Source organism: Dreissena polymorpha, chromosome 1, assembly GCF_020536995.1.
Source record: "Dreissena polymorpha isolate Duluth1 chromosome 1, UMN_Dpol_1.0, whole genome shotgun sequence".
Classification (NCBI taxonomy): domain Eukaryota; kingdom Metazoa; phylum Mollusca; class Bivalvia; order Myida; family Dreissenidae; genus Dreissena; species Dreissena polymorpha.
Window position 1 is genome coordinate 30,586,117 of NC_068355.1, and position 232,159 is coordinate 30,818,275.

The window sequence follows — 232,159 nt, forward strand, 5'->3', positions numbered from 1 at the left end:
ACAATGTGAGGGTTTTTGTTGGAACATAAGATGTAATGCATATTATGTTATGTTGTCTTAACATTTGTGTCATTTTGGTCCTAACATTTAGTTCATGTAAACTGTGCATGAAAAAACAAAGCATTTTAACTGAAAATTTCATATTTGTACATAGATGCACATGTACATAGCAACTGAGGCTATTTTTAGACTTTCATTTCTATAAACACCATGCCATGTAAGAAATGTATATGGATGAATATTTTTTAAATAAAATATTGTTTAAGTAATCTTTGGAGGAGCATATATTGATATTTTACGCAATGTTTACAGAAAGGTAACACTTGATGTGAGATTTATAAATTTGCCATATTCTGTTGAACATTTGTTATTGAATTTCATTACATTTATATTAATTTGTGTGAGTCCTAAATATACATACAAGAAAAACATCAAGCTATTTTGCTGCTACAGTCGCTGCTGAGTCAGGACAAGGATGCTGAGGATGTGGTGGACAAGGATGACCTGAATACACAGAAGGTAACAAAGACGTTTTAATTATCAGGCCTTTTCATGGCCAATTTGGGAAAAAATGCAATTTTGGGATTTTTATTTTTTCGTGCGAAAAGTCCATTGATTTCAGAAAAACTAATTTAATATAACTATTTCTAATATTTAAAATTAAAAGAATAAAATCATATTATGCTAGTAATATACTTTTTTTAGATCTTATTGAAATATAATTGAGACATATTAAACATAAGGTACTTATTATGCCCCCCTTTTGAAGAAGAGGGGGTATATTGTTTTGCACATGTTGACCTGTCAGTCTGTCGGTCCTTCTGTCCGTCCACCAGATAGTGTCCTGATGATAACTAAAGAACGGTAAGGTCTAGGATCATGAAACTTCATAGGTATATTGATCATGACTGGCAGATGACCCCCTATTGATTTTCAGGTCACTAGGTCAAAGGTCAAGGTCACAGTGACTCGAAATAGTAAAATGGTTTCCGGATGATCACTCAAGCATGCTTACGCATAAGATTATGAAACTTCATAGGTACATTGATCATGACTGGCAGATGACTCCTTTAAATTTTCAGGTCACTAGGTGAAAGGTCAAGGTCACAGTGACTCGAAAACAGTAAAATTGTTGCCTGATGTTAACTTAAGAATAATTAGGCCTAGGATCATGAAACTTCATAGGTATATTGATCATGACTGGCAGATGACCCCTATAGATTTTCAGGTCACTAGGTCAAAGGTCAAGGTCACAGTGACTCGAAATAGTCAAATGATTTCCGGATGATCACTCAAGCATGCTTACGCATAAGATTATGAAACTTCATAGGTACATTGATCATGACTGGCAGATGACTCCTTTAAATTTTCAGGTCACTAGGTCAAAGGTCAAGGTCACAGTGACTTGAAACAGTAAAATGGTTTCCTGATGTTATCTCAAGAATAATTAGGCCTAGGATCATGAAACTTTACAGGGTTCGACACTAAGGCATGTCCGACAGACATTGTCTAGTAAGATCGGTGGTCGGGCTAGTAAAACTGTGGGCTAGCTTGTCCGACTGGTCGTACATACAAAATCTATACTGATTCATATAACTACCGGTATAACTAACCGAAAACCTTTTTCTCTTAATGTGTAAAATAACTATTGTATCCATTATTTACATCAGAACAAAACTAGCATATATAAATAAACGCGGAGCAGTCACATGATTCATCGCTATTTTTAGACGCAAAGGAGAGCTTCCCACAGAAATAGCTTGTTTCCATTGGTAAAGTTGTCATGAATATTAACCTTTTGCATGCTGGGAAATATGTAGTCTGCTAAAATGTTGTGTGCTGAATTTCTAAAATTAGCATTTTCTTCAATTTTTTTCAAAGAATACTATCAGAATAGCAAACAGTTTGGATACAGATGAGACGCCACGTTCTGTGGCGTCTCATCTGGATCCAAACTGTTTGCAAAGACCTTCAAAATTCGGTTCCAGCATTGAAAGAGTTAATGATTTTCTGCAGTGTCGTAGAACTTTACATCATGTTTTTACGACTTCTATCGAAAATCGGTATCGTCAATGTAAACATTTTGGCGTAGCAGACGAGAGAATGTAATTTAAAGAATGGCTTTGTTCAAGATTGAATTTTCGTCCGACAAATAAATTAATAAAGAAGAATCCTACAGTAAAACTGACACAGATTATGATGGAAAAGGGCCTTGGAGCTGTGGTAGCATGGAGCACAGCGGTCAAGGAGGCCAGGATTTGATAACGTTAAATAAATGTCACCTGCTGTACGGACATCGTTTGTTTAACTGGTGATAAACAGTGAAATTACAACAATCAATTTATGTTGTTAAATAGTTATGCCCCCCTTCGAAGAAGAGGGGGTATATTGCTTTGCTCATGTCGGTCGGTCGACCGGTCCGTCCACCAGGTGGTTGTCAGACGATAACTCAAGAATGCTTAGGCCTAGGATCATGAAACTTCATAGGTACATTGATCATGACTCACAGATGACCCCTATTGATTTTGAGGTCACTAGGTCAAAGGTCAAGGTCACTGTGACCCAAAATAGTAAAATGGTTTCCAGATAATAATTCAAGAACGCTTATGCCTAGGATCATGAAACTTCATAGGTAGATTGATCATGACTAGCAGATGACCCCTATTGATTTTCAGGTCACTAGGTCAAAGGTCAAGGTCACAGTGACCCTAAACAGTAAAATGGTTTCTGGATGATAACTCAAGATCACTTACGCATAGGATCAGGAAACTTCATAGGTACATAGATCGTGACTCGCAGATGACCCCTACTTATTTATAGGTCACAAGGTCAAAGGTCAAGGTCACGGTGACCCGAAACAGTAAAATGGTTTCCGGATGATAACTCAAGAACGCTTATGCCTAGGATCATGAAACTTTATAGGTACATTGATCATGACTCACAGATGACCTCTATTGACTTTCAGGTCACTAGGTTAAAGGTCAAGGTCACGGTGACTTGGACACAGTAAAATGGTTTCCGGATGATAACTCAAGACTGCTTACTCTTAGGATCATGAAACTTCATAGGTACATTGATCATGACTCGCAGATGACCCCTTCTGATTTTCACTAGGTCAAAGGTCAAGGTCACGGTGACTCGACACAGTAAAATTGTTTCCGAATTATGTCTCAAGAATACTCCTAGACCTAGGATCATCAAACTTCATGGTGACCCGAAACAGTAAAATGGTTTCCGGATGATAACTCAAGAACGCTTATGCCTAGGATCATGAAACTTCATAGGTACATTGATCATTACTCACAGATGACCCCTTTTGACTTTCAGATCACTAGGTCAAAGGTCACGGTGACTCGGACACAGTAAAAGGGTTTCTGGATGATAACTCAAGAACGCTTACATCTAGGATCATGAAACTTCATAGGTACATTGATCATGACTGGCAGATGATCCCTATTGATTTTCAGGTCACTAGGTCAAAGGTCAAGGTCACAGTGACAAAAAACGTATTAACACCATGGCTGCCACTACAACTGACAGCCCATATTTGGGGCATGCATGTTTTACAAACAGCCCTTGTTAAAAAAAGAAAAACGCTTTGCGTATGGGTCCGTTTCACGTACCCATAAATACGCCAGGAAAAGACCTGCTTATGTATTCCCTATGTATACAGAATGCAAAAAGATGAGGTGGGAAAGAAAAGTATGAATTTACTTAAGATAAAATATCCTCTTTACTTGTTTGTATAGTGTAAACTCATATAATATTATATATATATATATATTCATCCAAAATTTCGTGGTCAAACAGACTTTTACGGACACATATAAGTTAACTTTGTGGATTTCTCAGTTCAGAAAAATAAATGATGAATTTGTGTCAGTTATTTTTCTGTGTGTGATAAATTTGTGGATCAGTCAACCCTTAAAATCAACCAAAATAATGTCCCTCAAATAATAATGGTTTACAGTGTAGCCTGTGTATTAAGAATGTTAAAGATGAAATTGACAAGAATGATATGATTTAACAAAACATAAAATGGCGTCTTTTATTGTGTATATCATGTTTATAGCAGGACTTGTTTTAAACTCAAACTCTTCTTCAGCTCGATGCTTTCCAACTTATCATACAGGAACCTCAGTTTCACAACACCCCAAAATTTCTGTCATCCTCATAATTCCTTGAGTTTTTAACCAGGTTTTCCGAAGAAAAAACTGGTTATTAGATTGGCAAATGCGGGCGGGCTGGCTGGCGGGCGGGCGGAACAAGCTTGTCCGGGCCATAACTATGTCGTTCATTGTCAGATTTTAAAATCATTTGGCACATTTGTTCACCATCATTAGACGGTGTGTCGCACGAAATAATTACGTCGATATCTCCAAGGTCAAGGTCACACTTTGAGTTCAAAGGTCAAAAATGGCCATAAATGAGCTTGTCCTGGCCATAACTATGTCATTCATTGTGAGATTTTAAAATCATTTGGCACATTTGTTCACCATCATGGGACGGTGTGTCGCACGAAAGAATCACGTCAATATCTCCAATGTCAAGGTCGCCACGACTAAAAATAGATTTTTTTTAAAAACAAACTTACAAAGGGGGTTAATTTTGTTTGTTCATTTCAAAAGTTCAGTTTGAGTTTTCTCCCTTTATCAGATTTTTTTTCACAATGAAAACCTGGTTTTGTGACAATTTTGTCCCTTGTTATAAAGTTGTGAGATATTTAATAAAGCTTATAAATATGATTCCATGGAATGCATTTGTTCTCAATAAGAAGAACCCCGGCCTCATTCCCAGAACAGTGTAATAAAAGCTTTAGAGTTAGTTTTCATGCATGCAATGGCAACAATGTAAGGTTGCATGGGAAAACAGGACTTAATGCATGTGTGTAAAGTGTTGTCCCAGATAAGCCTGTGCAGTTTGCATATTCCATATTGGTTCGCTCAACGTTACAGCAACTGCTCAGCAAAGAAGACAACTGTCTGGTGAAAGGCTGGCCGTATTACAGTCCAGTGATGTGGGGGGGGGCGGCCTTTCCATGTCTGGGGATTGCATTGTAGCGGACACTAACAAAATAAGTTAAAAATATTAATTATGAATTGAAAGATTAAAAAAGTATTGACCAACAATTTAAATGATGTTTGAGTACGATATGGTTTGATTGAATCAATTGTCATGTTATTTTGGACAAGGAAGCAGTGAAATGCCAAGTTCAAAATTCATGAGAATGAAGATTTGCCTCTGAAAAACTTCAACTCTTATCGAGAGACATAGTTTGTTATAGATTGGAATATAAACCTGTTTTTATGTCCCCCACTATAGTAGTGGGGGACATATTTTTTTTGCCCTGTCTGTCTGTTGGTCTGTCTGTTGGTCTGTTTGCGCCAACTTTAACATTTTGCAATAACTTTTGCTATATTGAAGATAACAACTTCATATTTGGCATGCATGTGTATCTCATGAAGCTGCACATTTTGAGTGGTGAAAGGTCAAGGTCATCCTTCAAGGTCAGAGGTCAAATATATGTGGCCCAAATCGCTTATTTTATAAATACTTTTGCAATATTGAAGATAGCAACTTGATATTTGGCATGCATGTGCATCTCATGGAGCTGCACATTTTAAGAGGTGAAAGGTCAAGGTCATCCTTCAAGGTCAGAGGTCAAATATATGTGGCCCAAATCGCTTATTTTATGAATACTTTTGCAATATTGAAGATAGCAACTTGATATTTGGCATGCATGTGTATCTCATGGAGTTGCACATTTTGAGTGGTGAAAGGTCAAGGTCATCCTTCACAAGGTCAAGGTCATCCTACAAGGTCAAACATCATGTAGGGGGACATTGTGTTTCACAAACACATCTTGTTACTAGATCATATTTCCCATGTTTTCAGGAGAGCCCCGGTTTTGATATAGAGTTGGTACGGCAACGGCACCAGTCGGGCCCGCAGAAGCCTCAAGTCAAGCACGACCCCTCCCCTGACCCCTAGCTTCTCCCATTTGACATCCAGCTTCAAAGGGTCATCATCGTTGAACAAATTCCTCCTATAGAAAATTTTGAGCACAAAGAGTTTTCACACATGGTTCTCAACAACCACAATTTTCGTGTCGAGTGATCCGCACTTGAGCCTGTTTGGTTTGTTAGACCCAAGTGCTGGAGATGGGACAACCGTTACAGACACAAGGACTTATTGCAGCAGTTATGGCAACATGTACAGTCAGTTCTCAATGTTGGACTTCACAACTAATATCACGATAAATACAAAGTTGGATAACTCGATCCATTCTTTTTGGGACAAACAATACAACGGAAAGTAACAAGAGAAAATCAAGTAATATTTGTAGAGTTTTAGTCGGAAGTGTATGCTTACCACTGGCATACTCCTGGACAGTCGTAACATTACGGACAGTCCCGGTTTGTCCTCACAGGTGTCCAAACTGGCCAAAGAGAACGCACCTTTGACGCAGTTGCTAACAAAGAAAGGCAGCACCGACTTTGTTGTGAACACTCATAGCATCCATGGCCATGCCTCAGGCGGGAAGTTCGACCAACAGCTGAAACAAGGTGCTAAAGGTGAACCCATCAGGGTTTGTAACTACCCACTCCAATCCTAAACAGCCTGGCATTGAGTTGGCGCTTGAGAAGGCGTTGAAAAATGACAGCAGTTTTGTTGTGTGGTCCAGTATGCCCTTTGGCTCTCAACCCGATGTTAGGTAGAACTCAAACTGGGCCCTTAGCAATATCAGCGAGGCTAGAATGTCATCTCTGCATCTTGAGCTTCAAGTGAGACCTTACAGTGTTATTTATTTGGTCAAAGCATTCCTAATCTCAAAAAGTCTTTTCCATATTTTTCGATAATTACTGACTTAATTCCCAATTAAATGTTTTAGGTTGTGACATTGAGTTCATTTCCTTATTCAGCTCTATAAGTTGAACATAAGTACAATTTATATTTATAGCACTGATTCTAAATTTGTAAGTATTCGTTAGCAAAATGTTGTATTGCGTCATATTTAAAGTGGTTAAGTGTCACGTCTAAAAGTGCTTAAGTTATTCCTGTTTTTTAATGTACAAATAAATATGGCAACACTTCCAACAGCTGAGCCTTGGTGAGTTCAACTTTCATCCGACGAGTCACTTGAGGTGAAACAATCTGATCCACAGATAGAGCAGGCGCTGAGTGACTCGCCTGTTTATGTGACTGACCTCCATATGTTGCTCTCCAATAATGTGAACCTGACTGAGGAGCAGTGTTGTCCTACATTCCCTGTTCAGGGCGGTGACTTTGGCGTCAAGACTCACACAATCTCTGGCTATGGCCCTATCGCAGCAGCAACAGCAACAAAAACAGGAAGTATTTCAGCTGCACTCTGGGAAAACAGGGCTTAATGCATGTGCCTAAAGTGTTGTCCCAGATAAAGGTGTTAAGTCTGTCGCTCTTATCAGTGGCCACACTTTCTAAATAGGCTTTTAAATGAAAATTCCTTAAAAGCAGAAAGTGTCATGGCTGATGAGTTTGTGCAGACTGCACAGGCCAATCTTGAAGGACTTTTTAAGCTTATGCATTTAGCCCGGTTTTTAAAGAGTGTTGAGTTGCACGTTAAGTTTACGTAACAACTTTCTGACCTTTCTGAAGAAAAGTTCCTATTACCAATTTGGAATTTTGTGTTTTTAAATTAGTCAAACTGAGTAAATAAATACATATATAAGAGTTGATTTGATATCAGTTTTAGTCATTAAGGGTTAGGGCATATATTCATTCATTTTTGTTCCAAAATTCAGCCTCTAAACCAAAAGTTTTTTATGTGTTTTCACTTGTATATTAACAAAATTCCCCTTGCATAAATTAAACAAAATACTTATTAAATTATTTAAATTAAACAATTATTGAAATGCAGTCAACATTCTATGAAATAATTATCTGCATTTATTTTAAATAAGAATATCTTTAAATTAAAATTTTTAATAACCACCTGTCCAAGTTTTAAGTATACAAATATGCTGCTGGAGTAAGAATATGCCCTGTAGATATTTATTAATTATACCCCTGTTAATTGGTGTATAGTGGAATCACCTTGGATGGATGTCTGTTGGTCTTTCTAAATGTCTGTGGCCTGTGGGTGTTCAAATTCAACGTTCAGCATTCAAACTTTCAGGTATTTTCATTCTCATATGAGGTTGTGCATGTACATTTTGTATCAAACTTCACTGAAAATTACAAAACTAAGACAATCTATAACATCATGCTACATATTATGACTTGCACCATTGGGTGATATTTTTGTCACAATGGTAACAAATTCTTGTTTGACTAGAAAGCAATTACACCTTTTAGCTTATAGTATTTTTATACAGATTAGAAGATGTTGTTTTCTTCAAAGAATTAAAAAAACATATTTTGCTTTGGGATATGGTCAGCCATATAACTTGTTAATTGAATGGTCATGAAATAATGTTCATGTCCATTCTCTCAATGATTCTGCTTTTATATTTTGCATACCGTATTTTACCATGCATAGCGCGCAGTTTTTTACCTTCAAATTTCAAAATAAAAATTCAGTGCGCGTAATACATTGACACAACGCTTTCCTGGTTGCTATATTGCAAAAAATCCATTTCGTAATCGTAAATCTTCACAATTGCCGCCATTTTTGTTATTGCAAAAAAACTACACCCTATAATGTTATAGACTGAAAGGGCCGTTGTCGAAACAACAAATAGCGGGAAAGGTTAGGAATGAACGGGGTAGTAATAGTTTTGACAAAAATTAAAAGATGAAAAAAATGTCTTTGTTGGTGTTTTCACACTTCTTCATTGATTGTTCTTTAAAAAAAATCGAGGTATATCGATCCCTGTGCGCCGCGGTATTGTTTGTTAAAGTTTTCGTTGTCATGAAAACTCGTTGATTTACAACGCAAAACGTCGTATTTGAACTAAGGCTAATTATTTCAATAAGTATTTCTCAACTTCGCTTTTGCTTTATTTTGATAATTTAATCCAAAGTTTAATGTTAGCATTTCCGAAAATGTGCACTCTATGTGAATTGACAGTTTGACGTCATCAAAGGAAAGCCGCTTCCTGTCTGAAGCAATAAAGCGACAAGTTTCTCGCCGACAAAATTGGCTTCCTTTGTCTAGCAATCAACATGCCGAACCAATCGTGTGTTTGTTCCTCAATGGCAATCGTCCAATTAAATAATAGCACGTGCAAAGCTCCACCTTCGAACCTTTTGCAAAGAACGGAGGTGGAGTTCAACGGTTAATTGAGCAAGTGTTTTACGTAAGTTGAGTTCCGATTTGCCGAAATTACTAGGCCCTAAGCATTGAAACGACGAATACATTTATCAATGATTTTCCGATCTCTGCATAAATATGCTACTGTGCGAGTATACTACGTAGGTTACAAACCAACAATAGAGATATAGACTCGTTTTATTTTCTTTCAATAGAGACAAAATAATGATATTTGTCAAATGGCTTTACGCGGATAACGCCAACTGTATGGAATTGAGCGTTCGGGTGTATTGTTTGTCTTACTATAAATACTTATCAACTAGACGCAGTGAAGGCGCGAAATACCGGGTCAAACTGGATTTATTGGGGAGCATCTCTTAATGGGGAAATATTTAAGTCGATGAAAAATAAAATGGGATCCACGGACGATTTGCGTAAAATTGGACATTGAGATGTTGCGGGTCTGCAGAAGAAGATGTCATACGATGTTGTGAGTGGCAGGTAATGAAAATGTTACACTGTTCAAATGTGAGGAATAGGTAATAGTGGTTCGAATTTAACGCAAACATGCGCAGCGGCAATAAGGACATAACGGTGTTCTCGAGAGAATAATCTTAAAAATTGTCGAAAATATAGTGCTTTGCAACCCATGCTCCTGATCGTATAAACGCTCCCTACTTTAAAACAAAAAATTAAGCGCCCGAAAAACTCAGATTAAATGATTGCGCAATATAAGAATGGCGGCCATTTTCGGCCAAATTTTCAGGTTTTTAGTCTTGAATTCTTTTTTTTCTCCATTTTGGCTTTAAAAAATCGCATGCGCGTTATACATGGTAGCGCGCTATACATGGTAAAATACGGTACTTCTTAAGCAACATGAACCCAACCTATAAATAAGAGCGGACAACTTTATCAAGCATTTTGTAAGAATTATGGTCCTTTTTTCACTTAGAATATGCATATTATTGATAAATTTATGTTAAAGTTTGCGTACCACCTCAAATATTTGTTATGTCCCTTAACATATTGCTTTCATATTGAGTATACTTCTTTACCAACATGACCCCAATCTATAAACAGGAGCAGACAACTGTAACAGGCATTTTGTAAGAATTATGGCTCTTTTTCCACTTAGAATATGCATACTATTGATAAATCTATGTTAAAGTTTGCGTACCACATCAAATATTTTCTATGTTCATTGTAATATTGCTTTTATATTTTGCATACATCTTGACCAACATGACCACAATCTATAATCAAGAGCAGACAACTATATCAAGCATTTTGTAAGAACTATGTTCCCTTTTTATATGTAGAAAATTGAAACTTTGGTTAAGTTTTGTGTTTAGGTTCACTTTATTCCTAAAGTATCAAAGCTATTGTTTACATACTTGCAACACTCACTAACTATCGTAAGGGGACTGTGCAGGCAAAGTTATGTAACTCTTAATGGCATTTTGACAGAATTATGGCCCCTTTTATACTTAGATAATTTAACATTTGGTTAAGTTTTGTGTTTTGGTCCATTTTACTCCTTAAGTATCATAGCTATTGCTTTCAGACTTGGAAAACTGTCATAAGGGGACAGTACAGGGCAAGTTGCATAACTCTGGTTGGCATTTTAATGGAATTATGGCGCTTTTTTGTCTTCGTAACTTGGAATATTTTGTTAAATTTTGTGTTTAGATCCACTTTACTTCTTAAGTATCAAGGCTATTGCTTTCAAACTTCAAATACTTTCTAATTATCATGAGGGTACTGTACCTGGCAAGTTGAATTTGACATTGACCTTTGAATGACCTTGACTCTCAAGGTCAAATTAATAAATTTTAATTAAATTGCCATAACTTCTTTATTAAGGATCAGATTTGTTTCATACTTTGACATAACAACACTTACCTGACATAACACAATGACTCCACCAAAACCATCCCCCACGCCCCACCCAGAATCCCCCCCCCCTTAAAAAAAAAAATAAATAAAAAAAATAATATTTTTATTTTTTTTTATTTTTGAAAGATCATCTAATAAATGACCACACACCCACATTATACCCCCTCTCTCTACCCCCACCCAACCCCCCCCCACACCCAAAAAGATTGTTTTTCTTTGAAAGATAGTAAAAAAAATCCACAAATATGTATTTACTTTATTTTGGAAGGATTGTCCAACCATCCCACCCAAGCTATTGCTATCAAACTTAAAATAAAATCTTATTAGTTTGTTTTATGTCTGTACAAATGTTAAAGAGATTGTAGAAAATATACCTGAACTCGGAATCGTCTATAAAGTACAACTTCTTTAAAACATAAGGGATCAATAATATTTTATGTTTCAATTATGGTCCTCTTCCACTTAGAATATGACTATATTACCTTGACCTTATTTAATATGAACAATTTTCCCCTGATGGATTACGTTATACTGTCAAGCACTCGAATAGCCGAGCGTGCTGTCCTTTGACAGCTCTTGTTTGTGTAGAGGTCTATTAAAAACTGATAAAATTCCGGGATTTTCTAGATTTTCTGGTTCCTACAGGACCCCATACAATCACACATCTTTACACAGCTGAACAACAACAGGCCTTCTGGTCAGTTGGGCCCCCACATCCAAGGACAATGCCTTGGTAAAGGTGTCAAGCTCTTGGGTCAGGAATTTTGGGTAAAGCTCCTACCCCCAGGGTACAGCCAGTCTATCCATGGAACTCCAAACTTCCCTGCTCAGGGGCCAAGACTACCTCATCTACAAGGTAGGTTGTTATGCAAACAGTTTCACAGTCATCCAAATAATTTTTGGTAGAGTATGGATATCAATGTCCCCACTATATGAGGTAAGGGGGGGGGGTATAAAGATTTGCCCTCATCTGTGATTTTGTCTGTCCTTCCATCCTTTCGTCCATCTCTTTCCCTTGTGTGGCCGCCCTAGCTAAAAAAAGTATTGTGAAAGAGGGATTGAAACTTTGCAGTTATTTAAAAAAGCATGTGAAATTAGGAACCTCCATATTTTGATTTGATATCTTTGACATAATTGAAGTGATGTTTTTTAACAGTTTTTTTTGCTACTAGAGGCCTGAAACTGTGGATGCATTTTGGATACCATGGTATCTGCTGTCCATCCTTTTGCAATGTATTTCTGTTTGTCATCTTTTTGTCAAGGGACATTTTCTCCTGAAGCACATGAAAGAATTAAATGAAACCTCACAGGAATGTTTCTTGGGTGTTCATTTTTATGTCCCCCACTATAGTAGTGGGGGACATATTGTTTTTGCCCTGTCTGTCTGTTGGTCTGTCTGTTGGTCTGTTTGCGCCAACTTTAACATTTTGCAATACCTTTTGCTATATTGAAGATAGCAACTTCATATTTTACATGCATGTGTATCTCATGAAGCTGCACATTTTGAGTTGTGAAAGTTCAAGGTCAAGGTCATCCTTCAAGGTCAGAGGTCAAATATATGTGGCCAAAATCGCTCATTTTATGAATACTTTTGCAATATTGAAGATAGCAACTTGATATTTGGCATGCATGTGTATCTCATGGAGCTGCACATTTTGAGTGGTGATAGGTCAAGGTCATCCTTCAAGGTCAGAGGTCAAATATATGTGGCCCAAATCACTTATTTTATGAATACTTTTGCAATATTTAAGATAGCAACTTGATATTTGGCATGCATGTGTATCTCATGGAGCTGCACATTTTCAGTGGTGAAAGGTCAAGGTCATCCTTCACAAAGTCAAGGTCATCCTTCAAGGTCAAACGTCATATAGGGGGAAATTGTGTTTCACAAACACATCTTGTTTTCTTCGTTTTTGAAACCCATAGCCAAGAGGTTTAATGTTTGGTGTGCAACAGTGTAAAGTGAGTCCTCTCAAAATATTACCAAATTATGTCTCTGGGATCAACTGGCTTAGCCCTAGGATTTCCCAGTTTTACATAAACATATTTAGGGACAACAAATCTTTGTCTGCAACTTCAAAGCCCAAGTGTTCCATATTTGGTATGGAGCATAATCTAGAGGTCCTCTACAGAGTTTGTTTGATTAATGCACCTGGCCCTTGTGGTCATTGACTGATATATGTAAAACCTTCGAAAAAACATTTGGTTAAACCACAACACCCCTTGGTTTTATATATGGTCCATGTAACTGATGCCATTTCCGAATGCATTGAACATATTTCTGGGATTTGTTAAGATCTTTCTATCTGTTCACAGGGACCTTATCCTCACAAGTTCAGTCCCAGAGAAAAATGTTACCCAATTGCAACACAGGCAATACATCTCAACAGGTAAGTCTCAGTAATAGTTTGTTATCCCCCGCCATAGGCGGAGGGATATTGTATTGGCGTTGTCTGTCCATCCGTCTTTCCGTCCGTCCTTCAGTCCATCTGGCACTTTTGTGTCTGGAGCTATATCTTGGAAGTGCTTTGGTTGATTTCATTGAAATTTGGTATGAGTATGTATATGGATAAGAGGATGATGCACCCATAATGGGCATTGTACACTATTTGTTAATAATGGAGTTATGACCCTTTGTATCTTGAAAAAAATGCTTTATAATATAAGCTTAGGGCTGCATCTTTATTTAAAACATGAGCCAGAGCCATGAAACTTGCCATAGTTGTTGCCAATCAACTGGAGGTGCTTCACATTCAACACTTATAATGCTAGGGGCTAAGGTCAAGGTCACACATTATTTAGTCATTTCTTTACTATGCATCAAGGGATTCTGTATTAACTGTCCAATTGTTCTCCAGTATCTAGCTGAGTGTCAAATATATGATCTAGGTTGCTAGGCGCGTGGTCAAAGTCACACACAAAGATCAAAATCACACATTTTGATTAAATATGCCTTATTTGGTAAGGATTCTGCCATACTAAATTGATTCACAAAATGGCCTGATGTAATTGTCCTCAAATATCAGGCAGTGCAAGACCTATGCGTTTGTGACCCAAGTCAAGGTCACACATCAAAGGTCACACATTTGTAGAAATATTTACTGCATAGCCATTATTTTACTATGCTCAGTGGATTCTGTTTTGACCTTCTATAATTCTTTTCCATCTTCTTCCTTGCTGTGTGTCGTATGTAAGATTCATGTCTAGGGTTAAGGCTCATGTCTAAGGTTAAGGTCAACGTCTCACAATATACTATATGCAAGGGTCAAGGTTACACAAATGCTTCATGTAAGGTCCTATGCTAAAACCCTTAACTGACCAGCATTTTTTCCAGAATTATGTATACATCTTTGTACTTAGAAATTACAGGTTAGAGATTTTGTGCTCCAACAAGCGAGAGCATATTGTCGCTGACTTGTCTGTCCTTCCTTCTGTCATAATTTTATCTGGAGGAGGATATTGTTTTCGCGTTGTCCGTCCATCCAGAAAACTTTTGTGTCCAGAAGCATATTGTGGAACTTCTTTTGTGCATTTTAATGAAACTTGTTTGTACATAAATGCATTTCATTAATAAAATATATGCCTAAAATGTTATGTTGTAAGTTTTTGATTTTTCCCAAATACTTATAATACACACATGTTGGGCCCATGTTCACCAACCATTCTTAGCTTCTTGTACATTTACATTAATTACTCTCCCCCCCCCCTCTTCCCGCACTAAAAGGTGGAGGGATATAGAATTGGCGTTGTCTGTCAGTCCATCCCTCTGTCACAATTTTGATATTGGTGGGGGATATAAATTCAACGAATTTGCTTGTTTCACCACTTTTGGATTGGGGCTGGGGCCCTTTGGATTCTGAAAAACTGTGTTGTTTTAAGTAAAATGGAGAAATTGGTGTTGTGGTTGTTTTTACTAACAATTGCTTTAATATTGGGGATAAAAGTGTGTTCAATATTACATTTGCTATGTTTCAACTTGTAGAGCTGATTATGAAAATGAACTTAATATTGCAAAAAAAATATATTTGTTTTGGAATCCTTCAATTGTTAATTTTATTCATTTTGGAAAAAATCTATATTTTGTTACATTTTAAAAGGGTCCGAATAACAGCCCCAAATAAATATATATAAAACAACTGAGGTTACAGTCCCTTGCCATTGGAAAAGGGATCACTGTGGCACAGCTGTGACCACCATCCATGAGGCCCATTCATAATAAGACTAGTTCTGGGAAAACTGGTCTTAATGCACGTGCTGGTTTAAGTCTCGCCCCAGATTAGCCTGTGCAGTCTGCATAGGCTTATAATGGACGACACTTTCCACTTTTGGGGAATTTTTTGTTTAAGGATGTCTCTTCTACATGAAAATCCTGTCTTGGCCAAAAGTTTTGTCCATGAATAGCCTGTGCAGACTTCACGTGCATTAAGCCCAATATTCACAGAATGTGGCCCTTATAACTAAAAGACTTTGATGTAATCAAGCTGAAACAAATTGGTAAAATCCAAATGCAAACTCAGTTTTCTGCACTTCACTTAATTTACCATTATATCTTATTTCAATAAGTTTGAAACTATTGCATCTCATATAGAAATGTGAAGAAGATGCAACAGTTTCACGCTAAACCCTAAAATTTAAATTGACCATCAAGAGCTTTTAAAAACAACAACATACAAATTATCTATAGGCACCAAGCAAACTGACTTTTTATCTCTTTACAAAATCAAGTTCCATATAAAAGGTAATTATCGTAATAAAACTGCCTTTTATATGGGAAGGGGTCACTTGTATTTTTACCTTTGCATTAGATGGTAAGAATGTTTATCTGTACAATATCTAGGCTGATTTTGTATGGAGGTCACATGCATCCAAAAACTATGTAACTATGTCACCAGGTCAAATCTTTAGAAACCCTTGATGCCAATATAGAGGCCACATTTATGACTAAATCTTGATTAAACTTTGAGAGAATGCATATCTTGACAATGGCAAGTTGGAATGAGAGATTGTGCGTCCAAAAACTAGGTCACTAGTTATTATGGTAGAAAAATCTTCTTGCTACTCTAAAGGCCACATTTATAAGTTGTTTTGATGACACTTTGTCAAAATGTTTATCTTTTCATTTTAGGCTGAGTTTTAATTTATGTGACATGCATCCAAAACTAGTTAATCTTTTGAAATCCTCGTTTCCGCAGTAGAAGTCACATACATGTCTCAATATTGATGAAACTTTTTCAGAATGTTCATCTTGACAATATCTAAGCAAAGTTTAAAATTGAATTCCGATCTTGCACCAGGTCGAGTCTTCTACCAAAGCTTAACGTTTGACTCAGGTAAGCCCTTTAGGGCCATCATGAACCTCTTATTTCAATTAACAACTTTCAGAGGATTTTCAATGCAGAACCATTTAGATTGTTGTCTACTAAGGAACTTTGAGATTGTTTTAAAAGAAAATGTTAACATTTAAGGAATATAGAGTGTTTTGGTCAGTGAACTTGAAATACCCTTGGCGTTTAATTTGAGACAAATATGCATGTTTTCTTTTCATTCATGTTTAAAGGTCCGTCAGTCTCTTGTGTAACAACCGAAGCTAAAGATGAAGCGCAACAGAGAGAAATAGAGGTCACAACAGTAAGACATGCAGATATTGCTGCTTCATTCTCAATAGCAACATCAGCAGCAGCAGTAGCAAAAGCAGCAACAACACCCACAATTCAACAATCAGCAGTGCCATTGCTGAGCTCTTTCAAATGTATGAGGCTTGGGAAAACTTATTGGTGAATGTTTTCTTTAATTGTTGACTGGATAATTACAATGGAGCTTTTCTCGCATGTGCCTAAAGTGTTGTCCACACAGGCTAATCTGGGACGACACTTTCCGCTTTAATGGTTTTTTTTTTGTATCTAGGTATTCTCTTCTTGCAAAAATCTGGTTTAGGCAGAGTGTTGTCAGTGATTAGCCTGTGCAGATTGCACAGGCTTATCGAAGTGGATACTTTTCACACATACATTTTACTACATTTTCACAGTCATAATAATGGAGTCATTTTTCTGAAGGTTAGTCATTCAGAGTGGTGCTTGTTCTGCATATAAAGTTAAAGGATTGTATTGTATTTGATTAAACCACGTGCATATTTCTCAAGACAATTATAATGAAACATCAATTGTGTGAACCCCGTCGAGTGTGGGTTGAGGGTTAGTTGACATTTTGTGACAAAGCTCTAACGTATCATTGGCCCAGTCATGACTCTCTTGCACAATATTAATGGACTGTCTCTGTATCTCATCATACATGGGAATTCAGAGGCTGTGTAACTTATAATGAAACATCAATTGTGTGAACCCCGTCGAGTGTGGGTTGAGGGTTAGTTGACATTTTGTGACAAAGCTCTAACGTATCATTGGCCCAGTCATGACTCTCTTGCACAATATTAATGGACTGTCTCTGTATCTCATCATACATGGGAATTCAGAGGCTGTGTAACTTATATTATAAATAACTATGCACCGCAGTCTATTGCACTGTCCGCTCTATATGGATTGTTTTAAATAAAACCTAATTGAGTTATTGAAAATATTTGTTAAATTCAATGTGAGAGCGTTTTATAGCACAATATATTAACACCACAGATGCATATGCATGATAACTATTGTATTAATGGCAAACATCAAAAAATGTATTTCTTAACATTTTGCCTCAAACACATGATGAATACATTATATTTGTTTCAAAATATATCTAAATAACATGTGTTTCAGGAAATATCTAAACATATTGATATATTTGACTTTGCTTTGATTTATATTTTCTATGATTTCTCTTCTCCTAACTAGGTCGAGGATCACCCAAAACCACTCGGTGCCAAGCAATGAAATTATCAGCTGCCACTTGACATGACCACTGTACACACCTGGGAGTCAGGTTTAAGGTCACATCAGCTTAAATGTTCACGGCAATAAGAAAATGAAAGATCCTAAAGGGACTAGTTCACAGATTGTGTTGGTAAGTTGACAGACCTCATTGGCATTACTAAAAAAATGGCAACAATTTTAAATGAATAAACATATGACTACAACTTATACCAATATATTGCGGTACATAGTGTATAGTATCGCAATATGCTTTTACTGCCTTGAATACAAATATAAATTACCCCAGTTTGGAATCCAAATAGAGGCAGTTTTTTTTATTTTATGTCCTTAATTTTTATTATTTTAATTATTTTAGGTTATTCCATAAACTGTATTTTATTGGTTTTAATAATGTTTGTAAAAATATATTGAGAACTCGATGGCCACTATATCTTAAAACAAAATGACTGCAGAACAGGTCTTAAACATTTTCCTTTAATATGTCACTATCTTTCTCAGTAAACACAATGTCTGCAGAAAGAATAACCTCTTTCCCTTAAAAGAAATCTCAATATGTTTTTTACTGCAAACGGATTTATTACAGAACTGGAATCTATCTTTAAACATTTTCCTGCAGTATTCTCCGTCATTTGCAGTTAACAAGATGACTGAACAACATGGCATCAATGGCAAGGAAGAAGTGATCAGGGGGGGGTAATCACGTGCAAGTCAAGATGGCGACGTCCATGCCAAGACTGGTATGGTTCGCTGTTTTATAGCCTTTACTAGTTTTATTAATTTTTAAATGCCGCTTTATTTCCAGCCATAACAGTAAGAAAGTGATTAGTATTTGTTTTGTATTAATATACGCTTATATCTCGACTTGACTCGCCACGTATTTTCTTAGCGGGAGCTGTAATTTTGTGATCCCGCTAAGAAATTTTGTTGTGAGTAAAGTAGAGATATATAGCGAATATTAATACGAAATAGACGCTAATAAATCTGCATCGTAACTATTAGGTGATAACCACCTCTGAGTGATTGTCCCCAACTTATGTTAATCAACTTTTTCAAAAAGTGTTGTATTTGGTGAATCATCAAATATATATACCACTTTTATCAGAAAAAGTTTATTATTTGTTTTTATATAAAAACTCTTCAAAAAATTGGTCATAACCAACAAACAAAAAATTAAACTAATTTATAATATTTGGCGTGATTGCATTGACTGTATGTTAAGTTTTAAGAGGCTTTCCAACACTGGAACTTCGTGGACACAAGGCTTTAGTTTAGCCTATTTATTTTACCTTGTTTATATGAAAGTTTATGGCTTATTAAGAAAATCACAAGTGTGGCCGGGTTGAACCAGTACTTGGGAGTCTTGAAAAAAAAATGCCCAAATCATGCTAGTATTGTCTCGTTTGACACATGATTGACTTTATTTCCAGAAAACCCAAATTGCAAAGCGTAGAGTCTGCTCCGGAAGCATTTTACACAAGGTACAAACATCAGCTGCAGTAATCGTCTCGATATTCTGTCATCGCCATGTTGCACGACCCTCAGTCTATGAACATAGAGAACCTTGGGTGAGTTTTCAAGTCATGTGCATGCTTTTTGCAAGGCACCAATTAAAGAGATGGGTGGTTGAATGTAGATTTAACGTAGTCCGTCCATACGTCTTGCGCTTCAGCTAACGGATTTGTTTGTCTACTAAAAGTATTGCGTCTTATGTGATGAAATCAAAGATATGTTCCATCATATGAACTTACCCTCCTGTGTAACTTTGTTCACTCTCTATGACGTTAGTGGAGTTTTGTGACACAAGAAAAATGTGGATGCATCCGTGACCATGGTGACCAACTCTTGTTTCCTACTTCACAAAAGAGATATGAGTTTTCTCATAAAAACTCTTGCTCAATGCACGTGTTTTGGGCCATCAGCTTATTGTCATTAATAATTAGGTACTATTTTTCGAATGGCAAAAAATTATCTGTATCAAATCTCATCCCATAGTAATAGTATATAAAGAGGTTATACTTCACCTTTAATATGTATAGTCGATTATTATTTTATCAATAGTCTCAGGACCATTATTTCCTCTCTGGATTCAAATCAGATATGTTTTAACACCCTACGGCAGGCAGTGCTTGTTTGTTTTTTTCATCTGTATCACAAATATAATAAAAAACAGACTTTTCAGTAATGTGTCTTTCTTTTTTCAGACAACCATGAACGAAAGAAAACTGGTCAATCAGAATTACAGCCTGTTGCAGCAGTCGTTACCATATTTGCCCCAGTCAAACCTAAGAAGCTCAGAGATATATACTGTTTAAGATGTGCTGGTCTCTACATACCTCCTGGTATGGTCAGCACTTACTCTCACAGGTTTCATCTTTGAATTTTGTGACGGATGGAAATTAAATGAACTTGTTCAGATCGAAATGGCAGAATGACATATCACAACAAGTCGAGTGGAAAGCCAGAAAGTCATGTCAACAGCCACATTTCTTATGTGACCAGCCAAGTTGTATTCAAAGGACAACACAAGTATATGTTTTATGGGAAATATGATGCTCTCAGTCATTTTATGTTGAAAATTTTGGTAAAATATAGTATGTAAAAATTATTATCGTAAGCACACATATTACAAGTCTATCCAATGTCTTTGTCTGTATTATGAAACTTTCACTACAGATTTTGATCCTGATAATGCTACAATTTTATTTTAATATTGTCAAAGCTGTTTTAATGATGCTGGTAACTGTAATGAAACATGTTCATGTTTTCTGTTTTAACCAGTAATATAGATGTGCTACTTAAAAAAATTCTTCAGAAAGGCTGAGAGTTATGAAATATCGGTATTGTCTGTCTATCAATCTTTGTGAAACAATATAAGTCGATTGGCTCACCCGGGTCAGTATTCGATCAAGAATCTTGTTTAGTAGCATAATATTTCATGGGAATACATGTATAAATAAATTATGGGAAAAATCATTTAATCTACCTAACATTATTGATTCTGTATTTACTACCAGTACTTGGTTGATTTCAATGGCTGTGGTTTGTTAATTGATAAGAGCATGACTCTTGTGTTATTGGGAAAGCTTTTCATGTAAATGAGAATTAAACAAAAGATGAAAGTATTTTATGAAAAATGGCAAAAGTTATGATTGTTAGTTTGTGTTGTTATATCATAGACTTACATGCTGGTAAGTTTTAAAGTTTGTTTTTGGACATAATAGTTTATTATGCCATATATTTGTATATGCACATTTAGACAACCCTCTTAAATCAGTGAGTACACCTGTATCTTAACCAAGATTTCTGATCACTGTATATAGGTATGTTTTGCCATGTATACATAGAGCAACTGCGAAACAATTGTATGTTCAGTATAAACTGTTTATTTAATATTGCCATTTTTATAAGATAAACTCACTGTTTACATTAATTTGTACAAACAATTGTTCTAAAACAACATTTCTTGTGTAAATGCTCATATACGTATATAACTGTTTAAATAATGCAGCATGACATATTTTGAAGAGAAAAAAATAGTAAAGGCAATATAAACACCTTGTTATATGCAATGTTTTTCATCAAATGAATTTTAGCAACTATTTAAAATGTATTTTTTTATAGACTAAAGAAAAAATAATACCTTGAAATTTGAAATCAGTCAATTAAAATTAAGGGAGAGTGACGTCATATGCTAACAATTGCCAAGAATTGCAATGGCCTCTATTGGCAATATAAGCGAGTACTATTATTTGCAAAAGATCTATTTTGTTAGTAAATAATAGTGTTTTAAAACTCGACATAACAAGTAAATACATTTCTAATTATTTCTAACTATATACTCAGCTATAGGTGAATGTCTAAAAGGATTTTGTGGAATAAACACTTTAGAAAATATATGCGTGTTTCAGGAAGTAATAGTTTAGGTAAAATGTGATACTTATTGTAACATAAACACCAAGTGTAATAACAAAATGCATCAGTAATGACTTTATATGTATAAATTGTGTGTCATGTTAAGATATATCAAATTGATAAATAAAAAACAAAATACAAAATTTGCAATAATTTGTATGCATGCTTAGCCCCCAAAAATCATACAAGCTCATTGGTATTGGACTATGTTTGTACTTTAAGATGAAATGTTTCAATCATGTGTGATTTTTTTCATTTACGTTAAATAAACATTTTCCATTAGTAGATATAGGGTGTATAAACTCTATGTAGACTTCCCAGATAATTTTTTTAATTGCTTTTGTAAATATCTTCAATATTTGACATTACTGTTAAGGGTATTTTTAGCTCGGCTGTTTTCGGAAAAAAAAACGAGGTATTGTCATAGCCAGCTCGTTGTGTCGTCAGACGTCCGCGTCGTGCTAAAACCTTGACATTTTGCTCTAAAATCAAAGTGCTTCCACCTAAAACTTTGAAACTTCATATGTAGATGCACATTGATGAGTTCTACACGCCACACCTATTTTGGGGTCACTAGGTCAAAGGTCAAGGTTACGGTGACCTCTTAAAAAATCAAATTCGTACAAGCTTTCATTCATTCAAAACTGTACCCGCAGCCGAGCGTGGCACCCATTATGGGGTGCTCTTGTTATAGTAAACATGTACATGTTTCTCTAAACTGTAAACGGGTGTCTGCAAGTTATTGTGATTTGTTAATTTTGTATTGCTAATTAAATTAAATATTGTGTATAGTCTTGCATTGTTGTTGTTATTAGACAAAGCACATTCCATTACTCATATTTATTTTTATGCCCCCCTTCGAGGAAGAGGGGGTATATTGCTTTGCTCATGTCGGTTGGTCGGTCTGTCGGTCGGTCCATCCACCAGGTGGTTGTCAGACGATAACTCAAGAACGCTTAGGCCTAGGATCATGAAACTTCATAGGTACATTGATCATGACTCACAGATGACCCCTATTGATTTTGAGGTCACTAGGTCAAAGGTCAAGGTCACTGTGACCCGAAATAGTAAAATGGTTTCCGGATGATAATTCAAGAATGCTTATGCCTAGGATCATGAAACTTAATAGGTAGATTGATCATGACAAGCAGATGACCCCTATTGATTTTAAGGTCACTAGGTCAAAGGCCAAGGTCACGGTGACCCGATATAGTAGAATGGTTTCCGGATGATAATTCAAGAACCCTTATGCCTATGATCATGAAACTTGATAGGTATATTGATCATTACAAGCAGATGACCCCTATTGATTTTCAGGTCACTAGGTCAAAGGTCAAGGTCACAGTGACCCGAAATAGTAAAATGGTTTCCGGATGATAACTCAAGAACGCTTATGCCTAGGATCATGAAACTTGATATGTACATTGATCATGACTGGCAGATGACCCCTATTGATTTTCAGGTCACTAGGTCAAAGGTCAAGGTCACGGTGACCCGAAATAGTAAAATGGTTTCCTGATGATAACTCAGGAAAGCTTATGGCTAGGATCATGAAACTTCATAGGTACATTGATCATGACTCGCAGATGACCCCTATTGATTTTCAGGTCACTAGGTCAAAGGTCACAGTGACAAAAAACATATTTACAAAATGGCTGTCACTACAACTAAGAGCCCATATGGGGGGCATGCATGTTTTACAAACAGCCCTTGTCATGTTTATTTTCATCCACTATTTCTATAACCAGTGTTTTGTCTGTAGAAGTTACAATATACTTAATATTGCAGTTGTGCAATGCAATATGCTTTACTTTCTAAATAAATCAACACCATTTATTGGTTGACATAATTTCATGTATGGGCACTTACCATGACTTTAGGGTGGAATATTCATCTGAAAATTTGGTAGAAAAAGCATTGTTGTGTACTACAGATTCGTTTTTATGTTGGACACTTTATAATGAGACCTTAACCGTTGGTAGCATTTCTTTTAATGGAGAGTAGCTGGTTAAATGATGGATGTAAAAAACTGAACTTTTATTGCATCAAGTATTTTCTCAAATATCACATGACCTATATTTTTGGACGTAGCTGCTTAACCACTCTGGATCAGCAGACGATTGATCGCTTGAATCTGCCTCTGCTCATGGTGAGCTTCTGTAATCCCTTCTTGTCCATCGTGAGTAGTGCGGCGTCCACATTTTGCCTTGTGAACACTCAAGAGGCCACATTTATTGTCCGATCTTCATGAAACTTGGTCAGAACATTTGTCCCATTGATACCTCGACTGAGTTCGAACTGGGTCATGCTGGGTCAAAATAGGTAAAAAAAAAGAAAAACCTTGTGAACACTGTAGAAGTCACATTTGATGCCCAATCTTCATGTAACCTTGTCAAAATGTTTGTCTAAATGATATGTTGGTCAAGTTCAAAAATGGTTCTGGTCCGTTGGAAAACATGGCCACCAGGGGGCGGGGCAGTTTTCCTTATATGGCAATAGAGAAACCTTGTGAACACTCTTGAAGTCACAATTGTTGCCCAATCATCATGAAACTTGGTCAAAACATTGGTTTCATTAATATCTCAGACAGGATTGAAAATGGTCCAGATCGGTGAAAAAGCATGACCGCCAGGGGGCGGGGCAGTTTTTTCTATTTGTTTACAGTGAAAACATATGAACACTCTAGAAGTCACATTTTTGGTCCAATCTTCATGAAATTTGGTCAGAACATGTGTTTTCTGGATACGACGGTTGGGTTTAAAAAGGTTGCTTAAAAAACATTGTCACCAGAGGGCGGGGCATTTTTCCTGATATGGCTATATATGGCTTTAGTAAAACTTAGTTAACACTCTAGGGGTCACATTTATTGTCCAATCTTCATGAAATTTGGTCAGAAGATTTGTCTCAATGATATCTTGGATGAGTTTGAAAATGGTTACGTTTGCTTGCAAAACATGGCTTCCAAGCGGCGGGGCATTTTTCCTTATAATTTATAAGTGTAATAGACACTTGCATATAAAACCTATGCTACATCAAAATTTCATGTTTAATATGATTTTTTAATAGTCAAAAAAATGAAACCTTGTCCATGCTTGCATGAACACAGTTTATAAATTCAGTCGAATGATAAAATATGCCATTACAAATACTATTAATTAAAAAGTCATGGAAAATAGCTTGTTGTACTTCTTGTAATAATAGAATGACTATTACAATAATACATTCTGAATAGGAAATTAACAGTTTTGTCTGAGAAAATCAACAAAATGATGCCCATTCAAAGTTTGATCTATTAATTCAAATTTTCATAAATTATAGTTCACAAACACACAATTGCTTCAAATCCTTTCACAAAAAAACTGAAAAAATGCACTATTTGTTTTTGTTTTTGATTCGTTATTAATTTATACATTTATCCTTATAATCGTGCTGCATCTTCAATTAAAATGTACACATGTAAATCTCTGCTTAAACACTTTTAATATAAATATTTAGGCTGACTCAGTAAAATAGTAATCCATGATTTATAAAGTACTTACAGACAAGCAATTAGCTTATGCAGATACATAGATGTCTACGTCTCTAGCTAATGTGATGTAAATTTGGTTCCAATAGAAAAAACTCAAATCAAACCATAGATCTATCAGTAATTTTAAATTGATTGAACATTAATAAAAATATATTATGCTATATGAATATATACTTGTAAAACTGGTAATAAAAATATGTATGTTTCTACTGCATAATTTAGGATTTTTTATTTTAACCCTTTCCCACTCAGAAGCAAAGTAAAAATGGCCATGTGCAAAGAGCATAAAACCAGAACAGCCTGCGAGTTGCTGCAGTATCTATTTTTGGAAATAAAGCCTTTAAAACTTTAATCCAATAAGATCGGTCTTTAAATAAATTTATCTTTTTTAGGGACTACAAATGTGTTAAAAAAACATATCTAAGTGGTAAAGGGTTAAGACACAGTATACTGAGAAGCTTAAACAGTATCAAATTGTAACAGTCAATATTGAAAATATCAACCGTTGTATTATTTTCTTTGTAAGACAATGTCATATTTAATATTCAATGTATTTTTAACTGGAAGTGTTATTTATATTAACTGATAACATTTCTTGGTCAGCCAGAATTGTCAAATCCAGTGGTCTTTTTCTTGGTCAGCCAGAATTGTCAAATCCAGTGGTCTTTTTACACCGAAGTTTTCTCTCTGAATGGGTTTGTGCTGAGAATGAGCCACACAAAGTATAATTGGGGAGATGAGCAGAGGCGTAGCGAGGGAAGGGCAGGGGAGGGGGGCAATTTGCCCCAGACGCCATCATGAGAGGGCGCCCGAAGAGGATTCATTGTATTTGTGTTTGACTTCCACCAGTCTTCCAGATAGAGCGAATGGGGACCAGACAATGAAGAACCGGTTCTGAGCTTACCGGTGGCCTCTTTCTGGAAATACGACAGCGATGCACGCGTTCTGAGACAAAGCCAGAGAAAGACACGCATTTTAGAGAGGTGCTTTTTCTTAGTTTTCTAAAGCAATTGTGATACATTCGCTTGGCCCACGCGTAAGTAGAACAGTTGTGAGTAAGGCTTACTTGAATGAAAAGCATTGCCGAATTGTATTGTTCATGCAAAGTTAGCAGACTCTAGCCACTAAAACATACAGTTCTTCAGTATTTCTACCATCATAAGTCATCGAGGGAAATACTGATCCGAAGTTAAATAACAATTCAAGCAGGCGTGGTGAAGTGACGTATTGAAACGAAAATATAAAAAAAAGCATTGCCGAATTGTATTGTGCATGAATGATTCATGTAAAGTTAGCAAATTCTAGCCACAAAACATACAGTTCGTTAGTATTTCTACCATCATAAGTCATCGAGTGGAATACTGATCCGAAGGTAAATAACAATTCAACCAGGCGTGACGAAGTGACGTATTGAAACGAAAATTAATGACCTTGACCTTGAATTTAGAGGATGACCTTTCACAGACGAGCACGGGAATAGATAGCGACACATTGTTTAGTCAAGGGTTATAATGCTTTTATACGGTGAAATGAACATTACGCAAATAAAGTGTTGTTTGTTTCCACTAGTTACCAACCAAACTAGTCCACCAAACTTAATTGTAGGTGCCGGCACTTGGTATTCCAGGTTAAACCGCTGTATTTTTTTCAATAAAGGTTTTCATATAAAGAAATAATGTAACAAAATGATTTAAAACATCTCTGTCATTGAACAATTTGATTGAAGTCGGGACAAAAATTCCTTATAAATAACAAAACAAAAGCCGACCTACGTACACAAATTGTTAAACGAGTTTAGCCCGGGGGGGGGGGAGGGGGGGGGGTGGGGGTCAACTACCCAAATTTTAGGGTAGGGGTGTCTCACTGAGACTTCCGAAATGTGACCCATTTTTATATAAGATTTTTGAAAAAGCAGACCCATTTGTATACGATACCTTTGAAAAAGCGGACCCATTTCAATACAAGAAAAGTTAAGTACTGGCTAACAGAATATCTAGGCCCAAGTTTCACTAAAAGGCAAATTCCAGTTATTTTCTGAAAATGTTGGGAAGATGTCACAAAGATTGAGAACGTGATCCATTGGTTCAAACGTTGTTGACTGTTCCCGTTAAGTCCAGGAAATTTTGACCAGTCAAAACTGCATCCATCTGAGGTACATTCTCCCACCACTGCCCATTCCATTAGCGACACCGTTGCCACTAGTAAATCAGGGATCACCAAACGCGGCGATTGCGACTCAAACGCAGCTATAGCCTCCCCAATCGTTACTTCCGAGAAAACCAATGGAAGCGATACAGACGGCGTGGCGAAGTCCTGCGCCCCGAAGCTTATCGGCCAACCTGGGGCCGGTTTAATGAAAAACTACAACATCCGACTGTTGTCGCGCGACTGTGTGGTCGACCGACGCTCGTCGTCCGCCAACTGACCACTCGTCGCGTTCAAGGAGCAAGTTGCCGTGACTGTGTTCGCACGACGGAGTGGTCAGTCATTTTGCACGGGTTTTGGTTGCCGACAAAGCGTCAAGCGACGAACAGTCAAGCGACGAGCAGTCGTGGTGTGAGGGGTGGACTGCGGTCGCTCGACAGTACGTCGAACAACGCGCGGTCGACTGACGATCGTCGCTCTCCATTTAACCCGGTTATCGTCGCACGACGATTATTCGCTGGTACAACCATACTTACTCGACCATGGTCGCTCTCATTAAACCGAGCCCTGGGCGATCTGTACAGCCTAATAATGAGGCCGTCTTACCGTCAACCAGCAAACTGCATTCTTCCACAGGAAATGAAAATATGCACACAATCCCGTCCGTCAAAATTGAACAAACCGATAAAAACAGTCAAGTTTCTGCATCTTTCTCTACTGAACTTTACTTTTTTATACCCATTTATATACAATAATGAAATCTATCATATCCATTTTGATACTGATACTTGCAAATCTATATGCATTTATATACAAGCAAATTTCGTTATGCATTAATATACAAGCAAATTTCTGATTTCAATACCCATATCTATACTTAGATGCTCAAAACCATACCCATATCTATAATGGTAGTCGAAAAACACCCCCCCCCCCCATATTTTCCTCCATACCCGTATATAGGAAGTTACCACCCCCCCCCCCCCCCCACGATCTTAGTAAAAACGAACATAATATAAAAGTGTTGCCTTAGAGTGCATGATAGCGGGAACCAGTAAAAACTATATTTGATCGATGTTGCAGCGCTTCATAATTTTCAGGTTTTTAAATCGTCAAAAGATGCCTATACTGGATATTTTAGAGCATGGTGAATGTACAGTATTACTGTTTCCTCACAAATATCATAACTACAACGAAAATGTGCGAGTCTGAAACACTTGTTTTTTAATTTTGTCAATTTTCCAGAACGTGAAAATGTCCATTTAAGAAAGTATGTTTTGTAAAGAATAAGTAGATAGGTGGTTTAGGTTCAATCTATTGAACGTATTATATAAAGAAGAGATCGGCGATTTAATGCGGCGGTATTTTGTAAGAATGTGCTCAATCTTCACGTGAAGAATCCATGTGTGTGTTTTACATATTCACATATTGCCGTAATAAAGTGGCGATGTTTTCGCATTTACATTGAAAGATAACGTAATTTCTTTGATTAAGCAAATTGTTTTGGCAATGATATTGAATGCAAAGAACTGCTCAACCAGATTGAGGACTGAACAATGTAGCTTACTACGAGAGGTAATATGCCTTACCATCGACACGTTTGAAACGTATTTCTTTCATTGAGTCGTATGGTAATGATGTCTTCCCAATTTGCGCATTGCTCTGCAAATTATTTTAACCATTTCAGTATCAATAGCTAGTTGTGAGCGGCGTTACTTTGGCAAACTTAAGCCAATTCTCTCAAATCTCAGGGCATCGGTGGGACAGATCGCCTCTGTGATATTGCACTTAAACTAAGGAAACAGTTGAACAATAGATTTTGATGCTATCATTGACAACTTTGAGGGCATGGGGCCGAAAAAAATCAATTAAGTATGAAGAATTTTTTAATGGGCGCATTGGGTGGCTGTTGACAAAAAGACTTAATATCATCATTGTTGTCGTTGTAAAAGTATACATTTAGTTTCCTCCAAATTATTTTCATATCGTGTCGCTTGTGTTCGCCTTTTGTCCATCGTGCGTCGTCCGTTGTGCGTCGTAGACCTTTGCCTTGTTTGGTGATAGTGTTATTATGTTATCGACTATTGTGCTCTTATTTTTCAATGGCACCGCATGCTATATTCCAATGATTCATGAGGAGATGGGTGGTGCGCACAATTTATAGATTGTACACGGGCGCCGAATACTTTCGCTACGCCTCTGGAGATGAGGTGTCAGTCTTTCATAATCTAGTATACCTGTAACAAGAAATATCTTTAAAAAATATATACGGCGTTGATTGTGGTTGCAGTTAATGAAAGGTAAAGACTTCAATGAATGAAATCAAAGATAGCGAATATCTTTTTCTGTGCAGTTCTTAGCTGCAGCAAACGCAGTACGGGATGATACGCGGAGTTTTCGCGGCTTATTTTACATTATTACATATTGCTGGTCATTAACGTATAGATACAAAACAGAAAACCAAAAGAAGAATGGAAGTGAAATTAAAACATATGAGTCAACCGGCCACACGCGAAGTATCCGTACATATTTTAAATATTTATACGCGCGTTCTTCGAACAAACCTGTTTTAGTGGTTTGTCTGGCGTTGCTATTTGATTCGATTATTAACAGTATCGAGAATCATTGCGCTCATGCTTAATTCATTAGTCAATATGATGGCATAATTCTTGTTAAATTAATTAAAAATAATATTTATTATGGTATTGTTGTAAAACACATTAAGAATCTATTATTGACATACCATATGATATCGCTGGATATCTTCATTTAACATCTGTCTGGTCTAAAGAAAATTCCAGTTCACCTAGTTCACGCTATAGCGTCTTTATTATGTAACGATTATTTTCCTGGCCGCGAACTCCGACCAGCACATAGGGTAGAGACGCAGCGATGACCTGTATGTAAACTCTGACATTCACACACAGTGGCCGCAAATTGACCCGATATACCTCGCGAGTTGAAATGCAATGCATTAAAGTGAGTCTTCGCTTCCACTGCTCTCTATACTTTAACATGTTAACATGTTGACAGGAATATGGAAGTTAGTACTAAATATGAGAACCTAGCCTTTAAATGCAAACGTTCTCGCGCTGAAAATCTTCTGAAAATAAAAGGTGGACGCACAAACTGTATTGATGTCGAGATTGAGTGTAAAACTGTTTTATCTGTTAAGCCTTTTCATTAGATATAAAATTGTTTCATGCTGAACACGCAGTAAAACAGTGTTACAAAGACGCGGACATGTTTCCAATGTTCTGGTCGTATTCTCAAATCAGCCAATGCAGTCAATGAAGTGTATTCATCTGTACTTGGCCGCGGGAAGTTTTATTTGAATTCTATTGGACGCTAACAAAGGTCAGGCTAAGGTGAAAAGCTGGCGTATACAGCTAACGCCGAAAAAGTGAATTTGCATCTAATAATCCAGGTAGGTAGTTATTAGCCATGCATGTAGGGGGATACACAGTTAAAATTGTATGCATTTAGACTTATTTAGTACTGCATATGTACAGCGGTATAAATAGTTAAGGAGCACGAAAGGACGAGAACGTAGAATTATAGTCTGTATTGCATAGATAGTTTATCTTCTGAAATCGTTTCGCTTTCTTTAACTGAACAAATATTTAGTGTTTACATCGCAAACCGTAATGTATCCAGTTTCACTTTCGGTTTGGTTGGTTTGTAAACACCGTAAATTCATTTTATTTTCAAAAGTGGACAATATCGTTATAAAATAAAGTTAGAAAAGTAAATCATATGGACAACACACATGAACATAGATAGTGCTCTTTATATCAAAGTAGAAAGTTTGGCTCTAGTTCAACGCGCGTCGTACACAGCCTTATAACATTTTGTATAGTAAAGTAGTAATACAAGCCAAAATTTACAAACGTAACAAAAGTTGTACAGCGACAATTATTGTTACCAGGCACGTAGCTTTATATGCACTGTATAGAGACAACTATTGTAACCATACACGTAGCTCTATATGCACTATATAGCGACAACTATTGTAACTACGAACGTACCTATTTATGCTCTGTATACATAGCGACAATTATTTCAACCACGTACGTAGCTCTATATGTTCTGTATCGGTATATCGACAACTATTTTACCACGCACGTAGCGTTATATGCTCTGTATAGCGACAACAATTGTTACCAAACACGAAGCTCTATATGCTATGTCTAGTGACAACTAGTGTAACCACGCACGTTGCTCTATATGAACTGTATAGCGACAACTATTGTTCATAGGCACGTAGCCTCAACGCGCTATGTATAGCGACAATTAGTGTAACCACGCACGTAGCTCTATATGCTCTGTATATTGACATATATTTTAACCACGTACGTAGCGTTATATGCTCTGTATAGCGACAACTAGTGTTACCACGCACGTAGCTCTATATGCTCTGTATAGTGACAACTATTGTAACCACGCACATAGCTCTATATGCTCTGTATAGTGACAACTAGTGTTACCACGCACGTAGCTCTATATGCTCTGTATAGTGACAACTATTGTAACCACGCAAGTAGCTCTATATGCTCTGTATAGCGACAACTATTGTAACCACGCAAGTAGCTCTATATGCTCTGTATAGCGACAACTATTGTAACCACGCAAGTAGCTCTATATGCTCTGTATAGCGACAACTATTGTAACCACGCACGTAGCTCTATATGCTCTGTATAGCGACAACTGTTGTAACCGCGCAAGTAGCTCTATATGCTCTGTATAGTGACAACTATTGTAACCACGCACATAGCTCTATATGCTCTGTATAGTGACAACTAGTGTAACCACGCACGTACCTCTATATGCTCTGTATAGTGACAACTATTGTAACCACGCAAGTAGCTCTATATGCTCTGTATAGCGACAACTATTGTAACCACGCAAGTAGCTCTATATGCTCTGTATAGTGACAACTATTGTTACCACGCACGTAGCTCTATATGCTCTGTATAGTGACAACTATTGTAACCACGCACATAGCTCTATATGCACTGTATAGTGACAACTATTGTAACCACGCACGTAGCTCTATATGCTCTGTATAGCGACAACTATTGTAACCACCCACGCTGCCTCTATATGCTCTGTTAAGTGACAACTATTGTAACCACGCACGTAGCTCTATATGCTCTGTATAGCGACACTTAGTGTTACCACGCACGTAGCTAACCCTATGCTCTGTATAGTGACAACTAGTGTAACCATGCGAGTAGCTCTATATGCTCTGTATAGCAACAATTAGTGTAATTAAACTTGAAGCTCCGGACGTTCTTAATAGTGACAACTATGGTAACCACGCACGCTGCCTCTATATGCTCTGTATATTGACAACTATTGTAACCACGCACGCTGCCTCTATATGCGCTGTATAGTGACAACTATTGTAACCACGCACGTAGCTCTATATGCGCTGTATAGTGACAACTATTGTAACCACACACGTAGCTCTATATGCTCTGTATAGCGACAACTATTGTAACCACCCACGTAGCTCTATATGCTCTGTATAGTGACAACTATTGTTACCACGCACGTAGCTCTATATGCTCTGTATAGTGACAACTATTGTTACCACGCACGTAGCTCTATATGCTCTGTATAGTGACAACTATTGTAACCACGCACGTAGCTCTATATGCTCTGTATAGCGACACTTAGTGTTACCACGCACGTAGCTAACCCTATGCTCTGTATAGTGACAACTAGTGTAACCACGCGAGTAGCTCTATATGCTCTGTATAGCGACAATTAGTGTAATTAAACTTGAAGCTCCGGACGCTCTTAATAGTGACAACTATGGTAACCACGCACGCTGCCTCTATATGCTCTGTATATTGACAACTATTGTAACCACGCACGCTGCCTCTATATGCGCTGTATAGTGACAACTATTGTAACCACGCACGTAGCTCTATATGCTCTGTATAGTGACAACTATTGTTACCACGCACGTAGCTCTATATGCTCTGTATAGTGACAACTATTGTAACCACGCACGTAGCTCTATATGCTCTGTATAGTGACAACTATTGTAACCACGCACGTAGCTCTATATGCTCTGTATAGCGACAACTGTTGTAACCACCCACGTAGCTCTATATGCACTGTATAGTGACAACTGTTGTAACCACGCACGTAGCTCTATATGTTCTGTATAGTGACAACTATTGTAACCACGCACGTAGCTCTATATGCTCTGTATAGTGACAACTATTGTAACCACGCACGTAGCTCTATATGCACTGTATAGTGACAACTGTTGTAACCACGCACGTAGCTCTATATGTTCTGTATAGTGACAACTATTGTAACCACGCACGTAGCTCTATATGCTCTGTATAGTGACAACTATTGTAACCACGTACGTAGCTCTAAATGCTCTGTATAGTGACAACTATTGTAACCACGCACATAGCTCTATATGCTCTGTATAGTGACAACTAGTGTAACCACGCACGTAGCTCTATATGCTCTGTATAGTGACAACTATTGTAACCACGCACGTAGCTCTATATGCTCTGTATAGTGACAACTATTGTAACCACGCACGTAGCTCTATATGCTCTGTATAGTGACAACTATTGTAACCACGCACGTAGCTCTATATGCACTGTATAGTGACAACTATTGTAACCACGCACAGAGATCTATATGCTCTGTATAGCGACAACTATTGTCACCACGCACGTAGCTCTATATGCTCTGTATAGCGACAACTATTGTCACCACGCACGTAGCTCTATATGCTCTGTATAGTGACAACTATTGTAACCACGCACGTAGCTCTATATGCTCTGTATAATGACAACTATTGTAACCACGCACGTAGCTTTATATGCTCTGTATAGCGACAACTATTGTAACCACCCACGTAGCTCTATATGCACTGTATAGTGACAACTATTGTTACCACGCACGTAGCTCTATATGCTCTGTATAGTGACAACTATTGTTACCACGCACGTAGCTCTATATGCTCTGTATAGTGACAACTATTGTTACCACGCACGTAGCTCTATATGCACTGTATAGTGACAACTATTGTTACCACGCACGTAGCTCTATATGCTCTGAATAGTGACAACTATTGTAACCACGCACGTAGCTCTATATGCTCTGTATAGTGACAACTATTGTAACCACGCAAGTAGCTCTATATGCTCTGTATAGTGACAACTATTGTTACCACGCACATAGCCCTATATGCTCTGTATAGCGACAATTAGTGTAATTAAACTTGAAGCTCCGGACGCTCTTAATAGTGACAACTATGGTAACCACGCACGCTGCCTCTATATGCTCTGTATATTGACAACTATTGTAACCACGCACGCTGCCTCTATATGCGCTGTATAGTGATAACTATTGTAACCACGCACGTAGCTCTATTTGCTCTGTATAGTGACAACTGTTGTAACCACGCACGTAGCTCTATATGCTCTGTATAGTGACAACTATTGTAACCACGCACGTAGCTCTATATGCTCTGTATAGCGACAACTGTTGTAACCACGCACGTAGCTCTATATGCTCTGTATAGTGACAACTATTGTAACCACGCACGTAGCTCTATATGCTCTGTATAGTGACAACTATTGTAACCACGCACGTAGCTCTATATGCTCTGTATAGTGACAACTATTGTAACCACACACATAGCTCTATATGCTCTGTATAGTGACAACTATTGTAACCACCCACGCTGCCTCTATATGCGCTGTATAGTGACAACTATTGTAACCACGCACGTAGCTCTATATGCACTGTATAGTGACAACTGTTGTAACCACGCACGTAGCTCTATATGCTCTGTATAGTGACAACTATGGTAACCACGCACGCTGCCTCTATATGCTCTGTATAGTGACAACTATTGTAACCACGCACGTAGCTCTATATGCTCTGTATAGCGACAACTATTGTAACCACGCACGTAGCTCTATATGCTCTGTATAGTGACAACTATTGTAACCACGCACGTACCTCTATATGCTCTGTATAGTGACAACTATTGTAACCACGCACGTAGCTCTATATGCTCTGTATAGTGACAACTATTGTAACCACGCACATAGCTCTATATGCTCTGTATAGTGACAACTATTGTTACCACGCACGTAGCTCTATATGCTCTGTATAGTGACAACTATGGTAACCACGCACGCTGCCTCTATATGCTCTGTATATTGACAACTATTGTAACCACACACGTAGCTCTATATGCTCGGTATAGCGACAACTAAGCTCTAGACGCCCTTGATCGGAAACAACTTTTACCACGCTGGTTCAACCGACACTACCACTTTGTTATTAACAATGAAAAAAGTAAGAACTCTATGGCACAACGTTCAATTTCACTCTATGTAAGGCAAGGAGAATGCGACAATACGATGTATATGTGTGCTCTGAGCGTAAACATGTTAAATAATACGTTCATGGTCATATTATGTTTACGTAATCGGATTATGCTCCATTTATCATCTTTTTATTACTCACATGGAACAAATACTTATTTTGCAACAAAAATCATCATTTATATGTCATCCACTGATAAATCCAATGATAATTTTACAAATCAATTTTAAGCTTCTCAAGCTGGGTGCCCGTTTCGGAAATAAAAACATTTGAGCGATACATAAACAATTAAAAGAAGACATTTTGACATTTTGTTACTCTATTAATTTACAGACCAAGAATGGTCCTGGTAGGAACTGACTTATTGTTAAGTCCATAATTGATCGTCTTTTGTGCTCATTAAATAAACTTCAAAGAGATGTTGATTAAGAATAAATATTAAAAAATATTTTAGTAAACTAAGGTCTTTATAACAGCTGTTTAAACAGAATGGTTTGAGTCTCCTGTAGAGATACGATACGTTTTACATGTGCCACTTGTTAGCGTCTATGTAACCAACAGCATGGTGTATGTTGGCCTGTGATCCCCAGACAGGGGTCACACTTATTGACTTCTGTTTTCACAGTTAATCAAGTTGTATACTTATCTCAATAAGTGCTTGTTCCAGTGATATCTGTGTATTTAACATTGCTTGCGTAAGAATACTCGGAAGGTATTTGTCTTCAAAAGAATACCTTAATTTTAAAGTATAGTAGACTCGCAATCTGGGGTAACTGGGCTGAATGAATGAGTGTAAACTGCCGTCACAGATCAACCCGTGCAGTCCGCATAGGCTTAGCAGGAATGAAACTTTTCACTTTAAAGAATGTTTCGTTTAAAGAAGGTCTCTTTTAAACGAAAATCCACTCTAGGCAGAAAGTGTCGCCCGTGATAAGCCTTTGCGGACAGAGCATGCATTATGCCCGGTTTTACCAGAACGAGACTCATTGACACTTATCAATATGTTTTTTTATTATAGTAAGTGAAAACATCATTGATAATGACAAATAATGTCAAATCAAATTAAATAACAGAAATCAACAACTATTGTACCAGATGCAAAAACCTGTCCATATACTGATAGATCTGCGTTTACATGTTTTAATATAATACAATAATTATGTATGCATTTGGAATAGTGTACAAATAATCCAAAAACATAAGTAAATTCTAACACGCATTGCTTTCGCCGTTGAAGATCGTTCCAGATGTGTTTAATATTATCAATTTTAATTTATGATCATTCATAAACGTAACAATTCCTTTTAACAATCGAGAAGAATGCAAACATGTTTTTGATCTGCTGAACATTTTTATATTGAATAAACCTTTACACGCTTTACAATCGCAATATGCTTAGACAAGAGTATTATCTCTTTTATGAATCATTTTGGGAAAATAGTCAGTTCGCTTCTTTGAAGAATTAAAGGGAGAGAACAGCTGCTGGATTGACTTCCAAACATAGCCAAGTAGTCCCCCCGGCATGGTAATGCACTTACAATAAAGCTAACATCTTTAATTTGGTATTCTTACATATTCATCGAGATTGCTCTATTTGAGTATGTAAGAAGATCATTAATTTATAAAACATTTCAATAAAATGTGTACCTTTCTCATATTTTATAATTCAAATTCTAAGAAAGTAATGGAATATAGTTCATTAACATACATAAATTATAAAGCAAATAAAGATAAACTACGGTTGCACTGTTTTACTTAGACCAATTTATATCATAACATGTAGAACCATCATCAAATAAAGCATGTAAAAAAATACTGGTTTAAAAAAACATTGCAGATCATGTAAATATTCCAGGGAGATTTAAACTTGTTATTAAATAACCTTCACGTGACGTGTGTGGGTATTCCGAAAATACAAAGGTCTTTACGCAGCCGATGCTGTATTATGTGAGAACCCGGCGTGTGTCCAAGCACTCAAACCCAATCAGCTTACTAGGCTTACAAAAGGTGGGACGAATTTTGCTTAATAGCTGCAATTTCCATTTATTTAGTTGGCACTGAAAGACTTTCATTTATATGGGTGACATGTAGATCGCTGTTATCTGTCAAATTCTTCGCGTAATGTTTAAGGCCGAATTTGCTGTATTTAAAAAAATAATAAATCCTTTCAGTTATGCCTTTGCTTAAACACAATTATTTCTTTCTTGAATGTTATTATTCGAAGATAATTATAAATGTCATTTCCGCAGCCTGAAGTAAACTTTGTGATTTTTATCGTTAATAATTCCGCAGATTTTAATTAGCGAAATTTTAAAGATTTATGACCGAGATATACAATATCTTTGAAAATCAGATATCTACCTTTGATAAAGACATTATTATTTCTTTATAAAAAATTATATAGTTCCAGATATACCCATTAAGAAAATGTATATGATTCAATACCGATACAGATTTTTTTTATTGAATAGTACATATCTTTGTTTTCTAAAGGTTTATTATTTCTTTATTATTATTTCTTATTAAAGTATCATTTTAAAGGTAATGTAAACGCTCTAGCTGAAATAAAATGTGTGACTTTAGCTAAAATTCGTTCGGAAATATTTATAAGCGAAACTCTGTACGAGTTCATGTAGAGGCAAACCATTCTTATTAAAAAGTATATTGTTTAGTCTAAAACTGTGTTGTTTTTATTAATATATTTTATGTGAAATTAGCTTTCAAACAAACATCTCTAGCCGGAAAATAATTTTGTGATTTTAAATTTACTAGTCTATGGGATATTCATTAGCGAAAATGTGTAAGATGTCAGAACATGGCAGGGTTTTTTTATAATGAAAAGTGAATATCTGCTTTTGCTTTTAACTTTATTTTTATTTTATCATTTAATTACCATTCTCATGCTAGTATTAAAGTCTGTTTCCTGAATTAACTAATTTCATTTGTCTTGTTCTAAATATTTACTTAAACAATGGTTTCACACCTATGACAACAACTTTACACTACAGAAAACGTATGAACGCGTATTCTTACACAAACAATTGAAGGTGTTGGACAACGACGGACGAACAAACAAAGAATTCGTAGGTTGGATATTTTGTTTATTTCACAGTTACTTTTTGTACAAGTATAAATCATGTGTGAAACATTATCTAAAGTTGTTCCAAATAGAGCTATAGATGCAAATGAATTGTATTCGGTGCTGTGTAGCAGTATGCGTGATTGTGCCAATACATGTTTCCCCACTAAACGTAAAAGGCGTCATTTGAAACCGTTCTGGACAAAGGAGCTCACGGAACTACATGCGCATACGAGATCGTCACGTGCCGCGTGGTGCAGCGCTGGTAGACCACGGGGCGCACAGCACAAGGAATATCGTGAGTATAAAGCGGTTAAAGCACATTTCCGGAGGGCCATGCGGCGGTGCGGTGAGCAATTTATGACAGAACTTGACCATTAACTCGAATATGACTCTGTACATGACAGTGTGAGTTTCTGGCGGACAGTAAACTTAAGGAAACTGGGATCCGGTGCCGACATAGGAGGTGGCATCAACTTCGATGGGAATATGTACAGAAGCCGGGAGGAAATAACGGAGCAGTGGGCGAAATACTTTAAAGACCTGTACACCCCTTCAATCTCCCCGGACTTCGATTCACACTGGGAGTATGTTGTTAGACAGGAAGTGGAGCACACCTGACAAACTGAAGGAAGGTGAGATTATTACACTGTTTAAAGGCGGGCGAAAGCGGCGAGACCAGCCTAATAATTACCGAGCAATTACACTATCGTCGACGCTGCTTAAGCTTTATGAATCGATTTTATTAAGCCGGTGCAAGGACGGTATACTCGCTTCTATCAGAAAGTTACAAGGTGGATTTCAGGACGGGCTTGGTTGCATAATGACTAGCTTTAGTCTTCGCAAATGTCTATACTATGCAAAGGAGCTGGGATCAAGTGTATATCTATGTTTTCTGGACGCTCGTCAGGCCTTTGACAGGTTATGGCACGATAGACTATTTCACAAACTTTTATCAATTTCCGGTGTTAATGGTCCTGATCCAGTCATTGATACTAACACCCTTCTCGCACTTCGTGAAATGTATCGCAACTCAACAAGCCGCGTTCGCCATCGAGGATTGATCTCGGAACCACTACCGATCGGGCAAGGAACCCGTCAGGGAGGCAAAAGCTCGCCGCTGTTGTATCTTATCTACATAAATGGCCTGATAGAGAAACTTGAAGAGAGTAGTAATGGCCTTTGCATTTATGACATAAATATGGCTTCACCTACCGTGGCCGATGACATGGTTCTAGTATCATAAAAATTGACTCGAGCGGATGCTTAAGATTTGCTATGGATATGCAAAGAGGTGGAGGTTTCTTTATAATGCATCGAAATTCGAAGACTGAAGAGACTTCTATCTATCTATCTGTCTGTCTGTCTGTCCGTCCGTCTGTCTGTCTGTCTGTCTGTCTGTCTGTCTGTCTGTCTGTCTGTCTGTCTGTCTGTCTGTCTGTCTGTCTGTCTGTCTGTCTGTCTGTCTGTCTGTCTGTCTGTCTGTCTGTCTGTCTGTCTGTCTGTCTGTCTGTCTGTCTGTCTGTCCTGTCTGTCTGTCTGTCTGTCTGTCTGTCTGTCTGTCTGTCTGTCTGTCTGTCTGTCTGTCTGTCTGTCTGTCTGTCTGTCTGTCTGTCTGTCTGTCTGTCTGTCTGTCTGTCTGTCTGTCTGTCTGTCTGTCTGTCTGTCTGTCTGTCTGTCTGTCTGTCTGTCTGTCTGCCTGTCTGTCTGTCTGTATGTCTGTCTGTCTGTCTGTCTGTCTGTCTGTCTGTCTGTCTGTCTGTCCGTCCGTCCGTCCGTCCGTCCGTCCGTCCGTCCGTCCGTCCGTCCGTCCGTCCGTCCGTCCGTCCGTCCGTCTGTCTGTCTGTCTATCTATCTATACTGTCTAACTCCCCTTGCGGGTATTATCGACAGGTGCGCAGTCAGTGCAAGATAAGTGTTAACAGTGAATAAGTGAGAAGATAAAAGTATGTTCGATTAATCATGCATGGTGAGGTGATTTAAAGTTAAAACTGATAAAAACATGTCTCTCGGAGTTCAAGGGGCAGAATGGGAAAGCAGGGACCGCTTAAACTCTTCAAGATCAGGATGTAATGCTGTAGTGGCAGGGAGGTTGTTCCACATCACAATAGCACTTGGGAAAAATGAAAACTTATAATAATATGCAGTGGTATGGATCCGTCTGAAAGAGAGGGGGGTGCATGTGACGAGTGAATCTGGTGGGTCGCTCGATATATGATGGCAGCGGCACGGCTACTAAACTTTGAACAATTTTGAAAAAGATTATTAGTTTAGTGTCATTTCGTCTGTCTTGTAGGGTCTGCCAACCAAGTTCCTGTTGCATGGAGGTGACAATGTCATATGGAGAATAATTATGCTTGACCCAGCGGACTGCTCGACGCTGTACTTTTTTAATTTTTTGAATATTTTGTCAAGTGTGAGGACTCCATACGGAAGAAGCATTATTCAACCTGTGGTCTAACTATTGTCTTGTATGCCAGCTGGCGAATGTTGACTTCAACCTTCTATCTAGAACATGAACGTCTGCCCGCTAGCGACAAGTATACCCATCTTGGTATTGAATGCAACTCTTTTCTGACCACTAATAATGCGATTCATGATGCATGCGTGCGACTGCGAGGAACATACATGAGCTGGTGCTCCAAACGTGTAGCGCATGAAAGACTGAGTCCACCAACTCTCTTAACAATATTAAACTCATCTGTTATCCCAAAGGCTTTATATGGCTGTGAGCTATGGAACAACAACTCGCAAAGTGATCTTGTTCAACTTTCTATTGCACAGAACTTTTGTCTGAAACACGTAAGGGTATGACAGAAATATCTCAACAGATTATAGCCTGTCAACCGTTAATACCGTTCCGATAATTAATGAACTGGAAATCAGAAAACTAGCATTTTTCGGCCAAATATGCAGATTAAATCCTAAATAACTAGCGAAAGATATCTTCAACAATAGACTAATACGTCACATTGAACTAGAAGGCCAATGCCTCGGATATATCGCTGATGCATACAAGATACTGCAAAAGTACGGCTTAATTAACGTCTTACGCTCATACGTCCAGGATGGAAATTTCCCCACAAATCGACAATGGAATGAAAAAAGTTGAGCGAAAAGTCGTAATGAACATAAAGAACGAAATACAGAATCGCATTGAAGGCAACGATCAATGGGGAGTAACTGTGCATGCAATATACTCCAAAAACTACCCCCCCCCCTTATGGAGAGTAGCAAAAGACAAACCCAAAATAATTAACATGAGTAAAACAATTTTCAATAGCATAGGTATGTCTGTGCCTAGACAGTATATACTAGAATGCAGACATTGCTGCCTGAAAACCGTTGATCATAGTTCATAAGATGTGTTATTGTCACTTGCTTGATGACAAGCGAAAACATTTATGGACAATTCTAATTGAATGCATCGGAATAACGGAATGTTCGCGCTTCATCCGCGTAAATGGCTTACAACAAAGTGCATCGTTGCTGAAAATGATATCTGAAACTGTTGACTCATATTTTGTACATTTTAAATTGTGCAAAGCTGCTCTTAGCATCCTAAAATAATGTTAGACGCTCTGAGCCAGGTTTTGTGTTTTTTGTTGTTGTTTTTTTACACATATGTTGACATGTCGATCCAATCTATGTTAGTGTTTCTTAACACTATATAGCAGTCTTCCGTGGAAGGCAAAACCTATGACATATATTAAGTATATTCGTCTATTACGTCTTTATTTTAGCTTATCCTCGGAGAATAAGTTACACTGAAAAAATGTGATTTTTATTATTATTTCAATGCGATTGTCTTCCTTAGGAATTAACAATTATTTATCATCTATATATAATCTAGTTATGTTATACTTATCTTTGTAAATTATCTAATTGCTGTATTGAGTTGTTTCCTTTTTGATCTCTTGTATGTGTATATACTGATTGCACTTCCGTGCTTGTATTATATGTTATGCTCTCCATGAATGGAGGAAAAATAAAAGTCTATCTGAAATTATTTCTAATAAATTGCAAATATATATAATCGTAAGAACACACGAACCGGTACGTTAATCAAACATGGCCGACTTGACAAACTTACATATTAAAGCGATCAAGTATGACACCCATTTGCTATGCCGTTTTCGGTAACTTTTTTCGGTATCTGTTTTCGGTAGTATTTATTTGTTTCATAGTTTGAATTGGGGTTCTTAGAATAATAGACTTCTATACAAATTAACAAAATAGAATTGGTTAATGTATTTTTAGCTCATCTATTTTTTGAAAAAAATTATGAGCTATTGTCATCACCTTGGCGTCGGCGTCGGCGTCGGCGTCGGCGTTGGCGTCGGCGTCCGGTTAAGTTTTGCGTTTAGGTCCACTTTTCTCAGAAAGTATCAATGCTATTGCATTCAAACTTGGTACACTTACTTACTATCATGAGGGGACTGGGCAGGCAAAGTAAGATAACTCTGGCGTGCATTTTGACTGAATTATGTGCCCTTTTTATACTTAGAATATTGAAGAATTTGGTTAAGTTTTGCGTTTAGGTCCACTTTTTTCAGAAAGTATCAATGCTATTGCATTCAAACTTGGTACACTTACTTTCTATCATGAGGGGACTGGGCAGGCAATGTTAGATAACTCTGGCGTGCATTTTGACAGAATTATGTGCCCTCTTTATACTAAGAAAATTGAAAATTTTGGTTAAGTTTTGTGTTTAGGTCCATTTTATTCCTTAAGTATTAAAGCTATTGCTTTCATACTTGCAACACTTACTAACTATCATAAGGGGACTGTGCAGGCAAAGTAATGTAACTCTGACTGGTATTTTGAGAGAATTATGTGCCCTTTTTATACTTAGAAAATTGAAAGTTTGGTTAAGTTTTGTGTTTTGGTCCACTTTACCCCTAAAGTATCATAGATATTGCTTTCATACTTGGAACACTCGCAAACTATCATAAGGGTACAGTAAAAGGACAAGTTGCATAAATCTGGATGTCATTTTTACGGAATTATGGCCCTTTTTTACTTAGTAACTTTGAATATATGGTTAAATTTTGTGTTTCGATCCACTTTACTTCTTAAGTATCAAGGCTATTGCTTTCAAACTTCAAATACTTTCATGCTATCGTGAGGTTACTGTACCTGGCATGTTGAATTTTACCTTGACCTTTGAATGACCTTGACTCTCAAGGTCAAATTATTAAATTTTGCTAAAATTGCCATAACTTCTTTATTAATGATTAGATTTGATTGATACTTTGACAAAACTACTCTTACCTGACATACCACAATAGACTCTACCCAAACCATCCCCCGTGCCCCGCCCCCCTTCCCCCCCCCCCCGAATCCCGCTATTTTTTTTAAGATCATCTCACAAATGACCACCACACCCTCACACTATACCCCCCACCCCCCCCCCCACCCCCATTTTTTTTTAAACGGTTAAAAAACACAACTATTTATTTTTATTATTTTATGTTTGAAATACCGTCCAACCATCGCACCCAAGAATCCCTCCCCTCCCCCCCCTCCCCCCACCCGAATCCCCACCAATTTTTTTTTTTAATTTTTTATTTTAAGATCATCTCACAAATTACCACCACACCCTCACACTATACCCCCCCACCTCACCCCCAAATTTTTTTATGCGGTTAAAAAACACAAATATACACAATATTTATTTTTATTTTATGTTTGAAATACCGTCCAACCATAGCACCAAGAATCCCCACCCCCCACCCCCACCCCCCACCCCCCACCCACCCCCGAATTTTTTTTGTGCATTTTTTTCGCATTTTTGAAAGATAATGTAATAAATGTCCACACCCCCACACTATACACCCCTCTTCACTCCACCCCTCCCTCCTTTGTGATTGAAAATGAGAGTCCCTTCACCTTTAAAAAGAAAATAGATGAGCGGTCTGCACCCGCAAAGCGGTGCTCTTGTTAATATCTATTTTTTCCTAACATATTGAATACATACTGTTTTCGTTTATTTGATCACTGAGTTCGGGTGTACATTTTACTGTTTTCGTTTTTGCAAAAGAAACTGAATGCGAATTATTTTTATTAAAATAAATTATTAAAAAAAATAAGGATATCAGTAAAACTGATGGATGCTCCCCAATGATGCTTTGTCGATATATGGTTTAACTGTGTGGAAAAAAGTGTGACCTTGAGAAAATCTATTATTAGCCTCGATGACCTTTATCCAGTGACCTCAAACCTCATCAAAATGGTAGAGGTTTATGCAATGTACCTACAACCCAAACATCATTCTCCTAGCAGAGTTGTCGTCCGTGCCCCAACATATGTGAATGTAATGAATCGCAGTGAAAGAGAGTGTCCAAATATATAAGAGATCAGTCAAATATTGAAGGCGCTATGAGAAACTGTAACCAAAGTGTGACTTTGAGAAAATATATTATTATTTTATTTGATATATGAAAACTAAATTGAATGAACATTAAATTTACATTATTTAACTATGATCCGTATGGGCATCGAAGTATTTCAATATTGTCAGAAAATCTGGACCGTTTCGTCATGTCCGTATGGTACGTGGTCCGTATCGTCTCAAAGTTTGGTACAACAATAATCAAAATGGCGGGAAGAATTTGACAAGTAAAAAAGCTCAGACAGTGATTATGGAGTAACAAAATCAAAACGGATTAGATTCATACATCAGTAACGCACTTTGTAAATCGATGTGTACGAAATTGAAAAACAACGACTATTGACAATTACATTGTTATTAATATACTAATCGTGTGATTACTATTTGTAAAGTAAAACATTGACATGTGAACCTGTAGACAAAACATAATATAAACATCTTACTCAAATTACTGGCAAAAATATACATTTAGAAGATTGTTTCATTTAAGCCTGCATTATTTTTGTGGTGCGACCAGTGTTTGTCAAAGCTGACGTATTGGCAAATAATTATTATACATTGGTGTGCAAGCAGCAACTATCAAAGAGGGTCACCTTTCCATTACGAGGTAAGTTACACACTATTTATTTTTACCATGAAGTAGCTTGTTTAAGTGAATTACAGATGTAAATAGAGTTGTAACACCACTTCATTTAATTGGAAGTGAGAAACAAATGGATGAAGTAATGCATTGTTCTGTTATGGCAATCTCCACACAGAGTTGTCGTTCCTTGCTCTCACATACAATCTCTGCAATCACAAGAAAATCCTACCAGATCTGGTAGGATATTTTTTTTTTTGTTTAAGTATTATACAGGGCCCTCAATTCATTTTAGGGGAAGCGGGTCGCTACCCTCATGAGGGGGACTTTTCGCGGCGTTTCCCTTTTTGGGGGATTTTTTTTACTTACTCTCTCATTATTACATTTGTACAATAACATGTTTGCACTATATTCATTTCCTTTGTTCATAATTGATATGTTTGACAAGATTAAATTGAAATAGAATTGAGATATATAGAGAAAATTATGTGAGTGCAGGGCCCTCACACTACTTTGGGGGAAGGGGTCCGCAGCCCTTAGGAGGGGGAATTTTCGCGGTGTTTCCCTTTTTGGGGGATTTTTTACTTACTCTTATTATTTCATTTGTACATGTTTGCACTATATTGCATTTTTCATAATTTAATATGTTTGAAATGATTAAATTGAAATAGAATTGAGATATAATAATCATGAGACACATCTTTCTATTAAAAAAAAAAAAAAAATATATATTTTTTTTTTTTTTTTTAGGGGGAATTTTTCCCCCCAAAAGGGGAAAAAGTATACTTTTCATGTGGGGGACTGCCACAGAAATTCGGCGGCAGATTTGATAGATAGAGGGCCCTGGAGTGTCAGATAGAGATCAAGTTTATCATGCGAGGCCAAGAAACATGTAGTGCAAGGCTTGCCGAGCGCTACAAAGTTTCGAGCCGAGCATGATAAACTTGATCTCTATCCAACACTCACATAATATTCTATTTATCCTATTATTTTGTGGTCATTTATCGTTCAAAAAGAGTAAAAATACCTTAAAATTAAAAAAACAACAGCGCTGGTTTTCCAAGTTGACTCCGAAGTGTTTGTTTACAGTACACTCAATTCCCCAATTTCACTCCATACGCCGCGTGCAGTAACACCGAGGGAGATTAAGAAAATTTCGCGATACGCAGCGTTTGCATGATTTTGGACACCGTGTTGAACGATCGGCAAAATTATTAAGCGGACGCGCGGAAACTCCGTGTTTTAGGAGATAACGATCAATTTAACTTTGTTTGACTTCCTGATTCTCAAATAAAATACCATTTATTACAAGTACATATATATATATATGTATATATATATTTATTTATATATATCATTAAAAAAAACAACAACCAAGATAGATCGATCCCAGCGTGGTTGTAGAAGTAGTTGTATAGAAAACTCGTTGATTTACGATAAACAAAACGTCGTCTTTAAACTGATACTTACCAAATAATTAATCACAGTTTGCAACATTGTTTTTATTTTGATAATTTAATCCAAAGTTTTCATGTAAGCAGGTGTTTTATCTATACTGAACATGTAAACAAATGACCAAGGACCCTAAAAGTCTCGCAAATCTGTGTGAATTGACAGTTTGACGTTATCAAACAGGGTTTTTTTTTACTAAGAAAATGACGCCGATATTCGGCGTCTTCCCCTACCAGAATTTTTCCCCTAAAAATACCATTTCCCCTCCAAAAATATAATTTTTCACCAAAATATAATATTTTACCCTCAAAGAAATGTTTTTTTTTCTTTTGGGAAGTCGACACTTATCCAATTTGTACCATGTACAACGATCTCGCTCTCTCCCGACGAACACTCAAATCTCGGAATCCCAGTGATTCTATATATAGCTCTTAAATTACGTCATGGAAACCGGGCAACTAATCATGTGACTATTTTACTGGATTCCGGTCTTGCGCGAGAAGGGTGTTTCGTCAATTAATTACCGGAAACCAGTCGAATTTTCATCCGGGTTATGTGAAAGCCAAGATATAAACGTTAAAACAGAAAAAAGTCTCACAATTGGCGTTCATACACGAACAAAATAAAACGTTCGGACTCGGAAAATATTAATTGCGTTGACGCATTTTTTAAGAATGAATCATCAAAAACCGTTGAAACCCAGCAAGATTCGGAGGTACATGTAATCAACATCGATTAATACTGTCGGATTATTGTGAAAGTGAAAGTATACAATCGGCAGCTGCCGCACCTTTCCCTTCCAATACTGTAGCAGATCTAGATCGTCAACCCATTCATCATGAAATTGAAATCATAATATTGACATCATTCCCCGGCCCTAGTTGAAAACATTTCCCATTATTAGATCTACACCTGCAACTTTATTTAGGACTTTGACTTTAATATCATACTTGTTCATGTGTTTAAGAACAAAAAGGTCAGAGACATGCCTCTTTTTCTAAAAAAAACCCTGAAGTCTGTAGGTGAGTTATAGACATTGAAATGAGCAGTTTTTATTTTTTCCCCAAATATGTCTCTTTCGCGCTCGATTTTCCCCTTTTATCCAGCGTCCAGCGTCTTCCCCTTTTTCTAAAAAAAAACCCTGTCAAAGGAAAGCCGCTTCCTGTCTGAAGGCATAACTTACTCAAGTAAACACGTTCAACGAATGCATAAGGAATGGTTTTAATTGTCGGAACAAAGTCGATTCTCTGCTCACTTATGCATTTGTTTTCTCTTTGTAGGTAGGTTATTCCATTGATTGCTAAAAGAAGGTGGTAACTATTGAGTTGATAGTTGCATTAAATATTCACAGCTGTATTCTAATTGCTTCGACATTCAAAACAATGTTTACCAGTAATTATGGACCAAATCGGCAGAGTGACATTCACACACGTTAAAGGGGCCTTTTCACAGATTTTTGCATTTTTTAAACTTATTCATTAAATGCTTTATATTGATAAATGTAAACATTTGATCGTAAAAGCTCCAGTAAAAAATCAAGAAAAAAATTAAAAAAAGGAAAAGAACATTGCCCGGAGCAGGTTTCGAACAGTGGAGTCCTGCCACAGTCCTGAAGTAAAAACGCTTTAGCCTACTGAGCTATTCGGCCGAGTACGCATTCTTGACGTATTTTATACCTTATATAAGCAATCTTCGTAGTTTCACAAAATTTAACGACAAAAACAGAACTCTCCAAATTATTCAATCGTTTCGCGTTGCAACGCTTTATAATTTTTAGGTTTTAAAATCGTCAAAAGATGCATATAATGGCTATATTAGAGCATGGTTAATGTTCTGTATTACTGTTTTCTCACAAATATCATAACTAAAACGAAAACTTACGAATCTGAAACAACTTTTTTCAATTTTGTCAATTTACCAAAGCGTGAAAAGATCCCTTTAATCCCTTTTGTCAAAACACCGCAGACAGCAGTCTACACAATAGGTCAGTAGACAAGCTTTGCGGGTTTTCATAACGTCAAACACTTAATCCATTTCCGCCCAGATGTCTTCTTTAAAGCGGGTATATACGATTTTGTCAAATATTTATGAATTTATATAAACTGTGTAAAAAACTTATTATATATATATTTCAATATAAATTAAAATAAAAGTTAAAAAGAACATGTGTCGAAAAATGCGAAATAAGCCAGGTATTTAATTCTGAAATTGAAAACGGCTGTACAGCCGAATTCGCCAGCATGTATACCATACATGTACGATGTGCATCTAAACTTACGAGGGGTGTTACAGAAGTTCGTCAATTTTCGCTTTAACTTTCATTTGGTAACATAAATGGACAAACAAATAGCCTGTTAAGAATGGCTCGTCCTTTCCAAATCTACCCTCCAAATATCATGGAAATACATAAAACAATAAATATATAACAGAGATTTAAACATGTGCACAATGCGCACACAGACGCACGTGTAACGTTTCTGTTCAACGTCAATGACGTTATGAAGTTAACAACTGTCAAATCTTTTCCACATAATCACCTCCAACGCGAATGCACTTTATGTGTCGGGAAATCCACTTGTCAAAAGTGTCTCTATACCAGTCAGCGTCAAAAGACGACACTTTTCGCTTTGCTGCAAGTGTAAGTTCCTGTTTACTTGCAAAGCGAATACCGCGCAACTGTGACTTAACTTCCGGGAAGACGCGGAAGTCCATTAGGGCCAAATCTGGGCTGTAAGGAGGACTTAGGCACTGTAACGTGAAATTTGCCGTAAATTCTGTTTATCAACGACATTTAAACCGAATTTAAATTCGCGTAACGCTCATACTTATAATAAAATACACGCGTGCGCCGCATGTCGTTACTGAGGTCTCTATGGCAACGCGTTTCAGACGCGCTTTATGGAATTCATGCATTTTTAGCTTATATATAAAGTCCGCGATAATTGGTTTGTATAATATGTACATTTCATTGACTTTTACCAGCAAACTAATAAGTTATAGCGAAAATCCACGAACTTCTGGAACACCCCTCGTAGTTTAACGGTTTATAATACAAAGACGAATGCTTCGGTTATTGTAGGAAAATATGTACGTCACTATCGGCTTGGGCGGGAATTTTTCTTTGCTGCATTTTATGAAATTCGGCTTCAATGTATAATTTTTCTTTGCCTATTTTGTGTTATTGTAACATATTTTATCAATATATTAAAATTAAACACATATAAAAAAATCGTATATACCCGCTTTAATCAGTTTACAGTACAATTACTGTTAAAATAATTACTCTACTAAAATACCATAACGATAAAGACGCTGCGTGTTCATTTGAAATTATTTTGGAGGAAATATCAACTTATTTGCGATATAATTTTGTTAAAAATACCAAAGAAACTTTTAACCGAAATCAACAGAATGAAGTGTTCTCTGCGCTACAAAGTTTGTATAAAAAATCAATACATGCACGCTTTGCAGGAGTATTCCTTGACCTTGTACATTGCAGCATAATTTTCGCGCGCTTTTGTCAGGAAATATACATGATGAAAGTATATTGGAAGCATTTGTAAATGTCGTGTTAACATTAAAAATCGCAGTGTGTTTCGGATTTCGTATTATTATTCTCATTTGGAAATTTTATGGAACATTTATCCTTGTGTTATATGTGTTATGATTTAAATATTAATTTGTCAAAATGCTTGACATGTCGTATATTCATTCATATTGTAGACGTACCTGTGAATTAAAAAACATAATTTTTAAACGTATTAATTTCTATACAATTATCTTTATTTTTAAACAGTATTTAAACAATTTTTAATAACAATGTTTTTATTTTTTTGGCATGCCCTGGTAGCACACTGCTAACGCACGGCGGTTGCTGAATGGAAATTGTCTGCATTTACCGACTAGGCTAAAGTAATACACGCCGGGGGTATTAGCGAACTCAGGGGAACCCCCCGTTTTACATCGCTTTCAAACTCCGCGTAATCACTCACTAGCAGGAAAAAACCCGCGGAGTGAGCACGTTTTTTGGGGAAAACGCGTGGAGTGTACTGTACTTCAACGTCATCATTTGCTATGACGTCACATTGAAACATATAGTGTTCTTAAGATAGAGATCGGAAAACCATGATCTAAAAATAGTGATAGTATACAGGTAAAGTTTATACGATCGTTGTTATACTTTCGATTTGCATCTGGTAATAGGATAAATAATAATCATGAGACACGTCTTTCAAAACAAAAAAAAAATCAGGGGGAATTTTTCCCCCCGAAAGGTGAAAAAAGTATACTTTTCAGGTGGGGGACTGCAGCCGAAATTTGGCCGCAGATTTGATAGATTGAGGGCCCTGTTATATTATGAAAAGTAGTATCATTTTCTTTCATATTTTGAAAATAGTGTACACATTAAGGTTCATAATAAAAAAACACACCTTAATTAAGAAAAGTAGAAATAACAATGGTGAAATCATTGTACCGCGTGGCTAGGCTATCATCAGGTGGTTGGTTATGGATGCAATGATTTGATCAAGCTATGCTGGTTCCAGTCAAATCTCTGCGCGGAGTTTGCATGCTTGGCGAAATTGCTGGTCCGCCGGTCCTGACTGGCAGATTTCCATTTGGTCCGACAAGTTAAACAAGAATGTGTGTCCTGGCGACCGGCAAAATGTGAAATGAATACAAACAAATAATATTTTTTTCAAATTCAAAGGGCAAACCCCTTACTACATCATAAAATTGAAATTGCTCATTGTTTTGATGTTTGCAATAAGTTTATTACATACAATTAGCAAATCCAACTGTTTACGCAACACCTACTTCAAACTCAGTCGTAAAATCGCCGTCTGCGTTCTAACAAAAAAAGATCTTGATAGCTTTTTTAGTACCGGTAGATAGGAAATTAAAATATGAATTTCTTTATGAAGCATTGTTTTAAAATAGTTGTTTATTAAATATAAACAATGTTCTAGTGATATCTTTATCACATGTACTCGTCATAGGTCTCCAAAAATGTTATCATTTGACATTGTACAAGTTAGTGTCAGTTAACTGCAATTGTATTTTCGATACTTCTTCTTACTTAAGTTTACGTTGTTATAATGTCTTACTTCGAAAAGGAGATTGATAAACTGTGTGACACTGAAGAAGATATGGAAATTGAAGAATATTGTCCAGTCACTATCAAGACGAATTGATTAACACCGAAAAACTGTTATCTTATTAGGATAAAGCATTGGCAGTGGCTTGTTGAGCTTAAATAAAGTGTTTATGTGTGTACATAGTGGTGCTGTTGTTGCTTTTCAGTCCGGCTAAATTTTCTGAAATGCCTGTCCGGATGACTGGCAGATTTTTTCCAATTTCGCGAAGCCTGAGGTTGGATCATTATATGCAAAGGTTGCTGTTATGGATAAAGAAAGATGTGCAATTTTGATACTTACGTGGACTCTTTATCACACATTTTCAAATTGGACATGATGCATGCATGTCAAAAAAACAGTCCACAAAATTAAGTCTAAATTCTGAGTATAAAATTAAATTCTGAGCATTAAATGAAATGCACATATATTATCAAGAGAGAAGTGTATTATAGTGTATTTTTCACTTTATATAAGCAATCCTTGTGATGTCACAAAATATAACAATTACAACAGAATTCTCGAAGTTATTAAAGCCTTTCGTGTTTGAAACGTGTTATAATTTTCAGGTCTTTAAATCATCAAAAGATGCAAATAATGGATATTTTAGAGCAAAGTTAATGATCAGTATTACTGTTTCCTCGCAAATATCATAACAACAACGAAAATTTGCAAATCTGAAACATTTTTTTCCAATACTGTCAATAAACCAAAACATGAAAAGTTCCCTTTAATATATTTTTTTCTCTTCTTTGATTCTGGTACCAACATGATAAATAGGCGAAACAATTATTATTGTCTTATACATGTAGTTTAGACAATAGGGTTAAAGACATAAAATTGTACAGTACATTTATAAGTGCAATTTAGGCACACACAATGTAAAATTTTAGAAAAGTAACACTCAGTCTTGGCGGAGTTGGTTCCCTGAATTGACAGTAGCCATGATAGACAGAAGGATGAATTCTTTGGTTTGTCATTAGTTTCCATCATGTTATTGATACTGATTTAAATTGAATTTCCTTTTATGTGAAGGATAATTTAGCACACTTGTAAACTTAACATATCAGGATGTAGCTAAACAGAGGTATAGGCACAGGTATTTGGTAAAATTGTTGGTGTTTAAATAGTGAAATTATTATGAATATAAGAATATGATCAGCTTATATTAAATCTTCATAAATCACATGTAACGTAGTAGAAGGCAATATGGCACCTACACTTGCTTAAACTTGAAAGAAATTTTTTTTCAAACAATTCTTTTGTTGTAAACAAATGGCTGTAAGATGCAATATTGTGAAAACCATGGTGCTGGTATTTTACCGTAAAAACTCAGATATACGTCTACACTGGGTTAAAATCGTTATGAAAATGTGCCATTTTGTGTATGTTCATTCCATAAATTGGAAAATGACATTCAGCGTCTTTAAAATTGTGACATCTAGCAGTCACATTTTATGTCTGATTAGTCTCTATGTATGTTTGAAATTTCCTTTCTCAGCCATAAGTTTGCCATGCATTGATGGATTTTGAATTAACTTTGCATGTACAAATTTCCACCATCATAAGACAACCTGACCCATATTGCACCCTATCTCCTTATGTCAAGGTCAAGGTCACTCTGTGGTTAAAGGTCAAATTTGACAATACAACAACTTGAAAATTCCTGTCTCAGCCTTGAGTTTGCCATATATTGAGTGATTTTGAAATAACTTGGCATAAATGAAATCCGTCACAAGATGACAAGTCACGTGATACACTTGTCACCCTACTTTATAACTCAAGGTCACTCTTAAATGATAAAGATTTGCCATAAAACAGCTAAATCAGACTGTAACGTTACTTTGTGATCCATTATACTATTTTAAGATAGGTTACTACTGATGACAACCATGAAGACAAGGCATTTCATGTGTAAGACCCTAACCATATGTCAGAGTTATGGGTCACACTTAAGCCAAACAAAATAAATCGTACAGTTCAGGTAACGGCTGAAAAAACATTAGGTAGGGTAGGTATTTTTTTTTGTTTATTTTTTATATATTTTTTTTTTGACTTTGCGCTGGCTCACATGCTTTTGCAATGGCTATAGTGTTTTAATATATTTTGTTAACCATACATTCGTCTACTGAATGTAATATCTAGGGTAACTGACATTTTATAAATTGTTCAGGAATGCATATTTTCAGACATTTTCCGAAATACAGTAAGAGCACTTACGTGATTTTTTGCATTCAAAATATTTCAGTGTTGAAATTATGGTAACTGCTCCTTTCTTAATTTTCTTATTGTTTTAAAAAAGACATATCAATTTGTAGTTTTGTTTTGTTTTTCAACTCTTTTTATAATACTAATCAGAAAATATGAATAGGAAAAAATGTTTATTATTTTAACAAAACAGTTTTTGCTTTTCCTAAAAAAAAATTTACATTAAAAAAATTAAATGTGTTCTTAATGTCAATTTTGAAAATTTGGTAAAAATTGTTTTTTTACCAAAAAGGTTGACTTAAAATTTTAACAGTTGATGAATGTCACCTTAATAAACACAAAAATGGAAAAAAGTAAAAAAATTATAAAAATGTCAGTTACATGACTTATTACATTCAGTAGACGCATTGTCTTTTTGTTTCAGAAAGTGGCCATAATTTCATGATACTTACCTCTAAGTCACATCTTCATTCATTTATTGAACCATCCATTCACATGGATCAATAATTAATAATAATATATTTACTTTGCAATGTCCATTTAAGTTCCATGCTGTTTCAGGTACAGCAGGACAAACAAAATAAAGCAATAATTTATGCATATGAATCTGATCATACACAGAATCACTAACATGTAAGTGAAACCGTGTTTGTCTTAACCCGTTTTTTAACAATAATCTTGTCAGATGTTTTAACTTTACAAGTAAACTGAGTGCTAACAATTTGCAAAAACTTGTTTCCGTGACATTCATCCACTGAGTACATTACTAATAAATATGTTGTTTGTATCTAAAACATTTTATACATCATTGAATATCACAAGCATTTCATTAATCCCTTCTTAATGTTTGATCTCCATCGTTAATTTGATCGTTATTTGCCAGTTTTTGCAGAGCTTCACAATTTATTTTTTGTTTAGTCTGCCATCTTGTGAAAGTGACGTAAGCGACAGGTGTGCATAGCAACTTAAAAGATATTCATTAAAACGCTGGCAGAATCTATTATTTTAGCGTAGAAAAAAAACCCACATAAAATCGGATGATTGATAATGAAAGCGGAATTTAAGTGGCAAAGCACGTTTATTTTCCGGCACTATCGGACGGTACCTGGGACTTTTTTCCGAGATCATTTTTTACAAGATGAAAAAAAAGTAGGGTCGGGACCGAAATCGTAGGTAGGGTCGGGTTACCATTGGTAATGCGGGCTATATAGGAGTCACTTTGTCGGTCTGTGGGTCGGTCTGTCCCAAAATTAAATCCCATCTCCACCAAACTTGGTCACAAGTTGTAGCTAGATGATGTCTAGGTCAGGTTTGAATATGGGTCATGCTGGGTCAAAAACTAGGTCACTGGGTCACTTAGTGCGTTTTAAACCAAAAGTTTGTCTGGACCATATCTATGTCATTTATCGTTAGATTTTAAAATGACTTTGTACATTTGTTCACCATCATGGGACGGTGTGTTGTGCAAAAAAAGTATGTCGATATCTCAAAGGTCAAGGTCGCACTAAGAGTTCAAAGGTCAAATGCTTGTCCAGGCCTTAACTTTGTCATTTATTGTGAGATTTTTATATCATTTGTCAAATTTGTTCACCATCATTGGACGGTGTGTCGTGCAAACAAATTATGTCAATATCTCCAAGGTCAAGGTCACACTTTGAGTTCAAAGACGAAAATGTCCATAAATGAGCTTGTCCGGGCCATAAGTATGTCATATATTGTGAGATTTTAAAACCATTTGGCACATTTGTTCACCATCATTAGGCGGCGTGTTGCGCGAAAGAATATCGTCAATATCTCCATGGTCAAGGTCACACTTTGAGTTCAAAGGTAAAAAATGGCCATAAATGAGCTTGTCCGGGCCATAACTATGTAGTTCATGGTGAGATTTGAAAATCATTTGGCACATTTGTTCACCATCATTGGACGGTGTGTCGCGGGAAAGAATTACGTCGATATCTGCAACGTCAAGGTCACACTGTGAGTTCAAAGGTCAAAAATGGCCATAAATGATCTTGTCCAGGCAAAACTATGTCATTCATTGTGAGATTTAAAAATTTAAAATTAATCATTGGACGATGTGTCATGCGAAAGAATTACCACTATATATCTCCAAGGTCAAGGTCACACTTGGAGTTCATAAATGAGCTTGTCCAGGCCATAACTATGTTGTTTATTGTGAGATTTTAAAATTACTGTACATTAATTTTGTTCACAGTCATTGGACGGCGTGTCATCCCAAAGAATTCAAGAGTTCAAAGGTCAAAATGGCCATAATGGAATAATAATTCTTAAAAAGCGCCATAAGTTAGATTCTCTTGTTTTGTGAAGACAGCATGCAAAAAAGTCTGTGTCAATGCGGCATGTGGGGGTATACGTCACGTCTGTGACAAAGCTCTAGTTTTGTTTGGCCTTATCACAATATGATGTAGTTTGTGAAAGTTCTTGTGAAATCATTTGAACATAAAACACTAGTCATATTAAAATAAAATAATCAGCCGCCTTTTCTGCAGGAACTATGACGAATTAAGATTGTAAGTCCTTTAGCAATTTACAGAGACTTTGTTTATTCAATTTAGGTTAATGTGTTCAGGCCAAAAGATTTTAATTACACAAATATATTGTATTCATGGCCATAACTAATATCTTGGTTTTCCATTCATTGAGTGCAGTAATTACTGCATTTTCTATTCTGCACCATTTTGTACAATATTCCTGTAAAGATGTTTTTATTTCCTAAACTCAGTTATCAAAATCGATTGGAATAATTTTATATATAGGAAGTCTGTACTTTTGGACCTCTGCACAGTAAATTTCTTTGGTTTTTATTAACCAGGTTTTCCGAAGGAAAAAACTGGTTATTAGATTGGCGAATGCGGGCTGGCTGGCTGGCTGGCTGGCTGGCTGGCGGGCTGGCTGGCGGGCTGGCGGGCTGGCGGGCGGGCGGAACAAGCTTGTCCGGGCCATAACTATGTCGTTCATTGTCAGATTTTAAAATCATTTGGCACATTTGTTCACCATCATTGGACGGTGTGTCGCGCGAAATAATTACGTCGATATCTCCAAGGAGAAGGTCACACTTTGAGTTCAAAGGTCAAAAATGGCCATAAATGTCCCTTGAGATATAGCCTTCATATTTGGTATGCATGTGTATATGGATAACGCCTTTCCATACGCACACAAATTTTGACCGTCCGTCCGTGTGTCCGTCCGAAAACTTTAACGTTGCTCATAACTTTTGCAATATTGAAGATAGCAACTTGATATTTGCCATGCATGTGTATCTTATGAAGCTGCACATTTTTAGTGGTGAAAGGTCAAGGTCATCCTTCATGGTCAAAGGTCAAAAAAAAAAAATTCATGTGCATCTCCAATGTCAAGGTCGCCACGACTAAAAATAGATTTATTTTAAAACAAACTTACAAAGGGGGTTAATTTTCTTTGTTCATTTCAAAAGTTCAGTTTGAGTTGTCTCCCTTTATCAGATTTTTTTTCACAATGAAAACCTGGTTTTGTGACAATTTTGTCCCTTGTTTTGAATAAAATTAAAATCCCCAGTAATAACATGACCAACTGGACTATAAACATATTTTGAACTAGAACAGTAACATGATGTAGGATGTTTTTTCTGGCCATTTGGGGATTTTTTAATCGACAACATGGCCTAAATTGAAGTTATCAACAATTATTGACACATTTAATTTAATTTTTTATTTGCATCCTCAATCACTTGTTTTAACATTCATTGAACAATTTAACACTAAGGCAGTATGAAGTACGTTCTTTCCAATAAGACTATTTTATGCATTAACAACGACATAAATACTAAATTTGTTTTTCACCAAGGATCATTTTACAACAGAATTGTCCACTGATAAAGGTTTTTGGACATATCCAGGAGCATGCCTGGATTTAGTTTGACTGTATACATCATGGTAGCGAAGGGCATGGTTTTGGAAACATGCAAATAAAACATGTTTAATTGGAAGGTAGTAGATGCATATTTGAGAAAATTAAATAAACAATGTTACTAAAGTTTATTGTTTAAGACGTAAGACAACACATGCATGAGTTTGATTACAATTTGATTGGTTATTTGATTTGTTATTTTATAAATAAACTGTATAGATGAGTTTGTAACTTTCAATATGAATCTTTGAATGGTATATATAAATGTGAAAAAACACTATACGATTTTTGTATGATTGTTTTCTTCATTAATCGAAAACAATGCTATCATTGAGGTACAGGACAAGTCACATATACCAGTTTGGAACCATTTTCGTTCAGATCATATCCGTGGTACGCCTTGTTTTCAAAGGTGCTTAATACTCTAAAATTAGCCAACAAAAGTTGTGTCAGCATTCATTCCTCCAAATAAGCTGTAAAGTACTGAGTGATTCCATATTTATGATCTTTTTTATGATAATGATATGTAAGGGACCACAAATTAACATTGAAGTTGACTGTGTAAACAGCAATACAGAACAACATTTATAACCATCCTCTTAAAAGAAGTTTCTGTAAATATTGCCAAGTATATTTTGTTTAATTATTCTGTGATTTATATGCTCTTGTACGTTTGTTTGGTCCGGAGGCCCAGTTTATTGCTGTTTCAAGTGTCTTAGCTAACTATTTTGGAGATTTGTTGAGTGTTTTTAGAATGCCTCAAAGACATTTATGTGTTTAGTTATGCAATTTATTTATTGCATTTGTGTGATGTTATACAAAATTCCCTTTTATCAGACATGTGGCAGGTTGTAAAATGTTTTATTTAAGTCCACATTAAGTGTTTGCAATTTATTATTGAATTCAAATTTTCAAGGTTATAATACTCTTGTTTGATAACCATATGTCTCTAATTTCGATATAATGCTCCTGGTTAGAAAATGGAAATATGCCCAACCATAAAAAGGAAGTAGTAATTTAACAAAACAATCACGTTCATGACTCTTCTTTAAATGTGACTTTTATTGTGACATGTTCTTGATTATATTTTGTGAAAATACACAATTAAGCAGATCACCATTTCACAACAAATCATATAGTGCATGTTTATGTTGTTTTTCAGAAAAAGGAAAATATTAAAGTTTTAAGTTGATGAAGAATTGTTGTAAAAGCAATTGTTAGGCAAGTAAATATTCATGTTATTTTCTAAATGAAAATAGATTAAAAAAGTATAAACCTCCCAAGATTGAAGAACCAAGTCCTATATGAATTTAAAGCCTAACGAGCCCAAACAAAGTTTTCCAAAGGTGGCAAAGCATTCGAATGAATGATATATGTCAGGCTTTACCTCAGGAACATGTAAAATATTCTTCAAATAAGGCATACTTGTATGTCAGTATTTACACATGCATTTATTGAAAAGCTTGATGACCGAAACAATTGGCTTAATTTTACTGTTAATATGATGTTAACAAATTAATGCAAATACACAGTCATCATATGTTTCGTGTACATGTTATGTCCTTGTAAAAAGCATGCAAACAATATACTTGTACTTCATGTACAACTTAGCGTCTTCCTCAGGGAAAGCATCGGCTTAAATATAAATTTAATTGCTGTAAAAACATTGTAGTGCAGAGAACGTTGTGATCTTTACTTTTGGTTATACAATTTGTAGTGCTTCTTTTTAGCTCACCTGAGCACAACATGCTCATGGTGAGCTTTTGGGATCGCCTTTTGTCCGTCGTGCGTCGTCTGTCCGTCGTTTGTCGTCAACATTTTGCCTTGTTAACACTCTAGAGGCCACATTTCTTGTCCGATCTTCATGAAACTTGGTCAGAACATTTGTCCCAATGATACCTCAACCAAGTCTGAAACTGGGTCATGCTGGGTCAAAAACTAAGTCACTAGGTAAAAAAAAGAAAAACCTTGTGAACACTGTAGAAGTCACATTTGATGCACAATCTTCATGTTACTTTGTCAAAATGTTTGTCTTAATAATTTGTTGGTTGAGTTAAAAAATAGTTCCAGTCTGTTGAAAAACATGGCCGCCTGAAGTACTCACAGTCAACAAGGATGAATGTTGACCCTCTTGTTTTATTGAAGCTGTCTTATCCAGATGTTTTGGCCTAGATTTCTTACCATACTTGTATGCAGCAAGAAAATTGATGGCATATATAATTGCGCTCATGTTCATATTCTTTGCACGTTTATGCTGTTTGCATCTGCCTTCAATGTCAACATTAGTAGATTTCATGCAAACAATCTGCCTTCCATGTAAACAAAAATAGATTTTACGCAAACATTTGACGATATCTGCAAGGCGCAGGATGTCAGGGACCTATACAAACAAAGGGATGAGACACTCACTGAACCGAAGAACAAGCTAACGCATTGTTACGCAAAAGGGTAACGAGACTTGCGACCCAACAAGACTTCGCGCGACGAGGCAAATTTTCACAGCCGCCATTTTGACAAAGCGAGACCGTGACAAAGCAATCGAGACAGAATAAGATAACAAATTAACCAAGTGTTGCCAACACAGAAGTATTCATTGCAAAGGTTTGTTGAGTTTGATACATCTTATTGTTTCATTTGTTTTCGACTATGCTTTGTATTTACTTATAAAACAACGGTGGGTATTTTCACCAAATCATGCGTATCATTGTTTACACTTCCATAATCCGAGAAACGTGTGTCGTGGCTTTTTTCAAAAGGCTTGGTCAAATAAAGCTCTATACTATTCATGTTGGTATTCTTACAAACGTTATATTTCAATGCATTGTGTGATGCTAATTTTATTTGTATTATTAGCAAATTCATGATTTTGAATAAGCACAAAAGCAATACAATTTAGTCATTTTTTTATATTTTACCACTTTCAGTTTCATCAACATATGCCGTGGCTCTTTTTGAAAGGCTCTGTCAATACTAGCCCTATATATATCATGTTGGTATCTTTACACACGTTACATTTCAATGCATTGTGTGGTGCAAATTTAATTTGCATTATTTTCAAAGGTATAATTTTGTATTAGCTCAAAGATTATTCAATTTTAGTCATTTTTTTATTTTGTAATCACTGTCAGTTTGATCAACATATGTCGTGGCTCTTTTCGAAAGGCTCCGTCAATACTAGCCCTATATTAATCTTATGGGTATCTTTACAAACATTACATTTCAACGCATTGTGTGATGCTAATTTTATTTGTATTTTTTGCTAATTCATGGTTTTGAATGAGCACAAAAGCAATACAATTTTAGTCATTTTTTTATTATCTTACCACTATCAGTTTCATCAACATATGTCGTGGCTCTTTTTGAAAGGCTCAGTCAATACTAGCCCTATATTTATCATGTTGGTATCTTTACAAACGTTGCATTTCAATGCATTGTTTGGTGCAAATTTAATTTGCATTATTTGCAAAGGCATAATTTTGAATTAGCTCAAAGATTATACAATTTTAGTCATTTTTAGCTCATCTATTTTTTGAAAAAAAATTATGAGCTATTGTCATCACCTTGGCGTCGGCGTCGGCGTTGGCGTTGGCGTTGGCGTTGGCGTCGGCGTCCGGTTAAGTTTTGCGTTTAGGTCCACTTTTCTCAGAAAGTATCAATGCTATTGCATTCAAACTTGGTACACTTACTTACTATCATGAGGGGACTAGGCAGGCAAAGTTAGATAACTCTGGCGTGCATTTTGACAGAATTATGTGCCCTTTTTATACTTAAAAAATTGAAAATTTTGGTTAAGTTTTGCGTTTAGTTCCACTTTTCTCAGTAAGTATCAATGCTATTGCATTCAAACTTGGTACACTTACTTACTATCATGAGGGGACTGGGCAGGCAAAGTTAGATAACTCTGGCATGCATTTTGACAGAATTATGTGCCCTTTTTATACTTAGAAAATTGACAATTTTGGTTAAGTTTTGTGTTTAGGTCCATTTTATTCCTTAAGCATCAAAGCTATTGCTTTCATACTTGCAACACTTACTAACTATCATAAGGGGACTGTGCAGGCAAAGTAATGTAACTCTGACTGGCATTTTGACAGAATTATGTGCCCTTTTTATACTTAGAAAATTGAAAATTTGATTAAGTTTTGTGTTTAGGTCCACTTTATTCCTACAGTATCAAAGCTATTGCTTTCATACTTGCAAGATTTATGAACTATCATAAGGGGACGGTGCAGGCAAAGTTATGTAACTCTGACTGGCATTTGGACGGAATTATGGGCCCTTTATACTTAGAAAATTGAAAATTTGGTTAAGATTTATGTTTTGGTCACTTTACCCCTAAAGTATCATAGATATTGCTTTCATACTTGGAACACTCACAAACTATCATAAGGGTACAGTAAAAGGACAAGTTGCATAACTCTGGTTGTCATTGTTACGGAATTATGGCCCTTTTTTGACTTAGTAACTTTTAATATATGGTTAAATTTTGTGTTTCGATCCACTCGAAGTATCAAGGCTATTGCTTTCAAACTTCAAATACTTACATGCTATCATGAGGTTACTGTACCTGGCAACTTGAATTTTACTTTGACCTTTGAATGACCTTGACTCTCAAGGTCAAATTATTAAATTTTGCTAAAATTGCCATAACTTCTTTATTTATGATTAGATTTGATTGATACTTTGATGAAACTACTCTTACCTGACATACCACAATAGACTTCACCCAAACCATCCCCCGTGCCCTCCCCCCCCTCCCCCCCCCTCCCCCCCCCCCCCCTAATTTTTTTTTTTTTTTTTTTTTTTTTTATAAGATCATCTCACAAATGACCACCACACCCTCACACTATACCCCCACCCCACCCCCCCCACCCCCCCCCCCCCCAAATTTTTTTTTTGATTTTTTTTTTTTTTTTTTTTTTTTAAGATCATCTCACAAATTATCACCACACCCTCACACTATACCCCCCCCCCTCCGATTTTTTTATTATTTTTTTTTTTTTTCGCTTTTTTGGAAGATAATGTAATAAATGTCCACAACCCCACACTATACACCCCTCTTCACTCCACTCCTCCCTCCTTTGTGATTGAAAATGAGAGTCCCTTCACCTTTAAAAAGAAAATAGATGAGCGGTCTGCACCCGCAAGGCGGTGCTCTTGTTTTATTTTGTAATCACTATCAGTTTGATCAACATATGTCGTGGCTCTTTTCGAAAGCTCAGTCAATACTAGCCCTATATTAATCTTATGGGTATCTTTACAAACATTACATTTCAACGCATTGTGTGATGCTAATTTTATTTGTATTATTTGCAAATTCATGATTTTGAATGAGCACAAAAGCAATACAATTTTAGTCATTTTTTTTTATTTTTTTACAATTTCAGTTTGATCAACATATGTCGTGGCTCTTTTCTAAAGGCTCAGTCAATACTAGCCCTATAGTTATCATGTTTGTATCTTTACAAACGTTACATTTCAATGCATTGTGTGGTGCAAATTTTATTTGCATTATTTGCAAAATCATAATTTTGTATCAGCTCAAAGATTATACAAATTTAGTCATTTTTTTATTGTGTAATCACTATCAATTTAATCAAATATGTCGCAGCATTTTAAGAAAGGCTCAGTCAATACACGCCCTATAATAATCATGATGGTATCTTTACAAACGTTGCATTTCAATCTATTGTGTGGTGCAAATTTCATTTGCATTATTTGAAAAATCATAATTTTGTATAAGCTCAAAAACCATACAATTTTAGTCATTTTTTAAATTTTATAACCACTATTAATTTGATCAACATATGTCGCAGCATTTTTGGAAAGGCTCAGTCAATAATTGCCCTTTATTAATCTTGTTGGTTTGAATTCATATTGTTTTATATTTTCAGTGTGCTGAAAAGAAGCAAAAGAGGGTTTTACACCGCAAAGGAAAATGTCATGACGCCAGCGAAACTCGGGCATACAAACCCAGGTCGTTTCCACATTAAGAACTTTTAATCATTGAAAAACATTGTGGACTTTAAACAGTGCTGACATACATGTGTGTTCACAGCTTTGCCAAGGATACTGATACTGTCTGATTCAACACGGAAATTGGATTCCTTTTTTTCCTGAGACGTACCTTGACCATCCCAGCACTAAGATGATGTTAATATATTCATGTCTACTATATAAAGCAGTGGCGACAACAAACTTCACAAACCTTCAGACTTGCCGAAGACAAAAGAAAATTCAGTATGAATTAGTTTTAAATATTCAATTGATTAAATTAAACTGTTGCATTTTTTCATAAATGAACACATTGCAGCTGTGAATATCTCTGCTTAACTCAAAAGTGACAGTTAAATCTTTGATCATGTTAATCAAAAATGTGTTCCCAAAACTCATTATAAATATAAAATGTTCAAACTTGTTTAAACAAGATAATTTGGTATTTAATTTTAGTAAGCTTTTTGAATTGCTGTAGGCTTCGAATAAACCTTTTGCATTACCATGTCAAGAGGAATCTCAATCTTTTGTTGTTGAAATAATAAATAGAAAATTGTTAGTATTATTATCAATTTTTTTTTATTCTATTTCACATTGCAAATGGTTAGTTGTGCAAAATCCTTTACAAACATGAGATTTTTTTTACATGCTATTGAGTTTTTAAAATATTTTCTTTAACTGAATGCTCATTACACTTAGTAACATGAATGTATTGTTACACATACTCTTAAACTTAAATAATACCAAGATTACCTATCATGCATGAACTAATGTGTATGTTTCAGTGATTAACTGATTTATACTGAGAAATAAAACATAAACGACTTTTATGAATTGCCTTGCCTTCAAATTCTGCTGATTTTTGTTAAATACTTGAACACGAAATCACGAAAAGACTTTTAGTACTACTATGGATATCATGTTCAAAAGGAGTCCAACAGAATAATATAATGGCATGCGAACCTTCATTGTCTCGGATGATAAAAAACAATTATACATTTAAAATTGTAAGCAATTGGAAGGCGTTAATAATGTTGATATTTTTCACACAGCAGAGTAACATTTTTATACGCCCGTATAAAATACGGGACGTATTATGTGAAACCCCTTGGCGGGCGGCGGGCGGGCGGCGGGCGGGCGGCGGGCGGAAGGCATCACTTTGTCCGGACTCTAATTCAAATTGTATTCATCCGATCTTCACCAAACTTGGTCAGCAGTTGCATCTAGTTGATATCTAGGCCAAGTTCGAATATGGGTCATGCCGGGTCAAAAACTAGGTCATAGGGTCAATAAGTGCATTTTCAAAGGGGCCACTTTGTCCGGACTCTATTTCAAATTGTATTCATCCGATCTTCACCAAACTTGGTCAGCAGTTGCATCTAGTTGATATCTAGGCCAAGTTCGAATATGGGTCATGCCGGGTCAAAAACTAGGTCATAGGGTCAATAAGTGCATTTTCAAAGGGGCCACTTTGTCCGGACTCTATTTCAAATTGTATTCATCCGATCTTCACCAAACTTGGTCAGCAGTTGCATCTAGTTGATATCTAGGCCAAGTTCGAATATGGGTCATGCCGGGTCAAAAACTAGGTCATAGGGTCAATAAGTGCATTTTCAAAGGGGCCACTTTGTCCGGACTCTATTTCAAATTGTATTCATCCGATCTTCACCAAACTTGGTCAGCAGTTGCATCTAGTTGATATCTAGGCCAAGTTCGAATATGGGTCATGCCGGGTCAAAAACTAGGTCATAGGGTCAATAAGTGCATTTTCAAAGGGGCCACTTTGTCCGGACTCTATTTCAAATTGTATTCATCCGATCTTCACCAAACTTGGTCAGCAGTTGCATCTAGTTGATATATAGGCCAAGTTCGAATATGGGTCATGCCGGGTCAAAAACTAGGTCATAGGGTCAATTAGTGCATTTTCAACGGCGCCACTTTGTCCGGACTCTAATTCAAATTGTATTCATCCGATCTTCACCAAATTTGGTCAGAAGTTGTGTCTAGATGATATGTAGGTCAAGTTCAAATATGGGTCATGCCGGGTCAAAAACTAGGTCACGAGGTTACTTAGTGCATTTCAAGCATTTAGCATGGTGTCCGCTCTCTAATTGAAGTAGTTTTCATCTGATCTTCACCTAATTTGGTCAGAAGTTGTGTCTAGATGATATGTAGGTCAAGTTTGAACATGGGTCATGCCGGGTCAAAAACGAGGTCACATAGTGCATTTCAAGCATTAAGCATGTTGTCCGCTCTTTAATTGAAGTAGTTTTCATCTGATCTTCACCAAATTTAGTCAGATGTTACATCTAAGTGATATCTAGGTCAAGTTCAAATATGGGTCATGCCGGGTCAATAACTAGGTCTTGAGGACACTTTCAAGCATTGAGCATGGTGTCCAAAACCCTCGAACGGGCGTATCTTGTGACAGTTTGGCACTCTTGTTAATTAATTAAAAGACCGGTCTTTGCTACATGCACATATGTGCGATATACGATGGCAATTGAAACCCTGTGAAACAAAGGGTATTGTTACTTGTCAACGCATCCGGTAATTGGGGTCCGTGTAGCATACTGCGTGTTAATATTACTAATTATTTATTTACAAGACAAACAAGGCAAAATTGAACGAATATATATTTGTTTATTAAACAACGAAAGTCGAACATTGCGAAACAACTATCACCATCAATGAGCGAAATCGCTCGCAATCGAATGAATCTGCTTTTTGAGTTGTTTGCACTTAACATGTCTTGATTATGTTGCTATTTAAAACAAAACATGGTAACATTTTAATTCTATTAAAAGACCAGTCTTTTGTACATGCACATACGTGCGATAAACAACGGCAATTTAACCCTGGCGAAACAACCGGCAATTAATATTCATCAAAGCGTCCGATAATTGGGTCCCCGTTCGACATACTGCGTAATAATTAGACTAAATAATGATTGATTTTGAGATCAACAACGCAACAATTGAACGAATAGGTACTTGTTAATTTAACATAATATAATTTGAATCCGAAAAAACGTAACCCGCTCAATAAGCGAAATCCCTCGCAATCGATATCGTGTAGCCGCATTATCGCTACACAGGGACCAATCAATTGAGATTATCAAATTTCGCGCACCGGTTTATTATCGCTACACAGTGACCAATCAATCGAGATTATCAAATCTCGGTTAATTTTGCGTGCTGTAACGGGATATCGCGAGGTTGCTAATCCCTTGGTTTGTATAGGTCCCTGAGGATGTTAGTCCAAAATTAAAATTAAGGATGTTTGCGTAGCTATGAATATTTGGAATATTGAAGTAATTGAACTATGGCCGTATATAGACGTATATATATATATATATATATATTTGATATAAAGTGATAATGCTGGAACTAGGCTTACTTAATTATTTAAATAAATAATTTTATAAAATTTAATAAATATTTGATAAAATATTTATTGCAGGACCTTTGCCCCATAAGCATTCAATTATGGTTGTCCGGGACAGAAAAACATTAATAACTGAAAAAGGAACCATTTACTGCACTAGATAAAACAATTGCACAAAAGAGAAGGGGGGGGGGCGCTACAAAAAAATAACATTACGTCTACTGAATGTAATAACTAGGGTAACTGACATTTTGTGAATTGTTCAGGAAAGCATATTTTCAGACATTTTCCAAAATACAGTAAGAGCACTTACGTGTTTTTTTACGCTAAAAATATTTCAGTGTTTAAATTATGGCAACTGCTCCTTTCTTAATTTTTATTGTTTTAAAAAAGACATATCAATTTGGATTTTTGTTTCGTTTTTCAAGTGTTATTATAATACTAATCAGAAAATTTGAATACGGAAAAATGTTTATTATTTTAATAAAACATTTTTTTGCTTCTCCTGAAAATTTAACAAAATGTCAGTTACGCTACTTTATACATTCAGAAAATGACATGTGTTTGTTATGTCAATTTCGAAAATTTGATTAAAACATTATTTTTACCAAAAAGGTTGACTTAATATTTTAACAGTTGATGTACATCACCTTAATAAACACAAAAATTGAAAAAAGTAAAAATGTATAAAAATGTCAGTTACATGACTTATTACATTCAGTAGACGATTAAAGATTGAGGTTATTTTCACTGATGTTAATGTGGAGTGGTATTTCACTGTTGTAAATATGGGGGTAATATTTCACTGATGTAAATTTGGGGTGGTATGCAGGGTTCTCAATAACTTTTGAGCCAACAGGTCAAAATGTGAAACCAACAGGCCTTCTAGTGGTGGTCAACCAGGCACTTAAATTTGAGCATTTTTTGTGCATTTTATGAATTTAAGCTTTTTTTACTAACAAAAGATAAATGAAAAAGCTCTTTATTACTTTATTAAAATTTTCTATTTTAGATTGGGAATGGGGCAGAAATGGGGCCCTACAGGAATGGGCGGAAAAGGCATGATCGTCTGTGAACCATGCACATTTTGCGTAACACTTCTAGTTTGAAACGTAACTTAATTAAAACTTACTTTCACAACAACAAAAACTTTGCATTTACGCAACAAATATGGGGTGGTGTTTCACTGATGTAAATATGGGGTGATGTTTCACTGATGTAAATATGGGGTGGTACTTCATTAGTGTAAATATCGGATGATAATTCACTGATGTACATGTAAATATGAGTAGGTATTTCACTGATGTAAATATGGGGTGTTATTTCACTGATGTAAATATGGGGTGGTACTTCATTAGTGTAAATATCGGATGATAATTCACTGATGTACATGTAAATATGAGGTGGTATTTCACTGATGTGAATATGGGGCGGTATTTCACTGATGTATATTTGGGGTGGTATTTCATGGAATTATTCACAGAACAGTTTATTTATAATGATAGCGTTAAACTTAATGTCAAATAAAGAATGTGTGTTTTTGACCGAATAAATATAGTTTATATGGTGCAAAAATTAAGGGCCCAGAAGACAATCATATTTGTCCTGCTATGGTATCAGTGTTTTTTTATGCCCCCATTTCGAAGAAAAGGGGGTATATAGTTTTCGCACTGTCTGTCGGTCGGTCGGTCGGTCAGTCGGTCGGTCGGTCACACTTAGTGTCCGCTCTCTAATTCAAATAGTTTTCATCCGATCTTTACCAAACTTGGTCAGAAGTTGTATCCAGACAATATCTAGGTCAAGTTCGAATATGGGTCATGCTGGGTCAAAAACTAGGTCACTGGGTCACTTAGTGCATTTCAAGGATTAAGCATGGTGTCCGCTCTCTAATTAAAGTAGTTTTCATCTGATCTTTACTAAACTTGGTAAGAAGTTGTATTAAGACAATATCTAGGTCAAGTTCGAATATGGGTCATGCCGGGTCAAAAACTAGGTCACGGGGTCACTTAGTGCATTTCAAGGATTTAGCATGTTGTTTATGTGGCTTTCCGATTTATTTTGATGTTCTAAGACATTTTTATGCCCTCAAAGGAGGGCATATAGTGATTGGACTGTCCGTTTGTCTGTCCGTCCGTCTGTCCCTCACACTTTGCGTTTAGATTTCGAAAAATGCTCATAACTTCTATGTCGCTTCAGATAGCAATTTCATATTTTGCATGCATGTGTATATGGACAAGGCCTTTCCATATGCACACACATTTTGACCCCAGTGACCTTGACCTTGAACTAAGGGTCCCCGTTTAGGTTCGAAATCTGCGTTTAGGATTTGAAAAAAAACTAATAACTTCTACCAAGCGTTTACACAGTTATACTTTTATGTAGTGACAAAGTTACAGTTGGGGGCATCCGTGTCCTGTGGAAACATTTCTTGTTTTGTTCATATTTGGGTCCGGTATGGGGGCCCATTCCATACTGAAAGAAGTATATATATTTTCCCAAATGGTACCTACAAATTCCCAATTGAAAGTTTTCAAAAAAGTTTTTTTATTATAAGGATACAAATTTTAATTATCTCCAAATCCAGCTCTTAAAGTTGAACCTTATACAATATTATATTGCAATACTTTTGGTATTCGTTATAAAGTATTTGTTAGCATGAAATAAACAAGATTAATTACAAAATTTTAGTACATAAGACGTGATACTTCTCAAATCAAAGTGAACCAGCCCCATTCTCAATATAGTGAACAAAAACACTGGGTATATTTAGGACAAACATCTTGTCGGTTATAATTTTATTGACAGTTGTCTCATTTAAAGACATTGACTTGTAAAATGTATTTTTAGCGAGGCTGTTTTCGGAGAAAACCCGAGCTATTGTCATAGCCAGCACGTCTGCCGCCCGACGTCCGGGTGTTAAGATATCAATGAGGAGAATTCATAAACCAATTACCGTACACTTAATTATTATTTATGAGTATACCTTTATATCAAAGGATTTGCACCCATCCCCAACTCAATTTATGTTTCGGGGGATATGTATTCAACGAATGTACTGGTTCTTTTTTAACACACCTGAGTACAAAATGCGGTGAGCTATGGTAGTAGCTGGCCCAGCGGCGTGTCGTCTGTTGTCATTTGTGAGAGGTCAGTTGTCAATTAGCTCAAAACTGCCATGCGTATTTTCATCAAAAAGCACAGATTTAATAGTTATTATGTCACATCATCCGTGGTCCTTTATAGTATTTCGTTCAAATCTAACTCAGCGACTACTTTAACTGCCTGCTTTGACCAGCGCGCTTTCTCTGTCAGTACGATCTCAAACCAGAAAGTGGTTGACGATTGTCCGTGCTTACTAAAGGAAGAGGTGGAGGAAAGAGTGCGTAGTATGAAGGCAGGGAAATCCCCAGGAGTGGACAACTTCTATTCTGAGCTGAATAAGCACTGAAGAGAAGCCTTATGTTTAAATGATATTAAAGAAAGGAATTTTGATGTGTGCAGTGTTGCTAAAATTATGGCCTTGTGTCTGTTTTTTTCAAGTAAAGAATAAATATTTTCAAAATGTGTTTTATTATTTCCTCTTTTACTTCTGTGTGAATCTTTCCTTAACTTCCATAGTTTAATTACATCAGTAAAGAACGGAATTTTGACAGCCACCAATTTGTGCTGAGTTATGGCCCTTTGTGTTTTTAACCAGGTTTTCTGAAGGAAAAAACTGGTAATTAGATTGGGGATGTCGGCGGGTGGGCGGGTGGGCTGGTGGTCTGGCGGGGGGAACAAGCTTGTCTGGGCCATAACTTTGTCGATCATTGTCAGATTTTAAAATCATTTGGCACATTTGTTTACCATCATTAGACGGTGTGTCGCACGAAAGAATTACGTCGATATTTCCAAGGTCAAGGTCACAATTTGAGTTTGAAGGTCAAAAATGGCCATAAATGAGCTTGTCTGGGCCATTACTTTGTGATTCATTGTGAGATTTTAAAATCATATGGCTCATTTGTTCACCATTATTGGACGGTGTGTTGCGCGAAAGAATTAGGTCAATATCTCCAAGGTCAAGCAGAGCTCCAGATAAAAATTTGGTCAAATTCTTATTTACTCCCTATTTTAAAAATGAATTCTTCTTTTACCCCCTATTTATAAAATTAATTCTTTACAATATATTACCAAATAATTTTGAGTGCTTTAGATTCGCAGTCATTTACGCAAGAGGTTATAAGTTCATCAATTATTGACGAACCCATGCTTTGGGTATTTGAATCTAATTGAAAAAATGCATGCAGTGAGGACTTTTGACACTGAAATGGCTTTTTTGCCTTCAATACACCGCTTCAGTCGGCCATTTAGATTTTTTCTGTAAAACGGTCACTCACACTTCGGCTTTATATAGGTCATTATGGCCTTTTGGTCGCCATTAAAGTCATATCAAAAACTATATTTAACATTTAATTTTAATGGCATTTTGAATAGCTATACAATATATTACTTGTGTATAAAAATTACGATAAGTGTAATTAAAAAGGTACAAAAACAGTAATGACTCGCCTGCAAATCTAGGAGAACAGAATCGAGACCGTTTGGCCTTTCAACCGTTCTAAGTGTGGCTCTTCCTCACAACAAACGCTTTAGTGACGTTGATTTAAAGTTGTAGTTTTAATGGAGCGCCTAGACGAGCCAGAACCGGGATGAAATGTTTACCAAACATAATTTGCTACTGGAAGTTTTACGCACGTTCGAAAATTTCGATTTCGTGTTTTATTTTTTCAATGCCTAACTTTACGCAAAGATTTTAAATCTAAATCGTTATTTAATAAATTTAATTCGTTTTTACGCCTTTACGCATGTTATCTGGAGCACTGGTCAAGGTCGCCACAACTAAAAATATATTGATTTTGAAACAACTATGTAACTATGAACAATCAGTAACAATGCACATTTTGCTTTTGAGTTGTCTCTCTTTATAAGACTTTTTACGCACCCGGTAGGGTGGCATATAGCAGTTGAACTGTCCGTCAGTATGTCAGTATGTGTGTATGTCAGTCTGTCTGTCCGTCCGAAAAAAAACTTCAAGTTTAACGTTTGCCATCACTTTTGCATTATTGAAGATAGAAACTTGATATTTGGCATGCATGTGTATCTCATGAAGCTGCACATTTTGAGTGGTGGAAGTTCAAGGTCAAGGTCATCCTTCAAGGTCAAAGGTAAAAAAAATAAAAATTTCAAAGCAGTGTTCTCATGAAGCTGCACATTTTGAGTGGTGGAAGGTCAAGGTCATCCTTCAAGGTCAAAGGTAAAAAATAAAATAATTTTTTTTTTTCAAAGCGGCGTTCTCATGAAGCTGCACATTTTGAGTGTTGGAAGTTCAAGGTCAAGGTCATCTTTCAAGGTCAAAGGTCAAAAATAAATAAATATATTTTTGTTTATTTCAAAGCGGCGCAATAGGGGGCATCGTGTTTCTGTCGAACACATATCTTGTTTTTTTTTCTAATTGAAATCAAGGTCAATTTTACACAAGGGGGTTATCAATACACATTTTGAATTGTCTCCCTTTATCAGACTTGTTTCAACTGAAAACCTGGTTTTGTGACAATTTTGTCCCATTTGTAGAATATAATAGTCGATCTGTGTGTGTCCAAACATGTACCATATGGGGTCATCAGTGTCAAATGTGACGCATTTCTAGTTTCTTTGGAAGAATATATTAATTTAAAAACATATGTTTTTTAACTCAACTTTTCTTTGAATGCTGGCAAATTTCACTCAACAGCCTTAGAAAGATCATATTTAAGTGATCTTAAAGGGAGGCATTTTTTTGTGCAATCAACTATTGCAAAATTATGTCTGTCATTTTTCATGTGTTGAGATATATATATGTGCGCTTCATAAAATTATGACTGTTTGTAGTATTTTGCTCAAGTATTAAGTATATTAAGAAGCTTTTTTGGTTATAATTTATATTTGATTAAATTTGACTGTGTCCATGGGGGATGAGTGTCTGTGACATATCTAGTTCTGTATGAAACGGACTGAAAGTGGCACATACATATTAACATTTGTTCTCTTTTTTTGTGTAAGAATTTTTTATTATACCCCCATTATTATACATTGGTAATGGGAGCTATATAGGAGTCACTATGTCGGTCTTTCGGTTGGTCTGTCGGTCTGTCGGTCTGTACCGAAACTTCATCCGATCTTCACCAAACTTGGTCATAATTTGTATGTAGATGATGTCTAGGTCATGTTTGAATATGGGTCATGCCGTGTCAAAAACTAGGTCGCGGGGACACTTAGTGTGTTTTAAACCGAAAGTTTTACCGGACCAAATGTTTGATATTTATCGTTAGATTTTATAATTACTTGGTACATTTGTTCACCCTCATTGGACGGTGTGTCGTGTGAAAAAAGTACGTAGATATCTCCAAGGTCAAGGTCACACCTGGAGTTCAAAGGTCAAATGCTTTTCCGGGCCATAACTTTATCATTTATTGTGAGATTTTTAAAATCATTTGCCAAATGTGTTCACAATCATTGGACGGTGTGTCCCCCTAAAGAATTATGTCAATATCTCCAAGGTCAAGGTCACACTTTGAGTTCAAAGATAAAAAAATGGCCTTAAATGAACTTGTTAAGGCAATAACTATGTCGTTCATGGTGAAATTTTAAAATCATTTGCAGGGGACAAAAAATCCACTCGTCCGCTCGTATTGACGAGTGAAATCTTGAAAGGACGAGTGAATTTCCCTAAAGCTCTCGTCCTACAGGACGAGTGAAAAAAAACTGATGTTAAAATATGTATTTCCTGACCAGTAAGACTCTTTTTCATTGAATAAAATCATTTCTTAAAGCATATCTATTCTGAAAGTAGAACACGGGAAACCGGAAATCGTAATTGTAAATTTCATACAGCAGGTGCGCGTTGTTATGCGAGATTGTGTCCCGAGTAAATATTGGCTTTTTGGTGTAAACTTTGCGCGTCCATGTTGACAGGGAACCATCTGACTTCATTCACTGTAAGTATTGATTTTTTTAAAGAATTATTTTACTGCGAAGTACGGTTTTAAACCAGTCTGAATTTCATCTGAAAAATGTCTCACATACGAGCGTTCTTTAAAGGGGGCAGGAGCGATGTTCAACCATCCGAAATGGAAAGCACGCAAGCATTAGAAAAAGGAAAAAACAAATTTGTCTTCATTTATTTATTTTGTGTTCCTCATAAATAAAGTAAGTTAACATTTCTTCTGTGATCAGCTGGCATGAATAACTAAGTAAGCAGCATTTTAGCAGTGATATAGGAAACATTGTTAGTCATATCAGTCCTTTGCAATCTTTCTTTCACACATATTTGAAGGACAAGTGCATGTGTTTGAAGGACGAGTGAAAATTTTAATGCACTTGTCCTGCAGGACGAGTGCAATTTATAAATATTTTTGTCCCCTGATTTGGCTCAGTTACTCGTCATCAACGGACGGTGTGTCATGCAAAAGAATTACGTCAATATCTCCAAGGTCACACTTTGAGTTCAAAGGTAAAAAATAGTCATAAATGAGCTTGTCCGGGCCATAACTATGTCATTCATTGTGAGATTTTAGATTAATTCAACACATTTATTCACCATCATTTGACAGTGTGTCGCGCGAAAGAATTACGTCGATATCTCAAAGGTCAAGGTCACACTTGGTGTTCAAAGGTCAAAAATGGCCAAAAATGAGCTTGTCCGGGCCATAACTATGTCGTTCATTGTGAGATTTAAAAATCATTTGGCACATTTGTTCACCATCATTGGAAGGTGTGTCGCAAGAAAAGAATTACGTCAATATCTTCAAGGTCACACTTTGAGTTCAAAGGTCAAAAATGGCCATAAATGAGCTTGTCCGGGCCATAACTATGTCATTCATTGTGAGATTTTAAAATAATTCAATACATTTGTTCACCATCATTAATAAGTGGGTCGTGCGAAAGAATTACGTCGATATCTCAAAGGTCAAGGTCACACTTGGAGTTCAAAGGTCAAAAATGGCCATAAACGAGCTTTTCCGGGCCATAACTATGTCGTTCATTGTGAGATTTTAAAATCATTCAGCACGTTTGTTCACCATCATTGGACAGTGTGTCGGGCAAAAGAAGTATGTCGATATCTCCAAGGTCAAGGTCACACTTTGAGTTCAAAAGTAAAAATTGGCCATAAATGAGCTTGTCCGGGCCATAACTATGTGGTTTATTTTAGATTTTAAAATGACTCTGTACATTAATTTTGTCCACAGTCATTGGACGGCGTGTCATGTGAAAGAAGTCAAGAGTTGAAAGGTCAAAATGGCTTTAAATGATAATGGCATAATAATTCTTCCAAATTGCCATAAATTAGATTCTCTTGTTTTGTGAAGACAGCATTCAAAATAGTCTGTGTCAATGCGGCACATGGGGGTATACGTCAGGTCTGTGACATAGCTCTAGTTTTGTTTGCAGATTTCAGTCTGAAATCCAACTTTTCTTTTACAACATTTATGCTTGAAATTGTTCACTCTATAAAAAAAAACACTTTTAGTTGAAAATTTTGTTATTGCCTCTTTCAAAAAGCACTTTTGATATTTAAACATTCAGACTGGAAGAGGATCTATGGTACATTGTTCTTTAGTGGTTCAATACTGAGTCGAGAATGAACACTCCAACCGCTAGTTAATAACAATCAGTGTTCTCCGTAACAAGGAAGATTTTAGGATGGCAAGTCTATTCATAATGACAAATTTTAAACTGAAACTGAAAGACACACTCAATTAACAATGCTTTCATTGTTACTTCTTACTTGGAAAAGTATTTTTAGTATTACTAAGCATTGGTTAAAGAGGTTTGTATTTAGAAGATTCAATCCGCACTCTTATTATGCAATTTCAAACAAGCCCCACAATAAACTTTGCAAACAAATTGTAATTGACGGACATGTATATGTTAACATAAAATATATCAATGTGCTATGTTTTCTCCTAGTGTGGTGATTTATAACCTACCACCGTTCTTTACTTACGTTCATTTTTCTTTGGGTAAATTGTTCCTTTTAGTTAATATATTAAAAGCGTCCATTGATTTCCGGTAAGCATTGTTGACGTTTAATTCATTGTTGAAAATATGCCTAGAAATGTATCGTTGTATGTCGTTGTATGTAGTTTTTATATCCATTTGTTTAATAAATGTTTATTCTGTTGATAAAGACCAGAATCTCATTATTATGCTTTATAATTAAGTCAAACCACTATTACGTTGATCTCAACTGTATCACTATGGAAATGTCCGAGTAACCCCGCATGAGCAGAAAGTATAAAAGGGCGCGTTTCTTCTATGAATAGTCAGTTGTTCTGCCGACTTCGTCGAGTTAACATCGCGAAATTAGGTAATTAAATTATATTTTTAACATACATTAGGGACTTTGGGCACATAGAGACTGGCTATCCTCTTCAAACGTTCTGAGAGCCTTGAAGTTGGATTCCTACCCCTCAGCAGCCCGGGTCGCTAATAGTTGATATATAAGTCACATACCTTCACACAACACTACAAGGCTCCATACCTAGGGTAACGAGTCACACAGACTCGGAGTCATAACGAAGTGTTCCGAGGTCATAGGTCTCCATACATAGGCCCGAAGACATAGGTTTCCATACATAGTCTCGAGGTCATAGGTCTCCATACATAGCTCCGAGACATAGGTCTCCATACATAGACCCGAGGTCATAAGCGTAAATAGTGGGGTTCGAGGTCATATGAATATAGCAATTGATTACATTTGATTTACTGTTCCAAACCAATTATTATATTAATAACCAATCATAAAGCAAGGTAGCTTGAGGAAAATTATATACTATTGTATTGTGCTTTGGGTTATTGTCTGAACCATACTATAAAGACCGACGCTCGGTCGAAGACACGTTACACTAGATCATTAATTTTACGACAGTATAGTACTTGCATATAACTGCATATACAATTGTTATCATTTATGTCAATGGTTTTCATACCTAGATACAATAAATAATGTCCCTTTTGCCTTATAATAATGTCTTGAGCAAACGTTTTGGTTCAAATTGAAGTCATAAGTGAATTTTAACGAGTTAAAAATTTCACTGCAATGAACATTATAATTTCACCGTTGGTAATAGGGCCTATATAGGAGTCACTTTGTCTGTCGGTCTGTCTGTCGGTCTGTCTGTCTGTCCAGAAATTTTGTCCAGACCATAACTATGTCATTTATTGTTAGATTTTAAAATGACTTGGTACATTTGTTCACCATCAAGGGATGGTGTGGTGCGCGAAAGAATTACGTCAATATGTCCAAGGCCAAGGTCATACTTGGAGTTCAAAAGTCAAATGCTTGTCCTGGCCTTTACTTTGTTGTTCATTGTGAGATTTAAAAATAATTTGCCATAGGTGTTCACCATCAGCGGACGGTGTGTCCGAGAAAGAATTACATCGATATCTTAAATGTCAAGGTCACACAGTTTGAGCTCAAAGGTAAAAGATGGCCATAAATGAGCTTGTTCGGGCCATTACTATGTCGTTCATTGCGAGATTTTAAAATCATTTTGCACATTTGTTCACCATCATTGGACGGTGTGTTGCGCCTAAGAATTGTGTGGATATCTCCAAGGCCAAGGTCAGTATACTTTAATGAAAAAATGATCTTGTCCGAGCCATAACTTTATCAATGTTTTTTTTCAAAGTCATTGGACGGCGTGACATGGGAAAGAATTAAAAGTTCAAAATGGCCATAAATGATAATGGCATAATTCTTAAAAATAGACTATTCCAGAATGTGTGTGTGTGTGTGTGTGTGTGTGTGTGTGTGTGTGTGTGTGTGTGTGTGTGTGTGTGTGTGTGTGTGTGTGTGTGTGTGTGTGTGTGTGTGTGTGTGTGTGTGTGTGTGTGTGTGTGTGTGTGTGTGTGTGTGTGTGTGTGTGTGTGTGTGTGTGTGTGTGTGTGTGTGTGTGTGTGTGTGTGTGTGTGTGTGTGTGTGTGTGTGTGTGTGTGTGTGTGTGTGTGTGTGTGTGTGTGTGTGTGTGTGTGTGTGTGTGTGTGTGTGTGTGTGTGTAAACAAGTGATATTCATCGGCGAAAATTTGCCGGTTCAGTCGCTCATATTATTTTGATTAGACATTTCACTTATTACTTGTTACAAACAATTCACGCATGTATTGTTGTGTTGATTTTAATAGCCACAACATCAAGCAGATTATACTTATTAAAGATTCTCGCGCAATTAATTAACGCTTATTGTTTGAAATGGGTAAAACTCTATACTCTAAAATCATAACATATTGTATTGAGTATGGTATTTTTGATACGCCTTCCATTATTTGTCTTTTTCTTACTGAAATCAGATATAAACAAATTGTTGTTTGGATTTAAATTTAATTTTGTGAGCTGGAATTATGTCTCGCACAAAAACCCGAACTTTTGGGAGATTGATATTGATCTTGACAATCTTTTAGGAGATTATATGGAAGATGAAGAGAAAGTGAATATATCTAGTTGAGAAGATTTTCATCTTTGGAATCATTTAACAGCTATAAAGCAAAAAATCTTAAAAAATGTTTTTTATAGGTTTTTGCAGTAACGCAAAACATATGGATAACAACGCTTGTTTAATCAATTAATCGAAACGAAACTCCGAAAAAAACGCCTTAACATATTTCAAAAATATATTATTTAGTGCCAAAAGAATTTATTAATACATTTATTGGCATCTTAAAAAACGCGTCATAAGCATCAAAGTAAAGATTATCTGAAGACTGAAAGGCCGACAATTTGACACAACAAAGAGCTCTATGCATAAGACGTATTTTTTTTTGCAGAAAAGCTTCTATAAATTACAATAGTTATACATCTAATTATAAAAATATAATTATGAATGGCATGAGTAAGTTAGTGTGATAAACACGTGAGTGATAGAAAGTGTAAGGGAGGCTTTGAAAATAAACGTACTACAAAGCCCTATTTAAAGCGAAGTGCATGACAGTATTTACATGTAATTTTAATTTGATGGGTTTTGTACAAAGCATGACGCTATTGAGGAATATTAACATACAACTGAAAAACACAACTTTACATGATGCAAATTGAACGGTGTATTCATGTATATTGAAAACTCTTTACTAGTGAGTCAATCGTGATACATCGGCTATCTCGGATTCCTCCGTAAGATAGGCCTCGTGGCTAACGGTCGCCATATTGCCTTGTATTACTACTTTACTACCCAAAAGGTTGTCAGTCTATTGTTATGAGGCTGTATACATGCGCGTTGAACTAGCGCCAAACTTTTTACCGAAACTTTGATATTAAGAGCACTATTAACGTTCATTTGTGTTGCATTTTGACCTATTATCCAAGTGATTTACTTTTCCAGTATTATTTAATCACCCTATCATCCAATTTTTAAGATGAAATTACGGTGTTTACAAAACCAACCAAACCGAAAGTGAAACTGGATGCATCACGTTTCGCGATGTAAACATTAAATATTTGTTCAGTTTGATGAAGCGAATCGATAATAGACGTTGGAATATGTATGCAATACAGACTATCATTGCCGATTGTAGTACTGGCTAAAAAATACCTTTTATGACAGGTCATGTATAGAACGTTAATCAAATAGTGACCATAAATCACTACAAATGTCTGGGTTGTTCATTAACCCATTTATGCCCAGTGGACTCTCCCATCCTTCTAAATTGGATCAATTTATTTCCAAAAGTAGGGGTGTCTGGTATATTTATTTCTATATTTAGAATATTTCTTACAGAAATTTCTTTAAGCAAACAGCGCAGACCCAGATGAGACGCCGCATTATGCGGCGTCTCATCTGGGTCTACGCTGTTTGCAATGTCCTTTTTTTCAGGACGCTAGGCATGAATGGGTTAATATAATTAATGCACGTTTCGGATCTAATTGCCTGTATCTAGTTGTAATTACCATGATATTGATAAAATTACAACGTTTTTTTCATAAATTAACATTACATGTTTTATTTTTATCATTTAGGGAATATATAATTGTATCATTATCATCATTAAATATTCTGAAAATGATCTAAATTATCATGATTACTTTAAAGTAGAATTTTTAAATTTTACTCATTATTTTTAATGAATTTGCACATTTGCTTGATTCAAAATAAAATGTATTAATAAGGGTTTCAGTTGTTAGTTTTAACCCATTTTAGTTCGATTAAATTTAAAGTACTAACTACGTACATGTATGTGAAATGCTCTTGAGTTCGTTTCCTGGGCCTAGAACCAGTACTTGGGTGTCTCTTGGAGATTTCTTAAGAATGCTCCCACACTGGGGATCAAACCAGTGACCTCCAGATCATTAGGTGGACACCACATCCATTACACATCAGCGACCTTTAATTAGTAAATTACTTTAGTATTGCAGCATTATATAATGTTATGTTGCTACATATTTTTGGAAAATGATTAATGTGCAGTACTAAATAAATCTAAATGCATACAATTTTAATTGTGTATATTGTGTGATTATTCGTTACAAATTCCCTTTTTACAGGTATACTGGATTATGAAAGACTGATAAATATAAAATTGACAACTCATCTCCCCAACGATACTTTGTGTGGCTCATTCTCAGAACAAACCCATAGTCAGTGAGAAAACTACAGTGTAAAAAGACCACTTGATTGTGACAATTATGGCTGACCATAAAAATGAATTGGATACTGTTTTAAGCTTCACTCTACTTTGTCTGAAAATAAAAGTCCTAAATGATGTAATAGAAAATACATATTTAATTTTTAGTTTTACAAGGATATATATATATACATACATATATTATAATATCTTTTTATCGATGGTCAATCAATTTAAGTTTAACTAATATATACATACACATTTTATACATGTGTATGCTTTGATTTTTTTCTATTGAAGCCAAATTAATATCCCATTAGATAGATAGATAATATCACAGCAGTATTCCTATTTTGTCTGCAAGTACTGCAGAAATCATGGATTATTATTTTACTGAGTCAGCCTTAATCTTTATATTATAATTGTTAAAACAGATTAAGATGTGCATTATACAATTGAGGATGCATCAAGATTAAAAAATGGTACATGTATAAATTAATAAAGAATCAATAACAATCAGAAACTGTGCATTTTTTTTCAGTATTGTGTGAAAGGATTTGAAGTAATGATGTGTTTTTGAAATATGATTTATGTGAATTTGAATAAATATATAAAATTTAGTGATTTTCTCAGACAAAAACTGTTAATTACATACTAAAGTATTCAGAATGTATTATTGTAATATTCATTGGAATTTTTTAGTACAAAAAGCACTTTTCCCTGGCATTTGTATTTATAGTAATTGCATATTTTATAATTCTGACAGCATTTATAAACTGTGTTCATGCAAGCATGAACACGGTTTCATTTTTAGCTCATCTATTTTTTGAAAAAAAATTATGAGCTATTGTCATCACCTTGGCGTCGGCGTCGGCGTTGGCGTTGGCGTTGGCGTTGGCGTTGGCGTCGGCGTCCGGTTAAGTTTTGCGTTTAGGTCCACTTTTCTCAGAAAGTATCAATGCTATTGCATTCAAACTTGGTACACTTACTTACTATCATGAGGGGACTAGGCAGGCAAAGTTAGATAACTCTGGCGTGCATTTTGACAGAATTATGTGCCCTTTTTATACTTAAAAAATTGCAAATTTTGGTTAAGTTTTGCGTTTAGTTCCACTTTTCTCAGTAAGTATTAATGCTATTGCATTCAAACTTGGTACACTTACTTACTATCATGAGGGGACTGGGCAGGCAAAGTTAGATAACTCTGGCATGCATTTTGACAGAATTATGTGCCCTTTTTATACTTAGAAAATTGACAATTTTGGTTAAGTTTTGTGTTTAGGTCCATTTTATTCCTTAAGCATCAAAGCTATTGCTTTCATACTTGCAACACTTACTAACTATCATAAGGGGACTGTGCAGGCAAAGTAATGTAACTCTGACTGGCATTTTGACAGAATTATGTGCCCTTTTTATACTTAGAAAATTGAAAATTTGATTAAGTTTTGTGTTTAGGTCCACTTTATTCCTACAGTATCAAAGCTATTGCTTTCATACTTGCAAGATTTATGAACTATCATAAGGGGACGGTGCAGGCAAAGTTATGTAACTCTGACTGGCATTTGGACGGAATTATGGGCCCTTTATACTTAGAAAATTGAAAATTTGGTTAAGATTTATGTTTTGGTCACTTTACCCCTAAAGTATCATAGATATTGCTTTCATACTTGGAACACTCACAAACTATCATAAGGGTACAGTAAAAGGACAAGTTGCATAACTCTGGTTGTCATTGTTACGGAATTATGGCCCTTTTTTGACTTAGTAACTTTTAATATATGGTTAAATTTTGTGTTTCGATCCACTCGAAGTATCAAGGCTATTGCTTTCAAACTTCAAATACTTACATGCTATCATGAGGTTACTGTACCTGGCAACTTGAATTTTACTTTGACCTTTGAATGACCTTGACTCTCAAGGTCAAATTATTAAATTTTGCTAAAATTGCCATAACTTCTTTATTTATGATTAGATTTGATTGATACTTTGATGAAACTACTCTTACCTGACATACCACAATAGACTTCACCCAAACCATCCCCCGTGCCCTCCCCCCCCTCCCCCCCTCCCCCCCCCCCTAATTTTTTTTTTTTTTTTATAAGATCATCTCACAAATGACCACCACACCCTCACACTATACCCCCACCCCACCCCCCCCACCCCCCCCCCCCCAAATTTTTTTTTTGATTTTTTTTTTTTTTTTTTTTTTTAAGATCATCTCACAAATTATCACCACACCCTCACACTATACCCCCCCCCCCCCCCGATTTTTTTTTTTTTTTTTTTTTTTCGCTTTTTTGGAAGATAATGTAATAAATGTCCACAACCCCACACTATACACCCCTCTTCACTCCACTCCTCCCTCCTTTGTGATTGAAAATGAGAGTCCCTTCACCTTTAAAAAGAAAATAGATGAGCGGTCTGCACCCGCAAGGCGGTGCTCTTGTTTGAGTATTTAAACAAGAGGGCCATGATGGCCCTGTATCACTCCACTGCTGAAAAAAGGCTGAAACAAATTTCTCTGCATGTGCAAATACTTAAATATAGGCCCTATTTAAGCACATGTACACTTTTGTGACCTTCTGGGCTGGGTCAAATTTTACCCCAGGGGCATAATTTGAGAAAACTTTGTAGAGGACTACTATTTCTCTACATACAAAATGTGGTAGCCCTAGGTCCTAGAGTTAAGGACAAGAATATTTTTAAAGTTTTCACAAAATATGCAAGATATAAGCGTATATAATGTTAAATTTTGTGACATGCGGGTCAGGATCAAATTTGACCCAAAGGGCATAATTTGAGCAAACTTGGTAGAGGACTATAAGATGTTACTGCATACCAAATTTGGTAGCCATAGTCCAAATGGTTTTCGACAAGAAGATTTTTAAAGATTTCACAAAATAGGCGCTTTAAAAGCGTTTATTCAATTTTGTGACCCCCCGGGGCAGGGTCAAAGTTGACCCCAGAGGCATTATTTGAACAAATTTGGTAGAGGTTTAATAGATGTCACTACATACCAAATTTGGTAGCCCTAGGCCCAATGGTTATGGACAACAAGATTTTTAAAGTTTTCACAAAATAGGCCCCATATAAGCGTATGTTCAGTTTTGTGACCTCGGGCAGGGTCAAATTTGACCAAAGGGGCATAATTTGAACAAACTTGGTAGAGAACTATAACATGTCACTACATACCAAATTTGGTAGCCCTATGCCTTATGGTTAAGTACAAGAAGAGTTTTAAAATTTTCACAAAATAGGCACTATATAAGCATATAATTGATTTTGTGGCCACCGGGGCAGGGTCAAATTTGACCCCTGGGGCATAATTTGAACAAACTAAGTAGAGGACTATACAATGTCACTACATACCAAATTGTGTAGCCCTAGGCCTAATGGTTATGGACAAGATTTTTTTTTAAGTTATCACAAAATAGGCATTATATAAGCATATGTTCAATTTTGTGACCCCCGGGGCAGGGTCAAATTTGACCCTAGGGATTAAATTTGAACAAATTTGGTAGAGGACTATTAGATGTCACTATATACCAAATTTGATAGCCCTAGGCCGGATTGTTATTGACAAGAAATGTTTTGAAGTTTTCACAAAATAGGCCTTATATAAGCATATGTTCCATTTTGTGACCCTCGGGGCAGGGTCAAACTTGACCCCAGGGGCATAATTTGAACAAACTTGGTAGAGGACTATAAGATGCCACTACATACCAAATTTGGTAGCCCAATGGTTATGGACGAGAAGATTTGTAAAGTTTTCACAATATATATTTATATAAGCATATGTTCAATTTTGTGACCCCCGGGGCAGGGTCAAATTTGACCCCAGGGATATAATTTGAACAAATTTGGTAGAGGACTATTAGATGTCTCTACATACCAAATTTGATAGCCCTAGGCCCAATGGTTATGGACGGGAGATTTTGAAAGTTTTCACAAAATAGGCCTTACATTGTATTTAAGCAAATTTTCAATTTTGTGACCCCCAGGGCAGAGTCAAATTTGACCCCAGGGGCATAATTTGAACAAATTTGAAAGAGGTACATCCCAGGAACATTCCTAAGAAATTTCATCAGAATTGGACCAGTAGTTTAGGAGAAGATGTTTAAAGGAAAAGTTTATGCATGGATGCACGATGGACACAGGACCTTTGGCCAGTGGAGCTAAAAATCAAATTAAACATTTAGTTTTGATTTAAAATCAGTTTTTATATGCAAGTGTCTATTTCACTTATAAATTAAAACAGCATATTATTCATTATTGAAAAGATTATTCCAAGCTTGATGTCATATTTCAACTTCGCATAGTGTAGTTAATTGAACATTGTATTGAACTGTATGGGCAGCTATATTTTTTAATTTATGTATGTTGTATTATACAAAATGCATTATTTCTACCACAAGTAGACCATATAAAGCCTACTGCTACTAAATAGGCACTGGTATGAATTTGACACTGTTTTTGATGCTCATACAAAACTTTGTTTTTGTTCAACATTTTTTGCAAAAGAAAAGAGTGTCTTAATGCATTTGAAAATATACTTAAAACAAACTAAAAATGCATTTTAACATACCTTTTTCTTGGTAAAGTGTATTTGGGATGATAAAAAATACACTTGAAGAGTATTAATGCTGGAAAAATGCAGAAAAAAATACATTTGTTTCAGTTAGAAGTGTGTCTTGTCTGCATTTTTAAGTGTATTAAATGCACATCAAATGTAGATAAATACAATGCCAATACTGTTACATGTATTGTAATGGACATAAAATGAACTTGTTCTTGTAATTAAATGCTTTAGTGAATTGAAATAACCTTTTATAACGTTTTAACAATTAATAATACCTTTTTATATAAATTTTCTTTTGAAATGTGACACTTAAATGATTTTTGCACCACTAGTAAGAGATATAATTTGTGCTCATAATGCTTTATCATTACACTACATAATATCATATGTTGTATGAAAATTACCGGTAAAATTCATGTGAAAGCTCAAGAGATCAATAGCAGCGTGCTATACCCTGCTCCTTTTTACATGACTTGATGGTATTTAGTCCCCAATTCTACATGGCTAAGGGAAAATTAATGTGCAGATTTGACAAATAAGTCTTTACTGGGATCCAATAGGCAGACTTTCATATTACTTGTATTTAATTTAAATCATGATCTGAATTGCTCTTTGGCAAATCTTTGTTGGTCACAGTATTCAAATGAATTTTGTTCACTTTGTAGTGATTATATTTCCTATATTTATCAGAAAACATCTTCCTTCAAAAGTTTAACATGATTGGTTGGTTAATTTAGAAACAAGATCAATGCATCATAACATAAAATGAAAAAATGTGTAATAGTAAAAATGGCAGCAAAAAAGCACTAGATTATCTGCCTTAAATCTGAGACGATATGTTGATGTATTGGAATTTCTCATAAATAATGTGCTCCATAGTTGTATAATTGTATAGTCGCATGCATGAGTGGTGTCAATGTCACAATACCAATTAAAGCCTATAATTTACTAAAACAATTTGAAGTTTGATGTGAGTGTTTTTCAAGATCTGTTATATATAATTATATATACATGTATATATATATTGTTGAAAAGTTAACATGCAATAAGTTTACTGTAATTAAGTGACAAATAGTTTTACTGATTTGGTTGGATGCATATATGCAGATATATCATGGTTTGTGCAGAGGACAGTAGCAAAATCAAGAGCTGTCTCCGTAGGATGACATACGCCCCCGATAAACGCTTTGATAGAAGTTATGAGCATTTTTCAAAACCTAAAAGCCGACCCTAAGTTCAAGGTCAAAGGGGTCGAAATTTGTGTGTGTATGGGAAGGCCTTGTCCATATACACATGCATACCAAATATGAATGTTACATCTGAAGCGACATAGAAGTTATGAGCATTTTTTCGAAACCTAAATGCAAAGTGTGACGGATAGACAGACGGACAATGCGATCACTATATGCCCTCCTTTGGGTGCATAAAAATGTGTTTCACATTGTTTTGGTAAATTAGTAATGTAGTTAAAAGAACAGAATCATCAATTATAAAGTTATTGATTATAAAGTGTTGCTGGCATATTTTATGCATTCATCTAGCTATAAGAAGGTCCCTGTTTTATCCCCACTGGCACCAGAGTGAGGGTTCTCAAAATCTTTAAACAATATGAATAACTACATATAGGGTCGAGAGCCTTGTTGATATGGGGGCTAAACACCTGAAATCAAAGCGACCCAGGTTAAAGACCGAGGCCAAATAAATAAACCAGGGCAGAGGCCGCATGAGCCTGCTATACTCTGAACAAGTATTGTTTCTACTCAGAAAACTGGCTTAAGTGTCTTACTAAGCTTTAGACTTTGAGTTTCAGTGCATTTATCAATCTAAAATAAATTGGTCAAATTATAGCTAAAGAAACTTCAGCGTACAGTTTATATAGTATTGACAGACCTGTAAAGTCGCGCCAGTCAAAAATCATAAAAAGCGACATTTAAAGTTATGGTAGCCAGAACTAGTCAAATTAAATAATAATTTGTAAAAAATAAACATTCTGCACAAATTCAATTATTTACTTTACCTGTGTGCATGAATCATTTCAGTCTTGATGGTTAGTGAACTATGTCAAAAGCACCATATCCATGAAACACTTGTTTTTTGAATAGTGCAATGTTCCACAGAAATGATGCTGATGATTATTCTACACGATGATGAATTATTAGATATATTTCTAAATTCCATTTCCACCAACAATTCGGTTATTCAACTACCAGTTCACATGCTTCATACACAGTTGAAAATAACACTATTTCACTCAACAACCGTGACACATGTACTCAATTTTTCAACTTTTCGCAATTAAAATAGTCTTCTACTGTTATTGTTGTTGTTGTACTTTTGAAAGTAGTTCGAAACATGGCGACCATTAACCCAGAGATCGATTTATGAAATAAATCGTCTGCTGATCCAGAGTGACTAGTGAGTATGAGTGGCAAATATCTAACATTTTTACACACATATATCTATATACATAAAAAAAAAATTAACATTATTTACCCCCTTTGGTGTCAAATGTAATTTCTGGTTTTTATGATGTCGTTCGTGCAATGCCGTAACATTAAATCTTCATACGAAATGACGTAGTTTTAATTAACTGATACCCGCTAAATACGTTAAATGTTATGTTTTTAGGTAAATTTTATAATTATCAAATACTTTTTTTCATAAATTAAACCAGGGATTAAATGGGCTAGTTATCTTTACAGTGTACAATTTCTGATATTCTATATTGGACTTTTAATTTGTACAATATGTAACATATCTAATGTACGCAACTGTTAAGTATGTCGGAGGTAAAATATTAAACCAAATGACTGCTTAATACTACCAGAAAGAGAAGACATGGTGGCATCATCATTTGTGTTTAATGACCAGACTATCATCTGCCACCCAGTGTGGTTTATGACACCCCGCGATGACACCATGTTGTAAGTTAAGTCTGGATAATATCTGATCAAAACGAGATAATCGGATTATGCAGAACAAACGGGCAATTCAACACTGGAATGCAAAGGATTCGCGATTTTAAGATTGATGCAAATATACAAATGATAAATATTGTGTTTAATTTAATTGAATGTTTTTGTTTAATGTGTCAACGTGTTTAGTTCCTAGACAAATACCTAAAAAATTCACGTTTTTCAAACATTTTTCTGTTATAACACTAGCTTAACATCTCCTCTTGCAAAAAAACTTTATTTCATACAATTTGCATGACAAACAAAAAAGTTTTACAAAAAGAAAGAAATTCATCCGTTGAATAATCGGCGCTCTCTTATATATGTTACCGGTTGTTAAGCAGTAGTGTAATGGCGGATGCGGAGAGTATTCAGGGGAGATAATTGGGTAATTACTAAATTCTGGAACGGTCTATTGCCATAAATTAGGTTCTCTTGTTTTGTGAAGACAGCATGCAAATAAGTCTGTGTCAATGCAGCATGTGGAGGTATACGTCAGGTCTGTGACAAAGCTCTAGTTAATTTTGTTCTAATTAGTCCCCTACCGGTTTCACCGGAGGGGACTTATGGTTTTGTATTCGTCCGTCCGTCAGTCTGTCACACTTTTCTGGATCCTGCGATAACTCTAAAAGTTCTTAGTATTTTTTCATGAAACTTGGAATATGGATAGATGGCAATATGGACATTATGCACGTCATTTCATTTTGTTCCTACGTCAAAAATTCCGGTTGCTATGGCAACAAATAGACTAAAAATACTGCTTAAAATGGTATTGTTTCGGTTCATGTGATAACTTTAAAAGTTCTTAATATTTTTTCATGAAACTTGGAACATGGATAGATGGCAATATGGACATTATGCACGTCTTTTCATTTTGTTCCTACGTCAAAAATTCTGGTTACTATGGCAACAAATTAAAAAAATATTCTGACAATGGTGGAATTTCTGACAATGGTGGAGCCGGTAGGAGACTTTTATTGCTTGGCAATAGTCTTGTTAATTATCCTTCTACAAACACCCGCGACCTATTTTCTGTAGACATAGACTAAAATTCAAGGATGTTTTGCGATAAATCATGTGGTTTTACTGCAATAAATCATGGAGTTATTCTGCAATCAAAACCTATACATATTGATGGGCTTTTTTACTTCTTTGAGTGTGACCTGCATAGGTCAGCCATCTCACAATTTTGATGCAAGAGTTTTACAAAGCAAATATATTCACAATATGTCACAAAAAAACAGCCTTTCTAAACTGTTTGGCATGTACTTTTAAGCTTTACACTGTCAAAAGCATACATTTGACATTCAAAAGTACAATATATGTTGCTGTTTTTTGTTTGCATTTCTGATTTTGCAAATTGTGTTTCCCACTCAGATTACGTGTTATGCTTATTTGAATGCAAAAGGCGCAGGGATATAGCTTTGTCATTGTCCGTGCGTCAGTCATCAGTCCGCCTATCAGTTTGTCCATCTGTCTGTCTGTCACTAACGTTTAGGGCTATATCTCAGACACTATATAAGTTTCAACATGAAACTTCATAGGTGTATAGATATAAATGAGGATAAGGCGGGGGATATCAATTCAACGAAATTGCTTTTTGTTAAGAATTGAAAATTATAAAACTGGTGAAACCACTGTTGTAACGTAAGATCGGCTTATAAACCATAGTTACCACATTATTGCATTTGGCCATAAGTAAATTGTATAGTCAAACTTGAGATCCCTTGTTTAAGTGCTTTGTCACAGATTTGTGCATGTATTGAAGTTTGTCACTAAATGCTTTATATTATTACATGTAAACATTGGATCTAAAAAGCTCCAGGAAAACAGCAAAAATTCAATTATAAACATTAAATAGTAACCCTCAACTCGAACCACTGGCCCCTGGAGTAAAAGTCTACCTCTTATACCACTCGGCCATCTGTGCTAATACAATGAGGGATGTACATGTATTTTTATACTTTATATAAGCAATCGTCATAGTTTCAAAAAATATAACCACAACAACAGAACACTCCAAATTATTGAATCGTTTTGCATTGCAACACTTTATAATTATCAGATTTTTAAATCCTCAAAAGATGCATATATAGTGGATATTTTAGATAATGATAAATGTTCGATCATTAGTACTATTTCCTCACAAATATCATAACTGCAACGAAAATTTACGTATCTGAAACAACTTTGTTAAATTTAGTAAATTAACCAAAACATGAAAAGGACCCTTTAAAAAAGTCAGTGTAGATTCACTTTAAAGAAATAGCATAAGATTAAAGCATGCACTTTTACAATGGAAATAGCTTGAATAAGAAACACCATGTGGCGCAAGTGAAAACACATGAGTAATGTGGTGATGATCGATAGCGAGGCAAATGCAGCAATCTGGAGTTGATTTGTAGTCTTATCCATTTATAAGTTATTGTTTGAATATTTCTTTTCAAATTGATTTAATTGCATTTTCATGAAATGCATTAAAATTTCAGACTTTGTAGGGAATCCTGCGGGCATGTGACATGGAACAATTATTATTGACAAAGGGTTTAAACTTGGAAAAAAAAAATATGGCTAACATTTCTCACAAGAGAACAAAAATCAATGTATTTCTAATGTGTCAAACCAAGCAATAGACATAACATAGACAACATTTTAGTGTTTGTCAAAAGTATTGACTATGGATCATTGACAATACAGTTAACCTGTCAGAATAATGTTGCTCATATGATAAATGATTTTATTTTTTGAACGCACAAGTGCCCAGCCAAAGAAAGTATGATAATATTGTACTATATCTATGCATAGAAACATAATTTTACAATTTCTATGTTACTATTGTTTGTAACATTTTGAAGAGATTGTGACTAAATTTTTCACAATTTTGATATTGTTGGGACTTTGTTCATGATCTTGCATAAATAAATGTGTTTTCATGACAACTCCACACCCAAACTGCAACAAAAATTGTCAAAGATGACAGTAGCCAAATGCAGATTGACGACGAACATGTTGAAGCTATTTGTACAAGTCCTATGATACTTGAGACTGTTGATGACAAAGTCTATGCACCGAGCAATGGTGCTCATGAAACACTGGAAACAGTGGGACAAGTTGAAGATGGTGTAGGCAAATTCATTAAAATACCATTCTTCAATTGGTACAATTCATAACTTGATTTTTCCCAATTGGAAGATTTCGCGACTCGTTTTTTTCCCAATTCGATGATTTCACGACGCGAAAAATTCCCAATGGGGCACAGGACCCGTTCCCAATTAGGTGAAAAAAATCACTGAAAGTAGATCACAGTTACAGTACAGATCTAGTAAAGCAAACTCTGACATTTAAATATGGTCAAATAAAGCATATTCCAAGCGAATTCATGCACATAATTTCACTATAGAAATATTTTTTTTTATCTGAACAATATTTAGGTCGAGGTAACATTGGGGTCAATTGATATAAAAAACCTGGTCATGTTAAAGGTTACGCAAACATTGTTGAAACTGTAGAAGCTACCCTTATGATTCATTGGTCAGAATTTGTATGATCGCAATATTACAAAAACTGTCAATTCTAAGTTAAGTTAATACAAACTTGGGTTACCATTTAAATGGAAAAACTTATTAGACACTATAAATGCTATATTTTGTTTAAGTCAAATGAAAGGTGGTCTGAATGGTTAAGGGGCACATGGTTTATGTAGATTTTATAAATATCAACATACTATGCACCATCAGCGCCCTCAAAATGCAAAGCTTATAGGTTTACTATTTTGTATGTTGACTAGCATCCTTAATGTTAGTTATGATCCTGGAGTCTAGATTACATTCTGCACTCCATGGACCACATCCTTTTAAACACTAAAGATAGACCAAAAACTACTTATAACTTGTTATATTCTGAACAGACTTGTCACTTCAGTTTCGCAAATTTACTTCTAATGTTGTAAATGCATAGTGATTCTCTACAACAGCGGTTTAAATTTGAATGCAGTTGTATAAGCTGGTCACAAAAAGAGGTTCACACAATATGTATAACAAAATGACTGTTTAATATTCTTTGCTTTAGTATATTCCTTGCATCTTGTATTTTGGTCCTCTAAAAATAGTTTTAGCTAATGTGGTTATTGGCTTGTCAGCTAACCGATTGAAGGGATCGACTTATTTTCCGTGGGAATGTTACAAGTTAGCTATGTCGTGGGAACGGCTTACTTAGTATAGGGAAAATATCGAGATAGAAAACAGAGGAGTGCAAAACAAAATAAAAGAGGAGTGCAGTATATTGTTTTGTGCAATCCTCCTTTATTTAAAGCACTGCTTTTATTTTCATTGCCTCTCTCATGCATTTAGTTTTGCATCCCTCTTTATTACTCGATATAATAAACACCTCTTATCTACACTCATTTTCTCGACTCAGTAAGTCATTCCCACGACATAGCTAATTCGTTCCATCGAGTTATTATGTCGTGGGAGCGCGATAGAAAAAGAGGATTGCATTTAAAACAAAAGAGGAGTAAATGTCACCTCTATGGCAACGTACATCAGAGATCTTGATAATATATTGTTATGTCCCCAACCACTATAATGGGGGACATATTGTTTTTGCCCTGTCTGTTGGTTTGTTTTTGACAGTGTTTGTTTGTTTGCTCCAACTTTAACATTTGCAATAACTTTTTCAATATTCAAGATAGCAACTTGATATTTGGCATGAATGTGTATCTCATGGAGCTGCTCATTTTGATCAGTGAAAGGTCAAGGTCATCCTTCAAGGTCAAAGGTCAAATATATAGATTCAAAGCGGTGCAAATGGGGACATTGTGTTTCTGACAAACACATATCTTGTTTAAACCTAAATCAAGTGTCTTAATATCATGCCACTTGAAATAAAAGTGGAAATGGCTTTTGCAACCATCATAAAACCAGAACATCCTGCGAGTAACTCGCATGCTCTTCAGGTTTTATGCTGTTTGCTGCTCATCAGTGGCTCATGGTTGGAAATGAAGCCTTTACACTTAAAACTAGTAAGAAAGGTATTGTATTAAATAAAACTTTCTAAGGGACTTCAAATGAGTCAAAATGTGCATCAAAGTGGTAAAGGGTTACTACATTCGGAAGCAATCATCTATACACAACATGTAGTACTTTTTAACATAATATATTATTTGATAAAATTCTAAATTGCTGACTGACATGTAAATTACATTTAATATAAATATATTTTAATATATTCATCAATAGTATCTTAGCATAAAACATGGATACTACATTATGAAGTTAACATTGACTTATCAATGCCAATTTGAACACTGAACTTGTCAAATATATAGAAGCTTTTAATTGAATTTGCTATGATAACATTACAATTGTAAGAATTTAATATTCACCCCCTACATACACACTATCTACATGTACATACTGCGAAAGGAAGATTTTAATACTTAGTCATGTCAGCACACTTTAACCGCTGCTTGAAAACCTTGAGTGTTCTTCTTAACAAGGAAGATTAGTGACAGCTGGTCTATTGATAGTGAGAGGTGTTCAATCAAAACTAAGTGATGTCGGAAGCATACACAGAATAGAACAATACCCCCATTGTGTGTATGCACTAGAAAAAGTATTTTGCTTTTATGGAATGAAAGCCCCAGTTCGGTCAACAACTTTGTTTTCAGAATATTCAATGTGTACATTATTGTATTATTATGCTGAAACACTTTATAGTCAAGTTTATAGTTAATGTAAGCAGAAAAAAATAAATTTGATTAACCAGTTTCAGTCAAACGCCTTGCAACACCAAGGACCCCAGCCTATTTACACACTTGTTGAATACAAACCCTGTTCACTGTGCTCTGTCAATTCTAATACAGATGTACCTAGCTTGTTTTCTTCTTAGCTAACATTAGCACGATGTGCTTACGTAGTGATTTTGTGATGAAATTTATTCCCATTGTTAAACATGCATTGCCCTGTTATCAAAAATTACACTGTTAAAACACTAGAGATTATATTTATTTCAAATATTCACGAAACTTTGTCAGAACATTGGTCTAAATAAAAAATATGTCTATTACAAAACTAGGTCCAAAAACTAGATCGCTACGTCAAATGAAAAAAAAAGTGCATTCTAGAAGTAACATGTTTACCCAATTTACCCCTTGATGGTCTTGTCTTCAACCATGGCATACCAATATTCTCATGGTTTTCCATTGTGGCTCTTTCCTGCTTACTACTCAGTACTGATTCCCAGCTCTTTCATGCTTACTACTCAGTACCAGTGCCCCAGATAATTATTTGGAAAATAGTGTTTTCACCCATTGATTTTGAAAAATAGGGTGATTTCATTCTTGAAATAGGGTGAAATGAGTTATAAAAATGCAAACCTTAAAATCATCGCTGCTTTACTTCAGTTGAAGCTGCACCCTTGTATTGATTCAATAAAACTGTAAACTCATATAATTAACTTAAATAAACTGATGTTTCATAGAGTATTTAATCCTTGAAACAGTCCATATATAAATATAAACTTTGAAATTAAAAAAAAAACCTGTTGTTAACTGACATCTTTGTAAATGTCAAATTTAACGACTGATATTTGGCGCGACTAGTGCGGGCGTCTTTCAACCTCTCTTAGACATTTTTATTTCGCATCATAAAGAGAAAATACCGAAAATGAGCAAAGCATTTTCGATCGAAGCTATTGTATTGTGCGCATTTAATTTGACGAATTTGCGTTAAAGTCAAATCGGTTGCGTTTTCGATACCCATGATATTGTATTTCTTTGCGTTTTCAAACATTTTAATAGGGTGAAATTACAGATACGCTGCTTATCTGGGGCACTGAGTACTGATTCCCGGCTCTTTCAAGCTTAGTACTCAGTACTGATTTCCTGCTTACTACTCAGTATTGATTCCCTGCTTACTACTCAGCACTATTTCCCGGCTCTTCCATTTTTACTACTCAGTTCTGATTCCCGGCTCTTTCAAGCTTACTACTCAGTACTGATTCCCGATATTCTCATGGTTTTCCATAGTGGCACTTTCATTATTACTACTCGATACTGATTCCCGATATTCTCATGGTTTTCCAGTGTGGTTCGTTCATGCTTACTACTCAGTACTGATTCTCTGCTCTTTCATGCTTACTACTCAGTACTGATTCCCGAAATTCTCATGGTTTTCCAATGTGTCTCTTTCATGCTACTACTCATTACTGCTTCCCAGCTTACATCTCAGTACTGATTCCCGACTCTTTTATGCTTGCTACTCAGAAATGCTTCCCAAATGAAAAGTTATGCTGGTCCGAAAGTGCAAGTTTTTTAAATTGTACATGTTGAATATACATATATATTTATTATAAATAAAATGAACAAATATAATTGCTTAAAACATCAGCCAATAATACAGACACTCAATTAATCTGATAGATTATTAAAATATTATTTATATGATTTAATATATTATAACATTGATTGAAAAATGCATTAAAATTGGAATACCTGATTTCTGTGCATGTCCCTTGTTTGTATTGTTAATGTTTTTTAGCTCGACTATTATATATGAAATATATATAGTGGAGCTATCCTACTCACCCCAGCGTCGGCGTTTGCGTTGGCGTTTGCGTGCAAATGTTAAAGTTTTCGTACTACCCCAAATATTTTCAATGTCCCTTGATATATTGCTTTCATATTTTGCATACTTATTTACCAACATGACCCCAACCTATAAACAAGAGCAGACGACTGTATCAAGCATTTTGACATAATTATTGCCCCTTTTATACTTAGAATATGCATATTTTTGATAAATCTATGTTAAAGTTTGTGTACTACCCCAAATATTTCCTATGTACCTTGACATATTGCATTTTGCATACTTTTTAACAACATGACCCCAACCTATAAACAAGAGCAGACAACTGTTTCAAGCATTTTTACAGAATTATGGCCTCTTTTATACTTAGATAATTAAACATTTTGCTTAAATTAATTGCCATAACTTCTATATTTATGATCAGATTCTATTAATACTTTGACAAAACAACACATACCTGAATACCACAATAGATTCCACCCAAACAATACCCCACGCCCCAACCCAGAATATCTGCCTCCCGCCCCTCACCTTCCCCCCGCCCCAATTTTCTTTCCTTTTTATTTTTGAAAGATTTTTAAATGACCACACCCCACATTATACCCCCTTCTCAACCCCATACCCCCCCGCCAAATTTTTTAATTTTTTTAATTTTTGAAAGATCGTCTTATAAATGACCACACCCCACATTTTACCCCCTTCTCACCCCCCAAGATCATCTATTATAAATTATTGAATATAAACAATTTCTCCATGATGGCTTATGTTATACTGTTGTCGCATAATTGATGTATTTCATGTCGCATAATTGGTGTATTTCATGTATATTCCTTGTTCGGTGTAACTGAATACATAATATCTGTCTTCATGAAGAAATGCATAAATGGGCATCATATGTCGTCGTCAAATTAGACGAAAAAAATGCACCAAGTTATTGCCCATGGCTGGGTTCACTAATTAGTTATGTCTATGGTAAGCACATGCGCACTGTTAATTTTCATGTTAAATGACAGGTGAACTTTCATATATGCAGTTAAACAAACGTGGTCTCGCTTAATTATTGGCGTATATATGTGCAGGATGTGTAAGTCACACATAAAGCCATCCCGTATCAGGTAATTCAACTCATGTTAAAGTCAATCATCCAGACAGCCGTCACCCAATTTATTTGTCCATTATTGTATAAATTGGCATCTGCGTTGTATGAAAGAGAGTCTTACTTAAACGGCCGAACATACAAGTCGCATTATTGCTGGTTTTCGCGGGATGGGCCCATTGCGGGCTTCGCATGTATCTTGTATTTGACAAACATTTTGGAAATGTTGTGTTGTGTTAATAAGCAGAAATAAAACGCAAAGAAATCAGAAATGAACTTTGTTGGTTACTGTGTCTTTTCCACGAACGATACGTAATTACGTGACACAGTACATTTTATGGAGCCGTGTACCATGGATATGACCGAAGTATGATCACAAGTGCGATCACGTGCCGAAAAAATGAAAACATCACAACCACAACGCGACATGAAATTAGGTCAGTTGTTTAAAACAATTATGGCAAACTTGGAGAGGGAATTTCAAAATTTATAAAGTAGAAAATTAAAGTAAAAGGCGTCATGACAACGAAATTTTTAAGAATTGTTTTAAAGAATTTAATGTAGATAGATGTTAAAAATAATAGTGTTGATAAAAAATTATGTACGAACAAATTTTACAAATATCAAAATCATGCCAATTTTGCATTTACTGGCACATTTTTATAAATAGCGGTGAATTGAGAATAAAAAGAGATATTTGAGTTTTACATTATTTTTATGAGTTATGGAACTCATTAAATTAAAGGTGTACACACAGAGAGTATTTACATAATTTTTATATATTTTTGGTATTGTTAGAATATAGGATTATGTACGGACTTACATTTTAAATTGTTGGAATGTTTGTAAATTTTCATTAAATTAAAATGTACGAGGAAAAATAAGAGTATTTAAAACAGTTTTGTTTATTATTTTAATAAAGAAAATTTGTGGATGATTTTATTTATTAATATAATAGAAAAACTCGAAGAAGGAACAAATATAAAAAAATATTCAAAGAATTTACCTAGTATTTTACATTGGCAGAATTAAGAATTTAGGAATTTAGATTATTTAAGACAGTTTTGTTTATTATTTTAATAAAGAACATAAGGCAGGGTTTTGTTTATTAGAACGATAAAGAAAATTAAAGAGGACGAATAAATAAAATTATTGGAAAATTTAAAAATAGTTTTCTGAATTGTAAAAGAAAGAAAATAGGAAATAAGAAAAATAATGTTGATTGCGAATATGAATAGGGCAGACACACACAAAAAAAATATTATGTAAATATGTATATACGTCATTGTGTTGATGCAAATATATGTAGGATATCGGTAATATTGAAGGTCTTGAGTAATTTTAAGTAAGAATTTAATGCGATCTGAGGCGTATAGCGCAGTGAAAATATAACGATATGTACGCATTAAATTTCTAATATAATTGTTTAAGGGTTACAATTATATTTTATGAGCATGGCTGACTGATCAGCGTTCGGACAAACCGAGCCCGAGGTTCAGGTAACCTTAGCGTCCTCATGAGTAAGAGAATTTATCCCTGTGCCATCGAAGCAAATTACGCTATGGACAGAAGATGCGATGTCGCATAAGAATTATTTGAGTAGTTCGATTAGGAGCAAAGACCTGAATTTTGAAGTATACCAATACGTGTTCTTATATTATGAATGCATATATATAAAAGTCTGCCTTGTCATATTTGCGCATTTTTACAAGTGCACAGGTCAAACATGTCAATAAATCTATGCCCAACGGCAAAACTATAGTGATAAAGATGAGGTTTAAGAAACCATGATATGAACAGGTACGTTTATCATTACCCATTACTCTAGGTCAATAAAGTGGCGCGCGCCTGTCAAAAATTTACTGGCCGCACGTGCGTAAAATGATTATGCCTAAGGCGGTACACAAGTCATATTAAGTAAATGGCTTGTCAGATGTCAAAATGTCATGTACTTATCCGAAGTTTGTTTTGAGGAATTGACTAATATTTTTTCGTTGTAAAGAATTTATTTTTTTGAATAAGATATCACAGTAAGTTGTCATGACGATATTTAACAATAACTAAGGGGATATTTATAAATGTTTGCCATGATTTTGAACAACTGATACTTGTATCACCACGACGCAGATAAAAATATCGAGATTTGAAGACAACGCCGAAGAAGAGCGATTTCGCGAGACAACGCCTTCCACAACGAATAGAAGAAACAAACAACATAATTAGAATGGAACATCACGGCGTTTACTCTCAAAGTGAATACCTGGTTCTATCGCTAAAAGAAGACCAACGCCAGAAGATTTCGAAGGACAACAAGTGACGCAACACTGGACACAATACTTGTGACGTTAAACACTATAGAGTAGATGCAGCCGTTCAACTGTTTGACGTGCGTAGATAACGCATTCGGAATGATACTTCCGAGGCCTAAGACATCAAGGAGAACACTGCTATAGTTAATACCTTGTGAGCATTATGGCCAATAGAAGATCTTAATGTCCCGAGAGAAATGAAGACGCTGGGGCCATCAACAAAAGTACAAACGTCAACGAAAACAACAACAACGATGAATACAACGGAAACGACAATCAACGACGCAAGTTAAACATCGGAAAGCAGAGCTGAATCAACAAACGCATTCCAATTGCCACGGGCGAATCCACAATCGGCTTATCTTCATGACGGCGGCAATGACTTTAATGAAACATCGTATTCGCCGCGAGCTACAACTTCAAGACAACATGGACGACACCAGAGGTACAGATGGCCAACGATCAACATATGATGTTCTACACAACATTTCTATTGACATTTAAATTGTATATCAATTACTAATGTTATTTATTTCAGCAGAGATGCTTGTCAAGGAAATTATATTGTTATCCGCATATTTTCCATCATTTGAGTGTGTTTGTATGAATGTAGTTTTTGTTATTTAATTAGTAATTCAATAGTAAAATTTTAAAAGATTTTTTTAAATCATAAAATATAAAAAAATCAAATTAAGGGGGAAAGTTGTGTAACATAACGCACACAAAACGCACATTTGGGGCATTGTTGGATTTATATAATGATCGAAATTTGTACCACATTTCATACAATCTTAAATAGGCAGCCATCTGGATCAACAAATCATTAGCCTTGAGTTATAATTACCGGACACGAATATTTGCTTACCGTATGTGCCAATCTTCGGTCATTTCCGTATGTATTCGATAGGTGTCCGTTGCATACGTATATTTAGGTTGCAGACACGTGACTTAACAAACGGCCAATCAGAATTGTACATGTAGACACATGACGTTACACAGCCAATCAGAATTGTACACATAACAATTATCAAAGCTTTCGTTGTTTATATCTATATTAATGGACAGTCTTACTTAAACGGCCGAACATACAAGTCCCATTATTGCTGGCTTTCGCGGGATGGGCCCATTGCGGGCTTCGCATGTATCTTGTATTTGACAAACATTTTGGAAACGTTGTGTTGTGTTAATAAGCAGAAATAAAACGCAAAGAAATCAGAAATGAACTTTGTTGGTTATTACTGTGTGATATCAACGAACAATACGTAATTACGTGACACTGTCAAGCACTCGAATAGTAGAGCGCGCTGTCATCTGACAGGTTTTGTTTATAATTCTGATATGTATAATTTGTGCATAATATTCTCTTAAAAAGAAGTAATACTGTACACAAATATCTCAGAAACTTGATCATGATCCCTATATGGTGAAACTGATCACAGTGTCCTGTTAGGGTGGACTTGTGCATATTGTCAGGCTTTTCCTTTATAATTTTTCTCAATGCAGATATTACTAATTGTTCTGGCACATTGATTTGCACATATATTGCCTTTTTCTGGAACTCATTCTTAAAATAAACCCATATATTAACTTAGGGCATTATTGGGGAGCATTGATAAGTTTTAATAGCTTAATTACGTTAACTGCTATCATATGCTACTCACCCCGAAGGATCGTAAATCATCCGGAATCTTTCTGTCCAAAGAATCCCACACTTTTCATAAACCCGTCGGTCAGGTCAGAACGGTCACATAGTGCCGTGTAGCCGTATGGTTTATGTCATAAGGTAAATATTTAACTCTTGAAACGGCAGGGTTCGATAATCAGGAAGATTTGTTTATTAGAAAATTTCTACCAGAACGGACGTGTGTGGATAAACGCAGGGTCACTGTACTACATTATTAATTGTGTGATGTTTTCTCAGACTTAACAACACCATTTCGAAGTTTAGAGCACAGATGATGCAAATGCTATTAAAAGTTTTAATTGAACAATTTGTATGGTCATATTACATTCTTGTTATTTAATATTTGCCCTCTAAATACTGCAGAAGGAAGTTTTTAATACCAAGTCATAACCACACACTTCAACCACTGCTTGAGAACAGTGAGTGTTCTTCTTAACACGGAAGATTATAGACAGATGGTCTATTGATGGTGAAAAGTGTTTGTTGTTTTGGGATATAACTTTTCAGGGCTATATCTCAGATATGCTACAAGATTTAAACATGAAACTTCATGGCTGTGTAGAAATTAATGGGAAGATGTGCAATGCACAAGAACCATAACCCTGCACTTTTTTAAGAGTTATTGCCGTTTGTTGTTGTTATGTCCCTGGATCGAATGATCGGGGAATATTGTTAATGGCCTGTCTGTCTGTCATTCTGTTACTCTGTCATTATGTCACTCTGTCATCCCAAAACTTTAGTATTGGTCATAACTTTTGCAATATTGAAGATAGCAACTTGATATTGTTTGTCATACATATTTTCACATTAATCTGTGATAGCTTTATTTAATAATTCACTTTTAATTTTACTCAGAATAAAACTATTCACATTTACTTAAATGAGCCATGCTCTGTGAAAAGGGGGTTAAATGCTTGTGCGTAAAGTGTTACACAGATAAGCCTGTGCAGTCTGCACAGGCTAATCAAAGATGAAACTTGTCATGTTATGGTATGTTTCCTTTACAGAGAGTATCTTCTTTGCAAAAATCTAGTTTAGGCGGAAAGTGTCGTCCCTGATTAGCCTGTAGGGACTGCACAGGTTAATCTGGAACGACACTACGCACATGCATTAAACCCGCTTTTCACATAGCGGGGCTCATTTAAATTAATTAACAACAATCTGAGTAAAATATATCAAGCGGTTAATTCCATTAAAAGCAATACTTGTTTCTGCAAATGCATACCTATCTCACAGAATTGTCCCAGCCACCCATCCATAAAAATACTGATCTTTGCCACGGAACCAGTACACTCTCCTCTGTTCTGACATGTGCTATTGTAACATGGATCTTTAACTGAAAGACTTATATAGAAATAATCCCCTAAAACTTGGTGATCTGCGAACAAAAATGCCAATCAAAGAAACTGTTTATGCCCCGGATCGAATGATCGGGGATATATTGTTTTTGACCTGTCCGTCTGTCTGTCATTGTATGTGTCTGTCTATAATAGTATATGTCTGTCTGTCATTGTATGTGTGTGTCTGTCCCAAAACTTTAACCTTGGTCATAACTTTTGCGATTTTGATGATGGCAACTTGATGTTAGGCATGCATGTGTATCTCATGGAGCTGCACATTTTGTGTGGTGAAAGGACAAGGTCAACGTCATCCTTTAAGGCCAAATGTCAAATATATGGCTACAAAGCAACGCAGTAGGGGCATAGTGTTTCGCAAACACAGCTCTTGTTAAGGCTATATCTCATATAGGCTATAAGATTTAAATATGAAACGTTATGGGTGTGTAGATATCAATGAGGAGAATTGCAATTCATTAACACAATTACCCTACACGTATTACTACCTTTTAATTATTACCCTACACTTATTTATTATACTGTATATCAAGGATTTGCACCGATCCATAAACAAAGTTTATCAAATCAACAACTGTGGTTGTTTTCGAAAGATTCAATGTGTCAGTGTTTTTTTCATTCAAAATCGAGTCCTGTAATCTGACTTATTCAACATGGAAAAACGTATAATCGAAGGTTTCCAAAAAAAAAAGATTTTTTTTTTAGATTTCAATTTAACCAACTTGCAGGTAAATATAATACTGGAACACTTGTATCCTCAGTTTTGAAGCATTTTTTAGCAAAACAACATCAACACTATTTTCCCAATTTTAGTCTAAATGCCGCTAGTTTTCCCAATCCAAAGGAACCGGGTCCATTCCCAAAACGGTGAAAAAGCACTGTGTAAATCAATCCCCACAAAATGCTATGCAAAGTAATTTAAGTTTACTAAATGTATATTCAAGCCACATGCTTCATGGCTGTGCAGTGTTTCCTCCCCCACCTTCATGACAAGAAGTACTTGTATATATCTGCATACAAATTTGTGAGCATCATATGTCAAATATATGTAATATCTCGATATAAGAGTGCATTCCTCTTTTTCTTATTGAACTGGCTTAAACATTATGTTTGGTCCAAATTATAGCAGCATTTTAGCTGCTATAAAAGGTGCAGCATTCTCTTGCATATTGCTATATTATTCTAAGACATGCATTTAGTAGTTATAAGCATAGTAAATAATTTGCACATCTCTGGTTCAATCAAATAACAAGAGCTACTGATAAATGTTTTCACTATTCAGACCTACACCATTTGTATCATAAAGCAGCTGAAATGTGGGCATCTGAGGTTAGAAAATACCAAAAGATTTCCTACACAAATTCAATGTAAAAGCAATAACTTCAACAAAAATAAAGTCAAACTTTTGCGCATAGAGACCCCCATAACCATACCTTTTCTTAAAGAGCATTCCAAGCCGCAATGATTTAGACAATAAAAAAGGGGGGTCATGCGTTTTGCAAGAAAGAACTCGATGCGAATCAGCGGTTACTGTTTTACAGCCATCAATTTACCGGGTTCGTACCAGTGGATGAGGGTTTCCCGCCATCTGTCAAAGTCTCATGTCTTTAACCTTCAAGCAAATGAGTGAATTTCTGTTAAACATCAATGTGTTCCCTACCACATGCACAAAGAAACATTCCAAAATAAAGTCATGGCAAGTGCCCACACAGAAAATTATGTCTTCTTATAAATGATGTTCAGGTTTTTAAAGAGTATAGCATTGCACTCCCAAAAGATTTAGTATATTGTAACCATCAGTTAAGGATAAAGATTTGTATATGGTGTTTGGAAACAGGGCATAGTATCAGGCTGCTCTTATGGAAGGGGATTTCCGCCAGTGCATGCATGATGTTAAATGACATTCTTATTTTAACAACTGTCATGTGCATTCTGTAACATGGTAGTTGCATTTCGCCTAGTTACATTAGCTGCACAAGCACTTCATATACTTGTGTCATATTGATAAATTGATATTTACTTCATATATATCTTTACTGCATGTGTGTTATTGACAACTGCAGTTAACCTTTTGGACTTTTTGTATGAATGCTAATTCTAACGGCGTTCTTTGTTTTACTATGTGCATTTGGCTATGTTGCTACTGAATTTAACAAGCTGTTAATGTCTTTGTGGATCTATATTTCTTCTTAAGTCGATTGCTAGTGCGTCTCTGATTAAGGATTAGTTTTCGGTTTTGCATACACCGCCATTATAAATAGTTCACGTTACGAAAAGGAGAACCAGTATTCAAAAACATAATTCCAGCACAAATTGCAGCGTAAATTACTATTGCCGGGAGATCACTCTAAACATAAAAATCAAATTCTCCGGTATCGATCGCGATATATCGACTATCTCTGGAATCCTCTGTAAATAAATGCCTCATTTAAATACAATGAATATTCATTATGTCGAAATACCGTCTTCCAATAGCCTCATTTACTAAAAAGCGGTGAGTGGGTAAAAACATAGCCGTCTGCAACATGCCTAATGCTGCGTCACAAATTACCATTAGCAATTTAATGTTGATGTTTTTACTTTCATGACGCATATCAACTGTTTTGTTGAGAATCTCGAACATGTTTTAAGAAATTGATAAGGAAACATAAGGCATTTTTCGTAAAAAAAATATAAGACGATGTCTCACCCTTTAATATCATTTTTCTGACTGCGGAATGAGGACGCAAATAAATGGTTGAAGGCGATTTCTTTGTGTAATAATGACACTTAATTGTTTCGTGTCATCGATCTTTAGTAATATTTGTTACGGGTAAGTTTTGTTCTCGTTCACTAACTACCTCTAATTGTGTATTGATATTACATGTCTTCTATTTACACTATAGCTACCTACCCCCTAACTTACATATACCGATGTACTAATTTAGTTTTAAAGACCTATTCGCTAATAAATAAATAACCGGAACCACGAGGCTTGACATGACATGACTTTGTGAAACAAATGACTTGAGACGTTTATTGTTTTGTATTACTTTGTTACTACGTTAGCCCTGTGTCACACCGGACTGGCGTCCTTACGGCGACCTAAGATTGTGTTTCTGGAAATTTCTGATTGTCGTAGTAAGGACGCCAATGACTTTTTCGGTAAAAATACTGTTTTTCGCCTTCCCATTACACCAGCGTCCTGGTTTATGGCTTTCTGCCCATATCTTTCCCATCACATGCAACATTCATATTTGTATATGAGCTTCATTCTGGGAAAACGTGGCTTAGAGTGTACGCACTGGCTAATTAGGGACGACCTTTTCCGCCTAGACTATATTTTTGATTAGAAAAAAAACTTAGTGAAATTCGATAGGTACTTTAAACGATACTTAATACACGCATTAATTACATTTGTAATGCACAATAATATCATATATATTATTAAAGTAATAAACATAAATTCCAATAATTACTTAAAAATTGAAAAGGCAACTTGTCATTCATATGACCCAGTGTATTAAATCTATTACCGAAAGTGATTACAGCAGGCATTACAAGTATAGTCAATAATAAGCCTATACATGAGAGTCAAGCTGAATGAGTTATATGGCCAATAAAGGGATACTAAATACACATGTTACAGGTAATATAAACTTTAACTGGTTTACCTTTGGTTCAACTCTATTTTGTTAGTTTAATATTGTATTGGCAGGTTTAACGCCTGGGAATTTTTGTGCGAAAATATTTTTTTAGGATGCGGTTTCAAAAATATGCTACTTGACCGCATTTAAAATATTTATGGTTTTCCAGGAAAGATGTTCAAAACCGAAAACAAAAACGGAACTCTTTATTTGATTGTATCCATTCTTTTTATATTGAACGCTAGGAAAATTATCGACACGCCCTATTTCTCACAAGCGTTTAAGTGAGCCTTATTCTGGATTCACGTTCTTAAAGTGTCATCAGAGACTATGCTCTGAAGTGCGCATAGGCTTATCTGGCACAACACTTTCCGCCTTTAAGGTATTTTTCCTTTAAAGTAAGATTTTCTAAGCAAAATCCCGTAATGATTCGGCCCCAATTAGCCTGTGCGGAATGCGCCGGCTAGTCTGGTTTGACACTCTAGGACTGCACAAGCTAGTCTGGCGCAACATTTTCCACTTTTATAGCACTGTTCCTTTAAAGGAAGCGAACATCCAGTTTAGGTGTCCCAGATTAACCTGTGTTGCCTGAGTCGGCTAATCTTGAATAATACTCTAGGCATATGCGCATATGCGCTTTTGGAAAATGGGGTTTAATTAATGTGTGTAAAATGTCTTCCCATATTAGTCTGTGCAGTCCGCATATGCATATGTCCATCCGTACCTTCGGTCGTTCCTTCGTTTGTCCGTGCGCCCATTTGTCCCTTATTTAGTCCTGTCCGTGCGTCCGTTTGTCAATTTGTTCGTCCGTCCGTCAATTCGTTCGTCTTGAACACTATTTAAACTTGCTTTTGGTTGTTCTTTCTGCAGTCGGACGTTTTCCACTGACCGAGTTTCTTGACTGTTTTGTGCTGTGGAGTTCATAATGCCTTCTTTCATCCGTGCGTCCGTTCGTTTGTCTCTTCTTTCATCCGTCCGTTTGTTTGTCCCTTCTTTCCTCCGTCTGTTCGTTTGTCCCTTCTTCTGTTCGTCCATCTACAGTTTTCGCGAGCGGCTGACAGTTTGTTCATTTAATACAGGTAATTGTACCAAAGTTTAGTTTTTGGCTACTTTTTTGGCTACAGTTTCCGCTCGCCGCTGAACATTTGTCAAATTAAAGTAACATTACTATTCAAAATCAACAAAAACTTCGTACAATTGTTCGTATAATGAACTTAACCAATTAAAAATCAGTGTTCCTTATGGCAATTGCTGAAATTTCAACGTCAGATGTGGTCTGGTAAAATAGATGTTTGTAGATACAAAATGCTCGTTTTTATTATTGTTTTGCATATCTATTCATACGACACATGGACACTAAAATGGTGTTAGTGTGTCGTATGAATTGATATATTCGTGGGAATTAATTGTGCCACAAATAAATAAAAACGAGCATTTTGTATCTACAACAAGGGCTGTTTGTAAAACATGCATGCTCCCCATATGGGCTGTCCGTTGTAGTGGCAGCCATTGTGTGAATACGATTTAAAGTCACTGTGACCTTGACCTTTGACCTAGTGACCTGAAAATCAATAGGGGTCATCTGCGGGTAAAGATCAATGTACCCATGAAGTGTCATGATCCTAGGCAACAGCGTTCTTGAGTTATCATCTGAAAATCATTTTACTATTTCGGGTCACCGTGACCTTGACCTTTGACCTCAAAATCAATAGGAGTCATCTGCAAGTCATGATCAATCTACCTATGAAGTTTCATGATCCTAGGCGTATGCGTTCTTGAGTTATCATCCGAAAACCATTTTACTATTTCGGTTCACCATGACCTTGACCTTTGACCTAGTGACCTCAAAATCAATAGGGGTCATCTGCGAGTCATGATCAATCTACCCATGAAGTTTCATGATCCTAGGCGTATGCCTTCTTGAGTTATCGTCTGACAACCACCTGGTGGACGGACCGACCGACCGACAGACCGACATGAGCAAAGCAACATACCCCCTCTTCTTCGAAGGGGGGCATAAAAATCTATGTAATCATACCACACATAGCGTTGAAATTTTGGCTATTGCTATAAGGAACACTGATTATTAAGGTGTTAACTTTATTGTACGCAATACTTCACGAAATTTTCGTTGATTTTGAGCGTTATAGAGACTTTAATGGAAATAGTTCACCGTGTTCAGTTTCTGGCTACCTTTTGGCTAGAGTAGCCGCTTGCGGCTCTGGTAGCCAGTACTGTCTATAGGTTTTAGCTATTCAGCCGCAACCTAGCCGCTACTGGCTGACTCTCGCTACCTCCAGGATACCCATTTCGGCTGCCTAGCGGCTAGTTAGCCGCTACCTTTTCATTTCTGTAAGGGTGTCTTTAATGTATCATTTTTATATGTGAAAACGTGCTTTTTTTTATGTATCTAATGATTTTACCTGTATTATTTAGCATAGAACGCGTATATAAAATAATATATGGTAAATAAAACGGATTAAAAGGTTAATCAGTTCGTATTATTGTATTCAACGGGTTTTTAAGGCAGTATAGCCAGGTGCCTGTGTATTGAGCTGATAAGATTGGGATCACCACAGCAGGTTGCTAATACACAGTGTAGACTTCACCTGTTTTGTGTAGATTTGGGAATATCATTATGTTAGTGGTGTGTAACCTATATTTATTAAAGTAATTTTGTGAGAAAAATTACATATGGTCTCGAGTAAAGATGAAGCATAAAACAAAACAATAGTTCCCATCACACAAACATGATGCAAAATAATAATTTTTTCAAAGATTTATGTAGATTTGGGTAGATTTGGGAAGATTTGGGTAGATTTGGGTAGATTTAGGTAATTCGTGTCACCCCGGTAAGCACTACATCCGGATAATACTCGCTCAACATGACGTTTGGAACGTAAATGAAAACAAGTTTATAATCAGAGATCACGCCAATTTACTTCAAACGGGCATTGCTCGAAAGCCAAATGAAAGCCTAGCGCTCGAAATGGAGAATAAAATAGTATGCAATTTACGTAATAAACAATAATACTTGACCTTTTAGAATAGATAGGTGTCCATACGTTTAAAATGGCGCGATGAAGAAATTTGTCAGGGTATATATGTAACTTCACCGTGCATAAAATTAACACTTTTAAGAATACTACGGATAACTACCAAAAATTAATAGAAAACTCTGGTTCCCCGTCTCTTATATGAATTCAGTATTACTAATGCGTTCGTCTTAGTGCAGTTGGCATTCGGCCTGCTTCATGATAGCTGCTGCCTTGTGCTTAGTCATTTTGCTTAGTAAAACTATAGATATGCATTTTCACGCATAACTTAGTATTAAAATGATGATAGTTCAGCAACATGAAGATAGGCACATGAGTTTTTTAACAGAAATGATTCATTTGTCATTTACTCGCAAGAATACATGATTTGCATACATCGAGTAAACATTAAAACGAAGTATGCACGTAATGTAACACTAAAAAAAAATGATACAAAAAAGCATAAACACGCAAGGAAGACGCAGTAATTTTAAAATAAATAAAACAAAGCAAAATGCAATTGTCATTTAGCATCATGCATGTAATCGCGGGTATTTCCAATTGTAATATATCAACATGGTGTTGTCATGAAGTAAACTACAATTGTCATTAAGCACAATGAAATTGTAATTTAGCAGCATGCATGCACTGGCGGATATTCCCTTCCATATCTCTGGCTAGAGTATTATGAATGGGCGCATGGACTGTTGGATAAGTGTTCGTTATATTTTATCAAGCATGAATGTATCTAAAAATATCTGTGTGACTTGCAAATAACAGGTCCCTATGTCCCTATGTCCAAGACCAAAGTTCAAGGTCAAAGGTCAAATGCATTTAATCTACACATATCACTTTGTTTGCAGCAATAGTTTATGCAGCCTTAATACGTGTATATTCTCAAATTAGATTGCATGATTTTCCAGTGTTGTTAGACAGAGCGACATGCGCATAAAGAAATGCCCTTTGAAATGTTAAAGTCAAGGTATTGTCTGGATTATAACCTTGTTATTGAAGCATGGATGGATTTTAAAATGACAGAAATAAGATTAATACAGAGTGTAAAACCAAACAACAATGTCCATCAAATAAAGTTTTTTTTAATGAGAGGTCAATGAGTGTTCAAAATTATTAAAAGCAATATGCTTCTCTGCATATGAAGGTCACTATTAAGCGTAGTATTGAAATAAATAGCAAAAACATTTAATACATCTCCCTTTACAAATGCAAGGGTTAAGAATAAATATGTTTATGTATCATGATAAAAATGAAGTTAAATAAATTAAGAATAAGACAAAACTACATATCTTTTCCAGAATTTTCAGAACACGAACCAACATTGTTATGTTAACAAACCCAGTCACTATCAAACATCAATGTATGGGAATCTGAAGGGCTCCCCCCAGAATAAAATAATTAATAGCCAGCAACATGACGGGGGTTTAATAAGGCACAGAGTTTTTTCCTTGCTGTTCAGAACAAAACATAAGTGTTTCAGCTTTATCGCATTATAGACTACTTTGTTTCTCGTCTCAAAAGAACTGTAACTTCATTTTGACCTCATAAACTAATCTTTGGATGGAGAGGCATAGAGCCCTATTTGGAGAGGTACTTTTTGTTGATTCCGCTTGTGAAAAGCTCTATACATTGCTGTTACAACAGTGGCTTTCATTTTTCTGCACGCGTTACGACCAAGTCACTTGAAATGTATGATGATAAGATTGGGTACCACTTCAAACCACTTCTATTATCACTATAACTACATATCAAAACAAAAACTTATCAAACGCATGGCAGTGTGTATATAGTAACCTAACATACCAAACGTACGACAGTGTTTATATAGTAACCTAACATATCAAACGCATGGCAGTGGGTATATACTAACCTAACATATCAAACACGCGGCAGTGTGTATATAGTAGAGCTGCAACGATTCGATCCGATGAATCGAAAATCGGTTTGAAATGCGTCGATTCGATTACGATACCAAACCTACCAAATTGGATTCAATTCTTTAGCATATAGACATATATAAACATAGATACGTAAAGCTTGCTGTATTCTGACTATTTGATACGGAAAGGTGTAGGTTTTATCTTGTAATTACCTGTACAAGACCTGTAATTACGAAGCGCGGGATTGGCTGCTTATTACTATAGTCATCCAATCAATAAGTGCGTTACGGTCTACTTTCGGAAAAAGCGTCAAAATGGCTAAACAAGTTGTGGCCAACAAATTGAAATTATCAGATGCGCATAAGAAGCTTAAATAAAAAGTGTTGCAGTTTTTTGGGTTTCGGGATGGTAGTGCTCCCGATAAAGCAAAGTGTAAACTGTGCTTCACAGATGCAAACATTACGTTGATTTAGCAAGACTAAGAGGTAGCACAAGTGCAACTACTTAAGTCGCCAGCCAGAAAAGTAGTTAAGTTTCTGTTGGGAATTTGTTAAGTTTATTAGAGAATGTGCTTTGTCCTACAGGTAACAGGTGATGCTGTCACAGCACAATGGTAGACATGCTTGAAGCGGTTTTGGATATAAGTATAATAGTGATAGTACTATCACTCCACTGATTCAAGATGTATTTATGATTATTTATTTGATTTTATATTATTGTGTATTCAACACAATCTTCTAGTCATAAATTTTTTATATTAAAATTGAGTCCTAATTTGCTATTCTTTTTTATATGTTTTATTGAAATATTGACAATGTTTGAAAGACAATAGGCAGTTTTTTGCAAAATATTTCTTACAAATGTTAATTTAACACACTTTCAACAGTTTTTAAAACACTGTTGAACCAACCAAACTATATTAAACAAACACACAATTTGACAAATGCCCAAGATATCTAGGTATGCGACACTTTTGAACAGAAATGTTTGTTTTGAGGCAGAAGAGTGAATATATGATAAAACTAGGTTTGAAGATGAATCGAATCGAAAAAATCGGTATCGGAGTGTCTAAAATCAAAATCGAATCGAGCTGTATTTGAATCGTTGCAGCTCTAGTATATAGTAACCTAACATATCAAATGTACGGCAGTGTGTATATAGTAACCTAACATATCAAACGCACTGCAGTGTGTATATAGTAACCTAACATATCAAACATACGGCAGTGTGTTTATAGTAACCTAACATATCAAACATACGGCAGTGTGTTTATATATAAGTAACCTAACATATCAAACACGCGGCAGTGTGTATATAGTAACCTAACATATCAAACGCAAGGCAGTGTGTATATAGAAACCTAACATATCAAACACACGGCAGTGTGTATATAGTAACCTAACATATCAAACGTACGGCAGTGTGTATATAGTAACCTAACATATCAAACGCACGGCAGTGTGTATATAGTAACCTAACATATCAAACACAAGGCAGTGTGTATATAGTAACCTAACATATCAAACGCACGGCAGTGTGTATATAGTAACCTAACATATCAAACGCACTGCAGTGTGTATATAGTAACCTAACATATCAAACGTACGGCAGTGTGTATATAGTAATCTAACATATCAAACGCGCGGCAGTGTGTATATAGTAATCTAACATATCAAACGCGCAGCAGTGTGTATATACAGGGGTTCTGAAATATTTTATGAGTCTACTTGTCCACGGACAAGTTGGACCCACAAATTCACTTGTACGTACCAAAGAAGTACTTGTCCGTACTTTTATGATAAATAAAGGAAAACATCATTATTAATTAAGCAAATAATACAAACATACACTTTTGTTAAGTTCTATATTTGATTATATACATAGTTAACTAGAAAATACAAGCAAGATGTGCAAACAATAAGAACACGTTTAAGTCACACATGATACCATCTCGGATATTTAATAATCTCAACATAACTAGAAAATTCACTTGAAATAAAATAATCTCCGCTAAATGTAAGTATATAATTATCCGCTTATAAAGGAAACTCCTTACAAAGTTTACATTTACACACACCGGTAACGTTTTCAACCCAAGTAAATTCAATTAGCCAAGACTCAACAAATTCTCGTTTCCGCTTGGCGTCGTATTCTTTATCATATTCATACTTGGCTTTTCTCTTCTTTTTCGAAGCCGAACTGATTTTATCATTGGTCTGATTAGCGTCATGGCCTGATGTTAAAGTGGTTTTATTTTTAAAAAAACGAATGCAGGTCGGTAAAACATGTTTGCTGCCATTTGCAATTTACGAAAAATGTTATCTAATGTGTGATTGGCTGTTGCTATACACGTGCGCTGGTTTCTCTAAAATAAATGTTACCTTATGCGTGATTGGCTTTTGCTATATACGCATGGACTTGTTTACTACATTAAATAAATATTATCGGAAAATAACATACCTCCAGTTAAAAAAGTGTGCTAGTCCGCAGATTAATCATAAGCTATTTATATAAACTTTCGTTTTTTTTATTTTAGGAAAATATTGAAGTTTCGTTCACGAAACAAATTTTACCACGGAAATTGTATTTGTCCCCAGACAAGCCAGCTTTCAAAAACTGCTTGCCCGGAAGGGGAAATTGACAACTCGGACAACTCGGACAGCATATTTCAGAACCCCTGGTATAGTAATCTAACATATCAAACACACGGCAGTGTGTATATAGTAACCTTACATATCAAACGCACGGAAGTGTGTATATAGTAACCTAACATATCAAACGCACGGAAGTGTGTATATAGTAACCTAACATATCAAACACACGGCAGTGTGTATATAGTAATCTAACATATCAAACTCGCGGCAGTGTGTATACCTAAGTTTTGGTCAAAATCTGGTTTACACCAAAGTGAGATCTTAGGGTTACAACACAACGAAATGTTAATCAACATAGCCGTCTGTATGGCTAATTAATTAATGAGTTCAATATTTCCCTGCTATTTATGCCCCCCTTCGAAGAACAGGGGTAATATTGTTTTGCACATGTTGGTCGGTCGGTCGGTCCGTCCGTCCACCAAATGGTTTCCGGATGATAACTCAAGAAAGCTTAGGCCTAGGATCATGAAACTTCATAGGTACATTGATCATCACTGGCATATGACCCCTTTGGATTTTCAGGTGACTAGGTCGAAGGTCAACGTCACAGTGACTCGAAACAGTAAAATGGTTTCCGGATGATAATTCAAGAATGCTTAGGCCTAGGATCATGAAACTTCATAGGTACATTGATCATGACTGGCAGATGACCCCTTTTGATTTTCAGGTGACTAGGTCAAAGGTCAAGGTCACTGACCTGAAGCATTTAATTGTTTTTAACGTATTGACACAATGGCTGCCACTACAACTGACAGCCCATTTGGGGGGCATGCGTGTTTTACAAACAGCCCTTGTTATTATTTTAGATCTATTAATCAATTATCAAACTGTGTATTTTAGAATGAATATATGATATTAATATTTTATTGTTTTGTAAATTAAATTTGTATCAGGATATTGTATTCCTTGCCTAATAAGAATTCGATAGTCTGACGGCATATTCATGTGTTGATGATTGCATATAATTTTAATTTATCTTTAATGGTTCAAATAAAGCATTTTTTCATCATACTTGCTATACTTTCAACGAGTCTAAAAAGAGAGATGTTGATGTTATTTGTACTAACTTTTTATGCCCATGGTAGGTTGGCATATAGAAGTTAATTGCCCGTCAGTCCGTATGTCTGTCTGTCAGTCTGTCCGAAAACTTTAACATTGCCCACAACTTTTGCAATATTGAAGATAGCAACTTGATATTAGGTATGTATGTGTATCTTATAGAGCTGCACATTTGGATTGGTGAAAGTCAAGGTCAAGGTCATCTTCAAGGCCAAAAATCAAATATATTGCCATAAAGTGGCGCCGTAGGGGGCATTGTGTTTCTGACTAACACATCTTTTGTTATCTCTAAAACATCATCATCGCTGATGATATAAAATATATAATTTACCAAAGCAAAAAAATACCCTGTATTTGTGTTATGATTGAGAACCAGTTAATAAAACCTTAACAATTTTGTTCTTGTGCTTAGACCTTGCGTTATTTTGCTATCTGAGGGCAATATTTCAACCAATCTTCGTGAAATTGAAAAAAACTACAACTGAAGTTATGCCCTCGATGTTTAGAACTTTTAACAGTTTCATATATATGTTTATTTCGCTACTAGTTTTACTAACGGGGACTATAGGTTTACACTACCTATCTTTATGTATGTATGTCCTTCTTCATGTCCGTCAGTCTGAATGTCCGCTGAACTAGATCCTGCAATGTCTCGGAAAGTAACTAAAGATACTTGCAAACAAAGTATGTTTTTCCCAAGTTACAAGACCTTAACATTCCGAATGTTGATTTTTTTTTGAAGATCTCAACATCTTGTTCATCTTCCATCCAGCTATGTAAGTTCAACTTTAGTGAATATAATACTGAAAACACTTGTATTATCAATTTTGAAGCATTTTTCAGCACAAATGGACAAGTTATTTTCAAAGGCTTTAGTACCCATCACTGTATAGCTTTTGTCGTTTATATTTAATTAAAAAAAATTGTATTTCATTATATTAATTAACAGCTAAATTATGTGAACGAAAAACTAAAAGTAGCTCTGTTCAGCTTTAAGCACCTAGGTCATTTGATGAACAGCAACCCTTCCACTCCTATGGATAAATTACATATGTGGTTCAACATTTTAGACATCAAAAAGGGCTAAGTTCACAAAAGTCATTTTAAGGCTACCATTTAAAAGTTGTTTAAGAAAGTTTGATTCGTCAAAAAACATGGCCACAGGAAGTTGAACTTTGCATGTTTATGGGATTATTAAACTATTTTCGTCTCAAACTAAAAGTTTATCGAAATACACTTGGAATAACTTTTTAATTATAAGAGATAAATGCATACATGTCGAGCGTGAAAGGTAGACCAACATGTTAACTATCCATAAATGTTAACCCTTTACCAAACAACACATTTTGGACTGCCCCAAATTGAAAGAGATTGCAGACGAGAAATAAAATTGTAAAGGACTATTTATAAACTGGCTGGGTGGGATAAAAATTATTGTGATAAAAGGAGAAATTGCTCATAATGAGCAATTTCTCCTTTTTGAAACCAGAAGTCCTGTTTTCAAAACGAAAACAAACTCTTCAGAAGGAGTTATGGTCTATTGGAACGTCAGATGAAAAAAGTAAAGGAAAGTTAGGTCAAGTTCAGAGCTCCAGATAAGGTTTTGTGAAATTCTTAATGTAACTACCAGATTTTCAAAAAGAATTCTTAACTCTGAAATTTTATTCTTAACGTTACTACTAAGTTTTGGAAAATAATTCTTAACTTTTCTTAATGACCTAAAATAAATAAAATAAATAAATAAATAAATATGCCCAAACTGTGCTTAGATTGCATGCATTTGATTAATTTTTACATATTTCACAATTAAAACGGGTCTTCCCTTCAATCTTTTCAACGATTAGCCACGGGCATTGTCCCTTCCACTCGTTCAATATTTTTTTGTGTTTAAATTTGGACCAGTCGAGTCGCGTTTTTTATATAGCTTTTACGACTGTGTCGGCAACTGAGCATTTAACATAGTATAGGATCTTTTCTATAATGTCTTTCTTAACATTCAACTTCGGCTCACTTTGCGTACAATATGTTTTAAGCGTGTTTTTGCACGCCTTGCATTTTTTTTAACGCTCTCTGGGTGCCGCCATTGTTTTTTGACAGACTGTACACGCCATTTTTATTGGAAAACATGCGATTTGTTAAACAACCCCGATAACCATTCTATATAAGCGCCAAAAAGATCTTAAATACGCGAAAAGAACTCAATAAAAATCGATACGAACCGATGTAAAAATAATATTCGTAACTTGATTTTGTAATTCTGAATGGTATGACAAGATATTAAAATAAATACGTAACGGACTTGAAAATAATTCGTAATTATGAAAATACGACCCTTTTCTGGAGCTCTAAAGCTAATTGTTTGTCATGATATCTCTTTAAACCTCACGCCATATACAAGTAGTGTTGCCATGATATCAACATCTTGATGAATTATAATTCAAATTTTTGTCTCATAAACATTTACTTTGTTTAACAAACAACCTCTACAAAGCTATCATTCCTACTGCCTTTCGGCACCTCATGAACCTGAACCAAAAAAACTCGTAACTTTATGTTTCCTCAGGCAAATATCTTATTTGTACAATTAACAATTTCGTCGCCACATTAACAATCCTGCTACACTCACTATAATGCCTCAAGAATGAAGTAAAGTTCAGGTGATCTACGTCATTAGATATTTTGCATATGTCTCAGGCTTTTTCCGCCCTATGCCACGGATCCGAAATTCGGCCCCATTCCCAATGCAAATCTGGTTGTTTTTGTCCCAATTGAAAAAAAAATCCGAATTCCAAAAAAAAAAAAAAATTTTTTTTTTTTTTTTTTTTTTTTTTAACCTTAAAATATATAAGTTAACCTGATCCGGTGTAGAAAATAGAAAAAAGTCTTGCATAATTAAATTATCTGTTGCCTTGAATTTGTTTTAAAAACTGTAAAATATGTTAATGATTATTTAAGACTTTCCTTATTTTCCTCAAAATCCGGCGCTTCGCGCGATTTTTTACAACTCAAAAAAGGCCAGGCCTTTTCCCCAAATTCAGATTAAAAAACCTGCACTTATCACACATGTTCATAATATTTTGTAAAATTTTAAAAGTCGTTTTTTACCAGTTAACTGCTTCTTTGAAATATAAGAAACACTATTTACATGCGATAATTTTTCCCAATTGAGCCAATTTTGCGATTATCTTTTTTCCCAAAATTGGGGTTTTCACGACGCGAAATTCCCAAAATTCCAGTGTGGCGTTTTCCCAAAATGGAGCGGAAAAAGCCTGCTGTCTTGAAGTATATAAGTAACAGAAACTTTGAAACCTGCATACACTTTTTGGAATTTAATGGAAAAAGATTCATGATTGAATGAAGGAACTTTCATTAATCTTGAAGAACATGCGTAGATTTGATCTTCAGCATCTAAAAATATGTAAAATAGAAAAAACGACAATATCTTTTGGAGAGATAAATGTACCTACGCGATAAGCAAAGGACCTGTGCGACAATTCCCGGGCTTTTTAGTCTGTTTAGTTAACACCGTAGTAACATTTTCCATTAATAACTAGAAATGGCGCGGCAGAGGCCGACGCGTATCCCCACGCCGAATGTTTGACCTAGGTGTGCCCCAGGGTTGGTAATGGGGCCATGCATAGCTGAGATTGACCGTATTGTCATAAGAGAAGTTCATCATCAATTAGAAGTGAATTGGTGTAGAAATTAAGAAGTTATAGTAAAAGGCAATTTTGGGTGGGTGTGACATATGTGGGCAGGGCGCCCCAGGGTTGGTAATGGGGCCATGCATAGTTGAGATTGACCGTATTGTCATAAGAGAGGTTCAGTATCAATTTGAAGTGAATCGGTGTAGAAATGAAGAAATTATAGTAAAAGGCAATTTTGGGTGGGTGTGGTCTATGTGGGCGGGGCGCCCAAGGGTTGGTAATGGGGCCATGCATAGTTGAGATTGACTGTATTGTCATAAGAGAAGTTCAATATCAATTTGAAGTGAATCGGTGTAGAAATGAAGAAATTATAGTAAAGGCAATTTTGGGTGGGTGTGGTCTATGTGGGCGGGGCCCCAGGGTTGGTTATGGGAACATGCATAGTTGAGATTGACCCTAATGTCATAAGAGAAATTCAGTATCAATTTGAAGTGAATCCGTGTAGAAATGAAAAAATTATAGTAAATGGAATTTTTTGGTGGGTGTGGCCTATGTGGGCGGGCGCCCCAGGGTTGGGATTGGGGCCATGCATAGTTGAGATTGACCCTAATGTCATAACAAAAGTTCAGTATCAATTTGAAGTGAATCCGTGTAGAAATGAAAAAATTATAGTAAATGGAAATTTTTGGTGGGTGTGGCCTATGTGGGCGGGGCGCCCCAGGGTTGGGAATGGGGCCATGCATGGTTGAGATTGACCGTATTGTCATAGGTGAGGTCCAGTATCAATTTGAAGTGAATCGGTGTAGAAATAAAGAAGTAAATGTAAAATAACCTAAAAAAATGAGTGATAATTTCTGACGCGGCCCCACCCCAACCCCTATAACTTTTGACCCAGGGGTCAGATCAAAATTCCAAATAGTGCAGGGTCGCACATATGCTCATAGCTACCATGTGTGTAAATTTCAAGGTTCTAGTGCTTTTAGTGTAGGAGGAGATAGTGGCCAGGACGGACGGACAGACGGACGGACAGACGGACGGACGGACGGCGGAGATCACCACAATATCCCCACCTTTTTTTCAAAAAGCGTGGGGATAAAAATGCTCACCTTTCCAATATTAAGAACCCAGTGGGACGAGGGATAGAAAGAGACAGTAACATGCGTGAGTACATTTCAACCCATGCGCATTGCACGCTTTTTTCGCATAAAAACAGTGGAGCGATTCAGGGCCATCATGACCCTCTTGTTAATACTGTATGAGGGAAAGGATCTGATATTGTAATAAAATTGGTTTATGTAAGAACCTGCTTAATATTATCATTATAATTCCATGTTCATAACATGTCATTTATTAGAGCAATTAAAAATGTGGTGTGTTAAATAATTTGGTTTAAAGGTTTTATCTAGCCAGCTTGTTTGATACAGTTTAAACTCAAGTAATCAAAACACACATTACCCAATAGTCATGTGACAGTATGCATAGTTACACTGTTAACCTCTATCATACAAGCGCCATTTGACGGTTAACTTGGGCGCTGTTCAGTTAGAAATTTCATATCACTTGTCTATGTTTAATAACATTGTGTGGGTGTGTGTAAAACATATGCTTGGACATAACTATTTCAAGTTATTTCAGATTGTAAAATCTTGTTTGTTGAAAGTGAATTAACAAAATGGCGACATCTGGAATTTCTAAAAATTCTGATGTGGTTATGTATTATTGTTGTACAATCTGCAAAACAGAGCGGTCTGTAGAAATACATGCAGATTTTTACTGTGAAAAATGTCTTAAATACTTCTGCAGAACATGTATAAACTCCCACAGACAGCATGGTAGGTGGTTCTATAAAAAATCTCCTTATGGAAAGGATAAAATAAGGAAGTGGCCACTTTCTAAGAAGATGGAGACTTCTCTTTTAATATGCATCATACACAAGCGTGAAAAGTTAACAATGTTCTGCCCGGACCACAATCATCTGTGCTGCTCTAAATGTGTTGAGCTTAATCACAGGTAGCTAAAATTATTGCTTATTTTATATCAGTATAAATTACTGCATTGTATAATTCAATTACCATCATCCATTTTAATTCGTTTGGATTATTGTAATATTAGTTATATAAGTATTTCCAAATCAGTGCATGTGAACAATTTGTTGTTCAGCTTTAATTTGTTAATTTGTGTTTGTTAATAAATAACTCTTCAATGGTTCAAGTATATGGATTACAAGATATTGGCCATATTGCAGCAAAAAACATAGTGTAAAAAGTCCTTCACTGAAATGACTAAATTATAAACTCTTTCTTTGTTGTTTCAAGTCAAAATGGTAAATGCAATAATCATGATGGACCTAAAGCTGTGACAATCAACAGTTAATGAACAGTAAATTTCTCATAAATAATGTAATGACTCCCATGCGGCAATGCAAGCTTTGTTTCAGAAAAACCTTAAATCAACCTGCCTGTATAATGTCTGATGCATGTATTCCTTTACCCAATTTACATGTATGAAGGATATACGTCACATTTAATGGCTGAATGTTTGAGCCTGCATTTCTTAACTCACTTGAGCTTAACCTGCTCACGGTGAGCTTTTCTCAGCCTGATCTCTTTATGTTGATTGTTCTTTGTCTGTCCAACAATTAGCTAATGAAAACTATAGAGGCGCCACATGTATTGCCCAATATTCATGGGACTTGGTAAGAACATAAATTGCCTCTATGATATTTCTGCCAAATTTGAAACTGGGCTATGTGAGATAAAAAATGTAGGTCACATAGTCAAATTGAAATAAACAACAGTTTTTCAACTCTATACAACAAAAGCATTGTTCGCATTCTTTCTTTAATGTGCCGCACTGTCGTACCTGACCAAAGTTTTTAAAACAGGTCCGATTGAAAATGCTTTGTTGTCGGTTCACATGTCCAGTAAATAATTAAAGAGCAAAAGTTTATTTATTTCATAGAATTAAAACATGAAACTAAAAAGCAAGCTTGAATGAAATATGAGCAGTACAAATTACCTTGTTTTTTGTTAACAGTCATGAAATGTTACTGCACATGCGCACTGAACACTTTCTCCTATGCCAGTAAATGTGTCAATAGTTTTTACTGTTCAACCAAAACACGTTCTGCAACTCAGATCGTTGTATTCGGGTATTTACAGTTGGTGTTGATATTAATTTACGCTCTATAGTGCTTTTTCATTGATTTTTATATCTTTGTGGTTTGTTTATATTTGTAGTTTAATTCTGAGTTTTAATATAATTTCCAGACCGGGAAATGTATGTCATTGAAATATTGTAAATACCTTAAATTGCTTTAAAAACTTAGTCTGTAAAATTATGTTATTGATAGCAACATGTGTTAAATTGTTTGAGGTACTTCGTTGAGTCCTTTCACGTATAAAGGTCTTTATGTAGAAATAATTTATTTACATTCTTCAGTCATTGTGACACCTAACTATCAGCATCAGTGAAAACATTGGTGTTCACAGAAATGTGCATGCCAGTATACATTACTGAATTTTCAATTGAAAACTTGCATTGTCTTTAACTTCATTTTGGTTTAAATATTTTTTTTAAGAATACTATGATTGTGTTGTGATTTGTTAGTGTTACTTGTTCAGTGCTGTGTTTATTTTTCATTTCAGTTTTATGCCCCCGGAGGAGGGCATATAGTGATCGCACTGTCCGTCTTTCTGTCCGTCACACTTTGTGTTTAGGTTTCGAAAAATGCTCATTCCCCTGCGAAATGTTGTTCTGCAGTTCACGAATAATTTGTGAACTGTTCGTGAACTGAGTTCATGAATTGTTCACGAATATTCAGTGAACAGAAAATGAGCCAAGTCTGTGAAATGTTCTTGAAATTTTAGTTCATGAACTGTTCATAAACACTAATGGCATGAAGTGTTCATGAAATATTCTTGAAACCTAGTGGCATGAAGTGTTCATTAACTATTCTTGAACCCTTATGGCATGAAGTGTTCATGAACTATTCTTGAACCATTATGGCATGAAATGTTCATGAACTATTCGTGAACACCAATGGCATGAAGTGTTCTTGAAAAGTTCATGAACAACACAATTCTTGAAAAATTCTTCATGGGTTTTGCTGTTCATGAACAGTTCATGAACATTTTATTTTTATTTTTCAATGGCTCATTTTCTGGTCACGGACTGTCAGTGAATCGTTCATGAACCATAGTTCTTCAAGAGTTCATGAACTGAGGTGGCATGAAGTGTTCATGAACTATAAATGAACAAGAATTTGTCAATTTATGCAACGGTTATCATAAGTGTTACCAAAGCTCAACAAACAGGTCAGGGTAAGAAGAAACAAGTCTTGTATTAGCACTTAACATATTGAAAGCAACATATAACAATAATTTAAATATAACACTAATAACTGAGATACAAGTGGTTTGATAATACTCTTTAAATTTCATAATACAACTTTGCACTATATGTTCATGAATAATTCATGTATTAAAAAGATTATGAATAGTCTCATTTTCAGTTCAAGAATCATTTACTAATCAATGGTTTCCCTGAAATGGTTACACTTACAGTGCCAAAGAACTTGAAATGGAACCAATGGCTGATCAGTTCAGCCGGTAATTTATTAAAGACTTACATTTTCAAATATAACATAAACCATGTGCCTTCCGTTTCAACTTCCTGTGCACACAATATTCTTCCTTTGTAAAAACAGCAATGCAATGTACATGTTTGAGTTCTTGATATCATCTTAAACTGTTCTTGAAATAAGATGTCCTTAAAACGTTCTTAAACTTGTCTTTTGAGTCTTCCAAGAACAATGACAGATCATTTTAAGAACATATTGGATTCTTAAAAAGTCCATCATATGTTCAAAAACATTGTGTATACCTGTTTAAGAACATCAGAAGGAAACATGTTGTTCAAAAAAGTTCTTAAAGTGTTCAAGAATAGTTGAAAAATAATTCAAGAACAGGAAAGGTCCTTAAAAAGTTATTGAACTGTTCCTGAAGTCAGTTCTTGAACAGTTCTTGTACAAATGTTCTTAAAATTCTCTAGAACAGGTCAAGAACTCTTACTTGCAGTGGTGAAAATACTATGCATATTCATACTTACTTCACAGGTTTCACAAATCTACAAGATTATAATGCTAGACATTTCAATATTACTTTCAAAAATATTTATGAAACATTTAGCACAAAGGAATTCATGAATTATTCATGATTGATCCTCAAAGTCTGTCTCAGAAAAGTCATCAGAAATAATTGTTCATGAAATGTTCATTACTAAGTATTTATGGTTAGATGAAGAACTGTTCATGAACTTTGAAATGTTCAACAAAAAATCATAAACTGTTCATGAACGTGTCTTAAGAACAGTTCATGTCCAAAAGTTCATGAACCAAGATCAGGAACTTTTTGAGAACGGTTCATGAACAATTCCTGATTGGCTTGAAGTGTTCATGAAATCATAAACAACATTTTGCCAAGGTTACTTCTATGTCGCTTCAGATGTAACCTTCATATTTGGTATGCATGTGTATAATTATGGACAAGGCTTTTCCATACGCCACAACATTTTGACCCCTGTGACCTTGACCTTGAACTTAGGGTCTGTGTTTAGGTTTCGAAATATGTGTTTATGTTTCAAAAAATGCTCATGACTTCTATCAAAGCGTTTATATGGGGCATATGTCATCCTATGGTGACAGCTCTTGTTCCAATAATCATTATGTCAATAAATTTGAGTTGATGACGTGATGTATAGGTCTTATGAATCCCAGTCTGGTCGTGTATTTTTTTTAAGTCAACAGGACCCAATGTCCTGTGACCTTCAAATACTTTTGGGAATGTCTGGTTTATCGGATCTTCATTAAACTTTTTATAGAATATTTTTATGCCCCCCTTCGAAGAAGAGGGGGATTATTGTTTTGCACATGTCGGTCCGTCCGTCGGTCTTTCTGTCGGTCCGTCCACCAGATGGTTTCCGGCTGATAACTCAAGAACGCTTAGGCCTAGGATCTAGAAACTTCATAGGTACATTGATCATGACTGGCAGATGACCCCTATTGATTTTTAGGTCACTAGGTCAAAGGTCAAGGTCTCAGTGACTATTTAGTAAAATGGTTACTTTTTCTTGTTTGTCCGATAAAGTCCACAGTTTTCATCTGATTCTTTTCAAACTTGTTCAGTGTCTTCATATTAATGATGACTTGAACCCTATTGATTTTCAGGTCACTGGGTCTAAGGTCAAGGTCACAGTGACTCGAAATTGTAAAATGGTTTCCGGATGATAACTCAAGAATGCTGAGGCCAAGGATCATGAAACTTCATAGTTACATTGATCATGACTGGCAAATGACCCCTATTAATTTTTAGGTCAAAGGTCAAGGTCACAGTGACTCGAAATAGTAAAATGGTTTCCAGATGATAACTCAAGAATTCTTACGCCTAGGATCATGACACTTCATAGTTACATTGATCATGACTGGCAGATGTCCCCTATTAATTTTCAGGTCAAAGGCCAGGGTCACAGTGACTCAAAACAGTAAAATGGTTTCCGGATGATAACTCAAGAATAATAAGGATCATGAAAATTAATAGGTACATTGATCATGACTGGCATATGACCCCTGTTGATTTGCAGGTCACTAGGTCAATGATCAAGGTCACAGTGACAAAAAAGTATTCACACAATGCTGCCACTACAACTGACAGCCCATATGGAGCATGTTTTACAAACAGCCCTTGTTTAAAAAGAGCAATATCGAAGCAATAACTCCAGAATGACTTCCCCTTGAATATGAGAAAATTTTGAAATCCTGCTTGTTTACGTAATTAATTCTACAGTTTTCATCCAATTATTTCCAAATTTGCACAGTATCTTTATATCAATGAGGACTTGAACCCTATTGAATACCAGCAGTATCGGAGAAATAAGTACACGAAGCACATTACTCACATGTATAGTCCATCTTCATGAAACTTGGTAATAACATTAAATTTTGTTCAAATGATATCAGTGGAGTTCAAAACTGGTCATGTTGGATGTAAAACTAGATCATTAGGTAAAATTGAAGAAAAGGTTTGTTGACATACTTGTAGATAACATTTATTGCATATTTTCTCATGACATTTGGTAAGAACATTTGTCACAATCATATCTCAGACTAGATCATAAATGATAAGTGGGTGTTGTAGGGTGAACTCTAGAGGCCAAATTGATTTTATAATGCTCGTAAAAGCATTTGTTTCAATGATATCTCGGCCAATTTTAAAACTTTTAAAGTAATAACATTTGTCCAAATGATTTCAAGGTTGAGTTCAAAGCTAGATCACTAGGTCATATTTAAAGAAAATATTATGAACACACAGTAGAAGTATTATATGTTTCCTCAATATCCTAGAAACTTGCTGAACATTTATTTGAGTTATTTCTCCACAAAATAAGATATGATTTAAGTCAATTAATAAACATGTCTTCAATGCAGCCGGTAGTTTTGCTAAAATTACATGCATCTTTTTTTTCACACAAGAAGTTGCATGTGTGACCCGCTCTTAATGAAGCTTGCTCAAAACATTGATAAAGTGTGCTGTCATAATATCTGTTCTGCATAAACATTAAACATTTTTTTTTAAATGACCACCAGATGTCGGGGCTGTTTTAATCACCAGACCATGAGGAAGTGCTATAATTGTAATCACCCTTTTCGGTGTAGTTCGGTGTGTGGCTGTAGTATTAGGTGTCCGTTTTGTACCGTCTTTGTTACCACTTTAGATTCACATTTTAATATATTATCAATGAAACTTTGTTATAATATTTATCTAGACAGTATTAAGGCCAAATATGAATCTGATTCATGTGCGCAGCCGGCGCATACAAAACTTCAATATTGAATACGCCTGAAATTGGTGCCAAGCTTTCATGTTGCATGCAGCACAACCGTGTATATGAATTCATTACTCATCATATGTTTGGCCTATAACAAAGGCTTATTAAATAAAGTAATTCCAATGTTTTTCACACTGTCATAAACTGTATAAAAAACTGTCGTGTATGCACTGTTTGAAATTCTTTAAAAAAATGATTTTAAAGTTATTGGAAAAAAGCATCACTTACCGGTGTGTTTACATCCATTGACATGAATTAGTGAACCCTTTAAAGTCATGTGATCCTGCTTCCTGAATGTATGTCAAGGCCGAGTTCAAATTGTGTGTCATTTGTGTGTTGAAAGTAGTTGACCAGATGAACAATAAGAAAATCCTTTATGCAACTACAGAGACCATATTTCATGACTCATTCTGGAAACAACTCAGAATGTGTACCTTGACAATATCAAGGCCAAGTCTGAAAGTGGATAACATGCGTCTAGAAACAATGTCACCAAGTCAAATCTTAAACTAAATTCTTAACACTCTAGTGGGTCAAAAAATAGACCACCAGTTGAAGCCTTCCGCAATTCATGTCCAGGAACTCAGATTAGCCCTTAAAGGGACTGTCAACCACGACGACGACGAAGATATGAAAAGTTGTAAAATACCTTATGTTTTTACCATAATAAGTTTATATTGATTAAAATAGCACGACTGGTATATTACATTACCTAACCGCGCATAGTTGAATTTAACCACCGGTATCTTATACCAAAACATTCCCACAATGCATTTTCTAATGACGTAATTTTCGCGCGAAGTGTCACGCTTATAAACAGCGACATGTATTTTTTTTATCAAATTCATTTACAAATGAATTCACAATAAAATAAAGTGTAAATTTTAACTATGAGTTCATCAAAATGACCAGGGACAAATTGATAATGATGTCGGGATTTGCATCATTTAGCGGCATCCCTGGTGCTTCCAAACTGCAAGAGAGTGCTTACAAAGACGTCTTTTCTTCTAGTTGTTCTAGATGTAACATAAAAATTATACATGGTCGTCGTAACATGCTAGACTATTCTTCTAATTTGGCTTATGTTTACAATAAACTTACTTACTTTCTTGTACAATAAGGGAATTTACCATAGACAAATAAAATATTGTTCAAGTTTAAATATATCTTTGTATGCAGAAATCTACAAATGCAACTGAGGTCACAAACGGCTATTATTTGTGTCGTGTTCTGAGAAAACTGGTCATAATGCATGTGCGTAAAGTATCGTCTCAGATTAGCTTGTTAAGTTCGCACAGGCTAATCAGGGACGACACTTTCCGCCAAAAATTGATTTTTGCTAAGAAGGGACTTCATTTGAACAAAAAATGTCATAAAAGCGGAAAGTGTCGTCCCTGATTAGCCTGTGCGAACTGCACAGGCTATGCGAACTGCACAGGCTAATATGGGACAACACTTAAAGCACATGCATTATGCCCATTTTTCTCAGAACACGACACATTTGATAAACTGCTCCGGTTCATTTTAACAGCAGTAATGTACATAGAGTACATGACGTAGCTTGTGACGAAGAAGAAAGTTTATTGAGTTCTCATTTGAATATAATAATATGATGGCATAAGGGTCTTTATTTAACTATGCTAAAATAATTATCAAAGACCCTAGATGCAAACTCAATTATTTAATTAAATGGATTATTTATGGATTTTAAAGGATTATTAAAGGTAAGATACTAGTTCGAACGTGTTTTGTTTTTTGTTTGCACTTTTGTTGTTCCCTGTTCTCGGAGAAATGATTTTAACATGGGCGCCATAGATGCATCGGATCACACACGGCATGCCCATAACAGAATATAAGAAACACGTTCTGTGCGTCCTTAAATTCGTCGTCCGAAGTCGGAAATCGTATTGCCCTGTAAATTAAGTCAAATAAAGTGTCAGTCGCTGCAATTGTCTGTTTACTCTTCGAAATTGTGACGGTCGTCGAGGGTTAGCTTTTAAAATGTCGTGCGCCGCGGCCATTTTGTGTAAGTTACCTCTCGGTTACTTGAACTTACCCACCATGGGAAGCAGGGTATGTTTTAACTGGGTTTTAACCGATCGGTATTATAAAGCGTTTGTATAAACAAATTTTATACAAACGCTTACCGACCAGTAACCAACATGTTACCGACTTTTAACTGCCGGTATGTGGTTAACCGCCAGTTTAACTGTTTATACAATCGGGGGCAGGTAACTACCAGGCAAAATATAAATAACGCCAGTAGATTGAACATCATCGTCACGTGGTAAACCCAGGAATGCAAATTGTGCATGCGTAGTGAATTGTATATATTTTATATATAAAATGATCAATATACTTGCGTTATTTATAGTGTGTATATCGTTATGTCACATATTTTCGCGGTGTACTTTTGATTTCACATCGCGAAATTGTGTTACCTAATATACTGAAAATATGAACTTTTTTTTCAAGTTATGTAATATACCAGTCGTGATTTTTTAATCAATATAAACCAATAATTTTAAAAAATGCAATATTTTACATCTTTTCTTTTCTTCGTCATCGTGGTTGACAGTCCCTTTAAGGGCCATGATGGCCTTCTTTATTCATACTATGTTTTTTGTTTAATTATAATATGACATGATGCCTACATTCTTTATACTCAGAAGAAAGTCAAGTGTGGGCTATTATGCAACCAATTATGATGGGAGCTAAACATTTTTAAACTATTATATTCAAAGAAATGGTTTCCTAAATGATAACATGTTTAAATGCAAGATCAATTCGCTATGTTGGTGCAAAAATTGCTATGTGCCTTCTCATTTCAATGTCATATGATACCTTTTTGCACCAAGGGGGCAAATTATACTTTTGAAAAATCACTTTAAATTGGTCAAATTGCTTTACATTAGACGGTAACAAGAATTTATCTCATGATTAAAAATTATGGAGTTTCAATATTTGTCAGTGTCGAAATGGTTGTGTGTATGTGCTAGTCCATTGTTAATGTTTACAGTATTTAACAATAAGTATGAATTATCATATCATTCTTCATCTATTTATTAATGAAGCTAATGCCAATTTATGCAAGAAAGCAATTAGTAAAGAGGAATTAAGTTCTCATAATTTATAACCTTAAAAAAAGAAAAATATTTTAGTAAAAGAGACAATATATTAACGGCTTATGCAAAAACATATTTTATTTTATACTTAGATTGCCATTTCATAAGAATTATTTCAATTTGAAACACTGAAAACACTGAATGTCTTAATATAAACACACTTTGTCCTGCGGCACTTTAATCAGTATAATAATGATGAGTTAAATATACATAACTTTATGTTAATATACACATGTTATACACAATTTGTTGTTCAATGCGGTTTGCATTATTTCCCAAACACACAGTAGATAGATACATATTTATTTATATATTTTTATTTTAATAATAATCATTATAGTATTGCCTCTAGAAAACTAACATGTGAATTGATGTAACATGCATTGTTATTGTATGTGCCTTAATATTATTTTTTTTTAAATGCCCCTTTAAATTTGTATTATAATTAATATCGTTTCGGGGTAAACAGTTGGTTATTGGTCAGTTGATTACTATTCAATCACTTACTGTCTCCTGTGTGGTTGTTTTTCAGACGATGCTTACAAGTAACTCCATTACCTCAGGCTGCCAGCGGGAAGTCAACCAACTTCAAGAACCTGTCTGTCAGCACGGAAAATACTCTTTCAAAAATGAAACAATGTCAGACGTATCAGGAGAACATAATGATGTCTCTTAAGGTTTCATACAAAGAACATGAAAGGCTTATTGTGGATGGTTTGCGTGTGAATATAATATCGTATTTACGCGAATGTGAAACCAGCACAGTTAATACAACACATGAACATATGCAATACCCTATCAGTGAAATGCGTGAGGGAATCAAAAATTTATTAGCAGATTTTGAGAAAAGCACTATTAAGGAGAAGAAAGAAGAGCTAAACCTGAAACAAGCTCCTCTCAAGGTTGTGAGAAACAGCTGCATTAGACTTCACTATGAATTGTTCCATCTCCATGTAGCCATACCGAAAGTACTGGGTAAGCCTGAACTCTCTTTTATTGCCAGTAAAAAATGTCTGGAAAATATACAACAATCTGATATATTTTTAAAAGAGAACTTTCCAAACCATGTTTTCACTGTGAATGGGAAGTCTGTGCACAATGTGAAAATGCCAAGTGATTCATACATATGCTCGATCACAGCAGTATGTGCTCTCCCAAATGGACAGGTCCTGGTTGCAGACAGATTTAATAAAAAAGTCAAGCTTCTGAGCCAGCAGTACCGTGTGGTGAGCCACTTGGATGTGAGGGATGAGCCACCGGACATGTGTCTTATCACACCCACTGAGGTTGCAGTGGCTGTGCATGATGAGGTCCAGTTTATCACAGTAAGCCAGAGCCAGCTTGCCAAAAGCAGGAAGCTTAAGTTACAACATGAATGTACAAGTATTGTACAAAATCAGGGTAACCTATATATCTGCTCTGGTACTGCTCTGTACAAGTTCACATTGAGTGGCAAACTGGTCTCCTGGCTCTATGGAGATACATCAGCTGATTTAACAGGTAAGAATCATGGTGGATTCATCCTAATAACATTTGTGATATGTACAGAGATTTTCTAGCTATTTTAGGAAAAAGAGTCTGGTCAAATTGATATTTTTAAAATCGATAAAATGGGACATTGGGGAATTTCGTTATCGACTAAATGGACCGATTTTTTCTTAACATCAAATATTCGGTCTTTTCGAAACTAAGGGCAAACAAGAGTTGTCTCGCATTCAGGTAGGTATCGGGTAACAAGTAAAAGAACCAAAAGAAAACAAGTTATGCTTCTCAGATCTCTGAAATCGTAATATTTACTGTTCATTTCAATTTACGTATACAGTTATTTCTTTATTGATTGATATACTTATATACTAGTTTGTGTACATTAGTATTTTAATGCTGTATTGCCATATAACTTTGCAACCAAAAGCTTTTCATCAGTAAAAGTTAAGCACCACTGATAAATAAGCTTTCTGCTTTTAAAACTGTGCCTGTTGCATTAATCAATTGATTCCCAACATTTGTTACGTTCCTGTCAAGTATTTCATTGATTCATTCACCTCACTATTGTGGGTTTATTTTAAATATTGATTGATATTCTTCTGTCACTGTCACACTTTACTATCAGTTTCTGAAAGAAAAATTGTTTTAACATCAATTTCATACCAGTTTACTTTATTTTCTTGATTTAACGATAAATTCATGATGATGTTTTTTTAACTGATTTTTTGGTTTAACCCTTTCCCTGATAGACCTCTTATCTGATCTGCCACTCCAGGCCAATACCAGTCCTGCTGTTCTGATAACAGTGACTCCATATACAGCTGATAAGCCTGACTACACCATCTCAATAGGGTTATTGGGAAAATAATGGAAACATTCTCAACTGTTACACCTGTCTTGTTTAGGCTTAATTTTCACTTAGTTTCTTGCATTTCACATCATTTGTATCAATGTAAATATTGTAGAGAAATAAATTCTCATTCCAACCATATAAATTTTAAGTCTGTATTCTAATAAATAATACGAGGATATAAGTTATAACAAGTAATACAAGCGTATGCGAATGCAACAAGAAATGCAGTGAGAACCCCCACCTTAAAATATTGAATTGTAACATTAGGCGATTAATCTTTTGATTTGTCTGCATTTTGTTTTTATTTCAGACTCCATGCAGTTTTCAGATCATAATCTCTGTGCTTTATTACCCGAACTCGTTAGTTTCTGGACACGTGTGCTACTGAAAAAAGCCACCGGGATTGCGTTTTATGGCCCAAACAAGTCCAAAGTGTCTAGTATCCCGTGTGTTTTATCCCTAAATGTAAGATAAGCACATGCATTATTGATTATTATGTTGGTCAGTACAAAAGACCTACTGAAAACCACCGACTGCATCTTTGTTTTATTGCTCAATTAAGCAGCGATAATCCAATATCCTGTGTACTACAAAAACACCAACTTTAGATTAGCACGTGTCGTCTGTCAAAACCATGATTTTATATGTCAGTAAATATATCGAAGTCATTCTCGTAAATGATCTCGGAAACGGGACTTGCTTTAAACATTTATCATTACGATATTAATTTTCATAAGATTATGATTTCATTATGAGAACCAAACAAACATACACAGACAACATAAAATATAAATAATTATGACAAATTAAATGGAAAAAAACGTTGGTCTATTTTCGAAAAATCACTTACTTTCTCCCAATTTCCAGAAAATGACTTGTACATATTGCATTAAGTCTAAATATAGACGACGCTGTTAATTGGTCGTTGTAAAAGAATATTCATGAACTGTACACGGCACTTTGCGTGCAATCAGATACAGTACAATAATTGTTGCAATATTGAAGGAACTAAAATATGAAAATGATACAGCGTTTATTACTTTTATTTTATTCAGGAAAATGTCAAAATCATTTGCGAGATGCCCCAATACTTAAATGGAAATTCACTACGAAGCTTTTACGTTGTTGTATGCGCTACGCAGTTTTTGTTATAAATAAATACACCCACGCCTATTTTCGCGCTCTTTTTGTCCAAACAAAGACCTGACACGAAAATATCATGGGCATATACATGTATTTATTTCTGGCTACAATTTGTAACAGAACATTAACTGTACACGATGCGCGCACACCACATTATGTTATTTACGCTAATTTGAATACCATTGTCCAGATTGGACACCTTATTCATCAAATCTTTAAATAGAAACATATGCCGAAATTTATTTGACACTTTAGAAAAATGTCGGATGTTTGTGTTTATGAGTTTTCTTGAGCAATTTTGTCATCAATATCAATCAGAATTTGCATTTGAAAATGGACATTGGAAAAATACGGGATTATTGGGTAATGGATAGACACGGCCAAATTCGCATGTATGTGGTAATCGATAGAGACGGTAATAAACGCATGTATCGGGGAATCGATAGACTCGGGATTATACGCATCTATCGGGGAAAGGGTTAAATAGCTTCTTTATAATACTGTGTGAGAGTGTTGTGCTTGCAGGTCATAGTTCAGTGTTTTGTTGTTTATTTGTCCACTGACAAAATTAATTGAGCAGGTTCTTCTTCATATACAGCACTCCTTCTAGCACTCTCTTACACTACGGTTCATTATGCCCCCTTCGAAGAAGAGGGGGTATATTGCTTTGCACATGTCAGTCTGTCGGTCGGTCTGTCGGTCAGTCCACCAGGTGGTTTCCGGATGATAACTCAAGAGCGCTTGGGCCTAGGATCATAAAACTTCATAAGTGCATTGATCATGACTTGCAGATGACCCCTATTGATTTTCAGGTCACTAGGTCAAAGGTCAAGGTCACAGTGACCCAAAATAGTAAAATGGTTTCCGGATGATAACTCAAGAACACTTAGGCCTAGGATCATTAACTTGATAGGTACATTGATCATGACTCACAGATGACCCCTATTGATTTTCAGGTCACTAGGTCAAAGGTCAAGGTCACTGACCCGAAATAGTAAAATAGTTTCCGGATGATAACTCAAGAATGCTTAGGCCTAGGATCATGAAACTTGATAGGTAGATTGATCATGACTGACAGATGATTCCTATTGATTTTCAGGTCACTAGGTCAAAGGTTAAGGTCACAGTGACCTGAAATAGAAAAATGGTTTCCGGATGATTACTCAAGAACGCTTATGCCTAGGATCATGAAACTTCGTAGGTAGATTGATAATGGCTGGCAGATGACCCCAATTGATTTTCAGGTCATTAGGTCAAAGGTCAAGGTCACGGTGACCCGAAATAGTAAAATGGTTTCCGGATAATAACTCAAGAACGCTTATGCTTAGGATCATGAAAAATGATAGGTTACGATTGATCATGAAACGCAGTTGACCCCTATTGATTTTCAGGTCACTAGGTCAAAGGTCAAGGTCACGGTGACCTGAAATAGTAAAATGGTTACCGGATGATCATTCAAGAATGCTAATGGCTATGATCATAAAACTTCATAGGTACATTGATCATGATGCGCCGATGACCAATATTGCTTTTGAGGTCACTAGGTCAAAGGTCAAGGTCATGGTGACCCGAAATACTAAGATAGTTTCCGGATGATAACTCAAGAACGCTTATTCCTATGATCATGAAACTTGATAGGTACATTGATCATGACTCGCAGATGACCTCTATCGATTTTGAGGTCACTAGGTCAAAGGTCAAGTTCAAGGTGACCCGAAATAGTAAAATGGTTTCCGGATAATAACTGAAGAACGCTTATTCCTAGGATCATGAAACTTGATAGTATGATTGATTATGACTTGCAGATGACCCCTATAGATTTTCAGGTCACTAGGTCAAAGGTCAAGTTCTTGGTGACCCAAAATAAATGGTTTCCGGATGATAACTCAAGAACGCTTATGGCTAGGATCATGAAACTTCATAGGTACATTGATCATGACTGGCAGATGACCCCTATTAATTTTCAGGTCACTAGGTCAAAGTACAAGGTCACAGTGACAAAAAACATATTCACACTATGGATGTCACTACAACGGAGAGCCCATATGGGGGCATGCATGTTTTACAAACAGGCCTTGTTACATTCACCTCTGTCGTGGGCTCACAGACTACTTTCTACAGCATGTGACTTTTAGTCACATGATCATAGTGGCATATTCAAAATGACTGCGCCCATCGGCTTTGCTTTATCTGATAGTATTTGATGTTTACAACTGGGCGCGAGCTATTAAATTTTATTTCATGCACATATTTAACTAAATGAACATATTGCAATATTAACAATGAGTCAAAGCTGTATATCTGTATTAGAAAATAATATGAAATTATACAAAAGCATCAATAATTAGTTGCTGCTTTGACTAGATTTTGAGTGAATGAGAAATGTTGAATATAAATATTGACCAAAGTAAACAGTCTGTTAATGATTTACCAATGCAATGCCAGTTTGGTACACATAGACCCTGAAGATGTTTACTCAAACTAATTCTATGGTAAAATACACATCTTAAAATAAATTGCAGGCCAACATCAGTACAGTTGTTTTGTTATTGTTGTTTTAACAATATACATTTCATTGTCGCATGCTTATCCTGAAAGGGGACAACTGGAAGCATCTATCATACACTTACAAGTTCATTCAGGAATAATGTTTAAAAAATACAACATTTTATAAGAGAAATATGACAATCTGTCAAAAAAGTACAGAATCAAAACTGCACAGAATCAAATTAAGCTGCTATAACATACATTCAATTCTTTACTTGATCTTTTAAATAAATAATAAATTGCAATACTTGTAATACTCATGCCTTTTCTCCGGCACTTTAAGCACCTTACTGCCTGAATCTAAGTTAATTTATTACTTTATCTCACCAATTTGTGTTGCTGTAATTCTTCAATATCATGAAAGACATTAAAGGTTCATCATGTTTTTAAAGGCTGATTAGTTTAAATATATATTTGTTCAATTATTGCACTTTCTTAAGTACAATAACATTTGGTTAAGTGCCTAACATTAAATAAATTCAAAGGAGTAACCCAGTACCCTGTAAATCACACATATTTTCCCCTGTGCAAATTTCTGGAGAAAGACCTGCAATGCTGATAATGTAGTGCATGTCCTTATTTTGTTCAATGTCAATATCATTATTCAGGATATTCAGAAGGTTCAGCAATGCATCAAAGTACACACATTTAAACAAACTTGATTACATATAACAGGATTTTTTAGGTATTCTTCGCAAGTGTAGAGGATGAGTTTAATAATAGAAAGCAATACGAGAAAAAGGGATGGTGGGGTGTAAATTTGAATGTCCTTAATTAATACTTTTTATGCCCCCGGATCGAATGATCTGGGGTATATTGCTTTTGGCCTGTCTGTCTGTCTTTCTGTCTGTCATTCTGTCCCAAAACTTTAACCTTACAGTTAAGTTTTGTAATAACTTTTGAAATATTGAACATAGCAACTTGATATTTGGCATGTATGTGTATCTCATGGAGCTGCACATTTTGAGTGGTGAAAGGTCAAGGTCATCCTTCAAGGTCAAAGGTCAGATATTTCAAACTTTTATATAGTAAAGTTTTGCAATAACTTTTGAAATATTGAACATAGCAACTTTATATTTGGCATGCATGTGTATCTCATTGGGCTGCACATTTTGAGTGGTGAAATGTCAAGGTCATCATTCAAGGTCAAAGGTAAAATTTTTAAAACATTACATAGTAAAGTTTTGCAATAACTTTTGAAATATTGAACATAGCAACTTGATATTTGGCATGCACGTGTATCTCATTGAGCTGCACATTTTGAGTGGTTAAAGGTCATGGTCAAGGTCATCCTTCAAGGTCAAAGGTCAAAAATTAAAAAACTTTACATAGTAAAGTTTTGCAATAACTTTTGAAATATTGAACATAGCAACTTGGTATTTGGCATGCATGTGTATCTCATGGAGCTGCACATTTTGAGTGGTGAAAGGTCAAGGTCAATGTCATTCTTCAAGGTCAAAGGTCAAAAATTTAAAACTTTAATATAGTAAAGTTTTGCAATAACTTTTGAAATATTGAACAAAGCAACTGATATTTGGCATGCATGTGTATCTCATGGAGCTGCACATTTTGAGTGGTGAAAGGTCAAGGTCATCCTTTAAGGTCAAAGGTAAAAAATTTCAAACTTTAAGATAGTTAAGTTTTGCAATAACTTTTGAAATATTGAACATAGCAACTTCATATTTGGCATGCATGTGTATCTCATGGAGTTGCACATTTTGAGTGATGAAAGGTCAAGGTCATCCTTCAAGGTCAAAGGTAAAAAAATAACTTTTTCACTATTGAAGATAGCAACTTGATATATGGCATGCATGTGTATCTCATGGAACTGCACATTGAGTGATGAAAGGTCAAGGTCATCCTTCAAGGTCAAATGTCAAATTTATGGCGTCTGTCCGTCTGAAAACTTTTCCATTGGTCATAACTTTTTCAATATTGAAGATAGCAACTTGATATTTGGCATGCATGTGTATCTCATGGAGCTGAACATTTTGAGTGGTGAAAGGTGAAGGTGAAGGTCATCCTTTAAGGTAAAATGTCAAATATATGGCGTCTGTCCGTCCGAAAACTTTAACATCGGTCATAATTTTTTTAATATTGAAGATAGCATTGATATTTGCATGCATGTGTATCTCATGAAGCTGCACATTTTGAGTAGTGGAAGTTCAAGGTCAAGGTCATCCTTCAAGGTAAAAAAAACAAAACAAAAATCAAAGGGGCATTCTCATGAAACTGCACATTTTGAGTGATGGAAGTTCAAGGTCAAGGTCATCCTTCAAGGTCAAGGTTATCCTTCAAGGTCAAACAAAAATTCAAAGCTGCGTTATCATGAAGCTGCACATTTTGAGTGGTGGAAGTTCAAGGCCAAGGTCATCCTTCAAGGTCAAGGTCATCCTTCAAGGTCAAATGTCATTTTTTTTAATTCAAAGCAGCGTTATCATGAAGCTGCACATTTTGAGTGGTGGAAGTTCAAGGTCAAGGTCATCCTTCAAGGTCATTCTTCGAGGTCAAAGGTAAAAAAATTATTTCAAAGCGGCGTTCTCATGAAGCTGCACTTTTTGAGTGGTGGAAGTTTCAAGGTCAAGGTCATCCTTCAAGGTCAAAGGTAAATTTTTATTTTTTTTAATTCAAAGCGGTGCACTAGGGGCATTGTGTTTCTGATGAACACATCTGTTGTTTCTTTCATACACTTGCATACTTTTCCATAAATAATAAATGATTAAAATAAAAAGGAAAACACAACTTGACTTTTAATGTTTAATCCCTCATGTTCAGCTTTATTTATTTTTCAACATACAGTACCATACCAATAGCATATTTTTGAGTCTCTTTTCAATCTAAACAACAATAAATATACATGCACATGCAAGCACTTCAAGATAAAAATATTCTAGCATTAAAATTTGATCTAACCATTTTATCTATATGAATGATATTCATAATCATGAATTCTATTATTATGAATGGGTACATAATATTGCACTGATAAATGTAAACATTGATTGGAGTGAAGTTTATTCATTAAACAATAACTGTGATAATTTACTAATTACTATTATATTGTAATAATTACAATTAACTTATTAAGATAATAAATGTTTATAGTATTTTTGTTTAAAAAATATATTATTTATATTGTGAATAATTTGTATATGGGGCCTATTGTACCACAAGCTGTTTCAGAATATGCTTGGAATTATAAAACTTTAAACAAATTTCATGATACATGTACATTACATTAAGAATGGTTCTAAATGTAATCTTAGTCATGTATCAAAATTAAAGATAGCACATATATCCTAGTAAACCTGTTTAAAGGAAAGTGTAAGAAAATTTGACCTCTTTTCAAATGGGTTGACTGGAAAGTATTCTCTCTTGAAAAGCAAGGGCAGGAATTAAGAATTCAGCAACGTTAAGCATTTCATTTATCAAAATTTATTATATCTGTAAGTGGCAATAAAGACCTAGAACTGCAGTTTATACATTTATAGTTTTAAGCATTATAACAAAGAAACAATCATCTACTATTCTACATGTACATGTAGGTTACGGTAGTCAATTTACTCATAACTTGATATAAAGGTCTAATAGTATGATCGCACAATGGTGGCAGTTCCAAATTAGCAGGTTACAGGTAACCATAAATAGTGATCAAGAAATTAACTACATGTTTATTAATTGTACACATGTAAACAGCATAATCCTAGACACTGGCCCTGATACCCAGGGGTAAAAGATTCGAGTTCCGGATTGGCTGTACAGTTGTCCCATCCTGCAACATTTGGTGCCCAATGTGGGACCATGGCACAATCTATTCTCAACAAAACCTGTTCATGGTTTGAATGGATCCAGTTTACAATGATCCCGTGACTCGAATTCTCGAAAAAACTCCAGCTTGGCAGAAGAAAATGTTAGTGCACAAACTTAGTGATTGTCACTAAACAGAAGATGTTTTTTGGCATATCATTAGCTCAATCAGAAAAGCAAGGGGTCCCTGGTTAAAATCCCGGACTGGCTGCACAATTTTCTCATCCTGTGTCATCAAAACATAAAATACCATAGTATATTTACAATGCCCAGTATGTATTATGCTTGAGCATTAATTATGTGTATAATTTTTACCACAGGAGTTTGAAATTCTATACATGAAGCTAATCTTGTGGCAAAATAATAAAAATAGACCCCTATATAGTAAGTCTATATACTATATTAGTATATAGGGGTCTAGTTTTTATTATTTAGCCATTAGATTATTAGCTTCATGGATAGAATTTCAAACTCCTGTGATTTTTACTGAAAAAGCATTAAAAGCAAAATATCGAACAAGCACAGAAGTAACATTTCTAAAGTAATTAATAGTGCTTGGTAAGTATTAAAGGGGCCTTTTCACAGATTTTGGCATGTTTTGAAGTTTGTCAATTAAAGCTTTATATTGATAAATGTAAACATATTGGATCTAAAAAGCTCCAATAAAAAATATAGAAGAATATAAAAAGGGAAAAAAAGGTAGCCCGCAGCAGGGCTCGAACCAGTGACCGCGGAGTCCTGGAGTAAAAAATAAAATGGTGTAAACTTTTGCACATATTATTTTGTTCCTCTCTTATTCACAGTTTAAGTTCAAATGAAAATTTCTATGGAATGTGTTGTCTGTATTATTTTAAGGAGAAACAGCAATAACATGTTTTGGATATATAATAAACAGAGAGAGCTATATAAAAGTGCAGATAATAATAACCCTTGGAACAAATACATAGAGCCAATTGAGCACATTTTATCAACAGCCTGAGGTGTGATAAATTTACTTGCATTCCCTGCAGAACAAATCCTGCAGTATGAAAACATTATGTACAGTTGATAGAACATCATATTTCGGCTAAATAATAACTCATTTTTGAAAAATACATTAAGATGTATTTCTGATTTACAAAACTGATCAAATAATTAAGAAATAAATTCCATTTGCTTTTTCATTACATTTTGAAAGTCAAAACTTTGGTTTCTTCTGTAGAAATTCAATTAAATGAACTGATCCAAACTGACGTAACTTGGTCAAAAGGTACCGGGAAAATGGTTAAAATGTTGATATAAAAATAGTTATAGAGTTTAATATATGGAAAAAATGTTTTGTTTTAAGTTAATGTAGAATAATAAGCATGTTAATTTGCTAAGAAATATAATTAAAACTTTCTTGTGACTTTGACGGCCATACGGACATTTGGACCCAATCTAATTTTCTTCAGAAGCTGTGTTGAATACTTTTTTTCTAAATAAAGAATATATATGGGTGGTTGGAGAATGGGATTATTGATGCAAGTACCTGTGGTTCATTCCTCATGTTCATTATAAAGAAACGTGAAGTAGTACTTCTTGGACATTTTCAGGATGTTGATTTTTATCTATAAAAATATATCAGGATCTACATTTTAATAAATACGCACATTAATTAAACCTACCCAAATCGTTTAAACACACCAAAAGTAATTGATGGTGACACCTCTGCAAAAACTCTAATTATTTTTAATTTCGTATCACATAATATGGGCATGATATCAACAATGGTGTTCTGAAGATTAATTTTTCTTATTGAAATTGTTTCTGCTCCGTTTTTAATTAATTTGATTTTAAAATATGCTACATTTGTCTCGTTGTTGTTAATGTTGGTCATTTCGGAAATGAAATATGAAAATCATTTGTTAAATACTCACCTATTGGCTAATAGCGTGTGGTATTGGCTGCAATAGCCAATGAAAATCGCTGACGCTTTACAAGTCGACTTGGCACAATGAAACAACCCGTATTATAAACACATTTTGAACAACACTTTCGGCAATCTCCGCAAATTCTAGTTTTGGATAAAATACCAGGTCGGCGGGTGAAATATAAATTAAAAAAATGAAAGTGACTTTTATTTTTATTTCTATTTGTCAAAAAATAGGGTCGGGCGCTCCCGTAAAACAAATAATTAAAAAAAATGCTAGAAGCACATAGTAGTATATATATATATATATATATATATATATATATATATATATATATATATATATATATATATATATATATATATATATGAGGAAGAGCAATAACCAAGACCAGCCTAGCCAAATAAGCAACACAAAGCAAAAGATAAAGCAAAATAATAAGCACCTAATAGTAATAAATAATAACTGAGACATTTGCGCTAATCTAAACCGTAAGCTTACAAATTAATGAAGACAATTAAAGACATAAAATAAGCATGGCAAAGTGGTTATTAAGCACATGGTAGTATACAAATATATGACAGAGCAATTACCAAGACCAGCCTAGCCAAATAAGCAGAACAAAACAAAACAAAAACATTGATCATTATCTTCATACAATGATACACTATTAATTATCAAAAATAAATATTATCTATCTATCCAAATTGCAAACTTACGATATGTTCCCATAATTAGCTATTTCATTTGATTACACATTTAACATAAACATACACAAAACTTTCAATGTGTTTGTAGATTAACACTTGCTTTTCATCACCATTTTGGCCTTTGTTTACATTTTAGCGGAGTGATGTCATCTGCGTAAATGGGCATGAAAGTTGTTCTCATAATTGTTATTAAATATCTCAATAAATTAACAATATATGCAGTTTTTAAAGGTAATTACTTAAAATATTATGCTTGGTGTCCTAGATATTTCCATGAAAGAGCGTAAAATTACATTGATGTGTTTCGCCAAGATTTCTGGAATTGAGCCCGCTATAGAGATGTTGTATGTTGAGGCACAAACAACAACTCTGCTAGGAGAATGTCTTTCTAGATCAAATGTTTTGTGCCTCCCAAAAAGAGTTAATTTATTAAGTAAGTGCCTTATTTGTCTGCTTGCTTTAAGATTCTGATTTAATTTCCAGTCGGTTAATATTAATGCTTTTTACTGATAATGATTTAATCACGTGAAATTAAATTGCTTGGATTATGAATATTTTTGATGAGTGTCTCCTTAATTTTTGTTCTTCATATATATAGTAAAACCATCAATAGAGATACAATTAAAATTAGGAATAATTGTGGTAAAAGTGGAAAATTCTAAAAATGAGCAATATCTCTGTATCCCATAATTTTTAGAAATGTCTGCAAAATTATGTAATTAGATATATGCTCATTTATAATGAACCAAGAAAGTTTCCAACAGTTTTTTTTACAGATACCTGAAGTGTTTCATTTTGACATCAAAGAAATACATTTATAAATTCATATGGGCACAGTAACAATAAAAACTATTTTCATATTATTCTTCAAGTCTTTGTTGGTTCATTACATAAACACATGGCCAATTGTTTAGTTTTAATCAATTGGGAAATAAATATGGACTGTTGTGATAAATATATCAATCTATACTTATATGGCCTGTGATATATGTGATTTAAAAGTATATGTTACTGTCACATGTGACTGTACATAGCACTCAAAGAACAACAATACAATGAAAAGATACAACTCATTAAAAATTAACAAATGTTTTATTTATCAATACAGTACTTGCAATGAAGAGGTTTTTTTTCATTTTGTTGAATCACAATTCAAATAATTTGTTTATTTATTTTATGTCATTGAAACTCATCAACAGGTCAACTTTTTTTACGCCCTTCTCAATCTTAACAGTTTTCAGTTTTTCAGAACATAACTCGTAGGCACCAAATTCAATCGATGTCAAAAACAAAGAATTAAAAAAAATCGAAAGTTGGCAAGCCAGTATAAAACATGATTTTATCGTCTGAGGCATTAACATATTTGATGGTTATTTCTGATTTTTGCCTCCATTGGTCAAAGGCTAGCGGGGCTTATATCATGGTCCTGTGTCCGTCGTGCGTCCATCCGTGCGCTAACTTTTCCTTTAAGCATCTTATTCTCCTAAACAACTGGTCCAATTCTGATGAAATTTCTCAGGAATGTTCCTGAGGTAAACTTTTTTCAAATTTGTTCAAATTATGCCCCTGGGGTAAAATTTGACCCTGCCCCGGGGGTCACAAAATAAAAAAAAAATCTTATATAAGGCCTATTTTGTAAAAACTTTCAAAATCTTCTCGTCCATAACTATTTGGCATAGGGCTATCAAATTAAGTATGTAAAGACATCTAATAGTCCTCTACCAAATTTGTTCAAATTATGCCCCTGGGGACAAATTTGACCCTTCCCCAGGGGTCACGACATTGAACATTTGCTTATATAGGGTCTATTTTGTGAAAACTTTACAAATCTTCTCGTCCATAACCATTGGGCCTATAGGGCTACCAAATTCGGTATGTAGTAGCATCTTAAAGTACTCTACCAAGTTTGTTCAAATTATGCCCCTGGGTTCAAGTTTGACCCTGCTCCGAGGGTCACAAAATTGAACATATGCTTATATAAGGCCTATTGTGGGATTTTTTTTTAATCTTCTTGTCCATAACCGTATGGCATAGGGCTACCAAATTTGGCATGTAGTGACATTTAATAGTTCTCTTCTTAGTTTGTTCAATATGCCCCTGGGTCAAATTTAAAACTGCCCGGGGGTCACAAAATTGAATATATGCTTATAAATGGCTTGTCCATAACCATTGGGCCTAGGGCTACCAAATTTGGTATGTAGTGACATCTTATAGTCCTCTACTAAGTGTGTTTATATTATGCCCCTGGGGTCAAATTTGACCCTGCCGTGGGGGTCACAAAATTGAACATACGCTTATATGGAGCCTATTTTGTGAAAACTTTAAAAATCTTCTTGTCCATAAACATCGGGCCTAGGGCTATCACATTTGGTATGTAGTGACATCTTATAGTTGTCTACCAAGTTTGTTCAAATTTTATCCCTTGGGTCAAATTTGACCCTGCCTCGGGGTCACAAAGTTGAACACATGCTTACATGTATATAAGGTCTATTTTGTGAAAACTTAAAAAATCTTCTTGTCCATAACCATCCGGTCTAGGGCTGTCAAATTTGGTATGTAGTGACATCTAATAGTCCTCTTCCAAATCTGTTCAAATTTTATCCATGGGGTCAAATTTGATCCTGCCCCGGGGGTCACAAAATTGAACATATGCTTATAAAATGCCTATTTTGTGAAAACTAAAAAAAAAATATTGTCCATAACAATTATGCCTAGGGCTACACAATTTGGTATGTAGTGACATTGTATAGTCCTTTATTTAGTTTGTTAAAATTATGCCCCAGGGGTCAAATTTGACCCTGCCCTTGGGGCCACAAAATCGATTATATGCTTATATAGTGCCTATTTTGTGAACACTTACAAAATCTTCCTGTCCTTTAACCATAAGGCTGTGGCACTTCTACCCTTATTTGAATATATTAGTGTTCAAAGGTTCGTTTAAGTCGCGTTGTGTAATTTTTTGTTTTTACTAAAATGTTCCAGGTTCGTTTAACTACTCATCAGTTTGCGAAAGAATGCAACAAGTCTTTTTATAGCATATATAGTCTTTTATTCTTGTTTTAAATGTTTGTATATATTGTATTGTAAATGTATATTATTCTTATTTGTATTGTAAATGTATGTAATTCTTATAAAGAAATTGAACAAGATCAAAACAAGAAAGAAACAAGATACTCCAACACAAATATAATCCGTCAAGAAAGTAAATGTCCCTCTCTCCTGCACTTACCGTAAAGCCGTAAAATTATAATGTTTACTGTGCGAGTTGCTATCAATAATGGCTCGATTTAAAATACCCCTCTTTTATACTAATGATTATGTAAATGCTTATACAAACGGTCATGTTCCAGAAAACGTGATCTCAGCAAGTAAACAAAACTTTCCATCACCCTGTCTAATTGGAGTATTTTATTCTAACTCCAGTAAACAAGCAGTTCGTGACCGTTTTAACATCGGTCTGACTGCCAAATAACCAAGGCTTAAGAGCATACCTACATGTATGATAGTTCGAATTGAGTTCAGTCAGCTTACTAGGACAAAAGTGTTACAAGGCATGACAGGGCTACCAAATTCGGTATGTAGTGACATCTAATAGTTCTCTACCAAGTTTGTTCAAATTATGCCCCTTGGGTCAATTTTTACCATGCCCGGGGGGTCACAATACTGACCATACACTAATGGGGCCTTTTTTGCGAAAACTTTAAAAATCTTCTTGTCCATAACCATTGGGCCTAGGGCTACCAAATTTGGTATGTTACATATATAATAGACATCTAATAAACTTCTATCACATTTGTTCAAATAATGCCTCTGGGTCAACTTTAACCCTGCCCCGGGGATTCACAAAATTGAATAAATGCGTATAAAGCGCCTATTTTGTAAAATCTTTAAAAAAATCTTCTTGTCAAAAACCATTTGGACTATTGCTACCAAATTTGGTATGCAGTTACATCATTCTTATAGTCCTCTTATACCAAGTTTGTTCAAATTATGCCCTTTGGGTCAAATTTGACCCGCGGGTCACAAAATTGAACATTATATACGCTCATATCTTGCTTATTTTGTGAAAAGTTTTAAAATATTCTTGTCCTAAACTATAGGACCTAGGGCTACCACATTTTGTATGTAGTGAGATATAGTAGTCCTCTACAACGTTTGCTCAAATTATGCCCCTGAGGTTAAATTTGACCCAGACCAGGGTGTCACAAAAGTGTACATGTGCTTAACTAGGGCCTATATTTAAGTATTTGCACATGCCAAGAATATTTGTTTCAGCCTTTTCTTCAGCAATGGAGTGATACAGGGCTATCATGGCCCTCTTGTTTGTTATTTGTGGAGATTTCATGCTCGTCAGGAGATGCCTGCCCACCGACACTTTCAGAGCTGCCATCACCGACACTGGTGTCATCAGCATGTTACCTGGCATAAATGGAATACATAACTCTTATATGTATACACTGCAACTCCGTTACATCGCGATCCGTTATATCGCGCTGTCCATTATATCGCGAGTCGGCTATGGCTCCCAAAAATCCGACAAGAATGATCACAAAAACACATTTTTTTTAAAATTCGTTGACAAGCTATAATCTGACAATATGCAAACTGCGATAACAACCGGTTCTGGCTAGTAATTGATCACCCGTTTTACGCGGCTTATACTTGACACGCAGTGAAGCGTGAAAACAGACCTTAAGTGACAGTGTTGCTTTAACACGGATTGAGTTGTTTGCAGCACTTGAGTTATTAGTGTCTCATTCTCGATAATAATGTCAGTTTGTTGTTTTTGCTATTATATTTTAGCTGAGACATTTAGCAGTTTGAAGCCACATCAATAATAAACACTAAATTGTCGTTGTGTTAATTATCAGCTTATTATAACTATTGTTTGACTATGCGTATCTACAGTCGTTTCATTTTGTTTATATTATACAGTTGATATCGCTCATCATTACCCGATAATCCCGTATATTTCAGTTTTAAAGCAAACTCCGGTAAATATTTACGATAAAAGTGCTCAGTACACACACACATTTGCAATTATTCTTAATATCAAATACATTTTGGCATTTGTTACTATTTAAAGATGTGATGAAATAACGTCCAATCGGGGCGTTTTTTTTCCCACTGAACACGCGTAAATCGCCTGACGTGATGTTCATTTTTTTTATACAACACAAAATACATTCTCACTTTCCATGCGACGTTCTACATGTCTGCATAATTTTCGCGCGCTTTTTATGGAGACAAAGGATATTTTAGCACTGTTTATTTGACGCTAGAATTTGTTAATGTCGCATTAGCATTAAAATTCGGAAACGTGTTTCGGATAACAAATTTAGTAAAGCTCATTTGAGAATCAAACGAAACATTAACATTGTGCGTAATTAATGCAACGATAATTTGTTTAAGCGCATTACGTGCCATATCGCTAATTAAAACGTGAAAATAATAACTAGGAAAGTAGCGTAAATCTAGGTTTCTACACTACACAAATGTAGGTGTATATCTTTAATACACTACACAAATGTAGGTGTATATTACGCTGAGCGTACATGAAAATAAAAATTAATAATGGCATTACAATTTCCATGGTAATCAAAACTTTAATTACGATATTATTTTATACAAATAAATTTTTTGTTGTTGTTTTACAAAAGTACATGTAAAATTGGTTTGCAATTATTACGATACAAAGATAAAGCAGCGCCGTACATAAAATGAAAACACTGATGAAATTTGACACATTAACTGCACATCAACTGCTTAAAAACTAAGTCAGACATGTCTTGATTTATATCGCGCTCCGGATATATCGCGATTGCGATCTTTGGACCCCGTCAATCGCGATATAATGGATCTGTAGTGTATATTTATTTATTTATTTATATATTGTATTGTTTAATAATCTTGGTGTGGCATTGTAGATATGGTGCCTGCCTAGCCATTGGGAGGCCACAGGTTTGATCTCTTCTTGGGGAGGGTTCTCATGATATTTACAAAAACACTTTGTACTGGTTCTTCCCAGGAAACAGACTTGAGAGTATCTCAATAAGCCTAAGGCTTTGGATGCAGTCTAGCTATAATAAATAAGTTTATTATTATACATACATTAATCTTAATGTTCATTTGAATGGTTTTCAATAAAGTTAATATTAATTTCCTAGTCCTACCACATAAAGTATGTTATGTTTTGTTCTCACAAAAACCATTCATGTCCATATTAAAAAAGTGTTTGTTAATCTTAAGAATCTTTGAACTAGAGGCATGTTACTGTTGAGTTAAAATTATATCTACATAAATATATACATTAATGCCAAACCTTATAAAGAATTAATAGCCATTTTTGGAGACGATGTATATTGATATTATTACCCATGAAATCATTCAATCTGATCCCTGGAATTACTCTAACTCGTTGGACTTGAAGAGTCATTATGACTGATAAGCACTTTCAAACACCTATAAAAAAGTAATAGCAAGATATGAATGCATGTTTCTTTTATATAAATACAACAACAAACAAATATACTGATTAAATGCAAATAACAATACAATTTATATTCAAAGGAGGTACTTCATACTCAAATTCAAATAACCAAGTGCCTAAGTGATAAACTAGAAATAGGTTTGATGTTTTGAAATGTTATTGAATAATAGTGCTACATATTTGTATGAATATGCATGATTTGAGTGTCATATAACATACATTTTTTAACTGTTGTTGTTTTTTGCACTATTTTCTAATGAAAAGTTTTAGTAAAAATACGTGGTCTATAATTAATTAATTTTGATTGCATATATTATTATGCCCCCCTTTGAAGAAGAGGGGGGTATATTGTTTTGCACATGTTGGTCGGTCTGTCCGTCAGATGGTTTCTGGATGATAACTCAAGAACGCTTAGGCCTAGGATCATGAAACTTTATAGGTACATTGATCATGACTGGCAGATGACCCCTATTGATTTTCATGTCACTAGGTCAAAGGTCAAGGTCACAGTGACTTGAAATAGTAAAATGGTTTCCGGATGATAACTCAAGAATGCTTAGGCCTAGGATCATGAAACTTCATGGAAACATTGATCTTGACTGGCAGATGACCCCTTTTGATTTTCAGGTCACTAGGTCAAAGTTCAAGGTCACAGTGACTCGAAACAGTAAAATAGTAAGGATGATAACTCAAGAATGCTTATGCCTAGGATCATGAAACTTCACAGGTACAGTGATAATGACTGGCAGATAATATCTATTGATTTTCAGCTCACTAGGTCAAAGGTCAAGGTCACAGTGACTTGAAATAGTAAAATGGTTTCCGGACGATAACTCAAGAACACTTACGCCTAGGATCATTACACTTCATAGGTACATTGATAATGACTTGCAGATGACCCCTATTCATTTTCAGGTCACTAGGTCAAAGGTCAAGGTCACAGTGACTCAGTAAAATGGTTTCCTGATGATAACTCAAGAATAATTAACCTAGGATCATGAAACTTCATAGGTATATTGATCATGACTGGCAGATGACCCCTATTAATTTTCAGGTCACTAGGTCAAAGGTCAAGGTCACAGTGACAAAAAACGTATTCACACAATGGCTGCCACTACAAATGACAGCCCATATGGGGGGCATGCATTTTTTTCCAAACAGCCCTTGTTTATATTATATTCACATACTGTGAAAAACATGAGATGCATAAATAATTTAAAACGGGTTGAAAGGCTAAAACGGCAATTCATCACCTTTATTAGAGATTTACATGTCTTTACTTTCTAGATTGAAATGATCTTTTGCCCGTGGTATTTTGTTGGTACCTTGTTCCTGTTCATAGCGTTTGGACCATTTCTATCCACCAATGATTAGAGCATACCCTGGTGTATCTGCAACATCAATATATGTAAAAGGGTTTAAATAAATACTGAAAAAATTAAATAAAATTTATTAACAGCCAGCACACCTTAAATTTGCCATAGCGATAAATGAAAAATGCTAGTTTGTGTGTAACATGGCCACAAATTTAATATGTTACAGTGGGGCAGGGTGTTGGTGTTGTATCTACTGTAAGTAAACCAAGCAATATAGATTGAAAAAAATAGTTCAATGTTGTATTAATAAGAACACGTTTTTTATTATAAATGGCATTTAATTTTATTATAATACAATTTTGGGCATTCATGGAATAGAAGAAATGATTGTTGGTATTTACATTGGTCTGTTCTGGTAACATAAATATGCAATGACAGTCTGCTCAAATTAATCATTCAAGTTTGAGATTAGCAAAGCATGGTGTAAAATGTCAACACATTAGGCCATATTAAATTATTTTTTTTTTACCGATTAATACTAAATAAAATGTTAATAATAATAATGCTTGCCATCTACATGGTGTAATACTCCTACAAATACGATATTTATGTACATTAACAAATAAGATATCAATACACTAATGATACCTACCCGTTTGGCGTCGCATCTTGCCTGCTTATAGCTCTAAACCATGCGGTTTTCGTGGCATGATTTCTAGGCATTTTGTGCAGCGTTACATGCTTGCCATATATGCCAAATTGTCCCACATCAGGCCTTTACCTTGCCAGTTTGGAAAAAAATCATATAATTTATAGTTATATACTTTGTAAGGTTATTATAAAATACAATTCATATATAATAAGCATAAGACACTTCTTTCTTTAAAAAAAAAGACATCAATGGAAATTGGGATTTTTTTTTTGTTCAATATTGGTTTGGAATCGGGTACCTTTTAGGGCAATTTTTACATAGCAAAAACCCCCTGATATAATATAAAGTAATTGTTCAATAATGTATATGTGCCATTTTATTGCTACAGTAGACAAAATAATACATGTTTTCAGAATTATTGATTTATAAACATGAGTAATGAAGTATTTTGACTGTCACTACATGGCATGTCTATAAATAGAAACTGTGTTCCTGGGAAAGAGATACTTTCTGACCTTGTCTTAATTTTGTGGTTGTTTAATGATTGTACATAAACACTATGTTTACCTGTTGATTGAACTGTGCAATTGTTTCAGTATGTGTAATTGTTTTCATCTGTGTAATTGTTTTACTTCAATTCATATCTTACTCAACAGTCGCATTTCAACATGTCAAACGTTAACTAAATAGCTCTGCTACTGAAGTTTATTGTCACGCTTAACTATTGAATTATTGAAATGTATGCATATATTTTAGATGTGTAAAGGCCCCTTTATAGCAACATATGCGTAATACAATATCACTGCAGTATGTTTAATAAGATTATTTAACATTGACAGTAATTCAATATCTTGATGTTACTCTGTTTTGCAGTATACAAGTGTGCTGTGAGTCCCACAGGAGACAGGCTGTACATCACCAGCTGGGACCAGCACAAGCTTCTCACCCTGGCCAGGGATGGCACACTCCTGGCTACATACTCAGACCTAGCACTAGGGTGGCCAACTGGTCTACATGTGACCCCTGCAGGCCAGGTGCTGGTCTGTGGATACCTGTCCGACACTGTACTACAGGTGGGCTGGGAGGGAGAGAGTAAGCTGGCTACGCTGGCTACTCAGAAGGATGGCATGAGGTACCCAGTGTCAGTCTGCTTCAGCAGCTCCTCATCATCCATCATTGTGGGACTGATGGGGAGTGACCACATCCGGGTGTTCAGAGTGGAATAGTGTGTACATGTATGTATTAGTTGTTGTAATTAGTGATTAGTATTTCAATGACAATGTGTTGTTTAGCATACGAACATAGTAGTGTGTGATGTTACAATACAATATTAAGTGTGTAGTAAAAGATATAAATAATTTATGTACACATATTGTTATATGCTTATACACTGTAAGGGTTTTTGGTTGAACATCACATCTAAAACATATTATGTTATGTATTCATAATATTTGTGTCATTATTGTCCTAAAATTTAGTTAATGTAAACTATGCATGAAAAAACAAAGCATTTCGACTGAAAATTTAATATTTGTACATAGATGGACATGTACATAGCAACTGAGGCTATTTTTAGACTTTTATTTCTATAAGCACCATGCCATGTAAGAAATGTATATTGATGAATAGTTTTTTCGGCGTAAGCTGTATTAAGCCAGCTTTTCACCTTAGCCTGACCTTTGTAAGTGTCCAATAAAATTCAAATAAAATTTCCCGCGGCTAGGTACGAATGAATACACTTCATTTATTCCATTGGCTGATTTGAGTATACCACCAGAACATTGGAAACATATTCGCGTCTTTGTAACACTGTTTTACTGTATGAAACAATTTTATCTTTAATGAAAAGGCTTAATAGATAGAACAGTTTTACACTCAATTCTCGACATCAATACAGTTTGTGCGTACACCTTTTATTTTCAGAGTATTACCAGCGCAAAAGCGTTTATACTTAAAAGTCTATGTTCTCATATTTAGTACTAACTTCCATATTCTTGTCAAAATGTTAACATGTAAAAGTATAAAGAGCAGTGGAAGCGAGGCCTCACTTTAAAGCATTGCATTTTAACCCGCGAGGTTTCGGGTCGATTCGCGGACATTCAGAGTTTATATACAGGTCATCACCGGAGTTCGCGGCCAGTAAAATAATCGTTATATAGTAAAGACGCTATCCGTGAACTAGGTGACCTGGAATTTTCTTTAGACCAGAAATATGTTAAATGAAGATATTCAGCAATATAATTATGGTATGTCAATAATAGATTTTTAATGTGTTTTCAACAATACAATGATAAATATTATTTTTGATAAATTTAACAATAATTATTCCACCATATTACCTAATGTACTAAAGTGATATTATGAGCATGTAACAGTTTATAGTTGTCTATCGCAACCGTTGATTATTTTTGATGTTTCTACTTCATATACACTTATATTAATTAATGCAGCATCAACATACTAAAACAATATACCAGAAAGAGAAAAATAATGCATTTGAATATCAACCGTACTTTCGTTTGACAACTGATCATGCGTTTACGAGTTGAACCTAAATTTAGTTTTAGTGCAGATTTGTTCATACGACACAAAGACACAATATTGTTTTACGGATCATTTCGGCTTACAGGACTGGGTGGGTCACGTAAGAATATCGAATATAAAATATATCTTTATAAACAACTGGTAGCAAGGTGAGTTGCAGATAATTGATCAGTAACCACATTTTAACTAACTATTTTGACCTGTTAATTCTTTTCAGCTCAATTCAACTGTGCAAAATGCCCATAATATCACTTTATAAGCATGAGCACGATGATTCTCGATACTGTTAATAATCGAATCAAATAGCAATGCCCGACAAACCACTAAAACAGGTTTGTTCGAAGAACGCGCCTATAAATACGGATACTTCTCGTGTGGCCGGTTGACTCATATGTTTAAATTTCACTTCCATTCTTCTTTTGGTTTTCTGTTTTGTATCTATAGGTTTATGACCATCAAAATGCTATAATGTAAAATAAGCCGCGAAAACTCCCCGTAACATCCCGTACTGCGTGTGATGCAGCTAAGAACTGCACAGAAAAAGACATTCGCTATCCTTGATCTCATTCATTAAACTATTTACGCCGTATATCTTTTTAAAAGATATTTCTTGTTTAAAATATGAATTAGTCTAAGTAATCTTTGGAGGAATATATTTTGATGTTTTGTGTAATGTTTACAGAATATTAACACAGGATATGAGATTTATTAATTTAAATTGTTTTATGCTGTTTAACATGTGTTATTGATTGTTATAACATGTATATAAACGTGTGTGAATCCTAAGCATACATACAAGCAATACATCAATCTATCCTGCTGCTCCAGTGGCTGCTGAGTCAGGACAAGGTTGCTGAGGATGTGGTGGACAAGGATGACCGGAATACACAGAAGGTAACATAGACCCTTTGTCAGACCTTTTCCTTGCCATTTTGGGGGAAAATGCAAATAGTGTGGAATTTGGATTTTTTGCGCACGAAAAATCCATTGATTTGGAAAAAATATTTTATATAACTCTTTCTTATACTTCAAATTATAATAATAAAATGATATAATGATAGTACTATATTGTTTACATCTAATTTAAATATAATTGAGATATAGTAATCATGAGGAACTTATCTTAAAAAAAAACACGCTTGGGTATGGTTCTATTTAACAGACCCATAAATATGCCAGAAAAAGGCCTGCTTGTGTATTTCCTATGTATTAAAAATGCAAAAAAGATGAGGTGGAAAAGAACAGTATGAATTTACATAACATACAATATTCTCTATAATTGTTTTTTTTATATTTTAAAATCATTTATATTCGTGGATTTCATTGAGTTAAATTGTCTGGGACTTTTGCCGATTTTCCGGGACATGTATAGAAAGTAGCGATATTTATAGACATATGCATTTTTGGTACGTTTTTTTTGTGTTTCGCATCGTTAATTGCAAAAGTTCGAAAGCCTATTCGAAATACACTTGATCTATTAACGTCAAATTAAACATTACTACTTCAGTTACTAAATACACGCTACGTGTTTTCAGTGTAAGCGTTCTAAACATAGATGGTGACGTCACTGCGGTATTGTTATTAAGACCGGTGTGTAACGCGTAGTTGTTGATACGCCTTTATTCATTTATAACATTTATATAATAAAAAATACAACAATACAGTACGGTTAGATCCTCAACTCAAATCAATTCACAATACATACAACCAATCACAATAAAACAAATACAACTTCTTTGTCGGTTAAACGTACGAACATAAACTGCTTTTAATTTTTTACTCAGCAAGGTTGGACTTCAGATGTGTGAACAACTATCCTTTGCCCTTACGCAGCGGGAAATAATGACGTAGTAGATTAAAGTCAATTAACAACCACATTAAACAATGCCGCCTTTTCGGTTTGACCGCGAACGTGAGACAATCGATATGATAATAGGACCCCTGTTAATTAATCGATTTTGACACAAAGCGTTGTCTGCCTATTCGGGTAGGCATTGTCATGGAGACGCTGCAGAAATACACTGATTCGGGGTGCAGTTAAGTCTAAGATAAGGTACATGTATTTATGGATTTTGTAAATTCCGGGACATTTGACAGATTTTCAGGACAGCGGGACAAATTCTTCATTTCCGGGACTGTCCCGGACAATCCGGGACGTAAGGCATGTATGCTCAGTTTGGAAAAATAAATGAGGAATTTGTGTCAGTTAAATTCCCATGTGTTTGTGTTAAATTTGTGGATCGGTCAACCCTTAAAATCAACAAAGCATAATGTCCCACAAATATTACTGATTTGACAGTGTACCTGTGTATTAAGAATACTAAAAATGAAGTGGATAAGAATTGCATGATATCATAGAAGGTAAAATGGCGTCTATTCTTGTGTATATCACTGTTAATAGCACTAATTTACTTCTTAGTACTTGTTTTACTTGAGTATCAATAACTCAAACCCATCTTCAGCCTAAAGCTTTCCAAACCTCTGACGGTAACACAAAACCTGAAGAATTTCCGTCATCCCCATGCAGGCCTTTGGATGTTTCGCGCAAAAAATCTCAATCCTGAAATAGCATTTTTTCCCAAAATGTTCTGGGAAAGGCCTGCCATGTTGCCTTGAGGTTTTACACAGTTGTGCGATGGTTAATATGATTGGAATCTATTACTTTGAATGCCTTGGTTTTATAGAGCCTGTTTGCCAGGGGGTGTTAAGTTCTTGGTGTATATACAGTATTGTTTTTTGTCAAATTTGGGGTCCAAACTCCACCCCATTCGCAATCCTAAAACTATATTTTTTCCTCAAATGACTGCCTAAAATTTTCAATTGAATGTAAAAGTGAAATTATGGGCATTTTTCACTGTTGAATTGAGCTGAAAAGAATTAACAGTTCAAAAGAGTTAGTTAAAATTTTGGTAACTGACCAATTATCTGCAACTAATCTTGCTACTAGATGTTTATAAAAAATATATATTATATTCGATATTTTACATGACTGTCCCAGTCATCTAAGGTGAGCGGAACTGTATTTTTATAAGGATCGGAGTTAGTGTTCGTGAGTCATATAAATAGATATATTGTTGCAGGAAAACGAATCATTTCTGTCGTCAGTTGTCAAACAAAAATACGGTTGTTAATAAAATGCATTATTTTTATCTTTCTGGGATATTGTTTTAGTATTTTGATGCTGCATTAACAAATCTAAGTGTATATGAAGTGAAACACCAAAAATAAACAACGGTTGCGATAGACACCTATAAACATAGCATATACTGTTAGATGTGTATAATGCCACTCAAAGAAAAAGAAATTTATCACAATATCAAGTTTGTCTCCCTATCCAGCTCTCTAACTTGAGCCTTAGTTAATATAATATTGAACACCCTTATTCTCAAGTGTATAGTATTTCTAAGCAAAAAACCAGCAACACCAATGTCCCAATTTTTGGGAAAAAAAATCAATTTTTCCCAATTGGAAGGGCCCCGCCCTTTTTCCTAAAACAGTAAAAAAGAGCTTTACAGTCAGTTTTTTGTATGCATGCAACTGCAACAATGTAAGGTCAAATGATTTCCTACCTAGAAAATTAAGGTCATAAACTAAATAAGAGATTTATCTCTTGTCACTAATTGCTACCAAGTTTCACTCTGCAACAATTTTTAATCCAATTTTTACCAAAATTTGCTTTTGAGTTAGAGTGAACAATCACTGTTTTAACAACAACTCAAGTGTTTTTTACATTTCGTTAGCCTTTGAGCCCTATCACTGTCCCTTGTACTCGTCAGGTGCTTGACCAAATACAAGAGGCCGTCCCATCAATCAGTCGTTGAAGTCAGTTGAGATGGACCAGAACAAGGCAGAAACTCAGCAACATTTTACGCGCTGTAAGAAACCCAGCAGTATTCTACTCACCTTCAGTCTGCTTCCAGTCTGTTATTGAGTGTTTTTCAAAAAACATATGTGTCTCGCTTTGAAAAGCAGGATGGAATGTATTTGTATCAAGTGTTTTCCCACATAAGCCTGTGCAAAGGAAGTCTCTTCTAAAATAAAATTCAGTCTAGGTGGAAAGTGTTGTCCCTGATTAGCCTGTGTTGCTGTACAGGCTTATCTAGGACGACACAAAATGCAACATTTATACAGACCTGTTATATAAGAATGAGGTTCAAAGTAAGTCCGCCTGCAGTCTGTAACATAGTTTTACAATGTGATACAAGGTGAGCATCGATCTGGGAAAATGGAGCTTAATGCATTTAAAGTGCCATCCTCATTAGCCTGTGCAGTGTGATAACAGACTAATCAGGGACGATACTTTCCACTTTCGAGGAATGTATGTTTCAAAGGAAATTTATTGTAAACAAAAGTCAAGCCTAAGGGTAAAGTATCGTCTCAGGTGTGCCAATGAGGACTGCACAGGCTAGTGTGGGATGACGCAATATGCACATGCATTAAAAACAATTTTCCCAGAACATTTCTTAAGTTAAGTCTGCTTCCAGTCTATTGTAAAGTGCTATTTAAAACTCCGATGAGAAAAAATATGGTATTAAAAACAAGATGATTAAAAAGTGGTTAATGAGATAATGACATGCATCTACATGCAAATTAAAAATAATTGTTAAGCTATACTAAGTTTAGAAATGTATGATATAATTAACAGATATAAAATTTCATGTAAAATCTCAATATATTTATACATTGCCGTTTAAAGGTATTCAATGTATTTTAATTAGATATTGAAATGTTTATTTATTTAAATGAATAAAGAAAGAACAAAATGAAATAATACAGTCAAAAATGTATGAAGAGAACCTAATTCATGTGTTGGAACTTGTTCACAGATTATCATAATTACAATTTTCAAAAAATTATAATATTTTCAGTAGGTTATTTTTACAAAGTATTAAAACGAAAGTATACACTTAGAAAAATAATGAAATTATTGGTCATATATCAAAATATAAAAAAATATAAAAATTAAGCATTTCAAACACTTTTCTTACCAATGTGACATATGTTAAATCATTATTTTTGGGACATTAATTAATATTGAATTTGTGGGTTTACTGATCCATGAATTTTATTCAAACACAGGAAAATGACCCTCGAAAATTCCATATTTTATCCAGAATCAGACATCCACAAATGTACATGTCCACGAAAAAGTAATTGAAGAAAAATTATGCCAACGAATATAAATGATTTTACAGTATCTGGGATGCAGAATTCCATTGAATTGGCGATTAAAGCCTTGCTCTTAGCAGATATTTGATTGCCATTGGGCGACCCAATTTGTTGTATCAGTCAGCGCCTTTTTTTAAATAGTTTCCTGTCTGGAATGGACATGATTCAGAGCTATGTTTCATTTTACGGAATGGCAGTTTTTCACACAAGTACATTTAAAATGCATTTCCGTATATGCCAGTTTACATTAAACATTTAATCAACAACGCATGTAAAATAATATTTTGATGGGTTTGTGAAAGTAAGTATCGTGCTATTAAAAAGATCCATTATAATTTCCATTTGAAAGATTTCACACTGCAAATTTGTTTAATGTCAGGTATTATCAAACTAATTAGTCCTAATGGACGCGGTACAGGTACTTTCCCTTATTGGGAAAAAATCCATGGTGTATTTCGTACATACTAGTTCAAAAGACTGACTGGGACAAAATGTTTCAGATTGGTTTTCTCAACATTACAGCAACTGCTCAGCACAGAAGACTACTTTTGTTTTATGTTGATTTACTTTTGAATTTGTGTCTATTTTAAATTTTTAAGCAGATTTTAACAGTCAAAGATCTGTAAAGGTATGTTAAAAAAGTTGTGTGTGTTGTTAAAACTTCAGGAAGACATTAATTTTAAATTGTTGCCTGCCATTTACTGAATCATATGTTGACAGTAAAACATCTGTGAAGACATTTCAAAAGTAAAGTGATTGATAGAATGAGTACCATTAAAAATTATTAAATTGTTAACAAATTGATTTTTTTTATTTATTGTTATGTAGGAAAGAAATGGCTTAAAAGATAAATGAGCTGCACTTTTGGAAAATGGGGATTAATTCATGTGCTTAAATTGTTATCCCAGATTAGCACATTGCAGTACGCACAAACTAATCAGTGACAACACTTTCCTCTTTAAAGGTATTTTGTTATTGAAAGGAAGTTTCTTTTTTATAAAAATTCAGTAAAGTCAGTGTCCTACCTGATAAGCTTATGTGGACTTGACATGCTTATCTGAGATGACAATTATGAATATTAATGAGCTGCATATTGGTTTATGAAATTACATCTCTGCAAGTTGAGAAAAAAAATCGTTATTATGAATTTTAATGTTAATATAACTGAATATTGACCAAAACTTGTAATGATTTAATACAAAATGGTTTGATTGAATTAAATTTCATGTTTTTTTTTACAAGGAACCAATGAAATGCCTGATTAAAAATTAATGAGAATGAAATGTTTCTGTTGAAAACCTTCACATCCAATCAAGAGGCTTAGTTTGTTATAGATTGTTGTATAAACACTTTCGTAACTGTTTCACATCACCCATGGTGCTGTTGTTTTCAGGTGAGCATGAGCAATGTTATCGAGTTGACGTGGCAACGGCACCAGTCGGACCCCCAGGAGCCTCAGTACAGGAAAACCCTTCCCCTCTCCTGATCCCTAGCTCCTCCCCTTTGACCTCCTGCTTCAAAGCTTCATTGAACAATACCGGTCTGCTGGAATATCTGAGCATGTTGAGTTTTCTCAAGCTGTTCTCAACAACTGCAATGTCCGTGTTGATTGATCCACACTCGTGCCTGAGTAGTTAGTTAAGCTCCAGTGCCGGAGGTGGGTCAAGTATTTCAGACACGCGGAGTTATAGCAGTAGTTATGGTAATACCAACAGTCACTGATTGTGGACTTCACAACGAATAGTATGAAGAATTAAAAGTTGGATAACTTGTTCCATGCTTTGTTGGACTAACAGAGCAACATCGAATAATGGTAGAAAATCTAGAAACAGTTAAAAAGTTATAGATTGAAGCATAAGCTTTCCACGGGGTCTACTTCTGATTTCAATAGTAGTAGCATTATGGACCATCCTGAATTTTCCACTTATGCATCCAAAATGTTCAAAGTGAACGTGCTTTTTACGCAATTGCTGACAAAAAAAACTTTGTTATGAACACTCATAGCACGATGAATACATCAGGTGTGGTTCAGGCGCAAATTCTTCCCAACAACATTAACACGGTGCCTAAGGTGTACCCATCATGGTTTGTTACGAGCACTTCACACTCCAAGACAAAACAGCCACGCATTGAACAGACACTTGATAAAGCGTTGAAAAATGACAGAAGTTTTGTTGTGTGGTCCAGTATGCCTTTTGACTCCAACCCAACATTAGGTAGAACTCAAACTCAGCCCTTAGCAATCACAGCGAGGCCAGCATGGCATCTCACCTTCTTGACCCTCAGGTGAGACCTTACAGGTTTATTTATTTTAAAAATTGGGGCTGATAATTAAGTCTTATTCATAATCTCAAAATGTCTATATTTTAACATAATTTTACAGGCTTAAATTCCCAATTGACGGTTTGCCATAAAAAGGACACTTTTCACAGAGCTAGCCCCTAGTTCTAGCACATGTCTAAGTCGTTATGAGAATTACTGGCTTAATATACTTATTTCACTAAGTTTTATTACTATTTTGAAGTTATATATGTTATAAAAAAAATTTATGTTGTTTATTTCACAAAAACTGTAAAACCATTTATTTTCGTCAGCTCAAAATTGTGTGTTGAAGAAAAATGACAATTGCATCAGCACTTTAATTTATTAATTTATGATAAAAAAAAATTAAACAAAATTGTGTCAGTCAATACCTGATTTTTTTTTAGTACATATCCGCGATACATTGTGGTGGGAAAAATGGAAAAACCCGTGAGATTAACTTGCAGGAGGTAGACCATGTTTAGCACATGTAAATTAACAAGTCTTTTATTATCAGGTGAATGAGTTTTTTTTGTTATAGGTCCCTGTAGTAACTGGCCCTTATTACTGTATGCCCATAACAAGTTCATTGTAATGAATTAAGCTGATTGGTGGGACTGAATAACTGTTTAAATACCATTTTTCTAAAATAAATATATATCATATAATCAAATATAATACATCATTTTTATACCCCCATTACCATTAGTAATGGGGGCATATAGGAATCACTTTGTCGGTCGGTCTGTCCCGAAATTTCATCCGATCTTCAACAAACTTGGTCACAAGTTGTATCGTGATGATGTATATGTCAAGTTTGAATATGGGTCATGCCGGGTCAAACACTAGATCACGGGGTCACTAAGTGTGTTTTAAACCAAAAGTTTGTCCAGACAATAACTATGTCATTTATGATTAGATTAAAAATAACTTGGTACATTTTTTCACCATCATGGGACGGTGTGTTTTGTGAAAAAAGTATGTCGATATCTCCAAGGTCAAGGTCACACTTGGAGTTCAAAGGTCAAATGCTTGTCTGGGCCATAACTTTATCATTTATTGTGAGATTTTAAAATCACTGGCAAATTCACCATCTTTGGAAAGTTTGTCGCGCGAAAGAATTACTTCGATATCTCCAAGGTCAAGATCGCACTTTGAGTTCAAAGATCAAAAATGGCCATAAATGATCTTGTCCGGGCAATAACTTGTGTCGTTCATTGTGAGATTGTAAAATCATTTGGCACATTTGTTCACCATCATTGGACGGTGTGTCGCGTGAAAGAATTTTACGTTGATATCTCCAAGGTCAAGGTCAAACTTTAAGTTCAAAGGTCAAAAATGGCCATAAATGAGCTTGTCCAGTCCATAACTATGTTTTACATTTTGAGATTTTAAAATCATTTGACACATTTGTCCACCATCATTGACCAGTGTGTCGCGCGAAAGTATTATGTCGATTTCTCCAAGGTCAAGGTAACAATTGAGTTCAAAGGTCAAAAATGGCCATAAATCAGCTTGTCCGGGCCATAACTATGTCATTCATTGTGAGATTTTAAAATCATTTGACACATTTGTTCACCATCATTGGACGGTGTGTTGAGCAAAAGAATTACATCGATATCTCCAAGGTCAACGTCACACTGTGAGTTCAAAGGTCAAAAATGGCCATAAATGATCTTGTCCTGGCCTTACTATGTCATTCATTGTGAGATTTTAAAATTTCTTGGTACATTTGTTCGCAATCATTGGATAATGTGTCATGCAAAAGAATTATGTCAATATCTCCAAGGTCAAGGTCACACTTGGAGTTCTAAAGTGAAAAATGGCCATAAATGAGCTTGTCCGGGCCATAACTATGTATTTCATTGTGAGATTTTAAATGACTCATTACATTAATTCTGTTCACAGTCATTGGACAGCCTGTCATGCAAACGAATTCAAGAATTCAAGAGTTCAAAGGTCAAAATGGCCATAAATAATAATGGCATAATAATTCTTAAAAATCGCCATAAATTAGATTCTCTTGTTTTGTGAAGACAGCATGCAACATAGTCTGTGGCAATGCGGCATGTGGTGGTATAGTCTGTGACAAAGCTCTAGTTTTAATTCTAGCAATTTATGACAGACAGTTTAACTACATGTATATCAGACAATAATGTCAATGAATTAAACACATTTGAATTGATACACAAACATTAGATAATAGGAAATGTAGGTAAACGCAAACAATCAAACACACATTAATACGTGTTTTATGTCTTTGTTATTAAAATTCAGAATGTATATCAGTCAGTTGTTGATCATAAAGCGTTATTGTATTTGATCCAGATCCGCCGTTTGCCTGCAACACTTGAAAACACACAACGTATAATACAGTTGTAAACAATTAGCGCTAATCATTACTATTGTACCTTAGTGAAGTCAATGCTTTTGATACAGCTTTTGGATTGTAATTGGATTTGATTATTATTTAAATCAAAGCCAATATGTTTGCAAGAAACAATGGGGCTTATTGCTTTTATATGCTAATGCACACAATTTCAACACTAGAAGTGAAACTTTAAATATAAGGTGTGTCCTACAAAAAGATGCCATATTATGTAGATACACTGTATAACTACATGTTGTATCTATTCAATATCACTTACATTGCATAGTTTTAGCCAGAATAGGCAATAATAATTATTAAAATTATAAAAGTCCCCTGTAGCAAGATGTGGCAGGGCTTTAGATAATTTTTTGGGTAATTGGGTTTTTCACCCCCTGTTTTGACAACAATAGGGTTTTTGTAAATTCAATAGAGTTTCAGCAAAATGTTTTACCCCCTACTTTTGAGCTTAATTGTGTTTTTCACCCCCGTTTTTTTAACTCAATTGAGTGATTTAGGGAATGACATATATTATATAATAAATGTCTACGTTTTAAGTTACTTTTCATGTTTGTGCATAATGTACATTTCATAACTCCATTTTCCATATCCATCACCAGCAACGGGTGTTTGTTTCGCCACTCTATTAAAGTTTTTTCACTTACACTCCCCATAAACGTGTTTTTTGGGTTTAACAACTTCGTTCAAAATCTCCGATAATAACGGGCGAACTAAATTCTCTGGAAAAATGATCACATCTTGCAACAGATCGTTCAGCAAAGCTGCACAAAAGTTTTCGGTTTCCCCAATATTCTGGCTAAATACCTGTCGAAAGTGTTTGTTTGTGTGAGGATTCACTTTCTACGGCCACGAGTGGCCATTTTCATATTTTAAGAAAATGAAAATAGAAATCGGATGGGTGTACGAATAATTACAGTAAAGATTGATAACCGCTGGAAAGACTGCCTTCTTTTCTTCATAGGATGGCATACATGTATAAACTATTCGGTACATTTTTGTACGGGAAATAACCAGTCTAAAAAAAGACGTCCCGTGTTTGTAAGGATTGCATTTTGTGACGCAAGGTTTTCTTATGGGAAATACGTAATTAACTTTATATTTGCGTTTTTTGTACGCTTGATATTGAATTTAATTACGTTTTTGGTTATTTTAATTAAGTAATAACGCACATACGCTTGTAATCTATAGCCCTGATGTGGTATACTGAATTCACCACAGACGTCAATCTGTATTTCTGTATCTGTGTCTAATCCATAGCCAAACATGTGTGATCAAGTACTCATAAACTTACAGTATTCAACTCACATCTGTTTGTTTCTTAAGATATGCTATACAATTGTAAAGTCTCATATTTAAAGTTGAAAAAAGTCTCACATTTAACGTTGTATACATGTAGTCTCACATTTAAAGTTGTAAAGTTTCACCTTTAAAGGTGTACATTGTTACATTTTAATTTGTATAGTCACACATTTAAAGTTGTATAGTCTCAAATGTAAAGTTGTATATGTTCACTTTTAAAGGTGTACATTAACATGTTTTAAGTTTTGTAGTGCCACATTTAAAGTTGTATTGCTCAGTCTCTTATTAAAGGGGCCATCCAACAGATTTTGGCATTATTGAATGAAGCATGTCATTAAAAGCTGTATGTTGATAAATTTAAACATTTGACCTAAAAATCTCCTGTAAAAAAACACAAGAATACAACTTTAAAAGAAGGAAAAAAATAACCCTCAACAGGGCTTGAACCACTAACCCCTGGAGTCCTGGAGTTTAAAGTCTCCCGCCTAGACCACTAGACCATCCATGCTCATGCTTAGATCAGATGTATTTTTTACCTATATAAGCAATCCTCATAGTTTCCCAAAATATAACTACAACAACAGAACTTTCCAAATTATTCAATCGTTTTGCGTCAAACAACGCTTTTTAATTCGTCTTTTCAAATCGTCAAAAGATGCATATAATGGATATTTAAAAGCATGGTAAATTGTCAGTATTACTTTTTCCTCAAAAATATCATAAAAAAACAAAAATTTGCGAATCTGAAACAACTTGTTTTGTCAATGTACCAATCTGTTGGACGGCCCCTTTAAAAGTTATGCAGTCTCACGTTTGAAGTTGTTTAATCTCACATGTTATGTTTTCCTTTTCAGCAAATATTATTAGCCAACAATACAAACATCGTTAAAGTAAATGTCCATGGAAATCGGCGGCAACCCGTTCTTTAACAAATACTATAACTCGCTCAAGAAATTAAGTATGAAGACGTATTTCAGCAGCCTAGCACACCACATCTTCTCCAATGTTGGCTACATCAACACTTCGAACAGCAGAGCCTTGGTGAGTCCATGTTTACTGTTTTGACTTTTGTTACCCCACCTGATTGCTCAGGTGAGCTTTTGTGACCGGTCTTTGTCCATCGTATGTCCGTCCATCCGTCTGTTAACATTTGCTCGTAAACACTCTAGAGGCCACATTTCTTGTCCCATCTTCATGAAACTTGGTCAGAAGCTTTGTCCCAATGAAATCTCGACCGAGTTTGAAACTGGGTTGTGCCGGGTCAAAAACTAGGTCACTAGGTCAAAAATAAGAAAATCCTTGTTAACTCTTTTGAAGTCACATTTCATGCCCAATCTAAATGTAACTTTGTCAAAATATTTGTCTTAATGATATCTTGGATGAGTTCAAAAGTGGTTCCGATCCGTTGAAAAACATGGCCGCCAGTGGGCGGGGCAGTTTTCCTTCTTTGGCTATAGAGAAACCTTGTAAACACTCTAGAAGTCAAAATTTTTGCCCATTCATCATGAAAGTTGGTCAAAACATTGGTTCAATTGATGTCGCGGCTTACTATGGCACGCAGTGAAGCGTGAACAACAGTCGATAAGTGATAGTGTTGTTTACACACGGCTGGGGTTGTTTTTAACACTTAAGAAATAACCAATTCAAGTGTCATTGCAAAGGTAATATTGGCAGTTTACTGGTATATAAATCGTTAAATTTCGGTACTAGTCATGAATTTCTTTGTCGTGATAAAAAGCTCGCGAAAATTGGCGTGGGTGTATTTATTTGTAAATAATAATTTCGTATCGGGTACAACATTGAGATAATTTAATTTCCATTGAAAGTTTCGTTGTAAATTTCAACTAAAGTACCGCGGTATCTCGCGAATTATGTGACGTTGACATTTCCTCTTAATAAACTGAAATTCAAACAGGCTGTATCGTTACTGTTACGCTGTTTCAGTTTCTTAATTAGGACTACTTATAAGGGTAAATTCGAATCTATGAACAATTGTATTTTATACGTTTTTTTATGGCAAGAATTCTTCTTTTTAGCTGATTCGCGAGCAATATTTTACATGAAAATAAAAAATATAATTTACATTTTGGTTTTCATGATAATTACAGATACCGGTACGTATGTAGTTATGAAAATGTTGATTGTAGAATTGGTTTGCAATTACATGTATTACTATTCAAATATGTAGCAGCGCCGTACATAAAATTAAAACATTGGGAAATTTAACAAATTAACCGCAATAAAATAAAGTTAGACATTTCTAGAGTTATATCGCGCGCCGGATATATCGCGCTCGTGATCTTTGGACCCCACCAACCGCGATATATCGGCGTTGCAGTGTAGTCTTGTTAGATATGTATCTATTCAATCCAATTCCTTGGTTGTATAGAGCCTGTTTGCGAGGAGGTGTTTAGTTCTTGGTGGGTTTACAGTGTTGTTGTTTTTTGTCAAATTTTGGGTCCAAAATTGACCCCATTCCCACCCAAAACTATGTATTTTTCTCAAAACGATATCCTTAAATTTCCAATTGAAGATAAAGTAAAAGAAATAAATCACAATTTCAAGTTCATCATCCTATACAGCTCTATAACTTGAACCTTAGTAAATATAATATTTAAAACACGTGTTCTCCATTGTATAATATTGGTTAGCAAAGAAGTCCACTAAGGCAAATCAGGGACAACACTTTCCGCTTTTATTGAATATATTGTATAAGAAATATATCTTGTAAACGAAAATTCAGTCTAGGCGAAAAGTGTTGTTCCTGATTAGCCTGTGCTGCTGTACATGATAATCTAGGAATACTCTTAGGGCAACATGTATTAAGCCCTGTTATCTCATAATGAGGCTCAAAGTAAGTCTGCCTACAATCTGTTACAGTAAGCCCTGTTATCTCATAGTGAGGCCCAAAGTAAGTCTGCCTACAATCTGTTACAGTAAGCCCTGTTATCTCATAATGAGGCTTAAAGTAAGTCTGCCTACAATCTGTTACAGTAAGCCCTATTATCTCATTATGAGGCTCAAAGTTAGTCTGCCTACAATCTGTTACAGTAAGCCCTGTTATCTCATAATAAGCCTCAAAGTTAGTCTGCCTACAATCTGTTACACTAAGTCCTGTTATCTCATAATGAGGCTCAAAGTAAGTCTGCCTACAATCTGTTACAGTAAGCCCTGTTATCTCATAGTGAGGCTCAAAGTAAGTCTGCCTACAATCTGTTACAGTAAGCCGTGTTATCTCATAGTGAGGCCCAAAGTAAGTCCGCCTACAATCTGTTACAGTAAGCCCTGTTATCTCATAATGAGGCTTAAAGTAAGTCTGCCTACAATCTGTTACAGTAAGCCCTGTTATCTCATAATGAGGCTCAAAGTTAGTCTGCCTACAATCTGTTACATGGTTTTATAAGGCGATACAAGGTTCTGGGAAAACAGGGCTTAATTCATGTTATGTGCCATCCAAAGATTAGCGTTTGCATTGCATACATTGGCTTATCAGGGACAGCACATTCCGCTGTTGAGGGACTTTTTGTTAAAAGGAAATTTCTTCTCAACCAAAATCAAGTCTTGGCAAAAAGTGTTGTGTTTGGTTAGCCTGTCAGGACTGCACAGGCTAATGTTGCACCACATTATGCACATTAGTAAAGCCCATTTTTCCCAGAACAAGGCTAAAGTTAATTCCTCTTCCAGTTTGTCCAAAATTCTGATGAGAACAAATATGGTATAACAAACAGTGGTTATTAAGACAATGACGTGCATGTATATGCCAATGAAAAATAGTTGTTCAGCAATCTTATTTTATAATTTACAGAGCTACAATAGTTGTTAAGCCATTTAATTTTATAATTTACAGAGCTACAATAGTTGTTAAGCCATTTAATTTTATAATTTACAGAGCTACAATAGTTGTTAAGCAATCTTATTTTATAAATTACAGAGCTACAATAGTTGTTAAGCCATTTAATTTTATAATTTACAGAGCTACAAAAGTTGTTCAGTAATCTTATTTTATAATTTACTGAGCTACAATAGTTGCTAAGCAATCTTATTTTATAATTTACAGAGCTACAATAGTTGTTAAGCAATCTTATTTTATAATTTACAGAGCTAAGATTGCATGGTTCTCATGCTTTTTAAACCTTTTATCAAAGCCATGAAAGTAAATCCGTTTTCAAGCTAGGACACTTATTCTTGTTAGAGTGTGGACTCAAAATTTATGTTAATAAAGAGAGAAATTTATTTAAATAAAGACAGACAGAACAAATGCAATAATACAATAAAACATGTATGGAGGGAACCTATTTGGACTAAATGTTCAAAAATAAGCATAATATCAAATTTCTAAAAATTATAACATGTTCAGCAGTTAATATTTACATTGTATTACAACTAAGGATAGTTGTCGTTTTCGTGAATCAAGTAAATCTGATAAGATTTTGTTGGGGGGGGGGGGGGGGGGGGGGGGGTAGGCCATGTGTCCAGCAATACCGACACACAAAATAAACAAAATACGATCTATTCCAGACGTATCTAGTCTATTTTCAATTTTTAGTGTTCATAATTAAACATTTATAGTAATTCTTTAAGGTAAGAGTGTATGCTTAATAAACAAAATTAATAGATTAAATGACTGAATAAAGTTATTGTACATTTACAAACATAAACATTGTTTGTTTTCCATTGAATGCATGTTAAGTAAGCTGCAAGAATTACTGTCAACATATGTTGGTCTTATACTTGAGGATAGCTTCCTATTTGCAAATCATTTTGCTATCCTTTAGGAGCTTCCGGGGGCCTTCGGCCCTGCGGCTCCCAGCTTAAATATTTCCTTATTTTCCTTATTTTTTACTTTCACCCATGTATACAGCTTGTTACATGTTACATGTTTATTTACTTTTGATTTTTTGTCTTTTGTGAATTTTAATAGATTTTAACATTCAAAGATCTGTAAAGACATGGTAAAAATGTATGAATGTTTTTGCAACTTTAGGAAGACATTAATGTCAAATGTTTGCCTCCCATGTATTGAAACATATATTTACAGTAAAACATCTGTGAAAGCATTATTAAAGTAAAGTGATAAATAGAATGAGAACCGATAAAAAACATTTTATTTTATGCTCTCATTTTTTCGACGAAATGGCGTAATAAATCCAACGAAACTATCCAGTTTAATTCTTGTACAATATAAATAAGCGGTGACAAAAGCATAAAATAAAAATAAAATGTGTTGGATTCGATGGAATATCGGCTTTAATTCACTCGTTATCATAAAAAATACATATTTTCACTCGTGGCAGCGCCACTTGTGAAAATATTATTTTATATGATCACTCGTGAAATAAAATTGATATCCCATAGAATCCAACAAAAATATCCTCTATATATTTTGTACAAGTTGATGTTCCCTTTTTTGTTATGCAGGTAAGGAGCTGCTAAAAGATTAATAAGCTGTGTTGTGGGGAAATGTGGCTAAATGCATGTGCTTAAATTGTTGTCCCAGATTAGCCTGTGCAGTCTTTAAGGCTAATCAGGGATAACACTGACTCTTTCAAAGTATCTCTTTATGAAAATCAAGTCTAGTCGGAAAGTGTCCTCCCTGATTAGCATATGTGAAATTTGTGTGAGTTTTGAATATTTATGAGCCACATATTGGCTTATGAAATTAAATCTCTGCAAGTTTAGAAATTTTTTTTATGAATTTACAGGTTTATATAGCACTTGCCAACACTTTTAATGTTTAAATATATAATGGTCTGATTTGATTCATGTGTATGCTATTTTGGACATGGAACCTGCAAGGATATGCCAGATTAAAAATTCATAAGAATGAAGATTTGCTGTTTAAAAAATTCACATCCAATCAAAATGCATAGTTTTTTTATAAATTGAAATACAAACCTTTGTTTCAAGTTCATATCACCCATTGTGTTGTTTTCAGAAGAGCACCATCATCGATATTGATTTGGCGCGGCAACAGCACCAGTCCAGCCCGCATGAGCCTCAGTCAAGGACGAACCTTCCCCTCCACCTGACCCTAGAAGCCTCAGTCCACGACGACCCTTCCACTCGACCTGACCCTAGCGCCTCCACCTTGACCTACAGCCTCAAAAGGTCAGCTTTGTTGAACGATTCCATTCTTTTGCAGGAAATTCTGAGCACGTTGAGTTCTCGTGCACTGTTCTCAACAACTGCAATGTCCTTGTTGAGTGAACCACACTCGAGCCTGAGTTAGTTCAGCTTGAGTGCCGGGATAGGAACACGTGTTCCAGACACGAGGAGTTATAGCAAAAGTTATGTTAAAGCTAACAATCAGTTCTCGCTGTTGGACACCAGAAAGAATATCAAAACAATAAAAAGTTGGATAACCTGTACAAAGGCAGTAACAACTTCATTTTGAACACTCATGGTACATCCCTGGGCATGCCTCAGGCGTGAACTCTGACATCTGAAACGAGGTGCTAAAGGTTAACCCATCAGGGTTTGTTACTTTGCACTCCAAGCCCAATTGACCACACATTGAATTGGCAATAGACAAGGCGTAAAAAAATGACAGCAGTTTGGATGTGTCAACCAGTATGCCCTTTGACTCTCAACTCGGCCATAAGCAATATCAATTAGGCATGCATGTCATCTCAGCTTCTTGAGTAGCTGGTATGACCTTAAAGAGTTATTTATACTGTCAAAGTTGGGGCAACAATTCAGCCCAATTCCTAATCTTAAAAAGTCTATTCCAAATTTTTCCATAATTACTGTCTAAAGTTCACAATTGACGGTTGGCTAAAACAATTATTTGATTTTAATAGGTTGTAACATCTATTAGTAGAACGTTTATATTAAATTTACAATAGTAATACACTTTATATTGATAGCACTTATTCTTAATTTTTAGCTCGGCGTTTTCGGAGAAAACTATAGGTATTGTCATAGCCAGCTCGTCGTCTGCTCTAAAATCTAAGTGCGTCCACCTACAACTTTGAAACCTCATATGTAGATGCACCTTGATGAGGTCTACATGCCACACCCATTTTTGGGTCACTAGGTCAAAGGTTAAGGTCACTGTGACCTCTATAAAATAATAAATAATAATTTCTGACAAGCTTCATTTATTCAAAACTGCACCCTAGCCGAGCGTTTGCACTCGTTATGCGTAGCTCTTGTTAAGTAATTTATTAGCAAAAAGTTGTATTGTGTAACATTTAAAGTGGTATAGTCTCACATTTTGAAGTTATGTCTGTTTAAAAAAAAGATAATTATGGCAACTTGCTACAACATTTCAAGTGGGTTCACGTTATTCATTTAAACAATGCTATTATGAGTGCTACTTTGCACAAAAATCATTTCGCTATCCTAAATATCAATTATAGAAACAATGTTTTGCATTAAACAAACAGGTGTGTTAAGTAAGGTGTTACAGCATATTTACATGTATTCAAGACGTATTCGTTTGTTACTAAAAACACTCTATTTTTAGTTTACTTGCCATTTCCTTTTCAGATTACATTATTATCCAAGAAGAAGAACATTGTTAAAGTAAATGTTGAAAACAGTCCAAACCCCCTTCTCGCACAAATACTACAAGTCGCTCGAGACATTCAGCACGCCACCTATGAACATCTCACACAAAAACTACAACTCGCTCAAGAAATTCAGCACGCCACCTATGAACATCTCGCACAAAAACTACAAGTCGTTCAAGAAATTCAGCACGCCACCTATGAACATCTCCCACAAATACTACAAGTCGTTCAAGAAATTCAGCATGCCACGTATGAACATCTCACAAATACTACAAGTCGCTCAAGAAATTCAGCACGCCACCTAAGAACATCTCCCACAAATACTATAAGTCGTTCAAGAAATTCAGCACGCCACCTATGAACATCTCCAACAAATACTACAAGTTGCTCAAGAAATTCAGCACGCCACGCATGAACATCTCGCACAAATACTACAAGTTGTTTAAAAATTCAGCAGGCCACGTATGAACATCTCACACAAATACTACAAGTCCCTCAAGATTCAGCATGCCACATATGAACATCTCCCACAAATACTACAAGTCACTCAAGAAATTCAGCATGCCAGCTATGAACATATCGCACAAACACTAAAAGTCGCTCAAGAAATTCAGCATGCCACCTATGAACATCTTGCACAAATACTACAAGTCGCTCAAGAAATTTAGCATGCCACCTACGAACATCTCCCACAAATACTAAAAGTCGCTCAAGAAATTCAGCATGCCAGCTATGAACATATCGAACAAATACTACAAGTCGCTCAAGAAGTTCAGCAGGCCACGTATGAACATCTCCCAAAAATACTACAAGTCGCTCAAGAAATTCAGCACGCCACCTATGAACATCTCGCACAAATACTACAAGTCGCTCAAGAAGTTCAGCACGCCACCTATGAACATCTCCCACAAATACTACAAGTCGCTCAAAATTAGCACGCCACCTATGAACATCTCCCACAAATACTATAAGTCGCTCAAGAAATTCAGCACGCCACCTATGAACATCTCCAACAAATACTACAAGTCGCTCAAGAAATTCAGCATGCCAGGTATGAACATCTCCAACAAATACAATAAGTTCCTCAAGAAATACAGCACGCCACCTATGAACATCTCCCACAAATACTACAAGTCGTTCAAGAAATTCAGCACGCCACCTAAGAACATCTCACAAATACTACAAGTCACTCAAGAAATTCAGCACGCCACTTATGATCATCTCCCACAAATAATACAAGTTGTTCAAGAAATTCAGCACGCCACGTATGATCATCCCCTTGAAATACTACAAGTCTTCAACAAATTCAGCACATCACCTATGAACATCTCACAAATACTACAAGTCGCTCAAGAAAATCAGCACTCCAGGTATTAACATCTTGCACAAATACTACAAGTCGCTCAAGAAATTCAGCAGGCCACCTATGAACATCTCCCACAAATACTACAAGTCGCTCAAGAATCAGCATGCCACCTATAAACTTCTCCCACAAATACTACAAGTCGCTCAAGAAATTCAGCACGCCACCTATGAACATCTCCCAATACTACAAGTCGCTCAAGAAATTCAACATGCCACCTATGACCATCTCGCACAAATACTACATGTCTGTCAAGAAATTCTGCACGCCACCTATGAACATCTCGCACAAATACTACAAGTCGCTCAAGAAATTCAGCACGTCACCTATGAAAATCTCCCACAAATACCACAAGTCGTTCAAGAAATTCAGCACGCCATGTATGAACATCTCCCACAAATACTAGAAGTCGTTCAGGAAATTCAGCACGCCACCTATGAACATCTCACAAATACTACAAGTCACTCAAGAAATTCAGCACTCCACTTATGAACATCTCCCACAAATAATACAAGTTGTTCAAGAAATTCAGCACGCCACGTATGATCATCCCCTTGAAATACTACAAGTCTTCAACAAATTCAGCACGTCACCTATGAACATCTCACGAATACTACAAGTCGCTCAAGAAAATCAGCACTCCAGGTATTAACATCTTGCACAAATACTACAAGTCGCTCAAGCAACTCAGCGTGTCACCTATGAACATCTTGCATGGTGGCTTGGTGAGTCTGACTTCTGTCTTGTCAAGTCGCTCAAGATAAAATAATCGGGTCTAACAGACAGAGCAGGTGCTGAGTGACTCGTCTGTTAACTTGACTGACCTCGATACGTTGCTCTCGAATAATGAGAACCTGACGCACGAGGAACAGTGCTGTCCAACATTCCCAGTTTTTGGTTGGCGACTTCACTGTCGGGACTCACACAATCTCTGCCTATAGCCCTGCTGCAGCAGCAGCAGCAACAAGAACAGGTAGTATATTAGCTGCTCTCTGGAATAACAGTGCTAAAGTGTTGTCCCAGATAAGCGTGTTAAGTCTGCCCAGGCTTATTAGTGACCACGTGTTCTGAATATGCCTTTAAAACAAAAAATTCCATTAAAGTGGAAAGTGTCGTGGCTGTTTGTGCAGACACCACAGTCTAATCTGGAACGACTCTTTTTTTTAACTGGTCAAACTGAGTAAATAAATACTTATAAGTGTTGATTTGATATCAGTGTTAATCATAAAAGGTCAGGGCATATTTTCATACATTTTTGTGCCAAAATTCAGCCTCTAAACCAAAAGTTGTTTCTTTGTTTTCACTTGTATATTACAAATAATCCCCTTTCATAAATTAAACATGATACTTATTAAATGTTGTTTAAGATAAGTTAAACAATTATTGAAATGCAGTAAACATTCTATGAAATAATTATCTGCATTAATTTTAAATAAGAATATCTATAAACTACAATGTACCACCTGTCCAGGTTTTCAGTATACAGATATGCAACTGGAGTGATGATATGCCCTGAAGATATTTATTAATTATACCCCCTGTTAATTGGGGTATAAAGGAATCCCCTTGGACGGACGTCTATATGTCTGTCTTTCCATCTGTTTGTGGGCGTTCACTTAACAATTCAACGTTCAGCTTTCAAACTTTCAGGTATTGTTCCTTCTCATATGAGGTTGTGTATATACATTGTATCATTCTACACTAAAAATTACAAAACTGAGACATTCTATAACATCATGCTACATATTCTGACTTGCAGCATTGGGGGATATTCTACGTCACAATTGTTACAAATTCGTGTTTGACTAGACAGCAATTACACTTTTTTATAGATGATTAAGCATTTTCAGTTATATGTAAATTACAATTTATTTTAATAGGATTAGAAGATGTTGTTTTCTTTTAAGAATTTTGAAAAAGCTATATTTTGGGATTGTGTCATCCACATAACTTGTTATTTGAATGGTCATGAAAAAAATTATATGACCATTCTCTCTCTTATTCTGGTACGGCAGTTGTCATTTGCTGGCATCAGTATATGCGCTTAAATAAGCCAGGAACAGAATAGCTAACTGACCCCATTACTGTGACTGAAATGTATTTTTATGTGTAGGGGTCTATAAAAACTGATAACATTACTGGAATCTAATTTGTCTAGTTCTTACAGGACCCCATACAATCACAGTTTGGTACTCAGCAGAATTACAGGCTCTCTGGTGAGCTGGAGCTGGACGCCCAAGGACAATTCCTGAGTATAGGTGTCGAGCTCTTGGGCCAGGAATTCGGGGCAAAGCTCAACGAGTCCTACCCCCAGGGTACAGCCACTCTAACCTTGGGGCTCCACACTTCCCTGCTCAGGGGCAGAGATTATCTAATCTACAAGGTAGGTTGTAATGCAAAACGTTTCACAGTCATTCAAATAATTTTTGGTAGACTACGGATATATTGATGTTTCCACTATATGAGGTAAGGAGGGTATAACGATTTACCCTTATTCGTGATTGTGTCCATCCTTTCATCCGTTCTTTGATCCCATACTCTTGTGTGGCCGCCCTAACTAAAAACGTATTGTGCTAAAGGGATTCAATCTTTGCATTTATTTAACAATGCATGTGAACTTGTGAACGTTCATATTTTTCTTAGATTTTTCTGACATAGTTGGAGAGTTAACCCCTTTTTTTAAATCGTGTAGCGGTTAACTTAAACTTTTCGCTACTAGAGGCCTGAAACTTTCAATGAATTTTGGAAACTTTGGAATCCACAGTCCATCCGTTGGGGCCGTGTTTGTGTTCGTCTGTCAACGTTTTCGTTAAAGGACATATCCTCCTGAACCACAGAACATAATTTAATGAAACCTCCCAGGAATGTTCCCTGGGTGTTCGAATTATTCATCTTTTTATGCCCCCTTTCGAAGAAAAGGGGGTATATAGTTTTAGCACTGTCCGTCTGTCAGTCTGTCTGTCACACTTTTCCTGTCCGCTCTCTAATTTAAATAGTTTTCATCCGATCTTTACCAAACTTGGTCAGAAGTTGTATCTAGACAATATCTAGGCCAAGTTCGAATATGGGTCATGCAGGCTCAAAAACTATGTCACGGGGTCAAAAAAACAAATTCAAGATAGTAATAAGCTTTAAATGGACATAATTATATGACCTGCCAATTTATATATTTTTGTTAAATAAATCAAAGCGGCGCAAACACATCGTGGTAAAAGGTCAAGTTCATCCTTCAGGGTCTAAGGTCAAACAAACAAATCCAAGGGAAGTAATAAGTTTTAAAGGGAGATAATTATTCAATATTGAACATAGCAACTTGATATTTGGCATACATGTGTATCTCATGGAGCTGCACATTTTGAGTGGTGAATCTACAGTCATGGTAGTGGCTTTTAATTATATGCTACTAAAATAGAGATTTGTTAGAGACAATTATTTTAATGGGAAGTAATTTATATAATTATACATGTCAGATTATATATTTCCTTACCAACAATTTAAGTTCTTTTCACAGCCATTAACAGATGAGCCAGAGCCATAAAACTTGCCATGCTGTTCTCAATCATCTGGGGTTGCTTCACATTCAACACCCATAATCTTAGGTGTTAAGGTCAAGTTCATACATTGAGGTCAAAGGTCACAAATTTGATGAATTATTCATTATTTAGTCATTCCTTTATTATGCATTAAACGAATTCTGTAATAACTTTCCATAGTAAATTGATTCATGAAAAATATGCATTTAATTGTCTGCAAACCCATCACAGGTACAAATGAGTTAAAAACAATAATTGACAAAAGGCACAACAATTCATTTATACCTTTTCTTTTTGTTCTACACCCATCCATAAACAAAATTTATTTGATGGGGGATATCAATTCAACAAATTTGCTTGTTTTAAGTAAAATTGAGAAATAGGTGTTGTGGTTGTTTTTGCTAACAAATACTTTAATATTGAGGATAAAAGTTTGTTCAATATTACATTTACTATGGTTCAACTTGAACTGAAAATGGCATATATTTTTCTTTGTTTTGGAAATCTTCACTTGTTAATTTCAATCTGTCATTTTGGAAAAATGGATATTTTGTTACATTTGGAATGGGACCGAACAACAGCCCAAAATATTAAAATAAAAAAATAAAACTGAAGTAAGTTCCCTTATCATTGGAAAAGGGATAACTGTGGCACAGTTGTGAGCACCTAACACAATGTCCTGTCTTAAAATGCCAAGGTAGTCTCTTCTGAATGAAAATCCTGTCTTGGTCGAAAATTTTTCCCTGATTAGCCTGTGCCTGTGCACATGCAGTAAGCCAAATTTTCCCTAAATGCGGCTTTTATAAGCCTGAGACTTTTGATGCAATCAAGCTTTAATAAATTGGTTAAACCAAAATGCACACAAAACTGGGTTTTCTGCTCTTCAATAAATTGACACGAATATCTTACTAATTTAAGGGTTAAAAGTGAAACTAGTGCATCTTCGAAACAAATGTTAATAAGATAGACAGCTTCACGCTCAACCCTATTATTATGGGTTATATTGAACATCCAGAGCTTTATTTCAAACACGTCAATAGCATGCAAATTATCTGTAGGTACCAACCAAACTGACTTTTTAACTCTTTACCAAAATCACGTTCTATATCAAATGTAATGATCGTAATGAAACTGCCATTTCTATATCAAAGGGGTCAATGTTGTTTGTGCCTTTGTGTTAGATGGGTGTTATATTTGCGGAGATCTGGATAGCAATTTTAATCACCAATACTGTGATTGTAATTGTAATTATATGCAAATGATAGTAGTAGTATAAGAAGCGTTGTATTGACTACATCAGGAATGTGCCTTATGGCTATAGCCCCCAGAAGAATTGTTAGTGATATGTGGTACATATTTACCCATTTAAAGATCTTTTTCAAGCTTACTTGAGCAGAAAATGCTCTGGTAAGAAATTGTGATAACCCTATGTCAATCAATGTGCTGTGTGCGTGAGGTCAACTTTTGTCATTAACACTCTAGATGCCTAATTTGTTGATCAGATCTTCATGAAACTTGGCCCAAAACTAGGAAACCATGTCATCAGATCAAATCTTTCAAAACCCCATGCCACTATAGGGGCTAAATCTCTATAAAAACTTAGTAAGCATGCTTATCTTGACAATGTCTAAGCCAATTTGGAATTTAGGTCAACAGTTAGAAAAGCCTTCTTAACACTCCAGATGCCACATTTATGACTCAATTTGATGAAAAATGCTTATCTTTCAATTTTCAAGTCTGAGTTTGAATCTATGTCACATGTACCCAAAAACTAGGTCATGAGGTGCAATCTTTCTTCCCACTGAAAATCGAATAAACTTGGTCAGAATGTTGATCTTGAATGCTGCATATTGAAATCACATCATGTGTGTTCCCAAACTGGGTAACTAGGTAAAATGTTCTAAATATCATGTTACCACTCTAGAGGTTGCATTGACGACTCAATCTTGATAAAACTTCATCTTTTGTATTTTGTCTAGACCAATTTTGAAATTAGGTCACATCTTTCCATAAACTAGGTCTTTAAGTTAAATCTCAGACCACTCTAGAAGCCACATTTATGACTCAGTCATGTTTAAAATAGGGCATAATGTTTATCTTGACAATATCATCTTATAATCAATGCCATTTTCGAAACTCGCTTAAGTGCGGTCAACAACTATGTCAAAAGGGCAAGTCTTCTACCAAAGTTTTAAGTCGAACTAAGTCTTCAGGGCCATCCTGACCCTTTTGTTACAATAAGCAGGATGCAGATATTTTTCAAAAAAACGATATTTTGCATTATTTTCAATTAAAGAACTTAAAGATTGTATTTAAAGAAAATCGTTACATTTAAGGAATATTGTTTTTTTGGCTCAGTGTACTTAAAATACTTAAATGTGTAATGCATTTAAATTCAGACTAAAATGCATGTTATGTTTTAATTCTATGTTCAAAGATATCTGTCAGTTGGAGGAAGAAAGATCGAGATGTTTAAATAGTAGAACATGCACACATTGCTGCTTCAGCCTCAATATGAATTGCAGCGGCAGTGGCAGAAGCAACACACTCACAATTCAACAATAAACAGTTCCATTGACGAGCGCTTTTAAATGTATGAGACTTGAGAATACTTATTATCGAGACTCACCTGTGCTGAATGTTTTTTTTATTCTTTTACTGGGTAATTACAGTTGAGCCTAGCTGTGAGATAAGGCATGTGCCTTAAGTGTTGTCCTTGCAGGCTTATCTGGGAAGACACTTTCTGCTAAAATGGTGTTTTATTCCTCCGGATCGAATATAACTTTGTTTCTAAAATAGCTGCTGTGCGGCTTCAAAGCACAGTAAGGGGCGTTGTGTTTCACAATCATAGCTCTTATGTTTGTATAAAGAACGTCTTTTCTTGAAAAAAATCTAGTTTAGGCGGAGTGTCGTCAGCGATTAGCCTGCAAGGACTTCACAGGCTTATTTGAGACGATACTTTAAACACATACATTTAACCATTTTCACAGAGTGAGGCGCAATTTTGTGAATTGTTATAAATATGACATTGATATGCTGTCCATGTGACCTTTTCATAACTTGATGAGCCCACTATATCTTCAAATTGACTGATCAATGTTTATGCCTTGTTATTGTTCCATTCCCTTGTTGCAATAGCACATTATTGTTTTGCTGTAAGTGCGCTGTCGAGAGGTTTGCACACACTATTGCGTCTGCTCTCTATTTCAAAACATCTTATCATCATGAAATATGTTGATAATGTTTTTGATCATAATATCTAGACCAAATTTAGTAACCAACCAGATCTCATGTAGCACCTCCAACATATGTTTTTGTTTAATGAAGAAAAATTGACCAAATTAAACGTGTCTGCCATTTCACTCACGATCAATATAACCCAGTCTTCTTAGCAGGTGTATTGTTGGCATTCTTGTTTATTCGGTGAATGAACTGTCTGAAAACTGTGTAGATGTGACAAATAGAATGATCTCCTGCTGATGCAACTGAAGTTACATTTGTTGATATTTTATTTCGCAGGACATCATGTCAATGAGCAAGACACCCTTCCCTGAAAACCTCGCAGATCTAATGAACAGTGCAACTGCGCCATATGTGACCCTTTAGAGAATGGAATTCCTGGCCAAATATCTAATCGGTGCCAATCTGGGCTCCAGAAGCAGCCTCAGCCATGGGGGACAGGTTTATGAAGCACCCTGAACTTCTCAATCTCACAGCAACAGTAGATCAACATGACCTCTAGCAGCAGCCTCAGCCATGGGGGACAGGTTTATGAAGCAATCTGGGCTCTAGCAGCAGCCTCAGCCATGGGGGACAGGTTTATGAAGCACCCTGAACTCACAGCAACAGAAGATCAACATGACCTTCAGCAGCAGCCTCAGCCGTGGGGGACAGGTTTATGAAGCACCCTGAACTTCTCAATCTCACATCAACAGTAGATCAACATGACCTCCAGCAGCAGCCTCAGCCATGGGGGACAGCTGGGCTCCAGCAGCAGCCTCAGCCGTGGGGGACAGGTTTATGAAGCACCCTGATCTTCTCAATCTCACAGCAACAGTAGATCAACATGACCTGAAAGGTGGGAATAAGAACTAATGATAATTAAACCCCACACACCAAGTTTTGGAGTTTATTGGAGTCAATGTCTGTAAGTTGGTCAGTCAGAGGGGCTTTTTGTCTGCATAAAATGTAAACATATTTGTATCAAACCAAATCTACATTTCTCAAGGGATTTTATTATATCTTCAAATGTGTGAACCCCATGAAGTGCGGATTGGGGTATGGTAATCATTTTGTGACAAAGCTCTAAGTTATCATTGGCCAAGTCACTCTCTTGCACAATATTAATGTACGGACTCTGTATCTCACCAAACATGGGAATTCAGGGGCTGTGTAACTTATATTGTATTCAGAGTTATTAACTAACATTTTGACCACAGAACTGTGTAAATAGCTTTGTTCAAAACAAAGGAAGCATAGAGTCACTAGAACCACTTGAGATAAAAAAATTGTCAATGCAGGAACCATTGTGAATTAGTATGTTTTATTATGACACGTTTACCAGAATATATTTTCTTTCAGCGGTTCGTGTTCAGTGTCTAACAGTATTCTAATGACCAAGCCACGTCAGCAAAGCAGCAATAACAGCAGGCAAGAAAGTTGACTTCAACATTTAAGAGTACCAAGGGCCGCAGTCTTTTGCTCAATACGGATTGTTTTAAATAAAACCTAATGTAGTTATTGAAAATATTTGTTGATTTCCGTGTAACATGGAAATGTTTTATAGCACAATACATCAACACCACAAATGCATATGAATGATAACTAATAGAATTATTAATGCCAAAAATCAAAACATAAATTTCTTTATATTTTTCTTCAAAAAAATGTATGAAGAACTTATTAAGTTTGTTTCAAAATATATCTAAACAATATGTGTTTTAAAATATATATCTAAACATATTGATGTTTTAGACTTCGCTTTGATTTATTTTCCCTATGATTTCTCTTCTCCTAAACAGGTCGAGGATCACCCAAAACCACTTGGTGCCTAGCGATGATTTTTCTGCTACCAACTTGACCTGATTATAGTACTCACTTGGGAGTCAGGTTTAAGGTCACATAATGTTTAAAGGCTTAAATCAGCATATATGGTCATGGTTGTTAGAAAATTTAAGGTCATAAAGGGACTTGTTGACCAACTCGATGACCAAGTTATTTAATATTGTTCCAAATGTATCTTTAAACGAAATGACTGCAATACAGGGAATCATACGAAAATCTACATACTTTCCCCTTTAAATGTGTAAACAATGTTAACAATAAACAAAATGAATACAAAACGGGCATTTACAAGAACATCGTTGAACATTTTCCTTTAAATATTGCTCAAAATTTCTCAGTGAACAAAATGAATGCAGAAAGAAAAACTTTGTCTCTATAAATATTACTCAATATGTTTTTACTGCAAACGGATTTATTACAGAACAGGAATGTATCTTTTAACATTATCGTTGAAATTTCTCAACCATTTGCAGTTAACAACATGACTGCACAATATGGCATCAATGGCAAAGAAGAAGTGATCAGAGGGGGTTATAATGTGCAAGTCAAGTAGGCGACGTCCATGATGAGACTGGTATTGTTCGCTGTTTTATACTAATTATTACTTTTATTAATTTTGAAATGCCGTAAGAAAGTGATGATCGTTTGTTTCGTATTGATATACACATATATCTCGACTTTACTCTCTACAAATTTGTTTAGCAGGATCTGTAATATTGTGTCCCCGCTAGAACATTTTGTAGCGAGTAGAGATATAGAGCGAGTATTGATACAAAATTAACGCTTATTACCCAGCCCGGACGCAACCATCTTGATTATCAAGTAATTATCCCCTCTGTTTGATTGTCCAAAAGTTATGTCAATCAACTTTCTCAAATTGTGTTGCATTTCGTGAATCATCAACTATGTATACCAGTTTTGTCAGAAAAAAGTATATTCAACCTGTGCCTGTGCCACTTGTAAATTGTTTTATATAAATACTTTGCAAAGACAATTTGGTCATAACCTATCAATAAAAAACTAATTTTTAAAATTTAGTCTTGATTGCATTGACTGTATGTTAAGTTTTAAGAGGCTTCCAACTCTAGAACATCGTGGACAAAAGGCTTTAGATAAGCCTGATTATTTTACGTGTATGACTTATTAAGGGACTCACAAGTGTGACCGGTTGAAAAAGTTGAACCATTCCTGGGAGTCTTGAAGAATGTCAAAGTCAAGCTAGCATTGTCTTCAAAAATGTGTCTCGTTTGACACATGACTGACTTTATTTCCAGAAAACCCTGATTGCAATATGCAGAGTCTGCTCCAGAAGCATTTGCAGACACAGCACATTAACCCGCTGCAGTCATCGTCTTCAGATGATATCATCTCTATGGTGCAGGACCCTCAGTCTGTGTACACAGGGAACCTTCGGTGAGTTAACGAGTCATGCGCATGCTTTTTGCATGGCCCCAATTTAAGCGTTAGGTGGGTAAATATAAATTTACCCTTGTCCGTCCATATGTCCTTCGCTGCAACTCTCGTATTTTTTGTCTACTGTAACCTCGAAAATTATTGCTTCTTGTGTGATGAAACCAAACATATGTACCATCATATGAACTTGCCTTGCTGTGTATTTTGGTTCATTTTTGTTTGACGTCAGTCGAGTTTTGTGACACAAGAAAAATGTGGGTGCATCCGTGACCATGATCACCAACATTTTCCTACTTCACCAAAGAGATATGAGTTTTCTCAGAAAAACTCTTGCCCAATGAATGTTTTGGGGCCATCAGCTAGTCGACCCTTGCCTATTTTCATTAATCATTAGGTACTACTTTTCCAATGCCAAAAACAAATCTTTATTAAATCCAATCCAAACGTATTAGTAGATAAAGAGGTTATGTTTCACCTTTAATAAGTATTATGGATGCTTATTTCATCAATAGCTTCAGGACCATTATTTCCTCTGTGGATTCAAATCAGAGAAGTTGTAACACTCTATGACAGTGCGGTTCATGTTCTTTTTGTTATTGGTATCAAAAATAATATGAAAAACCAAAATTTACTTGTATGCATTTTTCTTGTTTTTCAGACGCCAATGACGAAATCAAACCATCCAATCAGAAACACATCCTGTTGCAGCAGTTATTACCATATTGACCCCAGTCAAACAAAAGAAGCTCAGAGATAAATGCTGTATATGGTGTTCTAGTCTCTACATACCTTGTGGTATGTTGAGCACGTACTCTGACAGGTTCTATCTTATAATTGTTTGACTGGTGGAAAATAAATGACCTTGTTCAAGTCGAAATGTCAGAATAACAATTCATACTTCAAATGCCAAAAAGTCATATCAACAGCCACATTTGTTATGTGACCAGCAAAGTTGTATTCAAAGAGACACAATAGTTTACTTTATATTTTCTTGTGACCAACCAAGTTGTATTTAATGAAAAACAATAGTTTATGTTTTATGGGAATTATGATGCTGTTAGTCATGTTATGTTGGACGTTTTAGTTAAATATAGTATGTTACAAAATGTATTATTTGAAGCACACATATTGCAGGTATATCCAATGTCTGTGTCTGTATTATGAACCTTTCACTTCAGATTTTGATCTGGATATGGTAAATTTAAGGGAAATACAATCATAACAAAGTTATTTTAAGATTGTCAAAGTTGTTTAAATGTTTATGGTAACTTGAACACAATTGAAAATATATTGGCGTATTGTCCATGTTTCAGTTTTCTGTTTTACCAGTAATATAGATGTGCTCATTAAAATAATTCTTCAAAGAGGTTGAGAGTTATGAAACTTCAGATTTTCTGTATATCAATCTTTCTGAACACAATACATGTCAATTTGCTCATTCGGGTCGGTATTTGATCCAAAATCTTGTTAAGTAGCATACTTTTTCAAGGGAATATAAATTAATTCTGGGCAAAAGTGTTTAATCTCCTTAAATTGATTGATTCTTTGTTTACCACCAGTACTTTGTTGATTTCACTTGCTTGCTAAATAATTAAAGCATGACTGTTGTTTTATTTGAAAAGCTTTTAATAAAACTCAGAATTGAAAACAATATTTAAAAAAATGAGTTTTATGAAAAATGACACATTTTATGTTTGTTAATTTGTGTTGTAAGATCATAGACTTACATGCTCATAAGTGTTAACATTCGATTTTGGACGTTAAAGTTTATAATGCTTTATATATGCATATGTAGATTTACACAACCAGATTGTACCGTCTTAAATCAGTGAGTAATTTAACCCAGATTTCTTGATAACTGTTAATAGGTATATTTTGCCATTTATACAACTGCAAAGCGATTGTATTTTCGATGTAAATCATTCATTTAGTGTTGCCATTGTTTAAGATAAACTCACTGTTTACATTTATTTGTACACACCATTGTTATAAAACAACATTGCTTGTGTAAATGCACATATATGTATAAAAACTGTTTAATAATGCAGCATTAAATATTCTGAAGAGAAAAGGATATTTACGGCAATAGAAACACCTTGTTATATGCTATGCTTTTCATCAAATGAATTTGAGCAACTATTAAAATGAATTTATTCCTTCTTTAATTTTAACTAAATACAACGATAGTACCTTGAAATTAGAAATGAGTCAATTACAAAATAAGGGAGAGTGATGTCATATTGTCAGGCATAGCAATTGCCTCTATTGGTAATATAACAGAGCAGTATTATTTGCTTAAACAATACAAATTGAGATGTCTTTTTTTGTTAGATAATAATTGTGTTTACAACTCGATATAACGAGTAAATACATACAGAATTTCAAATTATTTCGCAATATATACTCGGCAATAAGTGAAAGTCTAAAAGGATTTTGTGGAATAAACAATATGCAAATTATTTGCTTGTTTCGTGAAGTAATAGTTAAGGTAAAATGTGGTACTTATTGTTACACAAACACAATGTGTAATAACAGAATGCATCAGTAATGACATTTATTAAAATTCCTTAAATTTACATGACTACTCAGTGCTTTGAGTTTTGTAATTGTGACGATTATAAGTGAATATTCTGCAAAAAATACCTCTATACGAAATGTGTATATTTCAATAATAATGGTATACTTGTATGCAAAGTACTTGAATAGGTTTGATGTATTGCTGATAAAGAATTGTGTAATTGTACTAGTCCTATTCCAGTTTGTGTAACGTTGACCGTTCAACATAAGCTGTCAGTGGAGTGAATTCACTGGGGCCAGTTTCTGTAAATCTTCCGATTTAAAACTGCAGCATACACGTATGTCTTAAATCCAGATTTACATAACAGTGTAGTTGTTTATCTTGAATTTGTATTGAATGCATAAAACATGTTTGTTCTGTTGTTGAACAACTGAAGATAGCTTTAAATGTGTACATTGTGTTTCATTTTTAGATATATCAAATTGATACATAGAAAACAAAATACAAAATGTGCAATAATTGGTATGCATGTTAAGCCCAAAAAATGTTATCATACAAGCATAACTAAGTATTGGACTATATGATACTGTAAGATGAAATGTTTAAATCACGTCTTGATTTTTTCATCTACTTTAAGTAAACATTTTTCATAAGTAGATATTGGTTGTATAAAATCTATTGAAACTGCCCCCAATGCATTTTAATTGCTTTTGTAAATATATTCAATATGTAACATTATTGTTAATGGTATGTTTATAGTTAAAGTGTAAGTGTTTCTCTAAACTGTAACCGGGTGTCTGTTTAATTTATTGAGATGTGTTTATATTGTCCGGCTTATTAAATTAAATATTGTGCAAATTGTCGCATTGTGGTTGTTGTGATAAAAACAAAGCACTTTCCACTACTCATGTTTGTTTTGGTTCACTATTTTTATAACCAGTGTTTTGTCCGTAGAAGTTATAGTATACTAAATATTTTAGTTTTGCAATTTCTTTTCTCTTAAACAGCCAACACCATTTATTGGATGACGTAGTTGTATGCATAGGAATTTAAGCTTAATAAACGTCTATAACGAAACTTAAAAGTACATTTAGACTATATCGATAAACAAGACATATCATTTAAAAAAATTCGGCGTATATCCTGACTTTGAAATACAGGTAGAAAATTGACGTGTGTGTGCTATTTAATTAAAAACAAAGGTTTATGTATTGTTGTGTTTTCTATTGGTCGTATGGCATAAGCAGCCAACATAGCTCAAGTCAAGCATGTGCACTTGTGCAGTCGTGTCAGGGGCTACGCTTTCCACTATAAAACACACACAAGGTTTCGTGGTATCTCTGGAGAAGCCTATCCTGTGTGCATGTCCTGACAAGACTGTGCTTATGCACAGGCTGAACTGGAGCAACGCATGCAGCATAGTGCATAAGACCCATTTTTGCAAAACGCAGGTCTTTAAAAATCTAATTGCGTCTTGAAAATTGTACATCAAACAACGATACTTCTAGGTAGAAAATTGAGGTCATACGGTGTTATTTTTAGCAAACTGGCAAATGTCGGTAGGCCTCATTGACAACATCGTTAATGAATATAAATCAATAAATATTGATAAAATTATAAAGCCTTACAAACTTGAAACCATAGTAACGAGTAATAGGTGTGACTGATTATGTTCTCGTTCCCGCCACGGTCAATCTTATTCTGTCTTTTTGTTCTTAAATTATGTTCGTGTCGTTTAAACGTAGCTCTACAGTCCTGTGTTTAAAAGTCAGCAATTGAGCGAATTGACTAACACTTAAAACACTCACTGCTCTGTGAATAAGTTCCTGTAACGAATTGAGTTTTACATAAGCCGTGATTTCAGCAATACCATCATGATCTCTTTTTAAATGCATTGCATTGCATCACGCACGAAATCACTATCAATGCGCGGGGCAGCCTGTTAGGAAATCGTCATTTGAACGCTTTCGTGTTAAGGCGAAACTTTAAATATGTCTTGACCATATATCTATTGAAAAAAGATATTTGTCGTATCCAATAACATGGCGAGTACATAATACAGTCTTAATGTGTTTACAATGAACGATAACGTTTGGTATTGATTAAATTACAATTATTCCATCAACTTCACCATTTTATTTAGGACTCTTCGATGTGGGTTTTATGCAGTTAAAAACTGCGCAGGGAAAACAATCATCCGCGATATTTGATCTAATTGATATAGCTGATTCTATTGCACAGACATTCACAAATTGTATCACCGCATATCGGTGTTTAAAGATATGTGTGTTTAACAGTGAGCAAATAAAGATACATGCTGTTCTTGATGATGTATCTGTTATTTAACCCCAAATGCATGAATGAAGCTGACTAAAAATACAACATTGATCCGTCTCCTATCGTTATTTTTGTCCGTTTTGAGATTTTTGGTCGCCAATATGACCGTTCTAGTGGATCTCGTGCAGACTGTATCTCGCTTCGCCGGCGTACGTCTTTAAAATCGATTGCTGCGGAAACGAGGCCAATTGCTACTGGATACCGGTAAATTTGGAACACACTTTTTTCGTTATTGAAGTGCCACATAAAAAATTTCAAGGTTTTATATCTCTTCTTACTTCCAAAGTATGACGTACTTTCTAGCGTCTCAAGTATTAACCGTAAGTTTAAGAGTAAACGTACTGACAACAAATAGATTTAGACAAAAAAAGAGGTTTATTTTCTGTGTGAAACAATAACTAAGTGTTGACAAAGACCCTTCAAGCGCTTAATTTCGTATGAATCGAACTCACGACCTCAATATCGTATGGACGACACCATATCACCACTGCGACATCTCAGAATCCTGATAAATGAAAAATAAATAAATAAATATTAGTTACGCAAATATTAGCTAAGGCTCGAAAATATGTTGTGGATAAAATACGTTCTGTATTAATTGGACAATAGAATTATGTTTTATACAATTAGAGCTTTTTCTACTCTTATCTCACATCGGGAAAAGGGAGTGTTTATAACTGGGCATTCTCAAGCCTAGGCCATGCAGAATAAAGTATAAATATACTTATTAAAGATTGATTGCGTCAAAAGCGCGATTGTATTGAGACGCATTCAAGTCCAAGAATAACCAGAACTAGTCGTCTTTTTGAGAAATTTTATCTCAACGCAAAACATGTCAATTGGTAGGGGTTGAACTCAAAACATCTTGACCCCTAGGCAGACACAATATCAACTAAACCACTTGATGTCGCAAAAGTTTTTAACACGTTTTCAAAACGTCGTGGCATTTAATTATTAACAATGTTAAAACAATGACACCTTAGCTCGCTCTTCAAATGAGGAAACATGTCAAGAGCAATATCCATTATTTGTTAGTTAATAATATTAGCGTAAAGATACTTTAAAGATATAAAATAATTGTATAAATAGTTTTATTTATATATTGAACCAGTGCGGTAGTTTAAGGTTATGATCAAGACGAAAACGGATGAAATACAACATATACAGACTAAACGATAGCACATTATAATAGACGACAGATGATGATTATTTTTTACTTGAACCCGTTTAGTAAACTTTGAAGAAATCCCCACGTTATTGGAACACTTCTGTGTAGAGACGTATTGTTGGGAAAGTAGTAAGAACGATCTCCGATCGACTACACCATTGAAATTTTAAGTTGTTCGCTAAAATTGTACATGTATATACAATATAAGCAAAATAACATTGTGTTCGTCACATGTTTGTAGTGTGAGCTGTTTGTTTCGTTGTCTGGCATTTCGTACAGACGACAGGGGGCTGACGCATATGCAGGGGAAATTTTATGAATTTCACTGATCGAACCAACATTGACGAAATGTTATACAAGCAATGTGGCAGACACGGTTATTTTTCTGTTGATTGGAGTGAATGCATGACAAAGCAAACGACACACTTTGCGGCTTTGAAAACCACCGACTTTGCCAATCGCAAAACCAGTTTGTATATATGGAATCAAAAATACAAGTAAAGAAAAAGTTTAAGTAATAGGAAAGTTAAGATGTTTTAATGTGAAAGTTGTAACGCATTCGTTATTTCACAATTTATCCTCAACGAACTAAACTAGCCGTGAAATGTCTGCATGACATGTATTGCATCGCCTATGTTTCATAACGTAGTTTACATGCTTTACACTTACATATGTATCATGTTAATATTGATATGTTTCTATCCTGATTTACTTGAAGACCCCAATATCAACGAATAAAAAACACTATGACATCTGTACTTTAGGTTTCATCTGCAGAAATTCTCTTTATGGACCACAAGCAATCTTTTCATCATGAGCAAGTCAGATGACCGAATGAAGACATCAATATGAGCCCTACACCGACTAGCTCTACTCGGTACCGACACAAACGGATTATTATAATCTCGGGAGCATGGTGATGATATACAAGGTGATGTACATGTATGATGATAATAAGGACAAAAACGACGATGAGGGCTATGATGATGACATCAATTATGTTTATGCTGATGATGGTGGTGATCGCGTGCGGATGATGATGTTGGTGAAACGTGGTGATGCTGATGTTGGTGATACGTAGGGGGATGGTATTTGTGCTATCTAAGCACTTCTTTCAGATATGGCATGGCACAACAATAAGACTATTTAGACTTCGCCAACAACACATGGTCGAAGTGTCATAGAAAATCGAACAATTATGCATGGTCATTAGACATTCTGTATTGTGAAGATATTTGTATCGATGTGTTTAAAACGTAACGTGTCATTTCACATTATTTAATTTATATTATTATTAATATTGACACGTTTTTGCAGACTTCTTGTTGTTCTTCGTGACTTTAATATTGTTGCATTGCTAAGGCGAAAACATTTAGTTTTGATTAATAAATGACCAAACAAGCAGCGATGAAAAATTGCATGTTTTCATCTTGAAGATTGCAAATGTACGAAAGTATATGTAATATAGCAAGGGTTGTAATCACAGTGCATTTTTACCAAAAGTATGATTGAGTTGCCTTTCTTGTTGATACTAGCACAGGTCATTGTGAAACGTGAAAGAAGCAGTGAAACAAAATCTCTAATTTCGAATTCGCATGAGATCCTGGTAAGTACGATGTTCACTGAAAAGTTTTACATGGATGTAAAGTGTATTATTTGATGTTAATGTTTTCAGTAGAGCTCCTCAATAACAATTTTATGATCGGTGCTGATATACAAATCATATAACACTACTCCGTCATATTAAATTACTTCAAATTATTTTTTTTAAATTTAAATTTAAATTTTTAAATTCTTATTTAACAATATTTTTCCGGTCCGTTGAAATGTAGACGCCCAAAAGTGGAATTAACGAATGCAAATACCAGTCTTATATTTTTACAAATTTCTTGTAACTTTTATGTTGATACAAGTATGTACATGTATTTTGAAGAGCGAAAACTATGTTTAAGCGGATGTTGCTAGAAAAATCATCAACATTCTAGGCATTGGAAGATGCATGAATCATATGAGCTAGAATAATATAATACATTCAATGATTATTTATATTAAATAGGATTAACTAGATCAATATTAAGAGCGATTTCGTCAATAAGTTTAATTTATATAATATTTCACATTTTTGTTAATCTGCTTTCTTAAGAACAAACTGTGTCCATTATTGACGGAAGAACATTTTCATAAATTAGGGTATTCCGAACCATATAGTTCGATGTGATTTAACGCAATGACGACATACATATTAATTACGTTCAAATGAAACGAAGGCATCAGTTATATGATGTATTTCAAGCGGCATTAAAACAATGAGCAAATTGTTAGTACGGTAAATAAACTATATTATCGCTTAAACTGCTATTTAACATACCACAAAACTGCATAATATGTCCAATCATACAATCTAGATCATTAAATGAAAATATTACTACAATCCATACCGAGTACCGTGAACAGTTTTTTTTAATAAGCAAAATATAATAGTTAGTTAAATACCACAAAGGAATTCTTGAATTCTATGATTACACTATCGTCACTGCAAATGAATAAACTGCTCTGAATGGACATAGCTTAGGACCTTTTAAATAGTGTCGTTTGTAAAACCGATGTCTGAGAAGTAGTATCTATATATAAGAAAGAAATATTATAATCATCTATATCAAAATCATAAAATAACAATTATATTTCAAGTGTATTTAGATTATTTATTTATTTGAAAAAACATAATGGTAATCAAAGTTGTTTGTAAAAATATTCACGGAAATAAACGAAACCAAACAAATACCATGTGTTTACAATATGCTGGCTCCTCAACTATAACAACAACAAGATTCAACACATTGCAGCCAACACACGCGTCAGAAGCGGGGATTGACTAAGGGTCGCTCATATGAGATGCTGTTGTGCACACCACTGCGCTAACCGAACAGCCGTTTTAGTAGAGCACCCAGAGCGCTCCATGTCGCGGGATATACTTTGTACTAAAACCCAAGGTTCTCTAACTGGTGACGTCTTGGTAACTACAATGCAATAGAGTGCAACACTACACCGACGGGAAGCATACCCTAGAGAGTCTCCGTGGAGCCGCACAGAAATGGTTCGTTGATCGCTTGAGACTAAACGTAAACCGTAACGCACTCCGTCGATTGGGTAAACTGACGTGCCTTAAGCTGGCTTATGCGGTTCCAGCCTTTTTGTAGACATTTGTCTAAGTTTTCTGACTATAAAGCATAACCACTACTCCGTTCAACGTTCATTGCGTTTATCGGTGTTTCTTCATATTGCGCCGTAAGACCGATTAATCAAATAAAATCAGTTATGTGAAAGTTCCACTAATATCCCCCCAAATATCGTGTTCGCAGGTTTTCCTAGCTTTATTTCGTAAACTGGTTTTATTATACGCGAGTCTATACGCATGGCTGATTCCTTATTGTGGTGTGGTGATTTGAGTGCCTCTAGAGCTATACCAGCGGGAGTATAAACTTCTGAGTGAGCTTCCCAAGCTTGACAAGTTGGAGAGTAGTGGTCAGACTTGTATCACCCACCTCTGCTGGAGGCCAATAGGTCAATCAGATCGGAAAACCAAGGACGGGAGACGCGCTAAAGCATTGGCTGGTTTGTCTCATACGACAAGATCAATACGAAAAATAAACCACAGCTCACGACGGATGCACGGGGCCAAAGTCCACATAACGATGGTGCTACGCTTTCTACTCCAATTATGGCAACAATAGATTGTTGTATGATGGTGTCCTGCGTATGCCAGATCTTTGAGTAATTGACACTAAGAATAGTATACGCGAGGTATTTTCTGATTAAATAAAATATGTAAAAAAACAGAAATCGTAAAAATATGTTTTCCATATTTCTCTCTATATTTGTGAACGCTTTGTAAATATGATCGGAAGTCTCCCTCTTGTTCGAAAACTTAAACTGAAATAGCACAAACAATTTTAGAGTAGGCATAACAAAGGGTCAGGTGGGGTCGTGGTATAAATTGTTTTCTCCTAAATTATTTTAACAAGCCATATATCGACGTAAAGCGCATAGAACGTGGTTATGGAGCATTAATGTTAAGAATGTAGTTTTTTACTTTGATTGTATGCTTCTATAGTGATATTATGTATAGAAAAAAGTAACGCGTCGAGCTAAATTTTCCATAATGATTTGAAGAACATTTCACAAGTTATAGTTCCACTCTTAATACCTACGTTTGAAAGTACGATAGTGATAGAAGTCCTAGACATTAGAAGATTATTTATATGCCTATACAGGGATGTATAATAGAATATAATTATACATCCCTGGCCTATAATAGCAGTAACAAGAAATATCTTTAAAAAAGATAAACGGCGTTGATAGTTCAATGAATGAGATCAATGATAGCGAATGTCTTTTTCTGTGCAGTTCTTAGCTGCATCACACGCAGTAAGGGATGTTACGCGGAGTTTTCGCAGCTTATTTTACATTATTACATATTGCTGGTCATAAACCTTTAGATACAAAACAGAAAACCAAAAGAAGAATGGAAGTTAAACTAAAACATATGAGTCAACCGGCAACACGCGAAGTATCCGTATTTATAGGCACGTTCTTCGAACAAACCTGTTTTAGGGGTTTGTCGGACATTACTATTTCTGTAGGTGGATGGTCCACGGCCGTCCACAAGCTCAAATGTCCATATATTGAGAAAAAGGCGGGACCAAACCAAATAGGCTTGCAATGCGCATGCCCAAGCAAAACCGATTGTAATTCACGCGTGACGTCACGCGCACCTGCGTGTTTTTATCCGTGCCACTCTGGTAGGCAAAAGAAAGACACGATCAAAGGGGAGATATCGAGCATGATATTTATTGTCACGCTCTATATGTGTATGAAATACATTATTTAATATATTTTGATATGTATACGATCATTTTTAGATTTAAGATTTAAACATCCCAAAAGTTGTTGTACTGTACTCAAACAAATAAGAATGAAAACAAACAATAAATAGATCGATTCCATGCACACAGCATATATTAACTTACCACTATGATAGTCCATAATCCATCTGTTATTAAGTATGTACAATTGCTGCAACTAAAGAACAGGGTCTGAACTAATAACACGTTGTTTATGTGTTAAGGAATCTTTGAGTATCAGATCAAATTTGTTAAATCGTATAACGTAATTTACCAATGGTTCATCTTATGTACCCCAATATACATATGATTTATTAATACTCGTGTTTGTTAAAATGTGTTTTCTGGCGCGTATCAATATCAACCACATGACTATGATGTTGACGAGGTACATTGTGCAAGTCAACTAAAAAAGTCTTCCAAAACATTGAACTAAATTTTGCAATTATATCATTCTGTAATCTGACCATAGCTGATTACATCAATGCACACATTATAAACTTGGTAGTATTATTGGCAAAATATTTTATTATTAAATGCAAACAGGAAAAAAACAACACCATAAATAGATTTTCTTGTGTCCTTTTAATAATATAATTTAACAAGAGGAATTAATCGCGACTACACAAAATAAATTACATATATTTTATATTCGTTGTGCGCTTTTTATGCTCAATGGGTACACCTACCCTAAAAAAAATGTAAATATACTTTGTGACAAAGTTTCACCTACCTTAAAGCAACATATATACACTTTTTCCCTTGTATATATATATATATATATATATATATATATATATATATATATATATATATATATATATATATATATATTATATATATATAATATAATAAAATATATATCGAAATTGAAACTGTTTTAAACGTATTTTTTACACCATCCATATTCTTTATAGATGCTATGTACCATAACTAATATCGGGAAAAAAGACAACATATGTACTACTTTTGTGTATTTTTAAACATAATATGTTTTATACAAAATATATTATGTTGACGATGGAAATAAAAAAGGAAATTACTAAAAAAAAGTCTTGTCTGTCTGTCTAGGAAAACTAACACTTTGACACATTAAATAAATTAATTTAATTTAATTGGTTTGATTTGATTGTTTGCATCAATCTTAAAATCGTGTTAGCCTTTGTATTTCGGTGTTTAATTGCCCCCTTTGTTCGGCACAAGCCGATTATCTCGTTTTGATCAGATATTGTCCCTACTTAACTAACAGCAAAGTGTCATAAACTACAGCAGGGACCTATACAACAACAACAACAACAACAACAACAACCTTTATTAGCATATAAGCATAATACAATGCTTTTTTGCCACAAAACAGAAAGTTACGCAGTGTGTGTGTTAAACATACATTGATTCAATATTCAATAAGAGAAGTTTACAAAAAACAGTAGTACGTACAGCAGTAATCAATATAATTATATCATCAACTGTAATACGAGGAAAATGTAGAATTATTTTAATTATACAAACATATTCAATGAAAAAAATAAAATAAAAAATAACATGGCTATGTCTCGTAGAAGTTAACAATTATAACTGATTGTCTATATTATTACGCATTTCATTAGCATTGAAAATATATTTAGCAAGGCTTATTATGTCTCTTTTATTTGCCGACTGCATTAGAAAGTCAAATTTATTGAACGTTGGCCACCTTTGAAAATATGATTTTAAATGTTTCTTTCTAATTTCTCTATATAAAGGACAAACAAGTAGAAAGTGATACTCGTTTTCTATAGCGTGTCCGTTGCAAAACTTACATTTTCTATTATCGCGTAGTATGTTATTATAACGACCTCTTTCGATTTCTAATCTATGTGACGATAATCGAAATCGTGTAAGTGATGTTTTGTATTTCTTATTTGTTATAAAATCAAGATATGGTTCTAACTCAAAAGTGTGTTTAAATCTACAATAGCTCATGAGTCTAGGGGAATTATTTATTTCACTATACCAGCTTTGTTTGTAATTATCTAATAAACGTTGTTTAATTGTGTTGTAGATGAATGTTTGATCGGTTTGATTTATGATAGTTGTTTGATCCGCCCATATATAGCTTAACCCAAGCTCGTCAAGAGTGTTTCTTATGTGTGACGCCCAATTTCGATGGTTGTATGTGATATTTTGTTGTGCATCGTTAAATATCACAGAGTATATTGTTTTTGTGATACTGTTATCACTTGATTTAAGTATTTTTAACCAATAGCGGAATATTTGTAATTTGCGTATTATGTATAGCGGGTATCGTCCTAATTCTCCGTACATACCAGCTAGATTTGTAGATTTGTTTACTTTTAAGATTTTTCGAAGTAGTTTTGTATGTATTATTTCGATGTCTTTACCTTTCGTAAATCCCCATACTTCTGCTGAATAGTGTAGGGCTGGGGTGACTAGTTTATCAAATAGGTTTAATTGTTCGCGTGTTGAGAATTCGTATTGATTAATAATAGTGAAAAGTTTATGTAGAGATCTATTTCCACGTTCTGCTAGTGTTTGGGCTGTTTTATACCAGTTACCATTCTTAAATAGTGTTATACCTAAGTACTTGAAAGATGTCACTATTTCTAATAATTCCCCGTAGAGGTAAAAGTTATAATTTGTATGGCGATTACTTTTTTCAAAGATCAAGACCTTTGTTTTACGTGTATTAATTTTAAGTTGAGATACTATGCAATAATTTTCAATGTCATTCAACATTGATTGTAATGATGTTGGTGATGTCGAAAATAGAACTTGATCATCTGCGTATGATAACAAGAAAAACTTAATGTCGTTAATCGTTATAATTCCTTCTATGTTTGAGTTTATGTTCTCTACCATATCATTGACGAACATTAAAAAAAGTATGCTTGAACACGGGTCTCCTTGTTTTACTCCTGTATTAGATATTATATGATCGGATATTTGTGATTTCATTTTAACGGCTGCCTTAACAGAAGTATACATAGCTCGAAACGCGGATACAAATTTGGTACTAATTTTTTGCGATATCAGTTTTTGCCATAATAGTGCACGGTTTATGCTATCATAGCATTTAGCATAATCAATGAAAATGCAGTATAATTTTTGGCCCGAATTTAGTACTTTATTTATTAGACTGTTTAGTATAAAAATACAATCTACAGTACTTTTGCCTTTTTGATAACCGTATTGGAATTCAGATATTGATTTGTTCGATTCGCACCATTTGGTTAGTCGGTTTAATAACACTTGTGAATAAATCTTTGATATTATATTATGTAGGGTTATTCCGCGATAGTTTTCTGCTTGATTTGGGTCACCACTTTTATAAATTGGTGTAATGTAACCTAGTCCCCAATCTTTCGGGTAATTTCCACTTTCAAATATGTTATTGAATATATGTGTCAGATGTGGTTTTATGATGGTGTATGAAGCTTTGATTAGTTCAGCTGGTATCTGATCCGGCCCGCTTGATTTTCCGTTGTGTTGTGTTGATAATGCTTGTTGTATTTCATTCTCTGTTATCGGGGAGTCAAGAAAATCATTTGTTTCGCTGTTGCTAGTGTTGTCATGAATATTGTCAATGTTTTCATTGGACATGTCGTTTATTTCATTACTATATAAATTATTGAAATGTTCATACATGTTTTCTATATTGATGTTGTCGGGAATACTCGCGTGTTGTTTATGACATTTTTTAATATTTTTCCAAAAAATTTTAGGCTGTGTTTTAGCTATATTAGTTAACCGTGCCCCTTCTACGACTCTATAGCGGTGTTTTGCTTTTCGTCTTACATCGTTATATTTTGTTCTGTGCTGAATAAAATTGTGTCTGTTTGCATCAGTTTTACTTTTATTGAAAGCATTTTTTGCGTGTTTGAAATTGTCTTTTGCATTTTTACAGGTTGAATCGAACCATTGTGGTTTTTTATGTTGCCTGTTGTGCGAATTTATTTTTATTACTTTGCCGAATATGCATGCACTGTTTTCTTGAAGATATTTAGTCAAAATACTTGTTTTCTCATCTACCGTTTTATTTTCATCAAACAATGTATTTAAGTTTTGAATTGTATTTTTTATTAACGTATTAAATTCATTAATTTTAGATTCGTCATACACTATTTTTTTATTTTCTGTTGTATTAGATTCATTAATATTAAATGGTGTCTTTTTGGTGTGATTTTTCATATTTAAACTAAAATATAGAGCTGCATGGTCAGAAAATTCTGTCCAGTCTAGAACTTCAAATTCTTTAACAAAATTCCGATCGAGCGAATCCTTTTGCATTAATAAATAATCCGTTACACTGAGGCCACGTGATGAACTGAAAGTGTAATTCCCATGTTTATCTTGCGCTAATCGACCGTTGGCAATAATGTGACTGGTGATTTTGCACATGGAGATCAAAGCGCGACCTTGAATGTCAATCACGTGATCTTGATTCATGCGTTTAGGAAAACTCGTGGGCGTAAAGTAAGAGTTGTTTGTATTTAAAGTGGTATCGCCATCTAAATGTTTGTCATATTCTAATATGTCTGATAAATTCCCAGTTCTTGAGTTTAAATCTCCAACAATGTATGTAAGGCCTAAATTACAATATTTTTCGATGCCTTTTTCTAATTCCTCAAAAAAATCTAAATCTTTGTCTTTTAATACTTTTGAAGTGATAGGTGGAATGTATGTACAACATAAGTATACATTTTTATCAAAATCAAACAGTGATTGATCTAATTTCAACCATACTATTCCATAATTATCTTTTTCTGCAACAGTTATTTTATTTTTATACAAACATTAGGTCCCTGACCACAGGTGGTATATGAAAGTCTGGTCATTAAACACAATTGATGATACCACCATGTCTTCTCTTTCTAGTAGTATTGAGCAGTTATTTGGGGTTGAGTAATATACCGCCAAAGTTCAACTGTTCAATTAGATATGCTACATATCGTAAAAAAAAAATAAAGTAATTTGTCCAGTATATATTAACAGAAAATGTACGCTGGGAAGATACTAGCCCGATTACCGTTATAACAAAACGTATTTAATAATTGGTAAATGTACGTATAATCATTAAACGTATTTAGCGGGTACCGATTAATTAAAACTACGTCATTCCGTTTGAAGATTGAATGTTACGGCCATGCACAAACGACATCATGAAAACAAGAAATTACGTATGACTACCGGGATTAATAATATTTACGAAAAATAAAAAGCAATATAGATATATATTATAAAATGTAAGATATTTGTCACTCATATACACAAGTAAAGAAATTTCAATACACATGAATTCACAGGTTAATTTGCATCATGTGAAGTTGTGTTTTTCAGTTGTATGTTACGATTCATCTATAGTGTTATTCACCTTAAAAACAAATCATCCAATTTAAAAGAAAATGATTATAACATTTAAATACTGTCATGCACTTCGCTTTTAATAGGGATTTGTTGTACCGGTATGTCAGATTTAATGCATCCCTTTTCTTTCACTCATATTTTTTTATCACACTTTCATACTCATATAATTGATAATTATAATTATATAATGAGATGCATTATTGTTTTTTGTAATTTTTGATGTCCTTCTGCAAGAAATTAACGGCTAATGCATAGCTTTGTTTTATGAAATTGTCGGTGTTTAGTCTTCAGACCACCTAGCTTTACCTTGATGCTAATGACTAACGAGTATATTTTTTTTATAGATAAGAATACATGTATTAATTAAACAATATTGACATTAAAAATGCAATATCTTTAATAGTATTTAGGTGTTATGATGTTGTTGTTAATGTTTACGATATATTGACTTAACACGTGCCGTTATCTATACGACATAATGTTTATAGTAACTGTACCCAGTGCTTTTGCCTACCAGCGCATCGCGCATGCGCGAAAATTCGGAATCAAAACAATAACAATGAATTGGTCTATTGTTAGCGTGAAAAGAAATATACTACATTTATTGGATATTTTAATATGATGAATATTCTAGGTAGAGAATATGGATAGTATTACCATTATTAGTATTCTATAATACTATATATAAGAAACAAAATTGGGGCGAGTTGTCTTTCGATTGGGGCGAGTTGTCCAACATACTTAGGGCGACTTGTCCAGATTTTCGGGGCGACCTGTCCTGGGGCGAGTTGGCTTTGGGGCGAGTTGTCTGGCTCCCATTGCTAAGAAGGTCAAACTCAAAGTTTTAACTTTTATTGATATTTTATTTAGTTAAGGAATCTTCGAGTAATAGTTAAAAAAAATCTTTCGCATTCTAATTCTATAGCTTAATCATGTGTTGTTGCTATATTAAAAACTTTCGTGCATGAGCCATTTAAATCCGTTTGCATTACTTTTTTAGTTGTTTCCCCTGAAAAATTATCTTCTTGCTAGCCTTCGCTGAGTTATTCAACAACATCGCTATATTGCTGATTTTTGCTGTTGTTTTTTGGTTAAAGCTGCATGCTTTTGTTGGATAATGTTTAATTTATCATTCACGTTTTACATATGATTCTGTTTAAACCATATTTAATCGATGTTTTGGTGAATTTCGCGCATGCTTAACTTGCCTGATTTCGGACGTAATTTACTTTCGGATACATGCTCCTCTTGTGTTTTTTTCGATGTTTTCTTATGTATGCAGATTAACAAAAAAACAGCTCATGCTTAAATGTGTTATTGAGCAAGTGACTTCTAAATGCTATGGCAGGAATAAAAAAACTGTTATAAAATTATAAAGGAAGTTTAGTTACATGTATAAACTCACAGTCACATGTGTGTAAGTATTACTGTTACATTTATTTATATTTACTAAAAGTAAATATATGCTCACATATCAGTAAGTATTGTACAGCCCTAAATTATATTAAATACACCCATCTAGGCAGTTAATTCATATATGTGCTGGCTTTAATTTACATTCATGTTATTATCACCCTGTAATAGGCGGAGGGATATTGTTTTGGCCTTGTCCGCCCGTCTTTCCGTCCATCCGGCACTTTTGTGTTGGGAGCCATATCTTGGAAGTGCTTTGGTGGATTTCATTGAAACTTGGTATGAGTATATGTATAGATAAGAGGATGATGCATGCCAAATGGCATTGTACACTATCTGTTAATAACGGAGTTATGGCCCTTCGAACCTAAAAAAATGTTTTTTTACCTGAGTGTCAAATATAACACTTTTGTGTCCAGAAGCTAATTAGCGGGGGATATCAATTCTATGAATTTGCTTGTTATTAATTGAAGGGAAATAAACCTGTTATTTTGTCTGTCATTATGGTGTTTAAAGTCACATTTAATGGCATCCAACCTACTTTATTTCAAATACAGTAACACCTGGCGCCGTGACCTGGATGCAGATTCTAAGCAGATGGGCCAAAATGGGGGCAGCTAGAGAGACTCGCATGGAACTGACAAGCCTGGAGGGAGCTGGTTGACTGTTGGCGAGATGGGACAACAGACGAAGAATAAACGAACCTACTTGATTTGATAAACATTTTTGTAAGTCATTCAAGAATCGAGCAAACTTTGTGTTTCCAATAAGCAGTCCTGTATATATCCGAAATAAAATAAAATGTTTCACTCAGGTTACTTGATACTCATCTTGGTATTTAAGGGACCTTATAACAGATTATGGCATGTATTGAAGTTTGTCATTAAATATAGTGTTTTTTTTAAACAGGATTAATGATGGATATTGTTTTCTTACCTATTTATTCTGAATTTTCTACGTAGCTAAATAGGGAAAGCGACATTGAAAACACGATGCCCGACTCAGATACTCTTGATTTTATAATCACTTTTGTATCAAGATGACTAGCTCCAATTCCTTGTGGGTATAGTCAGTACCCTCAAGACATTGTCTGCTAGTCACCTCGACTCAATAGGACTAATGAGCCCAAAGTCTTGTGGATAAAAGTGGTACAGCATTTAAAATATTACTAAAATGAAACATTACCCTTTTGACTGTTATTCATAACCAGTATGTGTGAGTATTAACATAACTATTATACATGTGACAACACATTTAATAACAAGAAATATCTTTAAAAAAGATATACGGCGTAAATTGTTTAATGAATGAGATCAAGGATAGCGTATGTCTTTTTCTGTGCAGTTCTTAGCTGCATCACACGCAGTACGGGATGTTACGCGGAGTTTTCGCGGCTTATTTTACATTATAACATATTTCTGGTCATAAACCTTTAGATACAAAACAGAAAACCAAAAGAAGAATGGAAGTGAAATTTAAACATATGAGTCAACCGGCCACACGAGAAGTATCCGTTTTTATAGGCGCGTTCTTCAAACAAACCTGTTTTAGTGGTTTGTCGGGCATTGCTATTTGATTCGATTATTAACAGTATCGAGAATCATCGTGCTCATGCTTAAAGTGATATTATGGGCATTTTGCACTGTTGAATTGAGCTGAAAAGAATTAACAGGTCAACATAGTTAGTTAAAATGTGGTTACTGATCAATTATCTGCAACTCACCTTGCTACCAGTTGTTTATAAAAATATATTTTATACTCGATATTCTTACGTGACCCACCCAGTCCTGTAAGCCGAAATGATCCGGTAAACAATATTGTGTCTTTGTGTCGTATGAACAAATCTGCACTAAAACTAAATTTAGGTTCAACTCGTAAACGCATGATCAGTTGTCAAACGAAAGTACGGTTGATATTCAACTGCATTATTTTTCTCTTTCTGGTATATTGTTTTAGTATGTTGATGCTGCATGAATTAATATAAGTGTATATGAAGTAGAAACATAAAAAATAATCAACGGTTGCGATAGACACCTATAAACTGTTACATGCTCATAATATCACTTTAGTACATTAGGCAATATGGTGGAATAATTATTGTTAAACTTATCAAAAATAATATTTATCATTGTATTGTTGAAAACACATTAAGAATCTATTATTGACATACCATAATTATATTGCTGAATATCTTCATTTAACATATTTCTGGTCTAAAGAAAATTCCAGGTCACCTAGTTCACGGATAGCGTCTTTATTATATAACGATTATTTTACTGGCCGCGAACTCCGGTGATGACCTGTATATAAACTCTGAATGTCCGCGAATTGACCCGAAAACTCGCGGGTTGAAATGCAATGCTTTAAAGTGAGGCCTCGCTTCCACTGCTCTTTATACTTTTACATGTTAACATGTTGACAGGAATATGGAAGTAAGTACTAAATATGAGAACATAGCCTTTTAAGTATAAACGCTTTTGCGCTGGTAATACTCTGAAAATAAAAGGTGTACGCACAAACTGTATTGATGTCGAGAATTGAGTGTAAAACTGTTCTATCTATTAAGCCTTTTCATTAGAGATAAAATTGTTTCATACAGTAGAACAGTGTTACAAAGACGCGGATATGTTTCCAATGTTCTGGTGGTATACTCAAATCAGCCAATGGAATAAATGAAGTGTATTCATTCGTACCTAGCCGCGGGAAATTTTATTTGAATTGTATTGGACACTTACAAAGGTCAGGCTAAGGTGAAAAGCCGGCTTAATACAGCTTACGCCGAAAAAAATACATTTAAAAAAGTAGTCCATAATTAGCATAGCGAGAAATGATATCATGAATTATTATATGTGACCTTGACCTTGAACTTAAGGTCCGTGTTTAGGTTTCAAAATCTGCGTTTAGGTTTTGAAAAATGCTCATAACTTCTATGTCCCTTGAGATATAACCTTCATATTTGGTATGCATGTGTATATGGACAAGGCCTTTCCATACGCACAAAAATTGTTACCCCTGTGACCTTGAACTTAGGGTCCGCGTTTAGGTTTCGAAATCTGCGTTTAGGTTTTGAAAAATGCTCATAACTTCTATGTCCCTTGAGATATAACCTTCATATTTGGTATGCATGTGTATATGAACAAGGCCTTTCCATACGCACAAAAAAATTTACCCCTGTGACCTTGACCTTGAAGTTAGGGTCCGCGTTTAGGTTTCGAAATCTGCGTTTAGATATTGAAAAATGTTCATAACTTCTATGTCCCTTGAGATATAACCTTCATATTTGGTATGCATGTGTATATGGACAAGGCCTTTCCATGCGCACACAAATTTTGACCCCTGTCACCTTGAACTTAGGGTCCGCGTTTAGGTTTCGAAATCTGTGTTTAGGTTTTGAAAAAAGCTCATAACTTCTATCAAGCATTTATAGGGGGCATAAGTCATCCTATGGTGACAGCTCTTGTTTTATTTTGTCAATTTACCAAAACATGCAAAGGCCCCTTAAAATACATGAAGTAATGTTTACAGTTGTCCATAGCCACATATTGAAAAAGAATGTGCAAGCTCTATCTATTGGCATACAAACAAAGCCAATCTGTTGGATTATTACTCATGGCAAGCAATATGATCTTAGGTATACCTTCTATAATCAGGTGTTTGCACTTTAATCACATTAAAATTTGAAAAACTAGAAGTACAAAAAGGTCAGAATGATAACAAACAGGTTTGTAATGGACATCATCTTGCAATTGCTATTTATGTGAGTGGGATGGTACACAAATTCTGAATTTGTTATATGCAGGGGTGGCGAAATCTCAAAAAACTATCCTTGTCCACGGACAGCAATTTAGGAAATTTAACTTGTCCGTTGCTGAACTACACTTGTCCGTTGAACTTAATGTTTATATAAATTATAAACGCAGTTATTGTTAAACCTACACATGTACCATTCTAATCAGATAAAATAGTAGCCATTTTCTTAAAAAAACTGATGATGGCAACGGTGTAATCCTCGTGGAAATTGTGCATTTCATGCGTAATATTGTCAAAACATTTTTTCATCACGTTAAGCGTTTTAACAAAGACTCGTTGAATTAATTACACACAACTGTAAACGTTTTGTTTTATTCTCAAATGAGCATAAGTAAATGTGTAATCCAACAAACACTTCTGAATTTTAATGACAGCCATTTCCATGTGCAACGTAACTATCCGGCAATGCTCGAATTTGTATGAAATAACATGAGAAAAAAAGTGATGCTAGAATTTAGCCAACATTTGGTATGGGAAGGTATAAAACCCGGAAATGTCCGGAAAACCCGGAATTCTTTTAGGTAAAATCCGGAAAAGGTAAAAATAGTTATAAATGCATTATTATTCGTCCGATATGAATTATAATGGTACCGTTGGAAAGAAGAGCCTCCAAAGCTTCTAACGATGTAAACATATTGTATTGCAGGGTCGGGGTCGGTCTGTAAATTGTGGTCAAAGTCCGTCTACTTTTAGGTTTTTTTTCGCACACAAAATGCCTAATGGAAAACCCGGAAAAGGTAAAAGTGGTTTATAGGAAACAGTTTCATTAATTCGATATTAATTATAATGGTACCTTTGTAAAGAGGATCCTGATAAGTGCCTGCGAATAATTTTGATCTATATCTTATATTGAGGGTAAATAGTATATATGATGGCTTTTGTTGTCGTGAGAGCAATAAGGAAAACACAGCGGGTGGTTTGACTATTTTCCCTGATGATCTTATTTCTGGAGTTAACTTATTATTTTATTAAAAACATGCGACGTTGTTTTTGTTTCATTTCATTGTGCCTTAGAAAGTTACAGTTATGTTAATCTGGTGAACATACAACCATTGAGTAGTTGAATAGTTTAATCAAATTAAGCGTATTCTCTTTTAATGTAGTTTGATTGAAATTGTCATGCAATTATGTTAATTAGTGTTTTGCTTTTGAAGGTTTTTTTTCTTTTGGTAAAGTGTAATGTTTCGGCGTCCTTAAACCGGGTCTAAACCTCAGGCTTTGCGTTGCTTTGCATTGGCCATGTTAATGCGGTGACCCCAGTGTGTGTCGTGTTTTTTGTCTTGTGTCTAATTAAATTGCAATTGGCCACATGTCTAAAATGACCGGCCTTGTTTGACGATACAATAATTTCCTGCAGATGCAACTTGATATTAACGTTATTTATAATTGATATGGGACTTGAAACTGTTAGTTCATCCATAATACACAATTATTAAACAGCGTACATTCATCCGTATAATTCGCTAAACGTGATATTAACGTTATTTATAATTGATATGGGACTTGAAACTGTTAGTTCATCCATAATACACAATTATTAAACAGCGTACATTCATCCGTATAATTCGCTAAACGTAATATGAAGCGATGTATCTTATTAGAATTTTCAAAACCCTATTGTGTGTGTTTCCAAAATAATCGTACATTATGATAGTATGACGATATTTTGTACAATTTTGACAGACGCGTTAACTAATTATATTTGCGTAAATTACTTGTATTGTCCTCTTTTCGTTATTATTGATGAAAACACGGAGCTTCATATCACGTTCGGTTATCTCTAGCGCCACCTCTGTTTGGAGTTGTATTATTTATTGAGTCAACTATACTTCCAAGATGGTACTTGTAACCGATAGTAAAAATGAAGATAAGTAAGTTTATATGTCTTCGACGATATCACAAGTCCCTTAAATGTAACATGTGGAAAACAGCAATTAAGATTAAAGAAACCTCAGCTTATGTAATTTACGTCATGCACAACACGTGTAAAACATTGCCCAATTACCGGGGTCTTTGTGCCGATGTCGTTTGAACCGATAACGATCACAACAACCTGTAAAAATGGTTTAATGTACAATGAACAGGATTTGATGTGAATAAAAGATAATATATCCCTTTTCCGTATATACAAGAGAAATTGAGACAAATAAGTTTCAGTCTCGTAAAAATGTGACATTTTATGTCGTGGGGACAAAGCAGGATGAAGATCCTTATCGCGCATGCATACCACCGCTTTAGTTTTACATGAAATTGGTGGGGTTATCACAGGGGAGGGGCGGAAGCGGGCACAAATCTTGACCAAAGCGTGACCAAACGATCGTTATTTGGGCATTCATAACGTTGAATATAAGTGACACGAGTGTGGTGCTTTATGGATATTTCGGTTTGGGGGACTCAAAAAATGTATTTGAAAATCTTAACAAGTATTATCAAAGTACGGAATCCGGATAGTGCCATTAATAATCTCGTCCTCCTTTCATTACGGGCGATAGAACAAGTAATATCAAGAAACATGATGGTTATAATGACGTTTCTATGGTGTTTTTTTTTTCAATAACAAAAATGTGTCACTATGAGTTGTGTATTGGCTGCAGCAAATCTACCGTGTATCTCATTTCTGGAGAGATCCTATCAGCAGCTAGGCCAGTGTTGACCAATTCACAATGAATTAACTTATAAAGATCTTGTGTATTCATTTTTGATACAGTGTATTCATGGCTCAAATCTCATTATTGCTGGTATGACACACCGTACTTTGTACGACTAAACAATGCAAATGAAAATAAATCCAGAAACAGAAACTTAAGTGAAATGGCGAGTTGATACGGATTAAACTGTATTTAGTTCAATACAAGTATTTACAAATATTCACAATCGATCTTTAAAAAAATAACATGTTTTTTTTAAATTCCGTAGTATTGTTCTGATATTCTAGATGTGTTTAGAAGATCATCATATTTGCCAAACATTTACAGGGATATTTTTATGATATAATAGAATAACAGTATTACTTACAAGCAGGTTTTTAAATTGCCTCGATCAAAATTGCATTCGCAACTTATTCAACATATAAATTATTGTGTTCTTTATTAATTAGGAAACATACATGCAGTCCTAAATGAAAACTTTATATTTAATATACATTCTGTTTTTGACGGTAATAGCCGTTTTACTGCGACAGTGAATTGTTAGCATGAATTAGCTTTACACATAAGTATATAGCCTATGTATGGGGGAATTAGGTAGAGCCCGACAGATTCCTGTATAATTGAGGTTAATAGAGGCAAATATTACAAGGGTCAGAACTTCCTAAATAATAGGCAATATATAACTTCCGGCATTAACGTACAACTGCATGTCGCCCTAAAGAATTTCCATAAGTATAAATGAAAATCCATTGAAATAATAAGAGGAGATGCGTTCACAAGAAATTATTCTTATACTAAGTATATTGAAAAAATAATCCAAGGGTCATTATTTCAGTTCAACGGTAAGCGATATTTAAATTTCCGAATAAAAGACGGGAGAGCTTATGTCCGCACCTATAAAATTGACGGGAGGGTTTTTATCCGGATGCCTTATATCCCTATTATATGCGTGTAAAGTGATAATGTCGACAGAAAAGCGTGTGGCACGAAAATCGACTTTAACTACTCCAAACTAAATTTTAGGGTCGGCAAGAAAAAACAACGTAGGGTCGGGTTACCGGAAACAATTTTACGCTTTAAAACTGTACCTTTAAAACAGAAAATGTCATAATTTGGTAGGGAAATCAAACAACTTATACCAACCTACAGCGCACATCTGATATTGAAAAAATACTTTTTCATATTTTAGGAACGTCATAAATTTTCTTTCACAACGATATTATTTTAATTCAAGTCGGTAGAAAATATTGCTTTTATAATTACTTTTATCTTTTCCGAATTTTACGCAAAACATAATTAGGCATTAGAAATCATAAAACTTTACCAACTTTGGACGCTAACAAGAGTGCTAATTTGATATTGTAAAACATTATTGTTGCATGTTTTACAAACCTTAGAGGGCCTCTAATAGGATACCATTATAATTAATATGGAACAAATAATATAGCTTTTATGATCACTTAAACATAGGTTTTCCTTAAATGTCGGTATCTCTGTTTTTTGTATTATATAATGTGAAATGCGCATTTTTCAGCTGATTCGTTTGATATAATTATCATGACGCTATGTTAAAAAATTAAAATTTTATTAAGAAAACATGTACATCACATGCGCAATTTTCTGGATGGACTGACTTTTTTACGTTACGTCATAGCATATTTTGATAATAACATGAATATAGTATTGACACATCATTTAAATGTTATTAACTTATACAATTACAACTATTAATGTAACACTTGATCAATATCAAATTTCGTATTTTGCATGGTTTGTTTTTGAATACACGTTCAAAAACAACAAATAAAATAAGTTGTAAATAAAATTAGTTTAACACAAGACAAACACATACCATATCTCCAGGTTAATTTCAAAACTGTGTTGACTGCCATTACTACGAAAGTACAAGTTTTTAAATGAAATAACGAAATAAATCTTGAACTTCTTCCATTTAGCTTTTGTTTTGACATTTTTATTATCTTACATTTATTCAAACCAAGTAGAACAGCACATTCGTCTTTAAATACTACTTGTATGTATACGCTGCCCTGTATCTTTTTGAGCAACAGTATTTAACAGTATTTTATTAAAATAATAGACTTGCAAAACCAGCATAGTTGGTGATAACTTGTCATCAGGCTAACGGAGTTCACATTTTGCAAATGCATTTTGTGATTTGACCTTTTTGGTCAGTCATCCTGGTTATTCACCAGATCATGACGCGTTTATGACACAAAGATTGCACTATATCAAACCATTCAGAACAGTAGTATTATGTTATAACGTATTGGGTTGTTGGTTACATGGTTTGCACGTACTACAGTACTTTTTAAAATGGTATCAACGCCATTGATAAGAAATGAAGCATTAGGAAGACTAGCAAGCACTGATTATCAAAGTATAAAAATGAAGTGTTTCGAAACATTACACGTTTTAATATTTGCGTACACAACCGGATTTATAAGCGGGATATTGTAAAACGCCGAAATATATTGCTGACATAATTTTTTTGTTTACCAAATATCTCCGCTCAATATTTACGCCATTGCTTTCGGATTGGCCAAACGCGTCCAATTGTGTCGTATCATATGATCAATTGTTCGAGTTATCTTCTTTGTGAGGGAAAACTATTTTTTTCCTGTTTACTTGTTATTTGGTGTTTGATCTCAACATAATCGTCCGGTCTTTACATCCACGTCAGTTGGATTTGAATGAATTTTCTTCCTGCCCAATTGTGTCGTATCATATGATAAATTGTTCAAGTTTTCTTCTTTGTCAGGGTCAGGGAAAACTATTATTTCCTGTTTACGTATTATTTGGTGTTTTATCTCAATATAATATTCCGGTCTTTACATCAATGTCAGTTGAATTTGAATGAATTTTCTTCCTGTCTTTTTTAGTTTCGGGTTTGAATTATAAAATTGGAAAACCAATCAAGCACACGCGAGTAAGTTGTACTTCAGGAAGTAGTGTGATTTTGCTTTAAATGTAAAAAATTGCTTCATAAGCTCACCTGAAAATACGTCATGATGTTAAAAGTCAGTCGTAAATGTATGTAGTAAGTTCTACCATTCAACTCGGTTAAAACCACAGCGGTGTTTTAAAACAGTATTTCAATATGTGATTTTCATTTTTGCAGATGAAATAAGCCAGGATATGTAATGTTCAAATTATACATTATATAAATGTTTTTATACATAATGACTATTTTACCGTGTTTCTTCAACTTTAATATAAATTGTAATTGATTCAAACGGAACACTTCACCCAATCAACGAAACTGTACGTAATCCAACTCGGCTTTCGGCTTTTCACGTCCCAACGTCCCGACGTTTGTGAGTCTAGAAAATTAGTTAGGTAGGAGCGATGTGACACACTCTGGGTTTTCGTGACATTTCCGGGTTTTATACCTCCCCTTTGGTATTAATAATTGATTTTAAAATTTAAGACGAACGTTCAACATTTAGGTACGAAATGAACGAGCAAACCAGTCTGTACACTGCCTATTAAACAGACGGGCCGAATGTTGAAAATGCGGCATGCTAGCCTCCTGGTCTCTTATCATGCTTATAGAATAAGCGAGACCACTGTGCAGGAGAGTGCCCATATTTTAGCTTGATTGCTCCGCAAATAGCACTGACAATGTTATCGGGTGTCAACATCCGGTTTTGTAAAACTTAATAACGGCTTTAATACAATCTATTTTTTTTGTATTTCTCAACCCGACTGGTTGTCCACGGACAACTTAATTGAAAAAAATCAGTTGCCCGGACAAGCAAATGTACGACTCGGGCAACTCGGACATTTGATTTCGCCACCCCTGATATGTAGGACATTTAGTAACTTAGCAACCCATGCATGTTGCAAGGGTGTTAATTTTCCGGATTATTTGGAAATCCCGATTTGAGCCATTCAGGATTGAATTTTAGATCAGTGTAAATCCGATGATTTGTTTTAAGGGGGTGTGAACAAATATTGTAATTGCTTCATTGGCATGCTGGGCATGTGCGCTTAGTATGGATTTTTCCTGGTCTTTTTAACAAGGTTTTCCAAAGAAAAAAACGGGTTATTAGATTGGCAAATGCCTGCTGGCGGGCGGACGGAACAAGCTTGTCCGGGCCATAACGTTGTGGTTCTTGGTGAGAATTTAAAATCATTTGGCACATTTGTTCACCATCATTAGACGGTGTGTCGCTCAAAAGAATACCGTCAATATATCCAAGGTCAAGGTCACACTTTCAGTTCAAAGGTAAAAAATGGCCATAAAAGAGCTTGTCCGGGCCAAAACTATGTCATTCATTGTGAGACTTAAAAATGATTTGGCATATTTGTTCACCATCGTGGGACGTTGTATCGCACTTTTGAATTACGTCAATATCTCCAAGGTCAAGGTCGCCACAACTAAAAATATATTTATTTTGAAACAAAGGGGGTTAATTATAAACAATCAGTTCAGTTTGAGTTGTCTCCCTCTATCAGACTTTTTTCTACATTGAAAACCTGGTTTTGTGACAATTTTGTCCCTTGTTTTACTATTGTCTGATTGGTTATCCGCTGACACGGACATAAAAGGTAACTGACCTAACCTCTTGGCTACTTTCCAGAAATCTTACATACTACAAAATGTAGCATATGTCCCCCATCATTAAATTTCCATTTTCTGCTGTCAAACTAAGTGCATATATTATTTCATTTGCAAAAGACATATCTGGATATATTTTTGGACAGTTGTTTTACTGTATGGTTAGTGGATTAACATTTATTATGCCCCCCTTCGAAGAAGAGGGGGTATATTGCTTTGCACATGTCGGTTGGTCGGTCTGTCGGTCCGTCCACCAGGTGGTTTCCGGATGATAACTCAAGAACGCTTAGGCCTAGGATCATGAAACTTCATAGGACGATAGATCATGACTCGCAGATGATCCCTATTCATTTAGAGGTCACTAGGTCAAAGCTCTAGGTCATGGTGACCCGAAATAGTAAAATGGTTTCTGGATGATAACTCAAGAACGCATATGCCAAGGATCATGAAACTTCATAGGTAGATTGATCATGACTTGCAGATGACCCCTATTGATTTTGAGGTCACTAGGTCAAGGTCACGGTGACCCGAAATAGTAAAATGGTGTCCGGTTGATAACTCAAAAACGCATACGCATAGGATCATGAAACTTCATAGGTAGATAGATCATGACTCGCAGATGACCCCCTATTGATTTTGAGGTCAGTAGGTCAAAGGTTAAGGTCACGGTGACCCGAAATAGTAAAATGGTTTCCGGATGATAACTCAAGAACACATATGCCTAGGATCATGAAACTTTATGGGTAGATTGATCATGACTCGCAGATGACCCGTATTAATTTTGAGGTAACTATGTCAAAGGTCAAATTCACGGTGACCCGAAATAGTTAAATGGTTTCCGATGATAACTCAAGAACGCTTACGCCTAGGATCATGAAACTTCATGGGTACATTTATCATGACATGCAGATGACCCATATTGATTTTCAGGTCACTAGGTCAAAGGTCAAGGTCACGGTGACCCGAAACAGTAAAAAAAAATCCGGATGATAACTCAAGAATGCTTTTGCCTAGGATCATGACACTTCATAGGTACATTGATCATGACTCGCAGATGACCCCTATTGATTTTCAGGTCACTAGGTCAAAGGTCAAGGTCACAGTGACAAAAAACGTATTCACATAATGGCTGCCACTACAACGGACAGCCCATATGGGGGGCATGCATGTTTTACAAACAGCCCTTGTTATCGATGTTCTTTATAACATTTATATAAAATGACAATTACACATCGAGTGTTACTGGTGGTCTGGCTTATAATATTTTGCATTTTACTCACCAGAAATAGCAACTAAGACTATAAAAAGAACAATGAACTATGGCTTTGGGGGGGCTCTACCTGTAAGGGACCTACAGGCTCAGACTCCAGACTTTATCATTAGGATTTCAAATTTGGGACATTTGACACCCCTGATGTTGTGCCATGTATCAAAACCGTCTATATATAAAAATTAATTTTATTAATTGGATATGTTGAAGATTTGGTGATGCAATCATTGGATTTCATTTTGTGTTTTGTTGACCTACTTTTAATTTTTAGGCTCAGCAGAACTATGGCTGTCAAAACACAATTGTATTAAAATGAATAGTGCTTCAAATTATACAAGAAGTCACTTTCTTTTTGTTTTAGATGTTTTTCAGTTTCGTCGGAAGACATTTCCCACCAACCAATCTGTCTTGAAAGAAATAACTTTTGAACCTGATTATCTGGTTATACTATTTTTTTTACATACAGTTATTAGTGAATTATGAACATTTCATAAGGATCTCAAGGGTCACAACAGGTATATATATATATATATATATATATATATATATATATATATATATATATATATATATATATAATCAAGATTTTCCATAGGCAGTTAGAGCACAGCCGGCCCGAATAGCATGGACAAGTTAACAATTTTTTTTTTAAATATCTAGTGTGTAAAAATTACTTTGCATTGCAGAGAACTTTAAGATCATTTTATTTCTGTAAAAAATGTTCAAAGTTATATCCTGAATGATTTTAGGGCCTTAAATTATATATGGAAACAAGCATATTTAATAATAAAAAAGGCCTGTTGAGTTTTTAATTTGTTCTCTTAAAGATTTACAGAAAGACCCTTTTTAGCTCGCCTATTATATATGAAATCTATATAGTGGAGCAATTCTACTCACCCGGCGTTTGCGTTAGCCTTAGCATTGGCGTTAGTGTGAGCATGCAAATGTTAAAAGTTTGCGTACTACCCCAAATATTTTCAATGTCCCTTGGCATATTTCTTTCATATTTTACATACTTCTTAACAAACATGACCCCAACCTATAAACAAGAGCAGACAACTCTATCAAGCATTTTGTCATAATTATGGCCCCTTTTCCACTTAGAAAATGCAGCAAATGTTTAAGTTTGTTTACTACCCCAAATATTTTCAATGTCCCTTGACATATTGCTTTCATATTTTGCATTTTTCTTTACCAACATGACCCCAACCTATTAACAAGAGCAGACAACTCTATCAAGCATTATGTAATAATTATGGCCCCTTTACCATTTTGAATATTCATATTATTGATAAATCTATGTTAAAGTTGGCGTATCACCTAAAATATTTTCAACGTCCCTTGACATATTGCTTTCACATTTTGCAAACTTATTTACCAACATGACCCCAATCTATAAAGAAGAGCAGACAACTGTATCAAGCATTTTGTAAGAATAATGGCCCTTTTTCCATTATTATATGCATATTACTTAAGATTCAACCCAATAATATCTTTGACAAGTTTTAAAATGACGCCGGTTGGTTGAAAAACATGGCATTTATGAGGTGGGGCATTTTCCTTATATGGCTATAGTAAACCTTGTTATCACTCTAGAGGCCACATTTATTGTCAGATTTTCATGAAACTTGGTCAGAACATTTTTCAAATGATATCTTGGATAAGTTTGAAAATGGTTTTGGTTGCTTTAAAAACATGGCCACCAGGGGGCGGGGCATTTTTCCTTATATGGTTATTTATATATGGTCCATATATGGTTATATATGGCTTTAGTAAAACCGTGTGAACACTCTAGAGGCCGCATTGTCCAATCTTCGTGAAATTTGGTCCGAAGATTGGTCTCAATGATATCTTGGATGAGTTTGAAAATGGTTATGTTTGCTTGAAAAACATGGCTGCCAAGGGGCGGGGCATTTTTCCTAATATGGCTATAAATGGCTATAGTAAAATCTTGTTAACACCCTAGAGGCCACATTTATTGTCGGATCTTCATGAAACATGGTCAGAAGAATCATCCCAATAATATCTTGAACGAGTTTAAAAATGATGCTGATTGGTTGAAAAACATGGCTGCCAGGGGGCAGAGCATTTTTTCTTCTATGGCTATAGTAAAACCTTGTTAACATTCTAGAGGCCACATTTATTGTCTGATCTCTATGAAACTTGGTCAGAAGATTTGTCCCAATGATGTCTTGAATGAGTTCGAAAATGGGACAGGGTATGGTTGCTATAAAAACATGGCCACCAGGGGGCGGGGCATTTTTCCTTATTGGGCTTTAGTAAAACCTTGTTAACACTTTAGAGGTCACATTTATTGTCAAGCTTCATAAAATTTGGTCAGAAGATTGGTCTCAATGATATCTTGAAAGAGTTTGAAAATGGGTAAATTTTCTTGGAAAACACGACTTCCAGTGGGCGGGGCATTTTTTTCATTATATGGCTATAGTAAAGTCTTGTTAACACTTTAGAGGCCACTTTTATTTCTGATGTTCATGAAAAATGGTCAAAAGATTCATCCCAATAATATCTTGGACGAGTTCAAACATGATGCTGATTGGTTGAAAAACATGGCTGCCAGTGGGCTCTGCATTTTTTCTTTTATGGCTATATAGTAAAACCTTGTTAACACTCTAGAGGCCACATTTATTGTCTGATCATCATGAAACTTTGTCCGAAGATTTGTCCCAATGATATCTTGGATGAGGTCAAAAATGGTACAAATACGAACAGACTTTAATGATAAACACTAGTCTGGCCAATGTCGTCTTACAAGCTGGTATATACACTCACTGCTGGAGCAGAATCATTTGTCATCTGTTGCAGACAGGCAGTGGTGATCGTTCTTAGCAAATTGAGTTGCGGTTCTTTCCGTAGCTAAGGCTTCTAAGCACACACTGATTTGCAAAATATGCTCTGTAAATTCTAAAATGCGACCAACTAAAAACAAACCCTTTGCCAACTTCTAGGTCAAAGGTTAAGTTTGAACATCATGATTCCTTTTAAATGGCAAATGATATTCGCGTACGATCTTACAACTGTAACTCCCTATTCCCAACTCAGCATTTTCATCAAAGGGCATGAAGGGTGTCCAAGGTTGACAGGTTGGAATCTTTGAATGGCAGGGGGCTGCGCCCTTCCATTCATGCCAAGCTGGAGCACTGGTTTTGATGGTGTTTCACTTGTAACACACCAAGCAGTATGACCCATTCAATTTATCAACATGGCTAAAATGAGGCCAAAATAATTGTTAAATGCCCTTTGTTTATTTCCAAAGACATGGATGGATCATCTTTGTCTCTGAATATATTATAAATACTCGTGTTGTTGATTTTGTCCTGTTTGCTTATTGCAGGAAAACTGTTAACGCATTATGTTGTGAAGACTCCTCTGTAATCAGACAGCTAGCAGTATTATGATTATCAAATATTAAAATTTGACTTAACAATATAGCGCTTCAAATTATATAAGACTTTATTTTTGTTTCAGATATTTTCCAGTTTCCCCTCACAACAATTTGCATCAAACCTCTTGTCTGGTAAGAAATTTCCATTGAAACCAACTGCTGGTAATACTATCTTTTTGGTAATGGGGGCTATATAGGAACCACTTTGTCGGTCCGTCAGTCTGTCCCGAAATTTCATCAGAACTTCACCCAAACTTGGTCACAAATTGTATCTAGATGATGTATAGGTCAAGTTTGAATATGGATCATGCCCGGTCAGAAACTAGGTCATGGGGTCACTTATTGTGTTTTAAACCTGAAGTTTGTCTGGGCCATAACTTTGTCATTTATTTCATACAGTATTTTAAATGATGGAACAGTTCATAATGATTTCAAGACATCTTCTGATCCCTGGAAGATAAACTAGGGATTGATCTGTCTGTATATAACAGTTCAGAGACTTCCAATCTAGCGTGAGAAGATGCAATGATAATGTTAAATGGAAATTACATATAACCATACATGCCATAATTTTTCAGACCAATTCCGGGACATTGTGTTAAATTGTCCGGGACTTTTGCCGATTTTCCGGGACATGTATAAAATGTAGCGATATTTATAGACATATGCATTTTTGGTACGTTTTGTTTTGTTTCGCATTGTTAATTGCAAAAGTTCGAAAGCCTATCCGAAATATACTTGATCTATTAACGTCAAATTAAACATTACTAGTTCCTTTACTAGATACAGGCCATGTGTTTTCAGTGTAAGCGTTCTAAACATAGATGGTGACGTCACTGCGTTATTGTTATTAAGACAGGTGTGTAACGCGTAGTTGTTGATACGCCTTTATTCATTTATAACATTTATATAATAAAAAATACAACAATACAGTACCGTTAGATTGTCAACTCAAATCAATTCACAATACATACAACCAATCAAATAAAACAAATACAACAAAACAGTACCGGTAGATCGTCAACTTAAAATCCGTACAATCACACATTAGTTACACTCTTGTTTCGATGTAGATATAAGTCAATTAACAACCAAAACAATGCCGCCTTTTCGGTTTGACAGCGAACGTGAGACAATCAATATGATAACAGGACCCCTGTTAATTGATCGATTTTGACACGTAGCGTAGTCTGCCTATTCGGGTAGGCATTGTCATGGAGACGCTGCATATATACATAGATTCGAGGTGCAGTTAAGCCTAAGATAAGGTACATATATATATGGATTTTGTAAATTCGGGGACATTTGACATATTTCCGGGACAGCGGGACAAGTTCTTCATTTCCGGGACTGTCCCGGAAAATCCGGGACGTATGGCATGTATGATATAACAGTTCATACAGTTTAAGAAATACAATACATTTTATACAATGTCGTTTTTATGCCCCCGAACCAGCGATTTTGAGGGCATATTAAAATCGCTCCGTCCTTTAGTTTGTTAGTCCATCCGTCCGTCTGTAAGTTAGTAAGTCCGTCTGTCAGTCCGTCCGGATTATTTTCCGTTCAATAAGTCAAGCAATTGTCATCAGATCTTCACCAAACTTCATGAAAATGTGTAAGGCAATAACATCTAGGTCAAGTTAGATAATGGGCCAAATAGACCCAGACACCCCTGAGTTATGGCCCTTGAATCATAGTAAAATAGGGTTTTTAGCTCGACTATTATATATGAAATATACATAGTGGAGCTTTCCTACTCTCCCCGGGGTTCCAGTGTCCGTGAGCGTTGGAATGAACTATAGTGGGGGACATATTGTTTTCGCCCTGTCTGTTGGTCTGTCTGTTGGTTTGTTTGCTCCAACTTTAATATTTTGCCATAACTTTTGCAATATTGAAGAAAGCAACTTCATATTTGGCATGCATGTGTATCTCATGGAGCTGCACATTTTGAGTGGTGAAAGGTCAAGGTCATCCTTCAAGGTCAAAGGTCAAAATATACCTAGAAAGGTGCAGATTTGCTTCAGTTTTGTGTTTAGGTTCATTTTATTCCTAAAATATCACAGCTATTACACTATGCCTCCAAACAATATACGAAAGCTTGACCCAAACCAAGACACTCTTGATGTTAGTAATGGTAGGTGAACGTAAGAATTAAATGCTGGCAATTCACATGAAATTGACACGAGGGTTTATTAATTATCCATGGTCCTGACCCCTTTAATATCTGAAATCCCTGTTTGTGCATATAACATAATGAGAACACCCTTTGGGCGACCTAACTTTGTATTTCAATCAGTTTCTTGTTTTGACCATTATTTTTACATTATTATCAAAACTTGTTAGTTTCCTACCCTTGAAAAAGGAGAGGGACTTACAGTTTGTGCTTTGTGTCTGTCAGTCTGACACTTTTCTGGATCCTTCGATAACTTAAAAAGTTCTTCACCCATTTACTTCAAATTAATACTGAACCTCTCTTATGAAAATACGGTCAATCTCAACTATGTATGGCCCCATTACCAACCCTGGGGTGCCCCTCCCACATAGGCCACGTGTACCCAAAATTGCCTTTTAGTATAATTTCTTCATTTCTACACCGATTCACTTCTAATTGATACTGAACTTCTCTTATGACAATACGGTCAACTATGCATGGCCCCATTACCAACCCTGGGGCGCCCCTGGGTCAAACTTGCGGCGTGGGGATATGCGTCGGTCTCTGCCGTGCCATTTCTAGTCAACATTGGAAAAATTGGCATCTTAAAGGAATAAATTATGTATGAGCCCAAATTTTGCAGAACTATGGCCCTTGCTCATTTTTGTTTAGCTCCTCAGCTGAAATCATCATTTAGCAGTCACAATAGTTGAGCGGTTGGAGAGGCATGCATTGCGTCCTACTACTGCTCAGACTATATCATGGTAATGCCTTATCCAAATAACACAAGTATTCACCATGTGCAAATGTCTTGTTGTCTGTATAACTCTCTCTATTAGCTCAAAGTAAAAAGCATTTGAATTTGCACACTTTGGTATTTTAGTTTAATTTTGTTTGGACATTACAATTGTTTTGAAACTAAAGATTAGTGTTGGGGCATTACACTTCTCTTTAAAATGTTTATTTGTGATTATTATTTTTTTCAGTTTGGCAGACAAAACATGCTGATCAAAAAGAATGTGTACCACAGGGGCCAGTGTTTCCATTTGAGTGATTGACAAGAAGAAGAAGAGATGAGAAATGTTATCATCATATTTTAGTCCCTACATTTATAGTGTACAGCTCAATGTATTGAACCGGTGTTGTAGAATATAATTGGAGATACATGCGAACATTATAACATTATATATAAGATGATATTTCAAAAGCAATAAGAAATAAAAAGTATAAAAATGTCAAAACAGTAAACCTTGTGTTTACAGTGGACAGGTTTAAAGTGGAAGTGACTAGTTAACTGTTGATCATAAGCTGCACTGATGGAAAAAATAGTGGGAAATTACTATCTAGAAAACTGTTTAACGTACGACAACAGTTGTTGAACTTCATAAATGACCGTATGTAACAGGGCTGGGCAGTTTTCCTTATATAGCTATAGTGAAACCTTTTGAACACTAGTGAAGTCACTGTTTTTTTTCCAATCTTCATGCATTTTGGTCGAATATTTGTTCAAATGATGGCTCAGTCCAGTTTCGAAATTTTTATGTCTATTCAAAAAACATATCCACTAGAGCACGAGGCAATTGTCTTTATATGGCTATAATGAAAACTTGTAAATTCTCTAGAAGTGACATTTTTAGCCATATCTCCATAAATTTTGGTCAGAATATTTATTCTAATGATAGCTCAGTTGTCGAGTTTGTAACTGGTTCCGGTTTGTAGACTAACATGGCTGCCAGTGGACATGACAGTTTTTCTTAAAGTGCTAGAGTAGAACCTTGTTAACACACAATTGGCCCTTTTCATGTGCATTTTTCTTGAAAGATGATCAGAGCATTTGGCCCAATGTAATCTCAGCTGATTTTGAAACTGGATCACATAACGTCAAAAAGTGGGTCAAAATGTCAAATTAAAAAAAGCTTGTAAACACTGGAAGTTGCATTTAAAATTGTGTTCCTTTTTTATGTCCCACACTATAGTAGTGGGGGACATATTGTTTTTGCCCTGTCTGTTGGTTGGTCTGTTGGTCTGTTGGTTGGTTGGTTTGTGCCAACTTTAACATTTGCAATAACTTTTGCAATATTGAAGATAGGAACTTGATATTTTGCATGCATATGTATCTCATGGAGCTGCACATTTTGAGTGGTGAAAGGTCAAGGTCATCCTTCAAGGTCAAAGGTCAAATATATGGGTCAAAATCGCTCATTTAATGTACAATTTTGCAGTATTTCAATATTCAAGATAGCAACTTGATATTTGGCATGCATGTGTATCTCATGGAGCTGCACAATTTGAGTGGTGAAAGGTTAAGTTCATCCTTCAAGGTCAGATGTCAAATATATGTGTCCAAAATCGCTCGTTTTATTATACTTTTGCAATATTGAAGATAGCAACTTGATATTTGGCATGCATGTGTATCTCGTGGATCTGCACATTTTGAGTGGTGAAAGGTCAAGGTCATAGGTCAAATATATGTGGCCCAAATCGCTAATTTTATGAATACTTTTTCTATATTGAAGATAGCAACTTGATATTTGGCATGCATGTGTATCTCATGGAGCTGCACATTTTTAGTGGTGAAAGGTCAAGGTCATCCTTCAAGGTCAAATATATGGGTCAAAATTGATCATGTAATGTCACTTCTGCAATATTGAAGCTAGCAATTTTATATTTGAAATGCATGTGTATCTCATGGAGCTGCCCATTTTGAATGGTGAAGGGTCAAGGTCATCCTACAAGGTCAAACGTCATATAGGGGGACATTGTGTTTCACAAACACATCTTGTTTAAAGTTTGTCAAAACATTTGCTGTAATGATAAGCAAAGTCAAGTTTATAAATGATTATTTGCCTACAAATTACATATTTTTCATCAAGTTCATTTATTATTCTAAACTACACCCTCTCAGAATAGTTTAGTTACTTCTGGTCACAGTTGAGCACCTTAGGACTCTTGTTTTATAATTTGATTGTTTTGGAAAATGGTCATTTTGCCAAAATGTGAGCAAGTCCAAATTTAATTAACCCTGCTTTGTAGTATCTTGTTTTCCTTATATGTATAAAGTGGAAAATTATCTATGAATCTGACTGCATAGATATTTGGTATTCAGCAAACCATCGTGTAAATGTAGTAAAACTAAACACAATTGTGTTGGCATAAAACTGGCCATGCCATGGGGGTCAAATGGTTAATACAGACTTGTAGGAAAAAGACTTCTAAAAATTTTATCCGTTAAATATATTTTGTGTACATAATGATTAGCTTTTTCCTTCAACTTATCGCTTTCATGGTGTAAAGAAAACATGCCGACTTACTAAGTAAGTCGGAGATCTGGGTTTGATTCCCAGTGAAAGTCAAGTCACAAGGAAAAATGCTTATTGTTGGAAGGATTTATTAGTTATTCAAAACGTAAGATTTTTTTCTTTGCTCGTTCAGTTACAAATAACAGCAAATGATCTGAAAGTAATTGTTTATAACGTAGAAGTTAGTGTCATGAATAGTAAATTGGAATAATGCACTTAATAGAAACTATACATATTGTATATAAGACTAAAATAAGCAGAAATGAAATACCAGTAGCATTATTAATACATTTTTATACCCCCACAAACGAAGTTTGTCAGTCCGTCTGCCTGTCTTGTCTGTCGGTCCGTATTAAGTGTCCGCTCTCTAATTCAAGTTGTTTTTACCCGATCTTCACCAAACTTGGTCAGATGTTGTATCTATATGATGTCTAGGTCAAGTTCGAATATGGGTAATGCCGGATCAAAATCTAGGCCAAGGGGTCACTTAGTGCTTTTTAAACTTTGAGCATGGTGTCCGCTCTCTAATTATGCACCCCTTCGAAGAAGAGGGGGTATATTGTTTTCCACATGTCGGTCGGTCGGTCCGTCCATCAGATGGTTTCCGGATGATAACTTGAGAACGCTTAGGCCTAGGATCATGAAACTTCATTGATCATGACTGGCAGATGACCCATCTTGATTTTCAGGTTACTAGGTCAAGGTCACAGTTATTTCAAATAATAAAATGGTTTCAAGATGGTAACTCAAGAATGCTTAGGCCTAGGATCATGAAACTAAGGATCATGAAACTTCATAGGAACATTGATCATGACTGGCAGATGACCCCTATTGATTTTCAGGTCACTAGGTCAAAGGTCACAGTGACAAAAACGTATTCACACAATGGCTGCCACTACAACTGACAGCCCATATGGGGGGCATGCATGTTTTACAAACAGCCATTGTATATACTACTACCCCATGCTCGTATATAAGTAATGCCGTATCAAGCCAGTACTATACTAGCGAGTCATGTATCGGATATATCCTACTACCCATGCTCGTATATAAGTAATGCCGTATCAAGCCAGTACTATACTAGCGAGTTATATAGCGGGTATATCCTACTACCCCATGCTCGTATATAAGTAATGCCGTATCAAGCCAGTACTATACTAGCGAGTCATATACCGGATATATCCTACTACCCCATGCTCGTACATTAGTAATGCCGTATCAAGCCTGTACTATACTAGCGAGTCATAGCGGGTATATACTACTACCCCATGCTTATATATAAGTAATGCCGTACCAAGCCAGTACTATACTAGCGAGTCATATACCGCGTATACCCTACTACCCCATGTTCGTATATAAGTAATGCCGTATCAAGCCAGTACTATACTAGCGAGTAATATAGCGGGTATATCCTACTACCCCATGCTGGTATATAAGTAATGCCGTATCAAGCCAGTACTATACTAGCGAGTTATGTACCGGGTATACCCTACTACCCCATGCTCGTATATAAGTAATGCCGTACCAAGCCATTACTATACTAGCGAGTCATATACCGGGTAAACCCTACTACCCCATGCTCGTATATAAGTAATGCCTTATCAAGCCAGTACTATACTAGCGAGTCATATACCGGGTATATCCTACTACCCCATGCCTTTATATAAGTAATGCCGTACCAAGCCGGTACTAAACTAGCGAGTTGTATAGCGGGTACATCCTTCTACCCCATGCTCGTATATAAGTAATGTCGTTTCAAGCCAGTACTATACTAGCGAGTTATATACCGGGTATAACCTACTACCGCATGCTGGTATAAAAGTAATGCCGTATCAAGCCGGTACTATACTAGCGAGTTATATAACGGGTATATCCTACTACCCCATACTCGTATATAAGTAATGCCGTATCAAGCCAGTACTTTACTAGCGAGTCATATACCGGATATATCCTACTACCCCATGCTCGTATACCCGGTATAAGTAATGCCGTATCAAGCCAGTACTATACTAGCGTTTCATAGCGGGTATATACTACTACCCCATGCTCGTATATAAGTAATGCCGTTTCAAGCCAGTACTATACTAGCGAGTCATATACCGGGTATACCCTACTACCCCATGCTCGTATATAAGTAATGCCGTATCAAGCCAGTACTATACTAACGAGTCATATACCGGGTATATCCTACTACCCCATGCTCGTATAAAAGTAATGCCGTATCAAGCCAGTACTATACTAGCGAGCCATAGCGGGTATATACTACTACCCCATGCTCGTATGTAAGTAATGCCGTACCAACCCAGGACTATACTAGCGAGTCATATACCGGGTATATCCTAATACCCCATGCCTTTATATAAGTAATGCCGTATCAAGCCAGTACCATACTAGCGAGTTGTATACCGGGTATATTCTACAACCCCATGCTGGTATATAAGTAATGCCGTATCAAACCAGTACTATTTTAGCGAGTTAAATAGCGGGTATATCCTACTACCCCATGCTCATTATAAGTAATGCCGTATCAAGCCAGTACTATATTAGCGAGTTATATAGCGGGTATATTCTACTACCCCATGCTCGTATATAAGTAATGCCGTATCAAACCGGTACTATACTAGAGAGTCATAGCGGGTATATACTACTACCCCATGCTCGTATATAAGTAATGCCGTATTCAGCCGGTACTATACTAGCAAGCTATATACCGGATATATCCTACTACCCAATGCTGGTATATAAGTAATGCCGTATCAAGCCGGTACTATACTAACGAGCCATATACCGGGTATATCCTACTACCCCATGCTCGTATAAACGTAATGCCGTATCAAGCCAGTACTATACTAGCGAGTTATATACCGGGTATATCCTACTACCCCATGCTCTTATATAAGTAATTCCGTTTCAAGCCAGTACTATACTAGCGAGTTATATACCGGGTATATCCTACTACCCATGCTCGTATATAAGTAATGCCGTATCAAGCCAGTATTATATTAGCGAGTCATGTACCGGATATATACTACTATCCCATGCTCGTATATAAGTAATGCCGTACCAAGCCAGTACTATACTAGCGAGTTATATAGCGGGTATATCCTACTACCCCATGCTCGTATATAAGTAATGCCGTATCAAGCCAGTACTATACTAGCGAGCAATATACCGGATATATCCTACTACCCAATGCTCGTATATAAGTAATGCCGTATCAAGCCTGTACTATACTAGCGAGTTATATAGCGGTATATACTACTACCCCATGCTGTTATAAGTAATACCGTATTAGTTACACTGTTTGTCACTGATGGTGTATGAGTGCGAAGCTCGAGAAGGGAACTGAGGGTGTATATCCTATACACAATCAGTTACTAACTGTGTATCCATTATATCTCAACCGATTACTCGGGGTGTATGGAAATTTCTCAGGGTGTATGGAAAATACACAATGGGCACATGGCCTCTCAAAGCAAATCGAATCAGGTCATTTTTGTAGGAGGCGAGTTATACCTTACTACCCTATGCTCGTATAAGTAATGCCGTATCACATCAGTTGTATTTTTGACGTCATTTAGTTATATACAGGATAGTCATATAGCGGGTATTTCCTATAACCCCCAAGTACGTACTGTTAATGCTATATCAAACCTGTTATATTCCTAATTTCACAAAGCGGGTATAACCGACTATCCCAGGCTCAAGTTTGCCAAGCGGTATCTCCCCAGTAATATTCTACATGTCATTATGCGGGGATACCTGACTATCGTATGTTCGTATTTAAGTGATGCTGTAGCACATTAGTTCAACACTCACAAGTCATACCAAGGGTATATAGGGTTAGGGCAACTAAACCTAATTATATTGTTCACTGCTCGCCTGCATGGTCTGTTCTTCTAAAAGCCATGTAAGAAACACAATCATTCTGCTGTGTGCATATTTTGATCAAATTAATGAATGCTAGTTCGGTTGTTCGGCGTAGCTGTCTTACCAAGCTTTTCACATTAAATACCCTTTATCAACAAACAATTAAATGATGGCGAAATTTCACGCCTGTAGACCCGAATGAATGAATCAGAATATTTTAATTATTGATTTCAGAGAAATCACCCACAGCATTGGCCAAATCACTGCGGAAATCCGGACTTCTTCATGCACGTTTTTGACCTAACAACAATCACTGCGAAATAGCGCAGACAGTGTTTGACTTACGCTGGCCGCATACGCATTAAGACCTATTTTCGCAAGACGCGACTATAAGTGTGATTTGGTTGTGTTGAAAGAACACTGTGCATGTATGAACTATTTACATCTCATTGCGATGGCGATATAATAAATTCATAATAAGCCTTGTGAGGCCACATATGATCACATGTAGTATATTTTTATCTAAGGACAAAGTTGTTCGGTTTGAATATACGTGCACTTTATAAGAAACACATCATGCGGTGGATATGCGACAATTAAACCTATATTTTCTATTTTAATATTTATAAACGTGAATATACGACTTGCTTTAACGATACAAGCGTAAATTCGTTACTGATAGGATCATGCGGCAGCAATGAATAGGACACTCCTCGTGTAAGTATCATCATAGTCTAGGGACCCTTCAGATTTTGCATCGTAAAAAGTGTGACCCAGTAATATTGCTTAAAATGGTTGAGCTAACTTTATTTTCATCTTTTCTCGTGCATTTTAATTACCCACATATTTAGGTCTGGTTGATAGTACTTTTACTTCCCACAGAGCAATTCGGTTCAAATTACTAATAACAACAATACACATTTTTAGCTTTATTTCAAATGTGAACATATTTATTTAACGCAGACGTGTACATAATTTTAACACAGAACAAGGGCTGTTTGTAAAACATGCATGCCCCCCCTATGGGCTGTCAGTTGTAGTGGCAGCCATTGTGAATACGTTTTTGTCACTGTGAACTTGACTTTTGACCTTGTGACCTGAAAATCAATAGGGGTCATCTGCCAGTCATGATCAATGTACTTGAGAAATTTCATGATCATAGACCTAAGTATTCTTGAGCTATCAAAAGGAAACCATTAAACTGTTTTGAGTCACTATGACCTCAATCTTTGACCTAGTGACCTGAAAATCAATAGGGGTCTTCTGCCAGTCATTATCAATGTACCTATGAAGGGGGTCATCTGCCAGTCATTATCAATGTACCTATGATTTTTTTATTTTATGATCCTAGGCGTAAGCATTTATGAGTTATCATCCGGAAACCATTTTTCTATTTCGAGTCACTGTGACCTTGACCTTTGACTTAGTGACCTGAAAATCAATAGATGTCATCTCCGAGTCATCATCAATGTACCTATGAAGTTTCATGATCCTAGGCGTAAGCGTTCTTGAGTTATCATCCGGAAACCATTTTACTATTTCGAGATCAATAAACCTATGAATTTTCATGATCCTAGGCCATCAGGAAACCATCTGATGGACCAACCAACTGACATGTGCAAAACAATATACCCCTCTTCTTCCAAGGGGGGCATAAACATAATATTAATTTTTAGTAATCTAAATTAAATAAAAATTGCTAGATTGTATTTTCCGAGAAATTATCGGAAAACATCGTTAAAGTTAAAGGGTATCTGCCAGCTTATGCCATTATAACACAAATGTTAAATGACAAAAGCTGTTGCCCGGTTCACGGCACGCGGAGCCTACCCTATTGTGAACCAAAATCTTTTTGTGTATTTCATCCTAGTAGTTACCTTGACATAGAACAGACACATTGGTTACTTTTATGAAACAATTCTTATAAAACTTGGTATACAAATTGCGACATTGTTGCCCATTTGTCCGTCAGTCCATGTCCGAATAGTAGCTAAAATTGAGAAAACTCAGTAAGATTTCATGAAACTTAATATTCACATAATTTTTAAATACACAAAATAATACATTGACCATTTTAATTTTGTGATAAAACTTGGTTTACAAATGAACTCAGAAGAGCAATGTGATAATTATTTTGTCCCTACCGTTTTCACATGAAGGGATTTACGGTTGACCCACTGTCAATCGGTCTGTCAGTCAAATAAACCTGGATCTGGTTACAATGTTTTCCTAAGATTTCACCAGGTTACCTACTTTTTGGACACACTCAACCCAGGCTTACTCAACCAAGATGAGCATGTCGATCAGGTTTCATCAACATTGAGTCGAAAAAAGCCTGGTTTCTTCCATCACCTGATGATCCTCTAACACAGCAAGTCAATCCTCGAATGTCCGAAATATGTTCTGGTTCTTATAGTGGCAGACAAAAACAAGACCTATGATTTTAAGTAAATTTGTTATGTTCATATATACATTAATTATTCCAACTATTTTTTTAGCTCATATATGTTGTTATACAATTGTATTAAACATGGCCATTTAAGTCTTTCATAAGATTCTAACTAAACAAATGAGTTTTAATTTCTTTTAAAACTCTTGATGCAAGCAAACGATGAACGGCAGTATTGGGGGAAAAAAACTGGCAGACAATATGTATTTGACCATCAAAACTAGAGAAGACTGAGATAAAGATATGCAGAAAATGAAGCAACACCAGTTCATACACAGTGCTAAACTCACATCATAGAGATGTTTAAGTGCATGGATTTCAAGACTATTATAGCTCAGGACTTTGGTACAGTCTCCCCATCTACAGCATTTCTCTTGAACCACATGAGAGATGATATGTGCATCTTGCTGTCCTATGGAGTGGAAGTCTTCCTTGCAGGATATCCATTTGCACGAATACTCCTATAACAAGCAACTTTGTAAACTGCAGATTGGAAGCCAAAGTCAATTAACTTACAGTGTCCACATTTTTAACTTTAGTTATAATCATTGACTAAGTTTTTCACAAATGTTATTTTTGATTGAAAATGTTAATGAAAAGGCAAAAAAAAGAGATTTACTGTGAAATAAGTCAATGGAGATAAGCCTACTAATAGCCCTTGGTGTGTATTGTGGATTTTACCATGATTTGTTTAACTCTATTTTTGTTTTATTTATCTATATATTTATATTTTCTATGAGTTCTTTACGCAGATACACATCTAATCAGAGCCTCTGTTAATGTAATAAAAGTATGTTACTGTTCTGTTCTTCTGTTAATAACTAATCTAAAAAGAAAGAAAAAAAGTAAATTTGCACTATTGTATGAATATGGCATACACTTATTTTTCCATGTTGAAATCTTATTAAATTCATGATATGAAGCCCTAAAATGTTTGTAACAAACAGATGGATGGACTGACAGACTGACCGATATAAAACGCCAACACTATATCTCTCTGGCTTTGGAAAGGATAATGATTCAACAGAAAGTAGAAATCATCAATAAAAACTTGATGCATCTAAGTTAACTTAGCAATTAGTGAGTTCAATATGTCCTTTAACTGAACAAAAAACAGATGTTTCAAAAACTTAACATGATTTGTCATTTGTTGCAAATATTAAGAAGTACTTACAGGTCCTGGGTTTCAATCACCAACATATGATAAATAGTTCTCAGTAACAAAAGGCACAAAAATGCAAGAAAAAAATCACTTTAATGTTAAAATAAATATATATAGTTATTCAATAAACAATGTATATTTTGTCATAAAGTACCGGTCCTGGATTGTTCTCAACATCATTTAAGAGCATGAACATCCACTGGGACAGGTTAACATGTTGTTGAATACACAGCTGCATCATGATGTAATGAAGACCACCTTGTCCACACATACGACCCAGAATCATTAGCCCAAACATCTTGATCCACATGGTGGGTGGGAAATGTTTGTATGCTCCTAAAGAACAAAACATGTTAATGATTTATCATTTCAAGTATAAAAGGCAAGCCTTAAAATTCTTAGAAAGCTTTAACATCTGAAGGTTATATCACCCTGGCTGTACAGATCTTGGTAATATACCCATTTAAAAAACATTCCTTAAAGCCACACACCTTGAAATGAAATATCTGGCATAGTAAATTTGGATATAAATAAGAAACATATTTTATCTTTGCCAATTAGAATTATCTGGTGGTTGCAAGGTAGAAATCCGTCTTTCTTGTGCTTTAAAACTTAAAAATAATTGTGGTTTCTCGAATTGAACATGTACGTTTACAAATCATACATTCAGTTTTAAAATATAAAAAAATAAATTACTTGCTAACTAGGCTATAGATTTAATGACAATTTTGCACACTTTCAAATTGCATCTATATGTACTGAGTAACATGTATTTAATATTCAAGGTGTGTGGCTTTAATGTAATAAACAAGAGTGCTTAACTGTCACAAGATACACCCGTTTGAAGGTTTTGGACACCATGCTAAACGCTGGAAATGCACTAAGTGACCTAGTTTTCGACCCGGCATGACCTATATCTGAACTTGACTTTATCATTAAGACACAACTTCTCTGCCCAAATTTGGTGAAGATCGGATGAAAACTCTTTCAATTAAAGAGCTTACACCATGCTAAATCCTTGAAATGCACCCTGTGAACTAGTTTTTGACCCAGCATGACCATATTTGAAACTTGAACTAGATATTGTCTAGATACAACTTCTGACCACATTGTTGAAGATCAGATGAAAACTACTTCAATAAGAGAGTGGACACCGTGCTAAATGCTTGAAATGCACTAAGTAACCTCCTGACCTAGTTTTGACCTGGCGTGACCCATATTTGAACTTGACCTAGATAACATTCTGACCCAATTTCTGACCAAATTTGGTGAAGATCGGATGATAACTACTTCAATTTGAGAGCGGAACCATGCTTAATCCTTGAAATGTACTAAGTGAACCCCCTGACCTTGTTTTTGACCCGGCATGACCCATAATTGAACTTGACTTAGATATTGTCTAGATAAAACTTCTGACCAAAGTTTGTGAAGATTGGATGAAAACTACTTCATTAGAGAGCAGACACCATAGCGAAAATGCATGAAATGCTCTAAGTGACCTCGCGACCTAGTTTTTGACCCGGCATAACCCATATTTGAACTTGACCTATATATCATTACCACAACTTATGACCAAATTTGGTAAAGATCAGATGAAAACTACTCCAATTAGAGAGCCACCAATGCTAAATCCTTCAATGCACTAAGTGACCCGTGACCTAGTTTTTTGACCTGGCATGACCCATATTCAAACTTGACCTAGATATTGTCTAGATACAACTTCTGACCAAGTTTGGTGAAGATCGGATGAAAACTATTTGAATTAGAGAGTGGACACTGTTATGGACGCCGCCGCCCGCCAGGGTGAAACTATAATACGTCCCGTTTTTTCAAAACCGGCGTATAAAAATAAGTAATATCCCTCACAGGGTTCAGGTCACACAATTAACTTATAGACAATAGGCAATACTTAATTCATTCGCTCAAACTGTTTCTCTTGACAGATAACAATGTTCAATCAAATTTTCATTCAAATCTTGTCATCTTCAGTTGGTTACAATTTGAAATATACTAAATTTGCCTTCATAATGGAAACTTCTATTTTTTCCAAGCATGCCTTCCACTTCCTTGAGCTGACTTCGTTGAGTTTTCTGATTAGCAGATGCAATCTGTAA

At 35.3% G+C, this 232,159-nt stretch overlaps 2 protein-coding genes and 2 long non-coding RNA genes across 6 annotated transcripts; all 4 read left to right on the plus strand.

Moving 5' to 3' along the window:
- Positions 1–7,089: 7,089 nt before the first annotated feature.
- On the plus strand, positions 7,090–16,454 carry LOC127875040 (uncharacterized). Its single transcript, XM_052419844.1, has 4 exons — positions 7,090–7,352; positions 11,777–11,987; positions 13,448–13,521; positions 16,367–16,454. The coding sequence occupies exons 1-4, from the start codon at positions 7,215–7,217 to the stop codon at positions 16,388–16,390; spliced, it is 447 nt and encodes a 148-aa protein (XP_052275804.1). The 5' UTR covers positions 7,090–7,214; the 3' UTR covers positions 16,391–16,454.
- Positions 16,455–18,041: 1,587 nt separating this feature from the next.
- LOC127875046 (uncharacterized) lies at positions 18,042–187,123 on the plus strand. 2 transcript variants are annotated; one of them, XR_008047235.1, is made up of 4 exons: positions 18,042–18,056; positions 182,760–182,860; positions 183,561–183,699; positions 184,358–187,123. It is a non-coding gene; the product is annotated as an uncharacterized LOC127875046 (long non-coding RNA). The 2 variants fall into 2 exon arrangements; XR_008047234.1 differs by lacking the exon at positions 18,042–18,056 and adding an exon at positions 181,879–182,338.
- On the plus strand, positions 120,739–177,301 carry LOC127875031 (uncharacterized). 2 transcript variants are annotated; one of them, XM_052419832.1, is made up of 11 exons: positions 120,739–121,216; positions 130,748–131,715; positions 151,984–152,345; positions 154,483–154,548; positions 157,431–157,529; positions 160,217–161,109; positions 165,667–165,853; positions 170,748–170,920; positions 172,304–174,662; positions 175,161–175,339; positions 175,848–177,301. In XM_052419832.1, the coding sequence occupies exons 1-3, from the start codon at positions 120,879–120,881 to the stop codon at positions 152,334–152,336; spliced, it is 1,659 nt and encodes a 552-aa protein (XP_052275792.1). In that variant the 5' UTR covers positions 120,739–120,878; the 3' UTR covers positions 152,337–152,345; positions 154,483–154,548; positions 157,431–157,529; positions 160,217–161,109; positions 165,667–165,853; positions 170,748–170,920; positions 172,304–174,662; positions 175,161–175,339; positions 175,848–177,301. The 2 variants fall into 2 exon arrangements, with proteins under 2 accessions (XP_052275792.1, XP_052275781.1); XM_052419821.1 differs by lacking the exon at positions 157,431–157,529 and having other exon boundaries at positions 175,857–177,300.
- LOC127875050 (uncharacterized) lies at positions 177,348–181,877 on the plus strand. The gene is made up of 3 exons (XR_008047237.1): positions 177,348–179,815; positions 180,742–181,300; positions 181,804–181,877. It is a non-coding gene; the product is annotated as an uncharacterized LOC127875050 (long non-coding RNA).
- Positions 187,124–232,159: the final 45,036 nt, after the last annotated feature.

Bases quoted from the DNA above. Each gene is read 5' to 3' on its own strand.
- LOC127875040 (XM_052419844.1), top strand. From the start codon at position 7,215: ATGTTGCTCTCCAATAATGTGAACCTGACTGAGGAGCAGTGTTGTCCT. The intron at 7,353-11,776 runs GGAAGTATTTCA...TGGTTCCTACAG, and splicing joins CAGCAACAGCAACAAAAACA to GACCCCATACAATCACACAT. The intron at 13,522-16,366 runs GTAAGTCTCAGT...AAACTTTTTCAG, and splicing joins CAGGCAATACATCTCAACAG to AATGTTCATCTTGACAATAT.
- LOC127875031 (XM_052419832.1), top strand. From the start codon at position 120,879: ATGGCGACATCTGGAATTTCTAAAAATTCTGATGTGGTTATGTATTAT. The intron at 121,217-130,747 runs GTAGCTAAAATT...GTTGTTTTTCAG, and splicing joins TGTGTTGAGCTTAATCACAG to ACGATGCTTACAAGTAACTC. The intron at 131,716-151,983 runs GTAAGAATCATG...TCTGTTTTGCAG, and splicing joins TACATCAGCTGATTTAACAG to TATACAAGTGTGCTGTGAGT.